Genomic DNA, 280,690 nt, shown 5'->3' with positions numbered 1-280,690 from the left:
AAAGGATTGAAAAACCTGGACATACTAAAATGACTTGAGTCTGAGTCATTTTGTAGGTTTGAAATGCTCTGCTTTAGCTCTCGTATTTGAGTACGTCACTTGTTGCTCAGTGCCTGTCATTTCCCAAAAAAGCACTTATGAAACATGGACTTTCCCTTCTTTTCATAATTTTTTTGGACAGCAGCACAGGTTTTTGCCTTGTAATTCAAGTGAATCATTCTGCATCATTCTAGAGAGGTTCAAGAGATATTTCACAAAGTTATCTTTTGTTAAATTCTTTTTTAAAAATATGTTCAAACTGCACTGGAAGCTTAAAAAAACGAGGGAAGATTAAAACAGCCTGGAATAAACATCCTTCAGGTCCCTCAGTCTCTTGACAAATTAAAAGCAGCTAGGAAATCACAAGGCAAAGTAGCAAAGAGTCCTGTGGCACCTTATAGACTAACAGACGTATTGAAGCATGAGCTTTCGTGGGTGAATACCCACTTTGTCACCCACAAAAGCTCATGCTCCAATACGTCTGTTAGTCTATACGGTGCCACAGGACTCTTAGTCTGGATCTGTAAAAGCAGCAAACACGGCTACCCCTCTGATACAAGGCAAAGTAGTTAATAATCTCTGCTGTGTAAAACTAGGATGTAAAAGAAATACAATACAGTTCTGAATGCTAGGTCAAGAGTTAGATTACGTTTAGGTCATTTGGTTTTCATTTAGTTTTTTTATTCTTAATATGGTCCTGATGAGAAGAATAGATGAAGTGCGAGGGAGCTGGCTGACAGCACAATGGGCTGGGTCCTACAATTTTATGATTGTTCTGATTTATATCGGCAGTAACTGAGTTTAGTTATCTAAATTAATTTTCCCCTGGATGTCTGTTTCTAGTTTTTGATAATGTGATTTTTCCCTTTTGATTATTTATGTTGATTATTTCTTTTGATGTGGCCTACTAACTTGTCAGAAATGTGGCATATATACTTAGTGTGCATACCATTATTTTTCCTGCAGATAATATCTGTTGTTGGATACTAAAAACATCTGAAATGTTTTTCAAGACAAAAAATAGTTTTTCATTGGTGAGATATTAAGATATTCTCCACTGTGTCGACCACATGGGTTCTGGGGGGCCATTGAGAATGAGAGGAGGGGTTGGGTGGGGCGGCAAGGGGCAGTCAGGGGACAGGGAAGGGGGGGATGGGTCAGGGGTCTCGGAGTGTGTGTGTCAAGGAACATGAGGGGTTGGATGGGGCATGACCCCCCCCCCGGAGGGGGGGGAAGGAGGGAACCCGTTGTTAAAATTTTAGAGGGAGGAGGGAACCCGTTGTTAAAAATTTGGCAGCTCATCACTGGATGTGGACAAATTGGAGAGAGTTAGTTCAGAGGAGGGCAATGAAAGTGATTAGAGTGCTGGGGTACATGACTTCTGAGGAGAGACTGAGGGAACTGGGCTTATTTAGTGTGCAGAAGAGGAGAGAAAAGAGTAAGGGGGGATTTGATAGCAGCCTTCAACTACCTGAAAGGGGGGGGGGGGTTCCAAAGAGGATGGAGCTAGGCTGTTCTCAGTGGTGGCAGATGACAGAACAAGAAGCAATGGTCTCAAATTGCAATGGGGGAGGTCTAGGTTGGATATTAGGAAAAACTATTTCACTAGGAGGGTGATGAAGCACTGGAATGGGTTACCTAGGGAGGTGATGGAATCTCCACCCTTAGAGGTTTTTAAGGCCTGGCTTGACAAAGCCTTGGCTGGGATGATTTAGTTGTTGTTGGTTCTGCTTTGAGCAGGGGGTTGGACTAGATGACCTCCTGATGTCTCTTCCAACCCTAGACTTCTATGATTCTATAGAAAACTTAGCCTTACTCAGAAATATTGCTATGGAAACTTAAGAAAGTTGTAAGAGACAACAGTCTGAAATCCAGTAACACTACTTTGTTGTTCAGTGACTGCAGAGGTGTTAACAGGGCATTGAACATGAAATGATCTTTAATGTAAGTAGTCAGAACATATTGTTAAATAAATCTATTCCATCTTGGTTTAGTAGAGAGACCTCTGATCGACCAATAAGAATCTGGTGTTGCAGGTCCCCATAGTGTAATCTATATTTGCTTCTCCGTTGTCAGTGCAGCTTTTATTTTGGTGAGTTTTGCACACAGATGCAGGAATGCAGACTTGCACATCCAAAAGTTTTGCAGCCACTGCTCATCAGCCCAAACCTTCATTGTTACTGAAGATTTTTGCCCTTGGGAAGGATGTAAGAAGATGACACAATATAATACACTTACTGAATATTTGTGAATCAACTTCTACACACAAGCAATGACGTGTGAACATGGGACACTAAGGGCTGGATTCACAGGCAAGATAAATGCAGCAAGAGGCAATCCTCATTGGTGGATCAAATGCAAAGGAATTGTTGAAAACAGGACAGGAAATCAGTCATACTGGAAGTCGCATGATCCAATAAAATAAACTTGTGCTATAAAAAGAAAAAGATAGAATTAAAAACTACAAATCAAAGTAAAAAACCATAGCAAGTGCTATAATAGAAACAGATGGAATTGCTAAAACCAATAACTACTTAAAAATTTTTTTGATGAGCACTAGTTATTAAAATTAAAAAAATCAGCATAGTGACTTGCATTGCACAATGATAATACAGATAAATGGTTCAGAGTAACAAAAATAACATTTTTAAAGGAACAAAACTATAATTAAAATGGATTACAAGGAAAAGAGCACAATTCAGGGAATCACAGCAGCAGATAAGACAAATTTGACTTATAATGATAAGAGACTCTTAAGTACTCAAAATGTGTGATGCAGAGTTTGAGGGAATGTAGGTAAAATATTTCACTGCATCAAATCTCCTAAAGTTACACCCAGGACAGCAAGTTTGTATATTTTTTGGTAGCATCCAGAACAAGTCCTGTCCTGTTTTCAACAATTCCTTTGCATTTGATCCACCAATGAGGATTTCCTCTTGCTACATTTATCGTGCCTGTAAATCCAGCCCTTAGTGTCCCATGTTCACAAATCCAAGGGAGTTTTGCTGTGGAAGGGTGTGGTAAGGTGCTGCTAGAGAGGCCTTAATCAGCTCCTGCCACTCCAGCCCCAATCAGGGGATTGGACGGGGGCTGGGTAGATAGCCTGATGCTTGCCTGGTAACTGACCACACCTTCCAGGCTCCTTAGCAGGAGCTATAGGCTTGAGAGGAAATGAGAACAAGGGGAGTGGAAACCAGCAGGGGAAGGTCAGGCTCAGAGGGAATCTCCTAGTCTGTTGCTGGCCAGGCCTGTGGCAGGCCAAGCTGTTGTAAAAAGCCTGTATATAGTTGGAAACAGGTGGTGGGGATTAGATCATACATAAAGAACATGGGTGTTACACCAGCCTGAAGTGTCTCTGAGAAGTGGGGGAGAAGGGCTGAACTGAAGGGGTATGGTGTGTGCCCTGTTATAGAGGGGGTTTGGGGTGCAGGCTATGGGAGGGAGTTTGGGTGAGGGGTGTGGGCTCTGACCTGGGGCAGGGGATTGGGGTGCAGATGTGTGGGCTCTGGGAGGGAGTTTAGCACCTCAGCTTGTTATATAAGAGAAAGGAGCTGCAGTGACTTCATATAGACATATAAACTGATAGACTCTTAAATACTCAAAGTGTGTGACACAGAGTTTGAGGGAGGGAGTGTCTGTACAATATTTCACAGCATTAAGTCTCCTGGCTGTAGCAGTAAAGTAGCACCTCAGCGCTTATATAAGACAGCGAGGCACTGCAGTGTCTAAGCTTTGACAGTCTAGGAATTGGGAGGCCTGTGCCTTTAAGAACCCAGCCTCAGGAACCTGCCCTCTGCTCCAGGGCTGACATGCAGTGTCCTGTGAAGAGAAATAAAAAAGTCTCTACCCCCCCCCCCCCGGCCGCCCAAGCACAACAGGTGTAATCCTAGGGGTAATTTACCCCCTCTCTGGACAGGTTTTGTCCCTGGACAGGGTCTGGCAGCATCTCCCCCCTGGGCTTAACCCCAGCCCCCACCCCCAATTTTCCTCCTCCAGTCCCTCTTTTGCTGCTACCTACAGTAGCTTGATTCCCCACAGCCAGTAAATTTCTGCCCCCTGCTCAAACCCTGACCCCCTCCCCGCTGTGATTTGCCCCCTTTGCCCCTTTTTAACCTCTCCAAAGAGCAGGCAGCAAAGTCTGACTGCAAGTAAGGGCAGAATGAGGGCAGCTGCACCAGCGGATGTTACTGTGCCTGCTCAGTTCGGGTGTGCCTGCTCAGTGCACCCACAGTAGGGAATTCCCCACCTCCAGCTATGGGCCCCTTACCCCTAGCTGGGTCCCCCGCTCCCAGAGACATGACCCTGGTCCTGGCCCCAGCTTTGGGGGGGAAGGCAGAGAGACAGGGTAAGGGGGCTGGTTTTCAACACCCCCACTATTAAAAGTGTTCCAGCACCACTGAAATGATGTCTTGTCAATTATCTCATGGGTGAGCCAATGAGCCACCTGAGGCACAGTGAACTAAAGAGTGATATTCACAAAGGTATTTAGATGGCTAACTCCTACCAATTTCAATGGCACTTACCTAAGAGACTTCACAGCAGGTGAGTGGCAGCACCAGAGTCAAACACAGGCCTTGTGACTCCAATATTCGCAATCCTACACATTCAAAAATCAAGAGTCGGGGCCCAAAATCATGAGATTCTTAAAAAGCAGTACATGTGGGGCTCTTTATATTTTCCTTCTGGTTTCTCAGCCTTTCAGGTGCACTTGCACCATGCTTTTAAGATTTTCTCCACAACCAGGTGGTTTTTATTTTTTAAATAAAAGCTGTGATTCTTGTGCAATCACTTGGCTCCAGGAGCTGGGGGTTTAAGAAAAAAGATTACAAGATGTGATCAAATTATGAGAATCTGCAACACTGTGAGACTTTGATCCCTGCATGAGCCATCTGTCAACGTTCCCTCCCAGTAATAAGCTTGTTTTATTTTCACTCAGTGGTGAGTAGTTTTAAAGAAATAAATTACTGTAATCCCTAAAGTAATGGTCCGATATTATGCATGGGGCACAATTGTCACATTTAGTCCATTTTAAAACTTGTTTTCTTAGCTTCTTCTTTTTAAACAAACAGTCATGGTGGCACTAGGTGCAGCCAGTGGCCAGTGCCCCTTTAAACTGTTTTGAAATTATGGACCGGCTGCTGTCTTCATTCAAGTTAACATCTGAGTTGGTTTGGCTGCACAATAAATGCTATAGGAACCCTCAGAAGCCTCAAGCTGTTTTGGAGGTTGTGCAGCAATGCTTGGAAATGTACCTCCTTTTGCCTCAATGCTTCCACATGCACACCCTTCAGAGAGTACAGTCTTGCAAGGAGGTATGATTAAATCAGACAGAACGGGTAATGTGAGGTTGAACTCTTCATGTGCCCTCAGGGCAAGGTGTGTGTCTATCAAATTAATCACCTTTAAACCTATGTTCCATCTGAGGCAGAATCCTTGCTTAAGCACGACATCTGCAAAGCGACCTCTTCAGTTTTTGGATACACTTGTACCAACAAAATCAGCGAGAGCTTGTGGTGCCAATTTGCCTTTGGTAGTAACATTTATTTATTTTTTATTAACAAATGATTCCTTCAACAAAAGGAAATTTACAACAGAGTGGAGTGCGCAAGTGGGAAGCTCATTTGTTCTTTGTTTACATACAAGGTGAGCTGTGTTGGTCTCGTCTGTACAGTCTATATGCACAGCGCTCGCCCTACGCATCAGTCAACTGCTGATACAAAGAATAATGAGCCGATCAAGACATGTGGGCAAGATAAGGAAACGGCTAGAGGAGATCAAGAATCAGTCAGTCAGGCCAACAAAAGCAGATTTCAGCCACCATGAAAGTGTAAGACTAGCTACTGATGCCCTGTTGGACGGTGGGACTGAATCTTATCTCCGAGCCTTAAATGAAGAAGGAGAGGTGGATTTTCTGTCATCCATCGAAGCTCAGTATATCAAGAAAAATGCCAGAGAGCCTTACTATGCTAACGAATCTCCCACAGAGAGGGAGACTGGACCAAGGCAGAATGATGCTGGCTCTCTCCAGTCAGGAACATACTTCCCTATATCTGAAGGCAGTGAACCAGCCCTGCTTCACACATGGAGCACAGCAGAGAAGCCCTATCTAAAGGAGAAATCCAGTGCCACTGTGTATTTCCAAACAGAGAAGAACAGCAACATCAGAGACATTATACGCCGCTGCATCAGCAAGACCAGTCAGGTAAAGAGAAACTCCATGTTTCCTCTGGGTTTGTTTTTCTCCCTCCTTATAAATACTGTTGAATGTGGTGCTTGGTTAGAACAGACCCTGGCATGTTCCTTGCCAATGCACCTCCATCTAAGCAGGGGTGATACAAGTCATTCTATGCTTGCCCTGTCTCCTTTGCAGACAGTACCTCTCACAGCGTGTTGTGAAAAAATGCAGCTGGTTTTGTTGTGTGAAGGCCTTAAGGGAACAACTGTGCTCTTTGGGTTTGGCATTAAGGGAAACCAAAGTAAGACCAAGCAAGCACCTAACAATTTCAGTTATGTCCCAGGCTGAGCTAAGTTCAAACCCAGTCCTCCAGTGATTAGAAGCTAGGACATTAATTCACTGGCACACCTGAACTCTCTTGTTCTTCATGTTTAAAATAAAGGTACCCAAATAAAGTAAATGTATCCTAGTTGCACAGCTATTTTATATTTGGAACACCAGCGCACCACCTGTCTGAACCAGATCTCTGCATAGTCACTGTGAAAACCTTAACATGTAGTTTTGCTCTGAAAAGGGACTGTAAGAATGGCACTGACTCAACAGATTGCTCCCTGTGTGTATTCTGAGCAATATCTTCTTATTTCCAGTGACTAAAATAAATGTTCACTGCTCTTTTTGATTCCCCTTAGCCTTTCAGAGCCAATGAAGATAAGGAAGTGGGAGTTGGGTTTTCTTCCTTTTTGTGCACCTCAAACAGATTTGTTTACTAAGTTCTAACCAAGTACATCTGTGCAACCCATAAGTTTGGACAGGTGTCACTGAACTCATAATTTGAAGATAATAGATAGAACAGGTGTCAGCGAGGGTCTAATCTGGTCTGTAGAACCTTTGTTACTGGTGATGGTGCAGTAGAAGGAAAGAATTGGTTTTGAAGCTCAGACTCCACGTTGGGTTTGAAGGGTTGGCAGCTAGAAAATACATCATTGTATTTATAAACCGAACATGTTTTATCTGGAGATGTTTGCAAGACAATAAACATGGAACTTCCAAGCCATTTTTACGGACACTTTTCAGAGTAAAACTTCACTTTAACCCCAAGTGTTTTTACTTGGTCACTAGTACCCATAGTCAGCTGTGTAATTTCTGAGTTTACAAACAATCCACAACTAGTGCTGTGAGTTACTCTCTCTAAAGGGATGGGACATATGACACTTCTATCAGCCTGCAGCTACTTTGGCTTATCTAAACAGGTTGTCCTTAGAACAAGAAGCACCTATTCCTCCAGAATGTTGCTGCGTTGTGTGAATAGAATGGAGTTGTGAGTGAGACTTTGGAGGAGACTATTTAAAAGGCTTACAATGAAAGTTGCAAGAGCTCTTATGCTGTAGTCAGATAAATTTATTTTTTTGTTGATGGCTCTAGGAGACGCAGCACAGAATGTGCAGCTCAAGGAATAAAGGGGACAAAGGTGGCTTTATACCTCCATTTTGAATCCTAGCTGTTGTGGGGCCAGTTTAGCGCACCTGTGTACATTAGAGCAGCCAGAAGATTCTTTTCCTTTGGTTTCTAGTCAGTTTTACTTTGAGACTCTCATGCACTAGTTGTTCGGGTGTAATCAGTGCAGGGGAGGGGGGGATGTTTAATCCCAAATAAAATTACTTAAAAAATTATTGAAAAAAATTCTATTAATATTAGGCTTTATGAAACTCATTTTTAAAATGAAATCTAAATCTTGGTCCTAACCTGAGTCCACCCACATACGTACAGTTGTAGAATTGAGGATTGCTCCAGGCTTGAGGGGTAGCATGAAAGAAGCTTCTTCCTGTGAATTCTTACTGTATACATTTGATTTGTGGGAGAAATTCACCTACTTGCTAAACCCAGTGTGTTTCTTGTATGAAATAATCCCATTTTAGCTATTTTCTTATTGTTTTCTGATTACCGTTGAATTATTTTCCCCAGTACTGAACTCCAGGCTACAAATTCCTAGGCCACTCTAAGATTTCTTAGGAAAAGGACCTATAAAGAAAAAATGATACTTTAGACTGGTTTTATATGAGCAATAAAGTAATATCAAGATATCCTTTTGAACTGGGTGCTCATCTATATACAAGGAAAGGGATCTATATAAAATATCCCCCTTCTCCCCCACACCATTTAAGCTTTTATTTGTAAAATAAGCATTATATTTTACTGGCATTCCAAAATCATGTATCTTTGCTCTGCTTACACCAGTGCCTTTTCTCCCTAGGTTCTGGCCATTATGATGGATGTTTTCACTGATACCGAGGTATTCTGTGATGTGCTAGAGGCAGCTAACAAACGAGGTGTTTTTGTCTATCTGTTGCTTGATCAAAGCAACATAAAGCTCTTCAGTGAGATGTGTGACAAGGTGCAGATTGCAGAGGATCACTTCAAGGTATCGCTGACTACACAAAACTCTTAAAGCCTTAGAGCTTTCGGTCCTAATTTCTAACTTGTTTTGACTCATACTCTTCTGTTGTAACTCAGTATCTTGGGTATTAATTTGAACTGCGATATAACAAGTATCTGGCTGCTAGCCTAATTTGTCTTCAACTATGTGAAAGGAAACTGAATAAAGAAGTAAACTTTCTTCTATAAACAGCCCCCAAGCTTCTAAGTAAATTGAGGCTAATTAAAAATTTTCATGATGGTGTTTGAACTTTTGTTAAATCTCCAAGCCGGGGAAGCATAAGAACTAAGGAGCTGGTTTGTTTATTGAAAATGTGCCTTCATAAAACACAAGGTTTAAAAACTTATGAGCCAAAGTGTGCTCCCCTTTATTCATGCAACGAACACGACTGATCTGTTAGGGCCCTGATCCTACAAAGACTTAAGCTCGTGTCTTAATTCACAAAAGGACTGAGGTGACTAACGGCCATTTTAGATGCCTAAATCCCAGAACTGGGTCTCACTGGGATTCATAAAGCCCCTGCTCTGCTGTCACCAAACTGTAAACTTGCTCACAGAGGCAGCTCTAGCTTTTTTGCCGCCCTAAGCACGGCAGGCGGGCTGCCTTCGGCGGCACGCCTGCGGGAGGTCCCTGGTCCCGTGGATTCGGCGGCTTGCCTGTGGGAGGTCCGCCGGTCCCACAGCTTCAGCGTACCCACCGCCGAGTTGCCGCTGAATCCGTGGGACCGGCGGATCTCTGTCAGGCGTGCCGCCAAAGGCTGCCTGACTGCCGCCCTCGCAGGGACCGGCAGGGCGCCCCCCGCGGCTTGCTGCCCCAGGCATGTGCTTGCTGCGCTGGTGCCTGGAGCCGCCACTGCTTGCTCAGCGCCTAAAGCCTCACAGTAAAAGCTTCCAAGGCACCTGAAAGCTTCCAAGTAAGTAAGAAAATAAAAGCTTCCGAGGCACCACGTGCACTGCAGCCCCATGGCAGATGTCCGGACGCCTAAGCCCAAAAGTGTTGTGTGAATATTCAGAAGACAGGCTTTCTGCCACCTAATTCACCTGTGGGGCCCGATCCAGCAAGCACGCTGAGAGCTCACATAGCCAGAAGCGGTGCCAGGGATTTTGCCGCCCTAGGTGGCAGTGCTCCTCCGCTGAGCGTTCGGCGGCAGGGGGTCCTTCCGCTCCACGTCTACGGGGCACGGCGGCGGCGGGTCCCGGAGTGAGTGAAGGACCCGCTGCCGAATTTCCGCATAAGATCCGGAGCAGAAGGACCCGCCGCTGCCGAATTTCCACTGAGGTTGGCAAAATGCTGCCTTGCAAATCCTGCCACCCTAGGCAACCTAGGGTCGCCTAGTGAAAGCACCAGCCCTGCATAGGCGAGCTTCTACAAAGCAGCGGGGAGGAATGTTCCACTGTGAAGAAATAATGTTAAAAAGTTATTGGAGCAGAGGGACTGGATCCTGGCTCTCCAGTGTGTGCTTTAACCACCAGGCTATGGAGTCATTCTGGGGTTTGCTTGCTTGATGTCTGTCTCTGACCCAATGACTCGTTCATTAGTTAATCCACAGTGGAACAGCATCAATAGCTGTGAGCTATGAGGAGGAGGAGCTGTGTCAGAATATCCCAGAGGCCAATGGTTAGGGCAGTCAGATGAGGGGAGACTTGGATTGGGGGGGGGTCTCTCCCAAAGCCCAGGTGAGTACCCTAACCATTGGGCTAAAAGTTGTGAGGGAGCGCCTCCCCCTCTACTCCCAGCTTCTTGCCAAAATGGTGCCAGCACCTTACTGCAAGAGAGGCAATGCCGCTGAGAATCCCCGACAGAGGGAGGAACCTTCCTGCAGCCCAGACTTAGGCCCCTATCTCTGAGACAAGGGAGGGGCATATCACACACCCCTCCTCTTGGCCCCTCTCATTGGCTAGCTTAGGTGGGATGAGGAACCACTTAACGTGATGACATTTGGGAACCCCATTCTAGGGCACCTTTCTCTCCCCATTCATTGTATAGGGAACCAAGGCGCCTAACCCAGGCTTTGTGATTCCCAGTGATTTTCTAGGTGCCTAAGTGAAGTGTAGCAATGCACAGCATCACCATGCCTGAGTTTCTTTGTGACGCTAGCCCTATGGTACAATAAATAATAATACTACTCACAGTGTGTAAAGTGCAGCCTATGTGTAAGTCTTTGTTGGCTCAGGGCCTCATGAATAAGAGGAGTGGAGTTTAGCCCGAGATGTTTTATACTAGAGAGAACGTTAAACACTAAGAACCAGATCCTCATCTGGTGCAAATAGACATAGTTCCCTGGGAGTTAGTGGAGTTACCCTGATTTACACTACACTGACTCTAGGGGTCTAATTCTAGTCACAGCTATGGACATACCCCTGCCATTCATTTCAATAGGTGGTGTGTCACCGTCATAGATCTGGGGGGGGACCAGATGTGTCCAAAAATTTACAATACTCTACAGTATAGCTCCATTTTGTATAGGTTTCCATACAAAGGCCAAATGTATAGCCCAGTTTGCTCCCCCATTGAAATCAATGACATTGCACCACATGACAAAGTCTGACAAAGATTTGGGCTAAACTCTATGCAACACCACTTTACGGTGTTGAAATATACAGTTGGGGAATTAAATAAGAAATTCTAGCAGAGGGAGGGGGAAATAAAGCGATACAGGCTAGGGGAGAAGAGCGAGATTACCAGCTAAATTTTGCAATAAGATGATGAATTTTAATATGTGTTTACTGGTTGTTTTTTTGTTTTTGTTGTTGTTGTTGTTGTTGTCTGCTCTAGAATATTTCAGTCCGAAGTGTTACTGGAGAGGTTTACTGTGCCAAGTCAGGCAGGAAATTCTCAGGGCAAATCCAGGAAAAATTCATCATCTCTGATTGGAGATACGTTCTCTCTGGATCATACAGGTGAGATCAGTCATCACATTTTCTACCTGAGGATAATTCTATTATTATTTGAATTGAAGTTGCACTTAGGGGTCCTACTCAGGGATCAGAGCCCCATTGCGTTAGGTGCTGTACACATGAAGGCTGGGTTACAGATGAAAGTATTTCAGAAAGTAAAGGTTTACTCTGGAGTTATGATTCATAGGCCCTAACCACACTGAGGATCAAGAGTGGTTCCCTTTAAAGTGTTTTTAGGTGTTTTTTTTTCCTTCTGAGAACCACGTTATAACCATGCAATGGTCAAATTGTACTACAGGGACTATTTATCCTGCATAGCAAAGTTTGGCTATCATCATTCTCAGAAAAAAAGATCCCTGTCTCCAGTGGTCATGGCTAGCATGCTGCAAGTCGTTCATGGTTATACGTGGTAGTTACTGGTGCAGTCTGGAACTGTGGCAAGTTCATACTAAAGCTCTACTGCTGAGAGGAAGGATGGCAATATGGTTAGGGTGTTGAACTGGGACTCGGGAAATCTGGGTCCAATTCTTAGCGCTGTCCCCCAGGCTTCCTGTGTGAGGTTTGCCATTGACTTCTGTGGTGCTAAGCTTTCACCCTTAATCTCTCTGTAGCTTGGTTACACATCAATAAAAAATGTGATGATAACCCTTATTTTCCGACACCCTTTGTCTTGATTGTAAATTAGTCAGGGTGTAATGCCTAGCACAGTGGACTCTGATCTCATTTGGGACATCTAGGCACTACTCTAATACAACTAATAAATAACACTGATACATAGAACACCACTTTTGTGGTTTCAAGGCATAGGGCATACAAAGGCCAATAGGCTGCGAAGTTTGAGGTTCCTTGGTAGAGCTGATCTAAATATTAATTGGTTCAGTCTCTACCAGAGAAAATTGGAGCTGATTCGAACTGGTCAACATTTTTCCTTTTTTCATGAAACATTTTGAAAATATAATTGTTTCTGTTTTGAATATTGCAAGGAAATATCCTTTGTGGTTTCTGAAAACTTTCTAAACCACAGAGATGCTTGTATGAGACACAGCTAAAGTGAATATCTCAAGTATTTATGTGCACATCCAGCCAATCAAGGACTCAGGAAAACATCAAGTGACAGCATGTCACAACCTGTACCCAATTAGAATTTACACAATGGCAAACTAAAAATAAATAAATAAATTTAAAATATTTTTTTTAAAATTGCTGTTCCCCCCTCACGAATAAATAAAACATTTTTAAAAATTGAACAGATAACTGAAAAATTTTGCTAGAACCAAAAAGTTTTCATAAAAACGATCATTTTCAAATAAATGCTGCTTTAAAAAAAGCTGATGGCCTATCCTAGTATAAACTGGGATCTAACTTAACTGTTCATGGCTGGTACAAAAGAGATTGTGGAACAGCCACAGAGCAGAACTAGAAAGCTGCTCATAATCTTGTGCTTACCACATTTTTCATGTCATGAGCAAATCATTACCAGGAGACATGTTGTACATTTCCTTCACCTTATGGGTCTCTTAATGTGGCATAGGTCAGCCACTGTTTGTAGAGTCACACTCTATATGCAGGGGCGGCTCCAGGCCCCAGCACGCCAAGCGCGTGCTTGGGGCGACAAGATGCGGGGGGCGCTCTGCCGGTCGCCGCGAGGGCGGCAGGCAGGCTGCCGCGGGAGGTCCGCCCAGGGGCGGCTCCAGGCCCCAGCACACCAAGCGCGTGCTTAGGGCGGCAAGCCGCGGGGGGCGCTCTGCCGGTCGCTGGGAGGGCAGCAGGCGGCTCCGGTGGACTTCGTGCAGGCGTGCCTGCGGAGGGTCCACCGGAGCCACCTGCCTCCCTCCCGACGACCAGCAGAGCGCCCCCTGCGGCATGCTGCCCTGCTTGGGGTGGCAAAATGTCTAGAGCCGCCCCTGGGTCCGCCAAAGCCACGGGACCGCAGACCCTCCGCAGGCAAGCTGCCGAAGGCAGCCTGCCTGTCGTGCTTGGGGCAGCAAAATGCCTAGAGCCGCCTCTGTCTATATGACAAGTTAGCTAGTTGAAAGGAAAGTAGAACCGCTAGATTCCTGCCATCTGTCTTAGCAAATGTGGTACGTCTAGCCTTTATTTTCTGTTAATTATGCCTGTAACATCTGGCCTGCAATGTTTTTATACCGGTATAACTATTCTAGTTAGGTGTGGTTTTATTGTTTTTAACCGAACTAAAGTGGTACAGCCCACTTTAATTAACTTCCCTTCCAACATGCAGTGTTGCTAATTCTGGCAATTTTATTATAAGTCTCACAACATTTGGAGTTTTAATTAAAGCCCCAGCTGCTAAGGTTAGGAGACTGCATGAGAATCTGAGTGTTCATGTTTAAAAAACTACATTTCTAATCCTCATGGTTACAGAGAAAATCTTGAAAACTTGACGCATGTGAATCCTACAGGCTCAAGAAACCAGAAGGCAAAGAAAAAGATCCAAATTGTATTATTTTTTTTAAATGTCATGCTCTCTGAGGGGGTCTGACCAGTATGAGAACTTTTATACCAGTATAAATGTGTCCACATTGTGCATGGGGGAGGGGGAGATACGGATAAACTGATACAACCTGTATGTGTAGACAAAAGCTCTGCTGGCCATAGAGGCAGACAGCCATTTTGTGTTCAGTTCTGGGCAGACCGTGAGACACACATCCATTGGGTGCTTTTTAAAGGACAGTTTATTTTTGTTCTTTCTACTTTTGTTTTCTTTTAATCTTCTGACTGAAGATACTTGAATGCTATTAGTATATGGAAAAAAACATAACAGCAGATCCATGTTGTATTGAATGTGTGTGTAAGGAAAGCAAATGTGAGGCAATGGGGAAAGCAGACGTTTTCTCTGGCAAAGATTTTCTCTTTGCTGTAAAACGGCTAACACCCACCCCCCCGACCATTCATATTCAGAGTCCTGCCTTGCATTTATCATTGCTGTTGCAAGCTGCTCTAATCTCAAGAGCCTTGTCAAACTGCATAACCTTATACTCAGGCCAGCAGAGGGTGCGGTGAATACCAAATCTTTTATACACCGTTTAACTCCATCAAGCCCTGCCGTGGTTGGAGTATTCATACAGCTTACCATAGGCTCGCACACCATGTGTTGTTGTTATAGGTTTGCTTGCTTTTACTTTGTTCACTCTTAACTAGTTTTCCCCTCACTCCCCTGCTGCACCCCCAGTTAATCCTCAATCTTAGCCAGCAGTTTATACTCCTGGGGAAGAGCAATGCAAACGAGCCTTTTTGATGAGTGATGACGATAGAGACCCTTTTGCCACAGATGTTCCTTAAGAGTCTCATTTGTTTAGGCCTTAAAACTAACGCAAAATCATGTCAGCTGAGCTTTTTGTCGTGGAGCATTAGAAGGGTCTGAATCTGGTTTAGGGGGTAGTTTCCATACAGTTTTATCACCTAGATCTCTGGCTTTGGGTTGTTGGAGCATTTTATGTATTATAAACCCTACTTTTTCTAATTCTCTCTAGTATGTAATCAAATCAGTCTTTAGCAATGTTAGGGCAAGTATTTATTTGTGTGCGTGCTCTCAGTGCTCATGAAAGATGCCAAATTAAAAGCCCTGGAGAGTGAACCCCTCTCCTAGGGTGACCATATTTCCCTCAGCTGAAAACAGGACACCAGGTAAGAGATGCTCAGCGCTCAGGGGAGTTTACTTTTATACATTTCTGAGGCACAATCCTTTCAGTAAACTCCTTACTATCCTGTTATTCAAGCTGTCCCAGATTGACCCAGACCTAAGAACAACCTGTAGTGTCCAGCCGGAGAGCGGGGGCTGCTGGCCAGGGGACAGGTTTGAAAGCAGTGCGCTGGCTGCCAGCAGCAGCAAATCTCGCCAATCATGCTGCTGGTGGGCAGCGCGACCTTCAGCTCTGACCCCCAGGCAGCAGCCGCCGCGCTCACCTTGGCTGCCAACATCACAAATACCATCTTGCTTATTACCCAAATCTCATGATTTCAAATCCAAGCCCATCAAAGGTATTAAAGAGAAAACAAAAACAAATATGAAGCCTGTCATAAGGTTTTCAGCTGATTTTACTCATCAGATCAATTGCTACTACACTTTTTATGGAATCTGAAAAAATAATTTCTCCAGTAGTGTCTTCAAAATGCAAAACGACAAAGCATTGAAAATAGTGCCTGTCGTATACAACTGAGCACAAGGTGTACTGAAGCTAGTAGTATTTACAACTGCCCTTCTTATAACATGCAGTGTTATATCCTCTTCAGTACAAAGAGACTTAACTAGGATGGGATTTTTAGAAATACTCACAACTCTGCTCCCATTAAAGTCAATGGTAAAAACATCAGTGGGAGAATAGCTGGAGTAAAACTGAGCTCCCATCCACAAGATGAGTTCAGATTTAAATCTGATCTCTGAAGCACCATGCACACCTGTGATGTTGTGAATGTGAGATATAAAGGAAACCCAAAGAATTTTAGGGTCAGGAGCTGCCAGTTAAATCCACAACATTGCACTGACAGTTTCCAAATGAACTGTTGCCGAGAGAGGTTAGAGCAAGAATGGGGCAAACTATGGCCCAGGGGCTGCATCCGGCCCTCCAGATGTTTTAATCTGGCCCTTGAGCTCCCACTGCGGAGCTGGGTCTGGGGCTTGCCCCACTCCATGTGGCTCCTGGAAGCAGTGGCATGTTCTCCCTTCAGCTCCTACATGTAGCAGCAGCCAGAGGGCTCCGCACACTGCCCCAGCCCCAGGCGCCACCCACACAGCTCCCATTGGCTGGGAACTGCGGCCAATGGGAGCTGCAGGGGCAGCACCTGTGGACAGGGCAGTGCGCAGAGCCGCCTGGTCGTGCCTCTGCTTAGGAGCTGGAGAAAGGACATGCCGCTGCTTCTGGGAGCTGTTTGAGGTAAGCGCTGCCCGGAGTCTGCACCCCTGACCCCCCTACCATGCCCCAACCCCTGTCCCAGCCCTCTGAACCCCTCGATCCCAGCCCAGAGCAGCCTCCTGCACCCCCAACCCCTCATCTCCAGCACCTCCAGCCAGAGCCCTCACCTCCCCCCCCCCCCGCACCCCAACCCCCTGCCCTAGCCTGGAGCCCCCTCCTGCACCCTGAACTCCTCATTTCTGGCTCAAACCCAGAGCCCGCACCCCCCAGCCAGAGCCCTCACCCCAGCCTGCACTCCAACCCCCAATTTCATGAGCATTCATGGCCTGCCATACAATTTCCTTACCCAGATGTGGCCCTCGGGCCAAAAAGTTTGCCCACCCCGGCTTAGAGGATACAGTCAAAGAATGAACTCCAGTGTATTAAGAATAAACTCAGAACAGGCTGTTCTACATCATTAGGGAGGCAAACTACTAGAATTATTCCAGAGAAATATCAACTAAGGAGTGAATTAATAAAAGAGTATTAGCCTCAGGCTGGAAGGATCCTTTTCACACCCAATATTTCTTACCTAACATGAGTCATTATAAAATTTCTTACTTAACTTGATTCATCTTAGGCAATGTTTTCAGATCTTCACATAGTCTGTTGTGTTTTGAATGATGCTTTTTGGAGGAGTTTATACTAATGGTAAAAATTACTGCCTCCCCTGAGCCTTCCCCTCAGAGACAGGAACGCTGTATTTAGAAAATATGCTAATGACCCAACATGGAGATAAAAGATAAAAGTTTTGGATGGAAGAGTTGGATAGTTCCTGAACTATTACACATAAGGTATGTGGCTCTTCCTTTAAAATCAACCAGCTCCTGCTTGCCTTATTAATTTAGTGCCTGATCCATTTCTCATTAGTCAATGGAGAGTCTCATTAACTTAGTATGAGTTGGATCTGGCTCCTTCTGCTTACTAGATACTCAAAACTACAGTGTTGCTTGCAGGATAGACTGATACTTCAGTAGGATTACTCATAACAGAAAAACTAGCAAAATTTGGCTCAGTATCTACCTAGCCTTTTGCATTAGTTTAACTAAATTGATTCAAGATCGCTCCTTTGGCTAAAGTGATGCAACTTTGAATGTGGACTGTTCTCTCTTTTTGTGTGTGTCTGTGTGATGCACAACCAGAGTAATACAACACAAAAGCCCAATGTAAAGGTACAGATTTTGAAATATTCAAACATACTTGCTGTTTAACACCATAATAGGGATACTAGTTAATGCAACAAGGCACACATCTCAGCTGCAGGGTTTCCACTGCACACATTTCAGAATTCTTGTTTGTTTTGTTTTTTGCTGGACGGCACTTTAATAAGATGGGATATTATAGTAAAAAGACCCCTGTCCCCTCACTCTGACAAGGTGAAAGAGTTGTGTGAATAGGTGAGGGATTTTGAGTAAGATTCAAGTGGTAGATTTGACTCATTACTATCTACACAAATACCCAAACTATCACTGGGCTTGTTGGAATTAACTTTTATATAACGGACTTGGTTCACACCACTCCCTTTGGAGGGGGTAGTCAGCTTGACAAGGTTCTTCAAGGCTTCAGAGACAGTTGTGATAACACTGTTTATATCAAAGACAGAGGACTGACATTACTTGCATCTCATCTGGAAAACCAATCTTGTTACTACATGTGGACAATAGGTTTGAACAATGTAATACAAAAGCTGTTGGCATCATCTTTGCATTGTTCTCCAATTTCTCATGGACAAGGTTAACACTGACTCCGTGTTCTCTTTTCTTCCAGCTTCACATGGCTGTGTGGCCAGGTTCACCGGAACTTCCTTTCCAAGTTCACTGGCCAAGTTGTAGAGCTCTTTGATGAAGAGTTTCAACACCTCTATGCTTTGTCCAAGCCAGTGATGGGACTGAGATCTCCCCCACACACAGTGCCCTTCTTGCTAAACACAAGCACCACCACCCAAGGCAGCCTCACTAGCAGCAGCAACCAGGGAAGTGCCAATACTCCTTCAGATCCATTCAGTAGCTTGTCGGCCAATAGCACGTATCAAACCAAACAACCTCCCAGCACTCACATGTACAGCAGCAACCCAACATCACAGTCACCACTTCATAGAGGTAACTCCTTCCATGGCTACACCTCATTCATGTCAACCCAACCATGGAAGACCATCCAGACCAACTACTATCAGTGGCAGCATGTTGCTGACACCCCAGTACTCCTTTATAATAATGTTAACATCTACAAACCTATGCAATTTAGACAAGATGATGTAAACAGGTCCAGATTAAACCCATTGTGGTGATGCCTTCACAAAGCTAACCTGATTACATAACCACCTTGTTTTGTATTACAAACAAATAGGTAATAATGTATTGAAGATTCATTTTAGCAATAGCCTGTTCAGTGATGAACACTCAGCATAGAAATTATGTATAATATAAAATGGGGAGACTTGCAAGACTGTGTTCTCTCTTTATTTTCTTTCAAGCTTAGGGATGATTGTATGTTTCAGTCACGAAGGACAACCACCACCAAATGTGTTATATCCTTGGGGGCAACAGCTTTAGGAAGAAATCACTGGAGACACAGAGAGCTGTAAACCTTGGAGCAGCCATTTATTGCTACCTACAGAACTAACCAACAGCCAGCCAAACAGGCTGGGCTATCTCCTAATAATCTGACTCAGTTGCCATAGCAACACAAGATTCTATTACCACGACAACCAAATACACAACAAAATGTTTCTCTAATTAATAAAACCTAAGTCTGTTAGCACTAAACCCTTGCATATAAGATGATACTGTTTAGGAATAGAAGTAGTAGCATTGTTTAAAATGTCGGTTACATTGATCTGTCCTTACATAATGTATTTGTGGCCAGGTGGTTAGCATTGCCAAATGAAAGTGGATAAAATAACAGTTTATGATGATGATTTTTATGTGCTCGTGAAGTCTTCTATTTACTCACTAAAGATACTGGCAGCAGCAGTCCAAGTTCTCTCATTCCCTGCCAACATGTCTCAAGTGATCCTTCCTGACTTGGAAGGATCACTTGAAGAGCTGAGAGTAGCACAGCCTCCATCTCCATTCGGTCTTTGACATCTCTGCTGAGACTGGTAACCAGGGTACCAGTTGTTGCTGTGCTGTCTGTGAATAGACTTGTTGTGACATTCCCCTGGTGTTATCTGGATGGTGATCTGGATAGGTCACTCCAATCCTTGATTCTGGGAGCCAGCCTTACCCTGTTCTGCTGTGAGCACAGCCTTACCCTGCTCTGCCACTCCCGAGCTGGTCACGCATAGCCTCTAGCACGTAAGCTGCTCCCAGCTACGGGAGTGAGCACTTTTGGCCAGCCGCTGCTTGGATTGTGCAACCGAATGACACTAGCTGATATCTCCAGTCCGAGACACAACCCTAGGAACTTCCGTCTTGCAGTCTCCAGTTATGCCCACTGGCAGGGCCGGCTTTAGCAAGTGCGGGGCCCAATTCCTGGGGGCGCGGGGCTTGTACTCACCAGGCAGCGCTCCCAGTCCTTCCCCTGGATCCATTCCCACCCCCTCCAAAGGAATTCCTTCTGTTGCATCCACTCCCCTGTATTAGCTTCAAGTCATGAGATGCTGCCTTGCTTCACCTTGGGACACCTGAGCTCCTCTTGCTCCAGGATGCTGGGCTGCTGCAGCCTGGTGGAGGAAGCAAACCCTTCCCACCCCCACCCCCCATACACCTTTGGCCATGGTCCCACCAGGGGCTCCCCTCTCACAAAAGTTGCAGAGTGTGTGAGGGAGTCAGTGAGCGAGCTTCAAAGGGATGCGGGGGCTGCAGTCCTGGGGACTGGGAGGAGGTGGAGTGACAGCAACCACACAGCAGGATGAATGAATGGGCTATTTCTATGCTGGGCTGTTGAATTAAATTTCTCTCCCTGCCTCAGGGCAGGTGGTTTCTGGGCTGGCGGCAGGGGGTGGGATTAGGGGAGACAGAGTTGCTTTGAGTGTGTGGGTGGGTGCGGGTGCTAAACAGAGCCACCAGGAGGTGGGGAGCAGAGAGAGAGAGAGAGATGGGTGGAGAGAAACCTCAGGAAGGGGAGATACTAGTGATAGACACTTTCAATAACTAGAATGAAAGTGTATAAATATGCTGAAAATAGCCTCCCCTCAAAACTGACAGAGCACCCCCCTCCAGCACCCACACCTTGCCCTTAAGGCAGGAGAGGGCAGAAAGGAATGAGTGGCAGGTGGGAGGCATTTAGAGGAGTGGGTCAGCAGGCAGGAGGCCTTGGGGGGTGGGGGTTTGGGAGATGGGGAAGAGCAGGGGTAGGAAGATGTGGAGTGAGGGCAGGGCCTCGGGGAGGGGGCAGGGCCAGGATGGGGCACCCACCGGCAAAACCAAAAGTCAGCACTTATGACAAGCGTTTCTCCCTTTTATCAAGTTCTTTCTTCCCTCTTGGCTTTGCCTCCCACCCCCTTCAGAGTCAGGTGAGCATTATCTCATCGCAGTCCCAAACTGACCAAAGGAAAGGGAGTGACTCACTCAAGAGTCCAACAGATCCTTTGTTGCTGCCTAGGCCAGTGTCCTTTGTTCCTGAGAGGATGAACTGGGTTTGTCCCATACATGCCCTGATGAGGTGTGAACTGCCCTGTTTGTTTTAAACCATAAGGACACATTTTCAGCCTCATAACTTTATACATGAAATTAGAACCTGTAACATTACTATAACAACAATGCTCAGTGCATCAGGAGCCTTCCAATGACACCCGACATGACAAACTTTGCATCGGATACCACACAATCATATTATAAGGATGAACATGGGGGTGCTGGGTGTTCCCCCAAGGTACAGAATGTCACACCTGTCAACTATGAATTGGACTGAGACCACCAGCTCATGTTACACAGGTCACCAGAAGCCAGTAGATAGTAACTGAAAGTTGTTACCATCACCTTTGGCTAGCTTTAGTCCATTAACCTGTACATAAAAAGCTTTCTAACCCCTTAGCCCAGTGCCACCTATTCTCCTCACCACAATTACCGGTAGTTACACAATTGGAAACTGAAACCTCCCATTTAGGAGAGACTCGTTTCTAGAGGACAATTTTACCTTGAAAACATTTGCATAGATTCAGACTGGAAAATGATGTGCAGTAAAGGAGATGGACGGTTTGAAAGCAAAATCTTACCAATCACACACCTGACAGATATTAGGCTTAAAGGGCTCAATCTGTTATAAGTGCATGGATCTTCAAAATTCTCCCAGTGGTCATTTGGTTAAATGAGAGGATAATGAAATAGACAGCAATTGGCAGTCAAGAGATGCTGTGTGTCTATAAGGCCTGGTCTACACTAGGCGTTTAAATCGGTTTTAGGAGCCTAAAACCGATTTAACGCAACAACCGTCCACACTAGGAGGCACCTTATATCGATTTTAATGGCTCTTTAAATCGGTTTCTGTACTCCTGCCCGACGAGAGGAGTAGCGCTAATATCGGTATTAACATATCGGAATAGGGTTAGTGTGGCCGCAATCGACGGTATTGGCCTCCGGGAGCTATCCCACAGTGCACCACTGACCGCTCTGGACAGCATTCTCAACTCGGATGCACTGGCCAGGTAGACAGGAAAAGCCCCGCGAACTTTTGAAATTCATTTCCTGCTTCGACAGCGTGGAGAGCTCATCATCACAGGTGACCACGCACAGCTCATCAGCACAGTTAACAATGCAGTCTCCTGAGAATCGAAAAAGAGCCCCAGCATGGACCGCTCGGGAGGTAATGGATCTGATCGCTATATGGGGAGAGGATTCAGTGCTAACAGAACTGCGTTCCAAAAGACGAAATGAAAAAGTATTTGAAAGAATTTCTAAGTCTATGACGGATAAAGGCCACAGCAGGGACTCCGTGCAGTGCAGAGTGAAAGTTAAGGAGCTCAGACAAGCCTACCAGAAAACCAAAGAAGCAAACGGAAGGTCCGGAGCAGGTCGAAAAACATGCCGCTTCTATGATGACCTGCATGCAATTTTAGGGGGCTGCGCCACAAGTACCCCACCCCTGACCGTGGATTCCGAGGTGGGGGTTGTAATCTCTGCCATGTCAGACGGGGAAGATGAAGAGGAAGAAGAAGAGGAAGACCTCGCAGAGAGCACACAGCACTCCGTGAACCCCAGCAGCCAGGAGCTTTTTATCACCCTGACGGAATTACCCTGCTCCCAGCCCTCACAAGCAACTATTCCAGAGAATGACGCCATGGAAGGGAGCTCTGGTGAGTGTACCTTTGCAAATAGCAAACAGTGTTTTTTAAGCAAGCCTTTTTTAATGATTGATTTGCCCTGAGGACTTGGGACGCATTCGCAGACAGTATAGTTACTTAGAAAAGTTTGTTAACATGTCCGGGGATTGAGAGGAAATCCTCCAGGGACATCTCGATGAAGCGCTCCTGTAGGTACTCCAGAAGCCTTTGCAGAAGGTTTCTGGGCAAGGCATCCTTGTTCCGCCCACCATGGTAGGACACTTTACCATGCCATGCATGTAGCAAGTAATCAGGTATCATTGCGTGGCAAAGCATAGCGGCGTATGGTCCCGGTGACTGCTGGCATTCAAGAAGCATGCGCTCTTTATCTTGTTCTGTTATCCTCAGCAAAGTGATATCGTTCAGGATAACCTGGTTAGAAATCAGGAATTTAAGTAAGGGGGGTGGCCATTTTTCTACTGGGTTCGTGGAATGCAGCAGCTTAAAAAAAACACTTTCCTGCACGTAGCGAAGCGGGGGGAGGGGAGGAGTGAAATGCCGATGATCTTTTCTGTTTGGTCACCGGCGAGGCGATCTTCCCCAAGCTACCGGACAAGCAGTGGGTGGGGGGGAGGGGGAAGGTTGTTGATTAGCAGGGAGCTAGCGTGGTATTAGCCATGCGTTGGGGGGGGAGGGGTAAATCACTGAGACAGTGGCTTACCATGGCCGCATGCAAGCTGAATCCTGATGCCTGGACCTGTGTCTGAGATCTGTAACCCAAGAGCTGCAAGCAGGCACTATTAAGATGAAAAATGCGACCTTGTAGGGAAATCACATGTGCTATGTAAGGTGAATAGTGCTTTTCACTGTGAAAGAGTATAACCATTGTTCTGTAAAATGTATCTTTCTAAATATTTATCTCCCTCATGCAGCTGCAAATATTTCAAGCGTCCCTCCTCCATCCCAAAGGCTAGCACAGATAAGGCGGAGGAAAAAGAAGACGCGAGATGAGATGTTCTCGGATATTATGGAAGTTACACGCAATGAAAGAGGTCATCTGAATGAGTGGAAGGACGTGGTTTCAAATTACAGGAAAGAGGCCAGTGAACATGAGGACAGGAGGGACAACCGAGATGAGAGGTGGCGGCAGGAAGACCGGCAGGAAAATCAGCGGTTGCGGCAGGAAGATCAGCGGTGGCGGGATGCAACTCTGGGGCTGCTGCGTGATCAAACTGACATGCTCCGGCGTCTTGTGGAGCTTCAGGAACGGCAGCAGGATCACAGAGTGCCGCTGCAGCCCCTGTATAACCACCCTCCCCCCTCACCATGTTCCTTAGCCTCCTCACCCAGACGTGTAAGAACGCGTGGGGGGAGGCTCCGTGCACCCGCCCACTCCACCCCCGTGGACAGCCCAACCAGAAGGATGTCGTTACTCTGAATTTTATTTTTTTAATGGCCTTCTCCATCCCTCCTTTCCTCCTCCCAAAGCACACCCTTACTTCTCTCCCTCTTTTTATAATGAATCAATAAAGAATTCATGCTTTTTAAATGAGAGTGACTTTATTTGCATAAGTAAGCTGTACTCGAAGGGGGAGGGGGAGTTGCTTACAGGGACTGAGTCAATCAAGGGGGTTGGGTGTTCATCAACAAACACAGCAGTCACACTGTACCCTGGCCATTGATGAAGCTCGTTTTCAAAGCTTCTCTGATGCGCACCGCTTCCTGGTGTGCTCTTCTAATCTCCCTGGTGTCTGGCTGCGCGTAATCAGCGGCCAGGTGATTTGCCTCAGCCTCCCACCCCGCCATAAAGGTCTCCCCCTTACTCTCACAGAGATTGTGGAGAATACAGCAAGCAGCAATAACATAGGGGACATTGGTTTGGCTGAGGTCTGAGCGAGTCAGTAATGTGCGCCAGCGCGCCTTTAAACGGCCAAATGCACATTCCACCACCATTCTGCACTTGCTCAGCCTGTAATTGAACAGATCCTGACCACTGTCCAGGCTGCCTGTGTATGGCTTCATGAGCCATGGCATCAAGGGGTAGGCTGGGTCCCCCAGGATAACGACAGGCATTTCAACATCCCCAACTGTTATTTTCTGGTCTGGGAAGTAAGTCCCTTGCTGCAGCCGTTTAAACAGAGTAGTGCTTCTGAATACGCGAGCGTCATGAACCCTCCCTGGCCATCCCGCGTGGATGTTTGTGAAACGTCCCTTGTGATCCACCAGTGCTTGCAGCACCATTGAAAAGTACCCCTTCCGGTTTACGTACTGGGTGCCCTGGTGCTGCGGTGCCAAGATAGGGATATGGGTTCCATCTATCGCCCCCCCACAGTTAGGGAATCCCATTGCAGCAAAGCCATCCACTATGGCCTGCACGTTTCCCAGAGTCACAACCTTTCGTAGCAGCAGCTTAGTGATTGCTTTGGCTACTTGCATCACAGCAGCCCCCACAGTAGATTTTCCAACTCCAAATTGATTCCCGACTGACCGGTAGCTGTCTGGCGTTGCAAGCTTCCACAGGGCTATCGCCACTCGCTTCTCTACTGTGAGGGCTGCTCTCATCTTGGTATTATGGCGTTTCAGGGCAGGGGCAAGCAAGTCACAAAGTTCCATGAAAGTGCCCTTACGCATGCGAAAGTTTCGCAGCCACTGGGAATCGTCCCACACCTGCAACACAATGCGGTCCCACCAGTCAGTGCTTGTTTCCCGGGCCCAAAATCGGCGTTCAATGGATAGAATCTGCCCCATTACCATCAGGATCTCCAAAGCGCCGGGGCCCGCGGTTTGAGATAATTCTGTGTCCACGTCCTCATCACTGTCATCGCCGCGCTGCCGTATCCGCCTCTTACTCGCCTCGGTTCGAAGGTCCTGGTTCAGCATATACTGCAGGAGAGTGCGCGAGGTGTTTAAAACATCCACGATTGCGGTATGGAGCTGAGCAGGGTCCATGCTTGCTGTGCTATGGCGTCTGCACGGTTCACCAAGCAAAAAAGGCGCGAAACGGTTGTCTGCCGCTGTCAGGGAGGGAGGGAGGGGTGAGGCTGTACCCAGAACCACCCGCGAAAATGATTTTTGCCCCATCAGGCACTGGGATCTCAACCCGGAAATGCCAAGGGGCGGGGGAGGCTGCGGGAACTATGGGATAGCTACGGGATAGCTACCCACAGTGCAACGCTCCAGAAATCGACGCTAGCCTCGGACCATGGACGCACACCACCGATTTAATGTGTTTAGTGTGGCTGCGCACACTCGATTTTATAAAATCTGTTTTACAAAACCGGTTTATGCAAATTCGGAATAGTCCCGTAGTGTAGACGTACCCTAACTCTGATTGACGTCAGCGGCCATTACAGGTCTTAAGCACCTCTAGAGATCATGCCCCAAAATGGCATATCCTATATTTGAAAGAATCCTTGGAAATGATGGAAGTTTCCATAACTGTGAGGAAGGCATAAAACAATCATAAGGAAATTCAGGCGGCATACAAGGACATTCTATTCAACTCCCCATCTACCCCAAAACACTAGTAAATCCTGGGGGAAATTTTTGCAAAATAAAAAATTTAAAAATTCCGCACACAATATTTTAAAATTCTGCATATTTTGTCAAAATAATATAATCATGGCAGTTTCAATTATTTTGATAATTTATTTCAAAATACCTGTCACAAGTATGTAACAATACAGAAAAAGAAGATTCAGGAAATGTTTTTTGACAAATGGATTCCTTACTAGGCATATGAATACAGAACTTTGAGTAATAATTCATTTAAACTACAATACAAACACATTTCCTGCATCCCTCAGAAGCAGTGCAAAGGCTTGTGGGGAGTCAGGGGTAATGGAGGAGCTGGGGGAGAGGGAAGTAATTGCTAGGCAGGAGCCTGGGACTGAACCCAGAATGTTGTTGAGTGTGCGTGGGAGAAGTATGGAATGTACGTTTGTTTGTGTTTGGGGGGCAGGGAGGGAGGGATGGTTAGGGATTAGGGGAGCCTCCCCCATGCAGACCCTGACTGACACCCAGCCTCTCCCATTCAGGCACATCTATCCCTGTACCCATATGTCCCTGCTCCCTCCTCCTCACATCTCTGCACCCCCATTCAGCCACCCCTCCTCCCTCCACACCCCTGCACCACCCCTCAGCCACCACCCTCCACCCTGTCCCCATATAGCCCTGCACCCCCACTTCCACATTCTCATGAGGCCCTGCATCCCAACCCCCATTCAGCCCCTGGCTCAATGCTGTTACCCCACTAGCTCGTGTGCCCCTTCCCCAATCTGTCCCCCCACTAGCCCTTCTGAACCCCCCAGCAGACCCATGTCCCTTCACCTGGCCCCATGGGCAGAGTGCTGTGAGGAACACAGTCTCTCTTTCTCCCTCTCCGAGCCTGGCTGCTCCAGACCGCAGCCAGCTGCCCTCTCTTCGGGCACCACAGCCGCTACTGGAGGGCAAAAGGTGTAACTGCAGTGACTCTCTGGGAGAATCTATTTTCTGGGGAGAAAAAACAAATCTACAGAGGACATTAATTCTGCACATGCGCAGAAGTGCAGAATTCCCCCAGAAGTAACACTAGGCAATAGATTTTTGCAGTAAGATCTTCAAGCATTTGTAGAGTATAAACACTAAGGAAGAAATGGAATTGTTTGAGGTGGTGCAAGGAAAGGGAGTGATCAGAAAATTTCCCCCAACAATGAGTTGCGTTAGTTGTAGAACAAACTCCCTCAGGAAGCCCCTTACCTAGCAAAATCGACAAAACACTAGAAAATGTACTGCAGGGAATAGTCCTGTACTAGCAGGAAGATGGTCTCTAACCATCTTGGTCCTCTTCCACCACTAACATCTATGATAATGACTAGAGCACAGAACTGTGTTGATAAGCCACTGACTAAAACTGCAATTTTTTGTATATAGCAAAAACATTTTGTGGCATCTGTTTTTATTTGATTTTCATTGACACCTAGTTCTGTTATCTACAAATAGCCATCAGGACAACCATAACCTAGTCTCTTTGTAAAACAGATTTTAGAGACCTCCATTAAACTCCCTTTGTGAGCAATGCTTTGCTTATTCCTTTCCTCTCAACTTGTGCGCCTTGTACCATCTTTTCCAATAGCATAACTTGTTTCTATACAGTCATAACCAAAACTGAATGAAAAATTAATTTTATTTCCACTGAAATCGATTAAGCCCATATAGCCTATTGGTCTACTTAGGGTGCAAATGTGTTCTGTTCATATCTTTAATAGAGATGTGCCAAAGGGGTCAATAAAATATTTTGGTAGTGCCAGCTTTGTAATTCAGTTAGTGTAAATGCAGCTGCCAGAGCGAGCTTATTGCACCTGTGTTCTGGTATTTATATTACCTAAGAGACCCAGTCAGGGCTAGCAACTGTGTAAATACTTATTAGAAGACAAGCCCTAGCCCAACAAGCTTACACTCTAGGCTTAGGTCTCTAAAGCCTGTAGTGGCTTTACATTTATTTCCACTTCCAACTCAAAGTTTTATAAGTTAATCTTTTACTGACTTGGGTCCTGCATCGTATGTTTTTTGGTGCAGTAGAAATCTGCTGAGACAGCAGGAGGCTGGCTATACAGTAGAGGTCCTTCTACTCTAGAACTTGCTTCACCCTTTGGAAGGCCTGTATATTTACAGGATTTTCTGAGGAGATGGAGCATGGTTTGGGAACTCTTCCTGGTAAGCAAATCGATAAACAATTTTCCTTGTTACTGTGAAATCATAAGCCGGGGACTACAGTTTACAATTTCAGCAATAAATAAAGCCAAAAATCCTAAACAGGCTCCCACAAGCTAAACTGGCCAATGATCAACAGCACATGTAATTACAAGCAGCTGCAGAAGTGTCCCAACTTTCAGCAAAGCCCGATAAAGATACTGACACACCACTCACATTTGCTTGAGGAGAAGTGGTGTTTACATGAGCCTGAGACTCCACTCCAACTCTGCTAATTGTGGCAGTGAACTGGTTATGTCTGCCAGAAACCAGAATCACTGCATTCAAATGCTTATTAACAGTATTAAAAAGCATATAGTTAGATTGCGCTCCCATGCAACGATCACTTTAGAACCATTGTAACTAGCTTTCCGTAAATCTTCCTATCCAAAAGTAGAAACTGACAGTCTATGAAGTACATATAGTTGTGTGTAAGCATCAGTTTATTCAGTGTCCTCTTTAAAAGAGCCCAGTAAAGTGTTCTAAAAGTAAAGAACACACATGACTGAAAGGAATACTTGGTTATATTTAAGTATTCTTGCCAAACAAATACCTTTCATAACAGGCTGCCCAGGATGTGGTTTAAGAACATTAAGTTACAAAACCACCATAAGTAATTTGATATGACAGGGAGGCAATTTTTCCCCCCCTGGAGAAGCCCAATATTTAACTTTTACTGAACACAAATGATTACTGAGCATTACAGACAACTCTGAACAATTGTTTTAAAGTTCTGAATTCCATTTAAAATTAGCAGGGAAGCGTGATTTTGAGTGTGGGATTACAGTCCAGTGAATTTGTTTTTAAAAGCTTCAGCATTCTTTAAGTACATTGAAAAGAAAGGCAAGCACAAGATAAGGAAAATCCACAAGACGACAAAATCATTATGCTGAAAAAGTAAATTTTGATTTGGTAACAGCTAATGAAAAGTTAATGAGAACAGAATACATTCAATGTTTGAAGAGGAGTAGGGAATAATTTTTTTTTTTTAAATTAAGAGCACACCTTGGTTGCCTGGAATGCAAACTATGTTGATCAGAGAAAACCAAATAAAGATCTCTGCCTTTTCCAAAGCACAGAACAAGTCCAAACCATGTAATTTCACTGCTTTTAAACTTACAGCAAACAGGTGTCTGGATTCATTATAAACTGAAGGTTTAACATGAAAAATCTGTACAGACGAGAGAACTGGTTTGCAGTAGGATCAACGTTGCATTTTTCTCTTGCACAATTTCACAGAGGATACTATCAGACTAAGTTCTCTCCAATATGTATAGCCTCAGAAGCTTATTACTCTGAGCCCTCTGCACAAGCAAAAGTGGAGATGTATAGTGAGTTCTACACTTGTACAGAAAACCCATTAGTCTTGGAGAGACTCACTGTGCAGACTAGAAGGGACATTTTAGCATTACATTTTTAGAAAGTCAAGAGTTGCTCCTTATTGAAAATGCTCTGAATACAACTTAATATATTAAGGTTCCCAGCTATCTGAATTTGAATAGTAGAAATCTCTCTACTTATAAAGAAATATTAATTTTAAAAACATACCCACCAGATTTTAAAATAAGAAACTGCTAATTCCACAGCTCTAAATACAGCAAGATAAAACCAGATACTGAAGAAATTTCAGGCTAGATATTGCGGTGAGATTCCCCTAAGGACTTCAGAGCTGCAAAGAAATCCTAGGTGAGGTGTGCCCAAAAAGTAAAACTTTGTGATGTTCAGTGTTGCAATATGCCTTTGAAGGCTGAGAATGTCACTTGCCGTGGGCCAGTTTTAACCCGGATCTGTTACGTCTATTGGAAATGCTGTAGCACAGAAAGAAAAAGCCAACAAGTATGCAAGGAGACTGATGATTATAAATGCAGCCAATATATGTTCTTACAAGACACACTTTATTTTTAAAGTAATATGAACTTTATTCCATCATCATTAGAGGTAGAGAAGATAAAAAAAAATAAATACAATAGCCGGTAAATTACTTATGCTGGATATATATATCTGGGAAGAATTGTCTGTCAAAGTGACAAACTGTCTTGGAGCTTTTTGAACCATTTGCCTTCAAATTCTATAGCTGATGTAGTTACCAAGGATGTCAGTGCTGAAGGGCCTACACATTTTATCTCTCCCTGACCATCCTCTTTCAGTTTTTCTGGAATGAGATCCTCCCCCATAACCTGCAGGTGAAATAAAAAGGGGGAAGAAAAAAAAACAGAAAAATTACCAGCAGCGAAAATAATACATTCTACAGTAAACAAACATACTTACATCTAAGAACACTAATAATACAACCAAGCTATGTTGTCAGTAGCTACTGGTGTGGTGCTCTGCTCTTGTTCAGTGATGATAACAGTCAGCTGCGTGCGTGTTTTCTTTGTGTGCTGCGCCGGCTCTGCGCAGATAGCTGACACAGCAAACCCCGAGAGAACCCCCAAAGACCACAGACTCTAGTAAGGTACGAAGGAACCCGAGCCAGGTTTGTTGTTAAACGAAGCACAGTAATAGTTTCCTATAGACTCTACAGAACATACTATGAATATGTGCCCCCTGGCAATGGACATAGCTCAGTCAGTGGCGGGACACTCCACTGCCCCCTAGGCTGGACAAAGATGTGCACTCCGGGACCTACTTTTATACAGTTACAGGACAGATTACTGATCACTACTGACATATTGAGGTATAGCCTCTTGGCTCATTAGGGTGCTGTCTCCCCTTTGATCATGTTGTTCCAGACAAACAGATCTATCCATTATGCTGTCCTGTCTTTAAGATGCACCTGCCTGTTCCTTGTTATGTTTATGGAGTGTCCTTGTATCGGGCTGTCCAGGTGCCATCTTGGCACAAGTTCCTCTTATTAGCGCTGATGTGTAAATTCACCTGCTTCTAACAACCCTCTTCTCGCCAATTTCTGTGAGTGAGGCCTTCCTCTGGCTCACAGCCCAGCTTTTGCTTAGCAGTGCCTGAAAGTACTTTGGTCCAGGATTCAGGTCTCAGACTAGGCCTCTGACACAAGAGTTTATATTTCAGGGCCTCATCTTTCTACAAGCTAAAATTTCCAACTCATGGTCAAACTGTTGCACAATGCAGTAGATGAACAAGAATGGGACACTGAAGGCCCATGTGTCATAGCTGCAATACTCCTCTCAGTTGGTCTTGGCTGTGCTCTGATGTTGGTGTTTTTGCTCACAGGATGAAAGTGAGAAACCTCACTGCCAAATATAAATTCAAGTAATTCACACATGGCAGCAGCAGCAATATTCTGATTTTCCAGGAAGTCGGGAATTATACCAAGAAATGCATGAGAACGGAGTCATTTCCTGTCCCAGATTTCTTTGTAATGTACTAGATAATCTGCGTACTACTGCCCTCTAATGGATGGAATCAGTCCTGCTCTAATGTGTCAGCTTGCAATGGACTTGCCTTTTAGTGGCTGATTAAATAAAAAGTATAAAGCCCTACTAGTGACAGCAAAAGGAGATTCTCCTTGAGTTCAATGTGTCTTGAGCTCAACGCCACAAAATCTATCTTTGAGGCTACATGTTTGTAATCTCTATGAGCTCAGACATGGAATATATACCCGCTCTTACGGAACCATCTAAAACTAGTGTAGAACCTAGTACACAGAATAAGACGACAAAAATTAATACTGTTAAAATAATTATTGCAGGGAAGTTTCAGTTTGGTTTTCTGAAAAACTAATAAGAAATTGGAGTGTTTAATAAAACTCCATGCGTTCTCAGTTTGTTGCATGTTTATAATTTTCTCTCCTGCATACATTTTTCTTAAAATGAAACCTGTATCCTAATCAAAGCAAAAACAAGCAGGTAATAACAGAATACCTCAAATCAACATGCACCTCTTCAGAGTACCTGCAAATGTAAGTCTGAAGAGTCGGTGCTTACATAATGCCCCCTCCCCAATCCCCCGGAACATTTCCATTAGACAAATCTCCGCAGACTAAGTGGATCAATATAAGACAGCGTTTATGAACTCTTGTTTCACAATGAAATGGTACACTCACCTCAGTAATCAATAACAAGGATTCTTCCTTTAAACCAAAACCTTTTACTTTGTCTTCAGTTTCCTGTTGAACCTTTAAATTCTGATCCAAAGCAAAGGATGACTGTTGCAATTGTGTAATCTGAAGTAAAAGCCTGAAAGTAGAAAGTCTCAGTGAAAATATGCAGCCAATTCAGAGAAGTGCTGACTGTCAAAAATATTAAAAAGACAGCACAAAAATCAAGACTTTTAAAGTACTGTTTTAAAACAAACTGTTTTTCTTGGGATTTTTAACCAGGGAAGCAGAGAAAAAAGGAGAAATCTGTAATCCGTGCAGGTTATATTATGCTCAACACCATGATACGGGATACACCATGATTTGATACGAGATACCCAGCTTCAGAGTACATCCTGTGCTCAATGTCTGATTTCAGACTTAACAAGAAAGCAGCATCTTGCTACATATAGAGATATCGCTGTAAACAGAAGAGACAGAAACTTCAGTTTTAAGACAAAAAGGCACCTTAGATTCTGAAGAATCTCGCGAGTTTATACTCATTTCCACACAAACCAGTCCTCACAATTGTAAAAGATTTTAGAACTACATGTATCCATTTCAGGGGAAGTGCTGCAACCCTCAGCATAATGCTTTTAGTGCATTTATAGACAAGCTCTTTCACCAGCAGAAGTTAGTTCAATAAAAGATATTACACTTCACCCACCGTGTCATTCTGAAGTGGGGATTTTATAAAAAGTCCACAGTTTTAGTACAGAACCTTATTCGCTGGGGGGTGAAATTCATAGGAACATCTCTCCCAAGGAGAAATTCACCCCATGTAGAGGGCCAGTCAAGACCCATGCACCATTTATGTCTCACTTAAACCCAGAAAAGCCTAAGAATGCAGTGCGACTTCCATTGGACATAGGCCTTGCGCTGGCACTCGGCACAAGGATGAATTTCACCTAGGGAGAGATTTAATATGCAGATGTGTGTATATCTAAAAATAAACTACAACATTTGGAGAAACTGGGACAAAGAGTAAAATTATAGTGTTTACAAACATCTGATACTGAACTCTGTGCATGAAACATGATGCACAGCTTATCTTTACCTTGAATGTAGTTTTAATACAGTAACTCCTCGCTTAACGTTGTAGTTATGTTCCTGAAAAATGCGACTTTAAGCAAAATGACGTTAAGTGAATCCAATTTCCCCATAAGAATTAATGTAAGGGGGTGGGGAGGGTTAGGTTCCAGGGAATTTTTTTTCGCCAGACAAGAGACTATATATATATATATATACACACACACACACACACACACACACACACACGTTTCGGGTTTTGTTTGTTGTGGGGGGAAGAAAGGGAGAAGAGAAACAGTTATGCAATTCAGTTTTTTCTCTTCAGTCAACTGTCACAGAACTCATTTATTTTTCAACCTCATCCATCGTGCAAACTGGTGAATTATAAAAATAATTCATTTTTCTCTAAGCTATCTAAGCTGCAAGCAAATAAGACAGGCTGCATCACCAGAAAGGAAGTCAGCTATCCCTCTCAAGTTGTTGCTGTACCATGAATTCCAAAACTAAAAGCAGCCTTACCACTGAAATAACACAGTATTAGTAGTGTAAGTATGGGAAACTTTCCATATAAAATCATTTTAAAAAAGACTGTTGAGAATATATATCATCACTTTAGAGTATTAAGGCAAAGAACTTAAAAAACTGAATTAGTTTACATTTCATCCATTCACAAGCATGGTTTGCTTTTTGCATTTAACTCAGATTGCACAGTGAAATCAGACTGGTCAGTTTTATTTTCTGGTTCTCTTGCAATAGTACAATGTGTGTGTGTGTTTGCAACAATGAAAGAAATATTTAAATTGACAATGTCAAATTTTGATATTAAGGTTTAGGAATACTACATTTAAAAAAAAATCCTTTTGGACTAAGGGTAGTTAAGGTTACCCTTTAATTATATATTTAGTTACCTTGTTCTAACAAAGGAGGCACATGCCTTTATCCAAACATCTTTCAATGCTTCCTGTCCCCAGAACTCAAAGGTAGCATGTTTCATTTTGTCCCGTGTTTCACATTCTTCTGTGATATGGAGGGATCCCTCTACCATGTGGCTATCGCTGTAAGATACTGAGTTGTCTCTGGTTGTTTTTGTAGAAAGTGTTGACCAAACGTCTTGTCTCCCGCTGAGTGTTTTGTGACCCTGAAGGTTCATTTCTTTTCCAAACAGTCCTGGTGAGGTTTGGAAAACGTGGTCATTTGCAGTACAATCTTTGCATTGAAGATGTTTCATTTCTGAAATGAATGATGGAGGCAGAGTCTGTAAAAAGCTCATATAAGCCTCAGCAAGTAGCTTCCAGTTCCATGGGTTAAAAGGATGTAAGGAAATCAGTTGCTGTAGGCATGTGATCTTTTTCTCTATATTTTTCAGGCGACAATAAATGGCAAACTGCAGGTTGAGGACAGTTGTTAAATGATCTGTGTTAGTTGCCCCATTTCTCTAGAAACAAATTATGACAGATTAAACACAGTAGAATGGACGCAGTCATTATTCAGGAAGATATTTTTCCAGTGATGTACCAATCCCTCCCTCCCTCCGCTTATGATTTCCAAAATTAATTAACCAAATTCTGTTAAATATTTTTAAGATAATCTGATATAATTATGTGCAATCAGCCACAGTAGATTCAAAGAATGCACTCCCCTAAGTGGTGCCTTATCCCAACCTGACAGTATCATCCTTGAATTTTATCATCACTTAATCTTTTTAATAGTTTTATACTGTCACCCATCGACACAGTATCTGAGTGCCTTCCGCATAAAACAATAGCAAAAGCAAAATCCCTAGTCGACTTCATGGCACTTCTCCTTTTACAGGATCAGAACTCTGCTCGGGGTAAGATTTTTGGAGCTGTGTGGAAGGGGTTGGTAGTAAATGCTTGGGAGTAAGAGGGGTGTTCAAATTGGGGGTGCCACTTACGGTGAAAAAGTATGGACTATTCATTTACTCCCTTTCTTAATTACATTAATCATGGCCAGTAGAGCAAGATTCTACTCCTCTCTAAGATTACCACCACCACCACTTTTGTGGCAAAGTGTTTTTAGATAGATAGCGACAATCACTCTCCCTTACCAAACATTCTTTGCACTGAGCTCACACAAAGGAGTTATTTTACAGGAGAAAGAAATTTTTCCAGAAAACAGTATGTGTAAAAAAAAAAAAATGGTACTGATCATGGTAGAGTGGGTGTGTAGGTGTTGTGGGGGCTGGGGGGGAAGAACTGCATAACTAACCAGTTTTTCTGCAATATCCAGAGCCTCCTGGTGCCTTCCTAGGTGAGCTAAACACCGAGCCTGGCCCTCTTGGACATCTCTTCTCATTGCAACGTTACTGGAAGGTAACAGCAGCAAGCAGCTTGAGTACTCATACAGGGCTTTCTAGTAGATGTTTGCAAAAATAAAAGTTAAAATGAAAAGCAACAGAATATAGGACTAAGCAGAAGTAAAAGAAAAAGATCAAAAGCTATAACTTGAATATGCACCATAATTACAGCTAATCTGAATGGATAGGAATTTGAAATTAACAACTTATTTTGTTTAAGGTGACCTGCCAAGTACTTTGAAAAAAATGGGTGTGAGCTGTTTTTTGGAAGGGGTGTGTGGAGGGAAACGGTGAATTTCTTTATTATGTATAATTATTAATAAGGATGAGGAATATAACAAGTGTTAAACCCAAGCCTTCAGACTTATGAACAATCTCAACTATCACTGATGTAAATGGGGTATCAGAAAACATCTGGAGAAATCTGTTCTATAACTCAGCTGGTAAGTCAAGCCTTACAAAATATATTTGATTACAGAAACCATTTTTCATTTGGACCCAGTCTGTTTTAAGTGGAACCTGCTATATTTCAAGTTTTGAGCATTATCTGCTTGAGGTTCCCTTTAAGAACTACAGGACATAAACATTCAAGCTGTTGATGCAGAAAGCTTCAATTATCCAAGACCTCAATCTGACTTATATCCCTGTTTCGCAGAAAGTACTGGATCCATGAAAATACCTGAAACTCTTGTTGTCTGTATGCCAAATCACCTCTGAACTTTTTGGCAGTTAGAATTTCAACATCATCCTCGCTGTTTGCATCCTCACAAAACCACTGTAAACACAAAGGAAAATATTCAAATGTATTGTGGAAACTGAAGCTATGATTTTCAACTTGACTATTAAGCAGTTTACAACAACTACCACCAGCATCTGGACTGAGTAGAGTATTTCAGGATGAGACTACACAGCAGTAGATTTGTAAGTGGAGACAGCATGAGGGCCAGGGCAGCCATTATATTTAGAACTGGGGTGGGCAAACTACAGCCCATGGGCCGGATCTGGCCTGTGAGCCATTTTAAGCCGGACCAAGAGCTCCCGCTGGGGAGCAGGGTCTGGGGCTTGCCCCGCTCTAGTGCTCCAGCTGGGGTGCTGGGTCAGGGGCTGCACGATGCGGCTCCCAGAAGCGGCAGCATGGCCCCGCTCCAGTGCTCTAGCCGAGGGCCGCTCCACGTGGCTCCCGGAAGCTGTGGCATGGCACTGCTCCGGCTCCTACGCACTCCAATGGCCCCCTCTGGTGCTCCAATGGGAGCTGCAGGGCCGGTACCTGCAGATGGGGCAGCATGCAGAGCTGCCTGGCCGTGCCTCCGCATAGGAGCTGGAGAAGGGACATGCCACTGCTTCCAGGAGCCGCTTGAGGTAAGCGCTGCTTGAAGCCTGCACACCTGAGCCTCTCCCCACATCCCAACTCACTGCCCCACCCTTGAACCCCCTCCCGCTCTCCAAACCCCTCAATCCCAGCCTGGAGTACCCTCCTGCACCCCAAACCTCTCATCCCCAGCCCCACCCCAGAGCCTGCAGCCCCAGCCAGAACCTGCACCCCTTTCTGAACCCCTGATCCTCCTCCCGCCTGCAGAACCCCTTGGTAACAACCCAAGCACCCTCCTTCACCCCAAACTCCTTATCCCCAGCACCACCCCAGAGCCTGCACCCCCAACCAGAGCCCACACCCCAACTCCAACCCCAACCCTGTGAGCATTCATGGCCCACCATTCAATTTCTATTCCCAGGTGTGCCCTCTGGCCAAAACGTTTGCCCACCCGATTTAGAAGCTAACACACCAAGCTCACAAACAAGTAAGTTCACCATAATGGGTAAAGATAATACTGCATTAAATACAAACATTTATGGTATTATAAAGTTAAGATTGCGACCCAGACATCTAAAAAATAAGTAAATAAAAAAGTTGCTGTTTCAACAGCAATTTATCTCAGGTATGTTACATAGCCTATGTATTTTATAGATTTTATAGGTTTTCAACCTATTTCTTTCTGAGCCCCACCCCAACATGCAATAAAAACTCCATGGCCCACCAGTGCCAAAACAACTGCTTTTCTGCATACAAAAGCCAGGGTCAGTGTTAGAGAATAGCAAGCAGGGCAGTTGCTTGAGGCCCTATGCCACAGGAGCCACCGCAAAGCTACATTGCTCAGGCTTCAGCTTCAGCCCCTGGTGGCAGGCCTCGGGGCTCCAGCCCCAGGCAGTGGTCTTCGCCTTTCTGCCCTAGGCCCCAGAATCTAATTCTGGCCCTGCTTGGTGGACCCCTCTGAAACCTGCTTGCAACTGCCTAGGGGGCCCCGGATTCCTTGGTAAGAACCCTGTTTTATAGCATATCTTAAATACTGGCAGGCTGAAGTGTACGGTCAACAAATAGAGTAGAAATCTAAACTTTTCAATTTCCTGATTCACATTCTTGGTTTTCTCAATTTTAATGTTGCATTCATAGTCATTTTCACTTCCCCCCACCCCCAAGAAAGATTAGAGACATGCCACTGAAAAGTTTTCACAAAGTTCTGCTCCTTCTAAAGTGCCATAGAAGCATGACTATTCTATTTGACAGATTCTTAAACCATTCTCACCACCACAGTATCTGAGCATCTTCCAGTAGTGCCTTAAGCACCATAACTAACATTCGCCACGTGTGGTTCATTCTCTCTCTCATCCTCTCCTCAGGATGTGTTCAATGGAGAGTTTTGGTTTGGTAGGGTGTGGGTGGAGGGGTGTGTGTTTTAAATGTACATGCCGCTATATATTTATTTTAGAGTAGTAGACAAATGACCTAAACTCAGAAACACTTTAAAGACAACTCTCCAAGCCAAAGAGGACTATCTGCCATCAGCACTCATTTTACCATTTGGACACCATAAAAAACTGTATGGATTATTATTTGTATTACCATAGGAGCCTCAATCATGGACCAGGACCCCATAGAACTAAGTGCAGTACGAACACAGAACAAAAAGCCCCACCCCCAAAGAGTTTACAATCTAAGAAATGGATACAGGTCTAATGCACATGGGTGAACACTGCAGGCCCCATTCTGCTCTCACTTAGACTAGGTAGGGTGACCAAAAGTCCCGATAAAATTGGGACCGTCCTGATATTCAGTCGTTTGTCCCGCTTCGGCGGTGCTCCGGCTCGGCTTTTTGTTTGTTTGTTTGTTTTTGCTTCGGCGGCACTCCGGACCTGCCCCCCATGTGTCCCAATATTTTGTTCATGTAATCTGGTCACCCTAAGTCTAGGTGCTGCAAGAACCCCACCCCCCTCAACTGTGCCCTGGCCCAGCCCCTCCCCACAATGTCCCCCCACAACAGTGCCCCTCAATCCAGCCCCCCAACAGTTCACTTGACCCAGCCTCTCCCCGCACACACACGGTACCCTCCCAAAACTTTCTCCCCAGCCCAGCCCCCACTGCCTGTACAACAACAAGTCCTTAAAATTGCCACCTTTCTAATTGTTGTTAACCAGACCCTGCAGGCCCTACTCCTGCTCCACCTCTTCCTCTAAACCCCCATCCTGTTGCTCATTGGACGTCTCCGCATCCCTCCCCCCTAAGATGGGCTCCCCCTGCTGAGAAGGAGCTGGTGCTGGTTAATGATCTGGAGCCTCCCCCTGCCCTGCGGTAACCAGACTGTTGGTGTCCAGTCAATACATCTCACTGGACACTGCCAGGTCCCGTATTCAACTGGACTTTCCTTAAATGGCACCCGGTCACAGAAGCTAAAAACTTGACTGTCTGGGTAAACCCGACAGGCAGCAACCATAACATGGCCCCCCACTGCCCATACAACAGTGCCCCCCAGCCCAATTCCCACTGCCCACACAACAGTGCCCCCCAGCCCCCTAACAGTGCCCCCCAGCCCAACTCCCACTCCCCCCAGCCCCCTAACAGTGCCCCCCAGCCCAACTCCCACTCCCCCCAGCCCCCTAACAGTGCCCCCCAGCCCAACTCCCACTCCCCCCAGCCCCCTAACAGTGCCCCCCAGCCCCCTAACAGTGCCCCCCAGCCCAACTCCACCTCCCCCCAGCCCCCTAACAGTGCCCCCCAGCCCAACTCCCACTCCCCCCAGCCCCCTAACAGTCAGCCCAACCCAGCCCCCCCGCCCATACAAGTGCCCCAGCCCAGTCTCCCAGCTCGCCGTGGGCCCGGCCCGGGGGCTCCCGCGAGCCGCCGCCCCTCACCTGAGGCTCGCAGCGCTTGGCGGTGTAGGCCGCGCAGCCGCCGCCCCGGCCCCTGTCCCTGCTCTGGGCAAACACCGAATCCTCGAATTCGAACCCCAGCGCCAGCTCCATCGCCTCCCTGGCCACAGAGTCTCCGGCTAGAGCGCCCCCCGGCCGGGAGCGGCTAAAGCCCTGGCTAGAGCGTCCCCAGCAGCGCCTGGCCAGAAGGCGGCGCGGCGCCCGGCTCGCGGGCTCCCCCACGGGGACCATAGAGAAGCGCGGAGCCGCGGCTGGAGGGCCTCCCCTGATGGGGTGTCGGGCAAAAGTCAAGGAGGACTTGGCTAGAGAGTCCCGCCCTGGCTATAGAGAGGCACTGGCGGCAGCTAGAGTGCCACCCCGGGCTTGCGGTAGCCATCTCGGATTCGGGCAGGGCGCTCCAGAGGCGGCGCTGGCATGGCGGGGGGGGGGGGGGGAAGCCGAGAGGCTGGTGGGAACGGAGCAGTCTGAGGGCACTGGGTCAGGCACTGCGCCCCAGGGACTGCAGCTCCCGGCATGCAACACACCTTCCTCTGCCAATGGGGGGGTGTCGGACGCGGAGACTACCACTCCCAGCATGCAATGCTCTGTATCCTGGGAACGGTAGCCCTTTCCATGCCCCGTTGCATGCTGGGAGCTGTAGTCCGAGGCTTTGCCAGGGCGGCCCACGGGGTCTGTGTGGCCACGCATGGTCACAGGCAGAATAGGAACCGCGCTCAGAGGCACGTGGGCCTCGCACCATTTTCTCTTTTATCCCCTGCGGGTTGGGTAAGGTTAAGAGTTGCATTAGCATCAGCCACCAGCATCCAAGATTAGTAGGAGCGTTCCCAGCAGATTGAAGGAAGTGATTATTCCCCTCTATTTAGCACGGGTGAGGCCACATCTGGAGTATTGTGTCCAGTTTTGGAAAAAAAACCCACTACAGAAAGGATATGAACAAATTGGAGAGAGTCCAGCGGAGGGCAACGACAATGATTAGGGGGCTGGAGCACATGATTTATGAGGAGACGCTGAGGGAACTGGGGTTGTTTAGTCTGCAGAAGAGATAAGTGAGGGGGGATTTGATAGCAGCCTTCAACTACCTGAAGCGGGGTTCCAAAGAGGATGGAGCTCAGCTGTTCTCAATGGTGGCAGATGACAGAACAAGGAGTAATGGTCTCAAGTTGGGGGAGGTCTAGATTGGATATTAGGAAAAACTATTTCACTAGGAGGGTGGTGAAGTAGTGGAATGGGTTAGCTAGGGAGGCAGTGGTGGAATCTCCCTCCTTAGAGGTTTTTAAGGCCTGGCTTGACAAAGCTGTGGCTGGGATAATTTAGTTGGTGTTGGTCCTGCTTTGAGCAGGAGGTTGGACTAGATCACCTCCTGGGGTCTCTTCCAACCCTAATCTTCTATGATTAGGGAACCCGCATATCACCATGTGCACAGGTAGGGAGGGGACTTTACCATAGTGCAGGGGTTCTCAAACTTCTTCTTTCTGAGCCCCCCGTGCTATAAAAACTCCACAGCCCACCTGTGCCACAACAGCTGGTTTTCTGCTTATAGAAGCCAGGGCCCGTGTTAGGGGGTAGCAAGTACTGCAGTTGCCTAAGGGCCTCCACAGAGCTAAGTTGCTTTGGCTTCAGCCCCTGGTGGCAGGGCTCAGATCCCCAGGATTCAGCGCCACGCAGCAGGACTTCAGCTTTCTCCCCTCGGTCTCAGTGAGTCTGACACTGGCTCTGCTTGGTGGACCCCCTGAAACCTGTTTGAGGCCCCCCAAGGGGCCCCAGACCCCTGACTGAGAACCACTGCCTTAGTGCACAGGCATCAGGGAAATGGTGTCAGGGACTCGAACCCCAACAGCGAAGTTCGTTGTCTGACCGCAGAGAGACAGGCAACACCAGCAAGGTCCGATCAAAAGTTCTTTATTGACAAGTGCACGTGTCAATAAAAGAACAGCTCGTATCCGAAGAGAACCAGCAGCCTCTTTACAGCTTAGTATTAGCTTATATAGACAGTTTTATTACGTCATAGATCATTCACTAGAGCAACCCACCCCCTTTGTCTAACAACTAGAAATTAGACACCTTTTAATATATACGCATGCGTAGTCTCTACAATATTGAATTGTTAATATCTCAACAAGCGCCAAAGGTTAGGAATGCGAGGGAGTTAAAACACACCAAACACTAAACCAAGGAGTTAGAGTCAGAACTGTGAGATGCTTGTGTGTCTTATCAGTTCTTCAAACAGTGTTTCTCAACATAACACAGCTGGTCCCAGCCCCTTCACTGATCTTACTGTTTCCCAGGGCTTTGTGAGACAATGCTGCTTCTCAGTATTTTCCACTCTGGGATTACCCAGAAACCTCTAGATGCTTGACTTCAGTCAGGTTGGCACAACTGGTTTTGTGCTACATCTTTATTCAGGCCTATCAATCCCCCCTTTGTCCCTAGAGGACCAACGGGACTCTTGGGACAACAAATTACCGCTTGGCAGGGCACAACCGGGTTACGGTTTCTTCAGTCGCAGACGAAGCTTCAAATCGCCTTCAGGGGTAACAGTTCATTGGTCTGGGGCACGGACTATAAATCAGTTAGGTATACCAAGTGGTCTAATGTCCCAGATGTCTCGGTAAATAATTCAGTCCCACACGCCTCCTCCCCATGGACCCGGCAGGATCTGGTATGTGGGAGCCCACACCCACGCTAACCGGTCCAAATGCTTAGAAGGAGCACTATGAATATCCACACTTTCATCCAGAAAGTGTCCAAGTATGTCTTCATGACCACAGATCAGATGGTGCTCCTGATGCGTCTGTAAGGGCAGTGGGCCAAGTCCAGTGTTCAGGATCAATTTAAACATACTAGATCCCACTGCAATGCCTTCCCAGCCTCAGTGATATTCAGTACCATCTCTGTCAGTAACATCTGGGTCACAGAACTAAGGGTGGAAATGACATGTAACTCACCAACTCCAGCCTGTACTTAAGATAGCTGAGCTTCAAAAGTAAGTCTAGTGGCCTTTTCTAGTTGGCCCAATTTCTCATCATTTTCTTGGCTTTTAGGTCCCTCTTTGTTCCAGAGGAAATAGCCCAGGCTCTCTGTTATACTAATCTAATGGCAGCCCCTTGTGAGCAATCTGGGTATGTAAAAGCGATCTTAAAACTGGATAAGGACAATGTTATTCAAAATGCAATGAGGGAGGGCAATACATGCTGAAGGATTTATCCAAAACACAGGGCGCAGCCTGTAGAATAAACTCCAAAATCCAATTAATACCACAGTTCCAAACATAAGTCCCACAAATTTCGTCCTGCCAGTGTGTAATTCTTTGTTTCGTCACCAGGGTCAGTTCTCAATGTCCTTTCTGGTCAGGAATTCCTGGACTTTGGCAATGTCAGTGGAGTGAGTGTTTCTTCGTCTTTCCCAAAACAGATGTAGTTCAGCATGCTACAGGGGAGAGATTATCAGTACATCACCCTGTAATGGTTTTGCTTCTTTTAGAAAAATTCAAAGGCACAATAGATTTGTCAGTGGACAAGGGAGAGGTTCAACCAGCACGTCACCTTGTCCTTTTTCCCTGCTGTTCAGAAGCACAATAGAACTAGAAAAAGGAATAGGCTAATCATCAGTAGGAGAATTCTTCTGAGGTGGAGGGGTCTTTTTGCAGTGAGAATCCTGGGTCCAGGCAGTCAGTCTTTGGCACTTCACAGCGGTGTTGGTAGTCAGCAGGACTCAATACGGGCCTTTCCAGCATGGAGCCAAAGCAGTCTTTCGCTGGTGGACCTGTACATTAATCCAGGTTCCTGGTTCCAAGGAGTAGCAGGGCTGCCAGGGTCCGCGTATAGTGCTTCTTTACCTGTGAGAAAAAAAAACCTAACACACTTCATTAGTGCCTGGCAGATCTCATAGCCGCGTGGGCAAAGTTAAGTCCCCCCTTGTTCCTTTTGGGGGTTAGCCAAGTCTTAGCTGTGAGCAGTGTCCTTGACCAGAGTCAGTGTCTCATCTTTAAACCAAGCATGTTAACTATTTTTTCTTAGTCAACTTGGTTTTTTTTCTTCTTCTTCCCTTCTTGCCTTTTTTTTTTGAACCTACAAAAAAAACTTTTACTTTTTACTTATACACCTTTTGTTAACAATTAACACAAACACATTGCTGTCATACAGTACATTAGTGTTATCTAATATATGCCACATATACCATTTCACTAAAATAATGTTATTACAGAGCTTGAGAACAACAAACCAAGACAAGCACACCAACTTCGATGAGTTCATTCAATACAAACTGTAGTCCAATAGCTTTTCACCATGCCCAGTCCCCTGGCTAGAAGTCTGAGGTAGCCAGAAGGATCCCATGTACAATATGGGGAGTGGGTTAACTTTCCATGTCCTTGCTTTCAAAGACTGTTGGTATGCAAAGTTCAATAACAATTGTCAATTAAAAGTTTTGGCCAATGTAGTATCTTTCTCTTACTTAAGAAAATGTATAAGACTTTAGTATATCACATCTTTCTGATGTATCCAAACACTTTGTATTCTAAGTTGAACAAAACAAATATCTGCATTTCAATCCAACACTGCTGCTCGATTTCAAATCAGACCATCCCATAAAAATATTAAACACATCAATTCTGGCCACAAGACAAACACCACAAGACAGAACATAGAACACAAAACACAATTTTTACTGTGCCAGCAAATCATGGTACGTTGAATGCTGTTCAGCCGGCATCAGTTTTCTCTGATTATCTGAAAGACAAAAACCGAAGTCTACCCCTTCTGGGCAGGCAATCATTACTAAAAATATACAAATACTGTTGATTTTAGGCAAAACAAGGGAATTACCCCATATTATCTTGTATGTGTTTTATAGGCAGCCCCTGTTTTAGTGGCTCCTATCTTATTAGTTAGATAATTTGCATTAATACAGATGCTCGCTGGCTCGCTTTGTACTTGTAACTCCTGCTTGTAAACACTGAAAGAAAACATCATCACTCACAGTGCTCTTAGAGCCTAATACAATTTTAATTACATAGCACTGTATACATTCTTCAGCTAATTTAACAAAATTGTTCATAGCCAAATGATTGCAATCTAATAATTTCTTTGCCTGAATTTATTTACAAACATTTCAAAGACACCAAGAACTTTTTACTTTAGTACGTATACAAAGTTCAACTGCTGTTCCCTCCAGCAACGACAGAGTTAACTTTTCACTCTGCCTTAAATCACTCGCTTGTTCTGCAACAACCACTTTTCTCAACTTAAATCACCATTCCAAGTATCCTCCTGGGTATTTGAAATCACCATGTTTATACCTATTTACTGCTTTCTTCCACTAGACCCTCAAAAGTTTCCAACCTGTTTTCCAATCTCTCCGTCTGTTACCTGTCCGCCTGGGCCCGATCCTGCCTTTCTTGCTGAAACGTGCTTTCCATGGGTACCAACGTATTCCACTACCAGTTAGCTAGGAGGGTGGGCTTTTTAAGTAGCCCCCACCCTTCTGGTCCTTTCCCTAAAACATTTCTACTCACAAAACTACTCGAGTCCTCCCCTGTGAGGCTTGCCACCTGGGCAAAACACATGGCCCACTGGCGTTGAACTATTCAATTTCCTCTTGTAGCAAACACACTGCTGTTACGACATATGCTGAGCACAAATGGTTAAATTTTAACAAGTCCCTGAAGGACTGGTACTTGCTTAGCCAGGGCTTCCTTTTCTAACTGGAAATCCTGTCTCAAGGCCTGCAACTTGCCCTGGCGCAGGTTTGAGTTGCCGCCTGGTTCATGATCCATGCTCTTAATTGCTCAATTCTAGTTATCAAGTACACATCTCGTCCCTTTTCTCCAACTACTCTATTGCCCAGTCCTGCTATGACTGGGGGTAGACCCACCTGCCACCCTTCCGGTCAACCAGGGTGGAGAGAAAAATGCTAAACCCCTCTCCAGTTCTCAGACTTACTGCAGCTGAGAGTAGGCTCACCTTTAATCATGCAATCCTCAACATATAACACCAACAGTACCAAACAAAAGAAACACAAAACAACAAAGGTAAAACAGATAGATGGTGTAAATTCTATAGGGCTCCCCTATTCTCAATTGCTCACCAAACTGTGACAAATCTGTTACCAATTTATCTACTGCAGGACGTTGGGGGAACACACCATATAATCAAATTTTAAAGCTTAATTAAAAATAATAAAACAACAATGAAGAGTGTTGGGAACGCTCCCACATTACTCAGGAAGAACATGAATACTTCAACCCTTAAGCCACTTTAATACTCACACATGTCCAAACTGGCCACGTCTGTATAACGTTCAGAGAAGGGGAATAGGTAGACGGGAGATTATCCTGTATACAGCTTGTCCAGAATTTCCAATATGCTTCCGCTCTTGGGAGAGCTGTTCTTTACACCCTGGAATCTCCTGCAGTGTCTCTTTCAGAGATTCCAGTTCAGATTCCAGCCTGTGGCTTCTCCAGTTTCACCAAGTCAAGCTGAATTTCAAATTAACCCGTTCCTAGACAAATTGCTCACACTGTGTCAGAGGCCTTTCTTTGGTGATTAAAAGCTCCTTTGAGATATATGATCTTATCTAGATTGAAGGTACCTTCTAATGGGCATTGTTTAGATAGATTTTCACGCGTGTAAAGATTCCAATTCTCTAAATACCTGCAGGTTTTAGGACCATAATGTACGTACATGTAACATGCTGGGGTACCCTTAGAGGGTGAGGTGGAATATTTAGACTGTCCTTCCCCCATTTTCCACACACACACACACACCCCCCCCAAGGCCATTATTTCCTATTACCACGATGCATCTTATCTTGCTGCACAGTCAATAAATTCAGATGGCGTGAGCCCAACAGAGACAGACGTCCCCACGGACAGTCTTCCTCCCAGTGTGGCTCTGGGGCATATGCTGGGGGATTTTTACAAGAGCTCTCCATACAGCTTTAAACATACAGCTCCAAAAGCTACCCGGTTCCAGAAATCTTCTTTCAATCTTTAAGTATTAGAGACAATGGGGCGTCCCCCAGACACTTACTGCCAACTTATCCCATTTTGTAAGGGGACTCTAACCCCTCTTCCCCGCGTCGAGGTAAAGGGACTCCAACCCCCACCTCCCGCGTCGAGCGCTCACTTACCTCTCCAGGGGACTCGAACACCTGGACTGGGACTCAAACCCAGGCTGGGACTCTAACCCAGACTACTTGGATCCTGTGCAAACCTGGACTGGGACTCTAACCCAGACCTAAGTTGTCAGGGACTCGAACCCCGACAATCTGCACTGGGACTCAAACCCAGGCAACTTTAACCCTACTCAACTGGTAGGTGGATGTTGCTGGATTTCTACGAGCTTCAGCTGGTTCACAGAACTCGCCTTATCGCCGATGCAGAGATCAGATTACCAGGCAAGGCTCCTCTAAATCAGAGGATGCGCGCTGCGTTGCCTCAGAGTCTGATCCCCCGCCGGAGAGTCAGACAAAGTCCCGGCGGAGTCGCCAAAGATGTCAGGGACTCGAACCCCAACAGCGAAGTTCGTTGTCTGACCGCAGAGAGACAGGCAACACCAGCAAGGTCCGATCAAAAGTTCTTTATTGACAAGTGCACGTGTCAGTAAAAGAACAGCTCGTATCCGAAGAGAACCAGCAGCCTCTTTACAGCTTAGTATTAGCTTATATAGACAGTTTTATTACGTCATAGATCATTCACTAGAGCAACCCACCCCCTTTGTCTAACAACTAGAAATTAGACACCTTTTAATATATACGCATGCGTAGTCTCTACAATATTGAATTGTTAATATCTCAACAAGCGCCAAAGGTTAGGAATGCGAGGGAGTTAAAACACACCGAACACTAAACCAAGGAGTTAGAGTCAGAACTGTGAGATGCTTGTGTGTCTTATCAGTTCTTCAAACAGTGTTTCTCAACATAACACAGCTGGTCCCAGCCCCTTCACTGATCTTACTGTTTCCCAGGGCTTTGTGAGACAATGCTGCTTCTCAGTATTTTCCACTCTGGGATTACCCAGAAACCTCTAGATGCTTGACTTCAGTCAGGTTGGCACAACTGGTTTTGTGCTACATCTTTATTCAGGCCTAACAATGGGAAAGAATTTGCATCCAGCTCTATGTGTGGGCATTTCCTGATTGAATTTCTAAGTTTGTGAAGAAGGGGTTATAATGGTCACTGTCTGGTAACTGCAGTGGGAGCAACCAAGTGGCTGCTGTTACAAACAGACCTACAGCAAATGCAAACCTGTAAAAACCAACACCCGTGTCTTCCTCATAAGAGCAGACAGATAAAAGGCTCACCCAAGGCAGAACTTCAATGTTAATGTCCCTTCTCCCCCCTCAATGCAGTAATATTAGATCTCTCTCTCTCTTAGAAAAAGGTTTTTATTTAAGGTAAAAAGAAAAACATACTTAAACTTCACATTTCTATAGCCTTACCTGTAACAGGCTTCAAGACTACAGAGAGGCTAATACATCTGGATGCACAATTTTGCATTTAACTTTCCAGTTTCCTAGTCAAACTTATCTGACTTAGTTTTTAAAAGAGAAATAAGTTTATATTGCAAAGACCAACTATAGTTTTGATGCAAAGAAAACTAAAGCAGTTACATTTTTCTACATAGAGTCGTGTAGAAAGGGACATGGCAGATAACAGGAAGTTTAGGACAAAAATCTAGCTTTTTTTAAAAAAAAGTTTGCTTACTGTGATGTCACTTCCCCTCTCTCACTGTCAAGTCATTGAAGCCCAAGGAAGTCAAGGCTTGATATCTATAATAAACATGCATGTTGGGGCAGGAGAATGGAGGCCATCCTTGTACCGTATAAAGGATTATTTTTTGTCTTTACAAATTTGCTATTAAGCATGGCAAGTGAATGCTGCCTGCCTGGTTACGAGAGCTGTGTGTGTAAAGTGAGTACATCCTAAAAGAATTGTTGGATCTGTGGGTATGGCTACACTTACGGTTTGCAGCGCTGGTAGTTTGCAGCGCTGGTCATCCAGCTGTACAGGGCCAGCGCTGGAGTGTGGCCACACTCACAGCTACCAGCGCTGCAGTGTGGCCACATTTGCAGCACTGTTGGGAGTGATGCATTATGGGCAGCTATCCCAGCATTCAAGTGGCAGCAACCTGCTTTTCAAAAGAGGGGGGTGGGGTGTAGTGTGTAGTGTGACAGGGAACGGGGGGAGAGAGAGAGAGTGGATTTTTGGAGCCAACACTGTGAGTTAGCTTCCTGCATTGAAAAATCATAAAATCTTCCCAACCCCTTAGTCTTAACTCTTAAATTGCAAATAGCCTGCATCCCAACGGACTGCATTTCTCTGTCAAGCAAACACTCACTTCCTGCCTGCCTCATCCACAGGGGGTTATCTCATTTGATTGTTCACAGCCAGATACAGATTGATCACAGCAAACAGGAGCTGTCAGTTTGTTTTAATAAGCAGCTCCGTATCAACAGAGCTCAGGACGGAGCTCAGAGTTCACAACAAAACAAAGAGAGGCTGCATAACAAAACAAAGGTAATAATTTAGTTACAAGCATTCTGGGATACCTCCTTATACCCTGGAGGCCAATAACAGCGCTGGTGAGTGTCCACACTTGATGACCAGCGCTGCAGAACCAGCACTGCAATCGTTATACCCCAGTCAGAGCCAGGTGTACGGCCAGCGCTGCAGCCAGGGAGTTGCAGCGCTGGATGTGCCCTGCAGGTGTGGCCACTTACTAATTGCAGCGCTGGAAAGCCTCCACCAGCGCTGCAAACTGTAAGTGTAGCCATACCCTGTTACATGTAGACCCAGGAACCTGCCAGTTAAGACATAGTATCAGAGGGGTAGCCGTGTTAGTCTGGTTCTGTAAAAGCAGCAAAGGTGCCACAGGATTCTTTGCTGCTAGTTAAGACATAGACAGAGAGCTAAGTAACCTCCTTGTTAATTCAGCTGCTGTGTTGCTTCTTTCCCCACCACACTCTACCACTGGGGATCTTGATACATAGAGATGCCCTCTAGTAGTAAGGCATGGAATGGAACATGCTGTCAAGCCCTCATGCTCTTGAGTCGCTGCAGGTTTGGCAAGAATTTAGGGTAATAGGTAGCGAACTCAGTGACTGAACTTTGACATGGCTTCAACTTTTTCCGGTGGCTAATGCACAGTCCTTTAGCATCTGTGATGTGTCCACGGTATGTAACTACTTCCTTGAAGACCTCAAATTTATTGGGATTCACCTGTAATCCATATTCTTCCAACATTTTGAAAACTTGTGCCAGATTCTTCAAATGATCCTCATCACTGGATCTGGTGATAATGTCGTCTAAGTAACAGCTTGGTCTGTTTCCCTCTGGCAGACTTCCGGGGTGCTTGCCACTCCAAATACAAGTCGGTTATACTGGAAGAAGCCTTTTTCAGTGTTGATGGAGAGGAATTTCCTTAACCCTTCTTCTACTTCCATTTGACTCAATTTTTTCAATCTTCCCTCATAGGTCATGTTTTCTAGACCTTTAATCATTTTTGCTGCTCTTCTCTGGACTTTCTCCAATTTGTCCACATCCTTCCTGAAATGTGGCGCCCAGAACTGGACACAATACTCCAGTTGAGGTCTAATCAGCAGAGTAGAGTGGAAGAATTACTTCTCCCATCTTGCTTACAACACTCCTGCTAATACATCCCAGAATGATGTTAGGTTTTTTTGCAATAGTGTTACACTGTTGACTCAATTAGCTTGTGGTCCACTATGACCCCCAAATCCCTTTCCACAATTCTCCTTCATAGGCAGTCATTTCCCATTTTGTATGTGTGCAATTGATTGTTCCTTCTTAAATGTCCTTATTGAATTTCATCCTGTTTACTTCAGACCATTTCTCCAGTTTGTTGGGATCATTTTGAATTTTAATCCTATCCTCCAAAGCACTTGCAACCCCTCTCAGCTTGGTATCATCCACAAACTTTATAGGTGTACTCTCTTTGCCATTATCTAAATCACTGATGAAGATATTGAACAGAACCAGACCCAGAACCGATCCCTGCGGGACCTCACTTGTTATGTCTTTCCAGCTGGACTGTGAACCACTGATAACTACTTTCTGGTAGGTGGCTCTGATGCCCTTTAGATGCCCTGTGATAAATGAAGGGTGGGGGGGGAAACCCCGTTTATGAACACCCAGCCAGCCAGTTAGCTGTAAAATCCCTCTTGGTGTCTGTTCTCTGCTTTCTTTACCTGTAAAGGGTTAACAATCCCACAGGTAAAAGAAAAGGAGTGGGCACCTGACCAAAAGAACCAATGGGAAGGCTAGAACTTTTAAATTTGGGAAAGAAACTGTCTCTTTGTCTGCTGTTCTCCAGCGAAGGAGACACAGAGCTGCAGTGCTGCATAAGGCTTGAATGAGGTATGAAAATTCATCTTCCATACCTAGAAGAAATTATTTGGATAGGGAATGTTTAGACAGACAGACAGACACAGTCAGGTTTATTTTTTATTTTGGCAGGTGGATCTCCTCTGTGCTAACCCCAGATGCTTTTGTTTGCTTGTAACCTTTAAGCTGAACCCCCAAACAAGCTATTTTGGGTGCTTGATTTTTGGAATTGCTCTTTTAAAATCTAGCAAAAGCCTAAATTTCAGATGTATTTTCTTTCTTTCTTTTTAATAACATTTACCTTCTTAAGAACAGGATTGGATTTTTGGCATCCTAAGAGATTCATGCATACATTGTTTAATTAGCTGGTGGCCACAGCTAAGAGTGTGTGAGAGCGTGTGTGTGAGAGCGTGTGTGTGAGAGCGTGTGTGTGAGAGCGCGCGCGCGCGCACACGCGCTTGAGGGTACTCCACAGGGAGGAATTCCCAAGTGCTCCTTCCTGGGTTCAAAGGGGGTTGTGTGCATTTGGGTGGTGGCAGCATTTACCAAGGCAACGTCAGAGAGAAGTTGTAACCTTAGGAGTTTAATACAAGCCTGAAGTGGCAAGTATTGATTTTTAGAATCCTTGCGGGCCCCCAGCTTCTGCACTTGGAGTGACAGAGGTGGGATTCAGCCTTGACATGCCCAATGCCTTTCTGAAACACAGGTGCATATCTAGATAGAATCTCTTTCAGCTGCTGTTGTGAGCCAGCACACTGATTAATTTGAAGACCCTTGATGGATCACCAGTCCAAGTGAATCCTCTTCAGCCAACTTCATCCAAACAATGCTGGTCCTCCCGTTTTTATGACACAGAGCTCCAAGTCCTGGTGCTGACCATTGCACTGTACATTTACTATGTGTACTCCTAAGGCGGTGAGTTCCCCTCCTGTGTATGTCAGTCCTTTCCAACGTGCTGTTGGTGAAGTTTTCCAGGAATTCTTTGTGTGGAATCAGATGCAGCTGAAACCGTGTCCAGCTCAATTTTAAGGGGTTTCCCAGTTACCACAGGTGTCACCCAGATGGCTTCTTTGCCTTTGTCTTGCATGGAATACTTAACTTGGCTAAGTCATCCTCACTGCTGTTGTCAGTTGGCTTGCGTGTGCGCGTGTTCTTTCAGTGTGCTGTCCGGCTCTGTGCAGATAGCTGGTTCAGCAGACTTCGATAGTAATACCCACGATTGTTAAGTGCTGAAGGGTAGAATGCCATTACTTCAGTGCTTTTTGTCCTTGAAGATAGTGCAGCATGTTAATTCAGCAGACCTCAATGTTACTCAAAGAAAGACCACAGGCACAGTTTGGTGACAAAGGTGCTCAGCCACGTTTGTCAACAAAGCATGGTTACAGGTACCTAACACACGTATGCCTGTTACAATGGACTCAGCTCAGTCAGCGGCAGGACTTTCCGTTGCCCCCTCGGCCGGACAAAGAATTAAAGTGAAGTACCCTGACATTTTTAGGCTAAGACAAACAACTTATACACCATCTCATGTATTTCATAACATCTGTTTGTTACCTCTCCTTCTTCCTGATATCTTGAACAAAACATCCTTATTCATTATTTTGTCAAACCATCTTGTACTAGATTGGGGTGTATCTGTACTAGCTGGAATATATTTACGTAAATATCTAATGCCTAGTAATAACCATCAACAACTTTGCCAAGTTGTTGTGCAGGACAGTGAATTTGTAAACATCTGCTCTAATACATGGCCTGACTTTCAGGCCTTAGATCTTGTACCAGGCCCAGTGCTCCAGGCTCTCTCTCTCTCTCTCTATTACAGCTGCTATAATCCTCAGCTTGCAGAAGTGCACCTTGTGGTGTTTTTCTGGTCTCCTCTTCTTGGCATTTGTTCTTTCTTCTACAGACCCTTTTTGCCACAGTCCTGGCAGTCCTCTTGCCAGAAACAGCAATTAGATGCACTGTGTCCACCCTTACCACAGCAGCAGTAATTTCCCTGTGACTCTGTCCTGTTTCTCACTTGGGAATGTAATGTAAGAGTGTTCACTCTTACCCATTGATTGACGCTATATGACTCGGGTTGCAGCCTGCATAGAGAGAGCGATCTCCATAGCGTTCTTGCATGTGAGAGTATCAGAGGGGTAGCCGTGTTAGTCTGGATCTGTAAAAGCAACAAAGAATCCTGTGGCACCTTATAGACTAACAGACGTTTTGCAGCATGAGCTTTCGTGGGTGAATACCCACTTCTTCGGATGCAAGCCGAAGAAGTGGGTATTCACCCACGAAAGCTCATGCTGCAAAACGTCTGTTAGTCTATAAGGTGCCACAGGATTCTTTGTTGCTTTTGCATGTGAGAGTGGTTGTCAGGAGACTCTCCTATGTTGCTTCATCTCTGATACCACATACCAGCAGATTTCTCAGGGCAGCTTGCAGGGTATCTTCAAAACTGCAGTATTCCACTAATCTTTGTAGTGCAGCTCCATACATAGTTATTGTTTCACCTCCCTGTTGATTCTGTTTATGGAAGCTAAAGCGCTCAGCTATCTCCAAGGGTTTTGGTGCAAAATGCTTCTGTAATATTGTCCCCAACTCATCAAAAGTCTAGCGGTACAGCTTTTCTGGAGACCTCAGACTGCCAAGTAGGTGGTAGGTCTTGCCACCATATAGTTCAGCAATGCAGACACTTTCTTCTCATCTGGTGTTTCATGTAGCATGAAATATTGCTCCATCCATTCAGTGTACTTAGGCCAGTCTGCAGCTATGCAGTCAAATGTTTCTATATATTCTTCTTCAGACCCCATGACATCACAGTCCACAAAATTGTGTTTTCACTATCAGCTGTTAAACCAACAATGCCTCTTTACATCTTCGTGGGGCTGTTGAGGCCACCTCACACGTCTTGTCATGCTATTGGGATACTGCATGATCCCTTCCTTCCGTCAGTAAGGTGTGCTGCTGGGGAATAGTATTCTGCACCAGGCCGGTATCAGCTCCCACCCCCATTCTCAGCATGGCCACACTGGCTTACAGGCTCCAGGTGCTGGAGGACAGTTAAACCAGCAGCTGTGTATGAGCCCTACTGCTTCGTCGCCATTGTTGGATCTGTTATGTCTGGACCCAGGAACCTGGCAATTAACACACACAGAGAGAGCTAAGTAACCTGCTTTTTTATTCAACTGATGCATTGCTTCCTGCTCCACCACACAGCTGCTACTCCACTACTGGGGATCTTGATACATAAAGATGCCCTCTAGTGGTTAGCAAGGAATATGCACAATTACATTACAGACTTTACAGGAATCAGCAGGTGTGCTCCTCCAACTGGAACTTTTTTAGTTACAAACTCCAAAATATGTGATTTCATGTTGTCTGCAAAGCATAAGGTCACATTTAGGTCCTGATCTTGTCCTGTGTCCATTCACAGCCCTACTGAAATCCTAGATGGCACCCTTTAAAAAAAAATGTAAGCACGAACGAGGAAAGGAAAGAGGGCACTGGGAAACAACAGACTTAGTGGGATGCCTGGAATCAGCCTGTGGCTGCTGTAAAAGAAGTGCTGTACCCACAGTACATTAGTACAGTTTGAGGGTGTGCAGCTTCTTGTATCTTATGGAACATACACATTCAGTTTCTACTCACTTTCTGGACTGCCAGTCCCACTGCAGCTCAGCCCACAAGCAAAGCACCAGAGTCCAGCAAGTCCATTCAGAGCAAACAACAGAAGGAAAGTGAGTAATCACAGTGGAATGTGGAGCTAGCCCAAACTACAATATGAAGTGTGAGACACTCCCAGGAGCTACTCCAAGGGCAGCCAGTTGGCCAACAGCTTGGATTGCAGCATCCTCTAGAGTTCAGGGTTTCTGCCATTACTGTCTCCAAGGATACCAGCGTGGTCTGCAAAGTATCCATTCTGCAATGCAGAAATTCCATCAGTTCATAGATAGTTCTTTTGTCTGGCAAATGATAGTACAGAAGTAATTCCTGAGCACCATGCAGGGGGGCCTAGCAACTTCCTGGGCTGTTGGAGCCTGGAGTTATGAGTCAGACACAGAGTAGCATTTCCCCCCTCCTCCCTTAGGCATTTTAAAGGCTCCTGGAGTGTTAGTTACAGCAGAATGAAGTACAGCTTAAGAGGGTTCAAAGGCCTTGTCAGCACTGGAGATTCTTCAATTTCAGCCATCTGTGGCCAGCCACCAATGCAGCTGCACCAGAACAAACCCCTCCTGTAGACAAGCAAAGCTCGTATACATCATGATGGTGCAGCCGACCCTGGTTTCAAGCAGGGTTAAAGCTGTACCGCTGTACGATTGTGTTCTACTCCATGGGGGAGGGTTACCCCAGCTCCTCCAAGAACTAAAAATGTGGGGGGTGATTGTAGCTGTAAACAGTGCCAGAGAAGCTCCATGCGCTGGACTGGATTGCTGGGTTTTACAGAGACGAGGAAACAAGGGGCTTTTGGTATAAAAGGCTGAACTTGAATTGACGCATGGCCTTCCTTCTGATTCAGCAAACAGACAAGACCTGTTGAAGGGGGCACCCAACCCCTGTGGAAAGACTTTGTCCTACTAGGGCCCCTTGAGATGGATAGGTGACTCCAGGTATGATTAGGGTGTATTTAAATCTGTGTGTTGTTCTTGTTAGGTTTTCTCTCTAATGCTTTTACCGGAAGAATAAATGTGCTTAGCAAGAGTTGTGTAATAGCTTGTAGCTTCTGGCAATACACTGGTCATAGCCCTTGGAGAGAATGCAATGCACATGATATGGCCATTAGGCAGACTGGGTTGATGGGAATATCACAGTGTAAGGCAAGGATCTGTACAGCCTTAAAACTCCGGGTCATAAGGGAATGGGAGAAGGGTCCTTGCCCAGAGACGGGTGATGGCTGGAGATTTGAGATCTGACTGGGCACTCCTGGATTGGACCATGGAAGAGGTTGGGGAGAAATACAGGTGCAGTTACCCTGAAACTAAGACACGTACTTCTAAAGATCTCACTTATTTGTAAGGTGCCTATGAGTTGATATTGGAAGAGGTGAGAGGTTAATTACCCCTACAATACCGTGAGTTCTTTGAGATGTTTGTCCCTGTGGATGCTCCACCACAGAATGTGCGTATGCCTGTGCACTCTCGACTGGAGACTGTAAAGCCGTGTCCATGGCCGCGTGCCTGTGCAGAGCAGCTCCTTGTGTTCCCATACGAGGATACTCAGTTGCTTCTCAACCACGAAGCCAGAGATTCCACAGCAGAGGGGAAGGAGAGTGGGAGATGGTGCACCCATAGAGACAAAACATCTCAAAGAACTCAAGTTACTATACAGGTAAATACCCTCTCCTTCTTTGAGTATATGCCCCTATGAGTCCTCCACTGTAGGAATCTCCCAAGCAGTAACTCAGCATGGAGGTAGGTGCTGAGGAGACAAATCCAAGTCAGACTGGAGGACTTGCATCATGATTTGGGTCAGCTGTGGTAGTAGGTAAGATAGCATAATGCTTGGCAAATATATGGATGAAGAACCAAGTTGCCGTTCTGCAGATTTCTGCTATAGGAACATCCTTCAGGAGGGCTATAGATGGGGACTGAGCCCTAGTGGAATGTGCGTTCACTCTATGAGGTGCTTGTATTCCAGCAGTCTCATGTTAGGATGCAACCCGAGACCCACTTCAACAGTCTTGGCTTGGAAATGGGCTGCTCTTTCATCCTTTCAGCAAAGGATACAAAGAATCTGGGAGAGGTCCTAAATACTTTGGTTCTGTCTGAGTGGAAGGAGAGAGCCCTTCTGACATCTAGAGTGTGTAGGCAAGATTCCTCTCTGGAGGCATGAGGCTTTGGATGGAACACTGGTACATGGATTTCCTGGTTAACATGGTATTCCGAAGGAACCTTAGGGAGGAAGCAAAGATGCGGACATAGCATGACCTTATCTGTGTAGAGGGCATTGAACAGTGGGTCTGCCACCAGTGCACTGAGTTCTCCGATTCCTCTAGCTGAAGCGATAGTGATCAGGAATGAGTTCTTGAGGGAGAAATGGAGGAGAGAACAGGTAGCCATTGGTTCAAAGGGAGGTTTCCTTAAGGCATTGAGAATGAACATAAGGTTTCCCTGGGAAGCAGGGTTCCATACAGAGGGAAACAAGTTGGGTGAGCCCTTAAGGAATCTGGCCATGGTAGGATGGGCAAAAACTGAGAAGCTCTCAGTGGGTGAGTGGCTGCGAAGGTGGAATTTTATGTTGGGAGCACCACATGGAGAATTGCTTCCATTTTGCAAGATAGGGGGCCCTGGTGGAGGGGTTCTGACTGCCCACTACGACCTCACGGACCTGTGACTTTGCAGGGAGCAGAAATGATGGCATTTCCTGTTGTTGGACGTGGCAAACAGTTCTATAAGGGGAGTTCCCCCACCGTTGGAAGATGTCCCTCACGATTGGATGGAATGAGCAATGCAGAGCAATGAGCAATGCAGATTGCTTCCTGACACGTGGGGAAGAATGTGCGCCACCATGCCTGTTTGTGTAGAACATAGCCATTGGATTGTCTGTGAGAATCCTGCCTGCTATGTGAGGAAGAAATGCCAGGCAGGCCAGACAACTGCTCTGAGCTCCCTGACATTGATGTGAAAGGAAGGCTCTTCCTGGGATCAGAGGCTCTGGGTTCTGAGGGACCCTAGGTAGGCTCCCCACCTGAGAGCTGATGCATCAGAATCTAGGAACAAGGACAGTTGAAGTCTTGAGAATGATACCCCTGCACATACCATGTGGCTGTCCAGCCACCATGTCAGTGAGATAAGGATCTGGGCCAGAACAGTGAGCACTGAGTCCAGGTTATGGTGAGAGGGGGAATAATCCATGGCTAGCCAGGCTTGGAGAGTAGGCTTGCATGATGCATCAGGTATGTGCAAGACGTGATCCTGAGGCTGATAACAGGGGTTTTCCTCTAGAAGGTGGCAGCGGCACTGTGGGGGAGTACTGGCAATAACTCTCTGCTGCTCAGTGGCACTGGCGGTGCTGAGTCCTGACCTTCCGGGAACCCTGGTAAGGTGAGAAGGTCCTGGGCCACTGCGAAAGCTTTGGTGATTGACTGCACCACAAACTGGCTGGCACGTTGTCTGCTCCAAGGTGGTTCCTGTGTAGGTGTCCAAGGGGCTTTCCGTGGCACCAGAGTTGCAGGCACCCGATGATGGGATGAAGAGCAGCCTGACACAGGTCTTGCTCTCTCCCTGGCTCTTCGCCGTCTGTACCAGAGACTGGTTCTTCTCTTGGTGCTTACGGTGCTTCTTCTGAGGCACCAGGGAAGACGATCGGTGCTGAGAGTCCCAAGCCTTTGGAGGAGCACTTTGCACCAAGGCTGAAGTGCTCAGTGCCGAGTCCATGAGGAGGACCTTCAGTCATGTAGCTCATTCCTTCTTTGTCTGGAGCCTAAAATCCCTGCAGATTTGGCAGTGGTCTTTTCTACGAGTTTCCCCAAGCACTTGAGACAACTTGAGTGTTGGTTGCTCAAAGGCGTAAGAACATAAGAATGGCCAAACTGTGTCAGACCAAAGGTCCATTTAGCCCAGTATCCTGTCTTCCGATAGTGGCCAATGCCAGGTGCCCCAGAGGGAATGAACAGAACAGGTAATCATCAAGTGATCCATCCCCTGTCGCCCATTCCCAGCTTCTGGCAAACAGAGGCTAGGGACACCATCCCTGCCCACCCTGGCTAATAGCCATTGATGGACATATCCTCCATGAACTTATCTAGTTCTTTTTTTAACCCTATTATAGTTTTGGCCTTCATAACATCCTCTGGCAAGGAGTTCCACAGGTTGACGGTGCGTAGTGTGAAAAAATACTTCCTTTTGTTTGTTTTAAATCTGCTGCCTATTAATTTCAGTTGGTGATCCCTGGTTCTTGTGTTATGAGAAGGAGTAAACAACACTTCCTTATTTACATTCTCCACACCAGTCATGATTTTATAGACCTTCATCATTTCCCCCCGTAGTTGTCTCTTTTCCAAGCTGAAAAGTCCCAGTCTTATTAATCTCTCCTCATATGGTAGCCATTCCACACCCTTAATAATTTGTTGCCCTTTTCTGAACCTTTTCCACTTCCAATATATCTTTGAGATGGGGTGACCACATCTGCACGCAGTATTCAAGATATGGGCATACCATGGATTTATAGAGTGGCAATATGATATTTTCAGTCTTATTATTTGTCACTTTCTTAATGATTCCCAACATTCTGTTTGCTTTTTTGACTGCTGCTGCATATTGAGTGGATGTTTTTGGAGAACTATCCACAATGACTCCAAGATCTCTTTCTTGAGTGGTAATTTAGACCCCATCATTTTATATGTATAGTTGGGATCAGTGATGAGCTGCCAAAATATTAACAACCAGTTCCCTCCTCCCCCCCCCCGGAGGGGGGGGTCGTGCCCCATCCAACCCCTCATGTTCCTTGACACACACCCCCGGGACCCCTGACCCATCCCACCCTTCCATGTCCCCTGACTGCCCCTTGCCGCCCCACCCAACCCCTCCTCTCATTCTCGATGGCCCCCCAGGACCCCTACCCCATCCAGGCTCTATCCAACACGCCCTCCCTGCTCCCCTTACCTTGCTGCCTGGAGATGGGGGCCCAGCTGGGCTGGGGCCCGGACGCCAGGACAGGAGCCGAGCCCCCGCTGCGCCCCGCCGCGCCGCCCGGACCGGCAGGAGCCCCCGCCGCGCGCCGCCCGGACCCCGGACCAGCAGGAGCCCCCGCTGCGCCCCGCCCGGGGCGGCAGGAGGCCCCGCCGCGCGCCGCCCGGGGCGGCAGGAGCCCGGGGCAGGAGCCGAGCCAGGCCGCGCCGCGGAGCCGCACTTCCCCTCCCCAGCTTACCTGCCTGCTGCTTGTTCAGGCTTCCCGCGAACATCTGATTCGTGGGAAGCAGGTCAGGGGGAGGAGAAAGGGGGCGGAGCAGGAGAGCTTGGGCCAGAGCTTTTGTGAAATTTAGCAGCCCTTATAGAACTGGTTGTCCTGGAACAACCGGTTCTAAAATGGCTGCTAAATTTAACAACCGGATCGCGCGAACCGGTGCGAACCGGCTCAAGCTCACCACTGGTTGGGATTATGTTTTCCAATGTGCATTACTTTGTATTTATCAACATTGAATTTCATCTGCCATTTTGTTGCCCACTCACCCAGTTTTGTGAGATCCTTTTGTAGCTCTTTGCAGGCTGCCTGGGACTTAACTATCTTGAGTAGTTTTGTATCATCTGCAGATTTTGCCACCTCACTGTTTACCCCTTTTTCCAGATCATTTATGAATATGTTGACTAGAACTGGGCCCAGTACAGACCTCTGGGGGACAAAACTATTTACCTCTCTCCACTGTGAAAACATTTATTCCTACCCTTTGTTTCCTATCTTTTAACCAGTTACCAACCCATGAGAGGACCTTCTCTCTTATCCCATAACAGCTTACTTTGCTTAAGAGCCTTTGGTGAGGCACCTTGTCAAAGGCTTTTTGAAAATCTAAGTACACTATATCCACTGGATCCCCCTTGTCCACATGTTTGTTAACCCCATCAGAGAATTCTAGTAGATTGGTGAGGCATGATTTCCCTTTACAAAAACCATGTTGACTCTTCCCCAACAAATTATGTTCATCTATGTGTCTGAGAATTTTAGACTTACACAGGAGGCACCGGGCTTAAAACCCAAGTCATGCCCTGGCACTGGGGAAGCGGACAATCCTGCTACCTAAGCACAGGGGCATCAAAACTGCCTAAGGTCTAAAAACTACTAAAAAACTACAAAACTAACAACTATTTACACTAAAAACCTGGAGAAACAACCATTAGGAGAAGGATTGCCTGAGCAGTGAAGAGTTCCTGTCAGGGGTTATAAGAAGGAACTGAAGAGGACCGGGGTCAGCAGGACCCTTAATTCTGGCACTATGAGTGTGCAACACCAGAGGGTGCTGGAGCTAACCCAACAGATACCACTACGGGAAAAAATTCCAGCAGCTGTGCTCGGGGCACGCACACACTCCTACATTGGAATGGACATATGCAAGCACTCTAAAAAGAAAAGCCTATTACAAAACATAGGAAACTCTGGGAGGGCTGGATAGCTATGTGAAAGCATGTATCTTGGAGCTGAAGGGCGACAAACCAGTCTCCTAGATCTAGGGATGGAATTATGGTGGCTAGAGTCCTGATCCTGAAGTGCTGTGAAAGGAAAAGACGGTTACTCACCTGTAGTAACTGTTGTTCTTCGAGATGTGTTGCTCCAATCCATTCCAGTTAGGTGTGCGCGCCGCGCGTGCACGGCTCTTCGGAAGATTTTTACCCTAGCAACTCCGGCGGGCCGGCTGGGCGCCCCCTGGAGTGGCGCCGCTATAGCGCTGAATATATACCCCAGCCGGCCCGTCCGCTCCTCAGTTCCTTCTTGCCGGCTACTCCGACAGTGGGGAAGGAGGGCGGGTCTGGAATGGATTGGAGCAACACATCTCGAAGAACAACAGTTACTACAGGTGAGTAACCGTCTTTTCTTCTTCGAGTGATTGCTCCAATGCATTCCAGTTAGGTGATTCCCAAGCCTTACCTAGGCGGTGGGGTCGGAGTGAGACGTGGCAGAGTGTAAAACTGCTGAGCCGAAGGCTGCGTCGTCTCGAGACTGCTGCACCAACGCATAGTGGGAGGCGAAGGTGTGGACCGAAGACCATGTGGCCGCTCGACATATGTCCTGGATGGGGACCTGGCTCAGGAAGGCGGCAGACGAGGCTTGCGCCCTCGTGGAATGAGCGGTGAAGCGGCCCGGGGGCACGCGAGCCAGCTCGTAGCATGCTCTGATGCACTGAGTTACCCAGGAGGAGATGCGCTGGGAAGAGACCGGCTCGCCTTTCATGCGGTCGGCGACTGCTATGAAGAGTTGTGTAGAACGCCGAAAAGGTTTTGTACGCTCGATGTAAAAAGCGAGCGCTCTACGGACGTCGAGGGTGTGGAGCTGTTGTTCCCTTGGCGAGGCATGGGGCTTCGGGAAGAAGACCGGGAGAAAGATGTCCTGATTGAGGTGGAAAGCCGAGACCACTTTTGGCAGGAAGGCCGGATGCGGACGAAGCTGCACCTTGTCCGTGTGGAAGACAGTGTATGGCGGACCTACCGTCAGCGCCCGGAGCTCCGAGACTCGTCTGGCCGATGTTATGGCGACGAGGAAGGCCGTCTTCCAGGAGAGGTAAAGAAGAGAACACGTGGCCATCGGTTCGAATGGCGGACCCATGAGTCTGGACAGGACGAGGTTCAAATCCCAGGTTGGGGCCGGACGCCGCACCGGCGGGTACAATCGGTCCAGGCCTTTCAGGAAGCGGGAGACCATCGGATTGGAAAAGATGGAGCGACCTTCCAGGGAAGGACGAAAAGCGGACACCGCTGCCAGGTGTACCCGCAATGAGGAGACCGCCAGACCTTGCTCCTTAAGGTACCAAAGGTAGTCCAAGATGGTAGGGACGGGTACGATGAAAGGGTTGAGCCCTCGTTGGTCACACCAGAGCGCGAACCTCTTCCATTTCGCCAGGTAGGTGGAGCGAGTGGAAGGCTTTCTGCTCTCAAGCAGGACTTGCTGCACGGCCGCCGAACAGTCCCTCTCTGCGTGGGTCAACCACGCAGGTACCAGGCTGTAAGATGGAGGGACTGCAGGTTCGGATGGTGGAGTCTGCCGAAGTCCTGCGTGATGAGGTCCGGCCATAACGGGAGGGAGATGGGATCCCGAACGGAGAGCTCGAGCAGCAGGGTGTACCAATGCTGTCTCGGCCAGGCCGGAGCCACGAGTATGACGGTGGCTCGATCCCTCCTCAGCTTCTGGAGCACTCTGTGCACGAGAGGAAAGGGAGGGAAGGCATAGAGGAGGTGAGTCTGCCAGGGATACAGGAACGCGTCCGACAGAGAGCCCGGCGAGTGACCTCGGAACGAGCAAAACTGGAGACACTTCCTGTTCGCCTTGGAGGCGAAGAGGTCGACCCGGGGAAACCCCCACCTCTGGAAAATCGTATGTGCAACGTCGGGACGAAGGGACCACTCGTGGGAGAGAAACGACCTGCTGAGATGGTCGGCCAGCGTGTTCTGCACTCCCGGAAGAAAAGACGCTTCTAGGTGAATGGAGTGGGTCACGCAGAAGTCCCACAGGAGGATCGCTTCCTCGCAGAGGGGAGAAGAGCGGGCTCCGCCCTGCTTGTTCACATAGTACATCGCAGCGGTGTTGTCCGTGAGTACTGTTACACAACGGCGTTGTAGGTGGGAGCAGAAGGTCCGGCAGGCGAGGCGGATGGCACGGAGCTCGCGGACATTGATGTGTAGCGCGAGTTCCTGGGGCGACCAAAGGCCTTGGGTGTGAAGCTCGCCCAGGTGGGCCCCCCAACCGAGCGCTGAGGCATCCGTCGTCAGCGTAACGGATGGGCGAGGAGGATGGAACGGGACCCCCGCACACACGACCTCCGGGGTGAGCCACCAGCGGAGGGAGTCGAGGGCCTTCCTGTTGACCGTGACCACCATGTCGATGGGGTCTCGATGAGGCCGGTACACCGTCGCGAGCCAGGACTGGAAGGGGCGAAGATGGAGCCGCGCATATGCGGTGACATACGTGCAGGAGGCCATGTGACCCAGAAGGCGTAGGCAGGAGCGCACGGTTGTGGTCGGGAAGGCGACGAGATTCCGGATTATGGAGGTCATCGTCTGGTGCCGGGCGCGGGGAAGAGAGGCCCTGCCAACCGTGGAGTCGAGAACCGCTCCGATGAACTCCAGCCGCTGCGTTGGGAGCAAAGTGGACTTCTCGGTGTTGATGAGAAGACCAAGCCGCTGAAAGAGAGACAGAATTTCTGCCATCTGTTCTATCACGAGCTGACGGGACTGAGCTCGGACCAGCCAGTCGTCGAGATACGGGTAGACGTGCATCTGACGACGGCGGAGGGCTGCAGCTACGACTGCCATGCATTTTGTGAATACCCTCGGTGCCGTGGAGAGTCCGAATGGCAACACGGCGAACTGGTAGTGGGCGTTGTTGACCACAAACCGAAGGTAACGCCGATGAGGAGGATAGATCGCGACATGGAAGTAGGCGTCCTTCATGTCGAGGGCGGCAAACCAGTCTCCCGGATCCAGGGAAGGAATAATGGTCCCCAGGGTGACCATACGAAACTTGGGCTTGAGCAGATATTTGTTCAGCTCGCGAAGGTCCAGGATAGGACGTAGCCCGCCTTTCGCCTTGGGGATGAGAAAATAACGTGAGTAGAATCCCCTGCCCCGCCTGTCTTGAGGCACTGCTTCTATGGCACCCACGCTCAACAGAGTCCGAACCTCTTGCAAGAGGACTTGCTCGTGAGAGGGGTCCCTGAAGAGGGACAGGGAGGGTGGGTGGGAAGGCGGGGGCGAAACAAATTGAAGGCGGTATCCCGACTGGACTGTTTGAAGCACCCAGTTGTCCGATGTTAAGCGGGACCACGCCGAAAAGAAATGGGAAAGGCGGTTGTAAAATAAAGGGGAAGGATCCGGTAGGGAGAGTGATGGGCCGTCCTCGATCGTCCCATCAAAAGGCCTGCTTAGCCCCCTGCGGGGTCTTGGAAGCGGCCTGGCCCTGGTTGCGGCGGTTGCCGGACGGACGACGGCGATTTTGGGTCGGACGTCTGCTGGTGTAGGGGCGATAACGCTGTTGATAGCGGGAGGGCTGCGGCCGGAAGGGCCTGCGCTGCGTCGCCGGCGTGTGCATTCCGAGCGTGCGGATGGCAACACGCCCGTCCTTCAGGGTCTGGATCCGAGCATCCGTCTTTTCGGAAAACAGACCCTGGGTGTCGAAGGGGAGGTCCTGGAGTGTATATTGCACCTCCGGCGGCAGGGTGGAGGACTGCAGCCAGGAGATGCGCCTCATTGTCACGCCGGATGCCAAGGTCCGAGCCCCGGAGTCCGCGGCGTCGAGGGCGGCCGTAATAGATGACCGAGAGGACTTCTTCCCCTCGTCCAGCAAGGCGGAGAACTCCTGGCGTGATGTGGAAGGCAGGAGCTCCGAGAACTTCGCCAGGGACGTCAGAATGTCAAAGACGTACCTGGCGAGGAGGACCATGATGTTTGCGATCCTCAGCTGCAAACCCCCGGCGGAGTAAATCTTACGGCCGAGCAAGTCCATGCGCTTGGCTTCCTTGGATTTAGGCGCAGCGGCAGGTTGGCCGCGCCTCTCCCGGTCGTTAACAGATTGGACCACGAGGGAGTCCGGGGTTGGGTGAGAGTAAAGGTACTCATAGCCTGATGGTGGGGCTGAGTACTTCCGCTCGACCCCGCGTGCTGTGGGAGGAATAGAAGCGGGAGTCTGCCATAGCGTAGTAGCGTTCTTTTGAATGGTCCGGACGAAGGGCAACGCCACACGGACGGGCGCATCCGCACCCACCACGTTGGTGATTGGGTCCTCATCCTCCTGGACCTCCTCTACGGGAAGATTCATGGATGCCGCCACCCTGCGAAGCAGGTCTTGGAAGGCCCGGAGGTCAATGGGCGGGGGTTCGCTGGTCGCAGCCCCTGCCACCGCCTCGTCCGGCGAGGATGACGAAGATGCACCCTGCAGAACCGGCTCCGGCTCTACGTCCGGTGGGTGAGCCTCCTCCGAACCGTGAAGCGTGGGCGATTGGCGGACCGGATGAGCAGATGGCTCGTGCGGAGGAGAGGGAGGCGGCCGACTAATAGTCGCTTCAGGGACCCTGGTGCTGGTGGTCACATCCCTCCTGGGAAACGGGATACCTTGACCTTCATGCTGTCCCCACGGGACCCAGTAGCCCCACTGCTCATGTGGAAGTCCTTGTGGGGTAGGCCACCGGTGGGTAGTATCATCGGCACCGGAGGCTACGGAAGCCGTGCGGGATGGCCAAGGCGGTGCTGTAGTGCCGACGGACTGAACCGCTGACGGCGGGAGGCCATGCACCGACGGCACCGAGGGTCGATACGCCGAGCGCCGACGGGACGGTGACCGTGAGCGTGGACTCCGACGGTGCCGGGAGCTCGACCGGCGCCGGGAGCTCGACCGGGACCGGGATCCGCGGTGCCGGGAGTGACTCCGGGAGTCGCGGTGCCGAGACGACCTCCGACGGTACCGACGGTACGGTGACCTGGATCGGTGCCGGGAGTGCGACCGGTACCGAGATCGAGAACGGTACCGGGACTCAGACCGGCGTCGGGATGGTGCTCGGTGCCGCGAGGAGGAGCGGCGACGAGACTCCGAGCGGCGGGACGGGGACCTGCGCCGGGACCGGGACCGGGACCGGGACCTCGACCGTCTTCCGCGCCGCTCGTCAACTGAGGGCGGTCTAGTCATCCTGGCTGGCTTGCCGAGAGAGACAACAGCCCGCACCGGCGGTGCCGGGGGCCGGAGGCTCGGAGCCTCTATGAGCCTAATGAGGTCTCTGGCAGAGGAGAATGTCTCCGGCGTTGAAGGCAGCCTTGGCTCCACCTCGGTCGGTGCCGGGGAGCGTGGCGGTGCCGGACTCGACGGCGCTTGCGGAGCCGGAGTCGAGGGCTCAGGGCCCGTTTTACGCACTGCCGCAGCCACTCTCGTAGTGGACTCTGTGCGTGCCTTCGCCACAGCCTTCGCCAGTCTCTGCTTGCGTGCAGGCGAGCGAGCGGTGCCGGGTCGTCTTCGGCGGCGGTTTAGGTACCGTGGCCACGGTGCCGGCGCCGGTCGGTGCCGCGGGTGCACTCTGCACCGAAGAAGCCCTTGGTGCCGGCGCTGACGGTGCCGGGGGCTGGAGGGACGCCTCCATAAGGAGCTGCTTGAGGCGACTGTCTCTGTCCTTACGCGTCCGCGGCTTAAAAGCCGAACAAATGGCACACTTATCTGTACGGTGTGCCTCGCCCAGGCAACGGAGGCAGGAGCCGTGAGGGTCACCCACTGGCATAGGCCTCTGGCACGTTGAACAGGGCTTAAAGCCCGGTGCCTTGGGCATGAGCCCGCACCGGGGAGGGGGAGGGAGAAAATACTCCCCCTATCCTTATCTAAACTAACTAACTATTAAAACTAACTATACTAACAGTAAAAAACTATATACAAAACCAGTAGAGAGAGCTAGGGATGTGGAGGACTACTGAGCACTCCACAGTTCCGACTGCCGTCACGGGCGGGAAGAAGGAACTGAGGAGCGGACGGGCCGGCTGGGGTATATATTCAGCGCTATAGCGGCGCCACTCCAGGGGGCGCCCAGCCGGCCCGCCGGAGTTGCTAGGGTAAAAATCTTCCGAAGAGCCGTGCACGCGCGGCGCGCACACCTAACTGGAATGCATTGGAGCAATCACTCGAAGAAGAAATAAGCATTTCATTTTATGAACTGGTCTCCACCCTTCACCCCTTTTGGGGATTAGGAAATAGTTGGAATAGAACCCTCTTCTGGCAAACCTGGGGTAACCTGATCAATTGCCCCTAAGAGCAGAAGAGATTGGACTTCCTGCTTTAGGAGCTCCTTGTGAGATGGGTCCCTGAAGAGGGAGGCAATAGAGGAAGTGGATGAAATAGCCCAAGTCAGCCACCTCTAGTATCCATTGCCTGAGGCGATGTGCTTCCAGGCAGGCAGGAAGTAGGACAGTCAGTCTCCAAAAGGCGGATGGGTGGTAGAACTGTTCAGTGGAGGATTCAGGAAAATAGGTTGCTCGATTCCCTCAACAAAGCAGTTAAAACTGTCTCTGAGAAGGAGGTGCAGATTGGGTAGTTGTAGAGGGGAGCGGTCCCCTTTTGTGAGGTTTGAATCTCCTCCTCAGAAGTTCTGAAGGTCTAGGATAGGCCTTGTGTGGTTGTACAGTAACGGTCTGTAATGACTGAGCACCTGCTAAAATCTATTTTTATTGCAGGCACATAAATTCTCAATGCCTATAGTGTTGCCTTTCAAGCTTTAGATGGAGAAGGTGTCTGTGTCCATGCTGAGGAGTTTGGGCCCTTTAAAGGAAGGGTCTTCAACAGTATTCCGTACCTCTACTGATAGTCCAGAAGACTGTAGCCAAGACGCTGACTTCACAAATTGAGATTACCTGAAACTGGAGGTTCGTCAAGGTGTGTGGTCTGTCTCTGTATTCCACATGTGGGATTCATAGAGTCATAGACTCATGGGATACACATGTGCACCATGCGCTTGTCTGGAATTTTCTTGCAAGCAATGTCTGTTGGTTGACACATGCACCATAGCTCTCCTTATGCTCCAAATGGACGGTAAAAGGACAATGTGGACCAATGCCTCTCCAGTTCCTACTCTTATTGCAAATCCAGCTAATCCTCAGCAAAGGGGATGATGGGCAGGTACTGGAATGAAGATAGAGACCACACATCTTGAAGAATCTCCAATTACAGGTAAATAACCTGCATTTCTTCTTTGAGTGATAGTCCTTATGTGTATTTCATGTGAGAGATTAACAAGCAGTGGTCAAACAGGAGGTGGATGTGAGGATGCAGAAATGATAGCTGACTCTAATGCTGCTGTCATAGAATCATAGAATCTCAGGGTTGGAAGGGACCTCAGGAGGTCATCTAGTCCAACCCCCTGCTCAAAGCAGGACCAAACCCAACTAAGTCATCCCAGCCAGCGCTTTGTCAAGCCTGACCTTAAAAACCTCTAAGGAAGGAGATTCCACCACCTCCATAGGTAACCCATTCCAGTTCTTCACCACCCTACTAGTGAAAAAGTTTTTCCTAATATCCAACCTAAACCTCTTCCTCTGCAACTTGAGACCATTACTCCTTGTTCTGTCATCTTCTACCACTGAGAACAGTCTAGATCCATCCTCTTTGGAACCCCCTTTCAGGTAGTTGAAAGCAGCTATCAAATCCCCCCTCATTCTTCTCTTCTGCAGACTAAACAATCCCAGTTCCCTCAGCCTCTCCTCATAAGTCATGTGCTCCAGCCCCCTAATCATTTTTGTTGCCCTCCGCTGGACTCTCTCCAATTTATCCACATCCTTCTTGTAGTGTGGGGCCCAAAACTGGACACAGTACTCCAAATGAGGCCTCACCAGTGCTGAGTAGAGGGGAATGATCACATCCCTTGATCTGCTGGAAATGCCCCTACTTATACAACCCAAAATGCCATTAGCCTTCTTGGCAACAAGGGCACTCTGTTGACTCATATTCAGCTTTTCGTCCACCGTAACCCCTAGGTCCTTTTCTGCAGAACTGCTGCCCAGCCATTCGGTCCCTAGTCTGTAGCAGTGCATGGGATTCTTCCGTCCTAAGTGCAGGACTCTGCACTTGTCCTTGTTGAACCTCATCATATTTCTTTTGTCCCCACAGCGGTAGCTGCAATAGAAAACTGGATTCTGCATCCTCAAAATAGGCTCTTCCTCTAGAGTAACAATGTCCTGAAATAGACATGATCCCAATAGGAGGGGTGAATGTGGACAGAGGAAGGCAAAAATGTCCTCTGGGAAGATATAGGTCTCAGACAACCCTGAAGTGCAGGGAGAGTCCATCATGGGAGCTGTCAGATCTGGAGCTTCTCTGGTCACAGCGGAAGTTGGATCCATTTGGGGCCCTGTTGTCCAGGGAACACTGGAGGATGCTTGTCCTTAGCCTTAGCTAACAGAACCAGTAGCGGAATCAGCAGATCCATACCCTTGAGTGCCACTTTCTCTTGCCAAGATTAATTCAGACTTACATCTTTAGCACCCATGCATGCAGGCTTTCCCGACTTTGACAGGGTTGGGGAGGGATCCTCTCTTTTCAGGGCAGTCTTTGACAAAGTTGGTTTGTCCTTATGAGAGTGCCCCCGACTTTCATGGAAAGCCTTCTCTTTAGGCTTAAAAGTCTTAGCCTCCATTCCTGATCTCCTGTTCTGGGAGGTACTGCCTGCTTGATGAGACTGATGGCCAAGGGGCGGTCCTAGGCCTGGATCTGACGGGGGTCTCATTGCTTTCTCCATCAGGTGTTTCTTGAGTCTCAGTTCCTGACTCTCACAAGTTCTGCGGGGAAAGGAGTGGCAGATGTTGCACTCGGCTGAGATGTGCACCTCACCCAGGCAGCATAGGCAGCATTGATGTTCGTCACTCAAAGAAAAGGAACAAGGCCAGAAAACACAGTTCTTGAACCCCAGAACCGTGGGCATAATCCAGCCTTCTAAAGGTGGGACAATTGCCTGGGGTGAGGAAAAAAGGAGAAACAACTACCTAACTACACTACACTAGAAAGATACTAACTGCTTACAGGCCTGACACAATAGACAGGAGCCGAGAACACCGAAGAGTTCATCTCAGCCCATGCGGCAGTAAGAAGGAACTGGAGAGGTATCAACCTGCACCCTCCTTTATACCACCAGTTCAGAGCACGAGAAGAGCTATGGAGCAGGTGCAGACCAACAGACTGAGCTTGCAAGAAAATTCCAGACTCAGGCACATGGTGCGCATGCATATCCGACGTGTGGAATACACGTAGGGACCGTCACTCGAAGAAGCACAGCAGTAGCCAGGGATCTAGGAGCCATGTTGGTGACATTGAGAACAGCTTGCAGGGAGCCTTTCCCAATCCAGTATCAGAGGGGTAGCCGTGTTAGTCTGGATCTGTAAAAGCAGCAAAGAGTCCTGTGACACCTTATAGACTAACAGACGTATTGGAGCATGAGCTTTCGTGGGTGAATACCCACTTCGTCGGATGCATGCTCACGAAAGCTCATGCTCCAATACGTCTGTTAGTCTATAAGGTGCCACAGGACTCTTTGCTGCTTTCCCAATCCACTGACTCTCAGACAGAAGGGATTTAAATTGGTGCTTTTGGTTTTGTGGCAGGTGTTCAATAAAGTTTGTGAACTTTAAATAATTGTTAAAATTGTATTTAGCCATCAAGGCCTGGTAGTTTCCTATTCAAAATTGAAGAGCTGATGAATAGTTTTTCCTGTTCAGGTGGTCTAATTGTTTGAACTCTTGTCTGAAGAAGAGCATCTGGAGCAAACTGGATGGTTTCTTTCATTAATGGTGTCCACTACCAGGGAACCAGGGGTGAGCTGGGAGAAGTAGTCCATTCCCCATGGTGGAATATCATATTTTATCATCTACCTGCTTGCAGGTGGGCAGAATAGCAGCAGGTTTGCCATGCAGGCAATAACAGTGCCTCATTAACTGGTAGGGTGATTTGTCCCTAGGGGGTGATATTTAAAATGTCTACCATGGAATTTTGGGACTCCTGGACATTCTCCTAGCAAGATCTGGAGAGATTCTGCCAGACATTTCATTAGGTCCTGGAAGGCCCTAAAGTCATCAGTGTAAGAGGTCAGTGGTGGGATTACTGCTTCACCCAGGGAGGAGGAAGAGGAGGATTTGGCTGATGGGGGCAAACTTCCTTGAATCTGTAGCTCTTGCTCTTCTAGTGCCTCTCCCCGTACCAAGGCGGCATGCAGACCTGGAGGATGGTCTGTTGATGCCTGTGAATGAGGAGGTATGGAGCGAGCACTGGAGTTTCTTTCTAGCTGGTACCCCATAATATTGTTCAGTGTCCTCAGGGGTTCTAGTAAGCCCTCTGAGGAGAGGGACAGAGGAAAGGTCCCCAGGGATATTCATATCCTTGAGGTCTAGGGCACCAGGTAGGCTCCAGAACATCCTCTTCTGTAAACAGACTCTCAGTGTACCTGTACACTGGAATAAAAGACCCACAGCATGGCCACAGCTGGGCTGGGTCAGCTGACTTGGGCTAGCAGGGCTCAGGCTGCAAGGCTAAACACTGAAATGTAGATATTTGGACTCTGGCTGGAGCCCAGGCTCTGGCACCCTTCCCCCTGATGGGGACCCCAGAACTTGGGCTCCAGCCCAAGGCCAAACACCTACACAGCAATTTTTAGCCCTGCAGCTTGAGCCCTGCTAGCCCAAGTTAGCTAGCCTGGGCCAGCCAGGGGTGTTTAATTGCTGCATAGATATACCCAGAGGGGTGTGATGGTGCAGAAGTGACGTAGAGCCCTGTACTGAAACCTGAGAGTCAGAAGTACCATCTCCTAGGCTAAGGGAGGGTGGGGAGCACCTTAGGTATCGGTGCTGGAACTGAGGGTTTTAAGTACAACTGAGATTCAGGTTGCACCAGTCAGAGTGGTGCTGGGCAAGGGGCTCTGGTAGAGCTTCTGAGTAGGGGAGATTCCCAGTTCATCCAAAATGAGAAGTTTCTCCAGGGAAAAGAAACTGGAGGGTGGTGGAGGGCTATGATAGCCTATAGTCATAGCCTGAGTTGGTGCCGGAGCCAGGAACATGGCTTGCCCCATGGAGGAGGTGGTGTGCGTGGCACCAGAGAGGCCAATGGGGCAGCTACTCTGACCTTGGAGCTGCAGGAAGATGGTACCAGAGTGCAGGGAAAAGCCCCTGTACAACCTCAGAGGGTACAGAGGTAGGAGCTGTTGTATTAATTTCAAGGGCCAAAAGAGTTAAGGTTATAAACTCTTTCACTATCCAGCATCAAAACAGTGGTAACAAAGTGGTCCAGGCTTTTCCCCTCCACAGGGAGACCTTGGTTTACTCAATTTCTTGGCACACACCCAAAAGCATTCATTCTAAAGTTGAAAGTTATTGATCAAAAACACAAAAAGAACAAGAAATTAAAACGAGCATTTATTTTGCAACTGAAACTGAGTGATTATGCAAAACAATTAAAATCTTGAAAGTCTCTCTCCTTTCAGAGGCAAAATATCAGCCTCTTATTTTCAAAATAACCTTCCTTTGATGAAAAGGAAGGGGTTAATTTAACTTTCAGTTCTGATGTATTAAAGGGTATTCACTTCTCTTGTTTCTAACAGACAGAAGGTGGAGGAGAGAGAGAAAAGGTGGGGGAAATACGGCTTTTGTTGATGTTTTTGGAACACTGGATGGCTGGACAGTCAGGAATGGATGCTTTGGCTGGCAGATCAACCACGGCACCTGTCACTTGGACTCTCATGCACATTCTGGTCAGGGATATCACCTGGTGGGAGTCTCTCTAGACAGGGCAGGCTTGGGTTGATGCAGTTTGGATTCGATGAAAAGCAGCGAGAGAGGGACAGGAGGAAAGAAATAGCAGGCCAGAAAGTAACACAACAGGATCTTGCATGTCTCTGCAATGCTGGCAATGAGGTAACCCCCCAATGGGATGAAGACTGGATGTCATGGTATGATGATTTGCAGCGCTCACAGGTGTAAATAAAGTTACTTAAACAAAAGCAAAGCCAGCAGGCCTTCCTCGTGGAGAAAGAGTGCTCCTTCTGTCTTGGGGTCAGGAAAGATGAGATGTGACAAGACCAGATGAACTGGGATGCAAGATGAGAGAGATGAAAATGCTTCCCCCCCCAATTTTTTTTATATAAGGAACCCAAAAAGGGGGAAAATGGTTCATCCCCTCCTCCTTATTTTGTCCACTAATTAGGCCTAATATCTGTCACACTAGTTTCAGTCCATTAACTTCTGACTCCACCAAACATGATTTCAACAGTCCTTGTATCACCTCAGCAGGTCCTTTCTGTTTGGACTAATCCAGCTTCTTTGTCTGGTTCTCTTGGACTTGATTATAAAATTTATTTATTGAAAACAACTCAGCCTATTTTTCATGGTTAAGGATGGGTAAGGAATGTCCCTAGCCTCTGTTTGTCAGAGGATGGAGATGGATGGCAGGAGAGAGATCACATGATCATTACCTGTTAAGTTCACTCCCTCTGGGGCACCTGGCATTGGCCACTGTTGGTAGATAGGATACTGGGCTGGATGGACCTTTGGTCTGACTCAGTATGGCCATTCTCATGTACTTCCTATGCAGTACCTGTGCCTCAGGACTAATTTCAGTCGGCCCCTCAGTGGTGCTCCTTGAAAAATGTGAAGTCTCCCAGGAGTGAGATTTATGGGGTGACCTACCCCTCTTGTTTCCCCCAGTATGGGAGAGAGGTTTCTTCTTAGAAGTCTTAGCCTCTGGAGCTGCTGCTGGGGCGCCAGCTGTCACCAGAGGAATCCGAGATATTGAGGCTCATCTACCAGGGGGTGGAGTGATGGGAGAAGCAGACCCCACTGGAGCTAGAGAGGGTTCCATTAAGAGGAACTTCAAACTAGCCTATTTTTTCCTAGACCTGCCTTTAAACCAAAAGCAGACATTGCACTTTGACAGGATGTATGTGTCTCTGAGTCACCTAGAATGCCTGTTGCTGTGCATCTGGCAGGGCTTAAACCCCCAGGGTCTTTGGCTGGTGTGCCGAAACACTAAACCAAAAGTAAAAAAGGGCGGAGGACCCCCAGCAAAAGCACAACTGTGCTGAAATTAAATAAAATAAGAAAAAATTACAGTGAGAAAGGATGGGAAGCTGTAGAACAGCTGATACCACATGTTCCATCTGGAGCCGCAGGCAGTTGAGAAGGAACCAAATAGCTGCAGGTCCACACCTTCCTATATGCCCTCATATGGGAGCATGAGGAGCTGCTCTGTGCAGATGCAGACCCTGCTTTACATTCTGCAGTTCAGAGTGCAGATACGCGCACATGCTATGGTGGAGCACCTGTAGGGACATATATTCAAAGAACTGCTCTGGCATAAGGACTACCTAGCAAGGGCAGAGAGTCTTGTGGAAACCCTCCTCTGAGAACATGCTGGCGGCTGTAACAGGGCAAAGGAGCTGCCTCTAAACAAGTGCAACTAGATCTCTGCTCCTTCGGGGCCTGATCAAGCTAATTCATCAGACCTTCAGTGAAGAAACTCTTAGAACACCAGGAAAGTTCTTCAAAAAGCATCACAAGAACACAAGCATCACCTGCAGCCGACGAAGTGGGTATTGATCCACGAAAGCTCATGCTCCAAAACTTCTGTTAGTCTATAAGGTGCCACAGGACTCTTTGCTGCTTTTACAGATCCAGACCAACACGGCTACCCCTCTGATACAAGAACTTGAATGAACCCACATACTAAGCCTGTGTTGAATGTGTGTCTTTGTATGGGCGCTTTACCTTAAAGGTCTGTTCCCATCCTGCAGAAAAACTCTTCCAGAACTCTGTTGTGAACCTTTGCAGCCAGAAGTGGACCAGGAGTGCCCCTGGGTAGCAGCTCAGAGCTTCACCCATTTCTTATATAAAACTTTTTCTGGGTACTGGTAGCCATATTTAGTTGCTTAGAAGTTGTAACTGCATCTATTAAACGGAACTGCCTTTCCTATAAGCTTGGTCTCAGTTTCTTGTCTTAAAGGGACACCTTCAGACAAGCTAGACAATTTAAAAGTAGTTCCAGGCACTATACCTACCCAAGTCACCCTGCCAATATTTTTGCTTTTACAGTCAGATTTTCCTCTCTTTTTCTTTCCTTAGTTTTTGTTTTGTTTAAGTGTTTCTTCTCTCTCCTCTTGTATGAAGAGACGACAGAGGAAACTCACTATATGATCTGATTCTCCACGGCTTTGCACCTTGCACAGTAATTTACTTGTAGGCAAAGCAAGTGTAAATTGCTAACAACTCAGAATGACAGTGTTTTACACTCACTCTGCACAGGTGTAAGTGACTACACAAGGCAAGTGGAAAATGGGGCCTGAAGTACTGCCATCAAATGCACAAACACAATATAGATATAGCGCCTCTTTCTGCACTTTGTTGTTGTGCAGACCGATTTCTGTGCCCATGTTGAGCCTCATTAAAATCAGTGGGATTCCACATGGGCGCAACAGTCTGCTGCATGCAACAAATTGCAAGGTCAGGGTCTTGTTAGGCAACATTCCATCTTAAAAGTTTCTTTAAAGGCTTCAAATACCACGTGACCGCACTTTGATTAGAGACCATCTCCGTTAAGCAACCCATTTTTGTTTATCCCTTGAGAGGCGTCACTAATTCTCTTTATAATTATTTGATTTTCATTTAAGAAAATGGAAAATCACTAAATAAAATTACTACTGAATGCTGACCTTTATTATGCACTCAAAGACACAAATCAATTGGGTGAGACAGTTTTTTTTTTCCTTCTTCTCTGTCAAATAAATATTTTAAGCTAGCAAACATCAGATCAGCATTAAGCATTGAGCCTGTAAGGAAACACACACTGGTAAGAATTATTTACAACTATAGATGGTTAAACATTATTGCAGTGGAAACAGATAATATAAATATATTCAAAGGCTTCATTTTACAATACCTGAAGCACAACAAATCTGTTCAACAGCTGAAAATGTTAAGAAACTACTGTCAAATAGATCAAAGACCACAGTCAGCAATGCTGAAAAAAAAGAAAAACAAAACAAAAAAAACCCCAACAGCAATTTAACATTACACTTCTGAGTGCTCTATGGAGTAAAAAAAGAAAAATAAAGTAGTGCACAAGATTTCTGCATATTTTACATTATTAAAAAATAGTAGTTGACAGCAGTATGAAAAAGAAATAAAAAAAAGACACCAACTCACAAAGCCAGCTGGTCTGTTACGAAAATATCAACTAAATCGCAGTATTTTGGAATTACTAATAAAGCTGTAGTTAAAAAAGGTAACCATTTATAAAAATGAAAGCAGCATGCATATTCAAGGCTCCTCTGTATTTCTTTTGTTAGTTGACAAATGCTTCAGTAAAAAAAACATTTTTTACGATGCATCATTTTATGAGTTGCACAAACAGGGAGCTATTAACTCCTGGGCCTGTCTATAGTTTTTGGACTGGTATAACTATCAATAATCGTGTTGATTTTACACCGGTATCTCTTATTCCTCTTCCTGTATGGGAATAGCTATACCAGTTTAAACCATCCTTATATAGATATCAGTGTATCCATGCTAGGGAGTTGTTCCGCTTTAAGTATACTAGTATAGTCAAAGTATTACAACTTGTACATGTAGACAAGCCCTTAGTCTTATTCAGGTAAAGCTCACATACTGGCTCCAACTGGGAGTTTGTGTGAATGAAAGCAAGCAGGATTTTTTTCTGCAGTTATTTATACATGAGCCGGGCTTTAAATGGGACATGCTAATTTCAAAAAAATTTCTCTGAAGAAAAAGCACATTTAAAAAAATTGTCCTGTAGCCCCAAATGGGGAGATTTTTCAAAAGACAGAGGATTTAGGTGCTCAGCTCCCAATGACTTTCAGGGGGAATTAGGTGCCTAATCCCCTTTGTCATCTTTAAAAATATCCTCCCAAAATTATTTTACTCTTAACAGAACGAGTTTACATGAATATTCAGGCCTCTTGACATGGCAATGTAGTTAACAACGAACAGAGAGAATGATGCTAGAAAAACTCTGGACTGCTACATATTTGAACAAAGACAGTTCCTAGTTTCTGCATAATCCTTACAAACACACACCCACTCACTCAGTAAGGACATATTACATTATTTCTGTTTTCACATTTTTGGTACAAAGTTTATTTTCAGTGGTTCCCTCAGTATTCATTCTTTTGACAGCTTCTTTTTATTTTCTCTCTCATTATTTTCTTCAGGTGTTAAAGCAAAATAGGCCTCTATAGAAAGCAGGAATGGAAATATTACAAATATTTAACAGTGGCACTCATTCATATCTTCATCTAAAAAAAAAAATCCAAAGACAAGATCCATAATGATCTATAACGCCACAAAGGCTTAGTTTTGTAATATTGAGAAGAATCCCATGCATTCCCAATTGTATGTGTAAGTTGTACAAGTGCATGCACAACTTTCAAAGTTTGTGCAGAGCCTGATAAATAAGACACAAATATCAGTTACGTTTACTTTTTCTAAGAACTTTTACTCTGTAAAATGTTTGGTCACTCAAAGCTATAAGCTTAATCACATATCAAAGAACACAGGCAATAAAGCCCATCTTACTAGAACGTACAGTATTAAGCTGGACAAAATAGAGGACAAAATCTAGTGGTTCACTGAAGCCCCTTCAAAAAAGGTCTAAAACAGAAAGTTTCCATCATGTATCAGAATAAAAATGTACTGTATTAAAATTTGTTTTACACGTAGTCTTTTAATCAGTCTTCTATTTACAGTGCAGAACTTCTGCCAGCTGCAGTAGTTTAACTTTGGCACAACACTAAGTTCCAATCCTTTTGAGTATTCAATCCTGTGTGTGTCTCAAAATTTTCTTGGTTTCACGAAAGATTAGGCCCATTCACAGTAAACCAGATATCTTGCTTCCCCTTCACCACTTTGGGCAGCTACAAAGGAAAGACACTGTAAGCTACTGAATCATTCAAGAGAAACGCATCTTTCTAAAATGCCACGTTGGCTTCCTTTAACATGATTACATACACCAGGCATAGATCATACAGCTTGCTTCATGCTGGTCATCTCCCAAAACCTTGGTGGTCATTAGTCAATCACTTTTCTAGTACTTCAAATATCCTACAAAGTATTAACTTAATTGCATTTCACATGTGAAACAAGACACAAATATACTGCAGTTACTGAAAACTGCAGAGCACAATCATTTATGTAAACCAATGAGATTCCTGTTAACTCTCCTGTGCACATGAAGAGTGGAATCCAGTGCAACATTTTCTATAAATAAAGCCTTCCCAGGGAGGACAACTAATTTTTAATATTGGTATTAGACAAACTGCAAATATGCCCAGATCAGACTACTTGACATATCTAGAAACATTTTCAGAAGCTGGGACTATGGAAGAAAGCTACTTGGAAGTCATAACATAGCAGGAATTTCTGTGGTTTGTCTTGTCAGAACACAGCTGATGGCTTTGCAACTCATGCTTTCACATTATGTTAGCAGATAATTTAGGGAAACTACCATGGAATATTTTTGATCTGAAGAGGTATATGGAACACTTTACTCAACAGAAGGCAAATAATATTGCAACTTAATTTGCTGTGCTGTGATAAATAAAACCCAAGATGTCTCTAGCACTTTTCACCTCCAAATGCTCTACAAACTGAAATTGAAATATAAGCTAGACTATTAGATCCAGGCACCATTTCTTCCACAACTATAGTGCTGCCACCTGTGGGGTGAAATGTGGAGGTTGTGTGGGGGGAAAAAAAAGAAAAAATGCACACCACACAACAGTTTAGGACAACAGAGGAGGCAAGTACCATATATAACAAACTGCAGAGAGAATTTAGGTAGACAGAATGCAATGATCAAAGCTGGAACTTGGCCAGGACACAAGTTAATGCATACTCCTGTGAAGAGTGCCACAGAATTATTACTGACCGCTCTGTGACCGTGGGAATGTTGCTTAAGCCAAAATTTTCAAATTTTAGTACTCATAGTCAAGGAGCTAAAAAACTGCCCTGAGTTTTCAGAGGTGCTGAGCACCCCGAGAGTTCACTGAAGTCAGTGACACGTACAGGAACTCAATACCTGGGAAACCATCAGGCCATAAAGTTTAAGAATATAGGCCTTCTAAGCCTCAGTTTTCCCATTTAAAAATGGGGATAATACACACCTCTGTAAATTGGTTTGAGATAGTGGGATGAAAAATGCTATATAAAGTGCAAAGAACTATAATTTTTTTTCTGCTTTAACTGTCCTCATTTTGAGTCATTTTCTCCATAATATTAATACAGTACAAAAGCTCCAAAGTAACTTGACCCAAGAAGCCCCTGCCATGCTATTTGCTGTTTGTTTATCCTATGACACACAAGGTATTTAAAACCTAGACAGAGCAGGAAACAATCCAGCATTGCATAGGGAGGGGTAGAGAATGGAATCCTTTATAGATCTGTTCCATTTGTAGTTTATATGATTCTACCAGTATGAACAATTTTCAATATATTTATTGATCTCTTGATCACTATTATTCATGTCTCTTCATTAGTATCTAAATGTTTTTTAAGCCCTATTGCCATGCAAAGCCCAATTAAATCCCTGACAGTCAATATTATTTCACTGCATGCCCAGTTTTCAAGCTTCCAGGTTAGGGTTTGGGTATTAGCAAGACAGCAGCTTGAAAATTTGCCTTCTCTCCTTGGGAGGTACTACGAATATATACAGATACGGCGTTGGCTCCACTGGAGTCAGGTGGCTGAAGCCAAGCCTGTCATAATTACAGAAGGAAACGCTAAGGCTCCAACTACAGTAATCCATTAGTGCAAAAGGGGCAATACCCCTCTCCTACCCTGAGCTGAGGAGTGGCAGCACAGGTATTACATGGCCTGAGACTGCAATTGTCCTAGCTATTGCTCTGCTCCCACTTCAGGGGGAGAACAGCTAATGGATCTACATCTCTGGGCTTTGTACCTCTTGTGCAGTGGCTTCAGAAATCCTGCCCCAACCCTGTACAGCAAAAAGAAATCTGTTCAACTGCATCAGAGATCCCAGCAATCACAAAGGGGACAGGATTTTGCCCAAAGTCAGTAAGCAATATGTGAAAGATTCCTTGAGGAGGCGTAATGCAGTCACATTATCGCCAGCGATCAATATTACAGCTAGGGATGGAAGCTTCATATGAATTTATTCAAAAGCAATTTAAATATTCTGGTGGACAATGCACACACAGAGTGGCCCAACTTTTATAACGTATAGGGGGAAATCACTCAACTTCAAGCACGATGTAGAAGAAAGGGAAGAAAAAGAATTAGCTTATTCTTTGCATTCAACGCTATGCAGAGGTTCATAATAGTTAAATGTGAGGGAGGAGAGGGGCAAACCTAGCTTACTACCCCTTACTGTTCTGACAGAACAAGAAATGGATCATGGTTTGCTTATGACATTTTAAGAGAAGTGGATTTTTTTTCTGGGCAAGTAAAGAAAAATTCTCCAGGCTTCTCCATTTTCCCCTCTTCTCAAAGGGCCTATCTCTGGCTGGTTCTCAACCATGTGGCCTTAGAAGGCTGCCTTGGACTCCCTCTACAGCCAGCCAACAGCACTTCTGGGTCTGGAGGAGAGGATCACTTGAAAGATATCAAATGTCCCAAGGAAGTGAGCTGGTTGCATAGTGCTTGAGGGATTCTCCCAGGAGGCAGCATACCATGGTAACACTGGACCATGAACCCAGCCAGGCACCAGTTTCTTTTACTTCATGTCTCTCTCCATTCTGGCATGGATATGTCTTTATTCTTCCATCAGCTAAGATTCAAAGGCAGCAGCAACTACATAATCAGATCAGATATTCTTGGTAGAAACATCAGAGCAAAAGGAAGGAGAAAATTTTAGCTCTGTATTTGTTCTCAGCCAGCCACATTCACAGGTGTGGTCTAAAACAGTGGTTCTTAATCTCTGCCATTTACGTAGGGTTAAGACTTGAGCTCTCCTAGCTAGTTCCCTCCATCTCCCACTCAATAGTACATGCTTTAATGCCGTCACAGAGAGCCTAGGCTACTTCTGGAGAGAGCATATTAAAGGCTTTTCTACATTTGGAAATTTACCAAAATAGCTATTCCCAAATAATTATTAGAATTAGTTATTTCAGTATAAGACTCTGTAGGGACACTCTTATTCCAGAATAAGAGTGCCTCTCTCTGATTTAGCTTAATCCAAGTGATGATTATTCCAGAATAGTTTATTTCAGTCATTTTCCAAGCAGAAACAAACCCTCAGAGGCAGGCAAGCATGGCAGGGCTGAGCAACAAGACTTTGGAGCCACTGTTGTAAAGTACATTTTGCTTCTTACCTGCCATTGCTACAATTACAGAAACAGACAATCCTGCAGCCTTCCACACAGACAATACTTTTTAGTGATTCATTTTCATGTCAGTTGTGGTGAGATGACAGAAGCATCCATAAGAAGGAACCCCCTCCTCTCCACAGAAATGTATAAATGCTAATTATTTCTTTTCAGGGTCTGTTAATAGGGCCAGATTATGAGCAGTGCTATGCACACAACTCCTAGGAACTTCACTGGTTAATCTAACTAAACTGGTTCATCTAATTTATCATCATGCTCAATCTTGGGAGGCTCAGAACGCTCATTTGTCTTTAATAAGGGCGGTGGATGCTCAGCACTTCCCATGAGCAGGCCCCCAGTGTTTGTTTTGTTTTACACCTTCCAGAATTCAAAGAGGTAGTGGTCCAGATCCTCAGCTCGTGTAAATCACTGTAACTCCATTGGAGTCAATGGAGCTGTATCATTTATACCAGTTGAGAATCTGTCCCAGTATATGTTCAAAGTAATCCTCAGAGTATTTTACTGAAAGATTTTCATCCCAGGAGTATCAGAATAAATACTTAAATCTATTATCCCCTCATCTCTTTCTCATCTCATATGTGGTGATAGTTAAGAGACCACAACCAAAGTGATCTGGAGATCTTCCCAATTAGATCATACCACATTTTAAAAAAGTTCAGTTCACTATTGGCCTAAAAACAATCTCTTAAGAAAACAGGAAAAAAGTTTATTTTAACATAATGTTAAAAGAAAAATCTAAACTTCTGGTCACCCCTAAATATTAAGGCAAGTCCAGACTTTGCTTATTAGAGAGACAGTGCTAAGGAGTTTCAGGGTTTATTTTAATATTCTTGGAAGTTTAAAAATAGCGTTTCTCTCCCATCTGGTTTTATCGTTTCCCATTTGGCAAACACTGATTTTTGACCCTACATGTGCAATGGCGCTTGAAATTAACATGGCTTTTTTAAAAAAAAGGTTTTCTTTCTAGCTTGTGCAACAGCCTCATCTATATCAGCATCAGCCTAACAAGGGTATTCGTTAATCACTGAGACACTTTTAGAAGTTGAAGCCCAAAAAGAATAGGCCAGACACTGATCTGTGTCAAACTAGCATATATGCAGTGTCATGAGCTCCACTGGAAACATCAGTGTGCTTCCCCCAAAGTTGTAACTGGTAATTACATTTTTCAATATTCCAGTTCAGATTGGAGGGGTTATAATTCATGCTCACAATGATAGGTGCCAACAAAGGATCAATCACATTGCTGGACTTTTGGTGCTCTGTTCTGCTCCCTCAAGCCACCTGATACTTCCAAAGTTGAATCCTGCAACATATGCTCAAATGCATACTGCCTTAACATTTGTCTGTAATGTTGAACAGACAAGGCGAACACACTCAATCACATGCTTTGGAATTTCAGATAGAATATCCTCCTGCAGCTGAGTCAGCACTTTAGACATGAGATTACAGAGGTGGCTGCAGATACGTCTGGAGAAGGAGCACAAGTTAAACACAAATAGTCAGCTGCAAGATGGTTTTTTTTTTTTCGAGACAAAGCATATTTTGCCCTTCCTTTTTGTTTGATCTGGGTATCAGCCATAATCAGAGAAAAACAGAGAGAGCGAGAGAGAGCACTTTGTAACAGCTACTGCTACTAAGGTTTCCACAGCTTCAGAAGCCCATGGTCAGAGAGAAAGTGATTGATCTTTTGTCACCACTTATCTCTGTGAGGAAGAAGAGAGCCCCAGGAGTTCTGAACTTGGTTACTGAAGGTGCAGAAACACTGGGCTAGATTTGACTCAGGTTTACACTGCTTTCTACAGGCCCCTGGAAGCAGGGTGCCCACTGGGGAGAAGGCACAAAAGGAGGATGTACGTGATAATAGGATGTTTTTTGTGGGGGGCTAATGCCACCCAAAAAGTTGACATCATTGGCCAGGGGACCAGGAATGTTGTTTCAGCATCTCCTCTCCATGGAGAAATTAAAAGACTCAGCAAAATTTTAAGTTGCTTCTCCTTCCAGCAGGATAAGGGAAGATGGCAGTAGAAATACTGACTGTCTATCCTTAGTGTGAGGCACCTTCCTGAGCTGTGTTTTGTGAATCTAGACCAGGGGTAGGCAACCTATGGCACGTGTGCCGAAGGTGGCACGCAAGCTGATTTTCAGCGGCACTCACACTGCCCGGGTCCTGGCCACCAGTCCAGGGAGCTCTGCATTTTAATTTAAATTTTAAATGAAGCTTCTTAAACATTTTAAAAATCTTATTTACTTTACATACAACAGTTTAGTTATATATTATAGACTTATAGAAAGAGACCTTCTAAAACGTTAAAACGTATTACTGGCACGCGAAACCTTAAATCAGAGTGAATAAATGAAGACTCATCACACCACTTCTGAAAGGTTGCCGACCCCTGATCTAGACCATTGTTTTAAAGCGGTCTGTTCAAAGCACTGGAAATTATTTTTTCTTGGGACCAACTGGTTGATTTTTAGAGAAACTAATATTTAAGATTCACAAGACATTCCCTATCAAATTCAAACAATTCTGGAGCTCAGTCCAGGTAAGTCCAACTTTGAGTTTAAACCAGGATACTTGACCATGTAGTTTTATTGCCCTGCACATTTACAGAAGTAATTATCACACTGATGGGCTGAATCCATTAGGATGAAGTTTGGTTAAACTTGCATGCAAATCGTTCAGCTGGGCTGCCACTAGAGATGAAAAATGAGACGTGTACACATATAGTTTGTTACACCCAAAAATTAAGAGGCAATAGCAGTCATGTTTTAATTTTCTATAGGAATTAAAAAATGGTGCTCTATAGCTACTTTAAAAAGGTGAAGTGTTTTTCCTAGCACTGTGTGAATTTGCAGATGCTTTTAATCTCTGCCCTGTCTTTTCATGTCTTTGTTGCTAAACAAAGCAGCTGATTCTGAATAGTTTTTAAAGCAACTTTCCTAACTCGTCTGCATATTTACCTTTTTCAGAATACAGAATTTGATTTCAAGGACTTTTATGTTACCATTTTCCAACATAAGAGCAAATGCGTAAGCAAAAAATGAATGCTGATATGGATCACATCAGGTCTACCATGCATTTAAATTACATGGATGTAGAATGGATTTCTGGATATGCTGATTAAGTTTAATGAACAGCATCTTATAGCCCTACATTTAAACTGACTCAGCTCATGATGATAAAGACATTTTCAGCACAAGTTCTGTAAACCTGAAACACTTTGAAAAACATGACAGAATCATTTCATCTAGTTTCTAAAACCAAGTAATTCTCACCCCTGTGGTTATTGATTCTTTTGTCATACTTTTCCCCTTCTTTCCTGTTTTTGAATTCTTTCCTTTAAAAAACAAACACCCCAAGCTCTGAAGCCTTAGGAGGTAAAGCGAGGTTTGCAAAAAGACATATTAGGTTTTTGTATTTTCCTCCTCCAAGAGTGGGTAATGTTCTCCTATAACAATGAAAAATGCAGCTGTTTGTTTGTTTGTTTTTTGAATTAAATGCAAGGCAATTAAATATGTATAAATAGTCACTTAAATGATGAGCCCTCAGCAGTGATGTGGAGGAGGAGGAGGAGCAGAATTTGGGTTGGATTTATAGTTCCAAACCCTGGGCTAGCACTTAGCATGTCCATCTCTGCTAGCCAGGAAGCAAATATTTGGTGGCTGCACAGGTAGCATCTTGTCCACTCTCTCAGGTGGAGGGAACATGCTAGGAAGGTGTTCACTAAAACGGAAAGCCTTTAAAAACTATTTGGCTCTTCACAATAATGTCAAATATAATGTATGGGTTTTTTGCCCAAGCCCCAAACTTACATGTCAATCTGATTTCGAGAGTTTACGCTTAACATGTCGTGGGGGTTCCCAAGTGTCACTATCATCCGTTTCTTCCTCCTCTTCCTGATCATCCAGCATTTCTTCTTCATCCTCATTCTCCTCAAACAGCTCTATGCCTAGCTCTGATCTTCTTTGCCTTTCTGCAAACCACTCTCTGACCTGCTCATATCCCATGTGAGATCTGGCTACAAGTTCATCAAGGTCTTGCTCGTTGAGGAATTTATGCTTCATATAATAATCCTTAAGGATTGCTGTTCCAGTTTTGAATTTGATGACGGAGGATCCTCTGTCCCAGTTGTTTATCCTTTTGCTTCCCCGAGGCCGCCCACGAGGCCTTCCTCTTCCCCTTCCTTTCGGTCTCCCTCTCCCCCTCCTTCTGACAAAGGCTTGACCATTCATACAATTCCCACTGGAACCCTGGTAGTAATAGTACCATTTCAAACCACCATTTTTCCAGGCATAGCGAGTATCTCCAAACCAGCTAACAATGTCTGATCTTGGAAGGCCAGTTTCTTCTGCCAGTTTGTCGTATTCTTGTGGGGATGGCCACTGAGTACGGACAAATGAACTTTTAAGCATATGTAACTGCTCTGGTGACTTTTTACCCACCTTGCTTGCAGAACCCCCTGATCTTAGCCATACAGATCCCTCTCCTTGAGAAGTTTCTCCAGCCTCATCTTTTGAGCTGCTTGCATTGCTCTCTTTTAACTCAGCTTCTTCTTCCTTTAAAGCATTTGTTTTCTTTCTCTCTGTAAACCAGGCATTGATCTCTCTTCTGGTCAGTTTAGTCTGTGCCCTTAACCTATTCAGCTCTTCGTCTGTCAGGACAGGGTTATTGAGAAAACTTGCTTGGAGGTTGTGCAACTGTTCAGCGGTCTTTTCTTTGAATTTCTGTGGGGTGAAATCAGGGAAAGCATTCCACGATTGCTTATGCTGTGGTGTGACTACGGTTGGGGACTCATTTGTTTCATCACTTGAATCAATAATAATGGTGGTGGAAGAATCGTTGTTGAGATGAATGCCATGATTATTTTTTGAGTTTCTCTGGTTGTATCGTGTATCACTGAACCACTTTTTGATTTCTCCTTTGGTCAGGCCCGTTATTTTCATTAGCCTAATAATCTCTGAATCATGAGGGAACTGATTTTTAAGGTAGCTGACTTTTAATTCTGCCAACTGTTCTTTCGTCTTCTTTGCACGGATGCCGAATGAATCCGGATTTACTAATGTGGTTTCGTGTTTGATAAGCTGAGGGGCTGGAACGGCAGCTACTTGCTTGGTTTCTGCAACAGGCTGGGCGGTATGGATCTGGCTCTTCTGTAACTGTGTCTGATTTGGGACTCCTGCTACTGTCAGAGCTATAGGGGCTGTTACTGGCAAAGTGTTTGTACCTGCGACTTGAGTGAGGACAAGACCTGGCTGACCAACTATTTGGCATGTCTGCAAGATGGATGGCAAACCATTGCCAGCTGCTGAAATGTGCGCTGGAATAACCGTAATTGTCTGTGGTACAGTATGCACAGTGCCATTAAATTGCTTCCTCCTCGCTTCTTCCACTTCCTCTGGCGTCCAGCTCACACCGTGTTTCAGACGTTGGGCAGAAAACCATATTTTAATCTGTTCCTCGGTATATTTAGCTTGAGCAGAGAGAACGGTGATTTCTGACATGGTTGGATAGGGAAATTTGTTATAGGTGTTGAGCAGAAGAGCATTGTTATCCAAAGAAGTGTTGTAGGTTGGAATGCTGTTTACAGGTATTAAGACTTTTGGAATCAAGTTAGAGTTCTGTGGAGCTGTGACAGCAGCTATTACCTGTGCCACCCCAGGTTGAATCACTGGCGCTGGAGTCATGACGGTGCTAGTTGTATCTGCTGCATTGCAAGCAGCCGGATTGTTCATTTTGGACTCGGAAACTGCCGATTGCGGGTTTTCGACTACTTCCTCACAGTCTGGCTCATTTTCAGTTTCCTTTTCTTCACCAGGAATGTCTTCAGCTACATTGTGGAAAACAGCAATTCGTTTAGTCTCAGTTTTGTTTTTCATTTTCATAATAGGGGTTTTGCTAATTGAGATTCCTGACGAGGGGATCTCTGAGGTGTTGGATTGCTCAGCATTCTCCTCTTTCACAAAACTCCCATCAAAAGTGAGATCGTTCACGGTTTGCTCAAAGATTGTCTGATTATTACGTTTCACCATGGTCAGTTTAAAATTCTCTTCTCCGGGGTGGTACTTCAGATTGTGCTCTGAAAGAGCATCATACCTTTTGGTAAGAAAATTGCATTCCACGCAGACATAGGATGAATTTAATACTACATTAGGGTGTTCTGAATCAACATGAAAAGTAAACATATTTAGATCTGGTGTCTGAAATGTACAATATTTACATTCATAGCCACCTTCAACTTTTTTATTTTGCTGATTGTCTGAATCCATATATTCTTGAATGTCTTCATCACTTGATATACTCTCAGCTGTAGCATTGTCTGCCGGTGTAAGTAGAGGAGGTCCTTCGTCCAAATCTGATATCATTTCTAAGTCTGCATCCTGCTCACTTGCTAGGACCATGCACGGGGTAGTTGATTTTCGTTTACTTGCCATTTTGTTGTTGTGAGGAAATAATATTGACTGAATGATACTGATGTAGGTTCAAGCTCTTCTTGATTTTCAATAATGGCTTTTGGTACTTCAAGTCAATTCTTGAAACTTTTCAGCATTTATCCCATTAGCAGCTTTTTTGTAGTGCAATCAAATTTAAAAAAAACATTGTAGTTCAAGGATGAAATGTTGAGTCACAGCTTCTTAAAGTCCATTTCCACCACCTGCAGTAAAGGAGAGAAAACATCATTATATAAGTTAGAAATGAGTAATTTATATTCATTAGCCAGAAAAATATTCTGTGACTAGAATTAATTTAACGCTATGTGCTTGATTCTGCCACTTTTACTTCCTCCAAAGTGGACCCACTGAAATTAATAGGACTAATCAAGGAGTAAGGTACTACTCAAAAGAAGTGAGTGTGACAAGATCAGACTCTTTATATTAGCAGTGTCAAAGATTTCTAATATATATCAATGCAGATGAAGGACATCAAATATGGAATGGCATCAGAACAGTGACTTTCCAATTGTTTCCTTTTCTTTAAAGGCTGGGTTCAATTCTGAGATCAGAAGTGTTAAGCCACGTTTGCACCTTCTCAATCCCAGGGTGCTCTGTTGAAATTACTGAAGCCTTGCCAGGGGGTTCTATGGGCCACAGCGCTGCCTGCTATGGCCCCTCTCTTGACACAACCCTCTTGACCAACCTTGCCTGGCACACCCCCATATGCCAGGGCTTCTGAGGAGGGTCCTCGGAAGACAGCCGTATGGTGGTTTTCCACAGTATCTATGCTGGGGCCATCTTCCCTCAGTGTGAATATGGGACTTTTAGAGCCCTTTTTAATGGCACTTGGCAGAGAGGGGGGGAGGCCCTCATCCTCTGTCCCCCAAATATCACTGAAATTCAAGATTTGAAAATTCTATTCCTAACTAGTTTAAATTAATTGCTACACAGGCTGGTTAATTAAAGTGTGCCTGCATGCATCACTGTGCACACTACTGAGAACATGGTTGGTTGAATTACACCAGAACAAACATGGGCTGAAACAGCGAAGGGACACTAACCAAAATTATGCACTTCAGGCACAGAGATCCTTGTCCATTTCTCAGAGGAGAAAGAATGAACAGATACAAAATAGATCTACAATTAAAAATATACCAAATTATGCAGATTTACACAGATTAAGAAAGAGAGCAATTTCATATACTGTATTCCTAAAAGGTGCCAAAGGATTGACTTTCATCTTGTGGGCAGAGTGCATAGGAAAGTGTCCCACAAACTTCTGCAGAGAGTTGTAATCTGTTTAATTGTTTTCTCCTTGAAATATAGTCAAATGTTAGCTTCTACACAAGAAAATCCTCAGAGACACGAGTTTATGGCCAGAGGATTAGAGTCTGACTCTTGAATGTGGTCCTTAGCTTCCAAGGTGGCAGAGTCCTCAATTAGCAGCAATCCATTTCAGATGGCATTACAAAGGGAATAGTATTTAGCAGACCTCAACTAGAAGGACAATGTCTTCAGCTTTAGAGGAAAGAGAGAGAGAAGAGTATAAATGGAAGAAAGGAATGGAAACTGAAAAAATTAGAAAGGGAATGAAATATTTGTTATATATAGTATCACCTGATTCCTTATCCCCCATTTTGAAAAAAATAATTATCCTTAGCTTCAAACTTTTCTTCAGTGCAAAGGAGAAACAAGTGACTATACTTAGCTGCACACAGTGCTGTACACCACACTCAGTTTTTGAAAGAGTACAACACTATCACACTGGTAGCAGCCTGTGGGGAAATCAGTTCACCTAATCATCAGCATCCAGTTATGCACTGCGATTGCTAGTGAGAAGTACTGTCCCCTAGTCATAACACAGCACATGAAATCATATATTATAAAGGAAAAAGCTGGCAAAGACACAGTTTGATAAAGTTTATCTTAAGTCTGTTGCTTGAGAACACAGAATGTATTTGTTTTTAGAAGAACCTCTCCTGCTTGAAATGTAAATCTGAGCATATCCTGTCTTTTCAAGGAGTGAACAAAGTCGGTCTCTGTTTAAAGTATGCAATGTACAGATGTTTACAAATTCGTTTGTTTACTGATTAAGGCCCTGATTCAGGAAAGTACATAAGCATATGCTTAAACACTTTCCTGAACAGAGGTCTAAATCAAATGCCTTCTTTTACTGAATCACAACTCCACATGTGTACCTTCTTTGGAAGTACACATACCTTTTTACTCGGTTTTAAAAAATAGACACACTCAAAATCTCTGCTAATGTAATCTTTACATAAGACCCTTCAAAAGAGATGCCAGTATATCCCTGTAGTGTATATTATATTCAGAGAATTCTTTTAATCAGAATGATAGTTTAAAAATGCACTTGAGCATATCCAGCATTAGCTTATTTACTTGGATTGGGAGAAAAAAAGAATTAAATAGTTAGGCTGATAGACTAAAAATAATAATAAAAAAAATGTTAACAGAACATTACAAAATTATATTCCAAAATAATTTCCCCACTAAATTTAGAACCAAGAGCTAAAATATAAAACATTTTAAAACACACAGTTTACATTTAGAAAAAAAAGGGATGGCAATATTGCAAAGTACTTTAAATTTGTGTTTAAGAATTTATGAGTAAAATTGTCAAAAACACTCAGCCAATGGCCTACCTCCGTTCCCACCGAAGTCAATAGTAAAACTCCTATTACTTCAATGGGATCAGTTAATTCTGAAACTTCCATCCTACATGTCTAATTTGAGTTCACCCTACTCCCAAAATTTTAGGATGGCCCTTGCCTCAACTCTTAATATCGAGCAACTGACTTTCAATGAGACTTAGGATCACTTTTGAAAATGTTACTCTCTTCTAGATCACAAAACATAACTGTTCTTTCACACAGGGCTGCCATAGCAAAGTAAGAGTCTTACCAACATACCAACTAATTCTCAAGTGATAGATGGTGTGAGTGCAGAATTTATCCCCAAGCCTCTATTTTGGTTTGTGGTGCCTAAATGTAAACATACTATGCCATCCCTCTAGCCTTTTTACCAGGAAAGCAACATGCTTCTTTGCGCAAGCAGTTCTATGAAAAGAGAAAGTAATTTTAGAAAATTGTATTTATTTTGACACAATGCGGCTAACAGCAGATGAAATTTACTAAAGTCAGATTTCTAAACATAACTAGGCGCCTATCTCCCACTGGTTTAAATGGGAGTTAAGTGCTTAAATACCTTTTAAAAAAAAATCAGGCTTTTTAATCCCTTAAAATTTACTCATTGCTAAAAACTCCTTACTTTTGTAATTTTACCTTGAACTTTCAGGTTTGAGCCACAATCCTGGAAAGATTTACACATGTGCTTAATTTTATGTACTATGAATAATCCCACTGACTTCAAAGTTACAGTATATGAAAAATCTGTGCAGGTTCATGGCCTTCAACCTTAACTTTTAAAGCTGAAGGGGAAACTGCTCAAAACAATGATGTTCAGAAAACTGGAAAAAAAAAGATGAACTGTTCACATTACTAGTTAACCCTTTCCTATTATTTTAAGTCTCAAAAAGTTCTCAGTTAATGTCAGAAGTTGGGTGAACCATGAAGCTGCATATAAATATTTTCGAAACAGACAGAAGCCTGCTGCCTCCTACAGGTAAGAATTACAGAGGAAATATATTTAAAGTGTGTGTGTGGGGGGAAATCACATTTCTATCTTAATTTTTATCTTGTAATTCGACAAGAAACAGCGTACATTGTAAGAAATTAAAAAAAATTTTCTTCCCTGTGTTCAGACTGTTTACTTTGTGAATAGTCATTTCTCCCTGTTCGTATGGAACTTTCACCTAGTATTGGCTGAGAGAATTAAAAAAAATAAAACAAACAAAAACAAAAAACAAACCCAAAAGGTGATTGTAAGAATAGAAACATTAGCATGTGACTCAGGAGAAGCTGAAGCACCTGAAATGACTTTTCACTTTTTGTTTTAATTGACCAGCTGTCAAGTTGCCTATAACATTTCACCTTGTCAGTCCTGAGTAGTAGGATGCCTTGCACTTTCTGTATTTTCATGGTTTATAGCATCGACGATCACCAGGCTGGTCATCTTTTATCAATTATTGATTGGCTGAATTTATTGTCTTTAGTTTTGTCTTATATCGTCAATTCCTCCAGGTGTTCACTGACTGCCTGGCAGTGCCTGAAGGCACTACTGCTTAAAGATGAAGTGCAAAGTAAAACTGAAAACTGAATTAAGGACCAGAAATTTTCACAGAATTCCCCTCCTAATTGAGTGCTGGCCCTGATTCAACAAGCTGCTTAAGCACATGAATTTACTTCAGTGGGACAACTCATGCTTGAAGTTAGCCATGTGCTCAAGTTTCTTGCTGAATTAGGAGGCCTCTAGGGGCCTTTCACATTTATAGCATAAATTCTTAAAAGTTAGAATGTTTTCTCTGTGCTGAATGCCAGTTAGTGGGGCACTCTACACATATTTCTGAGTTTATTGCAATTTTCATTTTAAATTTTCCCACTCACCATTAATAGATACTTTACCTAAATTTAAATCTTCATGAAATGTTGCACCAATTAAGGAGTGAAAATAACCCTTTGTCTAATATTGTGGCTTATGAAACAATCAGCAATGTGGTGTCATCTCAGACAAAGTTTATTTTTAGGAGACTTGTCAATGATATCCTGAATCTCAAATTTGAACATGTGATAAGAAACCATGACACTCCCATATTTAAAAAACAACCCCCCCCCCCAAAAAAAAAACAACCCACAACCAAAGCAAAGAAAAACGAAGTAAAAAAAGCTAAGTAGTGTTGTATGTAAGAGTCACACTGGTATATATGGACTTTTTTTTTAGTGCTCTGTTCAGTTTGTTGATCATTGTCATGCATCTTTTTTCATTTCTTTACACTAACAATAACACCCCAGATTCATAAATTGCTGTATTTTGTAATTAACAGATGTTTGTGCTCTCTAACTAAGCATGGCTGCAGGATTCATAGAGCTGCAGAGCCTTTACTCCCACCATTAGAAACATACATAGCTAGGTATGCAATGACCGGGAGAACCGCATGGGGACTTTTCTGCCTGGTGTGAAGGTTGCGTCGAGACATCTACATAGCCTTATCTGGGGAGGAGCCGGTGATTGTGGCACATGAGGTACCAATGACATAGGGAAGGGTAGGAGAGAGTTTCTGCAGGCCAAATTTAGGCTGCTAGGTAAGAGATTGAAGTCCAGGACCTTCTTGGTAGCATTCTCTGAAATGCTTACAGTTCCACGTGCAGGGCCAGTTAGACAGGCAGAACTGCAGCGTCTCAATGTGGATGAGATGATGGTGTAGGGAAGAGGGGTTTAGATTTATTAGGAACTGGGGAAACTTTTGGGACAGGAGGAGCCTATACCGGAAGGATGGGCTCCATCTAAACCAAAATGGAACCAGATTGCTGGCGCTTAAAATTAAAAATGTCGCAGAGCAGTTTTTAAACTAAGGGCTGGGGGAACGCCAACAGCTGCGGAGGAGCACGTAATTCAGACAGCGGCATCCTTTAAGGGAGGATCTATAAATGGAAATTCCCTATGTCCTAATAAGGAGGAGAGGTTGGAAGATGATAAAATACAGGTAGGATCTGATGAGAAACAGTAAAAAAAAAAAAAAAAAAATCCCATTCAATTACATCATGTAATGGCAGACAGCTAAAAAGTGCTTATATACCAATGCTAGAAGTCTAAATAATAAGATGGGCGAACTAGAGTGCCTCGTATTAAATGCGGATATTGATATAATAGACATCGCAGAAACTTGGTGGAATGAGGATAATCAATGGGACACAGTAACACCAGGGAACAAAATGTATCGGAAGGACAGAACAGTGCTAGTGGGGGAGTGGCACTATACGTGAAGGAAAGCATAGAGTCAAATGAAGTAAAAATCTTAAATGAACCAAACTGTGCCACAGACTCTCGATGGATAGTAATTCCATGCTTGAATAAGAAGAATATAGCAGTAGGGATATATTACAGACCACCTGACCAGGATGGTGATAGTGACTGTGAAATGCTCAGGGAGATTAGAGAGGCTATTAAAATAAAAAACGCAATAATGGGGATTTCAGCTATCCCCATATTGACTGGGTACATATATCACCTCAGGAAGGGATGCAGCGATAAAGTTTCTTGACAACTTAAATGACTGCTTCTTAGAGCAGCTAGTCCTGGAACCCACAGGAGGAGAGGCAATTCTTGATTTAGTCCTAAGTGGAGCACAGGATCTGGTCCAAGAGGTGAATATTACTGCTCGGTAATACTGACTATTATATAATTAAATTTAACATCCCTGTGGAAGGGAAAACACCACAGCGGCCCAACACTGTAACATTTAATTTCGGACAGGGGAACTACATTAAAAATGAGGAGGTTAGTTAAACAGAAATTAAAAGGTACAGAACCAAAAGTAAAATCCCTGCAAGCTGCATGGAAACTTTTTAAAGACACCATAATAGAGGCTCAACCTAAATATATACCCCAAATTAAAAAACATAGTAAGAGAACCAAAAAAGAGCCACCATGGCTAAACAATAAGTAAAAGAAGCAGTGAGAGGCAAAAAGGCATCCTTTAAAAAGTGTAAGTTAAATCCTAATGAGGAAAATAGAAAGGAGCATAAACTCTGGCAAATGAAGTGTAAAAATATAATTAGGAAGGCCAAAAAAGAATTTGAAGAACACCTAGCCAAAGACTCAAAAAGTAATAGCAAATTTTTTTTAAGTACATCAGAGGCAGGAAGCCTGCTAAACCACCAGTGGGGCCACTGGACAATCGAGATGCCAAAGGAGCACTCAAGGACGATAAGGCCATGGCAGAGAAACTAAATGAATTCTTTGCATCGGTCTTCATGGTGGAGGATGTGAGGGAGATTCCCAAACCTGAGCCATTCATTTTAGGTGACAAATCTGAGGAACTGTCCCAGATGGAGGTGTCAGAGGAGATTTTGGAACAAACTGATAAACTAAACAGTAATAAGTCACCAGGACCTGATGGTATTCACCCAAGAGTTCTGAAGGAACTCAAATGTGAAATTGCAGGACTACTAACTGTCTGTAATTTATCATTTAAATCAGCTTCTCTGCCAAGTGATCGGAGGATAGGTAATGTGATGCCAGTTTTTAAAAAGGGCTCCAGAGCTGACCCCGGCAATTACAGCCAGTAAGCCTGACTTCAGTACCGGGCAAACTATAGTAAAGAACAAAATTGTCAGACACATAGATGAACATAATTTGTTGGGGAAGAGTCAACATGTTTTTTTTGTTTTAGTAAAGGGAAATCATGCCTCACCAATCTACAAGAATTCTTTGAGGGGGTCAACAAGCATTTGGATTTTCAGAAAGCCTTTGTCAAGGTCCCTCACCAAAGGCTCTTAAGCAAAGTAAGCAGTCATGGGATAAGACGGAAAGTTCTTTCATGGACTGGTAACTGGTTAAAAGATAGGAAACAAAGGGTAGGAATAAATGGTCAGTTTTCAGAATGGAGAGGTAAATAGTGGTGTCCCCCAGGGGACTGTACTGGGCCCAGTCCTATTCAACATCTTCATAAATGATCTGGAAAAAGTGGTAAACAGGGAGGTGGCTAAATTTGCAGATGATACAAAACTACTCAAGATAGTTAAGTCCCAGGCAGACTGCAAAGAGCTACAAAAGGATCTCACAACACTGGGTGAACTGGGCAACAAACTGGCAGATGAAATTCAATGTTGATAAATGCAAAGTAATGCACATTGGAAAACATAATCCCAACTATACATAAAAAATGAATAAAGTGTCTAAATTAGCTGTTACCATTCAAGAAATAGATCTTGGCGTCATTGTGGATAGTTCTGTAAAAAACATCCACTCCATATGCAGCGGCAGTCAAAAAAGTCAACAGAATGTTTGGAATCATTAAGAAAGGGATAGATAGTAAGAGAAAATATCATATTGCCTCTATATAAATCCATGGTATGCCCAGATCTCGAATATTGTGTGCAGATGTGGTTGCCCCATCACAAAAAAAAGATATATTGGACTTGGAAAAGGTTCAGAAAAGGGCAACAAAAATGATTGGGGTATGCAATGGCTGCCATATGAGGAGAAATTAATAAAACTGGGACTTTTCAGCTTGGAAAAGAGATGACTGAGGGGCGATATGATAGAGGTCTATAAAATCATGACTGATATGGAGAAAGTAAATAAGGAAGTGTTATTTACTCCTTCTCATAACACAAGAACTAGGGGCCACCAAATGCAATTAATAGGCAGCAGGTTTAAAACAAACAAAAGTAAGTACTTTTTTACATAACGCAGAGTCAACCTGTGGAATTCCTTGCCAGAGGATGTTGTGAAGGCCAAGAATATAACAAGGTTAAAAAAAGAACTAGATAAGTTCATGGAGGATAGGTCCATCAATGGCTATTACCCAGGATCAGCAGGGATGGTATCCCTCACCTCTGTTTGCCAGAAGCTGGGAATAGGCGACAGGGGATGGATCACTTGATGATTTACCTGTTTTGTTAATTCCCTCTGGGGCACCTGGCATTGGCCACTGTCAGAAGTCAGGATACTGGGCTAGATGGGCCTTTGGTCTGACCCAGTATGGCCATTCTTATGTTTTTAGCACAAGCAGTACGGGATTATTGCCAAGCCACCACCTGAACCGTGATGAGACTGGGGGCTAGGAGCCTAATAGATAAAGCCCCTTGGAGGCAATGGAAAGACTCCTATTAATTTTAATGGTCAGGATCCATAAGAGCAGCTTTTCTTTGTTTTGTTTTTTTCCTTTCCCACAGAGTTGAAGGCTAGAAGGGATAATTACATCATCCAGTCTATATTTTTTTAAAAGAAAAATGAATAGAAGAAAGTCCTTCATATGCAACTATATTCTAGACAGCAGTAGAATGTGGACATCAGGGTTGTTGGGGTCCATTCCTGGCTTTGGTAAGGGATTGCAGTGCAGTGGTTAGATCAAGGGATTCAGAGTTAGGACTGTTTTTTGTTGTTGTTTTTTTTTAAACAACAAAAACCAATACTTTGCGCATTTACACAGTATTTATTCATCTGTTATCTCAATGCACTTTAACAAGATGGGAATAGAGAAGTAGCTTCATTTTACAAACAGTATAGCTAAGCACAAATTTCCTATTTTTTTCTGAGAGCCAGTGTGGCTAACTGAATGAGATGTGCCTGCTACACTGGAAATGGACTCTGACACAGTGACCTTCTGCAACCTGTGTTGGTCTATGTACTGATATTTGCCTCCTCCTAGAGCAGTAGTGTGAAACCTAGCTCAATAATAATAGTTCTGTAGACTTTTCAACCCTTAACACTGGTCAGTGGAATAGGTGCGACAAGAACTCATGGACTCCTGGCCCCAACTTGGTGCTCCTTCTTCTACAAAAAAATGGCATTTGCAGGTACATAAGCAGCATCGTTTCAGATACCACAGTGATATTTGCCAATATAAGAATCAACACAGATGAAGGAAGAGGACACATTTTTCCTGCACCACAAATAGAGCTATAGCTGCATGACGTCACTTTGGAATAATAATGAAGTCTTTAGAGCAGTCTGGAAGCATATTCAGTGTAATGTAACAACAGTCCCAATTCTGAGATACTGTGATTAAAACAAAAAAAGTTCTACAAACTATCACATATGCAAGTATGGCTATTATGTGGCTGTCATATTTTTACAGGAACAGTGGAAAGCACTTCTCTGACCTCAGTGCTATTCCTCAGCCAAATTTCAACTGAAGTTCCTACTTCAAAGCCAAGGCACTAGAGCTGTTCAGAAAAAGGTGGGGGAAAACTTACATTGATAAAAATTCCCTGTTTCCCCCTCCATTAACTTTGCTCTTTCTGGACCAAAATTTCCAAGTTGGGGGAGGGGGGGGGGCAGAGAAGAGAGACTCAAGAAGAGACCAAGTATGAGAAATTTAAAATAAACTGAAAATGGGTTTATAATAGAAAGCAATAGGCAACCTTAATAGGCACCACTACACGCTCCACTAGAGCTACAAGTGTATAAATGTCACACATCCCATAATCTCCACTTAAGAACTTTTCATCAATCACAAAACGCAATATAGATGCTGAATTACTAAATCTCAGCACCTCTATGAGAGAATTCATCAGCCCCTTTTCATAGATTGGAAAATGTAGGCACTTAGGCCCTCTCTTGATAGGCAAAAAGGATGTTTTTCAATTGTGTTAGCTCATGTGGAATTAGCTCAATATAACTGAAAAGCCCTCTTAATGCTTGCTAAAATGCAGGCTAACATTTTTGAACGCATACTAGCCAGGCTACAAACACAACCAGTTAACATTATTGGCCCTGTTTTGATGGACTGAGAGGTCAAATGACTTGCACAAGATTCTAGAGGCAAGAGCAGGGTAGACTGCTCTGATCCCCCTACCTACTTCACCACAAGACTAGTCTCCCCACTTTCTATGATGCAGAAAATAGAGATTGTGATTTGATCGTTGATTTTTAAGGTCAACACAAAAAATATTTTCTATACTGAATTGTTAACAGACTACACATGTAGCTTAAAAGTTACGAACAGAATCATAGAAATTAGAGATGGACAAGAGCTAGCAAATCATCTAGTTCACCTCCAGGCTAGAGCAGGACTGTACCCTATCTGTCTCTTCCCAATAGATAGAGTCTGTCCACACTATAGGTACAACAGTGTTTTCAGATCCAGTCTGTGATACACTCCTCTGACCTGGTAAAGAAAACATGGTCCACACAGCAGTTTTTTTCAGAACACATCCACATGTCAATTAAGTTTGTCTCTCCATACTTTAGCTCTCTAACAGAGTATCTACATATGCACTCTAGGAAAATCTGGGCCGGTATCACAGTGTCTCAGTATAGGATAGAACAGGGGTTGGCAACCTTTGAGAAGTGGTGTGCCAAGTCTTCATTTATTTACCGTAACTTAAGGTTTCACGTGCCAATAATACATTTTACATTTACAAGGGCCGGCGGACGGAACCCCAGACTGGCAGTGGGGGCAGCAGATGGAACCCCAGACCAGCTGCAAACTGAGCCGCTCAGCCTGCTGCCGGTCTGGGGTTCCGTCCACTGGCCCCTGCTAGCTGGGGTCCTGGCTGCCAGCCCTGGGTTCCGTCCATCCAGGCCGGCAGCAGGTTGAGCGGGGCCGGTGGCTGGGACCCCAGCTGGCAGCAGACTGCCACTAAAAATCAGCTTGCGTGCCGCCTTTGGCATGCGTGCCACAGGTTGCTGATCCCTGGGATAGAATGTCAGGGGAACATGCAACAGAGCAGCATCAACAGCACAAGTGGCAGTGTGTTCTGGGATGCCTTATCTCGGAGAGATGGAAGGAAGAAGGATCTACCAAAACTGGTTGCATAGGCAGGGGGTCCACATGCCAGTCTAAGCTCTGCCTTAGGCAAAACACAGTTAGTTGCCATAGGACCTGAGGGCCAGATTCTGCCATCTTACACCATGAGTACTACTCCCATTGATTTCAATGGGACTTCTTGAAGAATTATGGCCTACTCAATGTGTGACAGAATCTGGCACTGAGTATTATTTGCATTAAGTATGGCTATAAACCATGTTTAGAGCCAATCATGGTAGTAACAAATTTGTTTTAAGATAGTAGTGTAGACGGTTGTAATGTAGACAGGGCCATAGCATTCCACTGTGGTCTTGTCTACATGAGAAAGTTGCCTGATTTAGTTAAACCAATTTAGTTAAATCAGTGCACTGTGTGGACATACTTATTTCAGTTTTGCTTAAGTCAATTGGGAACAGCTTTAAACTAAATATTTAAAGTTTTACCAACATAACTATGTTGGCAAGAGGTATGTGATTTTTGCTAAGGTAGTTATACCCATAAAAGCCTTAGTGCAGATACAGTTATATTGGTATAAGGTGCTTTATTCCAATATAGCTTATTTCAATTCACAAATTAGAATAAATTATATCAATATAAGCACTTTTATACTCATATAACTGCATCTAATGTGGTTTTTGCAGCTGCAACTATACTGTCACAGATAAAATGGAAAAACTTCTAAAGTGTAGACAAGGCCTTAAACTGAAATGAGAGTATCCACATAGGATATTAATTTAAACTGATTTAGTTAAACTGAATTGATACAGCTCCCACGTAAACACCTGTGAAGAAAAACAAATTCTTCTCTGGAAAATGTATCTGAATTTAAACTTTTACAGTTAATATATTTTTAAGCTTAGCTATATTCAATATAAAATAGATCCATTTTAACAAGGCAACAGAATACTTGCCAAGACCTGAGTTCAGGATTCCATGTTTTCATGAAAGAGTTGATGACATCATTAACATTCAGGCAATACAGGGGACTGCATCCTTTTTCTAAAACAGAGTAGCTGTTGTTCATGTGACCAACTCTTGTAGGAGAACAAGAGAACCCTGCTCTTAGCTCCTAGCAGGAAATTAAAAAAGAGGAAATCCCTCTTAACCCGATGCTATAATTTTTCTAAAATAAGGAAGTTAGTTTTTCAAAAAATTATATTGCCCAAGTTTTTAGCACCACAGCAGAATAGTGAAAACTAAAATAAAACTTTTTTTCCCCCCCAATAATTTATGTGGCTTACTTTACTTACTTTCATTCACTTTTTTTTGTTACACTGAGTACACAAAATAGACTAATGATTGGTTCTCATGCACTAGCATAATGCTGCAAAATTTGCACAGGAAGGATATGAAAAAAATCTTTTTTGTTGTTAATTTTATGCAAACATTTCTATTAAAATCAGATCTGTATTCATTTTAAACAAAAAATTGAAGATACCCAATAGCATCCCTTTTAAAGATTGTTCTAAAATATATTGGCAATTTAAATCTATTTGTGCAGCCTGCTCATGCTTTTAGGGTCCAATCTTGCTGGAGTTAAAGAGAATTTATCATTGACTTCAACAGGAGCAGGCCTCTAGAATGTTATAAACAAATTCTGTATTTACTTTAAAACCATTGCAGTTCACATTTAAAAAGCAACAGAAAAAGAACTCGGAAAATGCAAGCTGCCCAAGGAAATCAGAGTCCACTCTTATTTCAAAGACCCAAATGACATAATACTGAGAGGTGGTGAAGAAGAATAAAAGTGTCTAAACCTAAACTTGTATCTTATATTATCTGACAAAATAATCATATCAGTTTTAATAAAAATCACCTTGTTAATGTTGATGTTATACTTGCCTTCGAAACAGAATACACACTAAAACATTCCATTAAATTATATATTACAGTGTTGCTCCATATGTCAACATTAAAACTACTATTCTCAGTAACATAACTGAGGATTATTTTAAAATAGATGAAGCATCATTCCTATATTGAACAGGTAAATAATAATCTTAGAGTAGAGGGACAGTGTTTAAATCAAGGTAGATAAAAATAAAAATTAAATAAGTAAATTTATTTTTAACATTCAAATTATTTTTTTCTCTTAAAAATAAACCTAGTTACAATTAAATGAGATTAAAGTTTAGGATTTAACATAAATTGTTATAATCTATTAAAATCATTTAAATTAAGTAAAAAATACGCAAGCAGTACCTGTTTGCTGGTGAAATTTTGAAGTCAAACCACTGCACTGGTGGAAGTCACTGGCTAAGCACTTGTGACTGGTGTTCGAAGTGCTAAACCAGCTTTTGACAGGAGTAGCCTCTTCTGCAGGTGCAGAGCGAATATTTTCTTCATTTCAGTTTATTCAAGTAGTTCAGTTCAATGACTAGGTGATTCAGAGTTGAAAAACCAATTGGGAGTCGAAAAAGCAGAAAAGCTCATTTTCCTCTTACAATCTATTAAAAAAAAAAAAAAAAAAAGGTGAGAGGTCTACCAGTTCTAAAATCTTGAACACAGTGACAAAACTATCAGTTCAATTCATTAACTACAGATAATACTTTATTTGTTTAATACATTAATTATTTTTAAAAGCAAATCATGTTTTGATAAACATACGCTGGATTCACAAGAGAAAAGTATTTAAGATTTAAATTTATAATTAACAAATAAAAGCAATTTTAAAATGTTTTTGTGCATTTTAATTGAATTCCACTTTCCATCCAAGTGCAACTTGACACAAATCATGAGTAAAAAAATGAATCACTTGGTATATAAGATATGGATCATTCACCATTCTCTATCATAAAAAAATGTAAAACGTAAGAATCTGAATAAATTTGTTAGATTATATAATTGCTTAAATAAATGTGTATAGATATAGTTAGGTCCTGCCAAATTCACAGCCATGAAAAACATGTCACGGACTGTGAAATCTAGTCTCCTCCATGAAATCTTGTCTTGTGGGTGCTTTAACCCTATATTATACAGATTTCAAGGGAGGAGAATAGCGTTTTTCAAATTGGGGTCCTGACCCAAAAGGGAGTTTCAAATGTATTTTAGGGGGGACCAGGGCCAGTTCCAGGCACCAGCTTAGCAAGCAGGTGCCTGGGGCGGCCACAACGGAGAGGGGTGGCACGTCCAGCTATTCGGCGGCATTTGGCGGAGGGTCCCTCACTCCTGGTCGGAGCGAAGGACCTCCCGCTGAATTGCTGCAGATTGCGATGACGGCTTTTTTTGGGGCGGGGGCTGCTTGGGGTGGCAAAACCCCTGGAGCCAGCCCTGGGGGGAGGACACAGTATTGCATCCTTGCTTCTGCGCTGCCTTCAGAGCTGGGTGGCCAGAGAGTGGCAGCTGATGGCCGGGTGCCCAGCTCTGCAGGCAGCAGCGCAGAAGTAAGGAAGGCATGATATAGTATTTCCATTCTTACTTCTGCACTGCTGCTGGCGGGGGCTCTGCCTTCAGAGCTGGGCTCCCGACCAGCAGCTGCCGCTCTCCAGCTACCCAGCTTTGAAGGCAATGCTGCCGCCAGCAGCAGAACAGAAGTAAGGGTAGCAGGACTGCAACCCCCACTACAATAATCTTGTGACCCCCCCTCTCCTACAACTTCTTTTTGGGTCAGGACTCCGACAATTACAACACAGTGAAATTTCTGATTTAAATAGCTGAAATCATTAAATTTATGATTTTTAAAATCCTATGACTGTGAAATTGACCAAAATGGACCGTGAATTTTGTGGGGCCCTAGATATAGTGTATTCTTTTGGTTAGAAAAAGGAAGTACCAAATTATACCAGCCAAGGAGAATCAGCCTTCCTTTAGGAAAATAATTAAAAAGTACAAATGCAAAATGAGATTAAAATAGGTTATTTAAAATCAAGGTTTTCTGCTTGCTGATTTAAATAATTATTTAAATAACTGATTTAAATCAGTCCACCCTGGGTTAAATGTACTAGGAATGTTTCTATACTACTGTATTAGATAGGTGATTTTGTGGGGTGGGAGAAGAGGAGGTATGATTGGGAAAGGGAGAAGTAAGGCAGAGAACTCTAATCTCATTATTAAATCAGCCCAAATTAAATCATTTCAGGATAAAACAGGGGTGTGGTATTCAAAGAGAACATTTATGAGACTGTCCAAGCTTAGCATAAGAAAACAGGCAGACTGTGGGAGCCTCATGGGAATAAGATGCATCTGTTGTTGAAGGTAGCCTAGCAAAATTCTACTGGCTCTCATGCCTGGGGCGAGTAATTTTTTTTGACAGCCAAGTACAATATTAGTTTTTTTCACCATCATCAAGCTAAGGTTGGGTAAAAAGATTTAGTGCCTAGACTAAAATGTTCATGATGATTTTGCAAATTTGGTTTTATGGGAACAGAAACCCCTTTTTTTTTTTGCTGAAAAACAAAAAAGGCTAACATCAAATGAACAAAACCTCACCTTTGTTTCAAACTGCATATTGCAGCGCTACTATTTTATATCCAATCAATACACAATTCAGAAAGATTGCTTTTAAAATTCAAAGCTATTTACATATCCCTGCACAGCTAAGGATTTATTGGAAAACTGAAGAAGTCGGAAACTGAAGAAGTCTCAAATATTTCTTTTTTTGTTTGAATCCTCCATTGGGGAAGGTAGTGCCTTCTAATTGTGTGCTGTGCTGTGAGGCAGCATAAATAATTTAAAATAAAGTGTGCCTTCTTTCCCTTTTATATATTACATATAAAAACGGAGTGCAGGACAAAGGTAAACTTTTAAGATTGACTCTGTTCTCCCCCATACGTTCACAGGGGCAACAAAAATGAGTGGTAAAATGACTTTGTAACTCCCAAGACTTCCACTTGTGACATTAAATCCAATTTTGCAAAAACCTGGCTTTATTGGATTCCAGTGAGAAGTGTCAGATCCATCAGTGGAAACTATGAATCCTACATTTTCATTTTAATACAGTTGAAGGGGGTATTTCTAAATGAAATGTTTGAGTAAGCTTTTTATTTTCTTGTTTTATGTGGAAATTACTGAACATCTCCATGCAAAACAGCACAGAGAAGTTACTCCTGGCTAGAGCAGTCTTCAGCCCCAATCCGCCAATAAGATCAACCCTGATGCAATGGTCTGTCTGCATGAAGCTCATTGCAGTATTGGGACTTAAGTGCTTACAGGTGAGGAGACAGATTGTCCCCAAAATCAGTACAGTCCATTCACTAACCCATGAGGAAAAACCAGTAAGCACCTACACTTCCCCTCTGCACCAGGTCACAGATAATTTCAGCTGGATCAAATCCACAGATATTAAAATATTTGAAAAGCTTTACAGGTGACTGCCAAAGGGGGGGGAAGAGTCCATTCTGCATCCTTCTAATGTGTGAAAAAAGTCTGAAAATGGGTATAGGTTAACTTTTTTTTTTTTTTGCCTTTAAAAAAAATGAATCGGGTCTTATTTTCCTTGTTTTTGCTGGAGGACTCTGAGAACCAGAAAACTGGGGAGCAGTTTGTCAAGATTCTGAGTTAAATTTAACGCTTGTTAACGAAAAAACACAAATCCCTAAAGTTTTGAACTGCAAATCTCTTCCCCCACTAAATTGCTCAGGTTTTGATTTCTTGTGATGCTTTCTTTTCACTAGTTCTCTAGTCACCCATAGACTCCTCCAGTAAAAACAAGTGGAAGTTAAAAATAAATATCCAGACCTCTTTTATACACCAAACAAGTGCATATTTTAGCCTTTGTAGGTCCCCTTAGGCCTATATTATATATATATATATATACCTACAACGGCTTAGAAAATGTACTTGTTTGTTCATGACGTATAAAGAAGGTCTGGATATTTATTTTTAACTTCCACTTGTTTTTACAGATATATTCCAAGCAGATATATGTTATAGGAGCCAAACCTGCAAACTGCTCTATGCATAAAGATCCGGATGCTGCACTCACATGGAATGCCCAGACTTCTGTGTGGGTGAACCTGTGTGTCCATGCAGAATTTCATTGAACAATTTGCAGGATCATGGCATAAATAAGTATCCAATCCTACTACTAATAGTTACTGTTGGGTTTAATGCAAAGTTAGGCCAATGCTGAGTGCTTTTGAAAATCCCACCCATAGTATTTAACAAGTTATCAGTGGATGCTAATGTAATCAGAGGGCTGAGACCACTGTTGGGAGTCAGGAACTCCTGAGTTTTGATTCTGGCTTCACCTAACTAAGGCCATGTCTATACTACAAAATTATATTGACCTAACTTAAGTTAGCATACAGACACCACAGTTAGAACATAAGAACAGCCGTACCGGGTCAGACCAAAGGTCCATCTAGCCCGGTATCTGTCTACCGACAGTGGCCAATGCCAGGTGCCCCAGAGGGAGTGAACTTAACAGGCAATGATCAAGTGATCTCTCTCCTGCCATCCATCTCCATCCTCTGACGAACAGAGGCTAGGGACACCAGTCTTACCCATCCTGGCTAATAGCCATTTATGGACTTAGCCACCATGAATTTATCCAGTTCCCTTTTAAACATTATTATAGTCCTAGCCTTCACAACCTCTTCAGGTAAGGAGTTCCACAAGTTGACTGTGCGCTGCGTGAAGAAGAGCTTCCTTTTATTTGTTTTAAACCTGCTGCCTATTAATTTCATTTGGTGACCCCTAGTTCTTGTATTATTATTAAATCACTTGTGTGTCTGCACACTTGGCTCGGTGTGTCAGAGTCCTTACCAGGATCACTTGTATCAATTGTATTGTCTGTGTGGGGTGGCTCCTGAAAGCTAGTAATAGTCCACATAAGCAACAGCGTCTACTACATTGACATTGCATCAACTTAATTACATCAACTATGACTTGATGCCATTCAGGCAGGTAGTGTTACTACATCGGTGTAGAGAGGCACTTACATTGGCAGGAGCCAAATTTAAGTGAAGACACTTGCACTGTGTTGACACAAGGCAACTTATGTCAACCTAACCCTGTAGTGTAGGCCAGACCTCACTCTGTGATCTCTGCCCAGACATTTAACCAGTGTGCTGATCCACCTTGGGAGATGAAAGCACCATGCATCATCAGGCCTCCCCTTCCTTGATGTTCCTCCTATTTGAACAGGAAGTAGTTTCATACCTTGTAGATATTTTAAGGATTAACTGGTAATTTGTACAGGACTTTGAAGATTTATACTGCTGTAGCAAGTCTAAACAGTACAATCTTATTACTATACTACAGGCCCTTCTCTACCCCTATTCTCTCCCCACAAACCTGACTCATTATATAGAGCATTATTAGGCCCCATTCCTGCAAGGTGATCCTTTATGCCCATGCATGAACCCCTGGGAACAGACCCTTAGTTATAAAGCTCTTTGGGGTACAGACTTCGTCTCTATTAGTTCTGTGAATCTGCGCACTTTTGGAAGCTTCAACAATAAAATAATGATGAGTATACACAAATAGCAAAAATAAGCACATAAGGATTCAAGCTCAGGTTAATTTTTAAATTTACAGAAAAAAAAAGTGTTCCTAATTTTCAGGTTTTAGTCAAAAACGGTACCATTATTGGCCTTTAATAACATCGAGGTAAGGTTTGTAACATGCTTAGACGATTTAGAGTGATATGCAACTGCCAAGTATTTTTATTTCTATTATTTTGGAAGGTGTCAGAAGAGGTGTTCAAAAGCCTGTTTCTACCATTCCACGAACTGTTTTAATATAGTGCTCATGACACTTGAAGAGCGATGCTGGCTATACCAAAGAAAGAAGACAATGCTCACTCAGTTCTGTCCATCCATATTGACAGACATTACTTCCAGTCATCCATGCCCCAGGACTCCCCTGAACAATGACTACAAACTGTGAACTTGATCCGCAGCTTGTTCAACTCCCACTGAAATCAATAAATATGAAGAGTGATCAGCAGGTTATAAAACTGGATCCTGCATGATGCAATTTTGCAATATGAACATGAAACTAAGTTAAGACCCAAATACTATAAAGTGAAGATCTTAAACAAAATTTGAATTCAGTTCTTTTGAGAGGAACGCTAAGACGGTACTTCATTGCTACTCTTAACCATGGCACATATTAAATAGACTAAAAACTGGCTAACTCACAGGTCTCAAAATGTAATTGTAAATGGGGACTATCATCATCAAGTGGGTGCATTTCTAGAGGGATCCCACAGGGATCAGTTCTTGGCCCTAGAGTATAACATTTTTATCAATGACATGGAAGAAACCATAAAATACTCACTGATTAAGTTTACAGATGACAAAGATTGGGGGAGTTATAAATACTGAAGGGTATAGGCCTCATACAGAGCAATCTGGATTGCTTCATAAACTGGGTACTAGCAAACAATGTGTGTTTCAGTACAACAAAATGTGAAGTCATACAAAAACAAAGAATGTAGGTCATACTTACAGGATGGAGGATTCTATCCTGAGAAACAATGACTTTGAAAAAAAGAGGTTGAGGGTGGATCATGATGCATAATTAGCTGAAAGAGCTCACACAAAAAAAGGCTAACGTGATGGATAGATGTATAAATGGGAATATCAAGTAGGGCAAGGGAGATTATTTTACTTCTGTATTTGGCACTTGGGTGATCACCGTTGGATTATCGTATCCACTTTGGGCATCTATAATTAAAGAAGGATGTTAATAAAGTGGAGAGGATTCAGAAGATCCATGAACATTTTTAAAGGATTGTAAAACATGCCTTCTAGTGAAAGGCTCAAGGAGCTCAAGGTGTTCAATTTATCAAAGAAAAGATTAAGTGGTGATTTAAATTAGGTCATAGTCTATAACGGGTAGGCAACCTATGGCACATGTACCGAAGGTAGCACGTGAGCTGATTTTCAGTGGCACTCAGGTCCGGGGGCCTCCGCATTTTAATTTAATTTTAAATGAAGCTTCTTAAACATTTAAAAAACCTTATTTACTTTACATACAAACAATAGTTTAGTTATATATTATAGACTTATAGAAAGAGACCTTCTAAAAACGTTAAACTGTATTACTGGGACGCGAAACCTTAAATCAGAGTGAATAAATGAAGACTCAGCACACCACTTCTGAAAGGTTGCCAACCACTGGTCTATAGGTATCTACACGGGGATCGGAAGTTTGGTAATATAAGGACCCTTCAATCTAATAGACAAAGGTATTACAAGGTCCAATGGCTAGAAGTTGAAACTAGACAAATTCAGACTAGAAGACAGACAGACATTTTTAAACAGTGAAGGTAATTAACTATTGGAATGATTTATCAAGGGTTACGGTGGAGTCTCCATCATTTGCAATTTTTATATCAAAACTTGGATGTTTTTTTAAAAGATATGCTCTCATTCAAACAGGAATTAATTCAGAGAAGTCCTGTGGTCTGTGTTGTACAGGAGGATCACAGTGTTCCCTTCTGGCCAGATCATCTATGAATCTACTTTAAAAATTATTTTTTGCCGTATTAGATTTTGTAAAATTCTTGTAAACTAAACAAATGTTTGGTCTAAACTGACTGTGGTTTTAACTCCTCTTCATCACGGTGCGTTTAAAAGAAGATTTAGATTGCACTTCATAGCTTTTGTCATGAAATTCATGTTTCTGAATAACTCCAACATGCTCCCTGCGTACTGGTGCTATTATTATTTCTGGTTGCAAATCCATTTACATCCCAGTTGCTTATGCTTTAAATGAAAAATAGAGAAAGGTAAACTGCCGATGAAGTGGGCATTCACCCACGAAAGCTCATGCTGCAAAACGTCTGTTAGTCTATAAGGTGCCACAGGATTCTTTGCTGCTCTATCATTGGTATGACTAATTGTCCTCCCAGAAAGATTAAAGTGCTCAGAGGTAAAGCATAGGTACCTACCAGTTAGTGTTCACTACTGCAGGTGTTCTAACCCCTTTCAGAGGCCCAGCACCTTTTCAAAGTATGTGGTTTATTGATGCTGCTTTGAATCTCTATTACTGTGCATCCTGATCTGGGGAAGAGTTGAAAATCAGACTGCAGAACTGGGTATCTATATGTCCCAGAAAACAAAGTAAAAATGACGTATCACAAAGTTTGCATGAAAACACTACTGCATATTCAATCTTTTCAAACTCAAACTCATTTTACATTTTAAGATGATTAAAGAAAGCTAGAACTAGAACTGTCTGATCTGAGCCCATAACCACAATTAGTTAAATAAAAGACCCACACGGGTAAATACTGGCATATTAAAACAAACACATACTGGGTCCCTCAAATTTATGAAAATTTAACATTCATTATGCTGCTTTTCATCTGACTTGTCTAATTTTCCTCCACCATTTGTGAAAAACAAAAACATACACAAGATCCTCTCTGCACAGCTGCCAAACTCTCATATTTGGAGGTGGGAGGGAGGGAGAAGTGGGGAAAGAAGAAAATCTCCCCGGTTCTTCAGCAATTTTACAGCAGTTTAAAACAAAACAAAACCTAACATTACTTCACGATGAAGGATTTTGCACCGTGTTCCCAAGAGATTTAAAAATCTCATTTGACTGGGACAGAGATTGTCACGTTTGTACATTTCAAAACTGTAATTAGTTTTTAGGTACTGCGCCCGCCCCCACAACACATAGCCTCCAACTCTCCCAAAAAGCTGCCCCCAACAGTATTTAGGGCCTCCTCTAAATTACCATAGGGAGAATGCACAACATAGGTCTCATCAGCTGCAGACAAACAATAGGGAAGCGAAGGGTGGGGAGAAGCACACACTCAACCCCTCCCACCGCAAAAATCTTAAAAGTATCCAAACATCTCCATGAAGACACCCCCTCTTTCCTGTCTTTGGCAGTTTTGGAATAAACCATAGGGGAGTTTTCTCCTTGCTTCTAGCTAAACCTTGGGGAGACATCTCCTTCTTGTAACATTTCCCCACACTCATCCAGGGTGTAAGGAGTTTGTTGATCCCAAACACCCTTCTCCCATATTATAAGTGATTGAGAACTGAAGGGGGGAATCCCTCACAAATTTCAGTTACAGAAGCAATGGCTGGAGATGTGTGAATGTGTATGTCAGAGAGAAATACCTCCCAGCTTCCACTAGAGAGATTTCACTCAGTCTTTCTTTCACACTCTCCGATCAGCCCCTGCACCCCCGAGCTGAGAAAGCAACGAATGCTGCTAAAATCCCTACCTTGAAGTGCTGCTCTCTGCCTCTCTCCCACTCAGCCTGTGTCAGTACCTCCTCCTCTTACTGCCTCGTCGCCATCTTGCATTTAAAAAACTACTGCACTTTTTTTGGGGAGGGGTGGGTAACTGAACTGTGAACTTTGAACTCACACAGCACTTTAAACCCACCCACCCTAAACACACAGACCCTGATTTTATCCATTAATTAAAACGGCATTTCCCCCTGGACTCTGTATCTATGCTATGATCTAGTGTGGGAAAGGAGTGTAGCAATAGGCAGTGTCTCTCTCTCTCTCACTCACCCAATAATACAAGCATGCAGAGATCAGAAGCAGCAGGGAGGGGAGGAGCTGCTCCAGCAGCGATACAATCTCCTCTCCCCTGCGTGTGAAGCTGGGGAGTGGTAGCTGCCACCATTTATAAAGCTGGCACAACAGACGGCTGCCCTGTGATTGGTCCCAGTAAGGTTCCGTTCCAGCCATAGGGATCAGGGCAAGAGATTGGACAAGGAGGCTAGTGCTCACGTGGACGACTTCCACAGCAGCTCTCTCACCAACGGAGCCGCTAAGGTAAGACCCAAGAGTCCCAAGGCTGGCTCTCTCTCTCGGGGGTGTGTGTGTGTGTCTCTCAGCTCTTCTCAGGTTACAATGTAGTTGTGTTAACTAAATAAGCAGATTACTACAACTTTTTCTCTAATTTCCTTTTCACTGTTTGTGCTGTTTGTAAGTGTCTGAAATGAATAAATGCAATCAAGCCAATTAGATAGTTTCATTTTCCAGTTTACACATTAGCAGGGTGCTGCAATGTCTGAGTTTCAAACATTTTTTTCTTTCTGTGTTGGAAACACTGAAAAGAGTGGGCACTGCTCTTAAAGGTGACCTCCAAGGAGGAAAAAGAATGGATCGGTGCTCTTTTTGTTTCTTTACCAGTGGAGCTGGAGCAACAACTATAGTGAATGTGACTTACCACTTTCCATTGTAAGACTGTTTTCAGTTACTTATAACTTTACCACATTTCAGCTGGTTGGGCAGAAATGTCACATGCCGGGCATCTGCCTCAGACTGATTTTTTTTTTTGGTTAACATTTCAGAACAACTGGTTGAATCTTTCTCAGAACGAGGTGAGTGATAATTTTCTTTTTCACCTTCTTTCCTAATTCATCACAAATGGGTAATGCCTGTCAACTGTGGAATTCAGAGGTGGTCCAGTATTGTTGCTGGAGGCTCCAGGACTCAGCCAGAGAGTGTTTTTCTGAACATGTACTGAGTGTTATCTTGTCCATGAATGGCTTTAGATTCGTTACTTGCAGTCTAAGCCTTGCTGTATTTTAACAGCCATTTAAGACTTTGGGTGCAGCGGGTAGAAAAAAAGGCAGTCTTCCACAGGAATTGTAAGCTCTGACAGACACTCATTTTGTCTGGTCATATTGAGGATTGTGTTAGTTTGGGAAGAAAATGCATCAAGATTTCCTTGGAGATCCAGCTCCAGATTTTTTTTTTTTGTTAGGGGATTAGTCCCTTCTTGAATACCATTGATGTTGAGAGAGACCAACAGATTGCTATGCTGGTTTTGACAGTGAGGGATGAGGTCTCTTTGTATTCTCCACTACTAACTTCTCTGATGTTTCCCCAAATATCCTCTGTGCATTTGGATGCACAGAATATCTGGTTATTCTGACTGGCTGCTACTGATTTGTTTAACACAGCTTTCTTGTAGCCTCTGAGGTAGGAGCCATCCCCCACCGCCCATTACATCCAAGTTTTACCACAGTATGAACCTAAGGCCTGTCATAGTCAAAGCAAGGATATATCCCTAAATGATAAGCCACTTGCTTACCACCAAGTAGGTTTTCGTTACTAAGGCCATGTTTACCCTACAATCTTTGGTTGTCAGTTATGTCAGCAGACAGCTGCCAACATTTTTATAAACGCTTTTATACAGGGGCGGCTCCAGGCACCAGCGCTCCAAGCGTGTGGCTAGGGCAGCAAGCCATGAGGGGCACTCTGCCGGTCGCCAGGAGGGCGGTAGGCAGGTTGCCTTCGGCGGCATGCCTGCAGAGGGTCTGCTGGTCCCACGGCTTCGGCAGACCTCCTGCAGGCGCGCCACTGAAACTGCGGGACCGGGGACCTCCTGCAGGCAAGCCGCTAAAAGGCAGCCTGCGTGCCGTGCTTGGGGTGGCAAAATACCTAGAGCCGCCCCTGCTTTTATAAGTGCTTTCTTCAGCACTGCAAGTACTCACCAGGAATGCTTGGGTCAATACAAAGTCGATGCACCATGGGTAGTTATCCCAGTATGCTATGCACTGCTGCATAGTACCTTTTGGGATAGAAATGACTTGCCCAGGAACGTCAGGGATTAAGGGGTCAAGTTCCCAGAATGCAACTTTCTCCATCCCATAATACCAATTACTGTGCCTTTAAAAAAAAATCCACACAGGACTTTTTGGTCTGTGCCATCTCTGACAGAAGTGAGGAGCCAACAGAGATCTGCACTATCATCATAAATGTTGCAAATACAGGATGCACAATTCTCTTATATTTACAGACTTGCAGGAAGTACAGCAACAATAGGGGCATGCCAATTTCTTCTAGGACAGCTTGCTAAGGGACAAAGCGAAAACAATATAATGCTGTTGGTGGCATTCATGGAGCACTTGCAGATGGTGGTGCACCACTTGTGGGTTTGAGAAATGAGCACTGCATTATGTTGTGATCCTATCAGTCATGTTTGGGATGACAGGAACTTTCCAATGTGGAAAGCCATATTCCTGGATCTGTGTTCTGAGCTTGCACCAGTTCTCCAGTGCAAGGACACCAGAATAAGAGCAGCATTGACAGAGGAGTGGTGATCACACTTGCAACGCCGGACTGCTATTTGTCAGTGGAAAATCATTTTACAGTTTGAAAATCCACAGTGGGGGCCATTGTCATGCAAATATGTATGGCCATTAATCATCTCCTCCTACACAGGACAGGCGGTGTGCAAGGACATAGTGGATGGATTGTAGCAATGGGGCTCCCAAACTGTGGTAGGGGGACTGACAGCACCCATATACCTACTTTGGCATCAGCCCACTTTGCCACAGAGCACATCTACAGAAAGGGCTACTTTTCCGTGGTTATGCAAGGGTTGGTGGATTGGGGACAATTCACTGATATCAATGTGGACTGGTCAGGGAAGATGGATGAAACTCCTATGTTTAAGAAAAGATGGTTACTCACCGTTGTAACTGTTCGAGATGTGTTGCTCATATCCATTCCAATTAGGTGAGCGTGCGCCGCGTGCACGATTGTTGGAAGATTTTTACCCTAGCAACACGTGGTGGGTCGGCTGAGGCGCCCCGTGGAGTGGCCGTGCTCCTGTCGACCCAATGCCCCCTCAGTTCCTTCTTGCCGGCTACTCCGACAGAGGGGAAGGATGGCGGGTTTGGAATGGATATGAGCAACACATCTTGAAGAACAACAGTTACAAAGGTGAGTAACCATCTTTTCTTCTTCGAGTTCTTGCTCTCATCGATTCTAAATTAAGTAAGGCTTGGAAGTCACCTAGGCGGTGGGGTCAGAGAGAGATGTCGCAGAGCGCAGGACCACTGAACCAAATGCAGCATCACCCTTGGACCTGGACTGCTGCACTATCGCATAGTGAGAAGCGAAGGTATGGACTGAAGACCAAGTTGCTGCCCCACAGATCTCTTGTATGGGCACATGAGCCAGGAAGGCGGAGGATGAAGCTTGAGCCCGAGTTGAGTGGGCAGTAAGGTGCGTAGCTGGGGTGCCAGCCAAGTCATAGCATGCCCAGATGCATGATGTAATCCAGGACGAGATACGCTGTGTGGAGACTGGGAGGTCCTTCATCTGGTCTGCCAGTGGCACAAACAGCTGGGTCATCTTTCTGAAAGGTTTTGTTTGCTCTATGTAAAAGGCGAGGGCCCTGCAAATGTCTAGTGAGTGCAGCTGTTCCTGTCAAGAAACATGTGGCTTCGGATAGAAGACCAGAAGGAAGATGTCTTGATTGACATGGAAGGCAGACACCACCTTAGGAAGGAAGGTGGGGTGTGATCACAGCTTATGTCCTTATGAAACACCATATATGGTGGGTCCGAAGTAAGGGCTCAAAGCTCCGACACACGTCTTGCCAAGGTAATAGCGACAAGGAAAGCGGTTTTCCAGGAAAGGTACAAAAGCGAGCGAGTGGCCATTGGCTCGAACGGCATACCTGTGAGCCTGGATAGGACCAGATTGAGGTCCCACATAGGGGCCAGATGCCGAATATGCAGATACAACGTTCTAATCCTTTGAGGAACCTGCTGACCATAGGATTGGAGAAGACCAAGCGCCCATTTTTGCCCATGTGGATGGCTGAAATCGCTGCTAGGTGTACTCTGATGGATGAAACTGCTAGGCCCTGCTGTTTGAAGGACAAGAGATAGTCTAAGATGGTAGGTACTGACGCCTCCAGAGGGGCAGTATTGCTCAGAGCACACCAGCAGGAGAAGTGCTTCCATTGGGCCAGATACATGGTCCTAGTAGAGGGCTTTCTGCTACCCAAGAGAACGTGATGCATTGAGCGGGAGCAACGGAGCTCAGATCGAGTTAGCCATGCAGCATCCATACTGTGAGATGGAGGGATTGTAGGTCCAGATGACACAGTCAGCTGTGCTCCTGGGTGATCAGGTCTGGCCACAGCGGAAGAGGAATTGGTGCGGTCAGTGACAGGTTGAGGAATGTGATGTACCAATGCTGCCTGGGCCATGCTGGGGCAATTAGTATTAAGCAGGCCTTGTCCCTTCGCAATTTGAGAAGGACCTTGTGGACTAATGGGAATGGAGAAAAGGCGTAAAACAGATGGTCCTTCCATGGTATCAGGAAGGCGTCCGACAGGGAGCCCTGGGAGCGCCCCTAGAGAGAACACCTGACACTTCCGATTCTCATGAGAGGTGAAGAGATCGACGTGGGGAAATCCCCACCTCTGGAAAACAGAACGGATAACCGACCACTTATGAGCCAGGAAGGATCTGCTGAGGTGATCTGCCAAGGTGTTCTGGACTCCTGGGAGAAACAAACGCCACCAGGTGGATCGAGTGGGCTATGCAGAACTCCCACAATTTGATGGCCTTCCGACAGAGGGGGGGGACGATCGCGCTCTCCCTTGCTTGTTGATGTAAAGCATGGCCGTTGTGTTGTTCATGAGGACCATGACACAACAGCCTGAAGGTGCTCACGGAAAAACTGACATGCCAGGCGAACCACTCCCAGTTCCCATACATTGATGTGTAGGGTTCTCTCTTGAGAGGACCAAGGCCTTGTATACGAAGGTTCTTGAGGTGAGCGCCCCAGCCCAGAGATGATGCGTCCGTGGTCAGGACCAGGGAGGGCTGTGGTGCATGGAATGGCACTCCCCCACATACTAAGTTGGGGTTCAGCCACCAAGCCAGGGGCGATAGTGCTCATGGTACTGCCGGAGGCCTTGTGTCCAAGTCGTGCCGGCCTGGATGGTAGACTGATGCGAGCCAGGCATGGAGAGGACGGAGGCGTAGTCGGGCATGTTTGGTCACTAAGGTGCATGACGCCATGTGGCCCAGAAGACCAAGACACGTGCGAGCTGTGGAGGTCGGGAAGTTCTGGAGGCTGAGGATAATGGTTGCCATGGCCTGGAAGCGGGCTTCTGGAAGGCACGCACAGGCAAGATTTGAATCCAGGACAGCTCTGATGAAGTCTATTCTTTGGGTCGGCTGCAAAGTGGACTTTTCAGCATTGAGCAGCAGGTCCAGGTGTCTGAATAGGCTCATGGTGAACCAAACATGAGATTGTACCTGGAGCTCGGTGCGACCCCGAATGAGCCAGTCGTCGGAAACACCTGGATCCAATGTCGAGGGAGGGAGGCAGCTACGACGGCCATGCACTTCGTAAAGACCCTTGGTGCCGTGGACAGGCCGAAGGGAAGTACAGTAAATTGGAAGTGTTGCTGGTTGACCACAAAGCAGAGAAAATGCCTGTGTGGTGGGTAAATCGCTATGTGGAAGTATGCGTCCTTCATGTTGAGGGCGGTGTACCAGTCTCCAGGGAAGGAATAATGGTCCCCAGGGAAGCCATATAGAACTTCATCTTTACCATGAATTTGTTGAGTCCACGGAGGTCCAAAATGGGCCGTAGTCCCGCCCTTTGCCTTGGGGATTAGGAAGTAATGGGAGTAAACCCCCCTGCCTCTTAGTTCTCATGGAACCTCTTCTATCGTGCCAAGAGTGACTGTACCTCCTGCAGAAGGAGTTGCTCATGAGAAGGGTCCCTGAAGAGGGACGGGGAGGGAGGGTGGGAAGGGGGAAACGAAACAAATTGCAGACGGTATCCACTGTCCTCCGTGTGTAGGACCCAGCGGTCTGTAGTTATGCGGGACCACGCAGGGAGGAAATAGGAGAGGCGGTTGGAGAAAGGTGTAAAAAGCTAGGGAGTGGAGATCAGCTATGCCACGCTCCACAGTTCCAATGACCGTCACGGGCAGTAAGAAGGAACTGAGGGGGCGCTGGGTCAGCAGGGGCATATATCTGGCGCCATAAGGGCGCCACTCCAAGGGGTGCCTCAGCCAACCCACTGATTGTTGCTAGGGTAAAAATCTTCCGACAATCATGCACACAGTGCGCGCACACCTAATTGGAATCGATATGAGCAAGCACTCGAAGAAGAACAAAGGGCTGTTCAGAAAGTTGAAAGCAGGACATTCTTTCCTGACTGGCAGATTACCATTGGTATTTCAATACCAACAGTGATTCTGGGGGAACTAGCCTACCACTTCCTCATGAAGTTGTACACTGGCTACCTCGACAGCATCAAGGGAAGAGTCAGCTACCAGCTTAGCACATGCAGAATGACCAGTGAATGTGTTCTTGGAAGACTAAAGCAACGTGGTCAACGTTTACTCACAAGATTGGATCTCTGTGAGAAAAACATCCTAGTGGTTATAGCTGCTTGTTGCGTCCTGTGTAATATCAGTCATGCAAAGGGAGAAAGCTGCTGCTAGGGTGGCGGTGGAATGGCTTTGAGCAGCCAGACACAAGGGCCATTGCAAGAACCCGATGTGGAGCTATGCAGGTGACGAAGGCTTTGAAAGAGCACCTTTAACAGTCACCGCACTAGTGTTCTGTGCTGGACTGTTCTCTGGGCCTAAAGCTTTGGGTGCTGTTAGTAATTGAGCATTTATAAATATTAGACTGTTTTACTGAAGCTCTGAAGCTTGCTGTACATGGTCTGTTGCACATAACAAAGGAGAGCTCCTAGGTGCACTCAAGAAGGTGGAAAAAAAAAATCAGGAAAAAGGATTTAAAAAATATGAAGGGGACTTGGGGAAATGGCTTCCAGTCTCCGTGACCCCTGGCAATGGAGTTTAAAATTGTGACCAGAGTGGTCACTGTCACAAGGAACAGGGGTATTGTGGGACTGCTGCTACAGGGTCAACACAGGTCATGCACTGTCTGCATTCGCACAGAGTTGACCTCAGTAGGTCAACCATAGCTCTATGTCATTAGGGAAGGCGGTTTTACTTTGTCACCATCATGGGGTGCTTACGCTGTCCAGAGAGAAACTTTAGCGCACAAGTAGGCTGATGCAAGGCTACTTACGTTGAGCCAACTTTAGAGTGTAGACCAGGCTTAAATGTAGGAAATGGCAATAGTTGAGGCTTTGAAATTTCTGGGGGAGGGTGTCTTCACTTTATGTGGCCTACAGGATCTTTGGAAAAATAAATCCTTTTCTGAAAGCGTGAGGTCTTTCACTGGTACAGCTACTGCTGCACCAAACTTAGGTTTCCAAAACCTAGGAATTTTTTTTTGGTTTTATGTAATGCTTTTAATATTTGGTTTTATCCAGAAATCTCTGTTTAGACCTCAATGGAAGCATGCGCAGGAAACCTTGCGTCTAATAAAAAAAATAAAAAAAACAAACTTTGTTTTTCAGGCATTAAATTAAAATTGAGTTCCTTGCAAACCACTGGCTTCCTACCCTAGGAGAGTCATGCAGGGTATTTTTTGGATGCTGTGTATATGATACTTCCTTTGGTTGTTTACAGAAGAGAGGTAGCATCTCAAGCTGGCTGCCACTCATTTAAGTGCTAGAGAATCTGCATGTTCCTGCTTGAGCTTCAAGCAGACGGGAGAGGGATGTCAAAGCCTCAGCAATGCTTATCTAACTCAAAACCTCATTCTAATAGAGAAAGGGTCAGCAGTTTGTGGCAGCAGCCCATAGCTCACCCTCTCCCTCTAAGGCTCCTGAAAAACCACCTACAGTTATTTTTTGACTTGATACTTGAAGGACTTTTCTGTTGCTGTGGTGGGAGGCTGAGGGAGCCCACACGGGATGTGCTGTACAAGAGGAACCAGATGGTTAGCGCCTCAATGACCTGGTGATTCCTCACATCAGGAAAGGGAGAGCAAAGCTAGAAATTGAAATGCATTCACTACTGAATGAAAAGAAATAAAATTAAAGTTATAAAACAAAGTAGCTGGGAGAAACTGAACTACCAACTTGTTTCACTGTGGGAGGAAAAAATTCTAGTGGCCTGAGTTGAAGGGCATGGGTTAGTCTTGGAGCCTGTAGTAACTCTATACCACCTCTGAATTCCACTCAGGAGAGGAATTACCCATTTGCAATGAAGGAGGAAAGAAGCTGTGCAACAGAAACGGCTATTTTTGAAGCATAACATTATTCCAAAGCTTCACAGAACTTAAATTTGTCTTCCAACTTTTTGCTCCTCTTAAATTGGTTTTCACATCTGTTATTTGCACTTTTGGTATACTTATTGGAGACTTTAAAAAAAATTCTCACCTTAATAAACCAGACTTCATCAGTGAACCAGATATGCCAGTCCTGTCAACATCTGTGACAGTAGCTGCCTATGTAGGGAGTTAAGATAAGGCAAGGAGTGAAGAATAAAAGGAACTGGACACCACATACGTGCTCCTCCCCAGTCATGTCTGCCTATTGCCACAGTATTAATTGATGTATGACTGCTAAACTGTTTGAATGAAATAGTTATTCTAAATTGTGAACGAATCACACGCTTATGTTTTCAGTCTCAAAGAACTGAGATTGTAACATCAAAATATCCCATGGTTAGAATACAGAAAAATCAACTAGATGATCCAATTTTTAATACAGTAACACAGCACCAAAAAATATCAATCTATATTCTGTAAGGTGAACTCCCTCCTCACAAAAAACAAAACAAAACAAAAACCACACACATCCCAACAACCCAACACATTAAGGCTGAATAGTTAACATCTGTGCTACATCAATTTGCAAGCAAATCTGCAACTGCCCCTTTCTGCTTGTGAATTACACAACTCCTTAGTTATATAATCAAATATTTTTTACAATTTTAAATACATTACTTTGTATTTTTTCATGTTTTTGTTGTCATAATTGTACTTAACTGACTTATGCAGCTCTTTGAGCGAACTCATGTGGGAGGGGACTGCTGGGCAGACTGATCTCAATAGACCAAAAGCCCTCCTGCTCTTCCAGTTTACTATTTATCATACTAAAGGTAGCATAAAAAAACCCCACAATTAGATATAAGCAATTTAAAGACTTTACTTGATCTTGTTGCAATATATTTTAATATATTTATACATGGATATGCACTCTGATATTGAACTATGCACAGTTAACAAAGGAGCATAAAATTAGAGTAAAAGATTAGAAAAGTAGAAATCAGTTTTAGATATTATGATCTTCAGTTTGCTTGAAGACTGCAATTTCTTTTTTCATTTCCTGAAAGAGAACAAAAAGCAACAAGCATGAGTGTAAACAGTTGGAAATCCTATTTTAGATCTTTATAAATCTTTTTTTTTTAAAATGTTTACCACTAACCATTGCAAATATTTGACAGATTCAGCTAAAATGACTAAAGGGGAAAAAAAAAAAAAAAGGTTACTCACCAGTAACTGTTTTTCTCCAAATGTATTGCCTTTGCATATCTACACTGTAGAGTTATGTGCCCTGCCACATGAGAGAGACAGTCCTTTCTGGACACATTCACATTCAGGATTCTAGAGTCAATGGCATAAAAAGCCACCTAACTGTCTTTTCCTCTCTAGCTTCAGATACATCCTTACATATCCAAAATAAAGGGAAAGATGGAGAATCAAGGATTGATCTGCAGAGGCAATACCTTCAGTGACCATGCAAGCAACCAGTTATAGGTAGGGGATAACCAGAGCTGAAGGAATTATTCTGTTCAGGTAGTATCATTATTCCCAGACATTCTGCCTCTTGACACAAGAATAAGACAGAGCTTCCCCCTTGCCTGTTCAACCACCACGTTTCCCCAAATAATACTAGGGCAATCTGCACTTCCTTTCCTTCTTTGGATTAGAGGAAAACATAAAACAATCCCTGATAGCCCTAAACTCCAAAAGATTTGTGCATTCTGCATTCCTTGAGCCCAATGTTCTAAATGGAGTTCCCCTCTCATGCTTGAAACATATCACTATGGATGGATTCTGGGTTGAGAATGGCATCCATTTCAGGACATTGTTTAGATCCAAGGAAGCCACCTGCATTGTTGCACAATCAGAACAGAGGATCCTTTGTGATCAGCAGATGCGGAAGACCGGATCTGGATGACCGGTGCGTGGAGGAAGAAATCTCTCTTTTAAGAGAAGATGTAGAAAGATCAGCAGAGCAACTGGAGCCATTCATAGATGAACAGCTCAAACACCCATGTATTTTGGCTCTAAAGACTAGATTTCAGACCACCAAAGAGTCTCAATGCTGGAATTGCGTGATGTGGACCTTTGATGCCTCCTGGCAATTTCTGCTCAAGTCTGGCTGAACATGAAGTCTCTTCATGAGAGAGTTTGAGAATCATGCTCTGTGTAGATGAGCCTTGAGAGGACCAGGTTAAGGTCCCATGGAAGGGGTGGTTGCTGCACCTGTAGGTACAAACTGTCTAGCCCTTTAAGGAAGCGTCCAACCATGGTATTAGCAAATACTGACTGCCCCACTGCACCCAGGTGGAAAGTGGAACTAGCAGCCAGATGCACCTTGATTGATGAGACTGCCAGCCATGGATACTTTAATAGAACAGTATAAAAGGGGATTGAGGACTGCAGCGGAGGAGTACCCTTCTGTGAGGACCAAAGAGAACCTTTTCCACTTGGCCAAATAAGTGGCACGAGTGGAGGGCTTTCTACTACCAAGGAGAACCTCCCTAACCAAATTGGAGCACTGGAGCTCTAACAAATTTAGTCATGGAGTTCCCACATGGTGAGGTGGAGAGACTCCAGGTTGTGATGCTGAAGGTGGCCATGGTCCTGCATGATGAGATCTGGAATCATGGGCAAGGTTATGGGTGTGTCCACCGAGAGGTCCACCAGCATGGAAAACCAGTGTTGGCGGGGCCATGCCGGGGCTATGAGAATCAGTGATGCCTTGTCCTGCCAGACCTTGAGGAGGACCTTATGGATGAGAGGAAATGGTGGGAATGTGTACAGCAGGCGACCTCTCCATGAGATGAGAAAGGCGTCCGCAATCAAGCTGGGGCTGTGATTCAGGAAGGAGCAGAACTGCTGGCACTTCCTGTTGCTCCATGTCATGAACAGGTATTCTTGGGAAGATCCTCACCTCAGGAAAATATTGCTGACAACGTCTGGTTGGAGAGACCATTCGTGGCTGTGGAAGGATCCAATGAGGCAATCAGCCAGTTTGTTTTGAGTACCCAGCAAATACAACTCCAACTGTATCGAGTGTGCAATACAAAAGTCCCACAACCTGAGGGCTTCCTGGCACAGGGGAGAGGAGCAAGCACCACCCAGTTTGTGTATATAGAACATCGCTGTGGTGTTGTCTGTCAACACAGATACACATTTGCTCTGAAGATGGGCCTGAAATGCCTGGCAAGCTAGACGCACCGCACGCAGCTCCCTGACTTTGATGTGTAACGATCATTCTGCTTGGGACCATAGGCCTGGAGTTCTGAGGTCGCCCAGGTACTCTCCCCACCCCAGTACCAATGTATCTGCGACAGCGACGGCTGAGGTTTGGAGAAGGGTACTCCCGCACAGACTGCCAGTGGATTGAGCTACTACCAGAGGGACCCGAGAAGACACTGTGACCAGACTATCTAGATGGTCCTGGTTCGGCCTGTACACTTGGGCCAGCAATGTCTGAAGGGGATGTAGCCACAGCCTTGCATGCTGCACTACGTAAGTACATGCTGCCATATGTCCGAGCAATTTTAGGCAATTTCTGGCTGCTGTGGTGGGGAACCGGTGGAGACCTTGAATGATGGCGCTCGTGGCCAGAAAACGAGACTCTGGCAGGAACACCCTTGGCCTGGGTCGAGTCCAAGAGGCCCCCGATGAATTCTAGTCTCTGAGTGGGAGCTAGAGTCGACTTCGCCACATTGAGGATGAGACCGAGTTGGAGGAACGTTGGATGTACCAGGTTCACTTGGGCTCAGGACCGCCCTTGATTAGCCAGTCATCTAGGTATGGGAAGACTTGCACCTGACGCTTTTGAAGAAAGGCCGCCACAACTGCCATGCACTTGAACATCCAAGAGGCCGCCAATATGCTGAAGGGGAGGACTGTGCACTGAGTGTGTGTGCTGCTGACCACAAATCGCAGAAACTGTCTGTACGAAGGGATTATGGAGATGTGGATGTATGCGTCCTTCAAGTCAAGGGCAGCATACCAGCCCCCAGATTCAGAGAGGGAATGATGGAAGCCAGGGAGACCATGTGGAACTTCAATTTCTTCATGAATTTGTTGAGGTTTTGCAGTCTAAAATGGGCCTGAGCCCACCCTTGGCCTTGAGGATTAAGGAGTAACAGTAGTAGAATCCCCTGCCCCTGTACTTCAGAGGAATCTCCTCTACTGCCCCCAAGCTGTAGGAGTGTTTGCACCTCCTGCACTAGAAGTTGCTTGTGAGAAGGGTCCCTGAAGAGGGACGGGGAGGGTGGAAGGGAACAGAATTGGAGAGAAAATCCCAATTCTACCATGCTGAGGTTATTTGAGCCCAGGCATGGTAGAAATGGGATAGATTGTTCAAAAAGGGACGAGGTAGGATCCGGGCATTGAATTGGTGTTCCATCCTCGGGCGCACATTCACAAGTTTGGCTTTGAGCTCAAAGGCTGCTTAGCTGAGCCCCGGCCTTGCCAGGAGGCACCCATCTCAATCCTCTTCCACTTACTTCTGCCCTGCTTTCTGCTGTAGTCATGTGTAGGAGGGGCAGCCGCAAAGACTTGAGGATCACCCGCAAGTCCTTAAGGCTATGAAACCTTGAGTCCGTCTGTTCCCATTAAGAGGCCAGAGCGGTCGAAGGGCAGGTCCTGGATTGTGTTCTGGGCCTCACGCGGGAGCCCAGAGACCTGCAGCCAATAGCTACGCCTTATAGCTATGGTTGTGGCCATGGTGTGGATGGCCGAGTCTGCTGAGTCCAGGACAGCCTGAAGAAAGGTGCTGGTGACCACTTTGCTCTCCTCCAAGATCACTCCAAACTCAGAGCAGGAGTCAGGTGGGAGCAATTACTGGAATTTGGCCAGAGACCTCCAGGAGTTATAAGCATAGTAGCTCAGGACCACTTGCTGGTTTGCTATGCAAATCTAGAGCCCCTGGGTACAGTAGACTTTCTGACCGAAGAGGTCCAGCTTCTTAGCATCCTTGGATTTGGGCGTAGGTCCCGGTTGCCCCTGCCACCCTTTGTGGTTCACCCCCTGGGTTGGGGGTATGTAAAGAGGTGCTCGCACTCCTTAGATGGCACAAAGTATTTGCACTTCACCCCATTGGCGGGATAGGGGCGGGTGTGTGCCAAGGCATCTTGGTGGTATTCTGTATAATTTTGATGAGGGGCAGAGCCACTCTTGAGGGCCCTTCAGGCGACAAAATATCCACCATGAGATCCATGTCCTCAGAGACCTCCTCTGCCTGCAAGTTCAGGTTCTGGGCCACCCTCCTAAGCAGGCCTTGATGAGCCCTGGTGTCCATAGTCGGCAGGTGTGGTGGAGGTGCCTGCTACCGCCTCATCCAGGGAGGACCCCCTACTAAAACTTAACTATACTACTATACTTATCAGTAATTATAACTTTATTACTAAGTATACTTTCAAACTATTTACAGGGAGAAAAACAGAGTCCACTAGGAATCGCCTGCTAATGCAAGAGAAGCTGCCCCAACAACTGTCACTGGTGGTAAGGAGGAACTGAAGAGGTGGCAGGTCAGAAGGGACCTATACACACACACACACGACAATGAAAGCACCACTCCAGGGGGCTCCACAGCCGACCCAACAGATACTGCTAGGGAAAAACCTTCCGACGATCATGCTTGTGGCGCGCACACACCTATTTGGAATTGACATGAGCAATCACTCGAAGAGCAAGAGAAGCGCCCCTTTCTGCTCCATGTCTAAAAGTAGATGAATCCTTCATGAACACAAACCTAAGCACTACACAAAAAAACACTTGCAAAATAATAAGATTAATCCTCCACAGGGACAAGATGGATTTTGTGCCTGCCCTGGCAGGCTAAAAGAGAGGAAATAACAGAGTGGGGCCCTTTTTGTATAGTTTTTGTTCCAAAATGCTGGCTCTGAAGAGTACATATGTGGTTTAATGTTTTGAAAAAAGTTGTGTGGGTGAGACTGTCTCCATGTTCAGTCAATTTTTTTGTCTGCTGAATATGCCAACAACTGTGCCAAATATGATGGTGGTTTTGTGATATGGATACATGTCCATTAGACTGAGATCAATAATTTATTTCAGACAGGCTACTAAGATGTGGAGAGATTAGTGAAAATGGAACGAGATAATCTTTACATCAGGAATACTCATAAATATTAGTTTTAAAAGTAGAATGCAGTTGATTATATAACATTTAAAAAAAGAGTGGTTTAATATTTAATATTTAAATATGTTTACCTGTATTAATTTGGTCTTGTCATAGTCTTTGCGATGTCGATAAATACATTGACTGAGTATTGCATAAAGTTTTTCCAAGTGAAATATATTGTAGTCTCTACTTTTTTCGGTGACGATCTTTAACAGTTTCTAGGGGGGAAAATGTATATATTTAAAATTGTGTTAAAAATCTGCATAGGCTTTTGACAATCTGAACGTATATAATAAAGACAAGACATTTCCATGGCAAAATAATGGGGGACTTTTGTATCATTAACAAAAAAGTAATACACACGAGAATAGTTTTCAGAAAGAACTGAGATATGCCTGTTAGTGTTAAGCAAAAATAGTTTAATACTTCAGAGAAAAAGGAAGCCTGAAAATTCTGAGCCAGACCAGCAATAGCACAACACTGTCATGTGAGGGATTACTGTTACAAGTTAACTCTTCTCCCAGAACCGCAGGAAGTGACTCGTAAGTGACTAAACCATTCCAGCAGTAGCTACATATTGCCTCACTTGACAAGAGGAATGGATATTGCAATGCAGGGCCTTCAGGAGTGGGTGTTAGGCCATAAAAGATACCCGTAAGTCTCATTCATCTCAAGGAAATATAGCCAGATAACCCAGAGAGTCAGTGGGCTGGGAGCAGTTACAGCCCACAGACAAAAAGAACGAGTAGTAACTTGTGGCACCTTGGAGACTAACAAATTTATTTGAGCATAAACTTTTGTGGGCTAAAACCCACTTCATCAGATGCATGCAGTGGAAAATACAGTAGGAAGATATATATACACAAAGAATATGAAAAAAATGGGTGTTGCCATACTAACTATAATGAGAGTAATCAATTAAGGTGGGCTATTATCAGCAGGAGAAAAAAAACAAAAACGTTTGTAGTGATAATCAGGATGGCCCATTTCCAACAGTTGACAAGAAGGTGTGAGTAACAGTAGGGAAAAAATTAGCATAGGGAAATAGGTTTTACTTTGTGTAATGACCCATCCACTCCCAGTCTTTATTCAAGCCTAATTTAATGATGTCCAGTTTGCAAACGAATTCCAATTCTGCAGTTTCTTGTTGGAGTCTTTTTTTGAAGATTTTTTTGTTGGAGTATTGCAACTTTGAGGTTTGCAACTGAGTGACCAGGAAGGTTGAAGTGTTCTTCAACTGGTTTTTGGACGTTATAATTCTTGATGTCCGATTTGCATCCATTTATTCCTTTGTGTAAAGACTGTCCGGTTTGGCCAATGTACATGGCAGAGGGGCATTGCTGACACATGATGGCATATATCACATTAGTTGATGTGCAGGTGAACGAGCCTCTGATAGTGTGGCTGATGTGATTAGGTCATATGATGGTGTCCCTTGAATAGATACGTGGACAGAATTGGCAACGGGCTTTGTTGCAAGGATAGGTTCCTGGGTTAGTGTTTTTGTTCTGTCGTGTGTGGTTGCTGGTGAGTATTTGCTTCAGGTTGGGGGGCTGTCTGTAAGCAAGGACTGGCCTGTCTCCCAAGATCTGAGAGAGTGAGGGATCATCCTTCAGTATAGGTTGTAGATCCTTGATGATGCACTGGAGAGGTTTTAGTTGGGGGCTAAAGTTGACGGCTAGTGGCATTCTGTTACTTTCTTTGTTGGGCCTGTCCTGTAGTAGGTGACTTCTGGGTACTCCTCTGGCTCTGTCTATCTGTTTCTTCACTTCAGCAGGTGGGTATTGTAGTTGTAAGAATGCTTGATAGAGATCTTGTAGGCGTTTGTCTCTGTCTGAGGGGTTGGAGCAAATGCGGTTGTATCTTAGAGCTTAGCTGTAGACAATGGATCGTGTGGTGTGGTCTGGATGAAAGCTGGAGGCATGTAGGTAAGTATAGCCACAGACACTTTTCCAGGGGAAAGGAGCTGAGATGCTTCAACTTGCCCCATTTGGTCTGCTCTACTGTGATACAGGAGATGACGGAACAAACAGAAGCAGCTCAATTAGGAGGTCCCATTCAGGGCTGAAGAGCCCCAGAAATTTTGGTCCCTCTAAGAGGAACAGAAGGAGGAAAGAATCTTCTCACTGCTGCATCACCCCCAAAAAAGCTTTAGAAGCTGGGATGGCAGTGGTAAGGCAGGAGTGATGAACTACAACTAAGTTTCTATGACAGAATTCCCATATACAAATGGTTATAGTTCCTGAAGCACCTATGAATGTGTGCACCTTATTAGGTCCTTAAGGTTCTAGGCCTACTATGGAAAAAAGAAATGCTCTTTCTTGGAGAGATTCACTGAATGTTTCAGATTATTCAATACAAATAAATCTGAATGGATTTAGTCTGCCTCATATAAAAAAAATAAGTTATTTTGCCTCTACAAATTAGGTCTAAGCCTCAGGATAGAGGAAAAGTTGTAGTAGGGTAAAAGTAAAAAGAGGAAGTTACACCACAATGTGAGTAACAATGGTTCTTCAAGATGTGTTCTCCTACGGGTGCTCCACTGTAGGTGCATCTGTGCCTCGGCACCTCTAATTGGAGATTTTAAGATAGTGTCCGTTCAGCCTGCACATGCACTGTCCCTCCCTCAAGGCTATCTAGCACTGCGCAGACAACCCCCCCTCGGGTTGTCATAGGGGTTTCTTTAACTCTTTACTCCTGGGGGAATCTTTTTTGTTGTTGTGTGTATTGTTGACATACTTGTTAATAGGTATTTTGAAATAAACCAAAATAATTGAAACTGGAGTGATTATATGGTATTATTTTGACACAACATATGCAGAATTTTGCAGAACTTCAAAACATTCTGCACATAATGTAATTTTTTGGTGCAGAACTCCCCCAGGAGTACATATTGAGAACTCCAAAGTAGAAGGGAGGAGGGCGGGTTGTGGAGCACCCATAAGGACACACATCTTGAACCATCATTACTGCACAGCTCAGTAACAACTTCTTCTTGGAGTAGTGTCCCTATGGGTGCTCCACTGTAGATGACTTCACAGCAGTATCCCCCATGGAGGGCTTGGGCTTCAGAGTGGAATCGGTTATTACAGAGAGTACTCAAAAGGGAGGTCTAGTCAAAGCTCTGAGGTTGGAGCATGTGGTCTCACATGTGGGAAGAGATTTCCAATGCCCTTAAAGAATCTATGTATTGATGGGCAAGTGATCACATAGTATCCATCTACTTGATGGTGGAAGGCTGTCATGGCCGTGAGGTGTACCTTAAGGGAGCTGGGTGAGTTTTGACTTTTTGACAGCTAGAACGTAGTCTAAAATCAGAGGGAGGGAGGAAAAGGTTGGGTCTATGTGCTTAGAATGACACCAAATATGGAATCCTTTCCATTTTTGTAGATAAGTACATTGAGAGGTCAACTTTCAGCTGTGTAGCAACACATCTTTCGCCTCGTCAGAACATTCAACCTCTAAGTCCTGGAACTAAGAAAGAGCCAAGCATGGAGGCGGAGGATCTGCAGGTTGGGGTGAAGGATCAGGCTGTCATTTTGAGAGAGTAGATGAAGAATGGGCCAAAGAGGAACCGGAGTACATACTGCCATCTGTTCCAGGTAAGGGAACCAGACTTGTCTTAGCCAGGAGGGGGAAAATCAGAATAACTCTTGCTTTATTTCATTGAATTTTCAACAGGATTTTGGCTAGAAGAGGAAATGGGGGGAAGGCATACAAGAAGTACCTGTCCCATGGGAGGATGATGGTGTCTCCCAGTGAATGGTTCCATAGACTCGACCTGGAGGACATTTCATGTTCTGGTAAGTAGCAAAGAGATCTGTAGTCAGGGCTCCCCAAAAGGGTGAATATGTTGCGAAGCACCTCTGAATTCAGTTCCTATTAGTGGCTGTGAGAAAAGTTCCGACAGACTGTTCGCTGTAATGTTCTGTATCCCTGGTGGCTCACACGAGCACATTGTGATGAATGCACCAATTCCAAAAAGTTTGAGTGCTTCTGTGCAGAGGGAGGAAGATCTGGCACCCCCTTGGATATTTATGCAAAACACACAGGTCATATTGTCCATCATGACCTTTGTGTGGGTATTCTTGATGAATGGCAAAAAGAGTCCACAGGCATTCCTGACAGTTCTCAGTTCCAAAAGACTGATATGGAGGACTGCTTCTGTGGAGGACCACTTGACTGAGGTCTCATTGCTTTCTCCATCAAGTAATTAAGCCTTGGTTCCTGACTCTCTCAAATTCTGGGGGGAAAGGAGCAGCAGATGCTGCACCTGGCTGAGATATGCGCCTCACCTAGGCAGTAGAAGCAGCACTGACATAGATAACTCACAGGGGAAAAAAAAAAAAAGGAGCAAGAAGCACAGTTCTTGAATCTGGAACCCTGGGCATAATCCCAGCCTCCTCAGAGGGGAAAAATTCCCCAGAGTGGGGAACAAAGGAGAAACAACTATCTAACTACACTATACCAGAAAAATACTAGTACACAGTATTTACAATATATTTATAGAAATGAAGTAGACGGGAGATAAGTATACTGGGGCTTCAGGCTCAGACCGTGCAGCAGTAAGAAGGAACTGGAGAGGCATTGGGATGCCTTTTATGCTCTCAGTTTGGAGTACGAGGACAGCTATTGCGCATGTATGGACCAACGGCCACTGCTTGCCAAAAAATCAAGACTCAGGAGCATGGTGCACATGCATACCCAGGTGTGAAACAAACAGACCATCACTCAAAGAAAAATTGTAAGATCATGCTTTGAAAGAAATCAAGTAAATACATATCACCTTATCCAAACAAACTTGGTGAGAGAGATAACTGGAGCCTGAAGCTAATTTACTATGTTTTGAATGCATTCCTACCAGAATAAGATCTTTATATTAGGAACCTACGTTTAAAAAGTTTAAGGGTCATAGTAAACACTGTATTAATAACTAACACTACTAAGAGCTTTTAAATATGTAGTTCCAAAATTTAACAAGTCCTTTTATGAATTAAAATCTGGACTGTAACTGATCTTTTCTAGGATTTAATGGAAAGCAAAAATAGAAGGCCACCGCCACCATTTTCATCGGGGAAAAAGCAAGCACTATAATTATTTCCATCTTCAATTAACCAATGCCAGTTATAGCAAGTTATCATCTTATTTAACCCTACTTCAGTGTTCAGAAAATAGAAAGTATACATACTTTAAGTTCTTCATAGTCCACAATAAGAGGGGAAGCTGGCTCAGTGAGGATCTCTATGGCTTTCTCAGCACTGATGAGCTGCTGCTGTTCTACTTGAGAACGTCTACAACGGGTCATACGAAGTACACACACATCTAGGATGAAAAATTAAACTTTAAAATAAGGATTTCTGTCAAATTATCTGGATTAATTCATAGACCAAAGATCTAACAGTTCTGTTGAACTAGACTAGGGTATCATCTCTCTGGAGTGTCAAAGGCAGGGCTTCAAAATGGAAATTGCATTGCCCAGTGATTTCCTGTTACTGGCATTTCCCAGTTTGAGATGTTTGGTTTGTGCTTCTTTTCCAGTACACACAAGATACAGTTCAGACTTCACCATGCCATGTCCCAAAAAACCCTCTCTAGATAAAAGCATCTAAAGCTGTAATGAAATGCTAAAATCTTATTAGCTGATTAATCATAAATTCTTAACTGTAACATCTTACAAATGTAACTATATACATGGATTTCAAAGCAGACAATGTAAAAATCACTCAAATGGTTTCTCAAATGGGGAAGACTGGGTAGAAAATCATAATTAGGTAACATTTATAGGCACACGCAAATTGCCATATTGAATCAGATCCACAGTCCATCTACTCCAGTATCGAACACTGGATACTTCAGAGGAAGGTGCAAAATACTTACAAGAGGCAGATGTAGGATAAGTCGCACCTCCCCACCCCCAATTAATTCCTAGCAGTTAAAAAACTATTTAAATACTGGAGCATAAAACTTAATATCTCTTCCAAGAATTGTTAGCATTAACTATAACACCTCTGGATATTCCTATTATCCATAAGAGTGTCTAATCTCTTTTTGAATCTAGCTAAGTTTTTGGCCTCAACAACATCCTGTGACAATGGAGTTCTACAGTTTAATTGCATACTGTTTGAAAAAGTATCTGCTTTCAAGGTAAACAATCAGTCTCTTCAATTTCTCTTTATATATGAATTTTTCCATGCCCTTAAACATTTTTATCACCTTTTTCAGAACCCCGTAGTCTATATATATATATATTTTTTAAGATGGCATGACCACCACTGCACACAGTATTCTAGAGCAGTGTTTCTCAAACTTTTTGATACCAGGGATCTGCTTGCTGCTTTTCTAAACTGTATCAGGGAAATCTTAGGCACCAGTGCTGGTCTACGGACCAGTCGTTTAGAAACACTGTTTTAGATGAGACTGCACTGTTGAGTTATATAATATTTTCCATGTTAATTCTCCACCCCATTCCTAATGCATCCTAATATCGTTTGCTTTTCTGACTGCAGCTATACATTGAGCAGAGGTCTTCACTGAGCTGTCCACAATGACACCCAGGTCCCTTCCCAAGTTGACACAATTAATTTAGAAAACTACAAGGTATACAAGTAGTTAAAAGTTCTCTGATGTGCCTCAATTTGCACTTATCAGCAAAAAACAGTTACTCACCTTCTCCTAACTGCTGTTCTTCGAGATGTGGTGGTCACGTCCATTCCAACCAGGTTGTGCGCGTGCACGCCAGCTGGAAGATTTTTCCCTTTGCAGCATCCATAAGGTTGGCCTGGGTGCCCCCTGGAGTTGCGCCTTCATGGCGCCCAATATAGGGCCCTGACGACCCTCCATCTCCCGTTCCTTCTTGCCGGCTACTCCGACAGAGGGGTAGGAGGGTGGATATTGGAATGGACATGAACACCACATCTCAAAGAATAGTTACGAGAAGGTGAGTAACCGTTTTTCCTTTGAGTGATTGTTCATGTCCATTCCAACCAGGTGACTCACAAGCCAAAGTTCAGGAGGTGGGGTTGGAGTCATCTACTAATTGGAGCACAGCTCATACAAAGGCCGCATCGTCTCCAGCCTGTTGTGAGATAGCCTAGTGCGTCGTAAACGTGGACCATGTTGCCACTCTGCAGATTTCCTGGGTGGGGACCTGCGCCAGGAACGCAGCTGAGGAGGCCTGAGCCCTGGTGGAGTGAGCAGTAATTGGCAGAGCGGTTACCTTCACCAGGTCATAACACTCCCGAATGCAGGGTGTGATACACGATGAGATGTGCTGGGATGAGTCAGGGAGGCCCTTCATTCTGTCTGCCACTGCTATGAAAAGCTGGACGAACTTCCGGAACAGCTTAGTCCTCTATATAGAAGGCCAGCGCCCCACGTACATCCAATGAGTGAAGCCTAGACTCCCTATCGCAGGAGTGTGGCTTGGGGTAAAACACTGGGAGGAAGAGGTCTTGGCTCATGTGGAACTGGGAGACAACTTTAGGGAGAAATGCCAGATGAGGCCCGAGCTGGATCTTATCCTTATAAAAAATTGAAAGGTGGCTCAGATGTAAGGGCCCTGAGCTCTGACATTCTCCTAGCTGAGGTTATCGCCACGAGGAATACCACCTTGTAAGAGAGAAAGCAGGGAGCACGTTGCCAGCGCTCAAATGGAGGGCCTGTAAGCCTGGTGAGGACCAGGTTAAGGTCCCAAGCCAGGACAGGCTGATGCGTTTGCAGGAAGAGTCTGTCGAGGCCTTTGAGGAAACAGCTGACTATAGGGTTTGCGAAGACTGAGAAGTTGTCTGCACCCGGATGGAAGGCAGAGATGGCAGCCAAGTGGACTCTTATTGACAAGGACAGGTCCTGTTGTTTAAGGTGAAGGAGGTAGTCCAGTATGAACGGTATGAGTGAGCACTGGTAACTGACTGCATTGCTCTGACCAGAGAGAAAACCTCTTCCACTTGGCAAGGTACATTGCCCTCATAGAGGGCTTCCTATTGCCATGGCGAACTTGCCTGACTTGATCCGAGCAGGTCAGTTCCACAGTATTTAGCCATGGAGCATCCAGGCCGTGAGGTGGAACGACTCTAGGTTCGGGTGCTGGGACCAATGGCAAGGTGAGCAGGGTTGCTGTAGACATTTCCAGGAGTGATGTAAACCAGTGCTGGCGTGGCCATGGTGGAGCGATCAGTATGACCCAGGCCCAGTCCCTGCAGATCTTGAGGAGTACCTTGTGGAGCAGCGGTATCAGTGGGAACACGTAAAGCAGGCAGTCCCCCCATGGGAGAAGGAAGGCATCTGTGATGGCCCCTGGGCTGTGATTCATGAAGGAGGAGAACAGTTGACATTTCCTGTTGCCGCGTGTGGTGAACAGGTCGACCTGGGGAGAGCCCCAGAGATGGAAAATTGAGCTCACTATATCCGGCCGGAGGGATCACTTGTGGCCATGAAAAGTTCATCTAAGACTGTTCACTAACTCGTTCTGTACTTGGGGGAGATATGAAGCCTGCAAGTGTACTCAGTGCTCTATGCAGAAGTCTCACAGTGCGAGGACTTCCTGGCACAGGGGAGAGGAGCATGCACCCCCTTTTGTTGATATAAAACATCGCCATGGTGTTGTTCATGAGGACTGAAATGCACCTGTCAGCTATGTGGGTTCTGAAAACCTAGCACACCAGGTGCACCGCTCTCAGCTCTCTGAAATTGATATGCTGAGTGAGGTCCGCCTCAGACCAGAGGCCCTGAGGTCTCCCAAATGAGCTCCCTAGCCCAGATCTGGGGCATCTGTCACTAATGAAAGAGATGGCTGAGGGCTAGTGAAGGGAATTCCCACACAAACCACCCGTGGGTCGAGCCATCACTGAAGGAAGTCCAGTACTAGGCGGGGCAAGGTTACAATGCTGTCCAGAGAGTCCCAGGCTGGTCGATAAACTGACGCCAGCCATGACTGGAGTGGGCGAAGTCCGAGACTGGCACGCTGCACTATGTAGGTGCATGCAGCCATGTGTCCCAGCAGTTTCAGACAGTTCCTTGCTGTGGTCATGGGGAACTGCCCGAGGCCCCATATAATGTCCCCTAGCGACTGGAACCTGGCTTCCAGGAGGTACACCCTGGCTTGGGTCGAGTCCCGTACTGCACCTGTGAATTCTATCCTCTGCACAGGAGACATAGTGGATTTGGCCTAGTTGAGAAGGAGACCTAGTTTGAGGAAGGTCCTTCTTATGAAGCCGACCTGATCCTCCACCTAGGCTCTGGAGCAGCCTTTGATCAGCCAGTCGTCGAGGTATGGGAAAACCTGTATCTGGCAGTTGCACAGGAACGCCGCAATGACAGCCATGCATTTGGTGAAAACTAGAGGGGTGCTGACAGGCTGAAAGGGAGGACGGCAAACTGATAGTGGCCGTTGCTCACCACAAATCTGAGGTAACGTCTGTGTTGCCGGAGGGAACTATTGCCATGTAGAAATGTTTGTCCTTCAAATTGAGGGCGGCATATCAGGCTCCTGGATCCAATGAGGAGATAATGGAGGTTAGTGAGACCATGCAGAACTTGAGCCTTTTTACAAACTTGTTGAGCTGCCGCAGGTCCAGGATGGGTCTGGCTTTTGGTATTAGGAAATACCAGGAGTAGAAGCCCTGGCCCCTTAGCTCCTGAGGAACCTCCTCCACTGCCCCCACTAAGAGGAGGGACTGCACTTCCTGAATTAGAAGTTGCTCATGAGAGGGGTCCTTGAAGAGGGGCAGGGAAGGGGAGTGGAGGAGCAGGAGGGCACAAAATTGGATGGAATATCCCCTCTACCGTGCGGCGCACCCAATGGTCTGAGATGATATGGGTCCAGGCATAGTAGGAAGGGGATAGATAGGATGAGAAGGTAAGAGGGGATGGATCCAGAATCCGAACTGGTGAGCCATCCTCAACTGCACCTTCAAAAGGAGGATCTGGGCCTGGGCGGAGATTTGGGCTGACCAGAGTTCTACCCCGAGGGATGCTGCCTCTTCATAGCACTCCTGCTTCGCCTACGAGGCGTGTCCTGGTGGTTCTGCAGCCGGCAGGCTCATGGGGCAGGCTGAGGGCGAAAAATGCTTGCCCTGGGTAGCCGGTGCGTGAAGCCCCAGAGAGTGCAGAGTGGCCCTAGAGTCCTTCAAACTGTGAAGTCTCATAAGTTTTTTCAGAGAAGAGGGACAAGCCCTTAAAGGGGAGGTCCTGTATAGTCCGTTGGACCTCGTGTGGCAGCCCAGAGACCTGCAGCCAGGAACCCTGCCTCATCACCACCCCCGTAGCCACAGTGTGGGAGGCTGCGTCCACCACATCTAAAGCCACTTGCAGGGAGGCCCGGGAGACCAACTTCCCTTCCTCCCCCAGTGTGGAGAACTCCACACGAGAGAGAGTCTTGTGGCAGGAGCTCTGCAAACTTGGCCATCGCAGAGCAGGTATTGTGCCCATATCTGCTTACAATGGCCTGCTGGTTAGCTATGCGGAATTGCAGGCCCCTTGACAAATAGGCCTTCCTGCCAAACAGGTCCAGTCTTTTCACCTCCCTAATTTTTGGAGTAGAGCCTTGGAAACCCTGGCACGCCCTCTGATTGGCCGCATCAACCACCAAAGAGTCTGGGGGAGGGTGGATATATAGATGTCCATACCCTTTAGATGGTACAAAATAGCGCTGTTTGGTTCTCTTGGCCTTAGGGGCCAGAGAAGAGGGAGTCTGCCACAGAGATTTTGTTGTGTCCACTACTGTTTTTATCAGTGGCAGGGCAACCCTCAATGGATCCAAGGGAGCGAGGATGTCCACAACAGGGTTTGACTCCGCCATCTCCTCTGCCTGTATCCCCAGGCTTTGGGCAGCCTGTCGCAGAAGCTCCTGGAGGACTCGATTGTCCTTGAGAGCTGGGGCCACATATCTCCATGACCATTTCATCTGGTGAGGACGAGGAGAAGACTGACAGTGGACCTTGCTCACTAACCTCAGCACCCTTTGGGTCCCTTGGACACAGTATTCGAGAGGCTGTGGTGCTGCTGGTGGGAGACTCGGTACCACAGCCAGTACTGGGGTGCTAGGTCTGGCGGCTCCAAGCTCGTCAGTGCCGGAGCTGGAGCCCTCGGTGGTGCCGTTGACTGGAGGGTTGGTGCCAGAACTGGTTGTAACAGTGGGGCTGTCACTTCAGTTGACGGTGGTATCGGTGGTGCTTGCGGGGAAAAAGGACACCAAAGACACTGATGCTGACTGGGATCTTGGACCTGACTCTGGCTGTATGCCCAGGGTGTCCAAAAAGGCCATTGGGAGGATGGTTGCCACTACTGTGGCCACGGTGCCGAGTAGGGTTGGTGGCTCCAGCATGACCTGGAGCTCCTGCTCCTTGATCTGCTGGAGCGATAAGAGTCTGCCTCTGACGCTGAGGTCTCTGAATAGGACCACCATGGAGGAGCAGTACCCTGGGTCACCAGTGAGCGGTGCCAAGCATCCGGGAATCAGTGCAGTTCCTCTGTCTGTGCAAGCCATGCTGGGGATGGAGGACGGCAGGACATCATCGCCCGTTTGCCCCTAGAGTGAAAGGGGGTGTGTGCGGTCACCAGCGACTTATCCCTCCTCTGAGGGGAGGATGGCACCGGAAGGCACATCAGGTCCCTGGCAGCCTCGAACACCTCCAGCGGCGATGGTAGCTGCAGGTTGTTGCCTTGGAGATCTGGGGACCAAGGAGGGTTCTGACTCGACTGGACCCCAGCCGGGGCAGGAGTCAATGATACCCTGGAAGGCTCCAGGGAAGAGGCAGTCTGTCTTGAGTCACTCATGGACGGTGCTGACCCCTGGGGTTTTGACAGAGGGTACCAACCCCTCTTCTGCTTCTTCTTGTTTAACGGCACTGGGGATTGAGATCAGTGCCGAGCCGAGGCTGGCCTCTTATAGCCCGAGCCATAGCGGGTGCTGAGGATCCTTAGAATCTTTGGTTGGTGCAGGTTTGCACACCGTCGGCGCCAGAGCACTGTGCACTGATGAAATACTGAGCACCGGTTCGGCTGGTCCCGGGTTGGAGTGTGGCCGTAGCACCGCCTCCATTAACAGAAGTTTAAGTCTCTGTTGCCGGTCTTTGAGGGTTCTGGGATGGAAACCCTTACAGATTTGGCACTTTTCTTTCTGGTGACTCTCTCCGAGGCACCACAGACAGGAAGAGTGAGGGTCACTCTTCGGCATAAACTTGTCTCAGTCCTCATGGAACTTGAACCCTGGAGACCTTGGTATACCGCAGAAGAGGAAAAACATGGTCAGGGGGGAGAGGGAACCCCCACAAAACTAACTACTTCTATTGAAGAAATAACTATTAACTAAAAACTATTTACACAGTATGCTATAAGACACTACTAAAGTGCTTGCTACAGGAGTGAGCGATGTTCTAGATAGCCATCACCAGCGGAAAGAAGGAACTGAGGGGGGTGGAGGGTCGGCAGAGCTTATAATGGGCGCCATGAAGACACGACTTCAGGGGGCGCCCAGGCTAACCCTACGGATGCTGCTAAGGGAAAAAAATCTTCCAGCTGGCATGCATGCAGCATACACACCCCTGCTTGGAATAGACATGAACAATCACTTGAAGAAAGAAGAATTTTGTTTGCCATCTTGTTGCCTACTCTCCTAGCTTGATAAAGCCCCTCTGAAGTTCCTCATAATCTATTCTCAACTTGACTAACCTAAATAACTTGTCTTATGTGCAAGTTTTGCTACCTCACTTCACACAAACATTAATAAATAAATATAGTATATAATATGGGACCTAGTATGGAACCAGGATGCACCCTGCAGTTAACCTTTCACCATGGATGAAAACTGACCCTTTAATCCTAGTCTTTGTTTCTGGTCTCTTAAGCAGTTTTTGATCTATGACCATACTTTCCCTCAACCCACTCACTATTTAATTTCTTCAGTAGACTTGTGTGGTACCTTGTCAACAGCCTTTGAAAAATCAAAAAACGTCAACTGGTTTCACTTTATCCACTACTTTATTGACACTATTTTTTTCAAATTATTTTTTCAATCAATATACCACCTATAGATCTAAGACTTTATTGGTCTGAATTCCCCAGGTCACTGCTTGTGCCTCTTCAATATAGACAACATTTGCTACCATTCAGTTTGCTAGTGCAGTAGCTGTTTGGTGGGTGAGTGTGAGAGACACACTGCATATTTTTGTTAGCAGCTCAGTCACTTCACACTTATACTCCGGATTTTGTCCAGTCAGACACCTGGGATATAGCAATCAGTTATGGACAAGAAAGAGAAAGAGGGAAAAACTCAGTCCCCCGCTTCTTCCTAAAAATTAGTGCCCTTGGAACTATCATTTGGAACACTGTACTTCCAAAGGATACTTATGACAGGTTCAGCATGCAGTTCTTATCAAATTTTATAAAAGATGTTGGTGCTGGATATATAAGAAAAATGAGGGAGGAAGTAATGTATGTGGATTTTAATTAAGCATTTAATTGAAATTGCTCAAAAAACTCTCAATACCACCACTTGCCTGGACATGAGCAATACTGGATAAATTGGAATCTGGTAAAAGGACTACACACAAAGGGCTATTACAAATGACCAGTTATCAGGATGACAGAAATGTTTCTAAATAGATAACTGAAAAAGGATCTAGGAAGGAGGATAAACAGGTTATTAATAAAATAAAATATATTAATTTGGGAAGAGATGCAAACATTTTTGAAGGCCAATAAAGATAAAGGAATCTAGGAGAAATTAATAAAGTGGATAGGAAAACAGTGAGATTTCAACTTGAAGAAACACACACAAATACATCTGAAGATGCTAATCTGACAGTAAAAAATTAAGCTGCAGCAATAGAAGAAAAAATTAAACTGGATGCCTCAAAGAGGCAAATTAGACAAGTCTAGATAACAGTAATGTCAGAAGAGGCAGGGTAAGAGCGGATGTTAGATAGGAGTTTGCAGAGTGATATGGCAGCATAAGAAAGGTAAGGCAAGTGTGAAAAGAATACAAAGGCATCACATCATAGGACAGACAGATAACAGTCCCATCTCTGGTACAACTCCACCTGGGATATCTGATTTAATTCTGGGCACCTTATCAGGAAAATACTAATATAGCAAAAGGAACTGAATGAAGAGCAACAGATGATTAGGTACAGCTAGAAGGACTGATTTAAGAGGAAAGACTGGAAAGTTAAACAACGTTAAACTTAGGGGTTGGCTACACTTGTCACTTAAGCCTGGTCTACACTACGCGTTTAAACCGGTTTTAGGAGTGTAAAACCGATTTAACGCCACAACCGTCCACACTAGGAGGCACCTTATATCGATTTTAATGGCTCTTTAAACCGGTTTCTGTACTCCTCCCTAACGAGAAGAGTAGCACTAGTATCGGTATTACCATATCGGATTAGGGTTAGTGTGGCCGCTGATCGACGGTATTGGCCTCCGGGCGGTATCCCACAGTGCACCACTGACCGCTCTGGACAGCAATCTGAACTCGGATGCAGTGGCCAGGTAGACAGGAAAAGCCCCGCGAACTTTTGAATATTTCCTGTTTGCCCAGCGTGGAGCTCTGATCAGCACGGGTGGTGATGCAGTTAAAAATCAAAATAAAGAAAGAGCTCCAGCATGGACGATGCGGACGTGATCGCTGTAAGGGCAGGCAAATCTGTTCTATCAGCGCTCCGTTACAGAAGACGAAATTCAAAATCATTTTTTAAATATCTCCAGACAGACGCCATAGCAGGGACTCAGCGCACTGCTGCGTGGGAAGCGTAACGGAAAGCCAAAGAATCAAATGGACGCTCATGGACTGGAGGACTCAAGCTATCCCACAGTTCCTGCAGTCTCTGAAAAGCATTTGCATTCTTGGCTGAGCGCCAAATGCTTCTAGGGTCAAAAACAGTGTCCGCGGTGGGTCAGGGCATAGCTAGGCAATTTACGCACCCCCCCACCCACCCCCAGAAGTGAAAGGGAAAACAATCCTGTCTTGACTCTTACATGTCACCCTATCTTTACTGAATGCTGCAGATAGACGGGATGGTGCAGCACTCAACACCAACATCCTTGCTCCCCCCGCCATGGGTGGCTGATGGTACAATAAGATTGATACCCATCGTCATCATCAGCCTATTGGCACATGGGGCAGTGCAAAAGGACTGGTAACCATGCGTACTAGCATCTGTCAGGTCGATCAAGGGTGCCTGGTCCTAATTTTTCCTGGTAGATGGTGCAGTATGGCTGATATCCATCATCGTCATAGCAACAGGGGGCTGAGCTCCATCAGCCCCCACCCTTCATGTGTAAAGAAAAGATTCAAGTGCCCCTGAACTAGCAGAGGGATGCACTCCTTACTGTCCTGTCTGGACTATCATAGCAGCTGGAGGCTGCCTTCACTAACAAGTCACTGTGTCTTTCCTGCATTCTTTATTACTTCATCACACAAGTGGGGGGACAATGCTACGGTAGCCCATGAAGGCTGGGGGAAGAATGAAATGAACAGGTGGGGTTGTTGCAGGAGCACCCCCTGTGAATAGCATACAGCTCATAATTTCTGCAGGATCTGACACAGAGCAGCTGTGCTCTCTGGTTCTCTGATACAGTGGTTCTCTAGTACACTTGCCCATATTCTAGGCAGGACTGATTCTATTTTTAGATACCAAAAAGGAGGGATTGACTCAGGGAGTCATTCCCAATTTTGGCTTTTGCGCCCCTGGCTAAGAGCAGCCAGGGGCACTTATGACAGCAGCAAATGGAACAGTGCAAAAGGACTGGTAGCCATGATCATCTTATTACCAATTTATGGATTGGTAGATGGTGCAGTATGGCTGATAACCATCTCTGCTGTCATGCAAAAGCAAAAGCATGCTGCTGTGTAGCGCTGCTGAATCGCCTCTGTCAGTGGCATCTAGTACACATACGGTGACAGGCACAAAAGGCAAAACAGGCTCCATGTTTGCCATGCTATGGCATCTGCCAGGGCAATCCAGGGAAAAAAGGCGCGAAATGCTTGTCTGCCGTTGCTTTCCCAGAGGAAGGAGTGACTGACGACATTTACCCAGAACCACCCGCGACAATGATTTTTGCCCCATCAGGCACTGGGATCTCAACCCGGAAATGCCAAGGGGCGGGGGAGGCTGCGGGAACTATGGGATAGCTACGGGATAGCTACCCACAGTGCAACGCTCCAGAAATCGACGCTAGCCTCGGACCATGGACGCACACCACCGATTTAATGTGTTTAGTGTGGCCGCGCGCACTCAATTTTATAAAATCTGTTTTACAAAACCGGTTTATGCAAATTCGGAATAGTCCCGTAGTGTAGACGTACCCTTACAGTGCATTAAAGGAGCCCTGAGCACACTAGCTCACTACCCGTCCACACTGGCAAGGCACATAGAGCGCTCATGAATAGAGCGCTCCTGGTACTCCACCTCGGTGAGTAGAATAACGTTTGATGCGCCCCCGCTGGAGCACCCCAGCGTTAGTGTGAATGAGGTGTTGCATTACTACGCTCTGATCAGCCTCTGGAAACATCCCATAATCCCCTTAAGTCAAGTGGCCACTCTTAATTGTTTTGAAAGCTCTGTTTGACGAGACAAAGCAACCATTACTGTGGAATGGGGTGGGTGTGTGTGTGTGTGTGTGTGTGTGTGTGTCTGTCTCTCTCTCTCACACACACACACACACACACACACACACACACACACACACGAGGGGGAAGGGGGAGATCTGCTGCTGTCGGAACTCACAAGACAGTATGCTGACATGCTCTCAGCCCCCCAAAACCCACTCTCTCCTCCCCACATACACACAACACACTCCCTGTCACACTCCACCCCACCCCATTTGAAAAGCGCATTGTAGTCACTTGCATGCTGGTATAGCTACCACAATTCACTGCTCTCTCTGGCCATTGCAAGAGCTGCTAATGTGGCCATGCCAGTGCGCTGGCAGCTGTCAGTGTGGACAGACTACAGCACTTTCCCTACTGTGCTCTACGAAGGCTGGTTTAACTCAAAGCACTCTACATCTGCAAGTGTAGCCATGCCCATAGTTGGCTAAGTGATGACAAGAGATTGGCCTGGTTGGAACATTTATAAAAATATTTGAAGGGTATCAACATTAAGAATGGAGAAGCATTTAGAATAATAGAAATATAAAATAAAGGATGAAATTGAGAAGTTTAAAATTAATAAATGTACAATAGGAAACAATATTTCATTAATAAGAAGAGGGGATCAATGAGCTATTAGGTCTTTTCATCTCTAGATTCTGTGACTGTTCACTTACCATTGCAATCTCTCTCTTCAGAGTTTTCCATTATTTGAGAATTGGGAATTTCTCCATTACATCTTTCACTTTCCCTTCTTAGTTCTAAAAGTACAGGAGTCTTATTGGTTTCCTTTTCAGATCCATGCTTAGCATGGTCACAGATGGCTCTCTCTTTCCTACCTTCTGCCTCAGATTTGTTTTCACAACCATTTGTCTGCCGTTCCTGAAGAGCAGTTTCCTCTTCCTCCACTGAAGAATCACGTGTGACCTCAGCTTCAGTCTGATCCAAACTGGAGTCATGATTTTCCAGCAACACTTCTCCATCACTCTCAATTTCATCTTGCTCTTCCTCTGGAATTTTGTTCTCTTTATTGAACTGAAAAATCTTCCTCCTCTTTTTTATACTACCCAAGGACCACCTATTCTTTCTGCGAGGCTTTCTCTTTGATAAAGCTACAAAAAAGAGTTACACACACACAAAAAGAGTAACCCCAAAATCTGTCAAAATCAGTTTTTAAAATTGATATCTACATCCCAAGTCTTTCTTACTTGATGAGCAAGAAAAATGACCAAAGAAAGAGAAGGTTACTCACCATGCTCAGTAACTGAGGTTCTTCGAGATGTCTCCCCCTATGAGCGCTCTACTGAAGGTGCACCAGTTTCCTCTGTGCCTGGGATCGGAGATCTTCGGTAGCAATGCCCATTGGGCTGTGCAAGTGCTCCTCCCCATCTCGTGCAGTGGATGGTATCTATATATAGCACTGTGCAGTCCAATTGCCCTCTGTTCCTTCTCTACCACAAAAAACTTACCTTTGAGCTCTAAAGCAGAGGGGAGGAAGGCAGGTAGTGGAGCACCCATAGGGACACACACATCTCGAAGAACTTCAGCTACTACTCAGGGTGGGTAACCTTCTCTTATTCTTCAAGTAATGTCCCTATGCGTGTTCCACTGTAGGTGACTGGGACTGGGGCTTCAGAGTGGCGTCCAATAAGGAGAAGAGGAGGACAGTGCATCATATGGGTACTGCTATCAACAATCTCCAATCCCAGGCACAGAAGGTGCTGCCACACCTACAGTGGAGCACCCATAGGGACACTACTCAAAAGAAGAATGTAAGTATTTTAATGCTAGACCGGTCTTGACAAGTCACAGGTTTGCTATTAGATTTAAAAGCATTAAAAAAGTTAATTATGCAATAGCATTCACAAAAGTTATCAACTTCAAATTATGTGGGGAGAATTCTTATGTTATTAAATTATATGTAGTGACAAACAAAATAAGCACTTTACAAAAACACTGAATAAGACCCATTCTCTGGCACAAACAGTTTATGCCACTGTCAAGACAAAAAATTGAGACCACTATTCAGGTAACCGCAGATGTAGATAGATCGTTAACAAGACAACCAAAATCAGAACATATCATGGAGTAGGTGGTTTTATGGACTGATTTGAAGAAGTGACTGCAACTGTACAAGGTTCAGGAGTCGTCCTACTGGACACTTTCCAGATTGTCTATGAAACTCTACCCTTATCTTGCTACTTATCTTGCATGGAATGGAGTTTGCTTATGTCTTCCATAATGGAAGGACCCTTTGTCTTGATTGAGTGCAATACCAAAGAACATAGGTGAAATCCTGGTCCCAGTTAAATGAATGGGAGTTTTGCCATTGGACTTCAGTGAGCCCAGGATTTCATAATATATCGTCTAATCTGGTTTAGACCTAAACTGAACTGGAAGCTAACCTTATTTGTACTTCAAGTCCTTTTCACAGTGTAGGGAAAAGGTGGTGAACATGAAACTGTTTTTCCTTCAGACATCTACAGCTTATGCTCCCACATTCATTTGCTTATTTTGCAGCTGTTTAGTTGTTCTTGTTTGGAGTTACAGTAAGAAGCGGAGACTTGCCTTACAGGGAGTATTATGGCTCATATTTGGGGGAGGAGAGGAGAGAAAGGTCATGGCAGGGAAGAAAAGGATTAAGGCTGTCTCCAACTGAAAGAAAGATTTGAGAAGTCTTCAGAAACTGTTAAAATGGAAAATCTTGTTTTAAGTATGGACATATTTGGTCAAATTGTGAAAAAGAGTCTTATTAAGAGACTACTTGCCATTAGAAAGGAAAGGTGAGCTGGAATCCAGAGGCATAGCAGGTATCTTCATTTTTTCACTACACTCAAGATCCAATTTCTTACATTCAGATATGGAGCTTTGCTTTGGCATCACATAATAGTAAGATGGAGCATATTTTGAAGAGCTGCAACCTTGAAATGAAAAACAGTCACACAGTAAAGGATTGTCTCTTTCTTGATACAGATATTTAGACAAACTTTATTATCTCTGGCATTAAACACACACCTCTTTTCTTGCGAGACTCCTGAATTTCTTCACACAGTTGTTCAAAGTCTTCATCCATTTCTTCCTTAACTATTGCATATGCTGTATCTCTCAGAGTACAGGCTCTATGTCTGATGAGACGATCTGAAAGTTAATGGACAGAACTAAATACTTTCCAACGTTATTTGCTTTCATCACAAACAAAAGTTCAACTCTTCACTATTAATTACATTTGTGTTTTGAAAAGATTGTTTCAGTTTATAATTTTAGCATAACATATTATGTAATAGGGCAACGTAGAAAGGATAGCAAAAATTAAACCAGAAGAAAATGCTTCAGGCACAAAGTTTAACACAACAATACTTAAAATCTAGTCAGCAATGTTCCCTAGTGGACAAGTTATTTAATCCACAATATTAAAGCTACAGTATTGTTACCCTATACATTTTTAAAGGTTGTTTACAGTAATGGAATAAAATGAATCCTCACCTCCTGGGTCTCTATCTGGATTGTACTCTAAAGCATTGCTACAGATTAGATCAATATCTCTCAGATAGTCTCTTGCAGTCAGATATTGATGCAGGTCAATTTTACAGATAACTGTTGAAAGATCCATTGGCTGTTTGATAACTGTGACATAATCGGGTACCTACAAATGAAATATAAAAATGTGTTCAAAAGTTTTGTAATTAAACTTTCTTCGCAGCTGACAAATTAAGGATCATACACCCTCAGTTAAATGAGTTGCTCCAAACAATGCTGAGTATATATGCTGTTTGTCTGCAGAAGTTATTCAGATTTACTATGAGGTTTCTTGAAAATGGAAGTTTTGATATCATGTTATATACAGTTTCCAAGTTCTTATTTGCACTGAAGATTAAATCTGGTGTTATTTTGCCATATATTCTTGTTGTATTGTAATGGTTTCATTGTTACTTATTTCTAAACCTATAGTTGTCATCTAATTGAGATGCAGTATACTTAATCTGACAGATTTTTATCAGACATTCAAAGTTTTAACCCTTCTCTCCCTCTAACTATATTTCTAAGTTCAATTTTCTTCTGTCAAGAGTTGCAAGTGGTTCCCATCATTTCATAAAAGTGAAAAAAAAACCAAAAAAAACCCCCACAACTAAACCAATTACCTTCATCACTCTCGAGGGAAACTAGATATTGTAATACCTAGCTCAGCAATGAGATTCCCCTCAGCTTCTCTCATAGACTCTAAGGCCAGAAAGGACCATAATGATCCTTTAGGCGGACCTCCTGCACAAAACCTTACCCACCCACTCTTGTAATAGAGGACTCATGACCTCTGGTTAAGTTACTGAAGTCCTCAATCTTTATTTGAAGATTTCAAGTTACTGAGAATCGACATTTTACTCTAGTTTAAGCCAGCAAATGACCGAGGCCTCACATGCAGAGGAAGGTAAAATCCCCCAGGGTCTCTGCCAATCTGACCTAGGGGGAAATTCATTCCTGACCCCAAATATGGTGATCAGTTAGACTCTGAGCATATGGGCAGGACCTACCATACACCTGGGAAAGAATACTCTGTACTAACTCAGAGCCCTCCCCATCTAGTGTCCCATCTCCAGCAGTTGGGGATATCTGCTAACAGCAGTCACACATAGTATGATGAGATGCCTACAGTAGCAGATAGCCTATCCCTTCCATAAACTCATCAAGCGGTCTTGAAACAAGTTGTTTTTTTGCTCCCCATACTCCCCTTGGAAGGCTGTTTCAGAACTTCACTCTTCTGATAGTTAGAAATCTTTATCTAGTTTCAAGCCTAAAACTTATTGATGGCCAGTTTATATCCATTTGCTCTTGTGCCAACATTGGCCCTTAAATAACTTCTCTTCCTCTAGTATTTATCCATCTCATGTATTTATAGACAGCAACCACATCTCCCCGCTCAGCCTTCATTTGTCCTCTTATAAGGTAGGTTCTCTATTCCTCTGATCAACCTAGTAGCCCTTTTCTGAACCTGTTTGAAGTTTGAATTAATCTTTTTTAAACATAGGAGACCAGAGCTGCACACAGTATTCCAGATGAGGTATCACCAGTGCCTTGTAGAAGGGTAATAACACTTCCTTATCTCTACTGGAAATATCTCATCTGATGCAGCTGTGAAAAGGGCTGATGAAATCCTAGGATGCATCACACTGGAGGCTCATAGTTAGTCTATAATCGACTAATACACCCATGTCTTTCTCCTCTGTCGCTTCCAACGGATACATTCCCAGCTTATAGTACAAATCCTTGTTGTGAGTCTCTAAGTGCATATCCCATCTGGAACATACTCATGGGGGAATTCTGCGCTATTGTGCAATGCAGATTTGGGGGAAATTAATTAATATGTGCAGAATTTCCTTTTCCTCCCACAGAAATGGTCTGCAGAGCTGCTGGCTGCCACTAGGGGACACTGGACAAGGCAGAGCTCAGCTCATGAATAGACCACACTGCTGGGGGCAAGGGGCGGTACCTGCAGGGTTGCCTGCAGCTGTAGTACCCCAGCACAGCCTTAAGGAAGGGGGCAGCATGCAGCAAACTCCCTACAAGCCTGGGACCCAGCATCAGGCTGTTTCTCCTTCTGGATCCTGAGCTTGAGGGTGGGGAGGAAGGTGGGAGGGCAGGGGGCATTGGTTTGCAAGTGTCTGGGCTGGGGGGGAAAAATTGGCTCAAGGGGGTGGACAGTGCAGGTGTCTGGGCTGGGGGGGCACCCCACAGCTGGGCTCTGGGGGCCAGGGAGTGTGGGTGTCTGTCCCCCATGCTGGGCTCTGAGAGGGAGGGGGCAGAGAAACAGGAACTAGGTTGTCGTAGGGGTTTCCTTAACACTCTATTCCTGGGGGAATTTTTTTGTCTCGGTATTGTTACAGGCATAACTGCTGATAGGTATTTTTGAAATAAATTACAAAATAATTGAAACTAGTGTGATTATAGTGTTATTTTGACAAATAAACATGCAAAATTTTAAAATATTGTGCACAGAATTCCCCCGGGGGTAGGAATTGTACCTGGATTTCAGTAAGGTATTTGATAGATTAGATCTATTGCATTTTCTTTGTCTAGAAAATAGCTTCTCTTCTCAAAGAAATATCAGGTGGTCTGGCATGACCTACCTTTTGTAAAACCATGTTGTATTTTATCCTAGTTACCATCTACTTCTATGTTCTTAGCTACTTTCTCTTTCAAAATTTGTTCCAAGACCTTGCATACAACTCAGGTCAAACTAATGAGCCTGTAGTTTCCCATATAACTCCCCCCTCCCCTTCCTTTCTTAAATGTAGGTACTATATTTGCAATTCTCCAGTTATAGGGTACAACTCTCGAGTTTACAGACTCATTAAAAATCCTTGCTACTAGGCTTGCAATTTCGTGTGCCAGTTCTTTTAATATTCTTGGATGCAGATTATCTGGGCCACCCAATTTGGTCCCATTAAGCTGATTGAGCTTGACTTCCACTTCAGATATGGTGATTTCTACCTCCATATCCTCAGTCCCATTAGCCACCCTGCCACGGTCCACATGCATTATTCTTATTAAAAACTGAAGCCAAATATTTGTTTTGCTGTTGAGCCATGCAGAGGTTATCTTTAATCTCTACCCCCCTCCATGCATAGCAGTTACACTACTTCTTCCTTGTTTTCTTTTTATATACAAGAATCTTTTACTATAGGTTTTAATTTCCTTTGCAAGGTCCAACTCTGTTTGGCTTTTAGCAATTCTCATTTTCCCCCTACATTTTCTGATCTCCAAGAAGTAGCTTTCCTTTCTCTCCTACTTCCTCCATTACAGTGGGAGCATTACTGATGTTCTTCATGGTGTTCAGTAGCCCTTAAACTATGCTCCTCTCTCCCTGAAGGATGTACATGTCTGAAGAGTGCTAAGCCATTTGTAGTCAATCTTCCAGGAAAAAAGGTAATAAGATCAACTTGTTTCCTCAGTGACACAAAATAGCCACAACTTGTCATTTACCACCTGCTGAATTTTGGTCCAAAGCAACTCTGGAATTCTGTGTCCACTGTTCTCTTATGTAATATTGTGCTATCTTTCTTTACCAAAGATCTGGATACATTAGAACCACATATGACTTTGAAGAATGCAATGTTTGCCCCTAGTATCATAAAGTTACTATTTGGACTCTATTTACTCCTTAAAAATCACGGTTGCCATTTGAAAACACCGCACTTGCTGCTGAACTTTGAACATGCTAAAACAGATAATGTAGTCTTAACACTTCTGTTGACTGCTGGTTCCACTCTTATTCCCACAGAAATGACTGATGGCCTACTAACAGTGAGGAAAGCTTTGAGTTTTCTTTTTAATTGAAAACAGTATTAACAACTCTCCTCTGAATAAAAGCTATATTCTTTTTACTGCTGTTACATGCATGCCTATACCAAAACCTTTCTGCTGATCAAACTGTGGTGGCAACCAATTGGAGTTTCAAAAAAAAAAAAAAAAAAAAAAAAAAACCAAACAAAAAAAAACAAAAAAAACAACCCACAAGGGTTCATTTTTACTGAATGCTAAATGTTTAGCTCAACCTTAACTTTACCTCATCTAGGTCAACGGGTTTTGTAAATGCTCTGAAACGTTTGTCAATGGCAAGTCGGTGCGTAACATTCCTCAAGAAAATCCTAAGTTCACGTAATGTATCCTCCTCTTGCTCCTCAAGCCGTTTCACCTCCTCTACTGTCAACTGTCGTGGCTCAGGCGGTGGTGCTACTGGAAGGACTTCTAATGCCTGCAAAACTTAAGTCAAAACAGAGGATTTAAGCCAATTTACAGGGTTTAGTTTTTCAATCAATGCATTCTACAACATTCCAATATTTATTTTAGTGAGGTAGAACACAGCTGGTAAAATGATGTTTGTAGCACATCCTAACCTGCTTTCTTTTTTGATACAGGAGGCTTAGCCGCTTGATTCAGAATTAAATCTTCAAAAAATTTCCTTCTTTCTTCATTGTTAGGCAACTGGACACTGAAAACTTCTCCATAATCATCAACAAATAATTCCTGCACCTAAGAGGGGGAAAAAGGTTATTTATAAAAGACAAGTCACAGGATTCCTGTGATATCACAAAAAAGTGCATTTTATGTACATTTTTATACTAAATTGAAGGAGAAACTGAAGAGCACAATACAGAAACATCAGTGATAAAAGAATTAGTTTCTTGGCTCTAGAAGGCTAGATTCCCTTAATGACTTAAAATTAGGCCTTTGTGGAAGCGGCCACATGTGGAATATGAAAAATTCTTTTCACTTGGCCCCAAATTGAAGACTGTTGTATTAAAGTGCGTCACTGAACTGCAGACTACACTACACTGACAGCTAAACAAAAAAAAACAAAAAAAAAACCTACCTTAGTGCAGAACCCCCGTTAAGTTGTATATATTTTTTTAAATCATAAATTAGATATTTTTAATTACAGGTTACTAATTTTTACTTTTTCTCCATGTCAGTCTTAAATTGCTAATGTGGACATTTTGTACTTGTTTCTTTAGTTTCCTAATTTGTAGAAATTCAGATTCTACATAAAGATATTTCTTCTACTAAAGTAGTAAACATTTTCACTGAAAGACAAATCCAGGGCCTCATTATCTGTGAGATCACCACAAACTCTAAGAGACAACATTGATAAGCAAATGGCCTGTACGATATTTGCAACCAACACCACCTTCTACAAATCAAGAAAGCTGAAATATTTCAACAAGGCTGTACTCTTCCATCAGGGTTTGCTGTAATAAGTAATACTATTTTTGGCCATGATATTGACAATACATATACACATGCTTAACTTTAAGCACATAAGTAGTCCCCTTGAAGTTGATACGGTTGTTTATATGGAGTAATGTTCCATACCTGTCTGAGTGTTGTCAGGGTCAGGGCCTTAATTTTCAATATTTTGGTTGTCTCTCCAGTAACAGCAGTTTTATAAAATTCAAGTAGGATACCCTACCAGTAGGGGCATTAAAACAAAAGCAGCATTTCTAATTCCGTTCCTTCAAAATTTTAAAGTTGCAATAGCACAAATTTTCAAATTAGTTTTCACAAAACCTCAACAAGATTTAAATCAATGACAGAAAAACTACACATGATTTAAAACTTCTTGACTTAAGCCACTGTACCCTGTTTGGTATTCAAGATTTGGTAGGCTACTTGGAATTTTGTTATCCAGAAGACATTTGGGTCTTTTAGTACTGGGAAGGGGCTGCATCTCCTTTGAGTAGGAGCAAATGCAACTTTAAGTTTAGCGAATGTCTGAAAAAGTGATCTTTGCCTCCTCACTAATCCCAAACAGCAATTAGCTTCCCAATTCACTTTGTCCAATATATACCACTACACCACATCCAAGAGCAATGGATAAGCACATTAGTATGATGATTCTAGTAAAACCAGTACCGGAATAGTTTATACTAATATTTTAAAACTGTCATTAGACTTCAGTGTTAACACTACATTGTGTTGAATGGAAGGACTTTACTTCTCTGAGAGATACTGTTTCAGAGTATCTACAGGCTCAGCCATTACATTTGTTAGCATTCAGGAGTTTTTCTTCTCAGCTTTTTAAAACACTGATTCTGGAGCACAAACATGTGGCTGCATAATCATATTGTTTATATGAGTCCTGCAATTACTGAATAAATTTTTTTTGACGTGTAAACACTTAAGTTCCCTTACATAATTTCTCTCCTGACATCTACTGTGAAACAGTATTTTTCTACAAATGAAATCTACCGTAAGCAAGGATATTTGTATTTGCTTCTTGCTATGTTTGCTCAAAAGATCACAATCTTGACAGGTTCATAAACCACCAGATCTAGATTAATATTAAAAAAAGTTATTTGAATTGAAGAGATGAGGATTATATTAAATGCACTGGCAAACAGTACCTCTTCTGGTAGGGCTGCATGATGTACATCTGATGTTGCAAGCAGCAGAACTGGAGCAAATGATGGAATATTCTGTAATAATGTTGTAAATGTAGCTTTCAAAGTGAATCCAACAGTCTCCCACCATAAGTGGACATGTGGAATGTATAATATACTTGGTGCTGTTCTTTTGGCTTCATGGATTAACTAGTAAAAGAAAAGTATTGATTTGGGAATACTGAGAAACACGTTACTAGGTCACTAATAAATAATTAAAGATCAACTAGTCACTCCTACTTCGCAGTTGATATACTAAGCAAGCAACAACTGGGAAAGAACAATTCTTAATACTGAGGCAAGCTTCTACCTTGCGTCGACTATGAAACAAAATCAGTCATAAATTACAGGTGATTTTGTATAATTTTATTACAATTAATAATGTCTTGCCTAGAGTAGAAGAAAAAACAACCAAACAGGATTGAAGCCTATTTGAATATTACTGTAGGCATAACTCTTCCAGAGAGAGGTAGAAAAATTAAGGAAACGTGCATTGATGTAGGTCAAGGAATTTTAACAACACTTTGCTCTGGGATTTTAATTACCTTCTTATTGTGCACTGTTTACCAGTGGAGACACCAAGAAAGTGGTATGGGGGAAAATTAATTTTTGATGGGATGAGGATAATCATTGTTAGCCTGACAGCATGGATTCTAATGAAAGATCAATGTGTATTTTGGAAAAAACTGTCTCCTACCTTCCTTCTGGAAAGATGAAAAACTGGGAGCAAGAAAAGATGAATCATTTTAAGATGAGAACCTATGCTGCCAGAGATCAGACAGGGAGGATGGATGTCCAGCCCAGTAGTTAGAGGGCTGGCTTGGTCCATGGAATACCTAGGTTCAATTCCCTGGTCTGCCACAAACATCCTGTGTGACCCTGGGCAAGTAACTAGTCTCTCTAGGTCTCAAGTCCCCATCTGTGAAATGAAGGTAACAGTGCTTCCCTACAGAAGTAGATTAAAGATTACAAGGCACTCTGATATTACTCTGATGGGGCCACTTAAGTGAAAAACAGACATAACCACAGATTCAGTCAGCAAAAATCATGGTTTCAGATTTCTGAAAGGGGCAATTTTATAACTATACTAATAGAATGGTTGGGGAACAGCTAAACACGTCCTACCTGAATAAGCCCCTTAAAATGCAACAGGTGAAATTGCTGACAAGACTTGCTAAATTTTAAGCAAAAAGTCCCCTGAAAACCCACATTTGGAAAAGATAAGAACATGCTGACATTAGGTAGGGCATGGAGTTTTCCATAACTTTCCGAACTCTCATAAGCTAAATAAAGGTTATGTTAACGAATAATTTAGGATGTTACATATGTACTGAACTATGATATTAAAAGATAGAAAATTGCTGAATGGTTTAAAAAAAAATAAAGGAAAACAGAAAAGGAAACCCTGTTACTAACCTTCCATAACTACCATTCTTCAAGATGTATTTCTCATGTTCATTCCAAAGTAGATGTGTGCTTGCCCCAAGCACCGCTGGCCAGAAAGTTTTCCCCTCAGTGATATCTGTCAGGTTGGCTCTGGAGCCTCCTGGGGTTGCATACTCACAGCACTACTATAAAGGGTCCCACCAACCCTCATCCCCCTCACTTCCTTCTTGTTGGTTAACTCCAATAGAGGGGTGGAGGGAGGGGCTTTTGGAATGGTCATGAGCAACACATCTCAACGAACAGTTATGGAAGGTTAGTAACCGTTTTTTCTTCACATGCTTGTGCATGTCCATTCCAAAGTAGGTGACTCCCAAGAAGCTGTGCAGGTGGAGGGTTCAGAGTTCATTGGCATGCTGATTGTAATACTGCTCGGTCGAAACCCATGTCATCTCTCACCTGCTGGTTGACAGCGTAATGAGATGCAAAGGTGTGGACTGACAACCAGGTTTTCGCTCTACAAATGTCCTGTATAGGAACCTGAACTACAAATGCTATTGGAGATACTTGAGACCTTGTGGAATCGCCGCCAGGGCAGGAGGAGCAGGGACCTTCACCAGGTCATAGCATGTGCGGATACAGGAAGTGATCCACGAAGAAATTCTCTAAGCCGAGACTGAAAGGCCTTTCATTTTGTCTGAAAAGGCTACAAAAAGCTGAGTAGACTTCCAAAATGACTTAGTCCCTTTCTATGTAGAAGGCTAGTGCATATCTGACATCCAGTGAGTGGAGTTTCTGTTCCTATCTGTTGGCATGTGGCTTCAGATAGAAAACAGGTAGGAAGATACTCTGGTTACTATGGAGTTACGAGACTACTTTTGGAAGGAAGGCCAATTGTGGCCACATCCGAACCTTGTTCTTGAAGCAGACTGTATAAGGTGCTTCCGACATAAGGGCTTGGATCTCTGAGATCCTTCTAGCAGAAGTAATGGCCACCAGGAAGGCCACTTTCCAGGATAGTTAGAGCAGAGAACATGTCAGTGGTTTAAATGGAAGACCTTTTAGCCTTGCCAACACCAATTTGAGGTACCAGGGAGGGAGTGGCTGCTGTACCTGGGGGGTGCAATCTCCAGGCCCTTAAGGAAATGACTACAGAGTTTGAGAAAACAGAATGGCCATTTTATCCATGGATGGAAAGCTGAAACTGCTGCCAGATGAACCCTAATAGATGACAGTGCTTGGACTTATTTCAAGTGGAGCAAGTAATTTAAAATGAAAGGTAGTGTCAACTGTGTAGGCAAGACCCCTTCTGCACAGACCAGATCAAGAATCTTTTCCACTTTGCCAGGTAAGCTCCAAAACCACTCTGGAAAATAGAATTTATTATTCCTACCAGATTTAAAAAAAATGTATTATACCTGTGCACATGTTTCTTCAGGTGATGTAGTACTGATTCCAAACAGAACCGAGAGATCCAATGTGTACACCGTGAACTTTTCCAAAGCATGTATTACAGCTGGTGCCAAATGAGAGCCCTGTCCAAACCCGGGCTCTCCAACTATCAAGAGCCTTGGTCTGTAAGATGTTGGCTGACGATAAGCACTTCTAAAACAAGAATTGTGAAATCAGGAAGTTTTAAACAATTAAAAAACACAAAACAAAAATATTTCCATCAATGTATGAAAGCATAGGTGTTAGTCTCTCTCTCTCTCTACTCTACCATAATTTTAGAATACAAACAAATAAATAAATCTGTACTGTCAAGAATTCTGCTTATTTTCTTACACAAGGCATCAGATATACCAGAAAAAACAAACAAACAGTAAAGCTGCAGTAGTCTAGGTTATGGAATACAGTAAATACATATACTTACATTACTTCTATCACAGATTTGTTTTTATTTCATTCATTCTAATTGTTCAGTCTTTCCCCATAGTTTGGTCGTTAATCTAATAACGTCAGGTCTACACGGGGGGGGGAGGGGGGAGAGAAATCGATCTAAGTTACGCAACTTCAGCTACATGAATAACGTAGCTGAAGTTGACGTACTTAGATCTACTTACCGTTGGGTCTTCACTACGGTAAGTCGACTGCTGCCGCTCCCCCGTCAACTCTGCCTGCGCCTCTCGCCAAGCTGGAGTACAGGAGTCGACGGGAGAGCGCTCGGGGATTGACTTATTGCGTCCAAACTAGATGAAATAAATCGATACCCACTAGATCAATTGCTGCCCGCCAGTCTGGCCGGTAGTGAAGACAGACCCCCACTGTAGTACTGGTCTTTGCAACCATACTATTACAATGCACTTAATGGCTAGAATCTGACATGAAATAGGTGTACATCTTTAAGTTCTGTAAATTAGAACATCTCCTCCACCACCACAGTAAAAGGAATTTGGCAGTATCTCTCACTGCAATAACTGGTAGTCCAACCCAAACTAAGACGCCACAAAAATATGACTTTTCAAACAAGTTTTTGATGATTCTCATAATAAATCAGTAAAATTTATTATAATTTAAAAGAGATTAGCCTAGCCGTTGTCAAATCAAGTAGCAAATTACATAACAGAAGGGGCGGGGGGAGAACAACAATCTGTTACTTGTATTCCATTGTAACTATGTTCAAATATATAAACTTGGAAACTAAAAGTATAAAGGCATCAAAAATGTCTAAAAGAAAACTACCAATGTGATTCAGAGACCGGCCAAACTTTAGATCTCAATCCTGTAAGGTGCTCTAAAAAGGGTGAGTGGGATGAATCTCCAAATCTCTGTGCTCCAAGCTTGAGACTCTCCTTGAAGGATTAGGGGCTTTTTCCCCTAAATTTGGTCAGTTCTAATCAGATACTTTAAAACACTTTTATCCGCTTGTTTCTATGTTTATTTCTGGCAAAGACTGGTGCGAGAAAGCAAAACCCTTCCCCCTCCCAAAAAAGGAAACAAAACCCAGAACATCTCCCTTGCACCAAAGGATTCAGCAGCCTAAATCAATTTGAAGATCAAAGAGACAAGTACCTGTTAAAATTAAGGACATTTGCTTTCTGCTTATTAGGTGTTTTCTGGGAAAGTGGATTTTCCAACACTGAAGGCACTTCCTCATCACTATACATTAAGTCACTTTCTAAAATATGACTTGCAACATCTGAAAAACAAAAATTCGTTAACTCTCCTGGGAACTTTGCATCACCCACTTGCAAAGAAAAAAAGTTTCATTTACAATTCAATATGATTGTATTGAATAAACCACCACAGACTAAGACATTTTAGAGAAACAGCCATTAGTCTGGTAGCACGTGTAATTCTGTGGGCAAGTTAATGATAGAAAGAAAGTGAGGTGTCATTTCATTAGTAAAAATCTACAGAAATAATTTCAATGGTGTCACCCTCTGCAGCATGGCCCAGCTTACAGATCCAGGTCCTTTGGTTGGTGGTAATGGGTCGAGTTTGGTATCATGCGAAAGCCCTTTCTACATAAACACAATGGTACCAAACATGACAAACCTAGAACTGTATAGATATATATTCAAGAAAATGGTAAAAATAAAAAAATAAAAATCAACATTTTAAAAGGGCTAGCTCAGTGGTTTGAGCATTGGCCTGCTAAACCCAGGGTTGTGAGTTCAATCCCTGAGGGAGCCACCTAGGGATCTGGGGCAAAATCAGTACTTAGTCCTGCTAGTGAAGGCAGGGGGCTGGACTTGATGACCTTTCAGGGTCCCTTCCAGTTCTATGAGATAGGTATATTGCCATATATATTTTATTCTTATAAGCCTGTCAAACATGTAGCCTTCACAAAGTTAAAATGTGGCCCTTGCCTGACAGTACTGTGTTATCAGCTAATGCTCAAAACATACCTGATTATTTTTTTTAGTGTTACAGATTACTATAAATGGAAAGAGTGCTTTCAAGTAGGGCAGACAAACGATTAAAAAACTTAATCGCAATTCATCACGCTGTTAATAATAGAATACTATTTAAATATTTTTGGATGTTTTCTACATTTTCAAATATATTGATTTCAGTTACAACACAATACAAATTGTAACAGTGCTCACTTTATATTTATTTTTATTACAAATATTTGCACTATAAAAACAGTATTTTTCAATTCACCTAATACAAGTACTGTAGTGCAATTTCTTTATCATGAAAGTTGAATTTACAAAATGCAGAATTATGTACAAAAATAGCTGCATTCAAAAATAAAACAATGTAAAACTTTAGAGCCTACAGGTCCACTCAGTCCTATTTCTTGTTCAGCCAATCACTCAGACAAGTTCATTTACATTTGCAGGGGAGCATGCTGCCTGCTTCATGTCACAATGTCACCTGAAAGTGAGAACAGGTGTTCGCATGGCACTGTTGTAGCCAGCGTCGCAAGATATTTACGTGCCAGATACTCTAAAAAGATTCATATGTCCCTTCTTGCTTCATCCACCACTCTAGAGGACATGAGTTCATGCTAATGACAGGTTCTGCTCGATAGCAATCCAAACCAGTGCAGACTGATGCATGTTCATTTTCATCATTTGAGTCAGATGCCACCAGCAGAAGGCTGATTTTCTTTTTTGGTGGTTCAGGTTCTGTAGTTTCCACGTCAGAGTGTTGCTCTTTAAAGACTTCTAAAAGCATGCTCCACATCTCGTCCCTCTTAGATGTTGGAAGGCACTTCAGATTGTTAAACCTTGGGTCAAGTGATGTAGCTATCTTTAGAAGTCTCACATTGGTACTTTCTTGGCTTTTTGTCATTTTCATCATTTGCAGTGAACACTGCAATGAAAGTGTTCTTAAAATGAACAACAGGTGCCGAGTCATCATCTGAGACTACTAGAATATGAAATAGATGGCAGAATGCGGGTAAAACAGAGCCAGAGACGTACCAGTTCTCCCCCAAGGAGTTCAGTCACAAATTTAATTAACGCATTTTTTTTTTTAAAACGATCATTATCAGCATGGAAGCATGTCCTCTGGAATGGTGGCTGAAGCATGAAGGGGCATACAAGTATTTAGCATATCTGGCACATAAATACCTCGCATGGGACTTTCGTAGTCGGCATTGCAAACGCCTGTTCTCACTTACTGGTAACATTGTAGATAAGAAGTGGGCAGCATTATCTCCCGTAAATATAAACAAAGTTGTGTGTCTTACTGATTGGCTGAACAAGAAGTAGGAATGAGAGGACTTGTAGGCTCTAAAGTTTTGCATGGTTTTGTTTGAGTGCAGTTATGTAACAAACAAACAAACATCTACGTCTGTAAGTTGTATTTTCACCATAAAGAGATTGCACTACAGTACTTGTATGAGGTGAACTGAAAAATACTATTTCCTTTATCAATTTCACGGTGCAGATATTTGTAATAAAAAATATAAAGTGAACAGTGTACACTTTGTATTCTGTGTTGTAACTGAAATCAATATATTTGAAAAAGAAAAACCATCCAAAAATATTTAATAAATAATAGAATGCCAATTGAAACTTAACAATGTGATTAAAACTGCAATTAATCATGATTAATTTTTGAGTTAATCAAGTAAATTGACAGCAATTAATCGACAGCCATACCTCAAGGTGATTTGCCATCAAGGACAAAAAAGTAGTGATTCAGTGGTATTGCTTATGATCTTTATTAGGTCAAGAGTTGTGATGCAACACTGGTTAAGACATCAGCATCCAGCCAGAAATTACTGGAATCCACCCACAAATGGTATGCACATAGTTACATAACAATTAATTACAATCCCAAAGAATTTATAACAAAACCCTTGTTTTTGCTTTGGTCTTTATCATTTTTAGGCATCAACAGGGAGATAAAGAATACTGACTGGTAGCTGATTCTTTGGAGAATACCACCAGAGGGGACCTGATTAAAACACAATGCTCATGGCACCTTACATGCTATAAAAAGTGCACCCATAAGCTGAATTTGGCAAGGTTGTAAAGGAAGTACAACTGAACATCATGCCAGGGCGAGTACCAGCTGTGGGCAAGACTCCATATGTGAGACAGTAAGAAATTGTATGAAGCAGTGACTCAAGTGAGAACATTCCACAGAAAGTATTGTTAAGCATGTGCATTGACCAAAGACAAAGTACTCTGTCTGGAGACCTCTTTCTGGAGACTACAATTCCATTGCCATATGGAATTCAATGAAGGGTTGTACATCCCTCTAGACCTCATCAAGGGTAGTTTTATATTCTGTCTTGCAGATTACCTAGACTTCCTTGAAGATACAGCAGATAGCAAAGGTACCCTTCATGCTACTGTTATGGTCTGCAATCAAGAGCATATTATTGGGGATCAGTCCCTCAATTTCTCTCTGAACCAGCAAAGAACTGTTCCTTGACTGACTCACTTTCCTATCAAGGTCCAATAATTCTGAAGCCAAGAAGTCCAGTTTTCAATGAAGCAGTAGCCGATGCACTCCAGGAGGAAAAAAATTACTAAGTATGGCTTCAGCTGAAGAGATAGAAGATGTACCCTCAAATGATGCTGACACTAAAATTTTCTTGACTGCCATCAACAGGGCCGGCTCCAGCTTTTCTGCCGCCCCAAGTGGCAAAAAAAAAAACCCCAAAACACAAAAAAAAAAAAAACACGACGAGCGGCGGCACTTCGGCGGCAGCTCAATAGCACTGCTTCTTCGGCAGTGAGTCCTCCCTCTCTTTTCTAGTGCTCTCAGTGCTACCAAAGACTTCTGCAAGATTCTGTTTTTGTGCTGCTGGGGAACGGAATTGCTGTATATCCCTCAGAAATGTGTTCCTAGCACTCTGACCATTGAAAGCCGCTCTTTCAGGATATGACACTACTGGAAGGCTGTCTCTCCTTGCTTACAGACAGCCCCCCAACCTGAAGCAAATACTCACCAGCAACCACACACGACAGAACAAAAACACAAACCCAGGAACCTATCCTTGTAACAAAGCCCGATGCCAGCTCTGTCCACAAATCTATTCAAGTAACATCATCATAGGACCTAATCATATCAGCCATGCCATCAGGGGCATGTTTACCTGCACATCTACCAATGTGATATATGCCATCATGTGCCAGCAATGCCCCTCTGCCATGTCCGGTTTGGCCAATATACAGTCTCTACACAAAAGAATAAGTGGACACAAATCTGACATCAGGAATCATAACATTCAAAAACCAGTAGGAGAACACTTCAACCTCCCTGGCCACTCAGTAACAGACTTAAAGGTGGCACTTTTGCAACAGAAAAGCTTCAAAAACAGACTCCAACAAGAAACTGCTGAACTTGAATTAATATGCAAATTAGACACCATCAACTTAGGCTTGATTAGAGACTGGGAACGGCTGAGCCATTACACACATTGAATCTATTTTCCCATGTTAAATATTCTCCCGCCCCTTACAGACAGTTTGACATCTTGATTATCACTACAAAACGTTTTTTCTCTTAATTAATTAGCCTCTTAAGCGTTGGCAGGACAACTCCCACCTTTTCATGCATGTGTATTACGGCCTTCTGGTTGGGAAAGCATTATCTAAAGTTATATCTCCTTACTATATGCTCCATTCTATGCATCCGATGAAGAGGGCTGTAGCCCACAAAAGCGTATGCTCAAATAAAATTTGTTAGGCTATGGCTACATTAGCGCTTCAAAGCGCTGCCGCGGCAGCGCTCCCGCGGCAGCACTTTGAAGCGCTAAGTGTAGTCAAAGCGCCAGCGCTGGGAGAAAGCTCTCCCAGCGCTGTCCATACTCCACCTCCCTGTGGGGAATAATGGACAGCGCTGGGAGCCGCGCTCCCAGCGCTGGGGCTTTGACTACACTGGCGCTTTGTAGCGCCGCAATTTGCAGCGCTGCAGAGGGTGTTTTTTCACACCCTGCTGCAGCGCTGCAAATTTGCAAGTGTAGCCAAAGCCTTAGTCTCTAAAGGCACCACAAGTACTCCTGTTCTTTTTGTGGATACAGACTAACATGGCTGCTACTCTGAAACCTAGAATTATAAACAGTTAATGTTAAAAAGTTTTGGGGAGGGACAAAATCCTCATACTTTAGGTTTTGCAACCAATCCCTACCTATTAGGGATTATGAGGAGACTTACTGGGTATCTAGATTATTCTGCATCTGCCTACCGGGGGTTTCTTGCACCTTCTCTGAAGAATCTGGTGATGGCCATTTTTGGAGACAAGCTACTATAGTAGATGAATCACAGGTCTGCTCCAATATAGCAGTTCCCATGTTCTGGGCTTTAGCATTACCGCACTGAGATGAATGAGTGTAGTTCACACCTCTCAGATCTATTATTTCATGCTATCTCAGGACAAAGGAATACAATTACAGTAGAACCTCAGTTATAAACACCTCAGGAGTGGAGGTTGTTTGTAACGCTGAACAAAACGTTATGGTTGTTCTTTCAAAAGTTTACAACTGAACATTGACTTAATGCCGCTTTGAAACTTTACTACGCATTTTTCTTCTGCAGCTTTCCCTTTATTTGTTTTTAGTAGTTTAAGTTTAAACACAGTTCTGTACTGTATTTGGTTGGATTTTTTTTTTTTGGTCTCTGTTGCTGCCTGATTGTGTACATCCGATCTCAAATGAGGTGTGTGTTTGACTGGTCAGTTCATAACTCTGGTGTTCATAACTCTGAGGTTCTACTGTACGCACTATTTTACATATGGGATGTTCTTGTAAATGTAAGGTATGAAGTAAAGCCTAAATTTCTTTCAACAAAATTCTGTGTCTGGGGTAGATTCCACAGTCACAGAACCATGGAAGGCTCCGCCCTCACAAAAAAACCAAAGTTCTACTGCCCAAAAGTATACACACAAAAAATTGGAAAATGTAAATAGATTTAGTGTGTTAATGTCACAAATTAAAGAAAAGCTTTTACCTTGACAGAAATATGCAAGAATTCAAAATAAATAAAAATAATAATAAAGGAGTGTTTTACCTGTCTTTTGTCCTTTTTTTATTCCAAGCTCCACATGTGGAAACACTCTTTGTAGGGCTCCTAAAATTCTGTGAAGTGTTTTTTCAAGCAGTGGTTTCGAAATGGCTGAGAGTGCTTGGCCAGGTGAAGTCACAGCTCTTTGAGAAGCTGGTATAGTCTTCTGCATAGCCACAACAAAATCCTTAGCTGTTATTTTAATAGAAGAGATATCCAACTGCAACTTCTCACTGCTAGTGTATATCTGAGGATAACGTCGTCGCAAAGCGCACAAAGCAGCTTCAGAACATATGGACTTAATATCTGCACCACAATATCCTATGAACAAATAAGTGAAATTTAGTTCCCTGTCTCAGACAATCAAAAAAAAAAAAATCTAGAAGCAGCATATACAAAGCTAGAGTATGTAACTATCTGACCCAGCAGAAGATGAAGCCTAACAGAAGCAACATGCTCGACCTTTTGGGGAAAAAAAAGGAAGGGATATAGGTAAGAAATGCCTCATTCTGCTATCTGCCCAACTACTCTACCGGTGTTCTTCTCTGCCTGTGCAAAGCCCCACTGAGGTAAGTGGGGCCCTGAGGAGACTCATTGCAAGACTGGGTTCTTAGTGGCCTAGATGGACTTCTAAAAGAGAACTGCATCCAGCCCCCTTTGCCAGAAGGATGGTGAAAGTGTGAGTGTTGTTAAAAATAAATGTCTATGTTCATATAAAAAAAACCATAACAATTAGTGGATGAAAAATCAAAGAAAAATAAGTATTTTAATTAAATAATTTTAGTATTAAGCTTTTAGATGAAAACTGTTATTTTTATGTGTGCTAAATTATAAGTTAGTCACTTGTATTCTCTGATAACTCTTTTGGTTCTTAATCTTACCAACACATTTTTCTGCTAACTCTTCAAGAAAAGTGTCCAATGGCTTAGGGGTCCAGTCTCTCGTGTGAATCTTGAGAATCTCTTTTCTAGCCTAGAAATAAAGACTTTTTAAACAAAGAGCACATCCTGTTTTTCCCCTGTAAAAATCTTTAGTTTAAAAGTAGATGACAATATAATCACCTCTTTTCTTAAAAAGGAAAAGTTGATATATTACTAGAATTTACTTGCCTAAAATAGTGACGGCTGCTTTCAACAAATTTAAGGTTTTAGATACTTCTTAAATTGGACACACTTCTTTTCAGGTTTTCCTTTTAACAAGAACAGCCATTGAAAGCTCCCAGGACAAAAAGTGAGCTCTCTCAAGTTTAAGACTAATGATCTTGGAAGAATTCTCTCCACTTCTAGATCAGGTTGGTATTCCTGGGCTGCCCCTCTGCAGCCCTAGTACCCTTTCTGTGGGCCCTTAACTCAGCCTGTGGCTGTGTTAGGCTGGAGCTCCCCAGTTCCCTCTGCTCTTCCACTGCTCCACCCTAGGTACCCTCCTCAGCTTCCCAGGCAGCCAGGCCCTTCTCTCTCTAAGGAGCTAGGGAGAGTGTGTAGTTCCTTCTGGCCCACCACCCTCTTATATGGGCCAGCTGGGCCCCGATTGCACTGGCTACACTTGTGGCTGCTTTCCCAATCAGCCCAGCTTTTCCCCTGCCACAGCCCTCTCCCAGGGACTGTTTTAAGCCCTCCAGGGAAGGAGCAGGGTAACCACCCCACTAAAGGGTCCCAACCCAGGGTTCTAAAGGAGTGGTGCAGTATCTGGACCACTTGGTCCTCCCCAAGTTACACTGCCTTACGGGTCACTTCCTGCTGGGCTGTGGCTCCTCTGTCTGGGACATGGTCCCAGTCTTAGCAGTACAGTATCAGCACAGTCCACCAGGGAACAATGTCTCCTCCTTTGAGGCCTCTCTTGGGTTCCCAACTGCAAAATGAGGTGGAGAATATGGATCACTGCTTCCACAGTGGCCTTACTAATGCTGTAGTCACTCTTCCCAACAGTTCCCAGTGTCAGCCTCACTTCCTGGTACAGCCTGTAGCTCTTTCCCCTCCTTGCCTCTGCCCTTTTAAGCTGTCCCTCCAACTGCAGCATGCCTGGCAGCTGCTAAGGAATGTGGTCTCCCTTGCCCAGTACACTGCCCCATGCCTTGCTCTAGGTTAGTATGTGGGTCTGTAAACCCCATCATACAGTGAAAGTTGGTTTCAATCTCAAGTGTCATTTACTTTAAAATGAGTTTTACCAATACCGATGTTTGCTCTAAAAAATCTCAGACCATTTCCCCAGGAGTTATGCTTTACTAAGACAAAATTCACAGGTTCACAATGCCTTAGAGCCTTAAAGTGGCCCAGACATCTCTGCTCCATAGAATAACCGTGTCACCAGTTCCTTTTAAAAAGGTGGTAACACAGAGAGAAGTAAAAATACAACAAGAGGAAGATATTGTTTCCACATGACTCAACTGGTAGACTTATAGACATGTGCATCAGGGAAGTAGAGGTGAGACTGACATATAATTAGGACAAGAACCTTCAGGCCTTTCATCCTTTTGCAGCATGTGGAGGGAAAAATCTGGATTATAGATCTTTGGACCTAGCCATCTACTTCTAGAGTGTCAAGGTATCCCTAAATTTATCATAGTGCAACTCCCATTTCCTTAATTTTTATTTTATATGAAACAGAGAAGACCCTCAGCTTAAAGTTTTTGACATCAAGGAGAAGGACTAGCTATTCTGAGTTATTCATATTTAATATTTCTACTCATACTTTCGATTAAACAGCAGGGGCATTTTCAACAAATGGAACAAAAATTTAAAGCTCTTCATCCCAGCTGAGTCTGAATGTTTCCCACAGCCCAGTTCAAGTACTTAAGAGAACTACCAACAAAAACATCAATCCAATAATGCCCAATAGGTAACCTGATCATATTCTGTGTTGAACTTGAGCTAACCTGCACCTCTTTTCTTGGGTTTCAATAATTTTAGTATGATTAGAAATATGTCACTAGGTACCAGGATTAAAAATAAAAAAAATATCCTTAATATTTTTAAGCCAAGCACTGCCAGTAGGCCTGCAGGTGGCTGCCTGCATGGACATGGAGCCCACGGTACAGTGGAAACAGAAACTCCAGGCCAGGACTGAAAGGACGATGATGAACATTCAGCTGCGGGGTGCTACTGAACCATTCCCGCCGAGGACAGCCCCCACAATACTGGCTGGTGAGTGGGGCCACAACAGTTGAGCTGCAGAGGGTTCTTTGCATGGCTGTTGGGTTGGTGACACCTAGTTCCTGCAGGTGAGAGAAAGTCTGTGATCCTGGTGGGACAGAGCAGAGATCCAGGGCCAAGGATGTCAGGAGGAAGATAAATCCCTAGCTTCAGGGGAGACTACCCCACTGCTGAATAGCTCTGTCCCCAGCCAAGAGCCATTCAGCAGTGGGTGGCCTCCCCTGTGTGGCTGGAAGCTCGTTCTCCTGGCCGGGGTGTCTCTCTTCTGCCACACCAAGACAACAGCCTTTCCTGCACCTTCCGCCTGCAGGGACTGAGTGTCACTGGCTGCGCAAGAAGCCCTCTGCAGCACCACTGCCAGGGGAGTGCGGCTGTGACAAAATGGAGCTATAGAGGGCTCTCTGCACTGCTGCAGGGCCTCTGACACTAGACTTCTGCAGGTGCAAGGAAGGTTGAGGGAAGGTTGCACTCCTGCTGACTGTTACCGGTCAATATTTTTTACTGGCATACATCGATTACAATAAAATGCTGCCAAGCTTAACCACAGAACGTGAATGATGAATTCAAATGTTTTAGGCAGTGGTATACTCTAGCACTTTAAGCACTGCACTGTTAATCCAAGGGTGGCTCATAATTAAATGTAGTTATCTGTCACATATACCATTCTCTCATTTTCAGGTTCTCACTACTTTATACACTGCCATATTTTACACCTACTTGAAGGCCACTATAATTGCATCAGTAAGTGTCATTATTTGGTGACATTCAACTTTTCTGCATGATCAGAGTGGAACTAGTGTTACAAAACTGATGGTCAATGAAAGGGTTTTGTACAAGTGGTGTTTTCAGTACCCTACCTACACTCCACATGAAACAATATATTACCTCTATCACTCAAGGCGTAAAGCACAGAATCCCAACTTCACTATTCCCAAACATCCTTCATTACTCCACAATACACTGTGGCTTATGCTAGAAATAATTTGACACCTTATTGTTAGGGTTGAATAAAAGATTTTACCTCTTTATCTGGCAAGGTGAAAAGGAATTCTCTGTCAAAACGCCCAGGTCTTCGTAAAGCAGGATCTATTGAATCCAGTCTGTTAGTAGCTCCAATTACCACAATCTCTCCTCTGCTATCCAAGCCATCCATAAGTGCCAGCAGCGTAGATACAATAGAACTGATAGAGAAATGCTTTTATTCATTCAGTTAACTAAGCCTATGTTACATTGAGTGAAACTTGGGTAGAGCGGTTACGATCAAGAAAGGAAAAGCTTGTGTTACTGGAATTATTTTTTGGTTAGTAAAAAAGTGTTCAGACATGAGCCTTTTATGATGTTCTGTGCAGAACATTCCTCCCCTTGAGATAAGCAAACAAAGACCAAAAACCACACCATGATAGAATCAAGTCTTGAACAAGCCTTAGTTTCTTTTTTAATCCAAAAGGTAAAGATTTTACTTGCAATCTAAGTAACATGATACTTACCCCAAAGAGGGCATGTCTGTACAGAACCTAGCACAATATGAATAGGGCCTCTAGGCATTACTCAATACAAACAATAGTATTACTTATAATAAGTATACTTTGGTCAAGCCTAACTTATACAGCAGGGAATCCCAAGTTATGCAAATACCCCTCTCCGAGCTCTCTTCCATTTATTGCTGTGCTGGCCTGTACGTCATCCATTGTTATTTTTTAATGTTATTCATTTTTATACTGGCCCAAAGTTTCAATGTATTGCCAATTTCTGTACTAAAAGTGCCAAATGGTAAAGTTGTTGCAGGAAAGCTAGAGGTGTTGACAGCTGGAGCTTTTGGCACCCCAGAAGACCTGGGGCTTGTTTAACAGTTAAAACGCTGTAGTGCTTCAGTGTAGAAACTACCTATGCTAACAGGAATGATTCTCCCATCAGTGTAGGTAATCCACCTCCAAGAGAGGTGATAGCTAGGTAAGTGGCTTCCTAGTGCTGTCTATATGAAGTGTTAGAGATGTAGCTGTAACAACCTAAGGGGTGTGGATTTTTCACACCCCCAAGAGATGTAGCTATACCAAAGTAGAATGCTAGTACAGACTAGGCCATGGTGGTGTTTTGTTGATCAACCAGTAGGCAGCTGATTCTCAGAGCTATGGTGAAGATATACCACCTCTTTCCCTCCCCTTTTGGATTGGGGTGCATGCAACTTCAAATGCGGGGGGGGGGGGAGGGGGAGAATGTAGGACTGAACTTCTCATAACTCTACCTCAGCAAGCTGACAGTAACTCCACCCTACCACAAAATATACCAATGGCAAAGTACATTAACTTGATGTTTTTTAGACTTCAAAAGATGACACCCTAAGCGGATGAATGGAAGCAAGTCACACTTCTCTCAGAACTATGGTTTCAGGCTGCATACTGAGACAGCAGACTTAACTGCACTGGTTCACACTGCAACCATAAAGGCTAAAGACTGTTTTAAAATGAAGTTTTGGATATTGCAACATAATTATAAGGCAGATTCAAAGAGAATTTTGCAGTTCAAAGGGCAATAACTGTGATATATTTGGGCCCCTGATTATGATATTGCTTGAAAAGGGTTAAAAGGAAAGCAAACTGACAGACTGGAAATATAATTTCATTTGGAGGGTTGTACAAACATAGGAGTGTGTCAGAGAAACTACATTACAAAAAAATTAAAATACCACACTGAGCTTGGTATCGCTACAAAATCTAATTACTTGCAACTTAATACTACCCAAGTTTAGAGAGGCCTCCTAATGTTGATGCCCCTATATATACACACACGAGAAAAAAAAAAAAAAAAAAAAAGACTACTAACACTATAGCCTCCCCCTCTTACAAGATTCAAGCAGATTTTAACTCTCTATTTTTTAAAAATATGAAGTGTAATACCTGTGAATTTGATCTTGTCTACTGGATCGTACAGGAGCCAAACCATCTATCTCATCAAAGAAAATAATTGAAGGACGCATCTGATAGGCCTAAAAGGAAAGGCAGACTCAGGAATATTGAAACTAATATATGTAAAAAAGAATACATTCAAAAAACTACATTAGAAGAACATTAAGCACTCAGAAGTTAAGAAATGCCAGAATTAATGCCACACACATTCCTGGATGTAATTTCTGATTTAAAAAAAATCCCGCCCCCAAAACAAAAAAACCCTACCCTGATAAAACAAATGCTATCGTGTACAACCATATTGACCCTCCTACCCAACATGGGTCATCAGGAAGGTTCAGGCCTTTATAGCCACAGCACCAACCTCTACCACTTGAGGTAACAAAGTAACTGGTAGCAACAGTAGGCAGTTATTTTCTAAATGGACCAGCCACTATGAGTAGATGAGACACCCTTTGCCAGTCAGTTCACAGCTATTTGCTGATATATGAGAGAGAGAGAGAGAGAGAGAGACTCACTCACTCACTCCTGGGGTTCAGCACCAGGTCCTGGAGGTGAGCCTGTCCTAGTCGATATAGGCCTGTCAGACCCCATTTTCTCAGCCTGTGTCCTTCTCCCTTTGCTCCTCATTCGTACCATCCCAGCTCCTGCAACCCTCCTCTGCACCTTTTCAAAGGTGCGCCTGCCAAATTTCAAGTATCTCACCAAAGCATGGAGGCACTAGAGCTTCTCAATGAAACACTTGTAAGATTAAACCAAAAAAACCAAAACCAAAAAAAACCCCACACCACACACCAAACACAGGCAAAAATATATTTCCTCCCCATCTACCCCTAATCAGGTTCCCCAAAACATCTGGACAATTTTTACTTGAACTTCTAAAAAAATTCAGACAGGCACCACCATGGAAAATTTCAGCCCCAAGAGTTAAAGTCTTGCAAAGTTATAAGCAAGTGAAAAACAGAGCCTTATAATAGAAAGTGTTTGGCAACCTTAACTACAGATTTCAATACCAGCTCCACATATAATAAAAGTGTATAGTCTAATTTGAATATTACCTGATCAAATAATAAACGAAGCTGTCGTTCAGATTCTCCCACCCATTTACTGAGGCAATCAGCACCTTTTCTCATAAAGAAGGCTACTCTTCTATCACCCTGACTGCACTCATTAGCAAGTGCCCTAGCAACCAGGGTCTTTCCAGTACCAGGTGGACCGTAGAATAGACAGCCCCTGTAAAATACAAGAGTTCCCATGTTTCAGTTGCAATACATTGGAAAGGAACAGAAACTGTTCCAAAGAGCTTGAGATGTAAGACAACAAAACGTCAATATATGAAGGTTGATGGGGGTGGGGGGGGGGAGAATTGAGAAAGGGGCATAACAGATTAAAATCAAAATATATGTACAATTTGATATACATAGAGAGGAGGAGAGGTCAGTTACCTGACAGTAACTTGAGTTCTTTGAGATGTTTTTTCCAGACCGTAGGATGTGTTCTCTCAATGGGAGACTGCAAAGTAGTGTCTGTGTATCCATACCTTTGCAGAACAGCACACCTTGTGCTCCGAATGAGGGTACATAGGGAGGACCGAGAAGGAACTGAATGGCAGCAAGCTCAACCATGAAGCCAGAACTCCGTAACACAGGGAAAGGAGGATGGCAAGCAGAGCACCATAGGGACAAAACATCTTGAAGAACTCAAGTAAGCTAAGTAATCTCTACTATTTCTTGTATATGTCCCTATGGGTGCTCCACCACAGTAGACTCCCAAGGAGTAACTTAATGAGAAGGTGTGTGCTGATGGTATAAATCCAGGATCGTTTGAAAGATTGCATCGCCAAAGGCAGCATCATCTCTGGAAGCAGGTATGATAGTGTAATGTTTAGCAAATATACAGACAGAAGACCAATTACCAGAACTGCAGATTTCTGCTGTGGCAATGTCCTTCAATAGAGCTGCAGATGTGGACTGGAGCTCTGGTGGAATGTGCTGTTACTCTGTGAGGAGACTGCTCCCCAGCATTTTCATAACAAGTCAAGAAGCAACACGAAACCCACTTAGACTCTCTTTGCATTGAAATCTGTTGGCCCTTCATCCTATCTGCAATTGATACAAATAGCCTGGGAGACGCTGGGAATGGTTTAGTCCTGTACAGATAGAAGGCAAGGGCACTTCTGACATCCAGTGCACAAAAACTTTATTCTTCTCTGGATACATGAAGTTTTGGGTAGAAAACTGGTAGAAAAATCTCCTAGTTAACGGTAGGTTTCGAGGAGACTTCGTAAGAAAGAAAGAATGGGGACATAGTATAATTGTCTTTGTAGAAAGTGGTATATGATGGGTCTGTCAGGCGTGACCCCAGCTCCCCCGTCTGTCTCACTGAGGTGATAGTCAAGAATTAAGTTTTGAGGACATGGTGGAAGAGGTCACCATTGGTTTGAATGGGGGTTTCCTTAGGGTGTTTAGAACAAGGTTGAGGTCCCACTGGTGGGCTGGCTGTCAAACAGGAGGAAACAAGTTACATAGGCCCTTGAGAAATCTGGTTGTTGTAGGGTGGGCAAAAACAGAAGCCCTGGATGGGTGAGTGGAAGGCTGTAAGGGCGGTCACATGTATCCTGAGAGTTCATCGAGAAACCCTGTTTTTAATTCTAACAGGCAGTCCAGGATCTTAGAAAGCAGGACTCATAAGGCTTGAGATGATGGAGGGAGCCCCAGGATTGGAAGCGCTTCCACCTTTAGAGGTAGGTTTTGCAAGTTCCAGGATTCCTGTTGGATAAAAGAACTGACTGAACTCAATCCAAACAGGTTAATTCCATGCTTGAGAACTACTGAGGGGCCATACCCTCATATTCAGAGAGGAGGGGTTGGGATGGATGAGGCTTCCTGAGTTCTGTATCAGGAGGTCCTTGTTGATAAGATGTCTGAGGGGTTATGCCTCCATGAAATTCAGGAGGTTTGGCTACTATACCTGTCTTGGCCAACCACGCAATATAAAGATTGCTCTCGTTCCTTCACGGCATATCTTGAGAAGGGTCTTGAGGATCAACGGTACAGTGGGCAAGCATAAAGAAGGATACAGGGACATGGTGTTATCAGGCCATCCTTGAGAGAGTTGCAACAATGACCTCCCTTGGAGCAGAACAGGTGACATTTCACCTCTACTATACCCCACATCTGGCAGATGCTGCAGATGACAGTCTGATCCCCATTCACGATCTTGCCAGAAGGGTCTACACAGGGAGTTTGCAATTGTATTCCAGAGGCCTGGTAGACCGACAGCTGATATTTCTGATGGGAAATGCACCACTTCCACAGCCTTAGCACCTCTGCAACATTAGGATGGGGTCTTGCTCCACCCTGGCAGTTGACATAATACTTTGTCAACCTGTTGTCCAGCACGACTGATTAACTGACCTTGCATGGCTTAAAGGAAGTGTTGGCACACATCATACTGGTCTCTATTCCAGAATACTGACATGGAGCGTTGATTCCTATGTCAACCATTTGCCTTATGCTGTCGCTCTCTGTAGTTGAGTTCCCCATCCTAACAGACATCTGTTGTGAGGGTCTTCAACAGTGCTGGATGAAATAATGGGGTTCTAATGCAGATTCTCCATAGACTCTCTTACATGGTGAAAAACCTATTACCTTCTGAGATACTGATACACATTTGGAGAAGCTGTGTCTGTTTAGGATATATATTGTTCTTAGCCATATCTGGAGGCATTTGAAGTGCATCCTTGTGTAGGGAAACACATGCGACATGTTGCCCACCATGTCGCCCAAGATCTGTAGACAAATCTTCACTGTTGCTAGTGGACTGCACTCTAATGTTGAGATTAGGTTGGATAGGGTGGAGAATCTATTCTTGGGTAGGTTGGCTCTTGCTGTTGTGGAGTCAAGAGTAGTTCCTATAAAGTATATTCTCTGTACTGGAGTTTGTATAGCTTTGAGGTTGATAGAGGCCCAGAAATTGGAATAGCATTACTGCTCTGGATGCTGTTGACTGAACTTCTTGGGGTGACCAGACCCTGCAAAGCCAGTGATTCATATATGGAAACACTGATATTTCCCCTGATGGAGCTGTGCAACTACTGTGCAACTGAGAGAATCTCTGAACACCCTTGGGACATGGAGAGTCCAAAGGGGAGAACTTGATTTCGATAGTGATCTATCCCTATTATGAAGCCTAGAAAATGCTTGTGGGAGGGGTGGATAGGTAAACAAAGTGTGCGGGTGAGGACCTTCACTGTTCTGACTGGTATCAAAGGCTGGAGACTTAAGCAAGTCTCAACTTGCTGTTTTCATAGTGGTACTGGGGAGGTGGCACTGTTAGAGCTTTCTAGTACTGGTGACTCAGGTTTATAAGAGATAACGAGATCCTCTGCAGAAAGGAACCTGGAACAAGGTAGAGAGTTTTGACAGCCTTCACACAAAGTCTGGGCCAGTACCATCTGGTAAGATGGAGGCTGTTGCAGTACCACAGTGACTGTGGTGTCATCTCCCCTTTCAGAGGTATGTGAGATTCTGGTACTAGGGCACAGATGGTAGCCCTGTCTCTCTCAGTGCTGCAAGGTGTTAGATGGTGCCAACAACAGTAGTAGCTGCTCTGGTGGTAGGCATCTCTGGAGTTTTTCCCTGTACTGATTCAGTGGTAACGACTCCTACCATCAGAGGGACAAAAGGTCTCCCAACAGTGGGTCTTACAGGGTGATATACCTCTCCATACAAGAAAATGAAGAAAAGTTACATATTTCTTCTTTAGAGTTTTCTTTGTTGCAGATGAGGCAGCAACTGGCACTGAAGCAGCCTGGGCTGTAGAGGCAGATGTACAGGGGGAAGTGGATCTCTCTGGAGCTACAGCATGGTCCACTAATAAGAGCTTAAGTCTAGTCTCCCTGTCTTTCTTGGATCTGCATTTGAAACCCTGACAGACCTTGCATTTAGAAGAGTTGTGGGAGTCCCCCAAATACTGCAGGCAGCTGGAGTGTCCACTAGAGAGTGGAAAAGACCGGTGGCAAATCTCACAGGTCTAAAATCCTGGAGCATAACAAACAGTGCTCTGACGCAAACAAAAGATCCCTCTTCTACCAACACAACAGAGTTATATAAAATAAATAGGTACTGAATGAAAATAAATAATGAAAAAAAACTACTAAACAAAAGAAAGAATTCACACAGTGAAGGCAGGAAGCTGAATACAGCAGACAGCTGACCTTGTCACCTCGAGCTCCATGCAATTGAGGAGGCACTGAGTGGCAGTGGGCTAGCACCTCCCTATATGTCCTTGTTCGGAGCACAAGGTGCTGCACTGCACAAGGGCAGGCCCACAGACACTACTCTGCAGACTCTGATTGAGAGTGCACAGATGTGCGCATATCCTACGGTGGAGTACCCATAGGATACACTCCAGGAATTATTCTTTCCTAATATGTGAGTGAACATTATTGAGTTCAATAACTTGCGATTGAACTAGATCACATCCTTTATAAAGGCATTCAGATCTTCATTTAAAGACTCCAACTGACGACGAATTAGTTTACTAAGATAAATGAGTTGTGCCAATGGTTGATTATGCTCACTGTTAGGTTGCATCTTATTTCCAATTTGACATTTTCTAACATCAAAAAATAAGTCTTAAAACAGGTCAGAAACTGAAGAGATTACATATAGACTCTTTCTCAAGAAACCATGTCTAACAACCATTTGTTTAGAGCAGTGGTGGGTACCCCGATGGGCCGCATGCGGGCTGCAGGTTGATCTGATTGTGGGCCGTGAGACATTTTGCAGACGTTGACCGTCTGCAGGCATGGTCCCCTGCAGCTCCCAGTTGCCGCGGTCCCAATGTCCCATCAATACAAATGATATTATTTGTATTAGAGTAGCTAATAGAGGCCTCACCTGAGATTAAGGCCCCATTGTGTAAACTACTGTTTATACATGTAGTAGACAGTTCTTGCTCCAAAGAGATTACAATCTCATTAGATACATGGGGGTGAAGGTAGAGGAAGTATTATTAGTCTAGAATAAGTGACCTGACCATGGGCAGGATATGCCCAACATTTAGTCCATCCCCATAAATCAGATCCAGACTGATTCAATTTGAGGCCCTTGTTTTCAAAGAATTACAACTTGGTAAGAAAATGTTTAATTCTTCCTCCCTTAAAAGGCTTAAATTTCCAGGTTCTGATTCCAAAATCTGCTGACAATGATATGAGGATGATTTCTGAAGGTGACAAACACACACGTACGTATCTGGAAATCTGTTAGAAGTTTTAGAGTTGGCAGTTAAGTCATTTTACAAAGAACATTCAAGAAAAACAAAACAACCCACCCAACATACATTTGAGGATTTTAAAAATTATTTGTAATACTGTAGATTAAGTTATATTGTGATAGGTGTTGATGCATTTCATTCACCAGGGGTTGGGGATTTTTTTTGTTGTTTTTTGGGGCATTTCAATTTATTACCATTGTTTCCTGCACAAAGTAGTAAGACTATATAAAAGTGGCTCCTTCTTAAAATCACATCTGCTCACTGTATTTGTCTGAAGTCATTCCAATATTTCAGAGTTATGGAACACTTATTACTATACACACACACCTTACTATCTAATGTAGTCACCTTTTACTACATACCAGCTAGCAATGCATACAGCTCTCAGAGGGGAAGCTAACATTTTTATTTTGTTCCATGGATAGACAATATTGCTAGTATTCTGACTGCAGTTTCTTCAGCACTGACTTGCAGAGATGTCAAGAAGTTTGCAGAGCTGGTAGCTAGAAAATCCCTCTTCACTTGTAAACTAATCAAATTGTATATGAAATAGAAAACAAATAGACAGTAAAAATGCTATTTTTACTGAGTCACTTTTCAGAGTATACCTTTACCTTAAAGACCAGAGACTATGTCTCTGGTTGTGTCTTGGCACTATATGAATCTTGAAACTCTGTACATTCTGGGTTTTGTCTGTTTAAAGTCTTTGTCTTTTAATGTTACTTCGATGAAGTTTGCACATAAATGTTTTAGGACATGAAAAAGATACTTAAAATGCAATATTCCTCTATAAACGAGAGCATGAGTTTTCAAGTTGCAATACACGTCATATTACCTTGGAGGCTGAATTCTGAATCTCTCAAATACTTCTGGATAAAGCAGTGGAAAAACCACCATCTCTTTTAAAGCCGAAATATGGCTAGATAGTCCACCCACACTATCAAATCGTACCTAATTCAGAGACAGTTAAAGACAAAAATCACATTTCATACATGGTTCAGATCAGGCAGGGTCAACAGGACAACTCTACTAAGCATCCAATGATGGGGTTCTCAAACTGTGGGTCAGGACCTCCCAGGGGGGTCGCAAGATTATTACTGAGGGGTTGTGAGGTGTCATCCTTCACCCCAAACCCTGCTTTGCTTCCAGCATTTATAATGGTGTTAAATATATAAAAGTGTTTTTAATTGTGGGGGGGGGGCGCCCACACTCAGAGGCTTGCTATGTGAAAGGGGTCACCAGCACAAAAGTTTGAGAACCACTGCAACAACAGAAGACTTCATATGCAACTACAGAAGAAAATGTACTTGGCAATCATGGCAATTTTAGAACATGCTGAGGAGAAGTTTATGTGCAAAGGCAGCAGTAAATAGATAGTTACAGAAAAACTGTACAAAGTTAACACTCTTTCAATCAGTGGGTAACTGACAGTATTTGAGACAAAGTACTTACTGAAAAATCTATTTGCATTGGATCAACATCTGCCAGGCTTGCTCCAATTTTCATCCGATCCTTGTGAACTCCTTTTAATTCATCTTTCCGAAAGTTTAGTGGAAGACACCTGATTTGAAAGTCAAGGAAATGGGAAGACAGACACCAAAATAAGATAAGCTTGTATAATTTGGCAAGAAAAATCTGGTTATGACAAGCACTCCTGCACTACCAAATCCCTCAACTGAATTAAAGTTCCAATGTCCATATAAACAAACGAAGAGGGTCAGTTATCCTAAATACTACCAACTTCCTTGGGGTGCCTACAGATTTGTGCTTCTACATACTTGGGCACTTTTGAAAATCCCACCCCAACAAAGTTTGATGGTATCTGGATTAACTAACCTTCTCCCTTTGTTCACTTTTGGACATTGTGAATTTAGCTTGATTTTCATCATTAAAACTATTCTTTCACAGACTGGCTATTTCTATACTCAGAATTGGAACAGCAACATGATAGGTTTGTTGTTTCAATGTTTTCTGTGGATCCACATGACCTTTGGATCAGGCCTGCAGTTGCTGCACCATCCCAAGTTTATGTAACAATGGACCTAAATTCTGTAGCAAATCCCGCCTCCTCTCCAAATTTATGTTACATGCTAGCTCTGTGGCAGACTGAAGAATCTAAATGCACACAACAATACACAATTTTCATTAAAGTAACACCATTCTACTTGGTCATCGCACCCGAGATCTGCCTCAGAAATCTGTACCTGCGATGGTTAGAAACAGTATTTAAAATAATTAAAACAAAATCATTTTCTTGTTTTCTTTTATGTTTACTTTTGCATTTTACAGTATCACTGTTTCTCCCTTGCTAAAAACACCCTTGTAAACACGGCAGCAGCAAAACCATATACACTACAAAATAAATTCAGTACATGCTATGTAAAACGTTCTTTAAAAACAAATCCAGTTTCTGATAATTTTTTACTTTTGGAATTGACTAACGTCAAATATACCAACAGATTTGACTACAAGTTGCCACAATGTAGAGAATCTGCAGTATAAGAATTAAGAGACTAACATTTTACGTAAGTGCAGATGCCATTTCTCCCAAAAGGGGGAAAGAGAGAAGCTACAAAATTATACTTACCGGCTTAACGCTCTGTTACGACTGCATTTCCTACGCCTTTCAAAGCGTTGCTCATCATCAGACGAAGAGGAAGAAGATGTGGAATCACTGTTATGGATTGCATGCTTTCGTCTGTATTATAATAAAATGTTTACAGAAAAACAGTAATAAGCTTAAGTATGTGCTCACTCTGAAAAAGCTAAAAGGTCAAGTTATTAACTGTTCTTTCCAAATTCCACCTCAGAATTTACAGAGGGTTAAGACCCATTAGGTTATCTAGCCCATTTTCTGTAAATGTAGGATTGCTTCCCTACTTGTTATACCCTTCCCGGGAGGGGGAGGGAGGAGGAGGAGGAGGAGGAGGAAAGAGGAGGAATAGGAATCCTCACTGGAGGGGAAAAAAAAAAAAACAAAAAAAAAACCCACACCTGGTTTTTATACCAAAAAGGGTGATATGTTTACTTAAAAACACATAAAATAAGGCCAAGATTTCAAATGTAACTACTGATTTTGGTTACTCAAACTGACACCTTAAAGCAGTGGTGGGCGACCTGTGACCTGCATGCGGCCCATCAGGGTAATCTGATAGCGGGCCGCGAGACATTTTGCTGACATTGACCATCCATAGCTCCCAGGGGCCGTGATTCGCTGTTCCCGGCCAGTGAGAGCTGTGGGAAGCAGCAGCCAGCATATCCCTTCGGTCCACCACTTCCCACAGCTCCTATTGGCTGGGAATTGTGAACTGCAGCCACTGGGAGCTCCGGGGGAGGCCATGCCTGCTGATGGTCAACATCGGCAAAATGTCTCGCAGCCCGCAATCAGCTTACCCTGATGGGCCGAATGTGGGCCGCAGGTTGCCCACCACTGCCTTAAAGGATCCTGTTTTTCAGAAAGTTCTGAGCATACATTCTCAGAAACACAGGGCCCTTTAAGATTTTCAAGTTGGGGATAAAAAATTAAGGACATCCAAAACCCACTAGTCACTTTTGAAGATCCTGGACAAAGTTTTTATACTCAAAAGTATTAAATATAAATTCTCAGGGAACAAAAAAACTCCTCCATTATTTTAAGATGCAAGTACTTATCAGTAACTAAAGGGTAAAAAGTAGGGCTGTCAATTTACTGCCACTAACATGTGCGATTAACGCACAGCATACTTAACGTGCGTTAATCACAAACTCTCTGGGCGGGAGGGCAGCATGAGCGGCTCTGGAGAACTTATTTCTGGTCAGGAGCAGTAATGCAAGCCGCCACCAAAGGGCGGGAAGAGAAGAGGCTAGGGAAAGTAAAGTGGTTCCCATCCGGGTGTTTTTAAAAGTAAAAACAGTACAGCCAGGGGCCTGCCAGAGCCACCCTTACTCACTCAGCATGGCTCACCCAAACTGCCCTCCCCATGCCTCCCAGGGCTGGGGCTGACCCTCCCCCCCTTAACAGAGTCATAGCCAGCACCTCCATAATTACTACTATTCTGAAAGTCATTTTAAGCAACATTCCATGATGTGACTGTTCTCATTTATCCATATAGGTGGCAATCACCATCCCATATACCAACCTGTTAATCCTTTTGCAGTAGGGACTTCGTGGTCCTGCAGGGCTAAAAGGATATCTTCGTCTCACAGGAGAGGATGGACCAGTATAAAATAGATTGGGCTTTCTTTGGTGCCTTGGCTCTATTAAAAAGCAAAAAAGTTTAATTTAGGATAGTTCTAGTAGATCTTTAAATCAGAGTACATAACACAAAGAGCAGGAAACAGTGAAATATTGGACAGATGAAAGTCATAACTAGGAATTACATTGCTTTTGTCAATGTATGCCAAATTTGTTTAGATTTAAGAAAAGTCACGAAAAACTTGCATTTAAAAAGCAGTTGAAAACAGTAACACTGAAAATTGGTTGGCAAGTCGTTTTTATTTGTTACTGTTCCTTCAGGAGTATTTAGGGTGACTTTCTTGATAAAGATTTTAGATCAAGATCAGGAAACAATAGGCATATGTAGAATTCATTTGTAATTTATTAGAAGTTTATAAAATAAAGTTAAAGAGTAATCATGCTGTAAACTGGAAATAACTAAATATATAGGTTGAATTATGCAGTGATTTTAAACCACAAGATCTTTTCTAAGTTAACACGATGGAAGCTAATACTGAACAGATAATACAGTATTTAAATCTTTTTGGGAAAGACCATGTATCACAGGATTCAAGGACACAGAGTAGTGTGTTACTAGCCTGTTGAGTGCAAAACAGTGGAGAAGATGCAGGGGAGAATAAAAGAGGCCAGATCTCTGAAGAAAGGAGGGACAGCTAAAGAAAATGAAACTTTGTTTCGCCAAAGATGGTGTTTCTGTAGCCTCTAACCACAGACAAGAAACAAGGCCACCAAAAAAAAATAAAAAAATAAATTTATATTATATACACACACATATACACACACACATATACACACACACACACAACCTACTTTCCAATGGGGCTTGGTAGCGTACAACAGTTTTCCTCTGTCTAAGGTCATAGCGCTTTTGATTATCTTCTCCATCCTCATCTTCCTGGTCTTCAGCTTCTTCTTCAGATGACTCTATAATTGTAAATTACACTTGCCCTTAGTTTAATGGAAAACAACAGAGTCTTAATTCATTGATTACATATACCATGAATACCACCAAACATATTTAACATTCATAATAAACCTAGCTAACTGAAATGCCCTCTGTATTCTGCAATGTTAAGGTTCAGAAGCCCTTCCTGTTTAAAGGATGACTCTTCCAAGTGCTCTAAAATCCTCATGCTTATTCAGATTGCATTGAAATTTGGTGTGCCTCCTGGGGATGCTGGGTAGAGTTAGCGATGCAAATATACGGTCATTTGGGCACAGGGTTCCCAAGATGCAGTTTTTGATGGGAAGTTGTATTTCTTAAGGTTGAGACACTACCAACTTTTTTGGCACATGCCTGGTGGTCAAACCAAGGATCTGATCATCCTCCAAATGGTCTCACTCATTTGACTGTTATTCCAGATGGTGCATGGCACCAACTACCCCTTTAGGGAAGCAACACTGAAAATGTTAAGGAAAGGGTTTAGCACTCTAGCTTAGTATGTGCTAAACATACATTACGTGGACATGTGCAGAAAGACTACCCAAGAGGATTTCCAGCCAGCCAGCTTCACTTGACCCGGGTGGCTCAAGGGGACATGCTTTGGCCATGAAATCTGAATTACACAGAGGCATCTTAAGTTTGAAACCCCTTCTGTGCAGAAATCAGAGAAAACCATAGGCATTTTACTAAATTTGCCTATCAAGGGCTTTTATTTGGGGGAAAATGTAAACTGAGTACAGCGGATAATTCAGAAGGCAGTCAAACTAATTTTCAAAAGAAAAATAAAATTACACATGTGAATGCTATTCTGGGAAGTTGGGGAGTATGGGGAGAAGTGTTTGGGGGATTATGAGGAAAGGGGCTAGGGGCTCAGACAGATTGGGAGGGTGAGATGGGGTGGGTGGCCAGTCAACACCACATTCTCCCCTCTCATGTGTGTGTCAGGATCTTGGGGGGAGGGGGACCTGATCCTATGGGTGGGTTGGAGTTCCTCTCCCTGCCATCTACATGGGCTCTGAGGGCTCTGCCTTTCTAAGAGGATCAGAGGCCCTCTCCTTTCCTGTGTGCTGGGATCTAGGGAGCTCCTAAAAAGTAGATCAAATTAAACTTCTGAAAGGCAGTGAATTAAGAGTTAAGGACATGCCATCCCCACATGGGGTAGAAGGGCTGGCCAAAGTGTGGGAGAAAGCATCCAGCTTGCCCAGGGCGGAAGAGGGGGCAGACTGGGTGGGCCTGGGGCATGGCCAGGAAGGCCTGGCTGCAGCAAGGGTGAGGATCCTGGCTGGGGTGGGACATAGTTGGGGCTTGGGGCCTAACAGTGTGCAGCTTGACTTATGTAACCAGGTAGCAAGCAAGCCTCCAGTGAACTGCTGCCAGTGATCTGTATGTATCAACAGAGGGCACCAGACAACAAGGAGCAACTTTTTATGTGCTAATGGCTTAATGGGATGGAAAGGGAAGGCTGAGCCGAGCTGAAAAGACTGGCAAGGAGGCTATATGATACGGGAAGAGAGAGAAGAAGAACGCCATGGCCGTCTTCTCATGCTCTTTAAGTTACTGTTCCCAACATAAAAATAAAAAGTCAAGACTTTGAGAAACAGAGTATGTCTGGGATTTCTCTCTAACCTGTCAGCACCTCTATCCTCCAAACATTTCAAAGCACAACCATTATACCATTCCACTATAACAAACTGAACAGGAGGTGGGAGAGCCATTCAGGAATCACACACCATTGTTTATCCTTTGCTAGCCACAGTAGCACCTCAACTGCAAACATAGGTGAAAACTACAACTGTCTAAATGACCACTAACTCCTACAAAACACACTTTTCTTTCAGTTAAACAAAAAAAGAACCTAGGAAATTCGCTGACAAAAAAAACTTGGTTAATGAATAGTTAAGGTTGCCTGGTATTATTTCGTACCCTTCCAGAACATTAAATTCAGCAAAAAACTCAAACTTCTGAAAAAGCAGGAAATACAAAGTTAAAGGTACATGACAATGCAACCTTAACTTTGCCCTTTTTAAGCAATGCCCCAATATGCCCATAACACATTTACACACTGCCTTTATAAATATTGCAGAATACTCGCGTAATAGGACACGTGACCTATACCTGCCCTACTCTCAACCACTTAGCCCACTGCACAGAACCACCACCACACCGGCTAAATTTCACAACCCTGTTGCACCATTTTGTAGAGGATGCCATTTAAATATTTGTATTAAAGCTAATGTTAAAAAATTATATAATGCATAGGTTGAAAAAAAAAAAGGTGTCTGTACATCTGGGTATAGTGCTTAGATTATCCACAAATATAAAGTTTGTTTTAACACTCATAAGATACATGTAGTGCATAATCAGAAATAACCCACATTTAGGGAATAAATTTAAGAATATAGTTTAGTTATTAGCATCCAAGTATTTGGGTACACTACTCATGAAAAGTTATACAGAGAGTTGGTTGCAGAAAGCAAATATAGCAATGAGTGAAGACTGTCCCTCAGTTTTGAGCATTTAGGGTAGGTTATCCATTTAGCAACTACTATACTCCCCACATACTATCATTAAAACAGACCACTCACATCTCACTTCCTACTTCGCTGCTGACAATCCCGATGAGAAGAAAAGCCCCGTGCACTGCTAGTGACAACCTTCAGATCTCATTGCTGAAGTGAGTCTAGCCATGATACATATGCACCTCTTTCCTTTGATCACATACTGACGTGAGAAGGGGATTGGGTCAGGAAGAAAGGTTCAGGCTCTCAGAGGCAGAGTCCCCAGATCTCTTATCTAATCCATCCACCATTCAATACAGTTATATTTAAACACAATGAATGCAACAGCAGGTGATGCATATAATTCCCAGGATATTATTGACTGTTCCAGGGATGCAGAGTTAAGGTTGCATTTGTGCACACCTTAACTCTGTATTTCCTGGTTTTCAATCAGTTTTTCTGCACTTGACATTACAGACAGGCACAAGACAATACAAGGCAACCTTAACTCTGACTTAATGATGCTTTTTGCCAGTGAATATTCAAAACAGGCAGCAAAACAAATGTCATCAAGTTATGACAGGACTAGTTTTATGAGTTAAAATCAATTATACTAAACCTAAAACTTCTCTGTGTAGATTTCTAAAACTGTTACATTCCACTACATACTGGACCTGAAAGACTGCAGACTTCCAAGAGCAATTTACGCAAGAGATAGTCCAAGATTAGGAAATCAGTAAAGAGGGACATTCATATAGAAAAAACGGGTAGTGTCCTGGCCTCATTAAAGTCAATGGCAAAACATGCATTGGCTTCAATAAGTCCAAGATATCACCCACTGTTAATTGTCTCAGATGAAATATCTATGCCATTAGAGGTGATAATTGTATTTTCTGTTTGCAGTGTTGGTCTCAGGATATTAGAAGACAAGATGGGTGAGGTAATATCTTTTATTGAACCAACTTCTGTTGGTGAGAGACACAAACTAGAGCTCTTCTTAGGTGTGGCATTTCTGTTATTCCAAGACCAAACCATTAAAAAAAAAAAAAAAAAAGCTTTCATGGCTAACAAAGCCCAGAACTGGGATTCAGGAGTTACAAATTATTCCCAGTTCCGCTGCAGATTATGAGTGACAGTGGGCAAGTCACTAACTTCTCTATGGCTCATTTTCCTCCATTCATAAAATGGGGATATCTACCTAGAGGAGAGAGGCTTATTTTTATTAGCCTTCGTAAAGTAGTCTGAGATCATCTGATGAAAGGCAGTAAAAAGGGAAAAACCAAGTACAGTTATCTAGTATCTTATTTAAAAATATCCTCATCTTAAAGATGAGTTGAGCTGATAGAGATAAATCAAAATACATAGTACTAGCTGGATGCCCTACAGAGTAATTCATAGTATCTATACAACCAAATCACTCACTATAATTAATAAAAAGTTTAACCCAATCCTCCCTTTGAAAACATTAACATTTTTCATAGAAGTATTGTGCCTGCTGATAATGGGAATAGTAGGAAGAAATCCTAAAAACATATGATAAATTATTTAGAGTTTACAGGTACAATACAAAAAATATTTTTAATGTTACCCACATTCACCAGGAATTTGTTAAATAACTGATCTGGGACAATAATATGATAATTTCTACGACTACTGTGAAAAGAATAAGAGGAGAAGAGGAAGCACAATGAAGACCTGAACACAATTAACCTCTACTGTGTATACTGTAGTAGTGCCTAGAGCCTTACACCAGGTCAGAGCCCTAGAGCCAAATATACAGGAAGAGATAGCCCCCTACCTCAAAACCAGCATGGACAGAAAGGTTTGATAAGGCCATGAAAATAATTATTTGAATAAAATTCACTCAAGAGTTGACAGATCAACCCTCGTGGTTGTTTGAGATTCTAAGTGAAGAACTTGCTTTGTTTTCTCAAAAGCTAGTAGCGCAATATCAGTTTGCATTCAGAACGTTATTGCAAGTTTGTTCCCCCCCCCTTCAGTGAAAGCTTAAATTCTGCAAAAATTGATTGTCTACATCCCTCTGCTCACTGGAGATAGCCTCTTACTTGCCAATAACTTTTCAAGTTGCTTTTTCAAGCCTTTATTATCACCCCAACATTCCGTGCTGAAAAAGTTATGCAACAGGAATTAGATGTGGAGTGATTCATAAAGGCACTGTAAAATATACCTTAAGATATAATAGAAAAAAAATCTACATTAAAATACACTGAAGAACTGCTGACATTTAAATCAAATTCGGAATGTGCACACATTGGAGAAATAAAAGCATGTACTGTTGAAAAACAGCTAAGACAAACTGTGGGTAAATATAGCATGACAACAAGTGTTCAATAGCCATAGTTGCAAGAAAACTGGGTCTTGAGTTATTTGAAATTTAATTTATATTTCCTGTTATTTTGTTTTTGGATACATTTGCAGTTTAAAGTCTACACATGAAAGATTTCAAATTGATATTCTTAAAAGCATTTTACATTAAAAAAAGTGAAATAAAGCACTGGCCTTCCAGTAGTTACGATACTTGGCTGGAGCGATTAAAGAACTGTAAACAGAGAATCTAGAACTAGCAAGCTGAATTTACTTTTAGGACAGTAAGTTCCCTTTTTCTAATTAATGCCCTTAGCAACATCCTTATGCAGATGGGGCAGAAACTCCTACCAATGTGTTGCGAAGAAGTACATCTACAACAGTGCTAATATTCTCAGCAGTTTTGATAGCCAGTGTTGTTGAAATGAACTAAGAATGAAAGAGATTCTGGATATTCAAACGTGTTTTGAAACTGTGTTTATATTGTACAGTGCAGTATCTAACATTTTCCTACTTTCACTTAAGGTGAAAGTAAAGCATGACAAGATTTAGAACATTATTTCTACTCTGTTCCAGGGACACCTACTGCCTCTATTAGATTGACATATCAAGAAAAGATGGAAGCTTGTAATATATGGAGAGATACCTATCTCACAGAACTGGAAGGGACCCTGAAAGGTCATTGAGTCTGGCCCCCTGCTTTCACTAGCAGGACCAAGTACTGATTTTGCCCCAGATCCCTAGGTGGCTCCCTCAAGGATTAAAATCACAATCTCGGGTTTAGCAGGCCAATGCTCAAACCACTGAGCTATCCCTCCCCCCTTGCAACTGCATACAACACAGAGAGACATGTTTTATGAAAACAATTTCTGTAGTGTAGAACCCTTCAACAGACCATATTAGAAGTGTTAAATACAACACAAAGAAAATTAAGATAAATGGTGACCTGCACTGCCATCTTGATTATCAGTGGTTTCTTCATCAGTTCTTTGCTCTCTCTTTTGCTTTCCTCGAGCGTACATATCAAGATTTTCCTAATTATGGGATGGGTGGGGGAAATCATTGACAGTTATATAACAAATTTGCACATGCTCCAGTCCCTGCAGTATGAACATCATATATACAGCAAATTTATCAAGGTATTGCACATGCATAAAAGGCTAAATTAAAGTGTGGTTGTACTTGGCAGAAGAACTAAAAGTGGTATTGGAAGGCCAAGTTTATTGTCTCTTAATATTCACATCAAGCATGCTCCATTTCAGTTTATGTAACAAATTAAACTCAATCAGAAAACTATAAACATTTATTCTGCTCAATATTAGGTAAAGAATTAGAAAAGGCCCATCTATTTAGAGGCAAAGCGGACAGTGAACGGACTGTCTTCTCAGTTAGCATCTTTGTTCACAGACAATAAAATTAGGAAGGAGGATAATTAGCACTCTGAAAGAACTTCTTCCAGCACCATTGAAAAAAAAGTGTGGAGCTGCACATGTAAGTTGCAAGTTCCTCAACTGTATGTAATCTACCTTTAAGAGACTTTGAGGTGGTAACATATCAAGATGTAGCTGGCAAAGAGGAACTGAAACCATAGCAACACACACACACACACACACAGGTGCCTTTTTAAAACTATAAACTTTCCAGACCAGCACCATCCTCTATGTTTGCTTTAACCAGCAAAATAGGATAGAAACTGACAACAGAGTATCAAAGCTACAACCGTAAACATATTGGTTGCGCTTGTTCATTGGAAGCCTGATCAGCTAGCAATCCTTTTACAGATTTCAGTGAAGTTTATTTTCTTTTAGTTTAATAAAAATTAAAGTTTTAAAAGATTGAAATAATTGTTAGTAAATATAAAATATCCATTCAAAAGTGGTAATAAGGCTATTCAGAAGTTAGAATATAAGAATACTGGCATATGGCTAACATCTCACCGTGATAACGTTATATTCTCTACCCCTCTCAATATAGCTAATATGAAATGCTAATATGAAAATTATATTAAAAATACAAACAAACAAGTCATTTGGCTGTCTAAAAGACAGCCCCCTTATAAATCTAGAGAAACATTACGAGTGCATATTTACTTCCTCGGCATCATTGAACACCCCAAGGTCTTCCAAGTCTATCATTCGGCGTCTACGCATCTTCTTCATGTCATCCATTTTTTGTAATACTGCTTCTGCAGTGCTGACATAAAAAGTGTGACACATACGTGAGTTCAGACAGTATGAAAAAAATGTGCATCAATTAGCATGAAATTTCAATATGGTGTGCTTAAAGTGACACTGTCAAACTGACGCATAATCAGTTTTTTAAAAAATAAGTTTTAAAAAAAGTTTAATGTGCCGTACCTGCCCCTTAATCTCCCCAATGGTAAATGGGATTGTAAACCCACAAAAAAGTTTTTTTATTTTTATTTTAATAAGAGATGTTTCTTTCCTCTATTGCCATGTGAAAAAGCCACCTACATGGGGGTGGGACGACAACAAAAAAAAAAAAATCTAGAGAAATATTTTTCTAAATGTCTTACAGTTATAGTGGTTTTTAATGCTAATTATTCACTTAGTACTATCACAAATTTCAGTCAGAAGCATTATTTAAAATTGACAGTGTCACTTTAAGAGATAACAGGACAAAATGTTTACTCACCCATAACTGTACTTCTAGACTTAGTATTGTTTTTCCATAGTTTAACTTACTAGACATGCACTCTGTTGCTGTTGAGCTTTGAGAATCGCCAGGAAAGCAATGCCCACTGGGGCTGCACAAGTGCCATCCTATAGCACCAAACATTCATAGGCTATAAAAGGAAGAAAACTCCGGCACTAATATGGTCACTAAGCCAACCAATTCTTTCCTCAGTCAAAAGTGGAACTCCATCACTTAAGACCCCCTCTCCCCCCAACTTGTACACGTGGCATGACATCTATTTAGTACATAAGGAACTCCTGACACCAAGGAAGTTGCTACACCAATCCATTACTGTCTGGATGTACGTTACTTCGATGCCTAAGATGGTGACAGAAACACTAGGGTCCCAGAATCAACCAACTCCTTTCTCGGAATGGTTTATTCTTAAATCAGAACAGATGCGAGACAGTATTTGGTGTTTTGGTACCATGCGACTGGCTTCCTCATAACTGGCATTTTCTGAGCTGAAGAGGGTAGTGGAACCAGTTGTAGATTGCAAAGTGGACTGGGGCCCTGGCTCATAAGGCAAGCCTAGAGTCACCTCACCCTATAAGCAAGGGTTAGAACAGTGGTCCCCAAACTTGTCATGTTGCACCCCCTCCTTACCCTTGTCCAGATCCACCCTCCTCTCGAGCTGGGGTTGGGAACCGGGGCCTGGAGCAGGGCCACGGCTCCTGGGGTTGAGGATGTGGAAAGGAGGGCATGCAGACAGGGTAAGGGGCCAGAGGCTCAGGCGGGACAGAGGCTGCAGCCAGGGGTGGGGCCAGAGCAGAGCTGGGGGCAGAGCAGGGCTGGGTGGTGCTCCCTCCTTGCCCCTGCCCTGTTAGGATGCTGACCCAGGCCTGCTGTGCCCCACCTCCATGACCCTTAAGGGGTGGGCCCCACAGTTTGGGAACCACTGGCTTAGAGGCATACAGGCTTTACATCAAGCAACAATCCAGGAACAGGGTCTTCGAAGCAAATTAAAACAAAAGATGTATGCATCAGATTCTAAGGACATAAAAACACACCTTTGAAGTCAGTCTTGGTAGACCTTTGAGACTGGATTAGTCATAACTCTCCAGGGGCTAAAACCAGGGTCAAAGATGCACAACAGCAAAGACTATAATAAAATTTTAAATTAAAAATGTCTAAAAATACTAACAACTACAGGTCAAGAGAAAAAAAACAGGGAAGAAAAGGCCCTACCATTTACAATTGACTAGAGGCAGGAAGGAAATGATGTGGCTGGGACCATATGGTCCTTTTATAAGCTTGGTTCTGAACACTTGGTGCCCTGAGCAGGTGGTTGTGCATCCCAATAGGTACTGCATTATAGAAGGCTCCTGGAACTTGGCAGCGCCATAGGAACATATATAAAGAATTCTCATAGTTAATTTATTTTTGGCAAACACTTTTAATAAGTTTAGCCCACATGGTACTCAAGCACATGCTTGTACGTAAGCCTTTAGGAACCATTTTACCATCTTTGAAGGACAGTTACTTACTTCGTTATAAGTTTGTCAAACAAAACGGATTGGTCTGTAGTACTATAACGGCTTCGCCTGATTCTGCAACTGCGACGCACCTCCACATCCCCACTCTCTCCATGAACTTTTTCAGCAGCTTTCACATCAGCTCTGGTTTTCAAAGATCTAGTGACTGGAATTACTATGTTTATAAATATACAATATTAAAGAACATTTTACCTCAAATATGGAGAAAAAAAATCTTGCAAAAATCCACCAGTGCTGGACGTTAGTTTAAATACATGATTGAGAGTTACTGTTATCACTTATTTTAATTTAAAGTTAGAAGTACTTCTACACATTATATTCTATACTTAAAATCACTCAAATACAAACTATATCACTAACATATTTTTAAAAAATGTAACCAGCCAAGATAAGTATGCAGTTTATATTCTAGTTAAGAGCAAACTGGAATAATTATTCCAATCTTGCAAATCACAACCATGCATGATTTTAGTCCACATTTTCTACTTTTAAGATATTTGTATGATACAACTTTGTATAAATCAGTGAAGGAAAACATTTTTAAATACCAGAGGCAAGCTATTTACAAGTAACTAGCTATTTTGGGTGTGTAAATCTTTGAGTACTCAACTTGACAGATTAGAAAGGGATCATATATACAGAGGGCCAATGTTCATGCTTTCAGGAGATTTAATTGGTCTAAAGTTGTGCACCCACAAACAGACACTCTCAAAATCTCAAGTCACTTTTGAAAAACCTGGCAAACATTTATACATGGCATCGTTAACCTCACACTAAAAAGGCATGCTTTTAAAATAGTCTCTCTCTCACACACACACACACTGAAATAATCACTACTGTACCACACAGTTAAAATTGTACACAAAATAGTCATTTAGCTCAAACACTTTACAAAACCTAAACTTGATTATAAACACACAGGTTTTAATTATAGGATAACCAGTTTACTGTAAACAATGAGTAGTTGATTGCAAAACCTAGAGTTTTACATATTCCAAGTACTGTTCTTGGCTTCTATCATCATTGTAAGGTTGCATAGAAAATTCAGACACCCTAGTGTTGCCCAACCAATAACTTTCAATCACTGATGGAATACTGCATACAGTGTATTTTAGTTCTGCTATTAAAGTTAGTTGCCTTAAAATGAGCTAAGAACACTTAAGTTATTCAGCACTGCAGGTTGATTTCAAGTGAAACAATTTGAGTTAAACAAAAACACAGGCATTTTAAAAACCTACCACTAACTAAAAATTGGAAAAAAAATATTTTCTTCCTTTACCTGCTTTACAATCTTCATTTTTTTGGTCAGCCTGCAGCTTAGCCAACTGCCTATATAAAAAAAAAAGGGGAAATATAAGAGTTATTCCACCTGCTTAATCTATTTGGGCATCAAGTTCTAGATTTCACTAGCTTAAAACACAGACTTATGCAGACAAAAGATCTATCATTTTTATAGGGCCCAAAGACTACAAAGAGGGTCTGGGTACTGTATGCACGTACATAGGTCTGGGAGAGTATTTGTAATTTCAGACTTGGAAAGAGATCATTGGTTTGCCCCACCGAAGTTTTAAAGTTTGAAAAACCAATTCTAAAAAGTCAAAAAAAGGACTGATATGTGAAGCATATATCTATAACTGTGGAGTTTTTCTTGGCTTAACTATGGTAGGTAAGGCAGAGATAGTATATCCTCCTTATACAAGCAACAGTAGTTACAGAAAAAAAAAAGTTATTCAATTGTAAGGTTATTTTTTAAATGAACATTAAAATTCACTTGGCCATGGTACACTCATCTTTTCTATTCCTTTTTAGTTTAACTGTAGAAATTTAATAAAGCATGGTTCAATCCTTATATTGCTCCCTTCCCTGCTCAAATGAAGCATAAACTGATCAGAAAGTAGATGGAAGAACCAGTTAGGCAGGAATGCATAAACCAAGTCAACTTGCTGTTAGTGAATGGGGAAGTCTAGTCTCAGCCACCGACAAAGACACAAAATGTGACTGCTGAGAAGACAAAAAAACTTCATCACTGAAAGTATTTTTCCCCAGGAAGTTAAACATTTGACTGTTGGGGGGGAAGTCTCCCACCTTAAAATTAAAGAGATACTATCAACTTATATACCACTCTTACACCTGAAAAATTAACCTACCATTGTTTCAAATTACAGTTAATATTACCATAAGATGATTTGAAAAGAGTATATTTTCTTTTACTATGTGCAGGATAACATTGTGTATAATTAGTTCCACCTTCCCCTGTTTGCGGAGATTCTTAACACAGCAACGGAAGAGACATTTCCTCCATCTCCCACCCCTCCCCAAAAAAGAATAAATGTCTGTTTGTAAAAACAGCAAAAATTAGGAAGACAATCTAGGAACTGATGGAATATTTTAAATTACTTATACTCCTCCCTTGCTTTAAGTAACTAGATTTCAATTTAACACTGATTATTAAGAGACATGAAAAAAGAGCAGTTACCTTGTAAAGTGTCTTCCATTAACATTCTCACTTAACATTTCCATACTTTTGTCAAAGCTAGAGTCCGAAGAGTGCAGGTTACTTTTTCTCATTGGTCTTAAGGAATGTCCAGTGAAACATTCAGCTTTGCCAGAAGAAAATTCCTAAGACGATGAAGAAAAAGAAAATATTCTAGTTAAAGCATGTACATTTAGTAAAATTGGAAAATTTGCAGGAAAGAAGTACCGGTAATTTTCCCTTCTAGGACCCTTCAAGTTAGAGAGTATTCACAGTGGAGTATTCTACATCACCATGATCTTTATTCAGAGTCTGGGTTTAAGACTGCTCCTCAGGAAGAACCCTCTAGAACGACAGTATTTTCCCATTTTGGAAGCTAAGAGTATGTCACCGCTATAGCAGCACAGCTATGCCGTGGTAGCACTAGGGCGTAAATGCTTCTTATATTGCCAGAAGGGATTAACTCCATTGATGGAAAAATCCACATCTCAAAGAAGCAGTAGCTAGGTAAACAGAAGAATTCTTCCATTGACCTAGCTGCATCTACACTGGGGGTTAGATCAACCTAACTACCGCTTTTCACAGCCCGGAGCAACATAGGTAGGTCAATCTAATTTTTAAATGTAGACCAGGCCTCAGTACTATTCAATTCAAACCATTTGCAGCAGAGCCTTGACTTGAAATTTAGGGATTTCCTGGAGGAACACCTTCTTCCTTTTCAAAATACTTAAGGGAGCAACAGCCAGAAGAAACCCTAGACAAAGCAGCAAAGAATCCTGTGGCACCTTACAGACTAGCAGATGTTTTGCAGCATGAGCTTTCGTGGGTGAATACCCACTTCTTCGGATGCAAGAAGTGGGTATTCACCCACGAAAGCTCATGCTGCAAAACGTCTGCTAGTCTATAAGGTGCCACAGGATTCTTTGCTGCTTCTACAGAACCAGACTAACACGGCTACCCCTCTGATCCTAGACATAAAGCAATCCTCCGAGGGTCAGTCTGTTGGATATGGAGGGTATTAGAATGAAAATTCACAGGCAAGACACAGAATTTTCCCTCTCTCAGTCCCCTCCATGGCATACAGTCTTCACTATGGGATGTAGAATGCAGTAGGTCATCCCAAGGGAGAATTTAATTTACCCATGCAGAAAGGGTTAATGGAACATGCTGTTTTGTAACAGCCTTCTACAAAACACTGCATCTGCAGGGACAAGGATGTCTCATGTTACAGAAGGGTGGATGGAGGTCTCTGTGGTAGCCTTCCAGGCCTCCTCATTAGATGTGTGATCTCTGCTCACAAAACTGTTGCTCTTTTCAGAATGCATAGTAATGTGAAGTTGTACCTGAGATACTGAATAAATAGGCACATCTAACTTATGCACTTCTACTTTCTGAGGATGTTCGGATTCAGTCAGAAGGGCAATAATACCACTTTATATTATGACACTGTGGACACCTTGGTGATGGTAGTTCTGTAAACTAACCAGTCCTCCATCTTTGATAGAAAATTCAACTGAAGTTTCATTGAGAGCATACCAAGGTCTGAAATCCCAGCTGGACAAGGAGATGGTGAGCAGGCAACTTATTTTCAGTCAGAAAGAGACCTACTACCTACATGGTTTAATTAGCACTCACAAGCCACAGATCAAGATCATGATAGGAATATGCATATTGCCAGAGGACTGAGAAGAATGGTGGTCTTCAGGAATGTGTTATGTGATGGTGATGAGGCGCTGGTTTCTTATAATGCAATATGCCTTTCAGACTTGCCCTTCTAAGAAATGTTGACCTTGAGCCCCAGGGTCAGGCCACCTTATTATAAAAACCAAACATAGAATGTCCTTTGCGTCAGATGATTGGTGTCCCTTGTAACTCCAACATCTAGACCTCAGAAGATTCACAATGTCTGAGATGCTAGGAGGGCTTTTTATCACTTTCTTAGAATAAAGAACTACAGCTCCTTCCTCTGAGCTTCTCAGTTGATGAGTTAGAGGATACTATTCAGGATAGGTCCCTGTTACACTCTGTTGTGTGTGCGCATGGGTTTGCTGGGAGTTTGAGCGGCAGTTCCAGTTACACCTAGTTCAGGTCTGAGACCCCAGACCCAAGAGTTAATGAGAAAAGTGATTATTAAGGAACAGGCCACAGTGAATATAATCTCCTTAACCATCTTTATTCTGAGTGACTAAGGGGGGAAATGAATAAAGGAGGCAGTCACAGAGTGACTAGCACTTAAGGGTGAGCTAGGGCTAAGTGCATCTGTGCCTTATTAGTACACCCCAGTTTTGTTAACTGATTGGGCTAGGAGGAGGGCATCTGAGTCTTATAATAATGAGATGAGTGCCTTCTAGGAAAGGGAAATGAATTCCTGCTGTGAGGAATGAAACAGGAAGAGAAATAAGCATAGCTGGGAGCTCAACAGCAGCTGGAGAGTACTCCTAAATCCAGTCAGGACCAGTTCAGGGCTGACTCAGCAAAAGCTGAGCTCTAGAAGGAGACTCTGTGGAGCAGTCTGGAATTGGGTGAGACTACATGAGGAGAAGGGTGCTGCAAAGCCCCTACATCTCAAGAATGAAGAGTGCTGGGAAATAGCCAAGGAGGCTGGAGTTTATGTCCAGTTGCTTAAGGAAGGCTGCACCAAAATGGAGCAAACTGCTCCCTTAAGGAGGGGCCTGCAGCTGTAAGAGACTATGGCCTAGGAGTAGAGTCCTGGGAATCTTCCCACCCTTCTACAGGAAAAAAGGCTGAGGAAATGGCGGAGGAGACTGGAGTTCATATTCAGCATTGAACAACTTGCAGTTCTTCTCAGAGGTAGTCTTATTTGCCTAGAGAGGGCGAGACTGTGAAAGACTGAGTTTGTCACCAGCAACCTGTAGGAGATGCTGCAGTGCAGGTCTATACTCCTTGACTGAGGCCTTTTTGCCAACTTCATGAGATTAAATCACCCTCTGATTGTGGGTGTCTCTCTCTCTTATGTAGTACCTCTTGATTTTTTTCCAAGCTGGACTTAAATGCCTATAGGTTGATTAACAGGCTTTCAAACTGGTCTGTGATCCAACAAAAGGCTAAACGATCTAGACTGCATACCCCTGGTTCTAAGTGCATCTTGCTGAGCCAGCTGGCCTGGATTTTCTTTCTTGGTGTAGAACTCTGAGGAATAGAGCATCCACTTCTGGATCGAACAAGGCTGCTTCTCTTCAGGAAGATGGTATACATACATCTGCTGAAAGTGGAGGGGTGAACTTGACAGTCCATAGTACAAGACAGATTATACTCCATGTCTACTTCTTGAGCTACATGTCCCACATTATAATGGAATCCAGGTATGTTCCCCATGCACAAGGTCTTCTATATGGACCCAACATCACGTAGCTGTTAAATAATTAAGAATTCACCAAAGATGCTAGTACTGGACCTCTGATGAAGTTCTTCATATACTGATTTGTTGTAATTACAGGCTAGATACAAAGCTAGAATTGTGCTGAGAATTCACACAAGGATAACCTGGAGTTGAATCTGAGCCTTTTATTTTAGGAGGGCATGCTAATGTTTGGCAAATCAGATCCTATCTTCTATCTCTCTCTTGAATTAAAGATGGTCTTGGCCAATAACTTAGCTGCTAGAATTTTGTGAGGGCTGTAACTGGCCCTTCCACTTGTTCACGCAAAGCCATGCTTCAGAAGGCTTTTAGCAATGGCTGCTGTGCCCTGTAATCCAGACAAGGACAGACACGTTTCCTTTTCACTTATGGCATTCCTCAGGGACATGTATTTGGAAGTTTTAAATGCACAGCAAATTAGAGTCTGGTGAAACATCAGTCTTGGAAAAGTAGGCTAGGGAAATCTAGTTTAAAAGAAGATTTTATGGGCCGCAGGTCTCAGATTACAGGCCCCTTGCTGGGGCTAAAGCCCTAGGGCTTTGGCCCCCTATGCAGGGAGGCAGGGCTTGGGCAGGCTCAGGCTTCAGTCCCCCCCAAGGGGGTCATATAGTAATTTTTGTTGTCAGAAGGGGTCGTAGTGCAATGAAGTTTGAGAACCCCTAATTTAGATCAAAGCTCCAGCTTTAGAGATTTCTCCTGTTCTTTAGAGCTGTCCCCCAAACTTCTTAGTGGTGTGGCTCACTACAACCAAGTCCCGTTCCCCCTCCCCCCCTCCCCCCACACTCCCCACTAAAGCAGGACACTAGATTCAAGATACTAGAGTTTGGATGGTTTTGAGACTCAGCAGGAGTCACCTGACAAAAGCAACTAGAAGTTATAAAAAGATCAGTTCTCCATTTACATCCAGTACAAGAGGAGAAACATGCTGGAGGATTCAAGCTCAGGAGAAGGGACAAACCAATTTTCAAAGACTGTTCAAGAGTGGTGAAAATACTGAGGCAGAAATTGCATATAGAATTTTCTTATTTTACATAGATCTGTATTCCTCTTGTGCTGTCTAAAGTAAAGAGTGATTGGTTTTGGAAATCCTTCTAGAAAAGCTTGTGTCTGTTTGCTTCAACTTTCATGTGTCTCCAAAGAGGTAAACTAGAAGCCAGAGTATTCACAAGAATGGAGCTCTGGAAAAGGGTGTACTAAAGTGCTGAGGTGATATTGGGGGAGATCAGAACTGGTTCTCAGGGCCAAGGGAAGCTGGATCAGCAGCTCCCACTCCTAGGGAAGGATTAGAAGTGGGGATTAAGTATTCGGGGGTAGCTGTATCAGTCTGTAACCACAAAAACAAGGAGTCTGGTGGCACCTTAAAGACTAACAAATTTATTTGGGCATAAGCTTTTGTGGTTTTTTACCCACGAAAGCTTATGCCCGAATAAATGTATTAGTCTTTAAGGTGCCACCAGACTCGTTGTTAGAGTGGGGATTGACTGCACAAAGTTGCAATTTAAGTACAGTAACTCCTCGCTTAATGTTGTAGTTATGTTCCTGAAAAATGCTACTTTACATGAAACGAAGTTAAGCTAATCCAATTTCCCTATCAGAATTTATGTAAATAGGAGGGGTTAAGTTCCAGGGAATTCTTTTTTGCCAGACAAGACTATACATACACACAGGATAAGTTTTAAACAATTTCATGCTGTACACAGCAATGATGTTTGTGAAGCTTGGTTGAGGTTGTGCAGTCAGTTTCTGTCTCACACACACGACCCACCTGGCACTTTAGAAAGTGGAGAGAGTGGTGTGCTCCAGTGGGACGGCATGGGTTCATCCTCAAGTTCAGTTTCTGCGGGGAATGTTTGCAGCCATTGCCATGCATCTACTGTGTCTCCTCCCTCCATTCCTGCTGCCTTGTAGAGTGTGAGGCTACATTAACAACATGTTAACCCTTGAGGGTTCAGCCCAGTGTTAGTTCATCATTTAGCTGCAAGGCATTCCCAGGGAAATATCCCACCCTCTGACTCCACAACCTCAACCAAGCTTCACAATCATCCTTGCTGTGTATAGGATGAAACTGTATGTTGAAAACGTATTGTGTGTGTGTGTGTGTATGTGTGTGTGTATATATATATATATATATATATATATATTATTGTCTTGTCTAGCAAAAACGAATTCCCTGGAACCTAACCCTGCCTATTTACATAAATTCTAATAGGGAAATTGGATTCGCTTAACATCGCTTTGCATAAAGTAACACTTTTTAGGAATATAACTACCACGTTAAGCGAGAAATTACTGTACTCTATGTATACTCTGTCAATTGTTTTTAATAGGTAAGCCAGGATGAACATGGCCAGCTCTAGGATGAGAGACATACCAGGGGAGATGGGGGGATGGAGGGGGGAGGAGAGAGAAAAGAGAGAACCCTAGTGTGTGGCAGATGGGAATATTTTATATAGTTTGTGTTCAGAGGAGGCAGGATATGTCTGTGCATTTGTCTCAGTTAGAACTGACAAGGATTTACCCTCCCTAGTTTCCAGAAGTTTTCTTTTAGATAAGAGGCTCAGGTCTTTTCTTAGTAGTTCCCTCCTGAGCAGGGAATCCTTCCTCTCTCCCCCATATGGCCATGAATTAAATTCAGATGGTCTCAGCAAGCTGGTACTTTTTAGGATGTTACAACTTTGTGCTCCAGCAGCTTCAGTCATTGTGTAAAGATAGGATTTGCCCTCACTGATTTATGCAAGATGTTAACTCTGAAGGCTAATAAGGACAGTTAACAAAATGTAAAACTTGCATTGCTGACTACATGTTACTGTGGTGGGTTGTGCAGATTAACATCTCATTGCAGTGGCCTTGTCTTCAGTGCTAAAAGATAAGTTTTCATCTGGGGTGACTGACTCATGAATTATCCTTCAATTAAAAAAACCAAACAAAACCAAACCACACAAACAGTGGAGACAAGCAGATAAACTAAGCAGGGCCAACCGCAGCAGGAGGATAGTGATGACCTCACCAAGTTTACATCAGAGTGAGTCTGAGGTGCTTTATCTCTACTGTGGAGCCCATGATGTCTGTCTCTCACACACTCACTTAAAACCCTAAGGACAAGGCCTAAGGCTCTGACTCTCAAACAGTAGGTGAGCAGGAGGCTCCGGGGCCAGCACGTGGGGAGTGAAGAGAGCTTCGCGGATAATCCGGTTACCTAAAGCCAGAGCAGAGCCGACCCCAGCAAAGGGGAGCCAAGCCGGAAGTATCTCACCACAGGCTCCCGCTGTGGAGAGTCCCCGCCACGCCATGGGGATGTGCCCGGTTTTCTGGGCGGAGTTTACAACCCCACCCCTCCCCCAATTCCCCGGGGATGGGGGCGACCAGGAGAGCTCGCCCCCCTCCCCCACACGCCCCGCCGCCGCGCAGTCAGTGGGGACGGTCACCGCCGAGGCCAGTGCGGCGGCGGCGGGCTCGGGGGGGGAGGGGTCCGAGCTCTTCAGGCGGGCCTGGGGGAACGCATCAGCACAGCTGTCCGCAGCAAGGCTGCCCCGCTACTCACGCTGCCCGTGGCCTCCGGCGCTCTCCCGGCTCCTCTGCTGCACTTGCTGCCGGAGGCGGCTGCGGCCGAGCGGGTGCCCATCCTGCGGCTCCGGAGCACCGGGGAGTTCAGGGACAGGAACTCGGAGCTCGAGTCCATCAGGTTGTAAAGGGACCCCCGGCCGCCTCCGGCCGGGGCAGGACGGCCGCGCCCGCTGCCCGTGTTGCTCCGTAGCATCACCATGGCCGGACCTGTTCCGGCTGCAGAAGGGGGCGGCGGCTTCTCTCCGAATTCTGGCGCCACAAACCGCGGGCCGTCGCTTCACCGCCTTTCCGTCGTATCTCTCCGCCTCCACCCCTCATTAGAGCCGTAGTGCGACTACTGAGAGCGCGCAAGTGGCACCTGCTGTTCCTGTTACACTCACTCACCCGCCCCGCGGGCGGCCACCCAGAGGAGACGTTCCGCCCCCGCCTCCCTTGGGACTCTTTCCCCGTGTCGGTTAGTCCCGGGCAGGGTGCGGAGAGAGACGTACCGGCACTGAGTCCTTTTGGAATTTTTGGCGCGTGCAAAGTTGGGGGAAGTGTTTTGCCCGGCTCTGATTGGCTAAGAGAAACGCGCTCAGCTCGCCTGCTCCATAGTTTCCCGCGGAAAGGGGATTCAAACGCCAGGCCCTTAAAGAGACACTGCTCGAGAGCTCACACAGCTGTTGCTCGCCGAGCCAGATCCCCGCCAGGCAGGTGCAGGTCTTGCAGGGGCCTGCTGTAAAGGCCAGGGCTCTAATTCAACAGGTCCTTGTCACTGTCATTACCCCCCGTCAGTGCCCAGGCACGGGACATTCAGGGGCAGGGATGCACACACACTCTGCCACGCACAGTCAGGCACACAAGGAGATGTGCACACATGTTGCAGCTGGACTGGGCACAGGACAGAGGGAGCTTTCTCCAAGCAGCTGCTGTCTCCATTTGCTGATATACTTAAAAACACAGCGTACTTAGAGTGAGAGCCGTGGACGTAAAGGGACAATGCCCACCTCTCTCACAGAGGTTCATCAAGTTTCCACAGGGAATATTTGCAGCCACTGCCATGCATCTATTTTGTGTCTATTGTGTCGCCTCCCTCCATTTGTGCTGCCTAGTACAGTGTGAGGTTATATTAACGTGTTAACCCTTGAAGGCTCAGCCCAGTGTTAGTTCATCATTGAGCTGCAAGGCATTCCCAGGGAAATATCCCACCCTCTGACTCCACAACCTCAACCAAGCCTCACAGTCACCATTGCTGTGTACACGATTACATTGCTTGTTTAAAACTTGTACTGTGTATATAATGTCTTTTGTCTGGCAAAAAAATTTCCCTGGAACCTAACCTCCACCCCCCCTTTACATTAATTCCTATGGGGAAATTGGATTTGTTAAAGTAGCATTTTTCAGGAACATAACTACGACATTAGGCTACTAAGTAAATACAGTAACTCCTCACTTATCTGTAAATTCTTATTTTAGAAATATTGCTCTTTGGCTCTTGTGGGCCCAGCTAAGATGGGGACATAACACTAGTAGCCAGCATATTCCATCACAAAAAGATTGCAACAACATTTTCATTCCAAAATAGACTGTTTAAGCAAAACAGATTAATTTTTCATTAAAGTCCCTCCCCTGCTTCCTGTTTTGCTTCCATCCTCCTGAACAATAAGCCAAACTCAAGTTTCAAATATTAAGATTTCATTCTCTCAAAAAAGTTTAGCACATTTCAGTTAAAAGTGCATTGTCAGCTACAAAGCTCATATCTACACACTGCCAATGCTGATGTGTTCTCATCCACAAAAGTGAGAGCTTACTGTAGTTTTGATGTGACAACAACATTTTGCTTAAGTGTCATGGCCTGGAAATAAATTAAGCATTTTTTTGTGATGTTAGGGAAAAAATACAAGCAAACAAAAGACAAACTTTCCACACAGTCCTTCCTATAGGTAGCCCTACCCATCACCAAACTATGGGGCAAGACATAATAGCTACTAGAGAAGTGCATAGCAATGAATACAGCTTTTTAAAATAAAAAATAGTCTTACATTATTAAACCTTATGATCGTGTAAAACAAAAACTGTTTTGTGTATTTTATGGCCCATGAGATGAAAGGTCCTTGTGCAGCCATTAAAAGCTTGCTTAACCTGGCAAAGCTGCCAGTTTTCAGGGCTTAGAACTAGCTCAAGAACCTCTTCCGCTGATTTAACAAAAGGGCAACCAGAAATAAAGGTATTGTATTTAACTTCAAATATTTATTTGGCCATGTACAATTAAGATGTAAAACACTACTCTGGGGATGTTTTCCATGCACCCTGTGAACAGTCTTCCTTTTCATCCTCAACATCTTAGCCCACAAAAGCTTATGCTCAAATACATTTGTTAGTCTCTAAGGTGCCACAAGTACTCCTCATTCTTTCTTCTTCCTTGTGGCTCAGGGCAAGTCTCTCCCTCACTAACAGCTCCAGATTCCATTCCTCTGCCCTTCTTGATCAGTGCCAGCCCACCCTACCCTCTTGCCAAGGCTCAGCCTCTGCCCTGGTCTCTCCCTCACCTCCATTCTAAGCTCAGGATCTCTCCTGATCTCATCTCTTTCCCCACTCAAGCCCTCTCGTTCCTCCCCTTGTTTTAGCTCAGGATCCTCCCACCGTCCGACTGGGCTTAAGCTTCCCCTTTAGCCCACCTTGGCTCAAACTTTGCCCTCTTTCTGGTTTGGATTAAAAAATTCCCTTCCCCACTCTTCTGGCTCAACCTGCTCCCCTCTCTCCTGCCTTTGATGCAGCATGCTGAAGCTTAACAGAGCAATAGAAATTATCTCGCTTTGTGTCCAAGTTAAAATACCTCCCGCCTGCCTGAGTTTCTAGCAGTCATGCGATAACTGCCGGATTTCCTAGGGGAAGAAATTGCTTGTAACTCACCAATTTCCTGCACAACCCACAAACACTTCCTGCGTAAACTGCTGCTTTTATACAGCTGGGGGAAGCACCAGTGCTGCCTTCTGGTATATGAGCCTGTTAAACCCTCTCCTAGCCAGTACTCCCATACACCTGGATGTGGGTCACCTATGGAACAGCCAGGGGTAGCAGCAGCAGCAGCAGCAGCAGCAGGAGCTGGTTATCAGTTAGCTGTCCCTGCTCGGCACGCCTGTGAGTACACCAGCTGCTATTGGTAAGGAGCAATAGACATGTAAGAAATGCGGCGTGCTGGGTACATCTGCTTTCTTCTTCGCTGGTCAAGTAATAAGTGCACCAAGAGAGGATGCACAGAGGGTCAGGGTTCCCTATTGCAATCTCCCATGTTTCCATTTCTCTTTAGAAATTCTGCACGTATTCTTGCAGGAGGTAAAGTGGAAGAAGTTAGGTCGTAAGAGCCAGGCGAGAGAGTATTCTTCTTACAATAACATTTGGTATTATAGGATAAAAGGGTGCATTGGTTAGAGAGTACTATAATTTACAGAGTGTCCTAATCAGGATTACTGGAAGATGATTTACTGGGGAATAACAATATACAGGATCATTGTGCAGCCTCCTGGATAGTTTATCACTTGGAAAATAATTTGTGGTTCCATTAGTACTTATTGTGTGTCATGCCCAGTTATTGTTATCAGTGGCATAGTTTATTTGGAATTGTACAGAACTATTACAGTAGTAATATTAGGCAATAATGATTTTATATACAGGGATTGTTAATATTTTTCACTAGCATCAGATAGAAGTCCATTTAAAAATAACAAATATTTTAAAAAGCTGTTACATACATTCGATAACATTTATCTTTACAGGTGAGATTTTTACAGTAACTCCTTACTAAACGTTGTCCCGGTTAATGTTGCTATGTCGCTGATCTATTAGAGAACGTGCTCTTTTAAAGTTGCACAATGCTCCCTTATAACATCGTTTGGCAGCTGCCTGCTTTGTCCACTGCTTGCAAGAAGAGCAGCCCATTGGAGCTAGCTGGTGGGGGCTTGGAACCATGGTGGGCCAGCAGCCCCCCCGATCAGTTCCCCTAAGTTCCCTGTGTGGCAGCCATCCAGCAGGCTATCAAGTGCAGGGCAGTTCAGGTGTCCCTCCCCCCACTGCCCTGTGCTGCTCCTTCCCTCTGCCTTGGAGCTGTTCCTGGGAGCCTCCTGCTTGCTGTGCAGGGTGGAGGGAGGGGTGGGAAGAGGGGTGCTGATATCAGGGTGTCCCCCTTCTCCTGTTCCTGTACCTATCTCCACACAGCCTGGCGGGGGGGACAGGTCTCAGGACAGAGGGAGCTTGCTGGCAGTAGCTGCTGTCTCAGCTTGCTGATATACATAAAAAGGCAGTGTACTTAGAGTGAGGTCAGCATACTTAAAGGTGCAATGCATGTCTCACTCACACACATGCGTGCACACACACACACACACACACGGTGTGTGTCTCTGTCTCACACACACATGCGCCACCCAGCACTTTGGAAAGTGGAGGGAGTGGTGTGCTACAGTGGGATAGTGTGGGTTCGTCATCACATTCAGTTTGCAGCCACTGCTATGATCTATTGTGTCTCCTCCCTCCATTAGTGCTGCCTTGTAGAGTGTGAGGCTACATTAACAATAATGTGTTAACTCTTGAGGTCTCAGCCCAGTGTTAGTTCATCATTTAGCACAGCAAGGCAGTCCCTGGGAAATATCCCACCCTCTGATTCCACCACATCAACCAAGCTTCACTATCATCATTGCTGTATACAGTATTAAATAGTTTGTTTAAAACTTTGTGTGTGTGTGTGTGTGTGTGTGTGTGTCTTTTGTCTGTCGAAAACAATTCCCTGGAATCTAACCCGCTCCCCATTTACATTAATTCTTATGGGGAAATTGGATTTGCTTAACATCATTCCTTTTAAAGTAACATTTTTCAGGAACATGATTACAACATTAAGTGAGGAGTTACTGTATTTAATATAATTTGTTGATACTTGACTCAAAACTTGCCATAAACAATGAGGAAAAGACAAAACACTAGATATACCAGTCATTTGGTATTATAAAGCATTTCATGACCGAGTAAACCAAATTATGCTTCCTCCTGTCTGTTAAACAGTGATTGAGCCTAAAATTCTATGAATTATTTGTGGAAACATTTTTATAAGAGCTTGGACCTAAATTTTAGAGATTAAAAATAGATTTGCGAAGGGAAGTTGGGAAAATGTCTTCAACAGAAAAATGAATCCAAAAGTGGAATAATCACAACATCTATCCTGTTTTTCTTGTATAAATCAGAAATAAAACAAGAACTGTAAAAAACTTGTATTTTACAGTGAGGAAAATGTTTGGAAACTTTGTGAATACATCAGAAGCTATGATCAATACCCTTTAGAAGAATTTTATGCTGTTTTCATATCCAATGAGAGAAGGATGGTAAGTTGATGAGTTGTGATATGGAACAAAGCTCAAAACAGATTCACTGTGAAGGAAAGATGGGGGTCCAGGCATATAGGTGGCCTGAGTCTTGTAGCTAACCTGGGCCCCATGGTCAGACAGATACTGGAAAAGATCCTAAAAGGCGGGTCTTTTAGTTGTATATGGAAGTCTGGGCCTTGGAGTTGACATTTGGAGAAGTATCATCTCCCTGAGGATGGCAGGGATCCCTTTGCTGCTATCAATCAGTTGAGGAGACTGAATGGTCTGTGTGGTCCAAAACAATGTCCCCAACTAAGAGCTCAAAAAGACCAAAAGACAATCTGATAAAAGCTTAATTATTGCATCACAGATATAACGTAAGCCGACTAATTTTATCATTCAGTGAAGACTGACCTAACTTGTATTAGACTGAAATCCTAGATGTTTGTTTAGTTTACTTAAAATTAGCTTCTAACTTGTAATTTTCAGATACCGCTCTGGAAGCAGCAGTCAGGATGTGGAGATGAACCTGTAGTTTGGGTAAGACATTCTATTCTATGTAGATCCTTATAGCATGCTCATTTCCTTAGTACCTCTAGCACAGGGGCCGGCAGCCTTTCAGAAATGGTGTGCCGAGTCTTCATTTATTCACTCTAATTTAAGGTTTCACGTGACGGTAATACATTTTAACGTTTTTAGAAGGTCTCTCTCTCTATAAGTCTATAAACGATTGTTGTATGTAAAGTAAATAGGGTGACCAGATGTCCCGATTTTATTGGGACAGTCCTGATATTTGGGGCTTTTTCTTATATAGGTGCCTATTACCCCCCAACTCCTCTCCCGATTTTTCACACTTGCTATCTGGTCACTCTAAAAGTAAACAAGTTTTTAAAAATGTTTAAGAAGGTTAAAATGCAGATCTTATCAGTTTAGTGCAGTGGTTCTCAACCTGGGGTGCATGCACCCCCTGGGGCAGGGCCGGTGCAAGGATATTTTGCACCCTAGGCGAAACTTCCACCTTGCGCCCCCCCCCCCCACACGCCTTGCACATCAGTTCATTGATGGGTAAATCCTAACAAGCCTTTATAGACCCCAGGGGCCAGCCTGCCCAGGGGCTTCTCCCCAGACCAGGTTCCCCCCTCCCCGCCCCATGAACTCCCCTGGAGGGTGCACAACTCTCCCTCCCCCCCCAGCCCACCGCACCCCGGTAGCCCCCACCTCAAATCCACTCACTGGCTTTGCTGGGCTTGGGCCACTGCAGCAGCTCGGCAGGGAGGAGCCGCCTTCCAGAGGCACCAGAGAGCCAGAGCGTCCTGCTTGCGGCAGCAGCGAGCCCCAGCCATGGAGGAGCCGGCACGGTGCAGGGGGGCAGGAGCCCTGCAAAGGCGGGGGCGCGACTAGCAGGGAGCAGCCGTGCCCCCCCGGCCCTCCTGCCCAGGCTGCGGCCCAGCGCCCTCCCCGGGACTCCTGCAGGCTGCAATGGATGTATGCGGGCACCAAGCCCCATGTGCCCCCTGGCTCCCCCCTCGCCTAGGGTTACCATATTTCAACAATCAAAAAAGAGGGAAGAGCCCTGCCCTAGCCCCACCCCCATCCACTCCCTCCCACTTCCCACCCTGACTGCCCCCATCAGAACCCCCAACCCCCCTGCTCCTTGTCACCTGACTACCCCCTCCTGAGACCTCTCCCACCCGAACTGCCCCCCTAGGACCCTACCCCCTACCTGTCCCCTGACTGCCCCAACCCTTACCCACACCCCTGCCCCTAGACAGACCCCCGGGACTCCCACGCCCCATCCAACCACTCCCCGCCCCCTGACAGGACCCCCAGAACTCCCGACCCATCCAACCCTCCCCCTGCTCCCTGACTGCCCCCCGGGACTCCTCTTACCATGCCCACGCCGGTCAGACGCTGGCTCCACATGGAGGCAAGCCGGGCTGCTGTGCACACAGCCCTTCCCCCGCAGAATGCTGAGGCAGCGGGGTGGGGGAGCTGCAGGAGGGGTAGCAGCGGCGGCGGCTCACGCTCCCGGGAGCCGCAGAACCCGAACACGGTGGGGCGGGGGGGAAGCTGGGGGGCGCACCTGCCACTGGTCTGGGGTCCCAGCCACCGGCCCCGCTCAGCCTCCTGCCAGCTTGGGGTTCCATTCACTCAGCCGGCAGTGAGCTGAGCGGGGCCGGCGGCTGGGATGCCGGCTAGCAGCCACGTGCCAGGCAAAATCGGCTCGCGTGCTACCTTTGGCACGCGTGCCATAGGTTGCCGACCCCTGCACTAGCACATTAAGCAATAAGGGGAATCAGGCCACAACAACCTATTAGAATTCTTTGAGGGTGTCAGCAAACATATGGACAAGGGTGATCCAGTGGATATAGTGTACCTTTCAGAAAGTCTTTTTGACAAGGTCTCTCACCAAAGGCTCTTAAGCAAAGTAAGGAATAATTAGATAAGAGGGAATGTCCTCTCATGTATCAGTAACTTGGCCACTAAGAATGCTAGTGCTTGGCCTGGCAAATAGTCAAACACTAAATAAAATAAACAGTAACTGGTTAAAAGATAGGAAACAAAAGATAGGAATAAACAGTCAGTTTTCAAGTAGAGAGAGGTAAATGTCACCGTTTCCCCAAGGATCTGTACTGGGACCAGTGCTGTTCAACATATTCATAAATTTAAAAAGGGTAAACAGTGAAGTGGCAACGTTTGCAGACAATACAAAATTACATAAGATAGTTAAGTTCAAAGCTGACTGTGAAGAGTTACAAAAGGATCTCACAAAACTGGGTGCTGGGCAAGAAAATGTCAGATGAAATTCAGCATTGATAAATGCAAAATAATGCCATTGGAAAAATGAATCTCAACTATAAAAACAAAATGATTGGGTCTAAATTAGCTATTACCAGGCATATCAGGAAAGAGATATTGGAATCATTGTGGATAGTTCTCTGAAAACATCTGCTCAATGTGCAGCATCAGTCTAAAAAAGCTAACAGAATGGTAGGAACCATTAAAAATAAGATAGATAATAAAACAGAAAATATCACAGTGCCACTATATAAATCCGATATACTCACACTTTGAATACTGTGTGTGGTTCTGACTGCCCCATCTGAAAAAAATATATATTAGAATTGGAAGAAGTACAGAGAAGGGCAACAAAAATGATTAGGGATATGAAACAGCTTCCATATGAGGAGAGAGTAAAAATACTGGGACTGTTTGGCTTAGATAAGTGATGACTAAGGGCAGATATGATAGAGGTAAAAAAAAATCAGGAACTGTGTAGAGAAAGTGAATAAGATTATTTACCCCTTCACATAAGATATGAACAGGAGTCACTTGATGAAATTAATAGTCAGCAGGTTTAAAACAAACATAAGGAAGTACTACTTCACACAACACACAGGCAACCTGTGGAACTCATTACCAGGGCATGTTGTGAAGGCTAAAATTATAACTGGGATAAAAAAAGAATAAGATAAATTCATTGAGGATGGGTCCATCAATGCTATTAGTAAAGATCGTCAGGGATGCAACCCCATGCTCTGCGTGTCCCTATCCCTCTGACTGCCAGAAGCTGGGACTAGATGACTGGGGATGAATCACTCTATGAATTGTCCTGTTCTGTTCACTCCATTTGAAGCATCTGGCAGCAGCCACTGTCAGAAGCCAGGATACTGGGTTAAATGGACCATTGGTTTGATCCAGCATGATCATTCTTAGAAAAGCACACATGAGATGTTGTTAAGAACCTAAGGCCAGGTCTACACTACAGACTTATATTGATATAACTACATCACTCAGGAGTGTGAAAAATCACGTCTGAGTGACATAGTTATATCGACCTAACCCCTGGTGTAAATAGCGCTATGTCAGCGAGTGAGCTTCTCCCGTTGACATAGCTACTGCCTCTCACTGAGGTGGATTAACTACACTGACGGGATTCTCTCATTGGCATAGGAGTATCTTCACTTAAGCACTCCAGCTGTGTAGCTGCGCCAATGCAGCGTTTTACCACAAGATATCACTGAGGCCAAGAGCCTAGTTGGATCCAAAAAAGTGTAGATATTTACATGGATAATGAAAATATCAACATACATAGTACATGGGATTGAAAAACATGAGGGTTATACAGCTTCCTGTGTCAGGGCATATGCCCTGTGGGATGGTATTAAGGGAAAATGTCCTTTTTGGACATAATTATCACTGAACTTTTCTCTGAATTGTCCAGTACTGGAGCATTAGTCCAGTTTTGGTGCAGCAATCTTATATTCTAGTAAGTGAAGGTTAAGATGCACTTTCAGTATAAATGCCCTATTCAGGTACCTATAACTTTATTTTTTTTTTTAAAAACTGGCACATGCTATCTCAGACTGGGAGTGAATTGTTTGGGAAAATCAGAAAAAACCTGGCTGAGCCATTTTAATTATATCATTGCAAGACCCCTTCTCCACCCTGCCCCCAATTGTAACTCAAAAATAACTTAGTTTAAAAACAAACCAACTTTACAAATAATTAGTTTTGAATGAGATCTAAGTGGTATGAGAAGGAAGACAGAAGAGGGACAGAGAAGGCCATTACAGATTTTAAGTGTTTCCCATCAAAATGTATTGAATTCAAAATTTTTTGGTAGACAGTGCAACTAGAAATGCAAACTTGCATAAGCTATAGCTGGTTTCCCTGTTCTCATTGTCACTATTCCATCCCTTTTAAATTTTGTTGTTTCATACAGCTCCAGTTCCAATATGTGTATTAGTATTGCAAAATAATTTGCCTAAAGATTTTTTTTCAGTTTCTTGCTCTAAACAGCTAGCCTTGTTTATCACTGAAAATGTCATAAGAAAGCTCCTCAAACTCTTTCCATAAGTGGATTTTGTATTCACTTTACTAGGTTACAGTTAATTGTGATTAACTGTACAAAATGAGTAATCAAACACAGCATTAAAATTACCTGCTAATCACCTCACAAAGAGGCAAGTTGTCGTCTTTTATCTGTGCCAGCCTTTGGTTGGGATTGAGATGAATACAAAGGACATGTTATCCAATTCAAATATTTTATTGTATTAGGATGTAGAAATTAAGGAGATATCTGTATTATTTTATATGGTTTCCCTGGTTGAGATTCTGTCTGACTGCCTAGAGTTAAATCAAACTGGGCAGGGAGGTGTTAGGGGCAGCAAACAGGAAATGAAACTGACAAAGATAAGGTATCTCTAGGGAGAATACCAAGGGACCTTAACAGAAGGAATGGGTGAGCTATTTATTGAAAATTCCTTACCTGCCTGTGACCAGAAACGTGACAGTCCTGCTTTTTCAAGGCCAGAGACCAAGACCAAAAGAACACTAAAGTCCAGATCCTCAAAGGTATTTAGGTTTCTAATTCCCACTGAAATCAATGGATCTGGGCCTAAGCAATTACAACCCCTAGCCTAGAGAAAAGGGGATGGGGGAGGAGCAGGCAGCAGCTGCTTGGGGAGACAAAACTTATTTTGGTGGTATATTCAACAGGGCTCTGGAACTAAGGCAGGGGCTCTTCAGGCTGTGCCTGAGACAGCTCTGCAGCCTAAGCTTGAGAGAGGTGGTGACTTGCAGGCAAACTTTGGGTGTGCAGGACTGTTATAGGTTTAAATTTTTTTTCCCTGTGTGCTGTATACTTTTGGGTGAATGGACACAAGCTGTTTGGAGTCACTTTAATAAGCCCTGGGTCACAGGTATACAAAGAGAAGTGGCTTGCTGGTTCCAGTTGCAGTTGGCTGTGTCGTGTTGTTACAGCTGAAAACAGGCAGGCTGCTATCCTGGGATCCAGTCAGAGTGGTAGAATTGTGGGCCAGAGAGAGGTGAAGGTAGTGAAACTTGCAGCCTCTCATGAGTGCAACTCAGGTGAAAAGAGGGTATAAAGCACTGTTTGTCCTGTACCTCTGGCAGGATGGTGAGAGTAGATGGCATTTCACCCTGGTGATCCAGGCTAAAGTGGAATTCCACTTGGAAAGAGTATCCACTGGATAGACTGGGGGAGAGATCACAGCTGCAGCTCATCTCTGCGCCATCATTTATGGGTTATGATTTGGGGGTGATTTCTGTCCCCTTTTCCTAATATCTCTGAGGTTTCTCTATGACCATTTACAACTGTCTAGTTAACTGTCAATGACCTTTACTCCTAGGATTACCATGTTATTTTACTTCATGTTGCAAGTGGAGACCAGAACTTCATTTATGATCTTGACACAGTGTTGCCATTTCCATGTCCATTTGACACTTACATTGAGGAGGCTTTTAAATCAGATGATATTCTTCTTCCAGGATTTAGAAGGTGAGAAAATTAAAACAAATGTGGTACAGAATATTTTACAAAAGCCAAGCCCCAACAATTGATGCAGTTGATATTTTTCTTTGTATGCGTAGTCACCTACGTATAATCTGTTACTGTGCCAGAAATTAAACACACCACACTGCTCTTCTAATGATCCTGACCTTACAGTCATTCATCCATCAATAAAACTTTCAATTTCCTTGCATTACTTCCTGTTAGTCATTAAGCTACTTGACACTATTAATATACCACTAAACTATATGAATTTGATTTAAAGGGCAGGAACAGGCTCTGGGTTAGTAATGTCTAATACAGTATTACATGACTCCATCACTTAGTACGTTCTTGAATTATATGTTTGTTTAGAAAAATCAGACTGATTCGAGCAGATTTGTATCTGAAGACATTTGCTTCTGACCGATCTCACATGAAAGATGCCAGTGGACACTGGCAGAAGCCTCCTCCTTCCTACCCTTGCATTGAAACTGCAGGTAAATAGCATTCCACACCCAAAACAAAAAAATCCTGTTCCTTTTGAGTCGAGGAAATGAAACAAAATAAAGCCAAAGAATTGCATAAGCGATATTTATGCTTCTATAATATACTATGAAAGCACTGCCACCTTTCCTTTCAAGACAAAGTGCTTTATTATTTCATCAGAAAAAAATATGAACTCGCATCTTGCATGTACCTATGGGATTATATAATGTTCAACACTGTTTCTTGCATTTATCAAACATTAACTAGCATCACAACATCTTGTGTGAGGTGGGCAAGTAAGCATTAATGTCCCCTCATTAGGAACTGATGCAGAGAGGATAAAGTGACTTGTTCACAGTCACATAGTGATTCTCTGATAGATTTGGGATTGGAATTTTGGAGTTCCTGGGTCTCAGACTTGTTTTCATATTGTGCCTCTCATATGCAAGTCAGTCTTCACAAGAAGAAAGTATATGTCCATGTGATCCACAGGGCTGAGTTAAGATAACCCAGGACTGTAGGCACATCCCACATGTTGGCCCCATGCTATGGCCACGCCTCTCCTTGGGGTGGCACAGGTATCAGAATTAAGAAGACTGGGACAGTTCACACCTCTCAGAACTAATGTTTTAGGTTTGCCTGACAACCAGACAGGCATTAGTTACACTCGGGTCACATTTTCAAGCTTTTCCTTACATGCATGAGGGGTAGAAACATAATTTAAAAAGAGAACCAAGGTTCTGACCTCATCATGGGACTCCAGGAGCTGGGGCTTTGTGAATAAGCCTATAGTGCCTACACTTTAATTTGGCCCTGGGGCTCAAAAAGGATGGTGGGTGGTTTTTTGTTTTTAAAAGATCATTCAGGCCCCAATTCAGGAAAGCACTTAAGCATGTGCAGATGTTCATCCCTATTCAGGATGGCACTTAAGCACATGCTTAAGTCCCACTGTCTTCCGTGGGGCTTGGCATTTAAGCATGTACTTATCTTGAGTAGGAATGCTTTATTGAATCATGTCCCATCAGGCTTGATCCTACAGGCTGCTGAGCACTCTGGCCCCACTCCAGCAAAGCACTTACACACATGCTTAACATTAAGCACATGAGTAGTCCTGTTGCAGTCAGTGGGATTACTCATCTGTTTAAAGTTAAGCACATGCTTAAGTAGTTTGGTCCTGAACATTCTGACCCTGATCTAGTAAACACTTGACATTTTTCCTTTTTTGTTTTGTTTCCATTCCCTTCCTCTCTTCTTAAGTATGTGCTATCCTGATACTTTCTTCTTTCCTTTCCTTGTTCAGCCAGGTTCAGTTTCTTCTCCAGCCTTATTCCTTCATTCACTTGAGATTTTCATATACATATGTATTTGTACCTCAACAGCTACCTAAGGTTCTTAAGCTTGACTTCAGTGGAACTACTCATGTGCTTAAAGTTAGGGACATGCCTAACTACCTTGCTGAAGAGAGGCCACAGTCACCAATGATTCAACCCTAAAGCTCAATGTGACCCCTGTAAATCACTAAAGTTCCACACATAATTTGTTAGAGTTCACTGTTGCTCAAAGTTTGCACTTAGACGATGGAAGTGGGACAAGAAACTGAATTCCTTTGCTACTAGTCCATCAGTAGGTGGCCCTCTTCCCTCAGTCAGTAGTGAACTAATATTTCAGCACTGTGTTACACGGGAACTGTTCTACTGGAGGGGTCTTTTTTTCCCCCAAATGGGATAGAAAACTGAGGGGTTTGACCTCCTGTGATCAGTAAAGAGCTTATGGGTGTTCGCTCCAGTGTCCTGACCAAATTCCAGTTCAGGTAACTACATTCTCCATGCAGCTTCATTCAGTTAGATATGGTATTTCACTTTCTTCATTAAATTGCTAACACATTTCATTCTAGCATTTACTGCATTTCAGTGGTTGGCAAAGTGGTTCCTGCTTATTGTTTTATATCAGTTTATTTATAAGGCACCACACCTGTTTTTCTACTTTTGTATTAGTATATTCTTTTTCATAATTTAGAGTAGTTTAGTTGATTTCCTTGCGGCTAGTAAAAGATAATTACAAAGTCACAGAGAAGACCTTTTTATATTAGTACTGTTTGCTGCATGCTCTATATTTTCCCTTAGGCTGTTACTAAAGTGAGCACCTTATATCTTTTAAAATATATTTTAAAAGATTGATACATTTCTAAATATATCAGTATTTCTAAAGCACTTATCACCATAATATCTAGGAATTATTTACACTTTATTAAAGATGAAGATCAACATAGTTTTGCTGCACTGCTCCTACAAAATATTTGTATTTTTCAATATTAATTACATTACAGCTCCTTTCATTTTGAAGGATTCAAAAGCTTTTATAAAACTTGAAAAATACAGGAATTTGTTTTTTCTGGTACTGAAATGTTTCCACTTTAACTGCTTAATGGCTCATAGCACTTCAAACAGGAAGTGACAAAGCATGTCAAATGGAAATGACAGTGGAAATGTAGATACAGTTATCCAGTTTGACTAGGCCAGGATACTGGGACTACCACCTCCACTTTTTTATGGAAAATGGCATGGGATTTTTAATGATCCCAAGTGGTCAGGAGTTGTTTTCCATCTCCTCTGAATAATGGCACAGTGCCTTTACCTAATGAAAAAAGAACAAGAGTACTTGTGGCACCTTAGAGACTAACAAATTTATTTGAGCATAAGCTTCTGTGGGCTACAGCCCTCTTCATCAGATGCATAGAATGGAACATATAGTAAGAAGATATATATACATACAGAGAACAGGAAAAGAGAGTTGGTATGGCAACTTGCACAAGAGGCTAATTAATTAAGATGAGCTATTATCAGCAGGAGGGAAAAAAAACTTTTGTAGTGATAATCAAGATGGCCTATTCCAGACAGTTGACAAGAAGGTGTGAGGATACTTAACATGGGGAAATAGATTCAATTTGTGTAATGACCCAGCCACTCCCAGTCTCTATTCAAGCCCAAGTTAATGGTACAGTATCTAGTTTGCAAATTAATTCTAGTTCAGTAGTTTCTCATTTGAGTCTGTTTTTGAAAAGCTTTTGAGCCATTAAGATGAGCTACTCCTGTTCTTTTTCCAGATACACAGCTGCTCCTCTGCAACCTTTACCTAATGAGGCATTGGTTCAATAATGACTCAGAAGGCAGAGGACAGCCTACAGCCATTACCAATATAACTTCCTGTACCATTTGCAAGATTGTCAACTTTAATGATTTTATCACAAGCCTCATGATATTTCCATTACAACCCCAGCTTAATTAATTAAAGTTGGAATCAGGAGATTGTATGAGAATCTCACTTTCAATTTTTAAAAATTAAAGTTTCTAATCCTGATCGTTACCTAACTGCAGATTCTCTCCCGCTGCTCTGATCATGTCTCCAGAGCCTCCCTTTTCTTGAATCTCAGTACTTGGCTTCCAGTAGTCTATATGCTGCACAGTCAAACTTCCCACTTTCAAAGAGTAACCTTTGAGTGGACTAGAGTTTACTTCACTGCCCTTCTCCTAATGCCTAAAAACAACTGCCATAGAAAAGCACATGGAGACCCAGAATTCAGTCATTGAGGATTTTCAACAAGGATTGCACAGGGTCGACCTCCCAACAATCAAGTCCAAAAGAACAAAAAGAGTGAATTTAATGCTTAAGTATCAAATTTATAAAATCTTATTATAAAGAAACATAATAATAACTTAATTTCTACAATATAACATGGTTACTTTAAAATCCACATCCATTAGTTTCACAGTTATACATAAATAAAGCAAACACATCTAAACAGATCAGTCCCCACAGAAATACAGTGAGAAGAAACTCAGAGTTCCCAAAATCTTAGGTTGAGTTCAGCTGTCTCAGTTATAGTCTTTGATCACCAAAATCTATACAGTCTGCTGTGTCAAAATTAACATCTTCCCTCCACTTGCTTGTAGAAGTGTTCAAATGGAATCCAGGCACATTCTTCCTCCTCCTCTGCTGAAATCTCTTAGGTAGGTATATAGATTTTAAAATAAACCCATTAAAAGAAAAATACAAAACTGAGAATAGCAAAATTATAAATGACTCTTTACTCATGATCACATTTAAATAAGAGAAAAATAGGTCCATCATAGTAGTTGAGAGAATTTAAATAAAAAAACAGTTTGGCTAAAATCAAGCAATATTCCAAGCATACAATTAAAATGAAGGAAATTAGTTTTCCTTCTCAATTTCTCCTCTCTTTAATTAACCCTGCCAGGGCTTCCCTGTTGGAGGGTTAAAAATATCATTAACCTAAATGCTTCACAGATAGAGTAAAACAGCCCGCTTTCTGCTCCTGTGGCTCAGTTACATCAATCCTATTGAGCATATCCAAAACTATCACACCCAATTCCAGAAACTTCTGAGTGTTGAGTGCTAATTGTACATCTGCTTAGCAACAACAAGTCATTCCTACCCACTCCCCATAGATCCCTTAACGAGATATCCCTATGAAGCACGTGGGTTACAAAAGCACCCAACATCTCCTTTATAGCCCACATCTAGGCTCCTTGGAAAACCACAGTCTGTCTTTTCTTTGTAACTAGTATAAGGATGTACAGCACCTTGCATCCAATGCTTGTAAATACCTGGAATACCTCTAGCATGGGGTTGTTCAATCTGGAATAAGATCTTTAGTTCTGGTTCAGCTGAATCATTGCAGTCTATCCACTATGGACAGAAACCACAGGCACTGCAGCTGTATCAGTTACTAACTCCATCCCACAGTGCATGGCCTAGTATTTGGAAACTATCCATAAGCCCCTGCTCATAGCAAGAGTGTCAGGCATAATGGACAATGTGCCTTAAGAGTCCCAGAATGCCCGGGCATGGCCGCAGTAATAAAATATGTTGTGCATAGCTCTACTAAAATGGTTCTGTCAGAAGAAGTGTTGCTATGTGGTTAGGCAGAAACAAGCAAATCAAACGGCCATTTCATTTAATCAGTGTCTCGGCAACAGTTTCCATATTTAGGGCCTGGTCCTGCTCCTAAATAGGATTAAGTCCAGAACGTAAACACAATTTGTCTTTTCTCACCCCTGCTTTCTTCTATGCCACCCCCCGATGCCTGGAAGAGCCTTTCTACTTGCTCTCACTCCAGTCCCTTCCGAAAAACCACCTGGGTTGTCAGCAATAACATTTGCACTCTGTTCTTGTGTGTTAGCTTTCCTGTTCCACTTTAGGCCTTAGAACCTCAGATGAAGGACTTTATCTGGATTATGATAATATCTTTTGCCCAGCAGTTTTTTAAAGTTGTACGGCACTGTAAACTTATGGCACAATATAGATGTAAAACAAATAGCTCTAATAATGAGAAAGAGGGAATTTTATCAGAATGCAGGGCTTCCTTATTAATAAAAAAAATTGAGAGGTTTGATTGCATATCTTGCAAATGGCATATCTTGCAATGCAAAGAAAACCAGCTGTCATGGAGCTTCAGTGCCATCTATTGACTAATCCATGAAACAGTGTTGATCACTGTTGACTTGGAAGTTCTGTCCTGCTTTTTAAAAGAAAAAAAATCCCTTAATTAAAATTGTTTGTTTTTATAGGCTGCCCAAGACCTTGCTGGTCAGCTAAGTTTAGGAGAGTCTTTTTACTCCCCTAAAAGATTATATGGTAGCACCCTTTCACGTTGCTTACAGCTGCACCTGTGTTCCCTTGTTTAAAAATACTTTCTCTCTCCCGTCCCCCATCACTCTCTTCCTCCTCAGTTTATAACTCAGTTTATTCCCGAAGTTTATAACTCAACTTCTAAAATGTCCCTCTGAGCGTGTTTACCATGTAAGGAACACTTTTTAAATAATTATTTTGCTGTCACTACTCACAGACCCTACAATAGGCTGGAATGAAAAGTGGAGTTGGAGGAGGGGCTATGGGAACTGTGATTAGATGGATCCAAGGGGCTGTTACACATTGTGTAAGACATCCATACCAGACTGAATGCACCTGATCTTATCTGATCTTGGAAATTAAAGAGTCCCAGGCCTGGCTAGTACTTGGATGGAGACAAACTGCAAATCCCAGTTGCTATAGGCAGTACATAGTGCGTGCAGAGGGGCAGAAGCTGATATTCCAGCCTAGAGACTGAATAGTACCTGCATGGGTTGGATTATGGGCGGGCTGCAGCCCTACCTTGCCGTTGAGTGGTTTCTGTCCTCCCTAAATCCCTTGTGCACTGCACCAGTATAAGCCTAATTACTTGGGCTTTATGCAGCTGAAGTGAATTTTACCCTATATACTGTACTTGAAGATCTATCAATTAAACAACAGTAGGCTTTGGCTTTGATGTATCTAAATAATCCATGTTTTAAAAAAGCATAAATACAGCAGTAGGGCACTACACTAAATGCACTAGAGCTATGTCTATGCTACAGTGGCAACTAGCACCGTAGTGTAGATACTACCAACAGTAACGGAAGGGGTTTTTGTGTCATAGACTTTAAGGACAGAAGGGACCATTGTGATTATCCTGCACACTGCAGACCACAGAACCTCACCCAGCCACTCCTGTAATAGACCCCTAACCTCTGGCTGAGTTACTGAAGTTCTCAAATCATGATTTAAAGACATCAAATTATAGAGAATTCACCATTTACACTAGTTTAAACCCGCAAGTGATCCATGCGCCAATTTTGCAGAGGAAGGCGAAAAACCCCTAGTGTCTCTGCCAATCTGACCTGGGGAAAATTCCTTCCTGACCCCAAATATGGCGATGAGTTAGATCCTAAGCTTGTGGGCAAGACCACCAGACAGACACCTGGGGAAGAATTATCTGGAGTAACTCAGAGCCCTCCCCATCTAGTGTCCCATCACCAGCCATAGGAGATAATTGCTGCTAGCTGTCACAGATCAGCTACATGCCATTGAAGGCAGTCTCATCAAACTACCACTCCATAAAATTATCAAGCTCAGTCTTGAAGCCAGTTAGGTTTTTTGCCCCCATTTCTCCTGTTGGAAGGCTGTTCCAGAGCTTTTTAACTTGTTCCTTATCCACCTTTCAATTCTCATATTAATCCCCAGTCTTCTCAAATTTTACAAATAATTTTCCATGTGGAACTGTATCAAATGCCTTACTGAAATCCAGGTAGATTAGATCTACTGCATTTCTTTTGTGTAAAAAAACCAGTTATCTTCTCAAAAAAGGAGATCAGGTTAGTCTGGCACGGTGTACCTTTTGTAAAACCATGTTGTATTTTATTCCAATTACTGTTCACCTCTATGTGTGTAACTAGTTTCTCTTTCAAAATTTTTTCCAAGGCCTTGCACACAATTGAGGTCAAGCTAACAAGCCAGTAGTTTCCCAGATCACTTTTGTTTCCCGTCTTAAAAATAGGAACTATATTTGCAGTTCTCCAGTTATAGGGTATGACCCCCGAGTTTACAGATTCATTAAAAATCCTTGCTATTGGACTGGCAATTTCATGTGCCAGTTCCTTTAATATTCTTGGATGGAGATTATCTGGAGCCCCCAATTTAATCCCATTAAGATGTTTGAGTTTGACATCCACCTCAGATGTGGTAATTTCCACCTCCGTATCCTCGTTCCCATTTGCCACCTTGCCACTACCTCTAAACTCTTCATTAGCCTTATTAAAAACTAAGGCAAAGTATTTGTTTAGGTATTGGGCCATGCCTAGATTATCTTTAATCTCCAACTCATCCTCAGTGTTTAGCAGTCTCACTTCTTCTTTCCTTGTTTTCTTTTTATTTATATGGCTATAGAACCTTTCACTATTGGTTTTAATTCCCTTTGCAATGTCCAACTCTGCTTGGCTTTTGGCAGTTCTCACTTTATCCCTTTATCACTTTCTGACCTCCAAGAGGTAGCGTTCCTTGCTGATCCCTCCCATCTTCCATTCCTTGTAGGCTTTCTACTTTGAGATGCTTGCTCATCCAGGTTGGTCTGCAACCCTTCCCTGTGATTTTTCCCCCCTTGCTTGGGATGCAGACTTCAGATACTTTAAGTCAAAGTTGCTGAAACTAATTCCACGCCTACTCTACATTCAGATCCTTGAGTTCTTCGGTCCAGTCCACTTCCCTAACTAATTCCCTTAATTTTTTTAAGTTTGCCCTTTTGAAATCAAAGACCCTAGCTGCAGATCTATTTTTGTTTATCCTTCCATATAGTGTAAACTGAATTGGCTCGTGATCACTCAAACCAAGCTTGTCCCCTACAACCAGTTCTTCTATGAGGTCCTCACTACTCACCAGTACCAAATCTAAAATGGAATAACCTCTTGTTGGTTCAGCGACTATTTGGTTAAAAAATCTGTCACCTATCACATCCAGGAAAATCTAGGCCCTACTATTATTAGTAGGACTTGTCCTCCGATCTATATCTGGGAAGTTAAAGTTTCCCATAATCACACAATTCCCAGTAGTATTTATTTAATTAAAACATTAAAGAGGTCTCTATCCATATTTAAATTGGATCTTGGGGATCTGTAGCATACCCCAAGAACTAACCCAGGGGAACCTATAGTAGCTTTCTTCCCCAACGTGATTTTGGCCCAAATAGACTCTGTCTTATCCATTTCATCACTTCTAATTTACTTACAGTCTACCTCATTATTAATATACAATGCTACACCATCACCTTTATTTCTGTCCTAAACAGCACATATCCTTCAATACCTCTACTCCAGTCATGACTACTATTTCACCATATTTCTGTTATCCCTTATCTGGTTTCACTTAAGAACATAAGAACATAACTTCATGCACCAGTAGTTCTAGTTCCTCCATTTTGTTACCCAGGCTCCTTGCATTGGTGTACAAACATCTTAATTTTTGCTGCTTTGCTTCACCCACAGTCCTCACCCTATTAGGTACTGTCATTCTACTGCCAGTGTCGCCTACTTGACTGTTAGCTTCATTGGTATCGGTGCTATATTTTCTCTTAAGGTCCATTCTCCTACCCACTGCTGTTCCTTTCTCCATTGCTGAATTCTTTCTTACTTGATTTTCCTCCCTCTCAATGTTAAAATCAGACATGGAGATTACACAAGCATCTCTCAACTGTCTCCCCCAAGTTATCATGGCTCTGGTTTCAGAATTTAGGGCTTGAACCAAAGCACTTCAAAGTCAGTGGGAGTCTTTCAAATGAGTTCATGGGACCTGATGAAGTCCATTAATTGTTTTCCTAGTTGGGGCATGATCTCAAGGTTGATCAGCATCTCATAGGAAGTGATCAGCACCTTCTAATTCCTATTAATTGCTATGTCTCTGATCTAATGCCCCATTGAAGTCAATGGAAAAGCTTCCATTGGGCTTTGGATCAGGCCCTTAAATAGGAGCAAGGTCTCGCAGGACCTTGCAGGATCAGGCTCTTCTTGAATAGAGAGATGCCGTAGGACCCGTAGTTTTTACTATAGCAGTCCTTTTTTTAATTCTCTAGTTTTGGTCACCCTTTATCCTGCACCAGAACTCCGTGGCATGATATAAGTGCCCTCTGGGACTGCTGCAAATCTCTACTGTTTTCCTACATACTCTTTCTTTCAGTGAAAATGCTGGTCAGGTATCGAAATTATTGACATGGGCAGATAGGGATCAGAGACAAACACTACATTCTGAAAACAGGAAATGAAGACTCTGAAGGTATCTTACAATTTGCAGCATTCCCTCTGAGTAGTGTTTTCCCTATTCAGTGGCTTTTCATGAGAGCTCTTGACATGAGCTCTTTGCTGGTATGTATGTGTATATTAATCCCTACCATCAAAACAGGTTTCTGTCTGCATTTGATTGACCAATAACGTTCATGCATTCCTGTGCTAGATGCCTTATCTAGGACTCTAATATTCTCTATTTGTGCTCCTTATCTAGATTCCAAGATGAACCTGGATGATTTTATCAGTATGAATCCCAAGGTGGGATGGGGCTCAGTATTTCTGCTACCTGACTTTGTGGATCGGTATGGCAGACAGAGCTGATTTCAGGTTCACTTTGAAAGGACAGTGATGTAAACAAAGGACACATCAGCTCATCAGCGTCCCTTTTTTGTTTTGTTGTGGTTGCTCTTGTCATTCTATTTATAAATTGGTTTATTTCTATGAAATGTATTGGTTTGTCAAATACAAGAATTGAACAAAAATGCAATGAACTGAATAAAATACTTTATTTTGACTATATAACAAGAGTTAAAACTTATATAATGGATCAGACTAATTCTACAGCATCTGTATTGACCGTACTACACTTAAACTTCAATCTGTCAGCTGAGATTACTGGACCCCAGTCCTACAGCTACATCCTTACAGATAGAAGCTTTTGCCTGTGTGGAGCCCATTGACTTCAATGAGAGTCTGAGCAATGTAAGGATCTGCCTGCATGGATCCAACTGCAGGATCAAGGCCTTAGATATGAGTACATTCAATATTTTCTTCAGAATATACAAAGTTTAAAAAAATCAACTTGGAAATACACCACAATGATTTTCCTCTCTAATCAGTCCAGAACAGATGTTTAGTTCCATATAGAGCATGATGGATATTAGAGATGATCCCTGTTAACCATTATAGAATAAATAATCTGCCTATTGCTGTCGCTCTTATAAAAAGCGTCACTCTGTTGAAATAAAGGGCAAGGAACATTTTCACTCAGCATTGAATGTACTCAGATCAGGATAATACTTATTTGAAGTCTGACAGCATTTCATCAACATTTCCAGAATGTATGCTGCTAGAATGCCAGCATTTAGGGCTAGAGTGAGCCTTTGCTCAATGTTCTAAATACAGTGCCGGCCTGTGAGGCCAGGGAAGGAACTGCATGCATCTCTCAGGGCTTGTCTACACTACCTGCCAGATCAGCGGGCAGCAATCGATCCAGCAGGGGTCGATTAGACGCGATAAATCAACCACTGAGCACTCTCCATCAACTCAGGTACTTCACCAGAACGAGGAGCACAAGCGGAGTTGACAGGAGAGCGTCAGCTGTCCACTTACCGCAGTGAAGGCACCGTGGTAAGTAGATCTAAGTACGTCGACTTCAGCTACGCTATTCACGTAGCTGAAGTTGCGTAACTTAGATTGACCCTGTGCGGTAGTGTAGACAAGCCCTCAGTTTCATCCCTGCTCAACTGATGTTTCCTGGGTGCAGTAATTTATGCCAGTCCTTTGACTGCACCACACACACCAGCAGAGGGACAAAGTCAACACTCCATTCACTCCCTGCTCCTCTCCACCCTCTCCCTACCAGCTTGTTTGCAGTGGAGTAAAGGTTGTGTGAGACCTGCTGTTCCTATCACATGTGGAGCTGAAATGTAGGTGACCACAGCCAGGCATCTTACTCCCCTGCATGGCCATATTTGAGCAAGCCACTGTAACCGGCTAGATTGAAAACCACAGATTGTTTGGAACCATTTCGTAAGATACTGGGAAATATCTATACAAATATCTGTCTCTAAAGTGAAAATGGAGACCTGCACTTGTCCTTCAGACTATTCTTCCCCTTCCTCACTTTCAGAATAACATCAGTATTTGTTTATATAGTGGTCATCCCTGGGGTGTCTGAGCACCTAGGATGCAAGAGGCTTTCCAGTGTGGACTACTATATGTACTAAAGGAAAACTCAAGGGCCAGATTCTGTGACCTTACTCCATAAGCAGTACCACTGAAGTTAATGAAATTACTCACAGAGAAGGGTCTACTCAGCATGAGTAAGTGGTAGAATTGCGCTCTAAGCAGTCTAAAGCTTCTAAACCTATTTGTGTATGGAAGATTCCACATCCCTCTTATAATTTTTACTCCTTTTTGGGGGAGCAGGGGAAGAGATCTCTCTCATTCCTGCTCTGAGCTTGTTGAGAAGTGACCAAAATTGAACACACAATTCTAAGGGAAGGTATTCCGTCAATTTACATGACTCATTTTCTGTATTGTTCTCTCAATACAGTTTAAGATTTTATTCATTCTTTAGTGTTCATTACCTTTCCCATTCTATAATGAAATCCACCTTCCATTGTGTGGCCCTACTATTATTACGTAGCACTTAGGAGCTTCAGTCATGGACCAGGACCCATTGCGCAGGCGCTGTACAAACAGAAGATCTCTTCCCTAACAAGCTTACTTGCCTGACTTTGTAAGGTCCTTGTGAGTGCTTCACAATCCTACTTAGTCTTAATTAGACTAAGTTATGTTAGTACATTTGAATTTTTCCAATACTTTTATCAGTAGAAGTTATAGAACAGATTCTGGTATCCTTATTGCATCTAATGTCACACATAATCCTGTGATAGCATGGAGGTCACATTAATCACCTCAGGCTCAGTCCCACTAGCAATCTCTCGCTTTTTCCTGCAGGAGATGCTTCTTTCCTGTGCCTGTGAACAGTCTCTGTTCCTGGATCCCTTCCCGGTTCTTTCCCTGGGCTACTCCTTTTCAGCCTCTCTTTACGCAGGAGCCCTCAGCTCTCCTCTCTGGAGCCGAACTGTATTAGTTAGTCCCTCACTCCTTAAACAGGGTTCTCCTCTCCACCCTGGAGCTGGGTTCTGCTAATCAGATTCTCTGGTCCTTTTTAAGCAGGAACCTTGATCTCTCCTCTCTGGAGCTGAGTTGTGGGTTAAGCAACTGTTAGGCCGTTGCCAGCTTCTCCCTCAGCTGGCCCCTTCTCCTTCATGAGCCCTGAGGCTTCAGGATGCTCAGCAAGCCAGCCTTTCCCTGATGATGTCTCCTGGTGTCTGACCTGGTACAAGGGAGGAGGCAGTGTTTATGGCGGTCCCCTTCTCCCAGTTCTCTCCAGTTGGCTGGAGAGAGGGGAGCCTTGCCCCAGGCCCTTAAAGATACAGTAACAGGTTTGCCTCCTATGCACCATTTATTCCCAGAACCACTTCCTGTCTATCCATTATCCCAGTAGGCCCTTATATAGCTATATCTATTAGGCCTAACAAAACCCTTAAAGTGCCATACCATGCAATGGGCTGACCACTAGGCCCTACAACCCTTAAGGGCTGCCTATCCTGTCACAAGTTCCATTCGCTTGGATGAAAACTAACCTCTTTCCTGCCTTCTCTTCTTTGCTTCCTCTCAATCATTGGTAACATACGGTGTCCAGTGAATACTTATATCATTGCTTTTACTGTATCTATTCAGGGCCCAAAAGGAGAAAGCTGGTTTCCTGGAGTACATTTGCCTTATTGTTACTTTTCTGCGAGTTTATAAACATTCTGATTTTGTAAAATATAGTTTTTCAGCTGGCCAGCAGGGGGAGCAGGTGCCATTTAATAAACATGCATGTTCAGACACTTAGCTAGAGAGAGGGTTTTTTTCTATTTGTTCCAGTAACAGTTAAAGTTTTTAAATTATGGCACCAGTACTGATGTGAGCTGCATCTTGCAAGATCATTCTTTATCACTAAGGGGCGGTGTAGTTGTACTGCCTTTGTCTGCCTGCACAACTCCATTAACATCAACAGGAGTTCTTTCCAGAGATCAGAGACTCTAAAGCCAACATTTTCAAACTCCATCGTTTGGCACCTAAGTGACCTGATTTTCAGAGGTGTTGAGCACTGACAGCACCTTTTAAAATCAGGCCATTTACTTCAGTGCCAAAATATGGATTTAGGTGGCTAACTCAGCATGGAGAGCCCTGCCCTTCAATCTGATCTGCACACAGTTCCATGGGCACCGAGGTCCACCTGTATGGGTCAGATTCCAGGATCAGGGACCAAGTTTGATAATTTTGACCTTTTTGGCCTTCCCCTTTTACCCATTACCAACCTAACCCAAACCTGAGGCATGTTTTAAAGCGCTGCTTTGCTTTGAGCACTGGCTGTAAAAATGGCATTGTGGGAGCCCACCCGTCCCCTTCTAATAACTTCATACTGAGTGTACTCACTTTACAAGAAAAAATGATGTGGTTTTTCTACCTGTCCGTCCTGCAAATTCCAGCTGCAATCTGAAGGCCAGCTGAGAAAACTTGATCTGGGAGTCACTGAAAGACAATAGAGGTGAAACCCTAGAATGCCATTGTTATAGTCAGTTTTCACTGTTAACTCCCACCATCTACCTTCTGCAACTGCTGCTGAACTGCCATAGGTGACCCAGCCAGTGACCTAAAAGAGCCATGCGGCCAATGGGTGGGACCAGCATCAGCCCATTTATCACCATTAAGGCTAAGATTTTGTCATCGTTATTTTTAGTAAAAGTCATGGACAGGTCACGGGGCAATAAACAAAAATTCATGGAAGCCGTGACCTGTCTATGACTTTTGCTGCTGTGGCTCCATGGTTTCCCCCACCCCCGTGGTGGCTGGGAGCTGTGGGGTTCCCCCTCTGCCCACGGCAGCTAGGAGCTGCAGGGTGACCATATTTCCCAAAGAGAAAATGGGGACACCCCTGCCGCTCACCCAAGGTGTCCCCCTTCCCCTGCGGGAAGCTGCTGCGCTAACCCTGAGGAGGGTCTGTCACCTGTCCTGTAACTTTGCAGGGGGCCCCCTGTTTCTTGTTGCAGCTGTCGCCTGAGGCCTGTAACTGGAACCCTGCCAGGGCCCCGCTGGCTGTCAGCTCCAGAGTCCTGCAGCCCCTTGGGCTGAAGCAGAGAATATCACAGAGGTCTCTGGAAGTCACAGATGGATTCCATGACTTCTATGACCTCCGTGACATAAATGTAGCCGTAATCACCATCCATGCAGATTGTGCCTGCCTCAGCAATGGTGGGGGTGCCCTTCCAAAGACCCCAGGATTTACTGGGTTGGGAGACCATATCTCCTCCCCACTCTGCATCACTTTCCCAATTGCCTCCCTTTTGAGGAGATTCTGTACATGAAATTCTAGCAAGCTTGTGACGTTTTCATTCTCCTCTGGCCCCCTCTTGTCAGTTTCTCCATGAGCAGGGGTGACCTGAGCCAAAGTATTGATCTAGTTCAATAAAGCATATTCAGGAATTCCTGAAAACACATGTGCAGCTTTGCATGAATTCATAGTGCTTGGCAGCTGGATGTGCCTCTCAGTTTGGAGTTTAGGTGAGAGTGAAGATATTGTTTTCAACTATCATGGAAGTCAGCAAAGAAATCCTGCAGATAAATGTAGACTTTTGCAGAGTTAAGTGTATCTGCAGTGGTGATACCAGAAAAACTCTCCATTTTGACCTAAGGGAAATACAGTTATGTCAGAATCTTCATTGTTTCCCTGTACTTACAATAGGATATACCTTGAACATTTCAAGTACATAAAAGGTTGTTACGAGGAGGAAGGAGAAAAAAATTGTTCTTCTTAACCTCTGAGGATAGGACAAGATGCACTGCGCTTAAATTGCAGCAAGGGCAGTTTAGGTTGGACATTAGGAAAAACTTCCTAACTGTCAAGAGTGGTTAAGCACTGGAATAAATTGCCTAGAGAGGTTGTGGAATCTCCATCATTGGGGATTTTTAAGAGCAGGTTGGACAAACACCTGTCAGAGATAGTCTAGATCAGAGGTGGGCAAACTTTTTGGCCCAAGGGCCACATTGGGGTTGCAAAACTGTATGGAGGGCCGGGGAGGGAAGGCTGTGCCTCCCCAAACAGCCTGGCCCCCACCCCCTATGTGCCTTCTTCCCCCATCAGAACCTCTGACCCATCCAACCCCCCGTGCTCCTTGTCCCCTAACTGCCCCCCCGGGACCTCACCCCCTATCCACCCCCCTGCTCCCAGTCCTCTGACTGCCCCTGACCCCTACCCACCCCGCACCCCCTGACAGGCCCTCCGGGACTCCCACGCTTATCCAACCCCCTGTTCCCCATCCCCTGAGCGCCCCCCCGAACCTCTGCCCCATCCAACCACCCCCTGCTCCCTGTCCCCTGACTGCCCCCTGGGACCTCCTGCCCCTTATCCAACCCCCCAGCCCCAGCCCCAGCCCCCTTACCATGCCACTCAGAGCAGCATGTCTGGCAGCCATGCCGCCCAGCCGGAGCTAGACACACTGCCGCTCTGCTCAGCAGGAGCGTGCAGCTCCGCCGCCGAGCGCTGCCTGCACTTCTGCAGGGGAGAGGGGATAGCAGGGGAGGAGCCGGGGCTAGCCTCCCCGGTCAGGAGCTCAAGGGCCAGGCAGGATGGTCCCACGGCCGGATGTGGCCCGCGGGCCATAGTTTGCCCACCTCTGGTCTAGATAGTAGTTAGTCTTGCCTTGAGTGCAGGGGACTGGACTAGATGACCTCTTGAGGTTCATTCCAGTCCTATGATTCTATGATTGAAGGTAGCTAAATGCAAATCTTATTTAGTTATCCAAGGCAACTGGCAAGTTTCTGAGAGTCACTGTTGTGATCTAACAGTTCCAGGGATGGGGCATTCGTTTTTATAGAGATAAAAGCATTCAACATAAGGGCTTGCTCACATGTAAAGTCCTAGTGAAGTCCGTGGAATCATAGGTGCTGACTCCGTGGGTGCGCCAGAACTCAAGCATCCATGGAAAACAAAATAGGGGGTGCTCAGCACCCACCAGCCACAGCTGTTTGACAGGGCCACCTGATCAGTTGTTTGACAGCTGGTGGGAGGCACTAGGGGAGGGCGGAGAGCACAGAGCCGTGGGCGGGAGGGGCCTAGCAGCGGTGGGAAGAGCCATAACGAGGACAAGGCCTCAGGGGAAGTGGGGGTGGAGCACCCACTGGGAAAAATAAGAGTCAACACCTGTGAGTGGTATTACTCATCTCAGGAAGGGTTTGCAGGACTAGGCTGTAAGTGTACACTAAATATTTGACATTTGTGCTAACCAGGGATTGAGACGAGCAGAGTCTCCAGTGAGCTGGGCTCCTGTAATTTATGTTACTTAATTGCAGGAAATCCTCATGTGGGTTGGCTCTATGTAATACCAATCTTCCCAGAAGAGGCTATATCTGGAACGTTAACATTGCAATAAGGCAGGAGTTATTATATGTTATTTTTTTAAAATGGCCTACACAGTAAGAATATGGTAGTTATCTCAGCCTTCCCTTCTTTTTAATATGTAATTTTGGTGGCACTGTTCCCGTTGCCCTAGCTCTGTTGTTTAAATGGCAGTGCACCAGTTTATGTGTGGAGCCGTCCAAAGAAAATGTTCTGTGGCAGCAACACAGCTTTTAACTATTGCTTCTACAGCTCTAGATGCTGCTATTACTTCTAACTTGTGGGAACAAAGCAAGGACTTCCCAGCACATGTTTACATCTAATCTAATCTGTTTAGATATTTATACTGCACTCATCACAGTGCACTTCACTATATGGAGCATACACATTAATATTTATAGCCACATTCTCAATAGAAGAATAATAAAGTAGGCACAACAGAATGACACAAAGTTTAGAAATAGTATTTTTTTCTTTTAGATGACAGGCTATTTCTTCAACAATTCAAACTTTCCAGGACAAATTCTACCCTGATATAAGTAGAAACGAGTTGACTGATGTCAGAGCCACATTTGCTTGTACCAGAGCTGTGTTTGGCCCTACACGTCTTGCACAGAGTAAATGTAGTCGCTTTGCATCATTAGTTAGCGGGGGAGGTTCTAATCTCAGTTACATCAGTGTGAATCTAGAGGAAGTCTAGTGAAGTCAATAGAGTTACTCTAGATTTACAGAGTAACTGAAAACAAACATATACCCCCGTGATTCTGGTAGCCTCCCTCTCTTCTTTCAAGACCCTCCTTAAAAATCACTTCTTCTGCCAAGCTCCCAGCTGCCAACCCCATTCTGGTGGAAATGCTGCTGCTGAATTGCTGCTATCAGACCTTCACTCTGAGGCCCAAATCCAGGGACCCAGCAGCTAGCCCAAGTAGGCTTTGTGCTGGATACCTCTCTAGGGACAGGAGGGGAAGTTATCCTCCCCCTAGAAGCTGTGGAGTGGTGATGCAAATGTAAGCAGGGGAATGGTCCTGCTATTGTGGGGAACTTTCCTGGCTTCTGCACTACCCCGGTGAACCGAGCTAGCGAAAGGATCTGAGTCCTCGCTCCCACTTCCTTTACCCAGAGGCCTCCCTACTCTCGAGGCCTCCCCTTCCACTCTCCTGTCTGGCAGAGTCTTCGTAACCCCAACAAGGCTGGGCCCAGGATTCCTGGGGGGCTCAACCCCCAACCCTGCTGTGCTCTCCTGGGACAGGGGTTGGGTGTCCCCACTCCGGGGTACTCTCTCTGCACTGGGCACCTCCCTGACCCACTGATCATTTCATACAATTTAAAGCAAATGCAAGTTGTTTAATTAACGATTAATTAAAAAAAAGAATAAGGAAAAATGGGAAAGGTTAAAGGAAAACACAGTACCCTGCTCTGTCACAGGGAACGTTACAAACAGTGTCTCTGGACATCAGGGCACTTCACAGTCTGTTCCTTGTAGGTCCCAGGTCTCCTTCTCAGGCCCTGGCTGTGCAGCAGGGATACTGTGGGTTGGACACTTGCAATGGTTGTGGCCACACCGCTCCAGGCTTTGGCTGGTGGGACCCTTCTTCCCAGCGTCAGTCCCCTGTCAGGTTAAGATCCCCCTCCCAGTCTGGCGTGCAAGGACCCTTGGCTGGGGGTGTCTTTCTGCACTGGGCCCTTTGCCCAAAGTCCCCCCCTTGGCTGGCCCCAGTTGCTCACCACACCTGGCTCTGTGGCTGCAGCTCCGTTCCCTGCACAGGATCTGCTCTCCCTGGGCTGCTTCTGTGACTCTGCTCCCAGCTCTGAACTGCTTCCTGAACTCTTTTCTGGCCCTTGTGGATCTGGCCAGGCTCAGCTCCCCAGCTCAGCTTGGGCCCCTGCTTTCTCCTTAGCTCAGCCCCACTCTGTCTGACCCAGGCAATTCCAGCTCACATGGGGGATGGGACCCCTCCCCCCCCGGCCTCCTGACTCCCTGATTAGCCTGCCCCTCCTGTCAATCAGGCTCAGAGGCTGAGGCTGACCTGGAGCATTGGCGTCTCCTCAATCTTTTAGCACTGGGAGCTAGCGAACCAAAACACCCCCAATGAATGTTAGTAAGAGGGCAACAGTCCCCTTACACAAACACACTGACTTAACCAGTAAAATCACAGCTATAATCAGTAATGAATTTGTTCTGTAGCCAACTATATTCTTAGGATCCACAGCACAGATCGGAGATCCAAATTAGCTCTAGAATCATTATTGTGGCTCAGCTTATGTTCAGTACTGGAAAAAATGGGAAAATATATTTATCGATACCCTTAACCTTCAAACTTGGTTCTGTGTTTGCACAGCACCTAGAACAATGGGGCACTGGTCCATGACAGGGGCTCCTAGGCACTACCACAATTACCACAAATTGCCACAAGTACTCCTGTTCTTTTCACAAATAATAATTAACAACAACAATGTTTGCAGGTAAGCAAAATGACGGGCTTGGAGCACTCAGTTATTCCTCACAAAACTGGATAACTAAAACCTTGCCAGGTGGCAGGACAGAACTCATTTGGTTAATAACATTTGGAGGGTGATTTATAAGGGTCAAACAGTGCAGCCATCAATACTGATGGATTTTATCAAGCTGAACCTTTCAAGCTTTCCATCTGCTGTTTTGCTACATCACTCAGACAAGCCACTCGTTCATTGTTAACTTAGGAAAATAATGACAAAAGCTGATTAAGTATTAACCAGGATGCAAGATCCTAGCTGGTGTCATTCCTTTTGAAACATGATACAGGATATGGATTAGGGGGTGGAAGGAGAAATACACTAGGTAGATGCGAGTATTCAATAGGGAGAAGGGGAATTACTGAAATATTTACTCTCAAGCAAGTGGTGTATATTTGGCTTGCCTGCATGGCTGTCATCTCTGACCATTGATCTGAGAGGTTGTATGATAGTACCAGTTTAATGTCACATTTGTGAAAACTAATTTGCACTTGCATAACACTTTTCATCCATCAGTCTCAAACTCCTGTTAACGTCCTGTGACATCAATGGGTTGTGCATGTCAGGACAGCTAAGACTAGCATTAATCCTGTTTTACAGGTAGTGGTCTTGGTGATAAGAGAACCTGGACAAGATAGAGATGTTGAACTGAAACTGATTAAGATAAATTTTCAAGGGTGTGTGTGTGTGTGTGTGTGTGTGTTTAATTAAAAGAGGTCGAAGACTAGATTCCTGCAGGAAGATAAGCAGGCAGTACAAACACTGACAAATATTTGCAAAATACAATAATGCTTTAAGACCTTGGTTTGAGCTGTTCTATCTCCATTTTTTTTGATGGCCTTACTAACGTTGCTGTACAGTTAGCTACAATATTGTTCCAGCATATTGTACACCACAGATTCATATTCCTTAGAACTTAAAAAATAATGATAACATGAAATAAATGAACGTGCTTAGTGAGGCCATAATCCTTGCCTTCCGCACTCAAATCAGATACTGGAGCCAGTGGGCTGGGCAACGAAGGCAGGATCACAGCTTAAGTGTGAAACGGAGCAAGATAATTTTGAAGACTTTGTGGCTCTGTTATGGGGATATTTGCTTTGCGGCCAAACACACATTGTGTGCAGAGATTGTAAACATTTGGCTCCAGTAAAAGTTCCAACAAAGAAGACGAGTTTGATGAAAAGATAAACATGGATCTCTGTGATGTTGCCTAACAGCACAAGGGCTATTGCCTCCCAAAGAGCTGCATTTCAATCAGCTAGCCCCAGTTACCACCACATTAATTCTAGTTACCACTGATGTTAGTGGGAATGAGTATGGGGCCCCCAAAATGGTCCTAAAAGATAACACAATATGTTTTGAGAGATATAGAGTCTGCGGCAGAGGAGCCACATTCTTACACCCACCAACCATAATGTTCACTGTGTCTCTCTGTGGAGGTTTCTTCCTCCAGAGGACAAGTTCTTCAGCCTGTCAGACCCAGCTCATCCTTCCCAGGGTTTCTGAAATTCAGGGAGGTCTCCGGCTTTGTACAGCAGCAACCCTACAAGAGCCTGTTCTACCTGCCAGCCAGCTGCTGACTCCTTCCTGCCTCACAGCACTAGCACAACCTACTTCCTTCCCACTAGGTGGAGCTGCAGAACACAGGGTTTCCTCTTGAACAGGGCAGTGTGCTGCAATCCACTGTCATAAGGTTCAGAAAATTCATATGCTGCAATTTGTATATATTAAAGATGCTGTTGGGACTGCTTGCCTTTAAACAATTCATCTGGCCCTCCAGTTCTCTCGCTCAAACACACACACACAATTTTATGCCATAGATAAATTAGTCAGACTTGACAAAAAAAAAACCAAAAAAAAAGACATTTTTATTGTATAAATAGAAATATATAAAGAATCTATGTAAATTTTTGATGTTTTACTCATTTTTCTGTGGCTTTCATTTATCTTTCTTTTACATTGCATTGCAGTTATGCCATTTAAATATATATATATATATATATACATATACACAATTGAAGTGAAACAATATCGAGGAGACATCCATAAATCCACCTGTCACTAGAAACCCCTTCATGTAAAAGCTTGACTATACAGCTAAGCCATGCATCATGCACCGAGGCTCTAAAAACTACAAACACTTAAGCACGAGTGGCCCCATTGAAGTCAATAGAACTCCCCATATGCTTAACTTACACCACACATGCAGGTATTTGCAGGATTAGGATGCAAGTGAGTTTTCATAGGGCAAGTGCATTCCAGAACTGCAGGTCTTCACAACTCTGGTGATTTTGTCACAAAGCTTACAAGATTTGGTGTTTCTGGGAAAGCTCCAGATGCTGTTTCACTGGACGCTTGCACTATTTACAGCTTAGCTCCCCAAAGAAGCAGTACACGCCCGTTTACCACTGGAGCTCACCACTCTGCATAACATACAGCATTCACATGAGATCACCACTCTGCATAACATACAGCAGTCACATATGTTTATAGTGAGAACAAGTAAAAAATTATTTAACAAAACATAGAGATTCAAGTGATAGTAAACTAGAAGTATTAGAAATGTGGTTATATATAAAATCATAACACGCATTCTAAAATCTAGACTTAACTAGATACTTTCCTGTCTTATAGAGTAATGTTCACCCAAAGTTCTTCCAGTGTTTTACAGACAGGCTTGACTATGATCTTCTGTCCATGAGACAAGTCAGGCTTTCCGCTCTTATGTCCTCGATGGAAGATCCAGAACACTTGTTTGCATCCCCAGATACATCAGAACAATCCATTGTCCTTATTCATAAACACGATGCCTCCCTGCTGGTTGTTTTTCATGAATACTCCTTTCTTGTGGATTTTGCAATCTCTTAATCAGCATCTGGCTCTGTATGCAAATAGGCCTCCATGGAGACACACAATACACAATGACCCAAATGGGAGATTAGCGTCTGTTACTCTCAGCCTGAAAGGAACATGTCACCTTCTGGTTACCGGCCATAAGAATATATTTTCCAGTATAGGTACATGTTATGGGATGTACTTGCCTCTTGTGAGCATCCCCTGGCCAAGTGCGTGTGTCTGCACTCTCTTTCTACCTGTTTGTGGTGGTTCTTTGCTGACTCAGTCCTCCGGCCAAGACACACACAGTCTGTATGTGAAACAAAAACAAAGCAAACCACTTCCGGGGTGCAAGTCCAACAGGGGCCTCTCTCAGTGCCCTCTGTAATGCCTCTCTCAAGTTGTCCCTGCTCCGGTATGGAGCAGTGCCCCAGGGCTCCCTCTCTGGAGGCAATGTCTTTACCCTCTCAGCGCCTTTCTGGCCCCAGCTCTTCAGCTGGGCCACTAAAAGAGTTTAGTTCCCCTTCTGGGTGTATCAAAGTCCAGGCCACTTTTCCAGTGGCTGGTGGGGGGAACTCGGGCCCGCCTTTTACTCCAGGTCCCAGCCCAGGGACCCTATAGATAACAGCCATCCACCATATCCCCTTAAATAAACTGTGTTGCTGCTACAAATTCCCTGGGCCACTTCCCCATGGCTCCACCACATTCTTCACCCTTACTTCAGGGTCTTATCCTGGTAGCGTCCCAGCTGCCAGCCTGGAGCACCATCCATTCTCCTCCAGCTCTAGCAAGGAACTGAACTCGCTCTGTCCCTGCAGCTCTTCTTATACTAGCTTGCTGGGTCCTGACTGGCTGCTTCCCACATAGCTGCTGTAAGCAGCTTGGAGAATCTCTCTATTGACCTTTTCTGGGGCAGGGTGTGGCAGGGCCTCCAGCAGGTGGCCTCAGGGCCTAGTTCACCCCATCACCGTACATAACTCCTTAAATGTTCCCCTTACGTGCATTTCAGAATGGTTATGATGACCACTGTGTTACTGGCTCTCAGTAGCTTCCTCACATGCCACCATTTAGGGAATTATTATGCTTATAATTGGTCCAGTGGATCCCTGTAAAACTTTATGCACACCCCTTGCCCTCTGCCAGTTGGCAACAGGAGGTCCCCAGGTCATGGGGTGGAGGGGGGAAGAAGTCCTGGCTGGTGTTTCTGTTGGGGAGGAAGTTGGGAGAGTCCTGGCTGGTCCCAGTCTCTCCAGTAGGAGCAGAGGGGGGACAGTCCCAGTATCTCTGGTAGGAGCGCAGCAGGGGAGAGGTCCTTGCCCCTCCAGTAGGAGAGGAGAGGGAAGATTGGAATGTATTGGAGACAATTTTTTATTTCAGAAGCTGATCATTTTTTAAAGTTTGTGGAAGCAGAGAATGATAAAAATGCAGCTTTTCCACAGGGGCTGAAGGAAGAGAATTATCATAGGGGTGTAATTAAGGGCACAATTTGGTTCAGTATTTTCTGTGAAATAATTCCCTATGGAAAAGCTTCCTTTTTATTATTCTCTGTTTCCTCAAACTTTAAAAAATTCTCTGACGTAAACCAATTTTTTCCAAATGGTCACATGCTGTCAAGGTTCCTCCCCCACTCTGAACTTTAGGGTACAGATGTGGGGACCTGCATGGACACTTCTAAGCTTAATTACTAGCTTAGATCTGGTAATACTGCCACCATCCAGAAATTTCAGTGTCTGGATCACTTTCTGTCCCCCCAAAACCTTCCCCTCCCTGGGCAGCCTTGAGAGGCTTTTTCACCAAGTTCCTGGTGAACACCCATCCAACCCCTTGGATCTTAACACAAGGAGAATTTAACCATCCCCCCTCCTTTCCCCCACCAATTCCTGGTGAGTCCAGAGCCAATCCCCTTGGATCTTAACACAAGGGGAAAAAAAATCAGGTTCTTAAAAAGAAAGCTTTTAATTAAAGAAAGAAAGGTAAAAATTATCTCTGTAAAATCAGGATGGAAAATACTTTACAGGGTAATCAGATTCTTATGACCCAGAGGAACACCCCCTCTAGCCTTAGGTTCAAAGTTACAGCAAACAGAGGTAAAATCCTCTCAGCAAAAAGGAACATTTACAGGTTGAGAAAATAAACATAAGACTAACACGCCTTGCCTGTGCTACTTACAAGTTTGAAACATGAGAGACTGATTCAGAAAGATTTGGAGAGCCTGGATTGACGTCTGGTCCCTCTTAGTCCCAAGAGCGAACAACCCCCAAAACAAAGAGCACAAACAAAAGACTTCCCTCCACCAAGATTTGAAAGTATCTTGTCCCCTTATTGGTCCTCTGGTCAGGTGTCAGCCAGGTTTACTGAGCTTCTTAACCCTTTACAGGTAAAAGAGACATTAACCCTTAACTATCTGTTTATGACACATGCTATAGCTAGAAGAGAAAAGGTTAAATTCTCCTTTCATACTATAATGTAATTCCTTTTCTGTTTTTCCACAACTGTCTAGAGACAGATCTAACAGGCATTAATCCTTAATCCCATCATTGGGTTAAAATGGAGGGTATAGTTATAAAAAGTGTGTGGTAAAAGAATGATTGTAGGTTTCCACCTAGATCCATGAGCCAGTTATTTTAGAAAAAGAACCAAAGAAAACTGCTATTTCAACATCAAAAGTTTCAACAACAAAACAATATAAAATAACAAAACAAACTCTGATGACCCATTGCATGGAAAGTCCCGTCCCTCTGCAGGAGGCATATTTATCTGGATTTAGACTTCAAGATATAACCAAAAATAAATGAATAATTACAGTTTTGGAGCAAGATCTGTGAAAAGACTGGGAAAAGATAATTTAAGATGTAACCACTGAAAACAATGGCACACCTGTTTGAAGTCCCTCTGGATCCTTTCAGAGTAAGGAGACCACTTGTTCAGTTTTATCTCTTTTTGAGTGGTCTGTCCCCCATCCAGTACTGGGCCAAAACTGGATGTGGTTTTGTCCAGTATCACACAGGGGATGCCATTTTGAATAGTGTGCTGTGCTGCTCCACCCCCATCAGCATGAACTCATACACACACTGCATGCAAGGTCAGGCTGGTGGGGTAGGGGAGCACTCAGTTGAAAATGGCATCCCTTGTATGGTCTGATCTTGCATGTAGTGGCAGGGTTACGCAGGCAGTGGCAGGTCTGTGCTGTTCCCAGACGTGCCGAAGTGTCTGGTATTCCAGGAACATGTGAGTGGCCACCGTATTTCAAAGGTATGCTGAGTAGATAGATCTCTGCGTAGTCTATGCTGGCTTTGAAGAACTGCAAGGCCTATGATGCAATTGTGGTGCCCTCTTTGACTGCACTGAGCTTCCTGTGTCAGAGACTGCTGCAGGGGGTCGACGGCCTCCATCCGGTGGGCCAGTAGCTGGAACAGAGAGCTGCTGCTCCCCTTTGAGTCTGGGCCGCGGAGAAGCTGTGACAGAGCCCTGTTGTTGAGTTGCTGAGGCTGAAGACATGTGACCAGGGTTAAGACTACACTACATCTGATGACTTGTTAGTGCTGATCCCTAGCTCATAGATGTCTTCTCCACAACTAGCCATTGAGAGTGGACGCTGGCGGCTGTCGGTTGTCGGTTGTACAGCAGGTCTGACTTTGGCTTACAGACAGATGAAGAAAGGGTGGGTTACCCTTGGGCTGTGGCTCTCTAATGTAACAACTGTTACTGCCAGTTGTACTGTGCAACCTAAGCTGGTCATGGTACAAAATTGCCTCACTCCTTGTTTCACCTGGGCTGCCTTTGCCATACTTACAGAATGTTTTCCTTTGGCCTGAACTGCTCAGCCCAATGCAAGAGAGGGCCTATAAGCTTACGGGAGAGTGAGCACTCAGGGCTGAGGTGGATCTGTGTATAATGCCACGAGGATCAGTGACTCTCAACTTTTCCAGACTACTGTACCCCGTTAAGGAGTCTGATTTGTGTAGCGTACCCCAAGAGTCACTTCACTTTAAAACTTGTTGCTTACAAAATCAGACATAAAAATACAAAAGGATCACAGCACTCTATTACTGAAAAATTGCTTACTTTCTCATTTTTATCACAGAATTATAAAATAAATCAGTTGGAATATAAATATTGTACTTAACATTTCAGTGTATAGTATATAGAGCAGTATAAACAAGTTATTGTCTGTGTGAAATTTTAGTTTTTACTGACTTTGCTACTGCTTTTTATGTAGCTAGTTGTAAAACTAGGCAACTATCTACGTGCGTTGATGTACCTCTGGAAGACCTCTGTGTACCCCCAAGGAACGCGTGCGTACCTCTAGTGGAGAACCACTGGGTTAGGTTTTTGTTGCAACTTGCTATTGAAAACTGCAGCCATTAGCAGAGCTATTGCAGTGCCACCTACTGGGTATAGACATAATAGAAATCTATATTAACTTGCATTTTTTATTGTATGTTTTTAGGATAATTTAAGTAAAAGTGTGTTGGTTTTATTTTACATGTTTATTGCCTGCATAAGATCCGTTATTTATATTTTTGTTCCTGGAGACAACCAAGGTACACCAACAGGTATATACAGTGCCTCCCCAGGTGAGGGCACCACCAACTATAAATATTTATAGGAGCAAGAGTCCTACTGCAGAGAGGTAACTAGAGGATTCCTACCTAAGTGCCTATCTCAGCTGGGACCACCAGGATCTCCATTATCCTTAATGACCTAAGGTGCCCAGGCAACATGTGAGAGTTGGTACATTTTCCATCTTAGTTTCTTCTCAGAAAGCAAAGGATACATGTACACTGCAAAAGAAACAAACAAACAAACAAACAAAACCCTGAGGCAATGAGTCTCAGAGCCCGGGTCAACTGACGTGAACTCGCACAATGGGGCTAAAAATAGCAGTCTAGACAGACCTGCTCAGGCCAGTGCGTGGGCTCTGATGCCCACAAAGAACAGCAAAGATAGAAGTCAATCAAGCAGACAGTATGATGAAGGCCTAAAGAGCAGTTGGTATCTAAGAATGCGGAGGAATAGACATTCCATTTCAGTTTCAGAATTCCTGCTTTCCTCCCACTTCCTTCCTCCCAGCTTTTCTGCCATCAGTTCAAGGCCAGTTCTGACCACGACTTAAATGATCCAAGTAAAACATTAACATTAGATTGTTTATTTTACAAGTACAGAATAGAACACTATAAGAAACTAAATGGATGCAATTTTGTCTTTCCAATTAGAGAAGGAATTTAAACCCCCAGGATTTACTTATAGAACTTTTTGGAACTTTTTTTTTCCTTGCAGAAGATTGATGAAAACTAGTGCTGTCAAGCAATTAAAAAAATTAATTGTGATTAATCGTGCAATTAAAAATATTAATTGCAATTAAGCGTGCTGTTAAACAATAATAGAACACCATTTATTTATATATTTTTGGATGTTTTCTACATTTTCAAATATATTGATTTCAATTAAATATCTCGCAACGCTAGCTACAACAGTGCCATGCGAATGCCTGTTCTCACTTTCAGGTGACATTCTAAACAAGAAGTGGGTCGCATTATCTTCTGCAAATTGTAACTACATTTATTTGTCTGAACAACTGGCTGAAGTAGGACTGAGTGTACTTGTAGGCTTTAAAGTTTTATATTGTTTTATTTTTGAATGAAGTTATTTTTTGTACATAATTCTACACTTGTAAGTTACACTTTCAGGATAAAGAGATTACACTACGGTACTTGTATGAGGTGAATTGAAAAATACTATTTCTTTTATCATTTTACAGTGCAAATATTTGTAATAAAAATAATATAAAGTGAGCACTGTACACTTTGTATTCTGCACCGTAATAGAAATCAATATATTTTAAAATGTAGAAAACCATCCAAAAGTATTTAATACATTTCAATTGGTATTCTATTGTTTAACAGTGCAATTAATCACAATTAATTTTTTAATTGCGATTAATTTTTTTTAGTTAGTCATGTGAGTTAACTGCAATTAATCGACAACCCTAATGAAAACAAAAAATAGTTACCAAAAATTTCAGTGGAAACTTTTGCTTTTCTGTTGAAAAAAATATTTTGGTTTTTGGTTTCCTGATTAAAAAAATGTAAAAATGTTCAAGGAAGGGCACTTGCTATTAAAATTGTAATTTAGTTGAAAACCTAATTTTCCAGGGAAAAAAGATTCAGCATATTATTTTTCTGGAATAAAATCCCTATGAAAAATACCAGAGGCTTCAAATAATTTCAGTGTGAGTCTTCGGCTCAATGCAGGGTGTGATGGGACCCCCAGGTTACAACCTGAAACTGTGGGACTGCTCTGCCCCTTAACTCTTCAGCCTGGGTTGTCGTTCACAAAGCTATGCCAGTGACAAACAGCAAACCTCTTGAGGTGCTGTAATCACTCAGCCATCAGCACGTGGAGACCCACACCCAGCTAAATTGCCACTCATGAATTATACAGAGAGAGGTACCAGGCAATCACCCCAGTCCCCAGCATTGCACCCTAGAAATATGACATCTTACACTGCTCAAGACTTCCTTGGACAGTCAAGGTCATTAATTAGTTTGCCACTTCAACAAAGGGTATTAGCTATGCAGCAGCCCTTGTTAAGATGAGCTGAGATTCCCCAAGCATTTCAACCAAACCACACTATTTTAGATAAAATATAAAACAGATTTATTAACTACAGAAAGATAGGTTTTAAGTGATTATAAGTAGCAGGCATAAAGATCAAAGTTGGTTATATAAAAAATAAAAATAAATTTGCAATCTAAATTCTACAGACTAAGCAAGATTTTAATCAAACAATTTCTCATCCTAATAGATGTTAGCAGCAGATCACAGTTCTTAATACACAGATTGAATTCCCTTTCAGCCTGGGATGAATCTCCCCAGTTCAAAGTCTTTGTTTCCAAAGCAATCTTCAGGTTTTGAGAGGGGAGAGGAGAGAGGCCAAATGATGATGTCATTGTCCCCTTTTATACTTTCTTCCAGCTGCTAGAAAGATCCTTGCTGTGAAGTTGGGATTAGGCAGCCCCCATTGTGTATGTGCCCTTTCTGAGATGTTTCTAGGCGAGTGGATTCTTCTTGATGGGCCATCAACACATGTCTGGCTGGTCCTGATGTAAATCTGTCTTACTAGGTGCTCCTTTGTTGCCACTGAAAGACTGGCCATGGGCATCTTCCAACCTCACAACATATTTCAGTAACACACACATAGCAATACTTAGTAACTTCAGGTACAATGGTAACACACATAATTCAACAGGGTAGTCATATTCAATGGAGCATGACTTCTCAAATGATACCTCACAAGGCATACTTTGTACAAAACATATACTCATATCACAGTGATGGATATGGGGTTTCCAGGGTGCTATTTTGAGGTACAGTGTTACCCAGGAATAAGTGGGTGATATATAAGGGGCCAGGCTAAAGGATCTAATGGTCTCCTCTAGCCTTAAACTCTATGAAAGGGGCATCAACATACACTTCTATCTGTTTGGAGCACTAAGAAGGGGTTTCTGGGGTTGTGGTTTAATTGCACTATTACTATGTGGCCATAGGTGTACTGATGGAATCACTCCATTCCAAATACCACGGCCAGAAGTTCTTTTTCTATTTGTTTTATATTGATCCGAGACAAGATAATGGAGTGGCTGAAACGGGACTTGATTAATAAAGAATTAAAGGATGGTAATATGATTAATGCTGATCAATATGGGTTTATGGAAAATAGAGCCTGCCAAACTAACATTTTTTTATTAGATTACAAGTTTAGTTGATAGACTTCTGTAAGGTGACCTGGTAACATATAACATTTTGATTAAAAACTAAAATGATATAAAATTTACATTTGTACACATTACATGGATTAAAAGCTGGCTAACTGATAGGTCTCAAAATGTAATTGTAAATGTAGAATTGCCATCAAGTGGGTGTATTGCCAGTGAGGGCCCAAGCGGTTGGTTCTTAGCCCCATGATATTTAACATTTTTATCAATGACCTGGAAGAAAACAAAATAATCACTGATAAAGTTTGCAGATGACAAAAGAATTGGGGGAGTGGTAAATAATGAGTAGTAATAAATATTGGGGTAGTGGGTAGCAGCCATGTAAGATGGGAAGATGACTGTTTCAAGGTGTGGTCATCTTCCCATGCAAGCCTCAGGTCCAATTGGCCCCTGATAAGGGCTGCTGCTCAGGATAACGAGCAAAGGCCAATGATGGACCCAGCAGACGTGAGCCAGGCTCCCCAACAGTGGTGAAGGTGGAGGAGCCACAACTATGGATGTGTGAATCACATAGGCAGAAGGAAAGCTAGATCTTCGCAACCGTCATTCATGCTCTCAGGAACTGACTGCATCTGGCAGAAGAGTTCCTGGGAAGGGGGATGGTGACCCCAACAATAAAACCCCTCTATGTCTTCCCATTTCCGAGGAGGCACAGTGAATTCAAGGGATAATCGACCATGACAACAGCACCGGGATTAAAGCCCCCTTATTACCAACTCCAGGAGGCGGACCGTGCTCTGCATGCATAGGACAGATGTGACCTAAACCTCACTTAGGGAAACTACAGCCCCCCCGATCCCAACTTCTTGAAGTCCAAACCAGATCTTAGAGATGCATTTCATGTTTCCACATGGAACGTGTTAACACTGCGCGGCACTGGATACAAGACAGCTCTTGTCAAAGACTCACCCATTACAAGAGCGTAATCACCAGCATCACAGAGGCTGGTCTGCCACAAAGTAATCAAGTTCCTGTTGAAGGAGCAACCTTCCTCCACACTGGTGTTCCACCCCAAACTCAAGGTGTGGTTATTAGACAACCTCTGGCACAGTTTTCAGCCACATGGAACCACATCTATCCATGCTTACTCTATGCTTGGCTCCAACTTGTTGTTGTGGCCTATGTGCCGCATCACTAGCAGGAAAGGATGCATTCTACCATCAGCTAGCAGCAAAAATCCAGTCAGCTACGCCACATGTCACATTGCTAGTGGTTGGAGATTTCAGTGCCATGACAGGCTGTGATTGAACTGGGTATGAAACCATGATAGGTCCCTTTGGAGGAGGACAATAGTTCTCTCGGGCTCCTAGGACTGCTGTGAGGCTTGAGGCAGTGATGAGCTTCAGAGTGGTGCAGATTCCTCTGCCTTGTTCCCCAATATGGTAAAATAATGGTTTTACTTTCCTGCTATCATCCTCCTACATGGCCGGGTCTCTGTATAGCTCAAACTTCTTCCACTGGGTACCTTCGCTGGGCTAGGTTTCTGTCTGTAAAATCTAGAGCTCTGAGGGCTTCAGATTGAGTTCTGTGGCTCCTGCTGCCAGCTGCTGCACTTCAGAGAACTCCCTGGTCAGATGCTGCCACCATGTTTCATTCACAAAGTACAAAGCTGGCGGCAGGTTAAGTTGAACAAATGAAACTTTATTAACTCCTGTGGACTGCTCTGCCCATGTGGCTGAATTGCGTCCAGCCTAAGTCCCCACATTCCCTGTCCCACTGTGTCTTGTCAATAATAGTCCCTCCAGGGAACATTGGCCCTCTAATTCCAGGTCCACTGATCATGAGACATTGTGTAAGAACCTGCAGGGCTATAAGCTGGGCCCAGGGCACTTCTGGGCAATTGATGCCTCCACATCTCGCCACGAGGCTTAGGCTGGGCTCCTGTGAGAGGACCCTGTGAGGCTGAGCTCAGCAGGAAATACGGTCCAGGAGGGCCTGAGTGGCAACTTTTCACAGCCCACTGATTGGATGGCACCAGTATTTAAGTCAGGAAGTCATAACGGGGAGCTGTCTGAACAACAACATAGACTGCCTTCCTGGCTTTGCTCCAGACCCCACTTGTGGGAGACCCTAGACTCAGGCTTCTGAACCTGCCTGCCTCCTGATTCTTGGTTTGCTCTTTGGCCTGTCATGGACAGTAACCAGGGCTGCCCAGAGGGGGGGCAAGTGGAGCAATTTGCCCCAGGCTGCAGGGGTCCTGCTAGCCGCTCTGGGTTTTCAGCGGCACTTTGGCGGCGGGCCCTTCACTCGCTCCGGGTCTTCGGCGGCGGGCCCTTCAGTGCAGCAGAAAAGTCGGAGTGAGTGAAGGACCCGCTGCTGAAGTGCTGCCAAAGCCTCGGAGCGCCGCCTGGTGAGTACAAGTGCTGGGGAAAAAAAAAAAAGCTGCGATCGGCGGCACTTAGGCTGCTCTACCGCCGCCGCTTCATTCTTTGGCGGCAATTCAGCAGCGGGTCCCTCTCGGAGGGAAGGACCCGCTGCCGAAGACCCGGCCCTACCCCAGGCCCCCTGAATCCTCTGGGCGGCCCTGCCAGTAACCTAACCCTACTTGCCTCCTGATGCCTGACTCTTGGTTTGCCCTCTGGCCTAACCTGGACTCTGACTTCCTGGTACCTGATTCGGTCTGATTCTGGATTCCTGCTCCAACCATTAGATCTGACTGCCCACATTCTGGTCATGACAGTTTGCTCAGACATCTTTGCCCTCCCGACCCCTCAATCCCATCCAACCCCTCCACAGATGATGGAAGGGGCAGGCTGCCCTCCAACCAGCGGCCAAAACCCTTCTGATCCCCTTCTGGCTAAAACCCACACCAGACCTTGTGGAGACGATTGGTTGGTCACCCCTATCATTGGGACCAGTGACACAAAAGCCATACTGTAAGGACACTGAGAAACAGTATGCCGTGATGTGATCCGTTCCCCATTCTACCTGATAATTCTTGGCATTCCTTGGTTGGAGTGGCATGACCTGTACATCTCCTGGTGGTGGCGGAGCATTAGCTTCTCCACTGAATACTGTCAGAAAGTAACAAAGCAATCAATCTCCAACTGACCCATACCCAGGGCTCCAGGATGGAAGCAGAACTCTGGACAGCAGGGGCTAGCCATATGGGAGTGGCCCCAGGCCAGAATCACAAGTATCACAACTACCTGGATGGGTTCAAAAAGAAAAATGCAGACTCACTACCCCCGCACAGAAACTACGACTGCCTTATAGACTTACAGCCAGGACAAAAGTGCCTTACGGACAGATATACTCCATTTCTGAACCAGAACTGGAGACGCTCCATGGGTATGTCCAGGAAAACTTGCCAAGGACTTCATTTGGTGGTCTACGTCTCCAGCAGGGGCACCAGTTCACTTTGTGAAGAAGGAGGATGGGTCATTATGCCTCTGTGTAGACTATCACACACTGAACTATCTCCACCACATATAACCCCCAAACAGCTGGGCAAACTGAACAGGTGAACCAAATACTGGAGCAGAACTTAAGGTGCTTTGTAAATTATCATTGAGATAACTGGTCCATGCTCCTGCCATATGCAGAGTTTTCTTACAATAGCGCTGACTGTGCCTTCACAGGTCAGAGCCCCTTCTTCACTAATGATGGGTTCCATCCCTGTTTCCACCCAGTGTTACCAGCAGCCTCCCTGCATCCTGTGGCCATTCACTGGGTCCAACAGATCCATCTCATTCAGAAAGAGCTCAAGAACCACCGAGAAGAGGAGGAGGAGGCCTACAAAAGGCATGCAGATGGTTGGCAACAGGAAGTGCCAGCATTTACAGTAAGCCAAAAGGTGTGACTTGCTGCCAAACACCTCCAAACTAGGTGACCTTCGCACAAATTGGACCACCAGTTTCTGGAATCTGTCCTGATATGCCAGCAAATTAACCCAGTCACCTTCAAGCTCCACCTTCCCGTCTCTCAAAATACACCTAGTTTTCCAAATCTCCCTTCTGAAGCCCTACACTGAGAACCCCTTCCCTGACTTAACTACATTGCTTCCACCACCAGTAGAAATCCAGGGTTATGAGGAATACAAAGTGCATGACGTCCTCAACTCCTGATGGCAATGCATGTCTGTACTATCTGGTGGACTGTGGCGGCTATGGCCCTGAAGAACGCACTTGGGAGCTTGCCTATGTCCACACCCATAACCTGTTGGATGAACTCCACAAAACTCACCCAGCCAAGGCTGACACCACCTCAAAGGGGGTGAAGTAGGGAGATGATGTAAGAACCTGCAGGACTAGACTAGTTGGGTTTGGTCCTGCTTTGAGCAGGGGGTTGGACTAGATGACCTCCTGAGGTCCCTTCCAACGCTGAGATTCTATGATTCTATGATACTAGAACCTGGGACTATGGGCCATTGGCACCTCCACATCACCATAGGAGGCTTAGGCTGGGTTCCTGCGGGAGGACCCTGTGAAGCTTGGCTCAGCAGGAAATGCTGCCCAGCAGGACCCGAGTGGCTGCTCTTCACAGCCCCTGATTGGCTGGCACCAGTATTTAATCCAGGAAGCCAGGATGGAGATGTCTGAGCAACAACAGACTGCCTGCATCTGCTCCAGACCCTGCCCATGAGAGACCCTAGACTCTGACTTGTGACCCTGCCTGACTCTCAGTTTGCCCTTTGACTTATCTTAGACTCTGACTCTCAGTACCGGATTTGGCTTGACTCCTGTTCCGACCACTAAATAGAACTGCCCACATTCTGGTTGTGACAAACTTCCTAGTATACTGGCTTTCATGGATCTCATTCTCAGGCACCTATCTCTCCTCATTCATTGCATAGGGCACCTGGGCACCTAACCCAGGTTTTGTGGATTCCATTGTTGTTCCAGTGATTTTCTGGGTGCCTAAAAGTTAGGCTTTGAAACACTGAGCGTTGCAACACCTATGGCCCTTTGTGGATCCAAGTCCTAGGCCCCAGTTAAGCAAAACACTTACATATGTAATTCCATTGACTTTAATGGAACTTGAGCAAGAGATTTGCTGAATCAGGGCACTAAGCATGTTTTTTCCTGCCCCCAATTTAGAAGAAATCTGGCATCTTGAAGACTGCTACCTATGGGGTTTTAGCTACACAGCCCCTACTAACTTAGTGCAGAAGTCTCAGAGTAAGTTTTCCCAGTCTGTCCAAAAGTAATTGTAGAGTTTCTGGAGATGGGTTTCAGAAACCTCTGATACGCTTGCTCTGAAACTTGTAAACTTAAGTCTTTTTGTGCACAAAACCCACTATTTTCTCCCATTTCCTAGTATATATTTTGAAATCCAGCCAGGCATCCTCTTCTATATAATCTTCCTGTCTCAATGACCATGATGCTGATCCCATTTGTCATTCAGTTATTTGTCTTCTTGAAGAGTTAACATGTCAGGCTAAGGTATTCCTTGTGTATATTCCCCATCATCTGATCAGACACCTTCTTTCTGATCATGCAGTCTCAACTTGGGCTAAAGTCCTTTTGATTTCAATTGGAGTTTTGCCTGATTAAAAGTCTTCAGGTTCCCAGGGCCAGAAGATACATTGCTTATATAATTCCCCAACTTGGGAGTACCAATGTGGAAACTACATAGCTTGGAAGCAGCTGGATACATGTGAATCATAACTTATTTAAGGTGAAATATGAGCCTTTGCAAGGCCTATTCATCACTTAAGTCCCATTTAACCATTGACCTTTTGTTGGCCGTTACTGAAGACAATTGCATTAACCTTTTCTTTTGATTTACAACAAAACAGTGGATTTATCCATTCTGGGTATTACCACAGCACCTGTTGCCATGGTATTTAAGATAGACTTGCAGGTGAGTCTTTCAATTTACATTTGCGAAAAGCCTACTCACTTGAAAGCAACAAACAACTAAATGCCAAGGTTCACATTGTTTGAACATTTATTGCAATTCAGTGTCAAAGACATTTTAGAAAAATACATCACTGTTTGTACCAAACCGCTGTAAAAATCAGAGCTGAACATGCAAAGAAAAAAAAAAGTGTGTGCAAATAATTTATACGGAAGGATTTTAATCACACAATAATATTAAATAGGAGTCTTAATACACAAGGTATGCTTTTCACTTCATACCTTATCTAGTTACAGCTTTATTTAAAAAGGAAAAACAAGCTTCCTTTTCACATATAAGCAGGTATTCATGATTACTGCAGATTAGCCCCTAAAACATTAGTACATTTGCAATTTCTAATTAAACTGTTAACTCTGGAGCTGCCCTGTTGGCACTATATGCAGCAAGTGAGAGCCAAAAAGGGCCAGACTACCCTCAGTTACAGCAGCAGGGTCACCCGGGTGAAAGGGCTGTGTGCGCTCTACAGAGTGCCAGAACAGGCATGTTACTTAGGTGTTCATGCTATTAATATAGTGGAGACTGTCAAGAAGAGGAAAGATTTACTGTCTTTGGGGCCAGACCCTGCAGAGAGCTGAATGATCCAGAGCATCTTCCACTACCAATGAAGTCAGTGGGAGTGAGCAGTACTAAAGAGGTGCTGAGTACATTGTAGATTAGGCTCCACTTAGGAACTTCTCAACCTCAGAGGCAGCAGAGGGCTAGTCAGCTCAGAAGAAGGGACCTTTACAAGAGCCATTACATGTAGAAGGAAAGCATTTATAAAAAGCTAGCTTGTCTGTACACGTTACTGTGCCTAGACGACAAGCAGAACTCCAAATGCTATAGGAAAACTTTTAAACTGATTACCCATCATATCCACAGAGAGGGTGTGTTTTTGCCAACAAGCCAGTAAGCGAGACTAGCGTTTTAATTTAAAGCTATTTTTTGGCAAGGTGCTGATCTGTGAGAAGAAGCTGTGCAACAGGTTACTAAGAGCCCCCCAAAAGTACATGATGGTTTATTGTAGCGAACAGAAGGTTTAAGCATGAGACATCATCCAAGATTTATTAGGTACTCTACAGTATTTGAAATGATCCTGGTTTATTTCAGTTGTAGCTACTAAGGGCCAAAGAATTAACTGGGCAGAAAAAGCTAGTTTGCTACCTGTGTATGTTCTAGGAGTTGGTTGTGCAGCCAAACAGAAATGGGAACACAAACATTAGTCACTACAGGAGTTCAAAACGGGGATAGCAATCTTCCCATTTACAGAACGTGGCATGGTGCAATTAAACGTTTACATATGAAGCATGTCTGTAGAGCAGTACAAGGGTTCCTAACGATTTTACAAAACAGAAGTAATACAATTAAAAAAAATCAAGATAAGATGAGGTGCACACATTTCATAATCAAACATTAAAATACCAAACCATCATTAGTATAAACTGCTCAGCTTATGTACAACTGAAATTCAGCATCTTGAAGTGACTGTCAAATTCAAATAAAACTCAAATACTCACCTCCCCCGGGAAACTGAAATGCAAAATTCTCCTCTCTTCCTTCCCCTGCCCCCTCCACTGTATGGAGTGGTTTTAAAATATCAGTATTGAGCCATATTCAGCTCTGTTGCACCAGTAAATGCGGACCAACTCCATTGGCTGCAATGGAATCACTCTGCATTTATGATGATAAAGGCAGAACACAGACCTTGTTTCATAGTATTGAAACTAATGAAATCCTAACGGCAACCCAGGTGAAAGGCTGTTTGGAAAGATCATCATCACCGATGTCACGTTCAGACACAGAAAGCCTGTTTTCAACTTACAACAACTTTGCCAGAATTACCCTGAAAATAAGGAGGTCCCTTTTATGCCAGAGTAGCCTTGCACCTTCCTGCCTCAAACCCACTGTTACCGCTCAGTTTTCATTCTCCTGTCAGCCCACGTCATGCAGACGCAAATAATCTACTTAAATAAAACCGATACCTTTGTAAGTGGTCAGGCGAAGGTATCTGGGCACAAACAGTGGTTGTTAAAAAGGAATCGTTTGACTCACTACAATATTTGACAGTAATAAACCATTTTGGGAATAGGGAAGACTCATGAGGAGATCGATATCAGTAACGACTGCAGCAATAAAATATTAATATGAGGCAAGTTCTATTTCTTTCTTTAGCAGACTCATTTAATAAGTTATACTCCTTAATAGCATGCATTGCGTTTGGTTTCACGCTGTAGGTCTCTGCCTCAAGTAACCGTGTAAGAATAGTTTTTCCTCGAAACAACACAATCTGAAAATGTCAACGTGTAGATAAATGTTTCACTTAAGGCCCATGTAGTGTTTTCAAATCAGAACCTGCACTTTAAACGTCAACTGCTTTACCAAACACTAGCTAATTGATCCTTACAGTGGGGCACTGCAATAAGTAGTTATTGTCCCCATTTTACAGACTGGAATTGGAGGCAGAGAGTGTTTTGCCCAAAACCACAGAAGGAAATAGTTGCAGAGCCAGGACTAGAGTTTGTAAGTTCCTGACTCAGAACCCTGTGCTCATACTATTATATATGGAATTTAACTCCAGAATCGGTCCTGGAGTTAAATTCACTTGATGTCAGTTTCACCGAGGAGGAACTTGCTCCAATAAATAGAACCTAAAATAAGTATTTTACAGGTTGAAACACCAATTGCTGGTATGTCAAATTTGACATTGCAAATCACAACTTCTATTTAGGTTGGTTCACTGGGAGTAGATAGGGCAGATAGACGAGGAAAGGGGGAAAAAATCAGACCTCCAAGCAGAGGGCACAAAGGTTATAAGGGTACTTTTAACTGCTAGAGAAAGGATTAACATGGATCTTCACACACAACATCGCTACTTCAGTCACTTCCCTTAACACTCCTCTTTCATCAAGTCAAATTCCAGTCTCATTTATACCCACACAACCTCACTGACATCAACAAGGGATGCATGGGTGTGAATGAGAATAGAAGCTGGCCTCCCTTACTCAATTACACTAACTCCCACAACTAGAGTTTCATTTCTCCAGGTTAACTACCTCTGAATCACTTTCCACTCACATGAACATACACCCTCTCCCCCCTGAGTTCAAATTTACTCTTTTGACTCATCTTTGAGTTGAGAGCAGATGGAGGGAGGGCAAGGTCTCTGTCTTCAAACTATTTTATTCCCTTCTCTGCATAATGCAAAATGATTTCTGATGGGAGTGTCTCTTGCCCTGTCTCTGAAAGAGATTTCTGGAAGAACCAAACCTTCTGCCTTGGAATGCAACAACTGGCAGTTACTGTTGAAGCATTCTCCTGGATATCCCCTCACCAGAGCTGCTGTCCCCATCCCCACTATTCAATCTAAACACTCATTTTTCCCCCCACAACTACTCAAAGAGCATGCAAAGTGATTTAGTTTGTAAAAATGCAAATACTGTTGCAAAAATATATATAAACAGCTGCAGAAAAGTGTTAGAGATCAATTATAAAACCTGTAAAAAAAGGAACAGACTATTTAATAATTAAACTCAAGTAGTTCTTCCTGATTTATCCTGAGTATTCCTCTTCCTCGCAACTCTTTGTCCATACCATACAACCTATTAATGTTTGTCTTTCTTAGGCACCTTGCTTACGTGCTCTGCGTACAGTGTTGGGAAAGTGCTGTACGTGAACGCTGCGATAGGACAACTGCAAGGATTTTTCCTATGTAGGCTTTCCAAACTTTTATACATGGACTGGAATCTGCCAGATCAAGTTTGTCAAATTCATGAGTTATACATAATAAAGGAGATTAGAAGTTTGGCTATTAATTTCAGTGGGACCAAGATTTGTAAGCCCTAATTCTCACTGTATCTCTGTTAATCTGGCACTGGCAGGGAGATGGATTAGGTCAATTATTTTCCATTTCTATGATACATAGAAATGATATGGGATGTCAGGTGATTAGAAATCCTATTTACCCTAAGGACTGACTGTACCCGTATTACACTAGGACTCTATAGCTGGCTTTCCTCGCTGCTCTTCCTGTTTCTAACAGCAGTTACAAACAAATAGTATTTATCTTACATGCTATGAGCCAGATCCTCAGTGAATGTAAACTCGCACAGTTCCACTGGCCCCAGTGGAGCTTTACCTATTTAGATGATCAGGAACCTGGTCCTATGGGGCTGAGTCATCTCTCAGTTACACCAGTTTTAACTTTATTTCAGTGGAGTTACACGGGGTAGGGGGAGTCAGACCCAGTGAACCAGATGCTGATCTCAGACAGGTGTAAATCCAGAGTAGATCAGGCCCCTTATTCATCCATCATGCACCCTCCTTAAATATAAATCCTCACCCTTGGTTTGTTTTTTTGCTTAATCTTTTATAAAGACAACAAAATTAAAAGGAAGATGGAGTAAAATCTTAGGTATTTCTAAGGCGCTCATCATCTGGGCATTCAAGCACTGAGTACAGCAAGAAAACGAATTAAAAACGTAAGCATTAACATAAGAAGAAGTTTGCTTACGGTCATAAACATCATTTCCCTTTAAATCATTGTACAAAGTATAATAGTTCACATTGCATAATGGATTGTTGTTTCAAAGGTACTCTATTTATTCGAGGTAGAAAATGGCGTGGTGTGTTATTTTCATTTTTAACTAGGATCAAATCCTAGATGTTATGCATATTTCTGAATGCGTCCAATTTTTTTTACATACAAATATTATTAAAACTCGTTGCAGGGAATTTTTCCCCATAAATATCATTTTTAAAATGTCATATTTATAAATATCTATTGTAAATAAAACCAGATGGAGGAGCAGTTAAACAGTCCTAGTCTCAAACTGCTTTCTTTTCATTTATTAGAAACTGAAAAAAATATAGAACGTTTTTAAAGGGCCATGGGGCAAATTCAGCTTTAACTTCTAAACAGAAAGAAATTCCTGCCCTGTATCTTGTACTCGGATAATAAAAAGGTGACTTTTTACAACGTTGCCTATACACGCCAGTCTTGTTAGAAGTCCATATTTCTTAAACATCGAACGTCAGCGAGCAATTTCACCTTTCGTCGCTAAGATCCTCTTGTTTGCTTGACTCAGGAGCTTCAAACAAACATCAACATTTACACTATTTACAAGTTCAGTGTCCAAGCTGAGCGCTATAAAGTGTCTTGTAGGAATAGGATATGCAGTGAAGAACCAGGGTTCAGAATCTGAACAAGTTGATAAAGTCTTGGGGTGAAAGAGAAGTGGAGCAGCTCTCTGGGTTGTTGGCTGTGCAAGGATGATCAGTACCCTGAAAAAAATAATCCGGTTAGAGAGGCTACAGAACTAGTGTCACAGCTTTAATTGGTTTAGCAATGCTCTGTGTGCCACGTGCCGCACATCCAGTTTGCAAACTGGTAGATTAGAGTACATAGCTGAGAATACAATAAGGTGAGTGCACAACTGGATGCAAAACTGTACTCAAAGAGTAGTTCAATGGTCCACTGTCAAACTGGGAGGATGTATCTAGTGGGGTCCCACAGGGGTCTGTTCTGGGTCAGGTACTATTCAATATTTTCAGCAATGACTTGGATAATGGAGTGGAGCGTATGCTTATAAAATTTGGGGATGATACCATGCTGGGAGGCATTACAAGCACTTTGAAGGACAAGACTAGAATTGAAAATGATTGTGATAAATTTGAGAATTGGTCTGAAATCAACAAGATGAAATTCAATTAATTACAAGTGCAGAGTACCACAGTTAGGAAGAAAAAAAAATCAAATGCACAAATACAAAATGGGGAATAACTGGCTAGGCAGCAGCACTGGTGAAAAGGATCTGGAGGCTCATAGATGACTCGTGCCTCCCCATACTGGTGGGGGGGGGCACAATCTAAAGGGAAGGACACATGATCGCCCCACCTATCTCCTCTGCCCAGTGAGCCTGCCCCCTGCACCCAGCCCAGGGCCTCCACGCTCTCCACTCCCCATGTTACCTGTTGGGGGAGGAGGGGCGCTCTGTCCTTCTCTCGCTGCGCCACCCCCCACCCCGGCACGTTTGGCTGCTTTCCTTGGCAGCCGGGCCCAGGCGGGAAGCGGGAGGGACCCACTTCTCATGTGGTTCAAGCTGGCTGCTCTGGCTCACTGCTCCGTGCAGTGCAGCAGCTGCCTGAGAGAGTCTGACTGGGGAGGCGGCGGTGGGTCACTCCCTGGGCGGCAGTGGATCAGTCCTGGGCCCGGCTGCTGGAGACAGGGGCCGAGCGAGCCAGAAATGTGCTGGGGGGGGGGGGGAGAAAGGAGGGGGTTCTGGCTCGCTCAGCCCCTGTCCCTGGCAGCCAGGCCCAGGTGGGGAGTGGCCTGCCTCCGCGTCCCCAGCCAGGCTCTCTCAGGCAGCTGCTGCGCTGCAAGGACCAGCGACCCAGAGTGGCTCGCATGAGAAGCAGCTGGTCCCACTCCCTCCGCTCCCCGCCCTGGCGCAGCTGCCAGGGATTGGGACTGAGCATGCTGGGGGGCAGGTGCGGCAGGAAGACAGAGCCCCTCTTCCTCTCTCCCCAGCAGGCCCATCTGGGGGGGCACTTGACCCCGCATGTCCCCCTATGCGTTGCCTCTGATGGGGGTCATAGTTGATGGCTCATATTCAGTTTGTGATCCATGTGATGTAGATACAAAAACGGCTAATATTCTGGGATGTATTAACAGGAGTGCTGTATCTAAGACCTGGGAGGTAGTTGTTCCACTCAGCACTGGTGAGGCCTCAGGTGGAGTACTGTGTCCAATTCTGAGTGCCACACACTAGGAACGACGTGGACAAATTGGAGAGAGTCCAGACAAGAGCAACAAAAATGGCAATAGGTTTAAAAAAACACCTGACCTATGAAGTAAAAAACGAACAAACCAACCCTGGGTATGTTTAGTCTTGAGAAAAGACGATTTGGGGATGGGGGGGGAACGGACCCGGGAACAGTCTTCAAATATGTTAAGGACTGTGATCAGTTGTTCTCCATGTCCACTGAAGGGAGGACAAGAAGTAATCAGCTTAATATACAGCAAGGTAGATTGAGGTTAGATATGAGGGAAAAGTTTCTAACTGTAAGGACAGTTAAGCTCTGGAATAGGTTACCAAGGAAGGTTGTGGAATCCCCATCATTGGAGGTTTTTAAGAACAGGTGAGACAAACGCCTGTCAGGGATGGTCTAGGTTTACTTGGTCCTGCCTCAGTGCAGGGGGATGGACTAGATGAGCTCTTCAGATCCCTTCCAGTTCTACTCTTACAGAATTCTATAATAAATGTTATACTCTCCTTTGGCAACGAACAGGTCAAGGCACGGCTTTAGATTTTAGGGACAGTTATCAATTCAAGGGAGATGAAGGACAAGGATTCAAAGGATGAAGGACAAGGATTCAAATTCACTCTCCGACTCATCTCCAAAGGACAGAGAACTGATTTAGCTGTCAGTTAAATTTGTGTCAGACCAGAGTAACTCTGAAGTTAATGATTTACACCACTGTAGTGGACAGCAGAATTTGTCCCCAGGTTTCTGTAAATGCCTCAAATTTGCTGTGGCACTCCAGGGGCCTTCTTCTCTCATCACAGGGCAAGAAACCCCCCACTAGATCCTGTGTGGAAAAGATAAGGCCCCAGGGAGTAACAGGAAACTGTGAAGGAACTTCTTAAGATAGAGAGTAAGCAAGCTTTTAGTGGGGTTGGACTGATTTTTGGAGAAGGTCAGCACTTGCAACTCTCGTTAACTTGAATTAAGAGTTGTGGCCACTCAGCACTTATGAGAAATCAGGCCCTCAATCAAATACCAGCAAAACACCCATACCTTCCAGGAGAGGATGTGGCAATGTCTGCAGAGCTGCAGTGTGTCTCCATATTGCTCCTTCCTTGGGTAACACCTTATAAGTTTAAAGTACATCTTCTTCCAATCCAGCAACCCCTTCTCAGATAAGATTATCCGTTTACGAATCTAAAAATCAGAGTTAGAGTGGATTGAGTGTACATGAAGGCTTAGTTTTGGTGGCAGTATCACTTCAAGACCTTCCTCCTCCTGCACATAGTAGCCAGCATGTAATTCTTGCTGATCTCCACATGATCTCATCTGTAGTGGCAAGATAATCTGTTCTGAGCCTCTCCACATTAACAGTCTCTTTATTCCAAATACACTACACAATATCAATACTAGAGACCAATCTTACCTTTTACACAGATTCCTTCCTGTTGCACATTGTTATGCAATGGCTCCAAGGGCTTCATGCTACCACACATTACCATGATTCAGAAACTCTAAAAATGACTATCGGGATAACAAACTTTACCCCATGTAGTGGTTTCAGGAATTAAACTGTATTTCTTTTCTGCACAGATATATCTTTAAACCTGGAGTTGCAGTATTTGCTTGTGAGACATTCACTTTTAGGACATCTTCATTAGCAGTGAAGATCAGATTTGGATCTATTTGTCACACCATGTGACAGATAGTCAATATAGGAAAAAAATATCTTCCCAGAATCCAGAGCCAGATCTTCAGCAGACGTAAATCTGTGTAGGTTTGTTGAAGTCACTGGAACAATGCTAATTCACACCAGCTGAAGAGCTGGTCCCCCAGTTTGTGTGTGTATATTCAGTGCTTATGAATGGTGCCAGACTGGCAGCCCTAGAGACTGAAAACCTTTACCCTCAAAACAGATACAATATAGCAACATAGTTAGCTTGCCACCAATGGTGAACAACTCAGATGGGGGGAGGGGATCTTCCCACTAAAGGGAAAGAGAGGATAGTTCATGGTCCATTCAGTCCTTGGCCACTCCATGGAGACTGTCAGCAACGCTGCCAGTTCTGATGATGGGTTTTTTGATGTGGGCAGTTACTGTTGGGAACTACACAGACACAGAACTCCCTAAACGTATGGTACATGTAGCAGTGTTACCATCCGAGGCCATGTGGATTGGTTAGCAGCCTAGATTGGAGGAGGTGTGTGTGCATGTGGATGCTGCAGCCTTCTATTTCAGGCACCAGTATTGTGGCATTTACAACACGATCCGAACTTCCCTCAGGGACAAACATTATCGCCATTGTCTTGTCAGCCCATATTAGAAACTCGCAGCATGCCCCTCAGAACAAAGAACCAGTCAAACGAGGAAGATCTGTCTATGTGTGTTCAATCACAAATGGGTTACAATAGGAGATTGATTCAGGTTTAACTTTCATCCCATTACCTGTCGGTCTGTGAAATGGTATTGGCAGAGCTTTTTCCACAGCAGCCGGTCCTCACTGAGCACTTGCAGTTCAGGGGCCACTTGCCCAAGGCTGACAAGGTCTCTCCCATCAGTTAGCCGCTGCATGATGTTTAATTGCAAACACAACGGCAGGTCTGTAAAGGTCATTCCTTTAAAGGCAGGCTGGAAAAAGAGTGTAAGAGCTCAGTTAGTGAAAAGCAGGCAATTCTAAACGGGAGCAATGTACTACTTGCTAAATATTTTATATACACAAGATGCAGTGACACTGGATAATTTCCCATCCAGGGGACAGATCAGTTTCCCTAGGAGATCCTATGATGGGCTGTGGTGTTGTTGAGCCATTACTTCCAGCGAGAAAAGTACCCGTAGTCACCGTTTACTGTGGCAGAGCAACAATTGTTTTGTGCTATCAAATGTTAACTGCACGGTTTACTCCCCTCACCACTGGAGAGGAGGTTTATGGTGCCAAAGCTCCACTATAGTGGACCAGGGCATTACTGTCTGTAGGTCACTTCAGATAACTGGAGGGGCAATACTGTTCCCTAACAGGTTAAACCTCCAGTCTATACAGTTTAAGTCCCTTGGAAATTTCATGTTCTACTCAGACAACTGTGTTTTACTTTGCAGGGTCACATGATCCTATATTAACCAAGTAGAGATGTTCACTAGTAATGGTACCAATCAATATTTCCCTTTAATTGTTTCCTACAGCATTGGTGGCAATGCTACCTGTTACCCAGGAAATATTTAAGAGGTTTTTTTTTAAATTGTTTCCTACAGGGGATACTTCTAGGACCGTGTCTACATTGTGGATTTGCCTCAATTACAGTCATCATTGCCTAGTAACCAGTTTAGCTACACCAAAGCAAATCCCTGGTCTAGACAATGAAAGTCACTATCTCTACTAGTGGCCCTTACTACTGGGCTCCATACAGTGGCTGTCTGTCTGTCTGTCACACTAGGGTTTGCACCTGTGCAGCTACACTGGTAATGGGATACAGACGGTTGAATTCAGGGAAAATCCCCAGTGGCATCAAGACCCAAGAACCAGGAAATGGGCTCCAACTGCTACACTAGTGCCCACTCCGTACTCATGTGAGTAAAGGTTTGCAGGCTTGGGCTCCAACAGTGAAACAATGTTAAGAGTCTCAAATAAATGTGCCAAGTCTTTAGTTGCCCTGCACCAAGATGCCTCTATTTTAAGTTGCAGTCACATCACCCTACATGCAACTGGCAGGGCAGTTAATTGTTTAAAACAAAATACAAATAGCTGATCAGCTAAGGAAAATTTTGTGGGACTATTTTTAAAATCTGACCCCGTCTCCAGTGTTTGGATGGTGTCTGGCCATTCAAAGGCATAATATAAATATTTATTTAGACACAAAAGTTCCCATTTCGTAACCCTTCAGTAAGCCACATAGTTATTAATCTATAACAGGGCCCAGTGTACTCTGCAACTCCATAGCAGCAGCATATGCTGCACAGCCCATCCATTGTGACAAAACTCTGCTAATCTTTCACTAATAATTAATTTTCTAGCCCTTCTGGTTGCCAAGAACATAATAAACAGACACAATTGCATCTTCCAGAAGCCTGAAACAATAGCTCCAAAAAGAGTGAACAATCCCACTCATCTCAGTGGGGTGTTGACTCTAAACTCTAAGGGTGATAATTTAGGAAAACTCCTGTTAACTATTTTGCTGCTGGTCATTGTTAATAGGGACATCTAGCCAATATTCTTATCCCAGGATCCCAAGCAGCCTCTCACATACCCTTACTCAACTTCCTTCTGACAACTTCTACAATGCAGTTTGACATCCTCAATACAAAACTATGAAGCACAATACAAATTAAAAATGTAAGTGCATTGCATAACTTAATTCCATATGGAATTAAATAACACAGAGCATACTGTAAAGATTGTTTCATTTGTGTATTTCAATTAAATTTAAAAAACAGGCAAGGTTTTTATTGACCTAGAGTTGGTGCAACAGTCCAGTCTGCTCCATTGGGGTGTGACAGATCTCTATCCCAGGCTGCAGAATTTAGGTCAAGTTTGCTGTGGATAACACAGAAGTCTTGTATGTAATTTACTAGTGCCCTCAAATTCCATTTGCTAATAGAGTTGCACTTTTTACAGATGAAATACCCATATAAGTCAACAGGGGTTTTACATGAGTAAAATGTGCAGGACTAGGCTCAAATGCCTTGAACTCAATAAGACACCTGCACAGCTTATTAATGAAGTTCATGTGACTTAAAGCACATTCTTCAGGGTTTTGCTGAATCAGGGCCAAAGACTTATCTGCTACACTTCAAACATGACATTTTTTTTTTAAAAGAACACACCCTAGAGCAGAGGAGTCCTATGTTAACTTTCATTTTCTTGACAGGATTTTTTTTTAAGCTAGTAAGTACTACAATGCTCAGTATATATTTCTCAAGCTTTAGACTCCTTGGCTGTTAAGACATTTTTTCTCCTTCTGAAATACCAAAAGCACTTGGTCTACTTGCAGTAAGTGGCCAACTGCCTGTAATACTGCTCTCCCCACCCCGCCCTTTAAACACAGCTGCTTTTGTTCAAGCTTGACAAGAAATCATCTTCAGTGGTGTGAAAATTACATTTTTTGCAAGCTTTACAGCTTGAGACATTAAACAATTTTTTAAAAGAAAGACCAGCCGACCATGTTTAGGCCAAAAAGTAAATAAATGTATGTAACACACACACACTTCAGTTCACAGGTGGTGCTATGACAGAACGTGGGCTGGGATTGATAGATTTTTTAACTGGTCTTCAGGATTTTCTAACTGATGGTATACTGGCCTGGAGCTGAGATAAAATAGTTTTAACTATTGAGTCAAGCAGCTGGATCCTGATCTTGCAGTGAGCTCTGTGCAAGTAGAACCCTGCACCTTCAAGGAGCCCCATGCACAGGTGCTAGCTTTCTCTGGGCCCCAGGGGTGCTCAACCCCTCACTCTGGACCCCTTATCCCAAGCCCCCTGCCCCGCCCCTTCCCACTCCTGTTCCACCCTGCCCCGCCTCTTCCTGCCCAGTTCCACCCCCTTCCCTGAGCATGCCCCATCCCTGCTCCTCCCCCTCAGTGCCTCCTGCATGCTGCGGAACAGCTGATCACAGCAGGCTGTAGGTGCTGGGAGGGAGAGGGAGGAGTTGATTGGCGGGGCCCCCAGTGGGCAGGAGGTGCTGGGGAGGAAGAGGAGGAGCTGGCTGCCAGTGGGTGCTAAGCACCCACTAATTTTTTTCTGTGTGTGCCCAAGCCCTGGAGCACCCATGGAAATCAGTGTGTGTCTGGCGTCATAGAGATAATTGCAGGATTGGGGCTGTGGATTTTACTTAAGACTTTCTCAGAGTCCAGAGAAGCCTCATTTCCCCATTGTCCCTTAACTTCCCTCTCCTCACCCCACGGTCCTTTCACTGCAGCTACGCTCCTTCAGGGTTCCCTAGATAGTGCTCACCCTGCACACATTTTGAAATTACTTAGGCAAGCGCAAGCACCTCTCTTGCCTATTAGCCTCTTTAGCAGCCTAGTGGGAAAAAATTTTGCATTTCAATTAATTTAGGCCCATGTCCCAGTGTCACTACGGACAATGGGAATTTTGCAATTAACATCAAGGTGAGAGTGGGACTCTTAGGAAAGGGCACAGATATATTGGCAACATTAGAAACTAAAGTCCAGTACTGAGTCACAGACAAGCCAATACTAGTACAAGTGCTAGTCGAGTCTCATCATTCTGCCTTAGCCCTGACTCTGACCCTCTGTTGAGACTGCCAGTGAAACGTGAGCATCTATCCAAAAGGAACTGAAGTGAGACCAACCTCCATTTAGAGGCCTAACTGGTTTTGGTTACTACTAACAGCAGGCCTGATTGTGGAGTCAGCGGGTGATTTGAGGAGCACTTGAAGATGCCAGGCTTCATCATGCGGTCAGCTTTTCTAAATGGAGCTGTTTTTAGAGAAACATGCAATGTTACCATGTAACTCTGAAAAACATTTTGCATCTTGGTTTAATTTTCCACTTGAAAGTCGGAATAAAAGTAATAATTAAAAAAAGCCTCCCCCTGTCTAATCCAATTGAATTCAAATCTTAATTCAAATTCTCTCCACCAGCAGGCTTTGTGTGAAGTCTAGGAATGCTCATTATGATCCAATTACACAGGCAGGAGCTGCAGCTGCATGATAAAGTTGCATGAAAGAGCCAATGTATTATTTGCCTCTAAGTGAGGGCCTGGATTCTTGCTTACTCTTGTGATTTGGATGCTGTTCAGTTGCTGTTGCCAGTGAAGAATAGTCTCCATTCTGTGTACCCACATGTTGATGTTTCCAACCAGAACAGACTTGCCAACCCTTTGCACCAGGGTGCACAGTGACGTGTAGAGAGTCTGCAGCAATTCCCTTATTAGCCTGATGTTCTGCTGATCTTCAAGGACTTTGGAGGCAGAGAGAAGAAGAAAAATATATTTTAAAAAGGGACTATAACGTTTAAATACATTCTCAGTATCTACTTTCTTCTGGAGGCTTTGTAAGAATTACTCTCTATGATCTTAGGCCAAAAGGTATCAAATCTGGAACCATGGGGGGAAGGTGGGGGTAGAGGAGAACTGCTCTGTCTAGACATGACAGGTTATCAGGTAGGAAACATTTGTCAGAGATGTCCCCTAATAACTGTACAAGAGATTGACCTGAGGAACAATGTTCCCTCTAACTTTTTACATATGGAGGTCACGCGTAGCAGGGGTGGAGCCAAGGGGTTCAGCATGTGGGAGGGGGCTCAGGGCTCAGGCAGAGTGTTGGAGTGCAGGGGTGGATAAGGGCTCCAGCTGGGGGTTGCAGCCTCTGGGATGGGGCCAGGAATCAGGGGTTGGGGTGTGGGAGGGGCTCAGGGCTAGGGCAGAGGGTTGGAGTGTTGAGGGGCGAGGGCTATAGCTGGGGATTTGGGGTGCAGGCTTCCCTGGGACTGTGGCAGATGAGAGAGGACTCCCTCCAGCTCTTTCCCCCAGCCACGGCAGCTCTGAGGCTGGGACTGGGGGAGAGGCACATTCTCCACTGGCTGCGGCAGCTCCAGCTCTCCCCACCTGCGCGGCCCTTGATAGCCTGCTGCTTAGCCGAGCAGCCTAGAGGGAACTTTGCTGAGGAAAGATGTTTGGCCTTTCTACAGTGCTTCTAACAGCCACTCTAGGAACACTGGCCAACTTGTCCCCCTTAGATCGGTGCTTGGAGGAGACCTTCCACACACAGCTCTTGCCCTGCTTCCAACCAGTTCATGTGGAAACAGGGGCTCAGCCACCTCTATAGCTCTTCTTGCCCTGCCCCTCTACTCCTACAAGGGTCCTCTGAAGGTTGAGGGTCCACACAAGGAGAGGGGGTGGAGATTGGGTTGACCAGGGAAGGGGGACCCCCCAAAACACACATACACACACTAAATAAACTGTGACCCCACAGAGATTTCCAGCCCTGAAGGACTCCTTTCCCTTGGTGGGCAGCCATGGCCAGTGGGAGCCCTTGGTGGTGCAGCTGCTAGGAAGCCTTGGAAGTGACTAGGGCCTAGCATTAGGAAGGAAGCACAGAGTCTTTATGCAGCCAGCCTTGGCCTCCTGCAGTTCCTCTCTAGTCTGCCAGCATTTGGGGCAGGACCAAACAGCCTATTCTGCAGCTAGGGGTGTGTGGGACCCTGACCTTCCTCCCAATAGGATGATGGAGAGGATACTCCAGACAGAAATCTGCGCCCATGCAGGGGCAGAGAATTCATATGACCTGCATATTTCTGTGCCCCCTACGTAGAAAAATGCAAAAGAAATCTGGGGGGCGGGGGGAGGGACACACACGTCTGTTCCCCGGCAGTCCAGGCAGCGCATCTGTTCCAGCATGCCTGGAGCAGCTTCAGACGCAAATCACTGCAGGGGGAAAAATTGGTCCTGCTAGTGAAGGCAGGGGGCTGGACTCGATGACCTTTCAAGGTCCCTTCCAGTTCTAGGAGATTGGTATATCTCCAATTATTACCTTTATTACCTTTAATTTAAATGAAAATCCAGGATTATAACTGGAATGCAGAGTATTAGTTACCAAGTATTTATAACTTAATTTTCATGTATTTAGGAAATGAATAGTTATTGTGACTTTTTTCTGTATTGTAGTTTAAATAACTTATCAAAACAATTGAAACTGGTATGATTATATTGCATTATTTTGACAAATAAAATTTGCAGAATTTTTAATTTTTTGGCGCAGAATCGCCCCAGGAGTTAGAGGAGGAAGAATCTCCACAAGGGGGATCCACTAAGATCTCCATTCAAACTCCCTCCTGCCCTGAGAGTCCCTTTCCAGAAGGGACAGAGGAAAATTAACTAGCCCAGTGTTTTGTCTTCACGCCTCTCCCTGCAAAAAAGTCTTGCACACTGATCAACCTGGACATGGTGATCATTGGACACACTGGATACAAACCATGGTTGTTACATTTCTTTTACCTTTCTGCACCACTTTTTCCAAAATATTCATGAAGTTTTTCTGGGCGATTCCACTCAGCGATGTTAGCTGAGACTTTGCTATCAGCTCCAACAGCTGTGGATAAAAATAGAAGTTGCCAGCTAGAGTACAGAGATATTTTTCTAATCTTGACTTCTAGTCACATGACACAGCAAAACAGTTCAGATACTTGTTTACTGCTGGAATAAAAGAGGGCAGGCAGAACCACAATGAAGACAGATCCAAGGGGAGAAAAGAGCCAAACAATTAAGCACACAGTGGAGGAAAACAGGTTGTTATTTAAACTACTTTCTTTATACCGAAATGTTGCTTCATGGTTCAAAGGTGTAGGGAAGCCACAAATTACCATTCAGACTAACGGACAATGACGATTCATACTGAAAGAACAATGGTATGTCAGTGTCTTTCACTAGTACATAAATAAATAGTGTGATAAGAGAACAAGAAGCAGACTCGTTTCTGAGAGAATCTTATTTATAAGCATAATCCTACAATTTACATATAATAATCCAATTCACTCTTTTGTTATGTGTGTTTTATACTGGAGTTTTCATTAAGAGGAAAGATTAAGTCATGGTTTAAAAAAAAACAAACAAAAAAAACCAAAGTTCCTTCATTTTTATTAAGTTATTATTAGATCTGAAAAAATGTAAACAATTTATTTCACTTTTCCCTATTTATGCTGTTTGGTTTACTTTCTAACTCACCAATGGATACGGTCTCAGTTTCCCTTTTCATTAAGATGCACTCCTAGTCAATGTGACTTTTTGGTTCCCATGTACTCGTTCAGTGCTGCAGGGTTTGGGTTGCAATTACTGAAGAAGATGTTCCTCTCCTTTTTTTAATTCCAGTAGAAAAATAATTTTATAGGAAGCTTTTCTGTCGGCTTTAGGATTTGTAAAATTGTGGGCCAAAATGTTAATTGGCAGTAACCCTTTAAGCCTTTTAATGTATTTTATAAAATACACACTTTCTACATACCATTCCACTTGTTTAGATTCCTTTCTAAATTAGAACAGAGTAAGAAAACCTTTATCTTACAATCAATCTACACATATTATCACAGGGGTAGCCTATTCATCCGTTATCATCAGCGATTATGCTATCCCATTGCTGGGAAAAAGGATGAGTGCAGAGAAGTTGCAATTCCTTATGTCAAATAGCTAAGATGGTTACTGACAAGAGTTGGTAAGTCTTGAGTTGAATTGTTTGCTTAGCTATAAGAACGACAGGAATGTAGCCATAAAATTATTGGTACTTTGCCATAAACCATGAGCTCATAGGGGTATTATTGCAACCATTTGCCCATTTTACTCAGCTCTGTTACCAGCATGTGACTGTCACCTAGGAGCTGCAAAGTGCCCCGAGTGACGGGTCTCCTCTTCCATTTGTCTTACAGGCCAACTTTAAACGTCAACAGATGGCTTTCTGAGTTTACTTTCTATTAATATCTTAAACCTCACATGACTGGTATAAAGCAAGAGGAAAGAAAAAAACCCAACCCTATACAGTCTCACATTTTTCATGGAGGGCAGTCTGCCTTCTATCATGACACATCATTTGGGGGGTGGGGGTGGGGAGAAAATATGCAAGAATAGTCTTGTGAGGTAATATTTAGTACATATATTGTAACAAAATTCCATGGTGGCTCTCACCTTAACAGGAGGGTCTGGTGTATTACATGCTTTGAAGCATAAATTAATTAGCAAGATGTTGGAAATATTTTTTAATTTTCCCAATATTTCTTAGAACAATGGATGTACAAACAAGAACATGTCCTTGCCCCAAAATAGCCTTAGTAATAATCTCCTAGTACTGAATTGTTTAACCTTGTGACCTTCAATTATCATGATCAACCTGCCAGACTCCATTTGTCCACACAGTAATGTGAGCACCCAGGTCAGCTTCTTTGGATTTCTTTATGTATATACAAATTATGTCCCCAGTATGTAATGTTCTAGAACTCCCATACAGGACAGTTTCCTCATTATATGTAAGCAAAACTGTGCTGATATTCAAAAATATGTTCAAAATCAGTCGTCTTTGCACAGGTGAAAAACACCAAGTGGTGCAATACTATAAAAAAAAATTAAGAAATTGTGGCTGATTTTTCAAATTAAAATAAAAGTTAGATTCTTTGTGTTACCAACATTTTGTGCTTTGGTATATAGGAAATTAAATAACAAAATTAGGCAATCAAGATGAATTAGAGTCCATGCCTTTCACTATGTTTATCAAGGGCCAATTACATTTAGAAAGTAAATTAGCACAGCTATAGCGTACCACCTTTTCAGCAGCAATAAGTAAGTAAAGGATGAAATTCTATATGAATGCTATGTTGTGACTACTTCCTGGGTATTGCATTCCATAGCAAACTGCTATGCCAGGAATGAACAGCAAACACACAAAAAGACCCAAAGAAAACCAAACCCCAGATGTGTGAACAAAACTAATTTTCTTGTCCAGTATAATGATGTGCATACCAGGGCAGTAATAAAGGTGTATGTAGGTTCTGCTCACGGTTACTCCAGATATACACCGGTGTAATTCCTTCAGAGCCAATGGTGTCATTCCAGACTGGATAAACAAACAAAAAAAACCCCACCTAAAATGTCTTTGAGTGATGCATTGTGCAAACTGAAAACCAAACAAAAAGACTAGCGCACTCTGAATAATGCCTGGTGGAATAAAGAGATATTAGACCTGCTAACATTTTGTAACTGTATATGTGGCTGTGTTAATTCCAGACCATGCTCCAGTAACACTGTTTGAAGACAGATGGTAGGAGGGAGCGCAGGGGAAAAGAGGTTAGTAAGGGTCTGATCCTTTGCGATGCTGAGTACCTGCAGCTCCCATTGATTTTAACTGGAGTTATGAGTGTTCAGCACCTCTGAAAAACAGGCGCTAAGGACCAAATCCTAAAAGACAACACTAAACACCTACAATTCCTATTGACTTCAGACTCCTAGTCAGAGGGGAGGGGGAAGAGAGGCTTGGTGACTCCCCCCATCCAACGTCTCCAGGAAGAGCCCTCTGGCCTCTTTGCCTCATTCTGATGTTTTGTACTTGAGGAGATTGTGGAGGGTAAAAGGAGTAAATGAGAAGTTGCAGGTAGCTCCACACCTCCTAATCTCCCTGGTCTAGGATTTTTTGAGTAGGTGGTAGGAAGGCAACTATCCTGTAGCAGCACAACAAGATACTTCAGTGTTTCTAGGCTATTAGGGGTGGAGAAGAAGTTACTCCAGCCCAACAACCCCTGAGCCCCAACCAGAAAGTCCCAGACTGGAGTGTTTAAAAGGGAGCAGGCCAGCTTGCTGCTGCCTCCTGAAGACCTTAAGAGTTGGAAGGCTACTGGGTCTCCTTCCACAAACAGCAGTAAGGGCTGAATGTGTGAGGGGCCGCAAGTGAAGAGACTTGTGGGTTGGGACTGGGAACAAAATATGCTCCAAAAGGTGAAGCCGGGCAACTTTTGGTTTCAGTGAAAAACAAACAGGGCTGCCCAGCACTAGTCAAACCTTACTTTGGGACTCCTATTAAAGCCATTATGGCATATGCCAGAGTACAGACCACAGCATCAGCAACTGACATGTGAGAACAGAATAGCTCCTTTTGGAGCAGTTTTAGTTTCCTGTAGTGATGTATATGCCCTAGTGCCGTACTCTAAAACATTGCCTAGCTAGAGCTTAGCTAAACCTTTGCTGCTGAACTGCACAGGTAAGTGGACTGAACTCATTAAAAGCTCCGTTTTCATGAAGTACATATGCATTACGTGCTTCTTAAAGGGCAGCTTTCTGGAGTTATAGAGGTGTGAAAACGTGTCAAACTAGAAAAGTCAGAGGGCCAGATTCTCAGCTGGTGTAAATCAATGGAACTACACTGACTTCCCCCAGCTGAGGATATGGCTTTTAACATCCAAATGACAACAAATCTCCCACACTCTCAGCACTTCTATTTGCTCTGTGGCTGAAGCCTCATATGCCAAGTTTCAGCTTGAAGTGAATGTGATAGTGGAGATGTCAGTGTCTGTACCATGAGTTATAATAATTTAAGTAACAGATGCTGCTATGTGGCATAAATCCAGGACTACCAATACTAAGTCTAACAGAAATTTAAAAATACATCAATTGAAGAGTGCACATTAGGCTAACTATGAGCTGTCCAGATCATACAATTCTACTGATCTATACTCACGTACCTGAAGTCAGGATCAAGCCCTGAGCTTTTATGTGCTGAAACACAGTGTTACAGTGACCGCTTGTCATCTCTTGCAAAATGCTGCTATGAAACTATCGCCTGGTAAATCCTTCTGAAGCAAGGAAAGTCTGCAAAAGTCTCACTGTCATCTGATAAGTGAACATTTCAGAAAATGGTCAACAGCTTTGGAGGCTGCTGTGTTGTTTAAAGGTCTCATCTCATTTTACTTGTTTATATGGCATGTACTTTTGTGCATTTTCCCTTTTTAATAGCACTGTAACCATGACCACATCAAGATTAAAACACTGGGCCCAAATTGTTCTCCTTACTATGTAGACCCAACTAGCTGAAAATATGCAGGGTTTACTCTGAGCCTAAATAATGTATAGCAAGACACGGGTCATTTTAACGTGACACTTGCAAGAATTTGTTTCAGGCATTAATAGTAACACCTGTTGAATATTTCCAAACTACCACCACCTCAATTTAACAAGTCGCTAATAATCTTGTAAAACCTTCAAACGTAGCAAATCAATGCACTGTTAGGTTTTTTAGTCCGGGAGTCTCCTAAATAACATGATTCTTCTTTTGTAACCTACTTATCTAATAAGATCCAGCAGCCAAAAGTAAGAAGACTTAAGCCTGTATATGTTTTTTATGTTGACTCTTTTGCATAAAAATCATGCAAAGTAAGTATGGTAGAGGCAGTCCATGAGCATGTTGAACTGTTAGCAAGAGAGCCCACTGAGCTATACAAAAATGGATACATTTTAGATAATTACAAAAATTGTGGACTAAAAGTTAGAGATACAATAGTAAAAATGTTTTAGGCCTATCACTGTTTGACTCTCTATTCCTTCTCCAAGCTCATCTGTGGCTTTTCTCCCCTCTGCTTCCCAGCTCCAATCTGGAAATGCCACTACTTGGGAAGCACTTCCACATGCTACCATGGAATTAACCAGACCCCTGTAGTGCCATGGACATTTGGGGAAAAGGGTAGGAGGGGACGTTAGCCTGCTGTTAGTCAAGGCATGTTCCAGGTAGTGTATGGCTGACTTGTGTGCTCCAGAAGTCCTCATCCTGTCTTGCAACAGACCGTATGGTGGATCTAAAGAGGAAATCCATCTCCAGGAAGGGCCTTCCATGAGCAACTCCAGTGCACATGGTATTTTATGAGCTATTATCCACCAGAGACTTGGCTCATGAAGGCTTTCATTGAAGAAACCAGTTTTACATTTGAACCATGGTCCCCGCATTTAAGATTGGCAGATTAAAAAAACAAAACAAACCATCAGTCATCTTAAATCAGAAAGTTTCACACTTTGTTAAGACTACTGGCAAAAACTTCATAAAGCTCAGGTGGGAGGTAATTCAGACAAATGAGAGCATGCACTGATTTTAGTCTTGAATGTTGTTACTTCCACTATGGAAATGCCACCGTTCATTTTACTTATCTCCTGGTCAAAGCTTTAAGCAGTAACAGAGCAGAGCCCTGCAAAATTAAATCAACAAGATCTAAAACTTCATGGGCCAAGCTGATTTCTGGTGCAGCTCCATTAATGAATTTAGCCTAATGTCGGAAAGATGCTTTCCCACTGTTTTGGGCCTGACTCTCATTCACACTAAAGCCCCCTTTACGCCCCTCTTGTAATGTGAAGAGGCATGTAAATGACAGTCAGGCCCTTTTCTCTTTACCAAATGGTATCTCAGAGCATATAGCGTGTTCTTTGAAGTGCTAGAGACATTTCTAAACAGGAGGAACAACCATCCTTTAGGATTCTGTGTCTCGCGTATGGGACTTGATTTTCAGAACTGCTGAGCACCCACAATGGCAACTCAAGTCAGCAGGAGCGGCAGGGGCTCAGCCCCTCTGAAAAATCAAGCCGAGGGTGCTTAGTGAATGGCTCATCAGTAGCTCTTCCTACTATGATTGCATCTGGAGCTTACCTTAATCAAAGGGTACAAAGCTGCATGGAATGTTAGATATACAGCATTAGATACCACCTGGAATACTCACTGCACCAGAGTTTTTCCACTTGCACAGAAGCTTTAGAAGACAATATCTGAACTTTCAGTGATGAATCATAAGTGTGTAACTAGGGAAGTGATGGGCAGCAGGAGCTGAGAAGCGATTCCCTTACTCCCCTGCCCATCATCAATTATCAACCCAAGTGAAAGAGGGGGGAGGGGAAAGACATCAGGTCAACCTCCCATCCTTATTCCAATCTAAATTTAAGAAGCTATTTGACTGTCCTTTCTTAAAATGTCAAGAGAGTATCATGCCCAACATCCAGGCAAAGAAGGATTATGATTATGTTGGAGGAGTGCCCATAAAAGTCTGCCATGAGTCTAGAAACTGCATTTGACCCGATTTGTGGTAGCTTGCACAATAGCTTAACTAGTTCCATAACTGGTATTTAAAAAGAAATGCCACTTCATTACATACGTGGGTGATGGGTATTATAAAATGAATTAAAGAGGACAAAAAAATAAAAAGGGGCCTAGATTAAGTTTCATGCAATTAACAGTGACCCCACTGGACAGCAAGAAGTTAACTGCATGGTGATTTGAGTAACAGAGACACCTCTACCCTACACTGCGAGGTTCTGATTGGACGTTTGGGATGCCTGACCTACATCTGACTAGACAACAGGTGAGGGATCCAAGGCCAGCCTAACGAGTATCATCTTTTTGGCTGACTCTTTTATAACATTTGGCTCACGGGGGAAGAGCAACATGCCAGCAAAAACTCTGCACCAGAATCTAAACCCTAAACAGCTGGTGCTCCCCCAATGATTAATGGCTGATGAAATGTGAAAAGGAGCCATTTAAAGACAACCTTGAATTTTTAACAGATTTTCTAGCTCGGTGGGTCTCCAACTTTTGTACTGGTGACCCCTTTCACATAGCAAGCCTCTGAGTGCAACCCCCCTAATAAATTAAACACCCTTTTAAATATATTTAACACCATTATAAATGCTGGAGGCAACTGGGGTTTGGGGTGGAGGTTGACAGCTCGCAACCCCCCTTGTAATGACATTGCGACCCCCTGAGGGGTCCCGACCCCCAATTTGAGAACCCCTGTTCTAGCTGCTTTTTTGCCATTAAAAACTAGCTGATGGAATTCTCAGTCTCAATGAGCATATTCTGAAATTACGAATCCATTTGTGGATAACGTGCACGTAAACACATTACTGCACACAGAATCATGGAATAAAAATGACACCCTTTGAATGCTGCGAATGTGAGATAAACTCTTGGTCTTCTGTGAAAACCCAGAGTAAGAGGGCTTGGCATGGGGAACCTACACAGAAACTTGGGGATAATTTATCCTTCGATCAAATAAGAGGCTATGCCAGGGCAACAGACCAGCTGGTCTGTTGAAGCTGCCATAACATATGGACCTGTAATAGCAGCTCTGCTTTCTCACAGAGTTTGTAGCCAGAGGTTCCTTGAAGTTAGCCAGGATCCTATACATCCCACTCTCAAACTTCTCCCATCCCATAGTGTGTCAGCACAGGTTTAGTGTACATGGCATTCAGGGAGCTGTAACCTTCACTTGCATCTCAAACGCGCCATGCAGGGGAACCGTGGGCCCTCTGCGGTGCCCAGGATTTCATCTCATACTTTGTAGCATACACCAAAGGTGGAGTTACATCAACCAGAACTTGAATTTAGCTTTCAGTAAGGGGCTGGATTGGCAACCCTGAAGCTCTCCAAGAGCAGATACAGCACAAGCATCAACATTACAAAGTTCTTCCACAGTTCCCTGCCAGAGTGCTTCAACCATGAGCTGAATGGATTGCCTCCAGAAGCAAGTATATGGTCAGTTCCTGTGACTATTGCACACTCTGCTGAGACTGTCAAGAAAACTGCTACCTCATTTATCAGCTTGTGACATGGAGACCTGTTCATTAGGAACACAGCTGAGATGGCCATCTCACTTCAGAGAGGCCATTGAACAGATGGCAATAACTTTACTTTAAACAACAAACACTGCCTCCACCTCAGTCACATACAGACTTAACACCTAAGAAGTTTCAAAATAAATAGTTTGATCAGGAAATCTGGAGGAAGTGTAGACCTTGTTCCACACCCCCACACTAGCCCCCATTTTCACTGGATCTGAAGGAAAGCTATGTGTGATCTATCCTGCCCATGCAGCAATTTCTAACAGATGGACCCTCCTTTCTATGCATCAGAAAATGCTTCATTAACTAGTTCTTGAAGCTTCCCTCCTGCACTCAAGGAGACCACAGCACAGTCTTGCAGATCTTTTCCAGTGCAGAATTTGTTCTCAGCTCAGTTAAGTTAAGCAACTGGTGTCTGCGCTAGAAGTTACAGCGAAGTAAGTTATGGCCTTATACTCACCCTTACAACATAGTTGAACCGTCTGGAGTCTAGGATAGCATTTGAGAAGTCAAGTCTGTTAAAAGCTTCTCCCAAGGTGCAGTAGCCATGACGCTGAGAGTGGAAAAGAACAAAGCTCGGTCATGTTTTGTTGTACAGTAATCTGAAGAGAGAGTCATGGGTGTATATAGTCCAGGCCAGCATAGCATCTTAACATACTTATGGGGGCATGCTAGGGGACAAACTCATTGCTGGGGTAAGCGGGCACATCTCCAATGACTTCAATGGAACTGTGTCTATTTCTGTCCCCAGAGAATGCAGCCCAATGGGAGTTATGACTGTTTCTAAGAAGAGAACTCAGCCCTATCCATGACCTCAAAATAGCTCAATTTGATCTCTTTCAATAATTTCACCAGACAGGGAAAGTAATACATTCCTAGGGCTCAACATGAAGGGCCTATGTACAATGTGGTTTCTTACAGCTGCTCCTCTCTATACACACACAGCTGAACTGTGCTGCTGAACTGCAGTGCTTTTCTTGCTAGGACTTACCTGAGGGAACGCCTGCAGTTGTGCCGCTGCTTAGTTTACCACTAGATTTTGGTAGAAGGAAGCAAACAAGGTCATCTTTTTGTTTTAAATATGTACAGCGCCTAGCCCAATGTAGCCCTAATTGGGGCTTGTAGTCACTACTGCAATAATAATCATAGGACAGATCCTCAGGTGGTATAAATTAGCACAGCTCCATTTATTTCAACAGAGCTGTGCTGACTTGCACCACCTGAGGATTTGGCCCCATAAAAAACGCTGTTTGGACAAATGCTATGGGGGAAATAAACCAGTGGGTACTTACTTCTTTTGTGCTTCCCTTGTGGACATAAATCCATTTTTCTTGATGGAAATCTGTGGAGACAAAGACAGATTTTCTTCACTTGTTTTACATATAATAAAACCCTAACTTTGCAGAAAGACGAAGCCCAGTTCTACTCTCACAACAGTTCTATCATGGCACTACTCCACCGACCCTTGTGGAGTTGCTTCCAATTTACACCAGTGTAACACAGATCAGAATGAGACCATCAATGAATTGCTTTGTTTCCACATTCGTTTATCTAAGGCAACAGCCAGGACCCTAGAAAAGGTTTGTGTTTCAGGGACACAGTCCAAGACTGTAGATATTTAATCTATATGCTGTGAACATACTACAGCCCCTTGTTTTCTTTGCTCTCTGACAATAAGCGTGGCTGACAGCCAGAGTTTGTTATTATTGATTTCATTAATTACTCATTACCTCAGTTACAGAGTTTGGATTAACGTGTCATAAGACACTAGACTAATAGTCACTATAGTGTTTATAACAGCGAGTGCTAGAGTTAGAATTATATAGGCAGTTCCATTAGAAACGGCTTTCATCACTTGCGTGATCCTTTCTAAAACAGAAAAACAAAAATATCATTTGGGCCTGAAACATTCCATGTTTTGTGGGAGGTCCCTTCCCAAAAGCTTCCCTTTCAGCCCTCTGAATAAGAGGAGTTATAAACACCTTTCCTCTCCTCCCTAGTGTGACACCACCGCCTTCCCCCCAAAACACACATCATGCTGTTGTATTGTTAACCCAACCTTGCAGAAAGATATCTCCAGCTATACAATAGCCGATCCAAGAGACAAGAACCCAGGCAGCCCTCTCCCATCCCATTCACCTCACTGAGCTAGGACATTCAGTATATTACACAGTGGCCATTTATCAACTAACAGTATTAGAGATGAAAAGTTCCCCCACATCCCCTCACTCCCAGAAACACACACTTGATTTCCACAGAGAGGAAACTGAATGCCAAGATATATGCACTCAAGTCTGGAAACAGAAGTTACACATGTACACGAGTGCAGATCCTGAATCACTCCATTTAAGTCAGTGACTAAGGTCATATCTGGACAAAGGCTGTCACAGTAACAACTTGCTCACATTGCACATTTAATTACAATCATATCAAGGACTAAAGTCTCTCATCAGTTGTTGAAAAGATCCTGGAGGTTGCATAGTGAGCCAATAATACAGTGAGAATCATAACCTATTTCACGTCCTCTCTGTATACGTTGATGTCTGTAGCCTTCACATGCATTAAATTTAGGTATCAATCCTGCAATCAGATCCACACGCCCTTGTGTCTGTGCAGAATACCATGGATCCAGCCACATGAAGCCAATTATGCATATAACAGAGTTCAAACCGTCCTCTATTGAGAGCGAGTCTGAATCCTAGATTTCATTTTGCATGCATTTTGTGTAACAGAGGTAGGATCAGAATTCACACTCAGGCTTGGAACCCCCATTAACATAAATGGGTTTTAAGTGCATATGTGGAAAGGAGAATGAATTCAATCTGTTGTGCACAAGGAAGTCTATAGGAGGAAAAAAATTGGAACTGGTTCACTTGAATGTACCATAGGAAAAAATTACTCTCCTTCTGCCAAATACAAATGACAAAAATTTGAACACAACAAGTACAAACACTTGGAGAAGGGATTCATAACACAGGCATATATCTTCATATTAAAATGTATCCAAGTTCTCTACTTAGGTCAAACATGGGTGCAGAGACTCTCAAGAGACTTCTGGAGGTGCTGCAGCACACACAAGTGTCTCATACACTTTCTGAGAGAGAGAGAGAGAGTGTGTGTGTGTGTGTGTGTGTGTTTTATAATCATCCTCAAGCAACTTTGGTTTTAAAAGTCCCCCGTTTGCTGTCTTACACTGGATCTTTGTCTTGTTATTCAGCAGGTCCTTCTTTCTCTTCTTGGCAGCAACATCATAGTTCATGCTGTTGAAGAGATTCTCCTTGTTGTAATCCTCCTTTTTGCAGTAACTGTGAATGACACAAGGCAGAGAGTCTGTTTATTCTGTGGTCCGGGGAACTTTTTAACTGAAAGAACTATATTTTACTTTTTCCACGTATCTGGTTCCAGGAACCCATGTTTGTTTGCTGTTAAACAGCTCATTCTAGTGCTGTTCTATAGAAAACTATAAGCAGTTTTAGAGTCCAATAATGAAGACCTTTTCTCATAAAACATTCAAATACCTCACACACCCAATTCTTGTGCTAGATTATATACATAATTATAGTGAATAGGAGCACACCCAAAGCATGTTACACAATCAACTTCATGACCTTGTAGTAGAGCACCCTTGTCCTTCCTTTTACCTCTGCCTGCTTGTCTGAGGTCATCAATTCCTATCATATGCTCTACCTAACTTAGATTGCAAGTCCTTCTGGCAGGGGTGTGCTAGGTTTTATAAAGCACAATGCACAACTATGTAGGTGTATAACCAGAGTGCTTGAAGAATTCACTATCTAGTTGTGGGTAAGAAGCTTTTCCTGCCAATTAGTGGAAGGGCTGGGGAGAAAACTAAGCTTTAATTAAAAAAAACAAACAAACCATAACTTTTAACTTTTATGAATACAAAGATAGCACAACCCTGATTCATGTTTCAGTGGCTGTCTTCCAGAGTCTGTAGACAAGTGGGTGATATGTATGAAGGGTTGGGATCTGTGGCCAGAGTGTATTTTCCCCCTTCCTGCATTTGGAAAGGCTGTGCATTTCTTTTTGTTTGAATGTATAATATCTGGCAAAGGGACCTAGAGCTCTTTCTTTTTCCTTTTAAGAGTATAATCCCAAACTCACTGAAGTCAGTGGAAAAAGACTCGCTGACTTTAAGAGTTTGATCCAAAGCCCAGTGATGTTTGCCTAACTCTGAATTAAGTACTGCCAAGCTGCAGAGTGAAACTGAGAAGACTCTGGTCAGTTTCACTGCTGTTGTTCAGAAACCTGTGGAGAGCAGGGAAAGGCAGCAGGTCCTCCTGCTGCTAGGGAGAGCAGTGAGCAGCAGCAGCAGTGGCGACACTGCACTGGACCCGTTTATATAACGGGAGGATTGCAGGTGATGGGGAGAGTAGTAGAGACACACACATCCTGGTAGGAATCACGTGGCTACAGGACAGCTAGAGAAGCATCACATCAGGGGACTTGGGGGTTGGAAATAGAAGTGAAAAAAAGAGCGTCCTCCTTTCTAGGAGCCTGGAGGAAGAAAGGAGGAGATCTGTATCTATTGGGTTTCCAGGAAATGGGGCGGGCAAAGCCCGCCCCGTGCTAACGGAACCCCCCCCAGCCTAAGGGAAGGTGCCACAGAGCCTCAGAAACCCACTAATTGCGGGGGACAACTAATAAAAGAACAGGGACAGGAGTGCGGTCAAAGGGTCATAAGAAGGGAGCCTGACGGGGACACCAAGCAGAGAACCCCGGACAGCGCCCACTGCTCCTCGAAGGCGTCAAGGGAGCCAGCGGACGCCGCCCAGAGGAACTCCGCCCGGAGACGTGAACGGACTAAGGATCGGAAACAAGCCCCACAGTCGCAGGAGTCTCCATTGGCCAACCGCCTCTCCCTGGTCACGTAGATGGCCATTTTCGCCAGGGCGAGGAGGAGGTTGACCAGGAGGTCCCGCGACTTCGTGGGGCCACGGATAGGGAGTGCATGGAGAAGGAGGTGGGGGGAAAAGTGCAGCCAGAAACGCAAGAGGAGATTGGTGAGGAGCCACTGGAGGGGCCTGGTTTGAAAGTCTGGTCCTGTGTTTTCAGTTTTATCATCACTGGCTTCAGTTACACTTATACGGGCCTGTAAAGTACCTATTTCTTGCTTTCCTCTTTCAAGAGAGGGGCCAATCTCATTACACTCCTGGAGCTCAAAAAAATGCTCCAATCTACTGCTTTGTACACTGCACTGAGAGCCTCCTGTGTGTGTGCATATGTGTGCACATAAGCAGTCCCTTTTGGTATGAGGTTAAATAGTTAAGCTGTTTCCCTTCCTACTGAGCTCACCTTTAACCTTAGCTGGGCACTTGTGTGCTGTTTATTGTTCCACTTTTTAAATAACATTTTTAAAATATCTGATGCTAGATAAATAAAAAAGGAAAAGCCCCACTAAAGACAGAATTTTTTCCCACTTCTCTCTGCTGCAAAACAAAGTAACTTAAAGAGATCAGCTTGTTCAAAAACAAGTGTAGACAAAGGATATATAACTAACAAAAGACAGTGTATCACAGTAATGTATGGAAGGTTCGTTATCAGCTTTTCTGCAGTGGCACTGAGAGTGTGGGGCTGTGCAGACAAATTACATGACAGATCCTTGCTCTGACATTCTGAAGTCTGGTTCTTAGTCATCTGACTAATACTGTACAAAGCTAATGACTCTGCTCCTGAGGCAGTGTCTTCCTGTAGTAAGCACGAGGAGTGTTCTGGTCCGATGCATATAAGTGAGTCCATGAGACTGGGACTAGAGCTAGAGAGAATGAAGACCTCTCACAGAGCCTGGGGACATGGAGGTATTAATGGGGTATAAGGAGGGATAACTGGTGGCTCCCCACACATCTTCACTCTCTTCTGTACCCTCCTGTTCATTCTACTGGCTCCCCACAACCACTCTTATCCGTATGGCCCTACAGCAGCACCTCTCAGGGAGCCCACCTCTATGTCCTCTGCTGTCTAGCTTGCCTCCCTGGCTTCCTACCTCTGTAAGGAGTGGAGCTAGTGAGTCAGGCTGGCAGCATCGGAAAACGGAAACAGCTGACGGAACTTGCAGTTCCGCTGGGTATTACCGGTGCAGCTCAATTAGGATGTTCTGAATTGGGGATATACTTCTCTAGGCGCTTGGTTTTAGAAGGTTAAAAGTGGTCTATGTCAGAGACGGAGACAGGTGTGTGTGAAGTTTGGATTCTGTGGTAACTGTGGTTTAACTAGAGGAACTAAAAGAAAAGTGAGAGAATGCCAGAATAAAGTATCAAGAAGGAAGCACTTAAAGAAAATTCCTGCACAAAAGTCAAAACTTTACTAAAAAACAAATTCCACAGAACATGTAATTGTCCTATGATGAATTACTGTGCCAGATTCAGAGATTACATTCAAATAATTAAACTGTGAAAGAGAGGCATCTCAGTTCCGATTTAAAACGTAAATCTCAACAACCCTGACTGTGAATTTACTGATGATTCTATAATCTGAAACCTGTATTATACCATTACTGGCTGAGACCTCGTGCATGGGGCAGATTTACACCCATGCCAATCTACTTACTAAGGGGTTCTTGCACCTTCCTGCCAAGCATCTGGTCTGGCCAGTGTCAGAGACAGGATACTGGACTAGATGAACCTTAAAGAGGAACTGTTGTAAACTGGATCAGACCCTTTCTTTCAAAGTGAATTTAAGAACAACGCCAATCTAATTATTTTGCAGTTAACAACAGTTATGTCTACCAATCCAGACATTCTTCCTATTTACATATCAAGCTGATAGTTTATAATCCAACCTTTCTTTTTAAAAGCTTGTTAAAAAAAAAGTACAATGAAAACCACCACTGCAAAGAGATCATGTGCCCTTTGCAATTTACAGCAAGATCATGTTTCCTTCAAGTCATCTTTAGTCGTTTCCATCACAACAGTGTGTGCGAATGCATTCTATTGTTTCATCTCCAGACCAGGTCATCAGCCTACACAACCCTCGCTCTGTGCTCCTTAAAAACAAGAATTGGCCTTGCAAGAAAGGTCTGCCCAATCCCTGGTTTCAAAACCAGTTGGTCATCACTCCTCAGTAGCAACAAAGTCTTTCTGCCTACAACCTATGCAACACTGTAAACAGCTTAACTGCCTGCCTTCCCAATGTTTTCTTTGAATGCAGTGTAATCAAGCCACTCAGCCATGAAGAATATTATTTATGACCTGTGAAGGATTAATGGCTTCAGGGGTATCATATTTCTTAAGCTCAGGAACTGGGAAGCCTTAGGAAGTGTTTACTTCTGGAAAAATGGGGGAGGAGGGAAGCAGTTCCCTGGAAGTTCTCCAGGGGCAGTTTGGCAGTGGTTCAGAAGATTTTCAGTGACACTTTGTTAAGGGCACAATCCTGCACCACTGAAGTCAATGGTAGTTTTGACACAGTCCTCAATGAACCAAGATCAGGGCTTACTTGTTGATGCTGCCATGTATATTCCTAAATCACAGCACATCAAAGAATGTGATCAACCCCACTCTCAGACACAAGTTACTGTTCACTCTCTCATAGGAAGGCAGAACCACACACACTTAGGTGGGGCCAGCGAGAAGTGGAGTAGCTCTCTAGTGCCCATATACTGACTGGGCCAAGGTCTACAGCTGGTGAACACAAGCACCTCCCAATGGGAAGTGCACACATTTAAGTAGCCAGAGAATCAGGCCCACTGTATTTAGCCAGAGTCAGAGTCTTACTAATCCCTCTCTTCAACAGAAGTTGTATCTTTGTTTACATGCTTATTTTACTGGAACACAGATACGTCAGCCGACCAGATGACTCACTGGTGCTCCACAGAATGGCACCACATAATCCAAAACTGGCTACAATAGAGGTCTTAAAATTCCAGGCCCAGGTCTATGCTGTCGAGGTGGTGAGGCTTTAAAGCCCTGGGATAAAATTTTCAGCCAGTAAATATCCTGGATCCAATTTCAGCCCTGACATGAGCAGGTACAATTTCAGTGAATGTGAATTACATAAGCAGTGAATTTGGCTGTAGAGTATCAATCTTTCCTTTAAATCCATGGATGCCTGATTTAGTAGCTAAAGGAAAGGACCAAGACCCAAGCAGATCTTGGGTTCTAGAGTGGCATGAGCCACTGACTGACCACATGACCCTGCAAATGACATTGGACCTTGATTATTCAACTAGGAGAGGACCTCACGGATAGCGAGATGCTGTATATGAGCCAACCCTTCCAGGATAAATAAGCTCCAGATGTTTCAGTGCTTCACTATCCTTACATGCTTTTGCTTGGTGTTATCGATGATAACGGAGTTTAACTTCCCCACTCAGACAGACCACAAAAGTCACTAGTGCCAAAGGCTGCAAACATCAGAAGCTAGGAAGATCATGAAGCATTAAAGTGGGGAGCCCAATGTCCCCCCCCACACTATTTAGAAGAAAAATGGCCATTAAACAGATTAAGAAGGGGGTAGAGATCCTAACCCTTCAATAGCTTTACATTTCTGGCTATAAAATAAACACATGTATCTTTACTTTTAGAGTTAAAAGTGACTAGACATCTTCACGCATCCAAGCATCTAATGAACAAAAAGCAGATCTCTGTTTAATGGCCCATGTTGAAGTATATGCCAAAGCAATAAACCTGGGGAGAGGACCCTAACAACCCTAATACAAAAAACCAAAGACCCTGCACATGTTGTTTAATTTCAGTTTTTCAATATGGCATGCTCTGAAATGACAGAAGCCACTCAAATTAGTACAGATTACTTGTAACTCAATTGCTGTGGGACAAGTGCTCCAAATTGATCTCTGTATTCATAGTTGCCACAGTGCCTACTACAGAATGAAGGATTGTATAACTAATCCTCAGATTAAATAACTAGCTTTTTTTTTTTTTTTGGAGAGCAGAGATAAAGGGGTGATGCCTTACAAACAATAAGCAGAGGAGGGCTCCAGCAGTTAAAACCTTCAAAAACAACCACACGTTCTGCTAGTTTTCCTTGTAGGCTAATGCAGTGCACTCATCCAAAAAATATTTCAAAGGCGCTAATAAATTGGAAGACTGGCTCTCACAGTGAAGCCATCTTAGACCATCTGACAGCTCATTGCCAACTTTAACCAGACATAATGGGAGGCAGGCTTTTGCCAGACTCAGTTCCTGCTCCTCAGCCAAATGTGGAGTAATTCAGAACCCCCTCTCCAGAGAGCTCTCCCTGCTGGCCAAAGGAGATGTTGAGCCTAAACCCACAACAAAAACCAACCAACCACCCATCTGCAGTCTGGTTTTTCAAAACTCTCCAGCTCTCACTGGGAACGTTGCAGTGAACTCAGAGGTCTGACAAGATATTACTGACTTCAGCAGCTTTCTAAAACCAGCGCTGCTTATGAAACACACACATTTAAGTATCAGAAGGGTAGCCGTGTTAGTCCGGTTCTGTAAAAGCAGCAAAGAATCCTGTGGCACCTTATAGACTAACAGACGTTTTGCAGCATGAGCTTTCGTGGGTGCAAGCCGAAGAAGTGGGTATTCACCCACAAAAGCTCATGCTGCAAAACGTCTGTTAGTCTATAAGGTGCCACAGGATTCTTTGCTGCTTTTACACATTTAAGTTTTACTGAAACGACAGTTAACACGCAGAAAATAAAATACAAAGCCGCAGGATGAGTTTTCGTCTGGGAATGTATTGACGTTTCGTCTCCCAAACCTTAGCCCGTTTAAAAAAAAGCAGAACTCACACACACCACACATCTGGAGCGAGGAAGCTTTCGGACACATCGGGCCATTCCCTACCCATGCAGCCCCGCTGCTCCTTCCCCCTCCGCTTCTCTCCTATTTAGTATGGCAGGGCTTTAGTTCTGGTAATGAGCTTCCTTCTCCTAATGACGCACACAAACAGAAACAAAGGCACTGCGCGCACGCACGCAACGGGCAGCTCGGCTCCTAGGGCAAAATAAGCTTTAAAAAAAACACACCAAAACCAAAACCAATCGCTGTAGAGTGGGGCATCGCAATATTTGCAAAGACCGCACCCCCCCACAATAATCCCCCCATCCACCATAATGCAATAACCCCCCCCCCCCAACACAGCAGCAGCATTTCCAGCTCCCTCCTCCGCCGAGTGCAACGTCTTTGTGCCACGCACCTGTTTAGATCGCTGACATAGCCGCTGTGTCGCTCCTCCAGGAACCTGGTCCAGCCATCCGCCGTCTTCACCCAGTTCTGCCCCGGCGACCTCCAGTCCTGCCCCAGAAAAGGCATCGCGGCGCGGGGAGCTCTGCCAAGCCGCTTTCCCGGTCCCTAGGGAGCCTGGAAGGGGCGCGCCGGGGAGGGGGTCCCCAGCTGCGTGCCTGGGGCGCGGGGGTGGGATTTTGTACGACCGTCGCTCCGAGCCGTGTCCGTGTCCTCGCAGCGGCCGCGGCTGTATTTATCCGAGGGCTCTTTGTTGCCGGAAGAGCGGCGTTAGCCCGGCCCCTAGATCAGGGGGGAGACACGTGGCTTTGTTTATTGCTCGCGACTGTCTTCTTCGGCTCCTCCTGCTTGTTGCACAATCCAGCCCCAGTGGAAACTTCAGACCCGGCCTCTGTGCTCGCTGGGCTGCCAAGGGTCCCTGACTTTCCCGAGAGCGAGTGTGAAGAACAAGAATAAAAATGAA

At 43.8% G+C, this 280,690-nt stretch overlaps 6 protein-coding genes and 2 long non-coding RNA genes across 24 annotated transcripts; 3 read left to right on the top strand and 5 right to left on the bottom strand.

The window, feature by feature from the left end:
• The first annotated feature begins 3,390 nt into the window (after positions 1-3,390).
• On the top strand, positions 3,391-19,302 carry FAM83A (family with sequence similarity 83 member A). Of its 3 annotated transcripts, none has more exons than XM_045006690.1 (5): positions 3,391-3,433; positions 5,683-6,241; positions 8,466-8,633; positions 11,424-11,548; positions 18,223-19,302. In XM_045006690.1, exons 2-5 carry the CDS (start codon positions 5,765-5,767, stop codon positions 18,740-18,742), a joined length of 1,290 nt encoding a protein of 429 aa, XP_044862625.1. In that variant the 5' UTR covers positions 3,391-3,433; positions 5,683-5,764; the 3' UTR covers positions 18,743-19,302. The 3 variants fall into 3 exon arrangements, with proteins under 3 accessions (XP_044862625.1, XP_044862624.1, XP_044862626.1); XM_045006689.1 differs by lacking the exon at positions 3,391-3,433 and adding an exon at positions 4,709-4,977; XM_045006691.1 differs by lacking the exon at positions 3,391-3,433 and adding an exon at positions 5,188-5,569.
• Positions 19,303-30,297: 10,995 nt separating this feature from the next.
• Positions 30,298-40,433, bottom strand: C2H8orf76 (chromosome 2 C8orf76 homolog). Its single transcript, XM_045008201.1, has 6 exons — positions 39,970-40,433; positions 36,467-36,562; positions 35,700-35,843; positions 34,379-34,905; positions 32,409-32,541; positions 30,298-30,564 (listed from the first exon to the last, which is right to left on the bottom strand). The coding sequence occupies exons 1-6, from the start codon at positions 40,216-40,218 to the stop codon at positions 30,406-30,408; spliced, it is 1,308 nt and encodes a 435-aa protein (XP_044864136.1). The 5' UTR covers positions 40,219-40,433; the 3' UTR covers positions 30,298-30,405.
• A 35,709-nt stretch (positions 40,434-76,142) lies between these two features.
• Positions 76,143-110,881, bottom strand: ZHX1 (zinc fingers and homeoboxes 1). 2 transcript variants are annotated; one of them, XM_045006663.1, is made up of 6 exons: positions 110,776-110,881; positions 109,483-109,594; positions 107,387-107,499; positions 101,844-102,088; positions 85,628-88,467; positions 76,143-78,385 (listed from the first exon to the last, which is right to left on the bottom strand). In XM_045006663.1, the coding sequence occupies exon 5, from the start codon at positions 88,244-88,246 to the stop codon at positions 85,631-85,633; it is 2,616 nt and encodes an 871-aa protein (XP_044862598.1). In that variant the 5' UTR covers positions 88,247-88,467; positions 101,844-102,088; positions 107,387-107,499; positions 109,483-109,594; positions 110,776-110,881; the 3' UTR covers positions 76,143-78,385; positions 85,628-85,630. The 2 variants fall into 2 exon arrangements, with proteins under 2 accessions (XP_044862598.1, XP_044862599.1); XM_045006664.1 differs by lacking the exon at positions 107,387-107,499.
• A 398-nt stretch (positions 110,882-111,279) lies between these two features.
• On the top strand, positions 111,280-145,674 carry LOC123363530. 3 transcript variants are annotated; one of them, XR_006576794.1, is made up of 7 exons: positions 111,291-111,340; positions 111,862-111,891; positions 120,862-120,966; positions 124,886-124,956; positions 128,987-129,198; positions 129,278-129,399; positions 143,799-145,674. It is a non-coding gene; the product is annotated as an uncharacterized LOC123363530 (long non-coding RNA). The 3 variants fall into 3 exon arrangements; XR_006576792.1 differs by lacking the exons at positions 128,987-129,198; positions 129,278-129,399; positions 143,799-145,674 and having other exon boundaries at positions 124,886-125,818; XR_006576793.1 differs by lacking the exons at positions 120,862-120,966; positions 128,987-129,198; positions 129,278-129,399; positions 143,799-145,674 and having other exon boundaries at positions 111,280-111,340; positions 124,886-125,818.
• ATAD2 (ATPase family AAA domain containing 2) lies at positions 120,000-201,275 on the bottom strand. 9 transcript variants are annotated; one of them, XM_045004606.1, is made up of 29 exons: positions 198,314-198,674; positions 191,397-191,539; positions 190,200-190,249; positions 188,912-189,074; positions 186,818-186,920; positions 185,674-185,761; positions 179,772-179,885; positions 178,864-178,981; positions 177,333-177,443; positions 176,198-176,306; positions 175,581-175,696; positions 169,525-169,699; positions 168,458-168,546; positions 166,585-166,744; positions 163,296-163,386; positions 162,421-162,735; positions 156,512-156,638; positions 154,918-155,104; positions 152,081-152,266; positions 150,074-150,209; positions 149,743-149,939; positions 145,668-145,827; positions 145,200-145,322; positions 144,953-145,105; positions 143,024-143,296; positions 142,862-142,945; positions 130,785-130,918; positions 125,686-125,814; positions 120,010-120,535 (listed from the first exon to the last, which is right to left on the bottom strand). In XM_045004606.1, the coding sequence occupies exons 1-29, from the start codon at positions 198,533-198,535 to the stop codon at positions 120,482-120,484; spliced, it is 4,110 nt and encodes a 1,369-aa protein (XP_044860541.1). In that variant the 5' UTR covers positions 198,536-198,674; the 3' UTR covers positions 120,010-120,481. The 9 variants fall into 9 exon arrangements, with proteins under 9 accessions (XP_044860547.1, XP_044860541.1, XP_044860542.1 ...); XM_045004607.1 differs by having other exon boundaries at positions 188,912-189,065; positions 198,314-198,673; XM_045004608.1 differs by lacking the exon at positions 142,862-142,945 and having other exon boundaries at positions 198,314-198,673.
• NTAQ1 (N-terminal glutamine amidase 1) lies at positions 194,152-220,586 on the top strand. 4 transcript variants are annotated; one of them, XM_045004615.1, is made up of 6 exons: positions 194,152-194,716; positions 203,585-203,684; positions 204,156-204,206; positions 209,822-209,970; positions 210,337-210,461; positions 213,554-213,984. In XM_045004615.1, the coding sequence occupies exons 1-6, from the start codon at positions 194,691-194,693 to the stop codon at positions 213,733-213,735; spliced, it is 633 nt and encodes a 210-aa protein (XP_044860550.1). In that variant the 5' UTR covers positions 194,152-194,690; the 3' UTR covers positions 213,736-213,984. The 4 variants fall into 4 exon arrangements, with proteins under 4 accessions (XP_044860550.1, XP_044860549.1, XP_044860548.1 ...); XM_045004614.1 differs by lacking the exons at positions 194,152-194,716; positions 213,554-213,984 and adding exons at positions 201,255-201,478; positions 220,312-220,586; XM_045004613.1 differs by lacking the exon at positions 194,152-194,716 and adding an exon at positions 201,255-201,456 and having other exon boundaries at positions 213,554-213,985.
• Positions 220,587-231,842: 11,256 nt separating this feature from the next.
• LOC123365074 lies at positions 231,843-237,597 on the bottom strand. Its single transcript, XR_006577413.1, has 3 exons — positions 237,504-237,597; positions 237,258-237,389; positions 231,843-232,915 (listed from the first exon to the last, which is right to left on the bottom strand). It is a non-coding gene; the product is annotated as an uncharacterized LOC123365074 (long non-coding RNA).
• Positions 237,598-251,043: 13,446 nt separating this feature from the next.
• FBXO32 (F-box protein 32) lies at positions 251,044-280,472 on the bottom strand. Its single transcript, XM_045005065.1, has 9 exons — positions 280,181-280,472; positions 273,233-273,345; positions 271,333-271,382; positions 270,501-270,593; positions 261,917-262,010; positions 259,697-259,881; positions 255,415-255,597; positions 254,022-254,165; positions 251,044-251,504 (listed from the first exon to the last, which is right to left on the bottom strand). The coding sequence occupies exons 1-9, from the start codon at positions 280,294-280,296 to the stop codon at positions 251,415-251,417; spliced, it is 1,068 nt and encodes a 355-aa protein (XP_044861000.1). The 5' UTR covers positions 280,297-280,472; the 3' UTR covers positions 251,044-251,414.
• Between the last annotated feature and the right edge of the window lie 218 nt (positions 280,473-280,690).

The sequence above is a fragment of the Mauremys mutica genome, chromosome 2 (assembly GCF_020497125.1).
Source record: "Mauremys mutica isolate MM-2020 ecotype Southern chromosome 2, ASM2049712v1, whole genome shotgun sequence".
Lineage (NCBI taxonomy): Eukaryota > Metazoa > Chordata > Testudines > Geoemydidae > Mauremys > Mauremys mutica.
Note: the sequence above shows the minus strand (reverse complement) of the source record. Positions and strands in the feature narration are given on the sequence as shown.

What these genes read in the sequence shown, in the direction of transcription:
- FAM83A (XM_045006690.1), top strand. Translation starts at nt 5,765, where the DNA reads ATGAGCCGATCAAGACATGTGGGCAAGATAAGGAAACGGCTAGAGGAG. An exon ending in GCATCAGCAAGACCAGTCAG is followed by an intron (nt 6,242 to 8,465) that starts GTAAAGAGAAAC and finishes TTTTCTCCCTAG; the next exon opens with GTTCTGGCCATTATGATGGA. An exon ending in TTGCAGAGGATCACTTCAAG is followed by an intron (nt 8,634 to 11,423) that starts GTATCGCTGACT and finishes TGTCTGCTCTAG; the next exon opens with AATATTTCAGTCCGAAGTGT.
- C2H8orf76 (XM_045008201.1), bottom strand. Translation starts at nt 40,218, where the DNA reads ATGGTCCCCGTGGGGGAGCCCGCGAGCCGGGCGCCGCGCCGCCTTCTG. An exon ending in CCAAGCGCTGCGAGCCTCAG is followed by an intron (nt 36,563 to 39,969) that starts GTGAGGGGCGGC and finishes TTGTGTTTACAG; the next exon opens with TGGTTTTGTGAGGATGCAAA. An exon ending in GCCTCCTTTGTTAGAACAAG is followed by an intron (nt 32,542 to 34,378) that starts GTAACTAAATAT and finishes TTCTACTTTCAG; the next exon opens with GCTTTTACTTCAGATTACAC.
- ZHX1 (XM_045006663.1), bottom strand. Translation starts at nt 88,246, where the DNA reads ATGGCAAGTAAACGAAAATCAACTACCCCGTGCATGGTCCTAGCAAGT.
- ATAD2 (XM_045004604.1), bottom strand. Translation starts at nt 198,535, where the DNA reads ATGGTGATGCTACGGAGCAACACGGGCAGCGGGCGCGGCCGTCCTGCC. An exon ending in CGTAACAGAGCGTTAAGCCG is followed by an intron (nt 176,307 to 177,332) that starts GTAAGTATAATT and finishes CTTTCAAATCAG; the next exon opens with GTGTCTTCCACTAAACTTTC. An exon ending in CTGAAGAAACATGTGCACAG is followed by an intron (nt 152,267 to 154,917) that starts GTATAATACATT and finishes TTCTTTTACTAG; the next exon opens with TTAATCCATGAAGCCAAAAG.
- NTAQ1 (XM_045004613.1), top strand. Translation starts at nt 201,362, where the DNA reads ATGTGGGTCACCTATGGAACAGCCAGGGGTAGCAGCAGCAGCAGCAGC. An exon ending in TATCCAATGAGAGAAGGATG is followed by an intron (nt 203,685 to 204,155) that starts GTAAGTTGATGA and finishes TGTAATTTTCAG; the next exon opens with ATACCGCTCTGGAAGCAGCA. An exon ending in CTTCTTCCAGGATTTAGAAG is followed by an intron (nt 209,971 to 210,336) that starts GTGAGAAAATTA and finishes ATGTTTGTTTAG; the next exon opens with AAAAATCAGACTGATTCGAG.
- FBXO32 (XM_045005065.1), bottom strand. Translation starts at nt 280,296, where the DNA reads ATGCCTTTTCTGGGGCAGGACTGGAGGTCGCCGGGGCAGAACTGGGTG. An exon ending in ACAAGGGAAGCACAAAAGAA is followed by an intron (nt 270,594 to 271,332) that starts GTAAGTACCCAC and finishes TTCCACTCTCAG; the next exon opens with CGTCATGGCTACTGCACCTT. An exon ending in ACCATTTCACAGACCGACAG is followed by an intron (nt 254,166 to 255,414) that starts GTAATGGGATGA and finishes TCTGATTTTTAG; the next exon opens with ATTCGTAAACGGATAATCTT.